Source organism: Magallana gigas, chromosome 10 (genome assembly GCF_963853765.1).
Source record: "Magallana gigas chromosome 10, xbMagGiga1.1, whole genome shotgun sequence".
NCBI lineage: Eukaryota > Metazoa > Mollusca > Bivalvia > Ostreida > Ostreidae > Magallana > Magallana gigas.
This window is the reverse complement of record NC_088862.1, coordinates 214,026-502,383: the sequence shown is the minus strand read 5'-3', so window position 1 is coordinate 502,383 and position 288,358 is coordinate 214,026. Positions and strand designations below refer to the sequence as shown.

At 34.3% G+C, this 288,358-nt stretch overlaps 5 protein-coding genes and 4 long non-coding RNA genes across 9 annotated transcripts; 6 read left to right on the top strand and 3 right to left on the bottom strand.

Annotated features, from left to right (window-relative positions):
* Positions 1-6,042: 6,042 nt before the first annotated feature.
* On the bottom strand, positions 6,043-7,483 carry LOC136272227 (uncharacterized). Its single transcript, XM_066073461.1, has 3 exons — positions 6,786-7,483; positions 6,509-6,649; positions 6,043-6,421 (listed from the first exon to the last, which is right to left on the bottom strand). Exons 1-3 carry the CDS (start codon positions 7,481-7,483, stop codon positions 6,043-6,045), a joined length of 1,218 nt encoding a protein of 405 aa, XP_065929533.1.
* A 48,107-nt stretch (positions 7,484-55,590) lies between these two features.
* On the top strand, positions 55,591-56,218 carry LOC136272226 (uncharacterized). Its single transcript, XM_066073457.1, has one exon. It carries the CDS (start codon positions 55,592-55,594, stop codon positions 56,216-56,218), a length of 627 nt encoding a protein of 208 aa, XP_065929529.1. The 5' UTR covers position 55,591.
* A 1,603-nt stretch (positions 56,219-57,821) lies between these two features.
* Positions 57,822-69,899, bottom strand: LOC105336583 (micronuclear linker histone polyprotein). The gene is made up of 11 exons (XM_066073456.1): positions 69,275-69,899; positions 68,138-68,293; positions 67,904-68,044; positions 64,907-65,068; positions 63,194-63,256; positions 62,755-62,817; positions 62,502-62,669; positions 62,195-62,262; positions 61,610-61,701; positions 58,614-58,723; positions 57,822-58,393 (listed from the first exon to the last, which is right to left on the bottom strand). The coding sequence occupies exons 1-11, from the start codon at positions 69,401-69,403 to the stop codon at positions 58,067-58,069; spliced, it is 1,479 nt and encodes a 492-aa protein (XP_065929528.1). The 5' UTR covers positions 69,404-69,899; the 3' UTR covers positions 57,822-58,066.
* A 26,788-nt stretch (positions 69,900-96,687) lies between these two features.
* LOC136272191 (uncharacterized) lies at positions 96,688-225,340 on the top strand. Its single transcript, XR_010710150.1, has 4 exons — positions 96,688-96,974; positions 97,128-97,267; positions 97,559-97,756; positions 225,329-225,340. It is a non-coding gene; the product is annotated as an uncharacterized lncRNA (long non-coding RNA).
* Positions 98,739-100,937, bottom strand: LOC105326988 (uncharacterized). Its single transcript, XM_066072825.1, has 6 exons — positions 100,633-100,937; positions 100,327-100,441; positions 100,034-100,204; positions 99,757-99,932; positions 99,223-99,341; positions 98,739-98,956 (listed from the first exon to the last, which is right to left on the bottom strand). The coding sequence occupies exons 1-6, from the start codon at positions 100,881-100,883 to the stop codon at positions 98,739-98,741; spliced, it is 1,050 nt and encodes a 349-aa protein (XP_065928897.1). The 5' UTR covers positions 100,884-100,937.
* On the top strand, positions 111,385-113,974 carry LOC136272471 (uncharacterized). The gene is made up of 3 exons (XR_010710484.1): positions 111,385-111,498; positions 112,928-113,027; positions 113,430-113,974. It is a non-coding gene; the product is annotated as an uncharacterized lncRNA (long non-coding RNA).
* Positions 197,282-199,896, top strand: LOC136272527 (tripartite motif-containing protein 3-like). Its single transcript, XM_066074222.1, has 2 exons — positions 197,282-197,822; positions 198,223-199,896. The coding sequence occupies exons 1-2, from the start codon at positions 197,345-197,347 to the stop codon at positions 198,309-198,311; spliced, it is 567 nt and encodes a 188-aa protein (XP_065930294.1). The 5' UTR covers positions 197,282-197,344; the 3' UTR covers positions 198,312-199,896.
* Positions 205,747-207,423, top strand: LOC117692493 (uncharacterized). The gene is made up of 2 exons (XR_010710177.1): positions 205,747-206,087; positions 206,796-207,423. It is a non-coding gene; the product is annotated as an uncharacterized lncRNA (long non-coding RNA).
* Positions 225,341-232,345: 7,005 nt separating the features above from the next.
* LOC105332795 (uncharacterized) lies at positions 232,346-235,353 on the top strand. The gene is made up of 3 exons (XR_010710430.1): positions 232,346-232,544; positions 233,554-233,837; positions 234,554-235,353. It is a non-coding gene; the product is annotated as an uncharacterized lncRNA (long non-coding RNA).
* The last annotated feature ends 53,005 nt before the right edge of the window (positions 235,354-288,358 follow it).

Genomic DNA, 288,358 nt, shown 5'->3' with positions numbered 1-288,358 from the left:
CTTTGATCAACTTAAACGAATATTTACATTCCAAATATTTTTTGCATGTAAAGTGTGTGAAAAGACACACACAGGGTACTCAAAGAGTAGAATGACTAGTTTTATTATGACGTCACAAACGTTGAACGCTGTTAAATGCAACGTCACAAGCGAGAATCAAAGTTCACGCTTGTGGCTGTTACAGTGGCTCTTCCATTAATTTGCACTTACCCTTAGGATAAAAAAGAAATTTTGACGTATAAATCACATTTGCAGACAAGGCAAGAAGTTCAAAAATGTAAATATAAGCATTAAATCACGATTTCTTGAAATATAAAGTCTTAACTGCAGCGGTGTGTGCATACAAATTTTCAAAACGCGCTAGCGCGTTACTCAATTTGTATGCACACACCGCTGCAGTTATGAGACTATATTTACATTCTACTGTGTTTTGCATTAAATTCTGTGATCTTCAAATGCCTCTTAATGCAACAAGTAGTCAAAAGTCAAATTGACGAGTTTTATTATGACGTCACAAACGTTGAACGCTGTAAACTGCAACGTCACAAGCGAAAATCAAAGTTCACGCTTGTGGCTGTTACTGTGGCTCTTCCATTAATATTAACTTACCCTTAGAATAAGATAGGAATTTTAAGGTATGATTCACATTTGCAGAGAAGGAAAGAAGTTAACGCGCGTTACTCAATTTATATGCACACACCGCTGCAGTTATGAGAGTGTATACTTCAAAAAATCATGATTCAATGCTATAATATCTTTAAAAAAATAATGATTCAATGCTTAAGTAAAGCTGAATTTAAAAAAATGCATAAAATAATAATAATATGTATGAAATTCAACACTATCAGTCTATCACAATTACAATTACATTTAGATTATATCAGAGTAGGCTTGAAACAGTCTCAAAATGATTGTGATAGTTAGAGTAATATTGCACTCCAAATCCGGTACTGGGTCGTGGAATGCAAGTCCATTACCCTAACTTGTTGTACATAAATCATTTCCGATATCTATCCTAAAAGTCTCAGTTCGGCAACGTTAACAAAGTTGCAGAAAAAACCACGTACGAAATAATATTTCCTCAAGCTGATGACATTTGTTAAATCGTACGTTGAAATTGTTTCTGCCTTCCATTGTCCTGAGCACGACTCATGCCGCCATGATTTTATTTCCACGCCCCATTCCAGCCACCTTATATAAGCAGCTGATTGTCAAACTGTCACAGTATTCCGCCTTTCATACTACATGTGTTCAGACGAACTTCTTAACTCGTCGCTGTCTATAAATTTATGAAGTTAACGATTGATATTCCGAATACACTTCTTAAAGAAGTTGTGCAATCCGGTTATCTGATAGTTGTCTTTTTTACTAACAGAACAAAACTGGAAGTAATATAATTGGTTCAAATCATTTAAATAACGTTGGAACACGTGCATAGAAAGGATAAAATACATGTTGGTGCACAGTTTACAATTGTATTCATACTTTTGTTTACAGATGTGCAAGTATTTCCTAAGAATGGCAAACCATGCTATGAATATTAGTGTTTAGAGTAAAACAAGTCCAACGTTGCAAGAAAACCATTATATCATGATATTCTCATTATCCTGTAACATTTGGTCTCGTCTTCTATGATTTTTTTGAAAGGTATCGACACTCAGCTGCGAGATTACACTGTAGAAAGCTTACAGTCTTCTTTAATAGGTCCATTACACACCTGCTGGTCTTTTTAATTGTTAAGTGTACTTGCAATACGAGAATTAATAACATTGCTATTTTGACTAACTTTTCAATAAGTTACTTAGTCTAAACTATTTGAATCCTATATATGGTATCGTCAGATGACTGAGAAAATCATTTAACCGTATCGGAATAATCTGGTTTTAATTCTTTAAATGAGCAACATATTTTTAACTTAATTTAAATTCTTTTAATTTTATGCATTCATGTTACCAACAATTTTTTAAACATTTTTTTATAAGTAAATAGAATGTATAAATATTTATGGTGCAATTTCTTTTCTTAGCCAACCTTATTGCTTGGCATTACGAAGAGAAGAACAATAAGGTTCGCCATAAAGTATGATGTGGGTTTTATTGTCTGTCTCTTTCGAGCTTTCTCAACGTCAGGGATGGTGTCAGGGGCTAGTCTCTGCCCTTGTAGAGTGAATGTCCAATTCATTCGTGACACTAATTAGATGAGAAGACCTTTGGCTATCGTATATGAGCCCTTTTGTTCTTTGTTTTTCCTCTTGGGACTTGTTTACCCATTCATGCGCGTCAGGAGTTAGATGACAAGGCAATCTATATAATCTTTAATTTTCACTCCCTATTTTTAGTCTATAGCATAGTATAATCATTTACATTCAAGGATATATATTTTTAAAAAAGGCAGTGGCCAGGAAAAATACATTGTCATTAACACATTTTACAGTACGGTAATAATTCTAGGAATACCTAATAAATAGTTTTAACATCCAGATCGATGTCAGTAGACGGCTCTGCTCCCCTGGAAAGGTCGTTACCACCCAAACAAGTGGTTTTTGGAGGGTTGGAAGTCTGTCATACCACTAACTACAAACCACTCTACTTCAAATGACATGACAAAGTGTGCAAATAAAGAAGCTCGTTTCATCGATACACTCGGTCATGTCATGATCGGTGCTATTAAACTTGTCAAAAGCCGTAGAAATCTACAATTGCTCTGATAAAAACACACCTTTTTAAGAAGGTGGCCTCTACAAGAGAGGGTACTTCCAGTCCCCTTGCCATCCAGTATTAGGACAGTCAACGTTTGATCTTTACAATATAGGTGCTGTTGCTGTCGATAGACCAGTTATTGCAACAAGTACTAGCCCTGACGAGGAGTGAGAATACGCCTTTTATCTGAGAAATGTTTTGAGGTTTTACTCGTAAAGTGCTTAAGATTGCCTTCATGGTGAATTTGACACCTTTAAACTTGCTCTGTAGTTCAATAAGAAAAATGTCCTTGTTATCAGTCCATGCCCTATGGCCCTGTCCCGCGAAGTTGTATGGCTTTGGAGCTCGATCAAACTGCTCGTTTTCTCTCGTTGAAAGCTTTTGTTGCCTGGATGCCGTTGGTTGAATTGTTCGTGACGCATGCTATACCCATGAAGCGCCGTGATGGTTACAGGCAAGTCCATTTCGTCCCGAGTGGTTAGGTCTGGGACCCCGGTTGACGATGGGGGCACTACTGGTGGAGTCTGTTAGAATTTCGTAACTCGCTTTCCAGCTTCATTCTTACTTCTTCGCCAAGTTAAGCCTTTGGAACTTATGCCCCTTAGTCTCGTGTCTGACCTATTGCAAATTGAGCAAGAGAACTCGATGATGTCTTTCTTGTGATTAGCAACTATGTGCTGAACAAGCTTTCGACGATGGGAAACTCGCCTCTGACGTATATGGAATGTTCCTGATTTCTAGTGATTACTTAACACATAAAATTTCTTGATTCTGAAAAATATTTCTAATATGCTACATGAGCTGCCTTTTTTAAAGTGCCATATGTATACTTAATCTGAAATCAAATTATTCTGTGACTTGTTTAAAATCAAACTTATCTCGAGTAGTCACAATGCCAACCTTCAATATAATAAAAGCAAACGTTTTTGTTAAGTCATCTAGAAAAACTGATGTAGTGTAAGGTACGTGATATTGGATAAGAAGAAGAATGGTCATCAAACTACTCTTTTGTGATTGGCTGATGGAAAAACTGTGGTAAACTTGTGACTGAACAGTTGCAAACTTTCAGTCTATTAGATTTTAGTTATTGGCAGTGGCCAGCATAAACTTAAGACAGGAATTCGATCTAATTCTCTCGCAAATTGGTACAACTGAATTCTTGCTACAATAAACCAAAACAATTGTTCTAGTATGAGCTTCATACTGGGAAACTTTAGACAGGTTGATCGTGTCTAGAAGAAAACAAGTCGATATTTGCTGAGACTTACATTTTTATTCTTTGTGCGGCCTTACATTTTTATTCTTTTGTTTCCCAGCTGTTAGAAAAGGATTTTGCTGGTCGTTATTTTCTTAGATTGTAAACTCTGGAACTACCAGATTTTGACGATGCTTTTTAGTTTCAGAACTTATGTCTTTAGTGCTGGCGTATTTGGCTAATGTCGATGAAGGACAACTATCAACGCCAACAATTATATTTGCAAGGAAGAAAATGGCAATGCTTTCTTGTCCTGATCCGGAAAGACAAAAATATGATAATTTGCATCTTAATTTATGATGGTTGTGGTGCAATCATCAAATCTCACCACGGCCTCTGTTATCTTTTTTATGGTGTCTATCAATTTTTGTTACATGAATCTGTTGTCTTTTTAATAATTTTGTTAAGGAAACTAAAATGTTCAAACGAAAAAATCTGAAATATAAAAATGCTAGGGTTTAAATATTAACCTGAAAGGAAACAGGGGTTTTGCCCATGAAGTTGGTTGGTCTATTTGGTATTTCATCAATGGTAAGGCGATGATCTAAATCTGGGAAATTACTGTGTAAAGAAATTGATTGGTGTGTAGGAAATGCCCTTGAAACATAACAGTGTTGACATTGTAATGAGTCAGAATAACCCTTAATTCCAGCAAAAATCAATCGCATAGCAAACTTTAAACTTAATATATGTAAAGATACAAAAATACAACTTACACTAATAATCCTAACTAAAGAGTGTCCGTTACAATCTGCCGAACGGATCAAATCACAATGTCCCAGTAAGTAGATAATTGTTCTCAGTTTAATGTCTTCGAACGAGAGACTCTGATGAGCACTGTTTACAGGTTATTTAAACTAAAATATAAATGTAGCAAATTCTAGAAATTATATGTACAAGAAGTTACACGAATTACCTGGACACTCAAGAATAATCTAGAAAGAATAACTGACCACCCCAGAATATTCTATTATTCAAACCTACTATATATAACATCATCTGCGAACAGTTGACTTATGTTTTGCAATGTTAAAAATGGTCACAAAAACATGCTTTATTTGAAGATGTGTAAATATTGTCTATCATAATCGTTTATCTCTTCCTTCAAAAATATTACTGGTATATATGAGCGGTTATCTTGTTCTGAAAATAACTCTCTTAATTCTGAACACCGCTCATAAATAGGCACTGTATCGAGTATATAAACATTTCCGATTTTGTTACATCCGCAACTCGTGGCTTTCCTTGATTTTTATAGATTGCTAATTTTCTGTTTTATGAGAGTGTTATAATGCATTGAAATGTTTGTTTGATGTTGGTTGTATCTTGTCTTGAAAAAAATGCGTAAATTTTGACTTTTTCGCGATGGAGTAAGGAGTAACTTTAAATAATTAATGTTGGTAATGGTATATTTGTTAATATTAATTAGAAGAAACGAGTTATAGAAAGATTTTAAAACCTATTTGTTGTGAATTTTAAAAAAACCAAACATTCCATTTTTTTTTTAGATATACAGATCCATGTATTTGAAACTTTTATTTTTCATTGAAACACAGGCGATCCATACATAATGAAATATTGTACAATATCATGTATATTGGCAAGTACCGAGAGTAATTTTTCGATTTAATATTAACAGATTAAAAAGTAGTACCAATCAAAACTTTATTTTTTTTCAAATGGGGTGCCTGGTGTTGAGTCTGTGGTGATTGAAGTTATTCGTTGATTCTGTGCATTTAAACAAGTACAGTATGACATTTATAAGTTTGAAGTTCGGTTTCAAATGGGCACTTCCGATACTTTCAACCATCCCCTCCAGTTGGGCAACTATGTTCTTGCGGATTTTCGTCACCCATGGACGCATCTTTGAACCAAGGTACTTTATGCAGCCATCCAGGGGGATGACAGGGACTGTTTCACCCTTTATAGCTACCTTGGTTTTTGTGCTGTTCACTGTGTAGCTTCTACTCCCACATGGAGTGATGCAAAAGGTTGCAGACATTTTGATGTTTTGCCTCATTCCTGTCTCGCAACAAAACTTTTCTACCAATGCTAGGTTTACATTCATTTCGTCGGGACTTTCAGTCATCAGAGGGTTGTCATCTGCATAGCATAGTGACTCAATACGGCCACCCTCTTCGGGTCCAAACTTATTGCCATTGTTCTGTCTACCAATGATCTCTGACAAGGGATCCATCGCTTATTGAATAGCAGTGGTGACAGAGGATCTCCTCGCTTGACTCCACGGGTCATCGGGATTTCTCCCGTCTGCCCAGCGTCAGTTTGAAACACCGTCGAAGCCCCATTGTAAAGATCAGCAACGATGTCTATGGAGTGTTCTGGAGACCCAAATCGCCTCAGCCTAGCAATAAAGTGCTTATGCGACACCGTGTCGAAGGCCTTAACGAGGTCCAGGAATGTTAAACAGAGCTCTCGTCTCTCTTTCTTGGCGTGGTTTATTATCTCGCTTAGTACGAAGGAGTTTTCGGAGCACCCGCTTGCGGCTATAAAACCCCTCTGTTATAAGTTTAGGGCACAACTATCTAACACTCGCCTTGCCAACAGGCTAGTGTATAGCCGAAACATGGACGACGAAATTGTCAGGGGCCGCCAGTTGTTGACGTCCTCCAGGCCCTCGTTACCTTTGGGTAGCAGAATGCTCCTATTCCCCTTGAATATCTCTGGGACCTTCTTTCTATACAAAAACGAGTTAAATAGATTCACCAAAATTTGGCCCTTGGGGTCTTTTGCTATTACAGTTCTTAGCTCGATTTCATCTGGCCCCGCTGCTGAGTCCTTCTTGGCTCGTTTGAATGCCGCACGGATTTCACCCGTGGTCGACTTGATCAGCTGGTGGATACGAACTCAAATCCACTTCTTGTGATACTCCCCCAAACCGCTCCATGTAGGTGGCATCTACAAGAGTGGGGTCTAGTTCACATTTACTTCCAGTCTGTTTTCCATCTAGTAGCAGAGAAGTCAGCGCCTTTTTATCTTTCCGATACAGTTGCTGGTGCTTCCTGTACATATCGGCCTTCTGGCTAGCCCGTTTTACCGACCGGTCTGCCAGAAGCCCTAGCACTGCCTCCTTGACGTTTCTTCGAGCTGCCCTTGCGAACAGGGCTAGCAAAGAGCCGCGCAATTTTGTCAAGGAGTGATGAATAACAACTCTCCGAGTCTTCCCCTCCACGAGACGCAAGAGTACTTCACCGACAAGTGATCCGCCCTCTAGATTAATTTCGGCCAGCCAGTCCTCGATACTGGGGCCCTGTTGCAAACCTCGAGTCGGTGTCGCAGTTTGCTCCGTGGCAGATTTCTCTTTCACGGGCGGTCTAGCTCGCTGGGCAGTCATCGCCAGAGCGCGCCTTTTGTCTCGTATTAGTTTCTGGGTCTTGCTCTTCAAGTGCTCAAAGATAGCCTTGTTTATGAATTTTACACCCTCGAATTTGCTCTCTAGTTCGAGGAGCAGGCCTACCTCTTCATCAGTCCACCTTCTGTTGCCGTGTGTAGCAGAAGAGGATGCGGCCATGGGATTAGAGCTGGGTTGAGCTGCTCGTTTTCGCTCGATGTCAGCTTTCGCTGCTTGGATTCGCCGTTCGTTTGACAGACAAGGATGTCTATGTCGGATGTGCTAGCCGAGACCGGACTTTGATCTGAATTTTTCGTGACACTCACTTCACTCATGGAGCGCCGCGATAGTCACAGGCAGATCATTGTCGTCCCGGGTAGTTAATTCTGGGTCCCCGGTTGTTAGTGGGACACTACTAGCGGCTTCTGAGTCCGTGATATTTTCGAGACTGACGTAGATGTTTCTCGCATCACCGATGGTCTCAGGCACAGACTCTCCGCGCTTACCAGCTCCAGTCCTAATTCCCCGCCCAGTTAGGCCTTTAGAGCAAATGCCATAATGAATGGCGATGCCCTTAAGTTTTGGATTCGATTTGTTGCACAGTGAGAAAGCGAATTGAATGAAGTCGTCCTTGTGTTTGGCCCCCATGTGCTCAACAAGCTTTTGTGGAGACTCCATGATTTCCCAACAAGCGGAGCACTTGTGGGGACTGAACGGGTACTTTATTGTAAGCATCCCGCCTTTCGTTTCTTTTGTAACATCGTGCATCTCATCCGCAACCCGGCCATCTATAGTGCCTTCGGAGCCCACCCCATACATATGGCCATCCTCAGGCGTCTCAATCCCCAGTGACGGAACATCTGTTGGGTCGCAACCCAAAGACGAACCCAACCTCGAGACATTGACTCGGAAGCCATCGACGAAGAAGTAATTCCGTTCGAGCACTATAGTAGGGAACCGCCCATTAACACACTCGATCATGCCATGATCGGTGGTATATAAGTTTGTCAAAGCCGTGGACAATGATCTTACTGGTAGAACACCAGAAGATCCTGTCTGGTGCCGCTTGGCCCGCCAGACCCATTGGATGTCGTCGCAGCGCCGGGAAGTCCGCGGACAACCCTTTTGCCTAGTCTTAACACTAGGCTTCGCAGTAAAGATTCGCTGAAGATTCGTTGACATATTGCATACCATGTTTGCTGCTGTTTGAATAGAATTTGGTTTCACTTGAGATGACACGTTCATGACAAGCTACTCGGCTTAAGCACCAATCGTCGAGGTATCTATTCTTTGCTTAAGCGACACGTAGCTTTTTTGGCGATGGAGTAATGAGTAACGTTAAATAATTAATGTTGGTAATAGTATATTTATTAATATTAATTAGAAGAAATGAGTTAAAGAAAGATTTTAAAACCTATTTGTTGTGAATTAATAAAACCAAACATTTCATTTTTTTTTACATATACATGTATTAGAAACCTGCCCAAAATAATAATAAAACAAAGAAGTAAAACTTATGATCTTATAGAACACTATAAATAGAACAGGTGAAACGAAAAGCAGGTAATTATTAACAAGCAACTTTTCGATAAGGTTTGTACGACTGTCTTTGGCTGTATCTTCGACGTTTATTTTTCATTTAAACACAGGCGATCCTTACATACATTTTTCGTGTGTGAAAAGAGTTGGAAGATTATTTATTGCAGGGCGAAAGGTAGTAACAAGTTGAACCCTGATTTTTATATTTCTCTTCGTATTGCAAAAGGTTTTTCTGTCTTTCGTTACAACCCCATCAATTGCACAGATATACTTAAAATATGTTTAAAGAATGGGAAGATTATTTATTGCAGGCTGAAAGGTAGTTACAAGTGGAACCCCTGCTTTTGTATGTTTGCTCTTCGACCTGCAAACGGTTTTCCTGTCTTTCGTTATAGCCTCATCAAATGGACTTTCAATGTCCTACTCTGTTCTTCAAAGATTTCATCAGAAGAACAGACCCGTCTGATTCGGGTTGTTACTTCTTTAGTATTTCCACTGAAAGTATTGTTATGGGTCAGGATAACCCTAAATTCTAGAAGAGATCAATTGCAAAGATTTAACTTTAAACTGAATAAATTATTTACAGTAATATATGTATAAATACAAATATACAACTTATACAAAGAATCCTAATATAAGAGTGTCCGTACAATCTGCTGAATAGATTTCACAATATCATATTAAGTAGATAACTGTCTAAATGATATTTTCTCTTCATACTCATGAATGTCTGCACAAAAAACATTTGATACCTGGAGAGAGGATAGCTAGAGTCTCCAAATAAAATTACATTATATTTACCTGCATTAAAAAAATTTCTCATGATGGTTCATAAGTATACAGTAAAATTTTATAATTGATTGCTTAATTTACAGGTTTAGTCGTATTTAGATTTTGCTGGTAGAACACCAGAAGATCCTGTCTGGTGCCGCTTGGCCAGCCAAACCATTGGATAGCGTCGCAGCGCCGGGAAGTCCACGGACAACCCTTTTGCCTACTCTTAATAGCAGGCTTCGCAGTCAGAAATTGCTTGGAGTTTGCTGACATGTTGCATACAATGTTTGCTGCGGTTTGAATACAATTTGGTTTCACTTGAGATGACACGTTCATGACAAGCTACTCGGCTTAAGCACCAATCGTCGAGGTATCTATTCTGTGCTTAAAGCGACACGTAGCTTTTTTGGCGATGGAGTAATAAGTAACGTTAAATAATTAATGTTGGTAATAGTATATTTATTAATATTAATTAGAAGAAACGAGTTAAAGAAAGATTTTAAAACCTATTTGTAGTGAATTAAAAAAAACCAAACATTTCATTTTTTTTTTTACATATACAGATACATGTATTAGAAACTTACCCAAAATAATAATAAAACAAAAAAGTAAAACTTATGATCTTATAGAACACTATAAATAGAACAGGTGAAACGAAAAGCATGTGATTATTAACAAGCAACCTTTCGATAAGGTTTGTACGACTGTCTTCGGCTGTAACTTCGACGTTTATTTTTCTTTTAAACACAGGCGATCCTTACATACATTTTTCGTGTGTGAAAAGAATTGGAAGATTATTTATTGCGGGGTGAAAGGTAGTAACAAGTTAAACCCTGATTTTTATATTTCTCTTCGTATTGCAAAAGGTTTTTCTGTCTTTCGTTACAACCCCATCAATTGCACAGATATACTTTAAATATGTTTAAAGAATGGGAAGATTTTTTATTGCAGGCTGAAAGGTAGTTACAAGTGGAACCCCTGCTTTTGTATGTTTGCTCTTCGTACTGCAAACAGTTTTCCTGTCTTTCGTTATAGCCTCATCAATTGCACAAATGGACTTTAAATGTCCTACTCTGTTCTTCAAAGATTTCATCAGAAGAACAGACCCGTCCGATTCGGGTTGTTACTCCTTTAGGAATTCCACTGAAAGTATTGTTATGGGTCGGTATAACCCTAAATTCTAGAAAAGAACAATTGCAAAGATTTAACTTAAAACTGAATAAATTATTTACAGTAATATATGTATAAATACAAAGATACAACTTATACAAAGAATCCTAATATAAGAGTGTCCGTACAATCTGCTGAATAGATTTCACAATATCATAGTAAGTAGGTAACTGTCTAAATGATATTTTCTCTTCACACTCATGAATGTCTGCACAAAAAACATTTGATACCTGGAGAGAGGATAGCTAGAGTCTCCAAATAAAATTACATTATATTTACCTGCATTAAAAAAAATTCTCATGATGGTTCATAAGTATACAGTACAATTTTATAATTGATTGCTTAATTGTAGGTTTAGTCGTATTTAGATTTTGCTGGTAGAACACCAGAAGATCCTGTCTGGTGCCGCTTGGCCAGCCAAACCCATTGGATAGCGTCGCAGCGCCGGGAAGTCCGCGGACAACCCTTTTGCCTACTCTTAATAGCAGGCTTCGCAGTCAGAAATCGCTTGGAATATGCTGACATGTTGCATACAATGTTTGCTGCGGTGTGAATAGAGTTTGGTTTCACTTGGGATGACACGTTCATGACAAGCTACTCGGCTTAAGCACCACGTCGAGGTATCTATTCTTGCTTAAGAATGTTTCTGAATATAAGAGGGTTTTGATCTTTACCATCAAGTTTTGATCTACTACACATTTTAAACACAGGCAGCTAACGTCATATATATTTCTCATAATTAAACAAAAATATACTGCTTCCCTAATAATACACAAGGTACTTATCGCCCCCATCTTGGATTTTTAAAAAGATAATGTTTATATTTTTTTTTTTTAATGAAATAAAAAATTTTTAAAAAGAGCTGACAGAAAAATGTAATTATTCACATCACATAAAAATAATCTTTATTAAACCATTACTTTACCTGCATAAAAAGAGGGAAATCTCGTCCAAATAGACTTACTGGCGTACGCGGATGCTTTATGCTACGTTGTCTATTCTAAATAGATATTCATTATCATACAGTTGATCTTATTAAATATAAAAAAATATATATATATGAGCACATTACTCAAGCGTTTTTGTGGTTTTATTATTTTCATATTATGTTGATTGGAACACTTTGATATATAACCATAAAACCATATAAAAATTGAGGAAAATGTTTTTCATCTGACACATATATTTATACCTGTATATTTTCAGTCTTAGTTAAGTTGTCTAATATAACTGACTCAAAATATATATGTTTAACATATTTAGTTTAATTTAAGTCATGAACTTATTAAGATGGATGTGTAACATCTAATTACTTTAAATTACATTTTCTTCTAATTTCTTTTTAAAAGTACTGACAGAGTTCAATTCATAACAATTCTTCTCTAGGCTAACACATATTTTACTCTCCTTACTTCATGTGAAAGCAGACTACAGCTTACGTGTAATTAAATCCTGTGTTCTCCACGTGCACCCCATTACCATTTGGCCAAGACAGATCTACCTATATTTTACCAGTATTTATTCAAAGCGTTGGAAAAGTGGGGAGACACCAATGTCAAATTTTACTAAAAACGTCACCCGTCGATTGTGGTAAATATTTTGAACTTGTATTAAACATAAATTGTATATTGAGGTTAAAATTTACAAGAATACCATTACTTGTCAACCTGACCAAACGAAGTACGACATATGTTGCCAGTGTAAACAAATCTCATTCTTCATGGCGACAGGAAAGCAAGGAGCGGATCAATGTACATCTATAGTCAACATGTAGCAAACCATCGTTATTAGACATGTAAGTAGTCAAACAAAGAAAACACAGCACTCCAATAATTCAAAAGATGTATTCATATCCTTGAACCATATGATAACAAGTGAAAAGCTGTCAATGTGACAGCAAACCGGGTTTTCATTTATGTGAATTGTATCCATAATCCATGTCAACCCATATCCAGTGAAATGGAGTACCCTATATGCTGGTTTTTTCATAAATTATCGGAAATCAAAATCTTAGCAATATGCACACCTCTGATATATGTAAAATTGTTTTGCAAAAGAACAACTTCCTATCTTGAGAACTGTAGGAGGAGTTATCCGTACAATGAGGATACCCTTTTTGCAGCCGCCCGCCATTTTCCCCATTTTAATAACTGGATTTTTCCGTTGGAAAACCCGGTTAAAAACACAGTAAGCCTTAGTGCAGATGACAGAAGTAACGTACGATGTTTACGTAAGATACTCTGAATCGGCACATCATGAAATTATAGCTTCAGTTAACATGTTATATCATCTACCTTGATAAGATTTAGTATTGAAGAAAAAACCCATTTTTTTTAAAAAAGGCTAAAAGAATATTCAATTGAATCTTTATAATTTAAGGCATACGATGTGGCTATTGGGGGTAATAAACATTTCGCCCAAAATACATTTTGGTCCGGCGAACGCTAACTTTTGTTGGCGTTTTAAGGAAATACGTCAATCAAAGTTCATTTAAGGTAATTAATGTCGACAAAGCTGTAGGTGTGTAAGACAGAAAGAAAAAAAGAATGATGAACTTTTTCGGTCAACTTTTCTTTTGATACGTCGATCAATAGAAAAATTATTAAATTCATTTCTTAAGTCATGTTTTTGGTATATTTAGGAGATAAATAGCAATTTTTAAATAATTATAGGAAATCACAACATATTTATGCAAAGCAAAATACTTTTTCATAAAAAAATCAAGGACCAACCAAGTGAATTTTTCTGTGAGTTTTTTTTTTTAAAATTGAGTGTGCTGTGTATGAATTAGAACGCATACGTGTAAGACAAATCATACACTCCAGCTCTGGTCATCATTTTGGAAATGTTGAATTCAGTTCAATACAGGAACCCTATTGCAATTATAAACATAAATCGTTTTCAAATGTAAACAGTTGTTTCGTGCGTTATATGAAAAGATATGTTCTAAACACTCATTGCACTTGTGTTCATATACAGAATGGTTGCAAGAAAATTATGTTCTCTTCGTCGACAGGGAATTATTACAGGGATCAGATGCCAACATATCTAAAGAAAAGACAAAACAATACACTAAACAAGAAATGTGTCAGTTGTTACCAAAGTTTGATGGGTTGTAGAATTTGTGAACGGACGAATAAAGCAGTGGAAGCTACTCGACTAAGTCAAAAAAACATCATCCCTCACATTAGGGCTTTTAGTTTGTACCCTTTGCAACAAATACAGAGCAGCAAATGCATCAATGGACCAGGAATCGGAAAAAGTTGCATACTTCGAACCGACTCCAACAAATTGTAGAAGACGACCATCTTTTGAGAAAGAATGAAGCCTACCAAACTAAACCAGTAAATAGCCTACACTAAAGAAAATTCTAGGAATTTAAAGAACTTAGTATCTTTTTTAACAACTTTTAATTTGTATATTTGTAAAGTATTTCTTGTGAAAATATCACCATCGATCAAATCATAGCTTTTTTTACATTGGATAGTTGCAAGCTTCAAACAGACTCCAACAAATTGTAGAAGAAGATAGATAATCTTTTCAGAAAGAAAGTAGCCTACCAATGCATTGAAAGTTTTGATTGGGTTGATTTTCCCAAACTATCAGTAGATGGTCGTGACATTACACCAAATAAACCTGTCAATCGCAAAAACTAAAGAAAATTCGTGGAATTTAAAAAACTAAGAAAAACGGCTTTTATAATAGATATACATGTACTATTAGTCAGAAATATTTGTAAAGTATTTCTTGTAAAAAGATCATGACATTACACCAAATAAACCAGTCATTAGCCTACACTAAAGAAAAATTCTAGGAATTTAAAGAACTAAGAAAAAAGTTATTAGAATAGATATACATGTACAATCAGCCAGAAATATTTGTAAAGTATTTCTTGAAAATATCACCATTGATCAATTCAAAAATTAGATATAAAAAAAATTCAAGTGTCCATGTATAAGTTTAAATACATGTATAATGGCAATATCAGCTATGTTTATATTTCAATACTTACATTTACTCTATTTCCTCCTATTGAATTGAGTGATATTTACGCAGAACAAAAGATCTAATCACCAAACGCTGATTAATATATTTTCCAAATAAGGTACAACTGAAAAACAGTCACGGCATTTAAAAACATAGTCCACACTCTCTTGATTCAATATTCAAACAAATTTCACCGGAGCAGAGGGGAAAACTAGATGGTACAGTACCTGTAAAGTCAGAGCACGTTCACACATTGCACGTGTATTTGGCTGCTGCTCACACATTGCACGTGTATTTGTCTGCTGTTCACACATTGCTTGAGTGATGCGGTTCATGGTCTACCAAAGATACCTAGATACCGGTGTACCAACACAAGGTTTAACAAAGAAAACGAAACGTTCAAGATGCAGCAGAAATACCAAGTGACACAGATGATTAAGGTGAAGAGCAAAACGAAGATTTACTGATTAATAATCGTTATGTATATTCATAAGGTTATGTATGTCATATATATTATTATGTATATATACATCATATTTTATAATAAGTAATGTTTCTTGTAGTCTATACCATGCTTTTTTAAAACTGGTCATGTAGTGATGATTGAGAATACTTAATTGAGCATGCAAGTGATTTTAGAAACATCGATGGTTTATCTTTCAACTCATGTTTGTTTTCAAATTTTTCTTCGGGTTTGAAATTCTTGAAATAGTTTGCTATCTGTACTAATAATTTTATAGGATATGATCGACTGCTGTTATGATACCTACTTGTCATAAAAATGATTTCTATTCGGATTGAAAGCAATTGATTAAAATATTGTATATCTTTCATAATTTATATGATTATTTATTGTGATCTTTAACACTGCGTGATGCTATGGAATGTGAGCTGCTGCCAGGGATATCATTATTGTTTTTTTGGAATGATCTAAGCGAAGTTAAAAGCATGTATTATTTTTTTTATCCCTAAAAAATTATAACAGAACAAATCGTGTAAATGGCTGTTATTTTATTACATGAATTCGATTGCTATGTTCTAGTTTGGTTGCTAGGGTACGATTGTTTTCTTAAAATTTGAACCTGCTTACATTTACCATTATTTGTCCACCGGACTGACTACGATTTCTTCCATTTTTCATGATCTTGACAATAAATAATTTTAAACTAGGTCAAACTGCGTATCGACTGTCCATGAATGTCTTCCGCAGCCGTGTTCCCTTGTCCGCATAAATGCACGTTCCCGACTTTTAGCAAGGTTAGAGAGGATATAAAAATCTCGTATTTTAATAAATTGTATTTTGTGATCGGGGTTAGCGTGGCATCTGGTCATACAATGCTTATCATCATCATCAGTGTCGTTATCTATAGAAAGCGATGGTGGATTATATATCGGTGTTACCGTCTGAAAAACTCCTGCATGGCTCCATGAAGCAAAGCAGGTTAAAATTAATAGTATTTTCTTTTATCCTAAAATTAATATTTCGCTGGTTGCCTTTCTTTTAAAAGCAAATCTTGTGTTGTATTAAGCTATACCCATAGGGAACATGGCTCGGGACTCATTACAGCCTGCTCCTTAGCTTTGTTCTGAGTGTTACGAGTTGACCCAGGTTTTTTCTGAACTCCGAGCATCAGGAAATGAAGATTGTCAACACCACAAATCTTGTACAGTGAAAGTCGTTCATTTGCGACACAAATTATATGACAAGACATTGGCTATTTTATTTAAACCCTTGAGTTTTTCTCCGCGGGTTTTATATCTTATACATTTTCTACCAGTTATTGTTTGCATCTTTGATATGTATTACATGTACATAAAGTAGGTTAAAAATACTTGACCGTACCAAAAATTGAAATTGACCTTAATGTTATGACAAACCTGTATACCAAATTTAATTTCAACATGTGCATCCTATGCGATTTAAATAAACGGAAGCTGCAAATAATTAAAATTGTTCAATTTCGAAGGGGCCTCTTTTGAAATTGCTCGATCTTACCGAAAATCCAACCTAACCTAAATATTGTTATGATAAACCTGTATACCCAATTTCATTTCAATATGTTCAGCCTCTGCGAAGACAAAGAACGGAAACTGAAAAAATTGGAATTTCTCTTCCTCCAGGGGGCACAACTCTATTGAAAATTGCTCGATAATACCAAAAATCGAACTTGACTTAGATATCATTATGATAAACCTGTATACTAAATTCCATTTCAATGTGTGCATCCTTTGCAAAGAAAACAAAAAAAAAACCTGTTGGTGGACCGACCGACAAACAGCAGCAAAGCAACACGCCGTCCCTTCTTCGATGGAGGCATAAATATTAAATAATACTACGTTAGAATGGTTAAGGTTATTATCTGAAAAACAGAGGTAAATAAAGACGAATACTGACTTATAATTTAAATACATTATGTATATACATATTTTTTACAGCTGCTTTAGCTAAAAAAAAATTTAAAAAATGCAGAATTTAAAAACGTTGTCCAAGAAGAGTTAAGTTCTTTTTTTTTCTTAACTACACATAGTTATTGAAAAGCACACGTATAATAAAATGCCTTTAGCTGGCGATTAAAAGAAGTAAAATCTTGAATGGTTCTAATGTCTTATGTTTTAGCGTCACTACTTATGGAGCGAATTCTATATGGTGATTATCCTATACTCTGAGGTATATTGGGCTTTTACTATCGTTGAGGCACTTAAAAACAGCATACGTGATTTTAAATATAACTAGAACTTTTTTTGTCTTCAACAAAAAGTAAGGGCTTTTCGACATCCCCTTTCCCGTTTTTGATTTTACAGGTCAATTAAAATCGTATCTATTTTTTATTTAAAAATTCTTCACCGCCTTGGTATAATCAGTTGCCTATTAGAAATATAACCTTATAAATAATGCAATGTCAAAAAAGATAACTTCAGCACTTTAAAAGTAAATATACTTTTAATTTCTAAAAGAATATTTCTTAAAAAATCAAAAAAGTAAGCATTTCTTTCTCAAATAGAAAACGTGGTATGCCTAGAGTATTAATGTTCTACGTTCATTGAACAAAGCGAGATAACTCTTTGTAAATCACTTTTTCAACTTTTAAATAGTTGCAATATTTAGACCCTTAATACTCCTATAAGAAGTCAAAAAATGGCCCTACGGACCATAATTTTTAAATTTTACTCTTTACTCAAAACTTAAAACCGAAAAGATTTTAAAAATCGGATGAAAAATAAAAAAAGATACAGCTAAAGGGTTGTTTTTAGCTTTGACTCCTCTAGATCCCTTTTCTTTCAAAAGTTTTATCTCAAAACATTTTCCGGTCTACAAATTAAGTCCCTCAATATGGAAATATTTACTTGAAAACTGTTTGAGGAAAAGTGGCACGCGTGAATTCAGTTTATTATTAAAACACACATAGACGATTTTTTATCAACTTATAAAACCGAAAGTTCTGAATGGTTTCTAACGAAACTTTAAATATATGATGATTAAGACAGTTTTAACATTTTCCGTTCCTCATTTAATCAAAGTACTGAAAGTACTGAAAAGCGCTAACCTAGCTTGGTTCTAAGAAAATTTACTGTGTGCAAGCGTAGGCGGAAATGAGCCTTATTGAAATTTTGGTTTATGTTTAATGAATATCAATTTAAAGTATCGAAGGCCAGATTTCTTTAAATATATGTTACTTTCTTAAGATGATGTGAATTAAAGCTGAACACGACTTGTATATGGATACTTGCCTGAAAAAAAAATGTTAAAATCACAAATTATACCGTTTGAACAGTAATTTATCACAGTTTTTGACATTTTCTTGCAAAGAATTGATTTTATTTTTCTATATTTTAGCTCCTCTGAATACGCACTTTATTTTTTCATCACTGCGTAGCATCCCGTGCTGATGTACGTAAGCCCCGCAAACCAATCGTATCTACTCGGCCATTTCCGTCACCCAGATAACTGGTTCCCTATACCTCTTACCAGTTTAAATGATGTGTATTTCTGCTCATAGAGGGCAGTTATTCCTTGCACCGGAAATAGAAGTCTAACGACAATAAAGCGCTGAGCTATGCTTAGCGCTTTAAAAAATTTGGTGGTTATTTCAATTTTCAGTTTTTTCATCCCCCCTTTTTTCATAGTTTGAAGTCCAATTTTTAAAAATCAGCAAGAGATACAAAAAAGTTCTCGCTTACGATTTTGTATATCATACTATGAAGTATCTAAATCCAAAATTTCTAAGTTTATAATCAAAAAAATAAAATAGATACAAAGGTCCTTTTAATATTTTGTTTTTTGCATGTTTAAAACGGAAGTATATAGACCGGAAGTCCAAAAAGGGACATACGGGAGAACTTAACAGTTGCTAAAAGAATCTAACATTAAATTTTTATTTTTCAGTTCCGTTTTCAAAAAAATCCATGACGAAACTTTGTCGAGAAGAATAATAATAATAAAACAGAACGAAAACAATAGGTCTTTTCGACTGAAAGTCGAAAAGCCCTAATTCGAAAATCGACGGGTAACCTATGTTATCGCTAAAGAGATTCTGTAGAGCTATCAACCGACTTCCACTTCAGCACAAGTTTAGCAGCGCGATTTTGTAATAACTGCAACCTTTTGATGGTACATTCCGGCAATCCACACAGGACACTGTTGGCATAGTCCAGATGGCTAGTAACTAAGGACTGTACTATTTGCTTGCACGAGTCGTCAGCAAGGTATTGGCGAATATTATTGATCAATAAACAAATTAATGTAATTTGTTTTGCATTTTCGCTGTCAAATTTCTTGAAAGTTAAATGTTCATCTAGATAACAACCGAGATACTTGATACACACAAATGAATTTACACTAGCACCCACAACATTTATGGAAGTGGAAGAAGACAAAGATAGCATTTGCGGACCTCCAAATAACACAGATTATCATCATATGGTCACCATTGCTTATGTGGCAACAACAGGGAACCTTCATCTGGCAGTAACCACATCTCATAATTAAATGACTTCCATATAGAAAATGCATTGGCCTAATTGTATTCATCGCGTCGATAGATTTTGTTTGAAAATTAAATTATCGATTATACGAGTTTATTACCATCGGGCTCGATGTTTCACTCTGCCAGAATGAGAAGTAAACAACGATGTTAGTTGATGCACAAAGTTATAAATAATCCTGATATCAATGAGTGATTTCAATAAGGTAATTGATGCGTTTTAAAAAAAAATATTATAGAAACATTGAGTATATTAGAATACAGAGAAGATAAATTAATGAGAGAACGAAATCTGGCTAACACTGTTTAAAAATGTGAATTCATAAGGTGTGTACAATTAAAAGTTTTTGTCATCAAACTTCGTTAGATTGTATTTTCATAAAATGCTAAATACAATTAAAGAGGTTCGATCCTCTGATTTTGGGTAGCCATTTTGTGTCACCTCTAGTCTGGAAATTTTACTTGCAAGTTCCTTTTTACAATGCAAAATAAACTATATTGAATAAAATAGTGAAGGAAAAATTCCATATTTAGAGAGTATAGTAAGGGACTATATTTTGTGGCGGAAGGTTTTTAAGAAGAAAATGAACATTTTTCATAACTCAGTTGTTTAAGAGTACCGTCATTTTGGCCTTTTAATTTTCCGTGCAGACCAAATTTTCAGTTAGTTTATGCATTGGGATATCTTCTTGTTGTTTAAAAAATATATTTTAACAATATTTCAATATTTCTATCAACATATATTGGCATGTATAAGTGATATTTCATAAAAGTAAAGAAAATATCACCTCCAATTTTCCCCTAAAATTAGCTTTTTTCATGCCATATCTCAAAATTTACAGTATAGACCCATACTTTTGGTTTTATTTTCTGAATATTTAAGATTGTTTTGACAATTTCTGTCAGAATTTGAGAAAAAGTTTGAGACTTTTTAATTATTTAATTGCATGTTGAATCATTTATGAATAAAAATAGTATTTTTTCAGTGCAAAAAGGTCAAAATATTCAGAAGGTGAAGTAATTGCAAACTTTTTCATTATGATAATTTTAATTTTATTAATTCTAAATAATGTAAATTTGTATTTGATACCATGGTTGATTTCAATAAAAAGTTATAGAGGGAAAAGCAATTTATGTGCACTTCGCACTTTCAGTGCAGAAAGGTCATATTAAATACACCTTAGCACTGAAAGGAGCATATAGACCCCAAAATTTTGTTTTGAATTTTGGTTTAGATATATGTGTAGATGTTAAAAAATTACTTTAGAAAAAAACTTAGAGACTTTTGATCGCAGGATCCAACGTCCTTAATATCGGCTTTATTTTACTTCAAGAGCATTGGAATGGCGGGGGGGGGGGGGGGGCACAGCTGCTAGCTGATAATAAAAATATTTCTTGCAAATGAGAATGAAATGAACTATAATTATTTTTATACTAGTAGTACAGAAAATTATTATATTATTAAAACAGATATTTCAACGTCGGATATCTGTGCCATGTATCGCCATCCACGCCGGGAAATCGTACCATGGATAAGAATTCATTTACCATGTAATAGGGAACGGGTTGTGGAGAGGGAAACGATATTCAGTTATCTTGTGCGGGGACAGGCACTTTGTAAAACACTAAACGTCACCTACGAATTATTTCATTTAGTATGAGTTAGCTGTGCATACGTTATTTCCAATTTCTCTCTATAAGTCTGGAGAGAACAGTTAATTAGTCTCAGTTAGGCAACGTTCACTTTCATAAAAACAAGAGTTGCAGAAAAAACTACGTACGAATTGTTATTTATTCAAACTGATAACATTTGTTAAATCGTACGTTGAAATTATATCTTGGCTTTTATTGTTCTGAACACAACTCATGCCGCCATGTTTTATTTGTACGCCCCTTTTCCAGCCACCCTATATAAGCAGCTGAATTTCAAGAGTTCTCAGTCTTAACCGTTTATGCTTCATTTGTTTGGACAGAAATGTTGTTTCGCCGCTGTCTTTCGATGATTAATAAATCATCAAGTTAGTTGGTTATAGCTGTGATTTCTTTCGTGAAAGGAACGAATTACACAGAAATCAATTTCTACTCGGTAGTTGCAATGAATGTATTACGGAAATATAAAGGTTTCATTTCGAATACATTTACACGTATGTTCAGTCATGCGGTTCAATAGAACAGGTTTCTTATATAGCTGCTGCGTATCGTTTGTTGTCATTTTAATGTGTTGTTGTTATATTACTGATCTCGTATCAGAAATGAATGGATTTTAAAGGAGAAACAACATAACTGAATGCATACTGTTATTGTGAGATAGGTCTTTATAATTAATATTTAATTCAGTCTTTCATAACAAGTTACTTTTGAGGGGCTAAGCATATAGATAACGTTGGAACTCGTAAACTCAAAAGAACGCAAGTATATCCGTTTATGTACTTACAGATATGTGTATTAATTTCGTAAAAATGGGAAACCACGCCATGCATGTCAGTGCTTAATCTAAAAATTGTTTGACGTTGTCAGAACAACAATATCACTGCATTTAATAACATTTTGTCTTAAATATTGTGACTTACACTTTTAAAGGTACTGGCATTCAATTTCAATTCTACATTAAACAGAGCTTAGTCTTTCTTTGCAGTAGACCAACTGCCGTCTTTACAGTAGGTGGTTGATTGTACTTGTTGTACGAACATTTAGAAAACATGCAATATTAGTTATTAAATTTATTTTCAAATCTTTGTAATTAGGGCCCACGTTTAACTTCTTCGCTCTCTTTGGTGTTGATAGTTGAAACTGCCCCCTCCCTCGTTGTAAAGTTATTGTCCTATTCATTCGCGACACTAATTAGATGACAAGACATATGGCTATTGTATATAAAACCAAGTGCAGTGAAGGCTAGGATAGGATCTTGACATTTGCCATCTGGATGATGCTGTATTAAGCTATACCCTCGGTAACATGATGGGCGCCCCTTGTTTGCATTGTGACTTCTCTATACAATCATGTGCGTCAGAAGGGAACGACAAGTTCTTGTATGTATCTTTCTTTTGCATCAGATATTGGTGAATAAATTATATTACAAAGAGAAATATTAAACTATATTAAAATAGTTAAGGTTGTAATTTGAAACAGAATTAAATAAACAAAATTACTTTAGTAACTTAAAATATATTTTTGCGAAAAGAAATTAATGATTTTAAAAATATTAATAAAACAGTATCTCAATGCCCCTCTCTGTGTGAGCATTGGTGGAAATGTTTGTGCTATATTTAGGATCAGGTCTGGTTATACCAGTTTTCCCTGAAAGTCGACTAAGTTGAGCTAAAAGCGAACCGTCCAGCCCTCACCTTTGAATTCCGCTACACTGTTGACTATTGTCATTTACCCGAGATATGACCCATTGTCTCTACGGTTAGATGACAATGTCTGCTATTGACGTCAGCAATTGCTCTTGTGCGGGCCAAGGAAGCTCTGCACGGGTACGTTTCGGCTTTTAAACTCATCCCTGTGATGTACTCAATAAAATACTGAAATAATTGGAGTGCGGGTTCATACAGGTCTTTCTCTCAATAGGTCTTAGCTGCCTTACCGACTTTGAGCTTTTTGGTGACGTTTCTAACAAGCCTCCTCCACTGTACCTTCCCTTTGGGGGCATCAAGAATCTTAGGCCCAGCTTTTCCAGCCATGTTTTGGAGCAAGACCTGGGTATGCATGATTTCCGTCATCCATCGGATCTTGGAATCTACCCCGAATTGATAGGGACTATCTCACCCTTTCATACTACCTTGGGTTAACATTTGTTTACCGTGTAGCTTTGACTCCCACACGCCTCATTCCAGTTCTGCAACAAAACTGTTCTACATATGCTAGGTTTTTATTCAATTCGTCAGGACCTTCTGTTATCAGAGCATTATCATCTGCGTAGCAAAGTGATTCTATGCGACCACTCTATTATGGTCTAAATTAATAGCCATTGTTCTCCCTGCCAATAACCTCTAAGAGGAGATCCCTGCTTGACACCCCGGGTCATCAGGATTTCACCCGTTTTCCCTGCGTCAGCCTGGAACATCGTCGAGACCCCAGTTTAAAGATCATCAACGACATCCACGAAATGCTTCGGAGACCCAAATCGCCTCAGCCCAGCAATAAAATGCTTGTGGGACATTGTGTCGAATGCCTTAGCGAGGCCAAGAAACGTACAAAGAGTTGTTGTCCCTCTCTCTTGGCGTGGTTAGTCATCTCGCTTAGTAAGAAGTCGAGTTCAGTTTTATTTTCGACGGCCAAAAGAGTTTTATACCAACTGTCATGAACTCTACCACTGGCAGTTGGTCCATCTTGATTATCTTCAAATGATATTGAATTGGTTTAATCTTACAATTTTTGCCGGGAAAAGTTCTTTAAGAGGTATTATATTTTTCATATGTATGTAATCTACTTTATACTTTCTTTCGTCGAATACGTCTGAATAGGTCATTATCATGTGCTCATTATTGCAACTGTGGCAGGCTCAAGGAACGCAAGTGGTTGAACCCAAAGAGTTATATTTTATACTTATCTTACATTCTTTTTGCACAAAATATTGGTAAACTGTGCAAGTAAAGAACACTTAGTACAGAAAGATATTGGACCCTTTCTGAGGTGGCTACTGAAGCCCTTGTCCTCTATCCTCAACCTTTGTGGAGTCTGAAATGGTTAGTTAATCTTATTACAGCCGGGGTTTGCTCCGATGTGTTCCGCCACTGAATACAGATTTTAGACGATGCGGTTTTTTCGGAACCCGTGCCTTTGCTTTCCTCGAACGCCTGTTTTGTCGCTTTATCGCGAAACCAATTTCACTCGACCTTAAAACCATTTTACCATCAAACATTACCCGTCTAGAGATGGAGATTGGATAGTTCTTTTTCTAGCGACAAATCATCCTTGTGAAGTTTTTCTCTCCCATGGTAGCCTTCCTTTTGTTGATGGTCCTTGCCCTAAAGATAATGTGAAGATTATTTATTTTAAAAAGCATGGAATTAACCAAATAAAATGTACCAAACATTTGGGGGGGGGGAGGGGGTATACACAAGTTGTTTTTAAAAAGAATAAATTATTAGGAAAAACAACACAAAATATTGGAAAAGAATTAAAAAAAAAAAAAAAAGAATTATATGCAAATTATTGGCACATAATTTAGATAGAAAGTAGATAAAATATATATTATAGAATTATCCGTAACATTAAAGGGCTAGATAGTATGCGTTGTAATAAAATGGTTGGTATTTCTCCTCTAAATCTTAATGAATACTTTACTCAAGCAATAATTCCAATCAAGGCATCTCCAGTCTCCACGTCTTGGTTTGGCCACATGGTCCTTGTGATTTCTGTACTGAATATCTGAAAATGAAGGATTAATTTTAAAAGAAAAGATTATTAATGCACGATACTTACAAAGGTAATGTCATCCTGCAGCTCTACATGTATCGTGATCCCCTCTGACGCATTGATGTCTTCGCATCTAACAAGAGAGTGCATATCTGAAATTTCCTCAGAAATGGGAATTTTATCAAGTTCACTCAGGATTTCGATGTTTCTCCATGCCCTGCTTGATAAATCTTAGAAGACAGTTTGGTGTCCTTCCGTGTACACACAGTCATAACATCTACAGAAAACCAAAGCAAAATCAACAAATACAAATCTAATTGAGAAGTCGCTTTTATATCGGATGGATTAAAGAACTTAAAAATGATTGATAAAGATAGGTATTTTTTTCTTTCATAAAGGGGTGGGGTGAATATATCTATATAACTCCACTTATATAGTACACGAGTTTTGTTCGAGTTAGCTTATTTTCAAATTCATCGTCAAAGTTTAGAATTCAAAACGTAGTGATTCAGAAGAACCAGTTTTTGCCTCGGCTTCAAATGGGCACCCCCGATACTTTCAACCATACTCTCCACCTGGGCGACTATATCCTTGCGGATTTTCGCACCCAAGGGCTCATCTTTGAACCAAGGTACTTCATGCAGCCATCCGCCCGGGGGGGGGGGGGGGTTGCCAGGGACTCTTTCACCCTTGATAGCTACCTTGGTTTTTGTGGTGTTCACTGTGTAACTTTTACTCCCACATGGAGTGATGCAAAAGGTTGCAGACTTTTTGATGTTTAGCCTCATTCCTGTCTCGCAACAAAACTTTTCTACCAACGCTAGGTTTTCATTCATTTCGTCGGGGCTTGCTGTCATCAAAGCATTGTCATCTGCATAGCATAGTGACTCAATCCAGTCACTCTCTTCGGGCCCAAATTTATAGCCATTGTTCTGTCTTCCAATGACCTCCAGCAAGGGATCCATCGCTATAATGAATAGCAGTGGTGACAGAGGATCTCCTTGCTTGACGCCCCGGGTCATCGGGATTTCTCCTGTCTGCCCAGCGTCAGTTTGGAATACCGTCGAGGCCCCATCGTAAAGATCAGCGACGATGTCTATGAAATGTTCTGGAGACCCAAATCGTCTCATCCCAGCAATAAAGTGCTTATGTGACATCGAAGGCCTTAGCGAGGTCCAGGAACGTTACACAGAGCTGTCGTCTCTCTTTCTTGGCGTGGTTTATCATCTCGCTTAGTAATAATGAGTTTTCAGAGCATCCGCTTGCGGCTATAAAACCCCTCTGTCATGGGTTTAGGGCACAACTGTCTAGCACTCTCCTTGCCAACAGGCTAATGTATAGTCGTAGCACGGACGACGAGATTGTCAGGGGCCGCCAATTGTTGTCGTCCTCTAGCCCATCGTTACTTTTTGGTAGCAGAATGCTCCTATTCCCCTTGAAGATCTCTGGGACCTTCTTTCTATACAAAAACGAGTTTAATAGATTCACCAATATTTGGCCCTTGTTATTATTATTATAATAATAGAAAAAAAACCTGCCGATTAAGTATTCACAATACATGACACTACCCTAATTAACAGAACCTATTTGTTAGAAATAATAATTTATAATATACATTTATAATTTATACATTACTGACCTCATATTGGCCTCGTTAAATCAATACACACCGAACCCGATTAAGAACCCGAATAAAATAATTGGAATTTATAAAAGCATTTTTCTCGAAACTATGTCATCCAGACAATACAAAGTGTTAAGTTGATCTGTTGTTTGATATTTAATAATATTCCTGAAATGCATAGAGAAAAAATGTGTGGAAAACTTTAAATGGGACAGACAGACATACTGACGGTCAAACGGACTCTGATGAAAGCGGTAGGAGACTTTGAAACCATAATTAAGATTGTCCTCTTCTGACTGTAAGACGTCCACAAAGGATTCTGTATCGTGCCGTCACCAACATCATGCTATATTTGGCAGCCAAACACTCCTTATGACGGCAAAGGAAGTGTGAACGTGTTAAATCTTGTATTTGAAACAAGTTTTTGTTAAAGATAATATATACAGATCACGATACATACAGACCAAAGGAGAAAATTTGAGAGTGATTTTCCCCTGAACTTTGTAAGCTATTAGGTATTGAGAAAACAAGAACCACTCCTTGTCGACCCCACGAAATTCATATAAGTTGTAAATAATGAAATCTTTGTATTAACAACATTTTTCAAATTTATGCAGGAATATTCTTAAGAATTATGTTTTTATTTGTTTGTAAGAAGGAGATTATATCTATCTATCGATTTTTTTTATATCAAGTCCAAAAAGTAACCGTACATTTAAAAAGATTAAACAATTAAGCCTTACTTGAACACATGTTAGAAATTCATTTTTTGAATGATAAAATGTGATATGCATATATAGTAATAGAAATTTTATAACAAATTTAAAGTTTTTTTTTACAAATATCAAGCAATAGTTCAATGAAATGACGGAAGAAGAGACGTCAAACACTGAGGATTGCTGGCATGGGTGCGCGCGGACTTTGATTGAAGAAGGCAGACTACTTAAATTGGCGTTGGTTATTTCCCCATGTCCTTAGTCTGAGCAGTTGCCAGTCAAATAGCACCACCTGCGTCACTCCACTAGGAGAACGCAACAGTCCTGGCAGATTGCATCTGCGTATTGGAAAGTCTCCTCATTACAAAAAAACCCTAGCAGACACTATCGAACCATCTACAAAATTGTTCGCAGGAAAACCAGCCGTCTCTGTCTCGCATGCAGGTGCTTGTCGCGGGAGCGTCTCTGCTGTTTTAAAAGGTGCAGATAATGGGATCTTTCTCCACCATGTGCAATCCATGAAATTCATCAAAGATGGTGACCATGAAATAGTCGTCAGCTTCGTCTAAGTAACTCTGTCAAAGAAAAGTTTTTGTTGCTGTATTAAATTTTAAACGAAGAATGTATTTGTGTTTCAAATTTCTTATATTAATTCTTTTATAAGTAGGAAGTCAATCAGCACTTGAGGTAAGTCTGTTATAATTTAGAATCGCAACATGTTCAAGCAATTTATAACCAGTGCATAAATGTAGAGGAAATTGCAATGTTAAGCACCCTAAAGCGTTTGGTATCAATGACCAACAATTATTTTCATTTTTCTTAAATTTTCAAATGGTAATGGCTTTTACCCCCAAGACCTTGGGCTTTTGATGACGTCTCCTTTGTCGGCAAATGGTTGACAATTTCTGCTCTTAATATAGTTCCCTTTGTGGAAGAACAGGATTAGATTGTTTGGCAGTTCTCTGCGAAAAGGTCAGTTTATTTTCATTGTTTCATAACAAAACATAATAAGATCCTTAAGAAATGTTAGTATCGTACAACAAACCTTCTTTCTCTTAGTGGGTTTTTTGGATGCTTGACTTGCTTTTTCAGCTTGTTTTAGTTCAGCTTCTTTAAGCCTTATTTCTGCTCTCTCTTTCCTCTTCCACTGCCTTTTCTGTTCTTCCTCCTCATCCTCTGTTAATTGTCTGATCATTTCCTCTCCTGTTTTAAATTGAATTGTATTGAGGTTTTATATAAATTGCGTTGATTGCAGATAAAAGACAGAAATAAACAAAGAGGTAACAATCCTCATTTCTAAGTTTCAAAAATTAAGCAATAATTGTTATACCCCCGCTCCAAAGAAGAAGAAGAATACTTTTTACCTTAGATTGTCCGTCCGTCTATCTATTTCAGCAACTATTCCTTGCAGGTGCTTGAAATTTTAAAACACTGTGTGTTTAGGCATGCCATATCGTAAGGTATATTGCCATATTGTGGTATACATTTTTGTACTAATCGGATGTCAACTTTCTGTTATATACGGCTTTGTTTATTTTTAGCCTTCATTTGCAAACAAATTTTCGTTAACTATTTGTCGCACATGCTTGAAATTTTAACACACTATTTAACACACTACACGCTGTAGATCTTCATCTCCGGATTGCACTGCAGTAATGTTAGCACTGTCGGCTTTCGCTGCATGAAGTTTTCTCTTCATTTTTTGGCAAATCTTGAATCGATGAAGGTAGCCTCTGGGGTACCTAAGGTCTGAATTACTGATATGTTTACCAAGTTGCTTGGCCTTTGTAAGATGTTGATGGCTGCATGGTGTGATGACATATACGAGAATCAGAGGAGGAGGGCGTTATTCAGCTGCTGATGCTTTGCGTTGTGTCTTTTGAATCTGCAGGGACAGCGAACCAATGGCAAACTTTCCGAAAACAAAGAGGAAGAATTAAAAGTTTACAGATTTTGTTGGCAGTAGAAGAAATATAATGTGTTTATACTTAAAATTACCATGTCATAAACATCGGACAATAAACATTTTATTAACACTACACAGATTATACTTTATCTTCTTACATGAACTTTCGACGGAATGAGTAATAAATTCGTGGTGGCTTGGGTTGTCTTTTATTTTCAGATGAGGACAGCAAACTGAATCTGCCTTTCTTTTAAATGCCACAACAGGAGGCTTCCTTTTGGATTTATCTCGACTTCAAGTTTAGATGAAGCTGTCTGAACTTCACTGGTTTTGGAATCTTTTTTATGAGATCTGTAGCCAGATAAAAAAAACTTACCTTCAATTATATGTTTAAATCAATTTTAACTTGAAAACGAAATTTATTTTTAAAAATCTGTAATGTATTACAATTAGGTCACCCAGATGATCTATTACAATCGTCTGTCGCCACGCGTTACGCAAGTTTGGCAGAGTTCCATGTATGACGTTATATACAAATTTAAAAAATGTTAAGATATATATAATTCTCTATGACTTTTAATGTTTTACAGTGATTAAAGTTACAAGTTAAAGTCAATGTCTATCACATTTTTGAAGGAAATACAGTAAAATAGAATATGTCAGGGTTGTCCTTCATCTCTTGCCATTTTTGAATGATTAAAGTTAATTCTTTCGAGATCATCTTTACATCACATAAAAAAGTCGCACCACAACGCACCTGTACTTTTCATCTGTCCCACGGTTTGGTAGTAATACTCATATGTTGTTTTTAGTCTGCGCGTATTGTTTCTCAAAATCAAGAAGTTAAAATTTGTGATTGATTTGAGTCTGGCCATTTAATTTCTAGCAGTCCTTGCATTGGTACTAAATAGTAACCTTGCTGACTGGCGAATCTTGAATCGATGACGGTAGACTCTTGTGTAACTGAGGTCTGTAAAACCGATCTGTTCTCCAAGCTGCATGGCCTTACAAAAGGATCTCGTCGTTGATGGCTGCATGGTCTGCTGACATATCCGAGAACCAGAGGTAGAGGGCGTCATTCAGCTGTTGATGCTTTGTGTTGCGTGACATCATTGTATCTTTGGAATCTGCAGAAACAACAAGACAAAAAGGAATTAATAGTTAACAAATTTCCATTTAAACATTTTGTTCGCAGTACAATAAATATAATGTGTTTATACTTTTTAGAAATACAGTTTCATCAGACAGGACGCATTTAGTTAAACACAAGACAGTTATTGTATGCATATTATACATGTACATTGTACTTTATCTTCTTACAATCGTGGACTTTTGACGAAATGATTTATGAATTCGTGGAGGCTTAAATGGTCTTTAATTTCAGATGAGGACACCAAACTGTATTTGTCTTTCTTCTCAATGCCACAACAGGAGGTTTCCTTTTGGATATATCTCGACTTCAAGTTTAGAAGGAGCTGTCCGAACTTCCACTGGTTTTGGATTCCTGTTTATGAGAGCTCTGTAGCCAGATAAAAAAATTTACCTTGTTTAAAACTGAACAATTATCAGTTGATATCAATTTAAAATTAAACACGAATATCTTTTTTAAAATCGGTAATTTAAAGATTAACTCTATGTATATATAGGTTAATGATTTTAATTAAAGGCATTTTTTGTAAACTTCTCATATTATGCTGATTTTAATTTTAGGTCACCCAGGTAACCTATTACAATCGTTTGACGCCACGTGTTACGCAATTTGGCCAGAGTTGTATGTAAATGGTTATGAACAAATTTTAAACACGTAACGATTTAATTTTCTTGACTTTTAATATGATATTTAAACTAAAAGAACTGTCGACATTCTCAGGAGATTTTCCAAGACATCTAAAGCGTTGATGATTCAGTGAAGTGTTTATTTTTTCGATTAATTATCAGAAGTAAAGGTTAGCAAACAGGTGTTGAAGCAAACCCTGATGATATTGGATGTTGTTCGTCGGTCACGTTATTTTATTATATCAATAATGCTTTTATTAAAATTCTAAAAATAGTATTGGTCACTAAAATTCAGAGTGGATGAGGGCTCATCATGATTGAATTTTTAAAATTAAGTATAAAATCGCAAACAAATATCGATGTCATGAAAAACACAGATAAACGCTTTAACCAACTGCCCTACACTATTTTTCCAGTAATATTACAAAAGGAAAATAATTTAAACAGTTATTTTAATAGCTTATTTAAACACAACGAGCATGTACATTTCATTTTCCGCTTCGCACTTGAAACTTGAATGCAATGTCTTAATTGATAGACGTTCATAAGAATGATATCAAATAATTATGCAACCTTTTGATGAAAATCATTCAAAAATATATAATAAATGTTACAAAGTACAAGTTTGTGTCCATTATATACAATATTTAATCGAAAAAATAATAGTATTTATCCGTTCCATTCCGCTTTCCGTTCCGCAACACCCCTGTTTTATCAAGCACATGCATATCATCGGTTATGGCATATATCCGTATAAGCCTTAAATTATTACATAAAATTAAAACCAATATACTTATAAATATTATAGTGATAATTTCGACATTTAACCAGTTTTTAGACTTCCAATTTATTTTTCCCATGTTGAAGCATTTTCAAAATTTCTATGTTTCACGGAATAAGCCGCTTCTCTCTCTCTCTCTCTCATTTTTTATAGAATACGTAAACAGTCTTTCCATGGTATTTATGTTTTAAAAAACAAACTCTTTTTTTAGTTCTCCTTCGTTGAAGAAGGGCATACGTTATATGTTTCATGGTAAAAAGCTCCTCTCTTTCTCTCTCTCCCATGGTTTACGGAATATGATATGCAATCTTTCTTTCAAGGGTAAATTATGTTATAGACAACAAAAATACTATTTCGATATTAAAATTAAAAGTTTTTTTTTATATATACAACATATTTGCACGTTTATAATTTCAATGGTTGCGTCCATCTCATTGTTGTTCATTTCTGAAAAATAGATAAAAGAAATGCAAATGAACCAAATCATATGTATAGTGAATGTAGAAAATAATATAATTTCCACGTATATTTTTATAATTTGTACTTCTTATCAAGTGGATTAAATGTCTGGGGTCTGTCGTCCAGCCATTCATACCTACTGGTGAACTAGCCTTTTATATCTTCTGGTGAACACATTCCAAGAGTAGGAATGTAGATTCTTTCTTTTTCTTCTAGAATGAAGGAACTTTGAATGTGTCTCATTCCAGATTCATTGTTAAAAAGGCACACGAGTAAAACCTTGTCTATCAACACCCTTGGGTTTAGCCCTTTTACGTAGGCAAACGTACATATTATTCTTTGCCAATGTCGAAGAGGCCTGGTCCAAAACAGCCGCCGAATGGATAGTAGCCATAACCAATTATATCTTACATATCCATCCACAGACGGTAAATTCTGCTATTTCGCGAAAACATTTTGTGTAGAGGAATGTATTTGCTTTTTAGAGTTTCGTGTAATATTAACAAATTAATCTTTATGTTGTTTTTTTTTCTTCAGTGCAATAAAATGACACGTGGTACTTCATGAAAACCGTTTTATTGTCAGTATTCATGATATATACTAGACTTTGACCCGTGCACGAACGGGTTGACATTGCATATGATAACTGGCATTTACAAAAAGGATATATCGAAACACCGTATATTATTGACATTTGCATAACCAAACTTGAAGCCTACAATAATGTTTAGGCTATTAATTTCACTACACTCTGCTGAGTTGGAATAATCTAACTGTGTCTCGGCAAAGGCCTTCACCACAGTTGAAATGCCTCCCATATTCCCGTAATGTAGCAGAAAATTGCAGAATCGCTCCAAAAGGATTTTGGAGAAAACAGAGACAAAGATAACATTTTATTTATGTCTCGAGAAAATTAATAAAGTTGCATTGAAAAAACAGTCAAATTGTTCACAACAAACCATGTTGAAGCTTTAAAAAGTTTAATTCTATAATTGCAGAATTCAACATATTTCAACAACGTTTTATACACACCATGTTGACATTCGAAACTCCCGGTTTTTTTTAATAAATGCACTATGTAAGAGTTATCTCCCGTATTTTCTTTGATTAACAGAAAAATGTTCAATGAAAATTAACACGCATTTGTTTTATCGTTTCCAAGTTTACCCATGCAAATGTGATATTGTGGAAACATAAATTAAAGAGCCTCCCATGGTTTAGTGTGAATGTAATGCGCATGCGCAAGATTGTAAAATCCAAAAAGTTCAGATGATTTCAGGAATTTTCGTTGATTATTAATTAACGAAGCTTGATAGAGAAAAAATAAAAACAAATTGGTATTCTTCAAGTACAAATGATGTTTAAAACATATATATAACATAAGACAGTACTCTTCCGATTTCTCGGTATTAAAGCTTAAAAATTCGATTTTAATATAGTAGTATAGATGAGTTTAAACATGTACTAAAATATATACTGTACTGGCCATGTCAAAAAAGGAAACTGTAGTGTATTCTTGTAAATGCGTCTTTATGATGACAAAGAAATATTTGGTATATTGATATGATCATATGTTGATAAACTCTAGATTATAGAAGTATGACGATAGACAATTTACTGCAATAATAGAGAAAAAATATTGTATATTAACTATTTCAAGAACACACACTAATTCATCCTAGCTAATATATGTTAACAATGACCAATAGATATATGGTATATTGATATGATTATATGTTGATAGACTATAGATTATTGATAAAAGACGATAGACAATAGACGATTTACAAAAACAAAAATAGAGAAAAAATATAGTAATATTTTAGTTTATCCTAGCAAATATATGTTTGATATTTGATAAGTTTGATAAGTTTAATATTAAAGAGACAGTACAGCTGAAAACACATGTGTGAATAACGTACTGTATCGTTAAGAATAAGAAATAACATAGATTGTAATAGTTAAAATACATAAAGTCCGTTCACATGCCTAAATAACGTAATTATGAGCTTACAGAAATTTTAGGGTCGTACAAACCGGAATAATCTTATATCGTTTACTTGTACCACGTGGTTTGGATTGACAATTCTTAACAGGTGCTTAAAAAGGACTCTCAAAATGGAACACATATCACTTTCTCGATAATTTATTATTGGTTTACCAATATCAGTTCATTTTAAAATAAACAGACATAGATATATCAAATAATCTCTCAGGGCGGCCTCACTTACAAAATACATTGGGTTGTAGCAATTCCAAGATAAACACACACAAAATACATGCTTACAAAAGAATAATTGTTGTTATTTTAAAAACTTTAAACAGTTATCACCTAGGAGAAGTAAAAATACATATTTCTATCAGCTAACATGTCCAGGAGAAGCTTTGCGAGTCATGCATGTGTTTACAGTAAAAACGCAAGCGTACATGTAATAGTATAGAATGCTGAACCCCGTAACACTTTGCGATGTAAATATTAATTAGTAATATGAAATTATAAATTTTAATGATATAAATTAATTCATTTCAGGGATAAATTTGTAATTGTCTGAAAGTTTATACAATCATGTATAGTACAAAATTACCGAACCCGATCGGAAATATTTCGACAACCTTAAAGTCATCAAATTTCTAAATGATCATACTAATTTTAAATATAATGATGATGTGCGCGTCTTGTACGAACATGTTGATGCTAAATATCATCTGACAATTTTATCACATTTAGCACCAATTCAATATTTCATGTCGTTGGTCATTATCTTCAAAAAAGAGATAGAAAGAAGAAATCAATGAACAGTTAAAGTAATTATCTGCCCCTATTTTTTTTTATTTTTTTTTTTAGTAGAGTCTAAAGATTCATTGGACCGAGGTGTCTTTTACATGGGCCGACGTGTCAATAAATTTGGGCCGACCCGTCTGGTCCGAGGTGTCAAACGCCCTTGGCCGAGATGTCCGTCTACCATATCGAATATATTAAATCGTACGCAGAGTGTATACCTGCGTAAACTTTAACTTTTATGCAATATAATTTTGTTGCATCATATTTTACAGAAACAAAACTATTTATGATATAATTTATATTTAATTAAAACCCGAGTTGTATTTTGTATGTAATAATTCGTTTTTATGCATCATTTTCTTATACCGAAAGAGATGTAGTTATGATAGATTTTATATTAACTTTATACAAGAGTTGGATTTATATATTAATTAAACCCGCTATTTTCCGAGTGATTTAATATAGGGCTGAAATATTCGCGGCGATCGGCTTGGGTGTTCGGTAATGAATATATTTTTAACAATACAGACAATTTATTGATCATTAAAGCTCATAATTTTAGTTGAAAAAAAATAACTGGTCATTTTTATACATTCTATAAATGATGCAGCGATGATTAACAACTCGGCAATTGTTACTAAAAAGAAATTTCACGTAAATCTTTATTTGTACGTGTTCTCTCTCAAATTCTGCCATTATCAGTTTGTTCGTAAATATCGTTTAAAGCGATCATACGTTTATCTTGAACATCGTTTATCCTATCATATCGTGCGTGTATACTGTTCTATCGTGCGTTAATGCAATCCTATCGTGCGTAAATCCTATCCTGTCGTTTATCTTGTAAAAAAATAACGTTGCGGGTACTGTAAGAATGATTTGTCTAATTCAATACATGGTTTAAAGAAAATCAAGATGCACCAACTTAACCGAAGTTAAGTTTCATGACAGTAGGTATAAAACTCTTTTGGCCCTCGATCATAATAATGAAATGGATGTTAACCATGTTTTGGAGAAAATAGAACAAAACAAGCAAATTTTCACGAGTCTAGCGGATCTGATATTGACTGGGGATCTGGCAGATGACTGGTCAAGTCCTTATGCAATTATGACTTTTGTTATGACCACTGTATGTCCTTTGTTATTGATTTATAACGCAGGACAGTTAAGGCAACATTTTGCTTTTAAACAGTAGGAAAAGGAGGTCGTTTTGCTTTTGTCTATTCATTTCTGCATAATGAATAGTTCTAAACTATTTTGGGTGTTATTGTAAAGATATGGGTCTCCTTTACTTGACCATGTCTAAATTTGACGGCCACGTGACTTTTTAGGGTCACGTGGGCGTTTTTTAGACAAAAATTGTCAATGCTAAATTGAGACAAAAAGTTCAAGGGCAAGCCAAAGAAATTTTAGAGTAAGTAATACGGCAACATATTCAAAATTATCCATACATCATAGAAATCAATGCTCATTCAGTTGTAAAGTTTACTAGTTATGTATATTTCTTTAAAAACTGGCTACTTGTTCCTAAAATAGTGCATTTTTGTATATTTTCATTAAAATTACAAAGTAAACCTTCATCTCTCAACAAATGAGCATCAGTTTTTATAAAGAACTCGTAAAAGGGAAGAAAATCATACCAAGTTTAATAATATCTATAGCCGTCTTGCACTTGAACTTTTGCATTTAATTTCTCAATCTAGAAGACCTTTCAAATCAATACACATTTCAAACGCACAAGTGATCCCAAAAGGGGAGGTAACTCTGAGCGATAACTCTTCTGATATAGGCGCGATATCATTTAAATCATAAATAATGAAAAAATTCCCCATATCTTATTTTTTAATTAACCATCTTGTCTCTTTTAAAAAAAATAAAACAGAAGCACTACATACAAGATGGTTACGATGAATCGTCCGCATTTCCTCTGTCGTATCATGGATGTAAACAAAAAACCGTTGTGTATCAGTTTTATTGGTTAACCGCATTCGCGGAGTTATTGATTTCTTAATATTTTTTTAGGAATGGGAGAAAAATATTTAAGAGCTAATTATACACAATTATTTGAAGGATTAGATGTCAACAGAGACAAATGAAGCCCCTGAAATTAATGTAACTAAATTGCTCTCATAATATATATTAAAAAATAAGATATGGAGAATTTTTTCATTATTTATGATTTAATGTCAGATGAATGCATGTGCAGCCTTAGCCCAATGACTGCATATTCTATAGCACTGCTTGGGTCTGTTAATATTATTCTGGGGAGGGGGGTTCAAAGGGGTAACTTTATTCTGTTTGCCAGCGGCCTGGTACCACGGTGTTTTACTCTGTAAATTGTGAATTAAATTAGAGTTTGCCACGGGGACTATACATGTATAGATCTGCCCATGTATGACGCCTTTTCCCATTCCCCATAAGCAATCAACAGTATTCACCTTTGTATTACACGTTACACTTTTAATTTAAACACTCATTAAAATTGACTTTTATTTTTATTCAACACATGCAGAATGATTAAGATTAAGGAGAGGGGGGAGGGTTGGCATATCTATTCATTCACAAAATAAATTCTAAACGCTGGATCATTTCTCATTACTGAGAAAGGAAAGAGGGTGTGTCAATCCTGCAACAAGGCGATCAAAAGCCATTTTTGGTACACATCAATATAATGAATTTAAATAAGTCTGAATTCTTCTATGTGAGAGACTCTCTCTCCCACCCATTTACATACCATCCCCTTTTCACTTCTCAAACAAAATTATGAATATAGAAACAATTATATTTGGTTCATTTGTTTTATTAATTCAAGAAGATAAAGGGACATTCTGAAAAAAAATTCTGTCACAACATTGAAACCTGACATATGCATGCAAACTCATAATTGTAATTTCTTTAAATGATGTCAATGTGTTTATTGTATGACTTCTTAGTTCTGCTCCTCTTCTCTCTTCAAAAACACAGTCTTCCTGTTCTTAATGTTCAGGTTTTTCTTTCCATCATTTCATCTTGTATATGACACCAGGATAAGGGTGCGGGTAAATTATCACCAATAAGAACATCATTTATTTAAATCTCAAGACAAAGCAGTTACCAGCTAAAATGAAATTATATATAATCAGTTAGTTTAACTTATTATCAAAATGGCTGAAAGACTGAAATGGAGGATTTTCTACAATTGTCAATTGTCCCTACAATAGTCAATGGAATTTATTTATCTTAATAAACATTTCATTATGTTTAGATGTGCATTTAATTTTGCACAAATTCAAATACAGCTTTTCGGTTTGATCAATTTGAAATTATTCACATCCTTACCCCTGATATGTGCATGATAATAGTTTAATTGCACCCCTTTATTTTACCCGACCTGACCTTAAAAATGCACCCCTCTCTCTCTCTCTCTCTCTCTCTCTCTCTCTCTCTCTCAATCACAACTGATTTGATTGACTGATATTATATAATGTGGATGCAGTCAGTGTAAATTAAAACATACCATGTATTGTTGATTTGTTGATGAGCAATATTCAAAATTGTAGATTTATAAATAACATAGGTTTATATCAATCATTTTAAAACATTAAATGAAACCATTCGTACTTGAAATAACTTTTTCTAATTGAATTGTCTCATAGAATAATCAGATTTGTCATTATTTCAATGATAAATTATTGAACTTACACCTGTATGTTATTTACTTACATTTTCTTCCAGCCTTTTTTTTCAAATCAGTGTGACAATTTTCAAATTACTCTGCAAATAACAAAATATAATTATGAGAAGTCAGACAATTTAATTTACATGCATATAAGGACATGTCAACAGTAATTTGAACATTTTTGTGAAAGGTCTACATATATTATGCATGGATGGGTAAAATGACCAACACTTCAAATTTTATTTGAAAGTCACACATGCACATTCTACACAAACAATACCATATATGACCATGAATGTTGATTCCTCGTTTAGAGAAAATCAGATGGAGACATGTAGTCATTTGTTTATTATTATTTGGGGTTTTTTTTATTACCAATAGTACAGCATCATAAGTATGAACCCAGGTGACAAGATTTCAAACAGTGTTATGGTAGTAATATACTGAGTTCTAAAAACTAACTAGTAATAATTAAGAATTAATGTGCATAAATATTATATCAACTGGATGAATGTGTAAAAAATATAAATGAACTGTCATGGAAGAATTTTGAACACAGTAGAAAGGTGTTATTGATCAGCTGTTCATCAATTTCCAGAAAATGAAATCAGCATCTTTTAGCCTTCACTGTACTGATTTTCAGAAAATCAAATCAGCTGTTTTCACACAGTCTTTGTATTGTTTACTTACAAATTGAAAAAAAAAACAGCTGTGTAAAACTAAATATTGTCAGTACAAGTACTATGAACTGATTCGTGTCGAGTGGTGAAAATGATCAACAATTTAACGGACTGGCAATAAGGCTACATGTACAATGTACATTGTATAGGCCTAAATGTAAACAATGCAGTCTCTCCTCATGTTTAGAACGAAACAACACATTAAGTCGATCATAAATGCATCAGCAGTATAAAATCACAATAAAGTAGTTATTGAGCTATCTGGTACATTACAAATACACTGTATATCTATTCTACATACCTGATAAATCATCAAAAGATCGCCATCATCGGGAATACCAGCTACACGTGTTTACATCGTCTGACGAGCGCTTTTGGGACGCAGATTCACACCCATACGACAGATGCGTTATCGAAATTCTTCGTATATTCTGATTGTTGTAAACTTATAAAAACACACATGAGTGATTCGTAGTTATATTTTTCTTTTGAGGTATTAAATCAGCCGTATTTTATGCTTAAACTGCTGTTTTCGGTATATTTTCTATATATGGAAATACAGAGGCGGGGCGTATATTATGACGTCATAACTCATTATCCCTTCATTAGCATATCAAAACGATGTGTTGCCTTATCTGTCCTGCGAATTGTTATTTCTATTTTGTAAAGCAGATCATGTAAAGCATGGAATTGTGGACCTACAAATGCCCTACCTTTTTGTATTATTTCAGACAAATAAAGAAATGTCAATTTCCTTCAGATAATTGTAAATTCAATACTTGAAAAAAATTGTTTACGTTGCATGGAGAGTTATAAATGTTTCAATAAATAATATTTTACTTTCTTGTCATTATTCTTTCATTTTATTCAATGGGAAGCTACCTTGATTGAAAGTTCATTGCTTTATTATCATATACGATTACAAAGCAACATACACAAATGACCACTAAAAGGATTTGTGGAGAACCCAGAGACAGCTCCCTGTGAGTGGGTATAATTTGAAAGTTTTCCCTGGATTCTCTGATAATAAAACGGTTAATAAGGGGGAATTACCAATATAAAAAAGCTTCCATAGGTATTAAACAGTCACTGTCAGTAATTGATGATAATTGTTTCTAAAATTTCCAGTGATTATATATAGTTAAATCTAGAGGAATTTGAGCACCTCTTTTCTAATTACAGTATCAATTAAATTTGAAATTAGTCTAAGTGGTCAATTATCATTCTACTGAGTTAAAAGCACCTGCGGTGAAAGGCACTAAGTAGGAGTTATAATTAAATTTCAAGTCAATCTCGTTTTTTTTCTACCTTAAATGAAAAGCAACAGCTATGTTGGTACCTTTCAATAATTATTTTACATTAAAGACTTAATTACAGTAGACTAATTACAGTGTCAAGCATTGATTTCATTTGGTGGGAAGGTACTAGTAACTTGACTGATTATCAAATCCTTTATTAATGTTTTATAGCACCATAAACAAATCACTATAGGTTTTTTTATTCTTTAATATACAATGTTTCAATAAATGATAATATGCGTAATTTCTTGTCATCACTATGTCATAAAAAACAATATAACGCTTTAAAGGGTTCTTAAGTGGATGTTGATGTAAGACAATCACTATTTTTGTCGACGAATCCTTGAATCACACATTTCCGTTTTCTTTTTCCTGCAATGAAAGAAGACAATGTTATTACTATGCTTAAAACCATGAAGATTAGGTGCCAAATATAGATTCAAATCAACTCACCTTTGTATTCCCCCAAATATAAAAAAAATACCATGAATACCTCAGCTGTTTCCTTCAGAAGTGCAAGACCCTTCTTCATTGTTTCTGATGTTTTGGATGCCTGATGTTGACGAATGGCCCTCCTCAGACATTGTAAACGAGCTTCCGGTACACTCACTGTTTTTAGAATAACCTATAAATATCTCAGCAACTTTTTGGGTTTTTTTTCCATCAGTTTTATTAACTGTTTCTGGAGAGACGTTATCTTGTTCCAAATCTTTCTATTTTAAATTTCTTAAGTGTTGGTCAAAAAAGAGACATTGATAAACAAAAAACAGAATCATCATAATACAAAAAATTATAAATAATACAATACTTAAAACTTCTCTTAATTTCGATTGGAGAGGGATTTCTCCAGCGAGAATGGCATCTCCCAGACTAGTAAATATTTCCTGATTGTTTCTAACCCTTTCTCCTACCTTGTCCAGAAGTAATTTGTTTTCCTGATCAGTAGCTAAAAAATGCGAATACGCACTGTCATGAAACTGAACGCTTGGCACGCTAAAGTCCTGTTCCACATCGGACGATATACTGGCGTCAATGAATTTTCTTTTTTGGGTGTCTAAACTACTTCTTAAAACTGCAAAATTCATTAGATAATGGTACTCGGCTCCTATTTTTTCAGTTAAATCTTCACAATCTGATGAAGAGTATGCATTTATTTCAACTGTTTTAGACCTGATAGTGCATTGACAAGGCAGTTTTATCATACAAAAATGACATCCACGAATAACTCTTTTACTATTTTTTACAATCCATGTTCAATCGGTCTTGTCTTGTAACCAGTACACTGTTAGAAGTGAGCACATCAAGAGACGACTCGCCTTCCTTATAATGATCCTTTAAAAAAGTGAAGGTACATCTTCTGTGAATATCAGCATTGTTGTTCTTTAACAACGTAATGACGCAATCAGCTGAGTGTTCCGTTTTAAGGTCAGACGACACGTACCTCAATTTTAGATAACTTTTTCCAGGAATTTGTTAATGGTTTACTACTACTTTGACAAGCTTTCTTGCAAAAAATTAGGGTACCTTACCGGGCATTTCTGCAAAATACTAGAGTATGCAATTTCATATATAATCTTCTTGAAAATACACTTGAACTGCTGATATAAAAATAAACAAATCTAAAGCAAAGCAAAATTCACTATAATATAACTATATCTCCGCCGGGGCGGGGCTTCGATCTCACGACCTCTAGAACCTATACGCTTCTGACAGTTAGCGGCCACGGTTCTAACCACTCGACCATCTAGACTTATATCCAAACCCAAGTAAATTTTAATCATTTTTAAAGTAATTATAAAACTAATATTTTTTATTGGAACTCTTTATTACGAGGAGATTCAAAAAAGATTCTCGAGGAACGTGTCGTCTGACCTTAAAGAACACAATGTCTGATAGGATCCAATGGTATGACACTGACTAGTTTATTTACTGTCCGTTAAGGTGGCATATTCAATTCCTGATGACTGTTGTCTCACTACAATGTAATCCGGTACATCGGCAATGCGTGTTGCATGATTGCTCCCTTTTTCATAGGGAACTTGGAAATGAAGTTACCGTGTACAAGTATATCGTGAATTTGGCCCAACGGCAAATTTAACAGTGACCCACAGTTGCTTCTTGCGTCTATTGTACCGGACAATGCTTGATCCATGACGTCTGTAATAATGAACCGCCCGATTTACAATATTAGTGTTACTGTATGTTTCGGCCGCCTTTTGGATAATTTTATCTATTGTCGCCCGGAAGTCTTCATCGGGTATAAGAAACGCAGATATATACCCTTTCTGTAAATCTAATATAGCATCTCGAATCTCATTAATTTTATATTTAAATGAATCAGTTACATTACCTGCCAGAAATATTAAGGCAAGCATTTCATTAGAGGCCTTTATTTCATCTACAATCGTATTTGAACGATCCTCTAAACCTTTCATATTCGTTATTACACCGTTTATCATATTACCCATGTTTTGGAATCGGACATTTTCGATCCTCATGTACGATTTGAAATTCTTTGCATGACTAAGAATCGCCCCAGTGATGTTTCTGTTCCTACGTATGAGACCATTGACACGATTGGCTACAATTTGTAAATCGTCCGCTGTGGCGGTTCCAAACAAGGTCCTCGATAAACCCCCGATAAATGACAGTGGGGCACTCCTTTGTCCTCTTCCAGGACCCTTGAACGAAACTGTATTTAAAGCAATAAAATTAGACAACATGTTAACTTCATGTTGCATATCCTTTTCAAGAGTCGAAAGTACCAAACCTAAGGGATGAATTCTGTTTTCCTGACATATTCTATTGACTTGCGGATTGCCCCCCTGGCAAACGCCGGCTGACACCTTCGTCGGGATGTCAATGACAAAGCTATGATACCAAAAGTTATCCGAAGGGACAACATGACCCAAGTCCGCCATGAATACACCTATATTTCCCATAAATCGATTTTCAAGAGTCCAATGAGGCGAGATTGTAATGCAAACGAAAATAAAACAAACGGTAAACAGGTCCATTATTATTAATGAAACCGTTAATAATAGGAGCTGAACTATACACTAGGAATTTTAAGAATTTAAATACAAAGATTTTTGTAAGGAACTTTTGAACTTTTGATATAAGCAAGGATACGAGTAAGTTGGATGAAAACCGCAGATTATTGGTCAAGAAATATTCAGTGCACAATATGCAGTGGTAGTTTCCAGCTAATATTAACTGTCAACTGAATAGTTATAATAGAAAACCACTATTTATAATACAAATGATGAAGCGGTAATTGTTTGTAGGCACACAACGTTATAAATTTTTCAATTATTTTTTTACGGCCACTTATCAAGTTATTTTTAAAAAGTGATAACGTATTCACTGCCTCTGGGTACACACGATTAGTGAATTCTAAAATTATTTCACGGCTTATTATTCAATTATTTCATAACCCGTTTGGCAATTATAGGCAATTAATCAATACATACATACAAGTATATTACCCCCGGGTATATTGTCCAATTGCCTGGAAAAGAAATAATTATGTTTTATTGTTCTAAATGGTATATTAGGGGTGTTTTTACCGTTTATCCTCAGTTGACAGTTATTTGTTTAACTGAAGATCTGACTTAGTATTACAGATACATGTACTACCTGTGGTATTGTGCCTAGCAAATCGATTTCATTTTCATTTATTCAATTTGAACAATACTTGTTTTTATTGATATCAGAATTGTTTTTTTTTAAATATTGTCAAGTGTACTTTAAAAAACATGGCATCAACAACAATCAAATCCTCTAACAAGTGGGTTAAATATTGCGTTGAGCACTCCACCCAGGTAAGTTCCTATGTAGAATCGTTGAAAAAAGGAGGAGCTCTTGACGAAAACCATACCAATGAGAAGTTAGACATCCCTGCTTCCAAACTCAAAGAGTTGGAGAAGTTTTTGTCTGAAAACTACACACGACTACACGAGTCCTCTGAAGCACTGCGACGGGTTTGTATATTTATTTCTTGTAAGGTGCGGACAAAACCTAGAACGAAGAATGATGATAAGAAGAAGGGCCAAACTAAAACGAGAACTGCAGATACAGGACCTGAAGATCAGTGCAATCAAATAACCTCTGCACCTGAAAAGATTATCAGAGAAGAGAAGGTGGCAAAGGGCAATCATTGGCTGCCCTGTAACTATTGCTTCGCGTAAGTCAATTTTATAAGTTTTATATTGAACACACCGTTTTATTCATTTAAGTACAAAACGGACTCTCAATTGGCTTGTTGCTTATAATGATTTTCCCTCGTTTTGTTTTTAATTAGGTATGGTACAGAACGTCCCGTACGTCGGAAATCTCATATGCAGAGATGTCCCAGTGGACCTGATGGAGATAGTGTTGAGGAGCGAAATGTATTTATCGACCAATCTCTAAAGGATTTTCGAGCAAACGCCATGAATATAAGCCAACACATTTATGTCAATCCAAGGAGTTTGGAAGATAAACTGTACGACAAATCGGAGGTGCTTTTAATGATGCGACAGCTCGGTCACCTAGAAATACCGCTAGGTGCCCGTATGAGGGCACCAGCCCCTGAACTAGGACGTAAAAATCCGACCCACAATGTGGTTTCCTAAAGTGCACCAACCCTATTGCAGATATGAACAACAGGGTTAGGGCTAGTGCACCAAACCCTATTGCAGATTTGAATGACAGTGATGGTAAGATATGAAATAATTGAAATTTTCTTACACTAAGAGAATTCAATGAGATATAAATAGCGCTTTGCAAAATGTCCTTATGCTGAAAATGTTATTGCAGAAGCAGAATTCAATTCAGATAAAGTCCATGTTGTGACAATGGAACCTATGAATGCAGAAACTTTATCACCGAGTAAAGGTAAGTCTTAAATCGTTTCAGATGAAGAGGAACAATTGCCCTATTGGCCGGATATTATTGCACCTACCCCTGAGAAAGAATGTATTGGAGAGGAGGAAGAGCCCTTGCATCGACCAACACGAGTTAAATGAAGAATTGTATCTTTGTCCTCAGATGAAGACGTGGATACAGAGGATGTTTCCTACAGGCCGTCTGTCGAGAGCGAAGAAGAAGCCAACACCACTGCTCCAGAAGTAAATATAGGTAATTATACGCCTAGGAAGAGGGATCAAGGCTCCCCCTATTACGGTAGGAAAGTGAAAAAAGGTAATGGAGCCCCGTACGAGTATGCATCTGGTCTGAATCAAAAGCTTCAAGAAACTTGGTTTTATGATGTTCCTGCGGGGTAATAATAAAAAAATATCAATACCTTTTATATAAAACGAACATAAATCACGAGATTTTTTTAATTACCACAGATCTGATGCTTTTGTTTTGTTGCAATGTTGCTGTAGATGTTGATTGAAAATTGATCTAAGTAAATAAAATATACACAACGATCTGTTAGAGAAGAATAATTTTTTTTAATTTAATTGTATGCAGACACTATTCTTTGTAATTATCAATGTATACAAGTTTTAAATGCTGGTTAATAACACATAAAATCGGAATATTAATTATATCGACTGGGTTTTTTAATGCTCATCAACGTTTAATGTAATCATTTCCCGTGCTGAAGGGAAGTAACTGAAATATCTCATTGAGTAAATCTTAAAATCCCGGATTATAATGTGTAAAGAAGGAACAGATGTACGGGTGAAGTGCTTTTTCCAGACAGTTTAATTACACATACAGAGTTTTGATTAATATGTAAAAGTAAAAAGATTTCTCTTTGTTCTCTAAGTATATAAATAAATCGATGCTTTCGGATTGTTTCACTCCTTTTTGAGCAATAAACTGAAAGATCGTCCCAGATTACCGAAAGAAGAAGATGGCAGGAAGAAAAGGTGGAAGCGTAAGTATTATTTTGAAATTATCTCATTTAAGAAGGTTATTAGTTTTTTAGTATAAATATTTATATAGATAAACTAATTATTTTAAAAAAAAATTATGATCTTATTTTACAAGATTAAGAATCAGCGAGTTTTCTAAGCTAGAGATACTTTGCATTTAAATGCTGGGTATTACTATTCGACAAATGTGAAACGATGAAAATGCGATATCTACAATATCATATAAGTAATTTTTCTTTATATGGAAATCTCAAATTTATTTTACGTTATTTTAGACTAACGATGTTTGGTTAGATGCCAGGCCAATTATAATTCACTCAACCCCGAGAGCCCCTTTGTTTATAGACGGGTATGAATGATTCATTACATTTTTATCTCTATAATGAAATAACAAAACAACATGTAAAATATTGATTAAGTAACGTTGTTTAAGTTACAAATGTTCATTCAAAGAAATAACTGAAATAAACTATGTTAAATAATTCATACGTATACATTTTCTATAGGTAAGAAGGAGAATAGAATTTACAGATACGGAGGAAGGTGGGGAGTGAGCACTCCGTTTGATTCTCCGGCACGGACGCAGGCGCCTGAACAAAGACATAGAAATCAAAACTATATAGTAGCATACCTTAATTGCGAGTCTGCTGGTGTCGTTGACATTTTGTTCTCATCAATTTCTCAACATTGCAGAACATGAAATATATTTTTTTATTCCTTTTATCTTGTCAACAAATATTTTTAAAAAATAATTCTGCTAATAACTTTACGTAGTCGGAAATTTTTTCTTTGTTAAACAGACCTCCTATTTTCCTTTCTTCTTTCGTTTTGTAGGAATGTAAACTACTGAACACAGATTTTTTAAAATACATTTAAAATACATCTTTAAGTTTTCTTTCCTTTTTTCATTACAATATCATCTTTTTTTCCGACAATCGCCGAAGAAAGCCTTCAGCAGCGCGTGCTGAAGCTTGATGAAAGCTTGGGAGCTTGGGAGCTCTGAGACAGGGAGGAGAATCCTCCGGAAATTAAATGTATGCAATTTTTGCAATTTCAACATGTCTTTTTCAATTATGTTAAGTGTTAAAACAGTCTGTAGCAATTTACTCAAAATTTACAAAAAAGACCACTGACACAATAATACAAAGATTACAAATAATTCAAATATTTATATTTTGTTTATTGAATTCATAAAGAATTTCATAAAAGTCAACATGTTAAAAAGTTTATCATTACAAAAGGAGGTTGGAGAAATCAATAAGTCAGTTTGTTGTGTGGGCGCCTCTGCCTTGTCGAACGGCGGAGTGGTCTTGGTTGAGGAGTTGGCATGAGTGGTGGGGGGGGGGGGGGGGTCGAACTTGAATAGGTACATCGTGGACTCCTCTCCTCACACATAGGGTCAGAATTATCACTAAAAAAAGTTAATCATTTTTAAAGTCCCTCATGACAACTGCATCAAACTCCTTGAATGACTGGGACTCGATTTCGATGTCCACCCGTCTCTTCAGACACATTCTCTTAATCGCACAAACAATCATCACCGAAAAAATTGAGACCACCACACCCGTCCTTCCCTTAATAAGATATATCCAAGGTTTGTCTGAATAAACAAAGGGTGGCTTTAGAAACAACTTCAATAGTAATTTAAATAATCTATTATTTTATTTACTTAGTATTTAAATTTATCCATTTTAAATTCAAAACTTACTGAATGCAATGACTGTCATTCCATGGTCCTGAGGGTGGTCGTCGTAATACTGTCTGTGACCCCACTGCTGTGCTAGCCGTTCTGAAAAAAAAGAAACATAAATTTCTTGAATTTAAAATTGTTATTTTTTCATGACATAGATAATATATATATATATATATATATATATATATATATATATATATATATATATATATATATATATATATATATATATATATATATAATTACCTGGCACGTGAGGGACCCTATCCGCACCGTCGTCAATGCGTTTGCCGTGATGGCATCGCACTTGGTCTGTGGGTCACGGATCACTAGTCTGCTCAATACGGGGTACTGCTCGACAATAATATCTCCCATCACCCTCTCCAGCATGACGAAGTTGGCCATCGGATAATTACCACGCTAGAATTCACTCTAGTCCTGGCACTGCACCACTCCCTCAGACACCCCGCACCGCGCATCAGCGTGCACCACCAGAATCACCAAAATTAACATATACATTGTCTCTTTAATTAAGAAATATGATGGTCGAATTTTTCCTCCATCTCTTATATAATAGATAATGACACATTCCTATTAGGGGTGGAATGAATAGAACAGATAAAGAAAAAATACGTTCTAATCAATTTTTATCTTTGGTTTTAAATTTTTTTATATATCAAAACGATTTTTTTACTATAAAGATAAAATTCTTCGAACATAAGTATATAATTTTGTTTATTAATAAACTTGAATCGATTCTAACCACTGTTGCAACCACTATTGAAATAAAACTACTATTGAAATAAATTATTTCAATAGTGGTTGTGAATGCATTTCATTAGAAAAATCACCTTGCAACCACTATTGAATTACAACTACTATTGAATTATTTTAACAGTGGTTGGGAAAGCGTTTAAATCATTTCAACCACTATTGAAATAAATTATTCGTATAGTGGTTAAGGATGCGTTTTCTTACAACCACTATTGAAATAAAGTATTTCAATAGTAGTTTTAATGCATTTCAGTTTTATGTCTATTATTCCGTCTGTGTGTAACACTCTCCTTTCTGCTAGGATAATTTTTTCATATAAGAAGTTTGTCTTATGAGCTGATGAATTCCTTTTTTATTTATGAGATTCTTTGATTTACCTCTGTATGGTCATGTTTCCCATACCAACTATAATCTGGAAACGAAAGTGTTATACACATTCGGAATAATAGGCATTAAAAGGACATGCATCCCTACCACTATTGAAATATTTTATTTCAATAATAGTTGTAATGAAGTGCATCCTTAACCAATTAAATTATTTCAATAGTGGTTGTAATGAAATGTATACCTAACCACTATTGCATTAATTTATTTCAATAGTGGTTATAATGTAACGCATACCCAACCACTATTGAACTAATTTATTTCATTCAATATTGGTAATAATGAAGTACATTCCAAACCACTATTGAAATTATCTATCTCAATGGTGATACTCTTTATAATGATATATAAACTATAAATTATTTTTTAATATGCAGGGGTTTTAAATAGAAGTTCTGGTAATTTACAACGTAGTCTTCTAGTACAAATAATTTACAATTTTCATAAAATATGATATATCTATAGAAAGAGAAAGGTAAATCCATATTTTAATCTGCGAGGATTGGTTATTTCTGCACAGCAGTGACAATCCTAAAATAAGTGTATTAATTTCATAGTCTCGATTATTATTACCGTACAACATGCAAGTCTTTAGTTCCTAAATTGTGTATTTGAAATTGTTTGTTGGATAAAAACAAATGTATCCGCATGTTTATTTGCGAGAATTGGTTATTTATTTCTGCACAGGAGTGAAAATTGTAACATATTTGTGTATTTGAAATTATTCGTTAGATTTCTTGCATATCAAATTAGTTAGCAAAAATGATATACAATTTCTTTCTTTCCAAATGTGAATGTGTTAAAATAGTGATTACATGGTTATATCTATAAAAATTCATTCCGATCTACGATTGAAAAAATGAATTTCATAGTAGTTGTACTTCAATCACTCTAAAAAAAGTTTTACTTAGTAATCATTTTTTACTTAAAATCATATTAATAAGTAATAGGTAATTACTTAACATTTACTTACAAATTTAAAACAATTACTGAACTTCATGTCAATTACTAAATAAAAATATTTTACTTACATTTACTTAATGTGTAGAAATGTTTTACTATGTAATTTCTTTTTACTGATTATTGTTATGAAAAAAGGGACAATCATTTACTAAAAACAAAACATGATTTACTAAGTAATTCCTTTACTGATACTAGTTATGATAAGGAACTATCATATACTAAACATGATTTACTAAGTTATTCCTTTACTGATATCTGTTATGATAAAAAACTATCATATACTTAAAGCAAAAAAAGACTGACTATATAAGTATATAATGAAAGAGAGAGAGAGATAGAGAGAAGAGAGAGAGAGAGAGAGAGAGAGAGAGAGAGAGAGAGAGAGAGAGAGAGAGAGAGAGAGTTTGCACACAGACAGGTTGGGCAATACAATAGGAAGTTTGAAAGTGACTAGCTTTTCAGAAATGGCATATATCTCCTTTGCTTTCAAAAAGGTATAATAGTGTCTAAACCGCTTGATGTTGAATCATGAAGGTTGAAGAATTTTTCGTATGCTGTTCAGTGTTTGTTTGTACTTTTACTTTTGTTTCAATGTTACGCTACGCGCGCGCTGATTGGTCGATCAATACCTAGCCGCCAATTTTCACATTCAATGCTGCCATGTTGTCTGCCATCACCGAGATGGTAAAATGAATGAAAATAAGGGAATAAGGCTGTGCACAAGGTAACAGAATGAGTGTCAATGGAGTGTTTACTTTTGGAATATCAAAGGCTAAACAGAGGACGAATATAAGTGAATGAATCGAGTCTCAACACCCAAGGCCACTGCATGCATCATCTCATGCATGATCATGAGCACGTTTTTGAAAAAGTAAGTGAAGTAATGAAAATATATTCGTTGAATGGCAGTTTAAACAGATTTTGGAATATAAAACGAAAGACGGTGATCTTTTATAATGAGTTTAACAGTTTAAGGCCGTCCCTATGACAATAGACCAATCCACACTTTACAAAAGTTATCTCCCTTGGCCGCCATCTTTGGGGAAAAACCCATATATTTCTCACAGTAGCCTTTGTTGTTTAGAGGATTGTAACTTCGTCATTTGACATTAGAAATCGGTTTCCTTTGTGAATTGTGATAGCCCCAAGTTGGGGCAAACTACACATGAAAGGAATAAATTAAATCCTAACGTTTGGGTTGACACCGCAAAGGGGAACAACTTTTGCAAAGTTGGGATTGGACTGAATCAAGCAAAAAGCTCGTTATTGACATCGTTGTGATGCATGAAAAAATAATTTGAATTCAAAATTTATTCAAACAATGCCAAATTTAGATAATTATCATTACATAGTGTATAAGTACATTTTATATGACTTATATTTTTATTACTTAAATAAAAAAAATCATGTTCTACTCACATAGTCAGAGTTAGTATTGCAAATTTGTAGCTATATACTGATATAGATTAATAGATGGAGTAAGTATGATATATGATAGGCTAACTTGTTTTTCCTAGAAACTGCCTTATATTTGAAAAAAAATGTGCTTATACGAAATGATTGAAATCCATTTATCTTCCAAATAGGTGTCTGCCCTGGTGACCGGGTTACAATCAGACCTAAAGAAAACTAACTTACTGATTTTATGATTAAATTATGCAAACAAAAAAGAGTGAAAACAGAATTTGTGTAAGACTACGTAGAAAAGCATATAAAGAACAGTGCTGAAGTCTGACCATTCCATCGTGGACATTATTGTGATATTCGGCTATTTGTGTGATATTGTTTATGTGTGAAATTAAATCTGAGAGCACATATAGGAGACTGTCATAAAAAAGATATCAAGAATGACTTAAAGATTGCCGTGATTAATTGTAATATGACCAGAGACCTTGCAAGGCTTAATTGAGAACTATATGGTTTGAACTTCGTTCAATGTGAACTTTTGTCCAAGTTCATCTGTGCATGCATGTTGTGATCAAACTGCATTCAAGTTTATCGATCTGCAGCAACAAATCATCACCGATTGGTTGAGTACTATTAGTCAAATTTCATTATGGTTTGTTCATCAATTTTGTGTTTATTTTTGAAATTTATAAAATGTGCAAAATTCAAAGTTAATAATTTTTACTTGTGTCCTTTATCTCAAAGAACTGAAACCACTTTCTACCAAATATGGCCTATTCACTGGGTGAAAAATGAAGTACATTTTATTACAAAAATCTACCACCCATTGACAACTCTGACACTTACCCTAATCGCATGTGTATTAACTTTTGGTCAAACCGGACATTAGACGTACATAACAAAAGTCGAACCTACACATGTTTGTAGTTTTCCCGGAAATTTCGGCTTTTTTCAACATTAGAGACAGTTTTTTTTCATACAGCGCATTCCTCGCTGATAAATATTTTAAGTGTAATTAAAAGAAAAGGACAAAAGAAAATTTTCCCAACGAAAAAAATTATCAGCGAGGAATGCACTGTCATCGAAATAATACCGTTTGACTTATCGCGGGAAGAGGAGAAATTGTCGTCTGTCAGCTTGTGATGAACTGATCAGCATGATGAGTGTTGATGTCTGCATATGAGATATCCTGATATCATTTCGCTATAACATCATGTGTAAGTATTTACAAAACTTTAGTTTAAACATCTTTTTCACTCTTGTATCTCTTTTTGTGAAGTTTTAAAACGCCAACTTTTTAATAACCGTGCAAAAAAGTAGGGGCCTATAGGCCTAGTTTATGAGAAAATGTCAAGGGTACTGCAACTGTTTGACGTTTCTGATGTACAGTAAGCATATAAAAAGAGTAAATGATAAAAAAAAATACGTGCTCATTAAAATCAAAGTGTTTTTTACTTTCATAGATAGAATGTGTACATCGTACACAGTTTGTTTACAATCGGAGAATTCGACTTGAAAGTCTATCATTGGGTGTTTAAGCAATACGTAGTTGAAACACGTAGAATAACACTACTTTGAGAACAGATAGGTAGTTTTGTTATTTTGAAAGGTGATTTAATATTATCAATAGTCATTGTTGTTAATTAGTTTTAGCTAGTTATTATAATAAATGTCGTACATAAAGAATTGAATGCACTATTCTAAATAGCTGCAAGGGGGGCAACTCTAACAAAGTTGCAGTGGTGGATCTTGGAATTTTTACACCTACATTAATTAGGAAATTGTATTTAATTTGTGCAAAATAATTAATAATTAATAGAGAAATTGTAACTTTGTGCTAATTCATTAATTTTTACCATATATTGGCACTTTATTTAAAAGAAAATTCACAAATCTACAAATCCAATGCTCTTAATAAAACTTTTATTTCCATTTTAAAATCATTTCTTCAAATTGCTATTTTTTCATCAAACATTGTTAAACAAAGTGATAAAGATTATTCTAATAAATTTTGAACCTGCTATTAAAAGTGTTTGCTACTCTTTATTATTATTATTAATTTTTTGATAAAATTTTTCAATTTAAATATCCTTGTATAATATTTGTGTGCATGTACAAATCTTGATATACATTACACATGTATAATGCTGAATCCCAAATTCTAAAACATGTCTTAAATGAATTATAATAAGGTAATTTATTTTCCTGGTATTCTTAGAAACTGATAGTCTTTAAATTGAAAATTCTAATGTTAACATAAGAATGAAGTTTCAGTAACATAAGAATGTGCAGCATTCCTAGTATTCCCTTCTTTTTTTTATGAAACTATTAACTGATAAATGCATCATAATGAGTCAGTCAAATGCCAATTACACTTTCCATTTAATCTATTTAAAGATACTAAATTCATTTAATAAACCTGACTCTAACTGAATTCATATAGTTATGTTACAATGAAACGTTAAATAACAAACTGTACTGTAAAATCTAATATGCCTTACTTCTTACACCATTTTTTTTTATAATATCAGTATCTTCATAACTGCAAATACTTAAAGCATCATGCTATGTGGTGGATCTTCGTGGCCCTTTTTGAAAATGAAAGATCTAGCAGATTACGACATTCATGATGTTTGATTTGATAAGAGTTAAAGGTATTTAATTAGTCTATGCATCTATTCAATAATATTTAGTACGGATATTGTATATACCGTACAACATACATGTGTATTGTTATTTAGACCCCTGCTCTGAATCGAAGGAGATAGGGAGTATACTTATGCTATTTTGCCCTTGTATGTCTGTGCATAACAGATTTTTGTCACATTTATCTTAACTATTATAGGTAATAACAAAAAAGAAGTCTTAGCCATATTAACTAAAAAGGGATTTATATATGTATGCATACATTAAATATAAATTTGGAAGGAGGAAAATTCAAAAATCGATAATGATATACATGTACATGTAGTCTTTGAATAATCTTATCAGTTTTTCAATTATTTTGCTACAGATGCCTGGTAAAAAATCCTACAAGTGCTTCCTTTGTCCTCGCATAATAGTAAGGACTGACAGATTTGCCATATCGAAAAGTCACATACTTGTTGTTAACAGAATATCAGGACGAACACCAAGTGATGGGGATTTTCTCTGCAACAAGTGTCGTCATGTGTGCAAGTCATATGTTAAGGGATCTGAGAAAGCAAAGAAAAAAGTGCAGGCATGTACTTCTTTTACAAGTACTCCTGAGCCATCTGTAACACCTGTTAGCCCACCTCCAGTGCAGCAGCCATTCCCTAGCTCAGCTAGAGGGCACTCCTCCTGTTGCATCTGCAAGAGGCCTGGACCAAAACTCATTGTTGTTCCTGTGGATATCAGACACCAGATATTTATATCCAAGGAAATCATTATTCCAGCTGGTGCCAGGTGTTGTCCAAACCATCTCCATGGAAATATTGGGGATCTTGAACCCACAGCTGATACAACAACAGTGAATAGATCAACCACCCAACTGATCAAGTTTTTAAGGTCAGAAATTCAGAGGCAAGAGAAGACAAGACTTGATTTTAACAGCGAAAAAACTCTCAGTGATGCAGAGTACCGTGATCTCATGGGAATTTCCAAGGACTCTTTCAAAGATCTTCTGCTCTTCGTGGAGGGAAAAGTTCGGCCTACTCAAACAAGATCTGTACGGACTAGTTTTCCTGATGAAATTAAGGGGAGGTGAATCAAACAGAGTACTTTCAACCCTTTTCAATGTATCTAAGTCCAGTATTCGAAGATGCATTAGTTCTGTACGCTCAGCCCTTTCTGGAAGATTTGTCCATGAAAACCTGGGTTTCCAGCACATCTCGCGTGCAGAGATTATACAGCACCATACAAGACAGTTAGCTCAAACTCTGTTCGAAACCAGCCCAGGCAATCAAGCAATTTTGGTAATGGACGGTACCTACATCTACATTAACAAGAGTGGAAACTTTCAGTTCCAAAGGCAATCATATAGTTTGCACAAGGGACGTCCTTTGGTTAAGCCATTGATAATTGTTTCAACGACTGGCTACTACTTATCAGTTATGGGCCCCTACCTTGCAAGGAACAATGACGCAAGTATCCTAAAGCACGTCATGAAGTCCAACATAGAGGACATTTGCAACTGGGTGGAAAAAGATGATATTTTCGTGGTTGATCGGGGGTTTCGAAACTCACTGGATTTTTTTGAAGAGCTTGTGATCCAAGCCCACATGCCTTCTTTTATGTCCAAAGGAGAGAAACAGATGACAACAGAGAGTGCCAATACCAGTCGTCTTGTTACAAAGGTGAGAAAGACTCAGTAGAGAGAGAGAGAGAGAGAGAGAGAGAGAGAGAGAGAGAGAGAGAGAGAGAGAGAGAGAGAGAGTATATGTACCAAGATCTGCATATGAAATAATATATCACATTTCTAAATGTAAGCATTGATTGAAATTGAATCCTCTATTTTTTTATAGATAAGGTGGCTTGTGGAATCCGCCAACTCCCGGATCAAGCAATGGAAATACCTTCAGCATGTATTGCCAACAAGTCAGATTCCATACATAGGGGATTTCATAAGGATTGTCTGTGCTATTTGCAATAGGTAAAAATAGAACTATGTAATTTATTTATACTAATGCTCTATACTATTTGATATTTTTACTATTTTAACACTTCTGTTTTTGTTGGTTACAGATACATGAAACCACTTTCTAACGGAAATGCTACTGAGGATGAGTCCCTTGGATGTAAGATGCTTTTTCTATCCAAGCAAGTCAACGCCTTACAACATGTGGAGGAACATCATCTAGATCGGCGCTCTGTGTGGTGGGAACCAGTAGATGATCTAAAAGGTATGTATGAATAATTATATATACCCTAGTTAACACAGAATTTTGCTTGTCCTGCTTCAAATGTTTGAACTGAATTTATTGAATAAATCAAAAGGATAAGACACAAGTTTTAAACAGGTTAGTCTTCTCCTAATGTTTGAAAACATTAACAGGTTATAGTATCTTATTACTTGATATATTTTTATTCATTTATGACAATAAAGATGTATAAATTATCAAATAATCATATTTTTTTGTATTGAGTGTTCATAATAACATTTTTTAATCCGAATCAAATGCTAATCTTTGATTTTATGTACAGTGGATTAGCCTAGCTAGCATATATTTTTCTCTGCATGTATTTATTTGACCTTAATTACTTTGATATATCTTTTATTAGGCTTTCCGTATCTTGATGAAGAGCAGCTTCGAAATCTCACTTGTGGGATATACCAGCTTCGACTCTCACCCAGTTATGCACAGGAACACTTGGAAGGCAACTGCCAGATGCATGTCCACAAAGAGGAGCCAGGTCTTGTCAGGGTACGGTTACAGAGTCGACATGTATCATCTCGATCATACCAGTTATGGATAAGATATGATGAAGCAAGTGTTACAGCATGGTACTGTAAATGCAGAGCCGGGGCAAGAGTTGTTGGGATGTGTTCCCACATTGCAGCCATTTTATGGTTTTTGGGAAATGCGAGGCACAGGATCTCAAGTGGATTTGGAGTTCGAAACTGGGGAGACTTTGTTGACGATGCAAACAACATTCCAACTCCAGTTGATGAAAGTGAGTCCCACTGCATGAAAATTTGTATTTACAAAGCAAGAAAAGTTATTGTAAAAGTCATATTTACATTGTCTTTAATTGCCTTTACTCCTATTTACTTAAAAAAGGAAAATATGGTAAATGTGATCTTTACTCATATTTACATACAAGTAAATGTTTGTAATGGCTCACTTTACAACATCTTTACAGATTGTGTAAAACTTACATTTACCGAAAGTAAATATTCCTTTACGACAGTAAAGTTCATCTTTAACAATGCCTTTGTAAGCATGTAATTACAAGTAAAATTATTGTTACTGAACATTAAAGGTTCTAAATATTAACCATTACAAAACTTTACTTCTAATCAATGCAAGTAAAGTTGATATTTACTTGAAACTAAAGGTATATATATTTACAAATTTTACTGGATTTTCATAATTTACTTAATATGTTTTTATAGCTTTATTCCGACTTTCAAAAAAATCAGACTAAACGTTGTGTGAAGAAATTATTTATTCATAGAAACAACAATAATATTTATCAATATATTCATAATTAAAAACACTTTAATCTTCATTTAAAACCCACGAATGAGTTGGGTCAACATTGGGTGGCTCTTGGTTTTTGACTGAGCCCCTTGTTCTTTTAGCCAACAGCCGCTTGCTGCGTGGAGGGCATGTCTCTAGAAACTTTTTGTCCAGGCTATCTTTAATTTTTCTCCATTCCTCACTCTCCCATGAATAAGGATGGGACAGGAAGCCATTGTCCACCTCTTCATCACTGCTCATGTATTTGTGGGCCTCTGGGAGCTGCAGAAACTGATGAACTTTGGTCTTCTTTTCCTTTGACCAACCAGACTTTTTTTCTATCATTACTTTTATTCTTTTTAATTTCTGAAATAAGAAAAAAACATATAATAAATTTCCTTTCAAAAAAGACTTAAAAGTATGTTTTGACAAAGTTAAGAAAAAAATTGTTTCCCCTGATGCAAATGACCCATTTTGAAAATAAGGGGTAATTTTCTTTTTTAGTAAAGATGGCCTTATAGATATCCTTTCAAAACATCGGAATAATAATAATCATTCTTTGGCACTAATATTTATCTGTTCTCACCTCTTTCTTTCTTTCGTATGTCGCCTGTCTCTTTTTGTGATTTTCTGTTTTATTCTTCTTCTGCCTGTTTTCTGCCTCTTTTTGGGAAGTGAAGTATCGTTTAATGGCAGCTAAAAATATCAAATTAAAATATAGTGAAGATTATAAATTTAAATCATTGTTGCAGGCTTCACCACTGTCTTAAATTCCTTACATAAATAAATAGAGTACACCTTATTACTTCCTAAAGAACTCTTCCTTCACTCATTACATTAGAAATATAATTCATTTTTAGCTCACCTGAACCGAATGTTCAAGTGAGCTTTTCTGATCACCCGTTGTCCGTCGTCCGTCCGTCCGTCCGTCCGTCCGTCCGTCCGTCTGTCTGTCCGTCCGTCTGTAAACTTTTCACATTTTCAACTTCTTCTCAAAAACCACTGGGCCAAATTTAACCAAATTTGGTACAAAGCATCCTTATGGAAAGGCGGTTATAAATTGTTAAAATAAAGGGTACAGCCCTTTTTAAAAATGGAGATAATTGCGAAACAGTAAGTTTAGAGTGCATGTCTTTAAAAATCTTTTTCTCAAGAACCACGGCACCAGAAATGCCAATATTTACACAAAAGCTTGTAAATATAGTCAAGATTCTAAATTGTAAAAATCGTGACCCTCGGACCAAAACTGGGGCCCCAGGCGGGGTTCAAAGTTTAACATAGAAATACATAGGAAAATGTTTAAAAAATCTTCTTCTCAAGAACCACTGCACCAGAAATGCCAATATTTACACAAAAGCTTTTATATATAGTGAAGATTCTAAATTGTAAAAATGATGACCCTCGGACCAAAACTGGGGCCCCAGGCGGGGTTCAAAGTTTAACATAGAACAACATATGGAAAATGTTTAAAAAATGTTCTTCTCAAGAACCACTGCACCAGAAATGCCAATATTTACACAAAAACTTGTATATATAGTGAAGATTTTAAATTGTAAAAATCGTGACCCTCGGACCAAAACTGGGGCCCCAGGCGGGGTTCAAAGTTTAACATAGAAATACATAGGACATTTTTTTAAAAATCTTCTTCTCAAGAACCACTGCACCAGAAATGCCAATATTTACACAAAAGCTTGTATACATAGTGAAGATTCTAAATTGTAAAAATCGTGACCCTCGGACCAAAACTGGGGCCCCAGGCGGGGTTCAAAGTTTAACATAGAAATACATAGGAAAATGTTTTAAAATCTTCTTCTCAAGAACCACTGCACCAGAAATGCCAATATTTACACAAAAGCTTGTATATATAGTGAAGATTTTAAATTGTAAAAATCGTGCCCCTCAGACCAAGACTGGGGCCCCAGGCGGGGTTCAAAGTTTAACATAGAAATACCTTAGGAAAATGTTTAAAAAATCTTCTTCTCAAGAACCACTGCACCAGAAATGCCAATATTTACACAAAAGCTTGTATGTATGATGAAGATTCTAAATTGTAGAAATCGTGACCCTCGGACCAAGACTGGGGCCCCAGGCAGGGTTCAAAGTTTAACATAGAACTACATATGAAAAATGTTTAAAAATTTTCTTCTCAAGAACCACTTCACCAAAAATGCCAATACATACACAAAAGGTTGTATACATAGTGAAGATTGTAGAAATCGTGACCCCCGAACAAAAAGTGGGGCCCCAGTAGGGGTTTAGATTTTAACATATGTAGGAAAATGTTTTAAAATCTTCTTCTCAAGAACTATAGTGCAACTGTTTGGGATATTACTATGCATACATGTACATCCTTAAATAATGTAGATTCAAAAAAGTGTAACTCCCGGACAATTGATGGGCACCAAGAGGGGTTCAAAATTTAAACATTTTAAAAAACATAAAGGAAAAGTTTAAAAATTTTCTTCTCAAGAACTACAATGTTATAGTTTGTGGAATTTCTATGCATGCATCTTTCGCTTATGTAGATTCCTAATTGGTAAAATCGTGACCCCCGGACCAATACTGGGGCCCCAAGATGGGGTCAAAATTTATTAAAGAAATATAAAGGTAACGTTAAAAAATCTTCTTCTCGAGAACTACAATGCTTTAATTTGTGAGATTACTATCATGCATACAACCTTGGACAATGAAGGTTCGACAGTTTTAAAATAGTGACCCCTGGACTAATACTAGAGACCCAAGATGGGTTTAAAGTTAAATGTAGAAGTACCGGTATTTATGGAAAATGTTTAAAAATCTTCTTTTCGAGAACTACAATGCATCAATTTGTCAGATAACTACGTCAGCACCCTCAAATAGTGTAGATTCGAAATTATAAAAGCCGTGATCTCAATCTAATACTGGGGCCCCAAGAGGTGTTCAAAGTTTAGCATAGAAATATAGAGGGAAAATGTTGAAAAATCTTTTTCTAGGGAACTATAATGCTTCAGCTTGTGAGATAACTAGGCAAGCATCCTTAAATAATGTAGATTCCAAATAATTAAAACTTTAGCACTGGACTAATACTGTGGCCCCAAGAGGGGTTCAAAGTTTAACATAGAAAGATATATTGAAAATGTTTTTAAAAAGTTTTTCTCGAGAACTATAATGCTACAGTTTCTGAAATTACTATGCAAGGATCCTCAAATTGTGTTAACTCTAATGTAGTGGAACCAAGAGTTATCTTTCTTATGTTCTGTACAGTCTGAGAGTTATTCCTCTTGAAGTGGAACTCTGCAATGTTCAGTTTTTCAGGTTGTGTACGTGCGGTCCCACCGCAGTGCTTCACATTTTCATTCCTATGTTACTATTTATGTTGTTCAAGCCAACCATAAACCTCGGACCATAACTGGGTCCCCAGAAAGGGGTTCAATGTTTAAAATAGAAAAAGCATATGCTATGAAATGTAATGTTACAAGGAACTGCTGTTCAGGTGAGCGATGTGGCCCATGGGCCTCTTGTACTATATGATATGACATATGAAAGAAATGAAGCTGTATACATAAAATCTTTAAAAAGTTCATTTGAATTTTTTTTTTTTACCATTTATCACTTCAATTTTCTCCTCGGGAGCTATGCCCTGAACCCTTTTTTTGATGAAGTCTGTCAACTCCAAATTCTCTTCATCCATGAATCTACAAACATTAAAATCTATTAATTAAAAATGCTCTGCACAAGTTGATTAATTATTGTTGTGGTTTATACCAATTTATCATAGGCGTGTCGGATCGGGGGTTGGGGTTTGGGGGTTTCCTAAATTTACATTAAAAAGATTGAAATATTAATATAGTGATATTGAAAATAGAGTCATAGGTATACTACGGATTAGGATTAGGAATTTCATGATTTGGGGGTAAACATTTCGGTAGGTACTTTCAACCCCCCCCCCCCCCCCCTATTTTGGATTTCCATGATTTGGGGAATTTTTTTTCTTTTTTTGCTTGTCAAGATTTCCGATGATTAGACTAGCCCCCCCCCCCCCTTTCAATTTGCTTCAGACGCCTCTGTTTATCTTGCATGCAATTCAATTAAAGTTTATGTTAATGAACATAAATCTGCAAAGTATATGTATGTACTTTATACGAGTTCAAAAAATTCTTCAAACAGACAAAATAAATGTTTGGGTACCTTTTGCTGCAATTCCAGCTGAGATTGTTGCTCTGTTGATCATTTAAAAATGCGTCCTTCACAGCACTCTGGAAAGAAAATACCAGTTATTAATTAAGATGGTAAATAAATAATTTTTTTTGTTGAAAATAATGATAGTAATTGAAATGTTACGAACATATTCCTTTATATATATGTGTGTACGTGTGTGAAGAGGATAAACATAAATTAAATTTTAAAGGTATTCTATACCATTAAAAGCTATCAACTGCAGCATACACCATTATTTTTGCTTCAGCAATATCCCGAGTAAAGCATATTAACTTACTCGTATTCTGTTTGGAACTTGAATAGGTTCATTGGTTTCCAGTTTTCTTTTTTCCATTTCTCCTTTAATTTCTTTCACATCTTTCTTGACAGTGTTCAGCTGTTGAATTATCTCATTCTGATTTGCCAATATTTGTTGAATTTGTGTTTTCAACACACTTCCACTTCCTGTAGTAAAATATTGTTAAAAAAAAATATCAAATACTCCATATAAAGAGTAAATATATTCATTACGTATGAATATGTACAGGTGAATTAATGGGAGTTCTTACAGCTGACACACTTGCTGGCTGATTCCTTGAAAATGTTCCTGGTGTCTTAACAACAAAATTAAAAATAAACTTTAAGTTTAATGATTTTGAAATTAAACAAATAAACCAATACATTATTCATGGACGTATATCTACATGTTAATATACTGTAGAAGCAGAAATATTCGTTGAGGATTTAAATTTTGTTATTTTTGTTGGCAGTAATATTGAACAAAATTAAATTCGTGACGAATTTTTAACCCAAGTATTTTTAATAAATACAGAGTTGATATGCTAATGCAATACATTTTAGGGATTACAATATGACAAAATTAATTGCCAACAAAATTGTTTTGGTTAAAAAACAATGAAATTTAAACCCAACAAAGATATGTGCATCAACAGTAAGTTATTGATTCAAGGGCAAGAAAAGAGTTCTTACTTTATTCTTTTCCTTTGATTTTTGACTTGCTTTTGGTGTTTGTCCATCTTCTGGAGTCTTCTTCTATCAATAAAAGTTACAATGTATTACATTTAGAAGACAAGAGGCCCATGGGCCACATTGCTCACCTGAACAGCAGTTCCTTGTAACATTACATTTCTTGAGAAGAAAATTTTTAAACATTTTTCATATGTAGTTCTATGTTAAACTTTAAACCCCGCCTGGGGCCCCAGTTTTGGTCCAAGGGTCACTATTTTTACAATTTAGAATCTTCACTATATATAAAAGCCTTTGTGTAAATATTGGCATTTCTGGTGCAATGGTTCTTGAGAAAAAGATTTTTTAAACATTTTCCTATGTATTTCTATGTTAAACTTTGAACCCCGCCTGGGGCCCCAGTTTTGGTCTGAGGGTCACGATTTTTACAATTTAGAATCTTCATTATACATACAAGCTTTTGTGTAAATATTGGCATTTCTAGTGCAGTGGTTCTTGAGAAGAAGATTTTTTAAACATTTTCTTAAGGTATTTCTATGCTAAACTTTGAACCCCGCATAGGGCCCCAGTTTTGGTCCGAGGGTCACGATTTTTACAATTTAGAATCTTCACTATATATACACGCTTTTGTGTAAATATTGGCATTTCTGGTGCAGTGGTTCTTGAGAAGAAGATTTTTTAAACATTTTCTTATGTATTTCTATGTTAAACTTTGAACCCCGCATGGGGCCCCAGTTCTGGTCCGAGGGTCACGATTTTTACAATTTAGAATCTTCACTATGTATACAAGCTTTTGTGTAAATATTGGCATTTCTGGTGCAGTGGTTCTTGAAAAGAAGATTTTTTAAACATTTTCCTATGTATTTCTAAGGTAAAATTTGAACCCCGCCTGGGGCCCCAGTTTTGGTCAGAGGGTCACGATTTTTACAATTTACAATCTTCACTATATATACAAGTTTTTGTGTAAATATTGGCATTTCTGGTGCAGTGGTTCTTGAGAAGAAGATTTTTTAAACATTTTCCTATGTATTTCTATGTTAAACTTTGAACCCCGCCTGGGGCCCCAGTTTTGGTCTGAGGGTCACGATTTTTACAATTTAGAATCTTCACTATGTATACAAGCTTTTGTGTAAATATTGGCATTTCTGGTGCAGTGGTTCTTGAGAAGAAGATTTTTTAAACATTTTCCTATGTATTTCTATGTTAAACTTTGAACCCCGCATGGGGCCCCAGTTTTGGTCTGAGGGTCACGATTTTTACAATTTAGAATCTTCACTATATATCAAAGCTTTTGTGTAAATATTGGCATTTCTGGTGCAGTGGTTCTTGAGAAGAAGATTTTTAAAAACATGCACCCTATACTTACTGTTTCGCAATTATCTCCCTTTTGAAGAGGGCTGTGCCCTTTATTTTAACAATTTATAACCCCCTTTCCATAAGGATGCTTTGTACCAAATTTGGTTAAATTTGGCCTAGTGGTTTTTAAGAAGAAGTTGAAAATGTGAAAAGTTTACAGACGGACGGACAGACAGACGGACGGACGGACGGACGGACGGACGGACGACGGACAACGGGTGATCAGAAAAGCTCACTTGAACCTTCGGCTCAGGTGAGCTAAAAACCAATTTTTGAACCATCCTTTATAAATATAGTTTTATTATTGATTTATATATAAATCATGTTAAACCTACAGGTTTCCATAAAACTATATCTAACCTTGGTAGAGTGGGGCCTTTGGAGGTGGAAAGAGTCCTCTGTATCCCCAGACTCCGATGATGACAATTCTTGAAAACTTGCATTTGCAGTAGGAGATGCAGCTTCTCTGACAGATTTCCTTGGCGATCTTCTAATTTCAACACGTGGAGTAAAACTCTTTTTCTAGAAAAATTCAACGGAAAAGAGACTGAAATGACTCACTATATTGGGCCAAAAGAAAACTTTTGTTTTTTAGGACCACAAACAACTCAGATCAATAAAACATTTTCATCGTAATAATTTATTTTATTTTCCGACATTTATGATAATCCAAATCTGCCGAAATGTCATGGAAAACATGCGAGCATTGTAGAGCTGAGTAACCCTTTATGCCTCTCAATGCGATTAAAATATTTTCTGTTTACATATTGCTCATTATCATAGAAGCACATGCACTTTTGTATGCTTATGGTACTACAGTAAACTAACAATCAATCGACTGAGATTTTAATAAAATGTGCTTCAAATAAGTCAAAAAGTAAATAATAAGTTTATCCCAACAAAAAAAGCTAATTTTGTTAATTATCACTCTAAAATCAAAAAATTGAACTACGGTAATAAAAATGCTATAATGAACCCTTTGATATATTGTCTGCAAACTTTTTTAAAACTAAAGATTCATTAATGAAAAACATGTATTTATGTTGAGAGCATAACTATAACTGTATAAAAAGATTAATCGGCTAATGTAAAAGAAAGCAAGCTATGATCATTGCTACTCCTAATGATCTGTTCAAATTTTAAAATCATTGCTCATTTAATTTCTGAAGGAAACTCGTGGATTAAGACTGTCCAAAAATAAACGCACAAGGATAATTAAGGTCTTCCGTTTCCAACGGAAGACCTTATAGTGATTGTAATGTTTCTTTTTATTATTATTATTCTTATTTTTTTCCCCGATTTTCTCAGAGATGACTGGATATATTTCCTTGAAATTTTCAGGAATAGTAGGAAATGGTAAACACTAGGGACGTTTTTTTCATTTTTTCAAAAATCATTTCCGGTCGTCCGTTTCCTGTCCCACAACAAAAAAGCTTGTCACCTCAAGATCTCAAGAATGGTAAAGACTTGAACAACGAAACTTTGTACGATAATAGACCTGTGTATGTAAATGTGTTTAAACTATTTTGTTTTGTTCGTCGTTACTTCCGGTCGTCACCGGAAGCACTTCAAAAATAGTCATTTCACGTAATAAATTTTTTTTCCACAAATTAAATATATAAGTATAAATCTACACATACGTTATCTATGCAATTTTAAATCAACAAAAAAATTCTACTTCCGGTGAGATATCTCAATCATCTCAGGTAGCTGTTTTAAAACACATTTTGTACCCGCGAGATCTCAGAAACTATAAGTGATCAAGGCCCGAAACTTTCATGGATGATAGACATTTGATGGAAGATGTGTTTAACCGGTTTTGTTTTGTCTTCCGTCACTTCCGGTCCACACAGGAAGAGTTCAAACAAATCGAGCTGTTTATCAGTTAAACTTTTTGTCTTTGATATTTGTAGTGTGCTCGATGAACAATAAAATGAAAAGGGCAAGTATACAAAAAATAACTAATAAAATTTACATTAAGCACTTCCGTTTGTCCGTTTTCTGTCCCGAAACAAAAAACCTTGATTCCTAGAGATCTCAAAAACGGTGACAACTTGAACAATAAAACTTTGTGGGATGATAGACGTATGTATGTACATGTGTTTACAATATTCTGTTTTGTTCGGCGTAACTTCCGGTCGTCACCGGAAGCTCTTCAAAAATAACTATTTTTTACGACTTAAATTCTTTTGCCATAGAATAGATATATAAGTATAAATCTATACATAGGTTAACAATGCAATGTTATATCAACAAAAAAATTCTACCTCCGGTGAGATATCTCAAATATCTCAGGTAGCTTTTTTGAAACTCATTTTGTACAAACAAGTTCTCAGAAACTATAAGTGATCAAAGCACAAAACGTTCATGAATGATAGACATTATATTGAAGATATGTTTAACCGGTTTCATTTTGTCTTCCTTCACTTCCGGTCCACACAAGAGGAGTTCAAACAAATCGAACTTTTTATTAGTTTAACTGTTTTTCATTGATATTTGTAGTGACTTCGATGAACAATAATGTACAAAAGACAAGTATACAAGAAATATTTAATACAATTTACATTGAACGCTTCCGTTGGTCCGTTTCCTGTCCTGAGACAAAAAACCTTATTTCGACGAGATCTCATAAATGATGTCGACCTGAACAATCAAACTTTGTGGGATGATAGACCTATATATGTACATTTTTTTTTTAACTTTTTTATTTTGTTCGGCGTAACTTCCGGTTGTCACCGGAAGCACTACAAATAATATGTTTTTTCTTTATTTATTTCTTTTACATGGAATGAATATATCAGTACACACTCTTAGATGTGTCATCTTTATAATGTTAAATTTTCAAATAACTGTTCCTTCCGGTGAGATATCTCAAATATCTCTGTGTAGCTTTCCCTTTTACAAATTTGATGCCCGCAAAATTGTTGTCACTGTAAGTGAATGAAACACAAAGCTTTCATGAATGATAGACATTTGATTGATGATATGTTTAGCGGGTTTTATTTTGTCAACTGCCACTTCCAGTTTTCACCGGAAGGATTCAAATAAATCATATTTTTAACAACCAAACTTTATAACCTGTTTTGTTTAGTTCGGCATTACTTCCGGTCGTCACAGAGAGTACTTCAAAAACTGATTTTTTTTTCAATCTTGTTGTTTTACATGGAAGTAACGTCTGGATATATCATTTACAATATTTATCATATTAACTATTTTCTCTATGTAAGAGAAGCAATGTCTACGGTTAAATTGATTCATGTATATCAAAACGGAAGACCTTTTTGTTGCTTTTGCAACAAGAGTCTAGTTAAACTTACAATTGATAAGAAAATATCATGCAGTTAGTTATAAATATACCTTCCGAGTTTGAAATGTTGATCTCCTTAAAAGGCTATCTGAATCCTCATGATCAGACTCTGTTGATATCAGCTGTCGAAAAGATTTTTTCTGCATTTTTCTTAATAACCTATCTTCAGATTGCACTTTATGTCCAGCTTTCTAAAATAGGTAAATAATTTTTTTTAAAATCAGAGAATTAGCATGTCCTGAAACTAGAACAGTTCAACTAATGAAATGTCATGCTTGTCTTACCTTTTGTCTTTGCTCAGGCTTTTGTACTTCTGTATTGTCATTTGAATCTCCAGACTCTGATGAAGATAGCTGTCTTTTTTGAGTATTTACATTTTTCACAGTTTTTCTGGGAGATCGTCTAAGAGTGCAAACATTTTTCTCCCCATTCTGAGTTCCCTAAAAAAATTCATTTCGTTTTAAAATGTTTCAACTAATAGCATGTAAAGTTTAGAGATATGATTGGCATGGGGAAAAAGATAAAATCATCTTAGTTGGGGATTTGTACTGAGCTCAAAGATGACCCTCAGGGCTCTTGCCTATCAAATCCAGACTTTTTGTTTCTGTAGAAAAAATTATATACCTAATAGAATCATTTACATAAACTGGCCGCACACCAGTAGAGAGTTTTTAAGCTAATGTTGATAACCTGATATCCCTGTTTTCAATGAAGTATATTCCTTCAGGGTCCTCCACACACCTCGGATAAGTTCTGCATGCAAGCAGATTCTTCTAAATTACATTACTTAAAGATATGGATTTTTAGCAAAATTCAAGTTTTGTAGAAAATCAACTTTTTAAATTTTAATGCTATTTATGAAAATAAAAGTCCCTGCAGTATTTGAACCTGCATGCAGGTTAGTAGATCGAAGCAACACCCACTGCACCGCAGAGATGGACAACAAATTTTGGCAATATAAACTGATTTACAAAGCGCTAAAATCGCCATGTTGTGATGTTCTGTCGTAAACTAAAAGAGTAGAAGTCATGGGATGTTAAGGATCCTTATGAAAGAAATTTGCCTAATTATAGACCAGTTTCCTTTGTTAAACTATTAAAAGTTAAAATTCTCAGAAGATGTGTTACCCCCCCCCCCCCCCCGCCGGGGGAAAACTTCTGAATTCACATAAAGTTAAAGGTATGAGTAAGTGCCTTTGCCCTTCCCCACCATGGGCAAACAAAATAATCTCCCGGAACCACCTCCCCCTCCGCCCTATGTGATTTTTTTTTCAATTAGTTAACTGTTATAATGATAATTCAGACAAAGTTGGTTTTAACACTAACGTCACTATTAGAACAGTCAAGAGACTGTTGATGTTCAGAACAGAATTTTTAACGTTTGAAACAAAAAAGAAAAACAAAACAAAAACAAAATCTTACCTTTGGAGTTCCAGATAACAGGGATGCAGAATCTTCACCGGAAAAGTAAAGATGCAGACTTTCATCTTCAATTTCTGGGGCGTCAGAGTCTCGATCCATCTTTACTTTGTGTTTGGTCAAGCCGCACATCCAAACTCCTTTTTAAACTCTCGGAGAAACTGACCGCGTAAAGTGCATGCTGAGAGGGATGATTCTATTGGCTATTTTTTTCATCAGCAACTGATATGACAGATCGTACCAAGTTTTGTACTTTACTTATTGCACATTTCATGAATAGCTTATGAAAGGAAATAGATCATCGTTTAGTAAATTATTCAAAATGCCATATCTTAAAAGTCTGCGGAATAGCTAGGCCTATTCGTAAAAATTCACGATTGTACACTTTCTGATCAACATCAAATACGCTATTGATAAAGTTAATGATGCTGACCATGCTGACGTAGTTGTAATATGAGACGCACCACGCCATTTCGATCAACTGGTCAAGAACAAAGGAAATCCAAGTTTATGTAAGTATTTTTTAAAGTAAAGTTGTTAGAAATGTGTGCACATGCATGAAAATCGAATATTCTTTTAGACATAACGTGCGAGTACCCATTATTGCCGAGTACCCATGATTGCCGATTGTAATTTTTGAAGGATCTGTATGCTGTTATATATGCAAATATTGAAACTTTTGTAGTGTGCAACACATGTAGATCAACTGACAGTGTAAATTTTTTTGGAAATCTTGTTGGAACTAAGAAAGGTAGAAGCAATCGTTCCTCAATGATCACTGCCCATGGGGTAGGTGAAAATGGACATATTTCATCATTTGAGAATATGAATCTCAAACCTAGACCGGGACAAGTTGAGAAAATAATTCTACATAATGTTCTCATTGAGGGAGTATCACATGTTCATTGTCTTGCAAGGGTTAAATGGTTTTCACCTGTTAATGAATCTTTACAAAATTATTATGGTAAACCTATTGAAATTTGAAAAGCAGATGTATATGAGGATGAGGGACCTGCTAGCTTCATTCCAATTCAGAGAATAAAATCCAAATTCGTTCATGCATATCAGAATTTTCAAGGTGTTAACGGAATTGTTGTTATACCAAGAGAGAGATTTTTATTTTGAATTGTATTGGAATGCAGGCTCAAGCATGTTTTAATACTGTTTTAGTTTTCTTTTCCCACTACAAATCATATTTATTTTATTATGGTTATAAGTGTTATAGAGTTGTATAACAATTAACGCTACAAATTATTGTATATAATTTTGAAATACTTTCATTTGTACAATGGATTTTGAATATGAAGTTCAGTTTGTGAAGTTTTCTATATGCTATATTTTATTAACTTGTAGTTTTTTTTGGTTTAACATGCTTGTTTGTGTTTGTCAGAAAGATATATATGCTTCATGCTGGTGTTTTTGTTTTTTTTATGTAGATTGAAGATGTCTATTTTTTGTCTGACAACTAGATTTGTACACAAATATCAAATTTATTTGCCTATTGTTTATAATATCCATTGAAATTTTGTTGTATAGATATAGTATAGAATCAGAGGTTGTGCACATACAATATTTTGTGAAGCTTTACACATTGTAACAGGTTCATAGTCACCTCATTTTTAAATGCATAACAAAAACTTGTGAAGTCGAGCACATGCAATTTTGTGTGAAGCTGGACACATAGGTAAACACTTATCTCATCATCATTCTACACGACAAAAACTTGTGAAGTCAAGCACATGCAGTTCTGTGTGAAGCTGGACACATAGGTAAACACTCATCTCATCATCATTCTACACGACAACAACTTGTGAAGTCGAGCACATGCAGTTTTGTGTGAAGCTGGACACATAGGGAAACACTTATCTCATCATCATTCTACACGACAAAAACTTATGAAGTTGAGCACATGCAGTATTGATATATAAAGCCATATCATGCGCAAAAATGCACACTCACTTGCACAAGGTGCATACTCTACATTTTTATAGTGTTTCATTTATTATGCATCATGACTTGTTATTAGATGTAGAATTTTTTATAAAACACATTAAGTTTCAATGCTTCACGTTAATATTTTAAAATAAATATATCCGTTGTTTTTTATTTTGATATGAACTATTATATTATGCAAATTTTGTCAATAAAAATATAAAAATTGCACAGAATAACTTTTAATTTGCTTCTGTTTATTAAAAACTTTCATTGTTAATGATAATTGATTGTTGTTAAAGTTAATTTACACATACAATAGCATTACATGATTAGTAATAGGATTGATAATTTGAATAAGAGCTTATAAGGAATAAGTAAGGTTCAAAAATAAGTATGAAAAAGGTCATACTCGGTATAAGACCTTTATGAAATTAAGTCTATGTAAAGAATATTAAATATGACCTTTACATCTTTATAGAAAGGTAACATTTATGAACCTTTATGAGAAAGGTCATACTCAGGATAAGACCTTTAAGAATTTAAGTCTATGTAAAGAATATTAAATGTGACCTTTACATCTTTACCATCATATAAAGGTAACCTTTATACATTTAAGTTTTTGTAAAGATTGTTAAATATGACCTTTACATCTTTACTATCCAGTAAAGATAACCTTTATATATTTAAGATTTTGTAAAGATTATTAAATATGACTTTCCATCTTTACTGTGTGTAAATTTAAAGTAAAGGTAACCTTGCTTTTTATTAAACATTTATGTTCATTTACTTAAGCTGTAAAGTTTTGTAAATGTATTTTTTCATGCAGTGTCCTCTGAGGGAGAACTTAGCGGGACGGAAGAATGACATTTAACTGTAAACATTGTTAGATTAAATATTAATTGTATATCAACTGCTTATCCTCAGATCCTAAAATCCATGCAATAATAAAAATAATATTCAAAACAGTTTCCATGCAGATCAATAGAATTTTAAAGATAATTCATTTATATAACTTTTCATTATTTTCTAACTGTAGTTATTAATGCACTACACACCCAAATGATATTTTTTCAAAAGTTTCGATTGCTAATTTTTTTCTATTATTCATAATGAAATTATTTGTATGTGCACAAGTTTAGATTGCTTATTTTTTTCTATTATCCATAATTAAATCATTTGTATGTGCATAAACCTATACAGTATCTTTAAAAAAGAACTGAAGGATCTCTGATCATGCATGCATGTAACAATATGTTGGATAAATGGTGTTAAAATTGTTGTGAATATTTGAAACTTATTTGAGTGTAATGCATTTTGTATGAATAAGTTTATGTTGTCATGGAAACTTATTTGTGTGTGTGTATTTTAATCTCTTGAACTACATTTATTTATTGATCATATTTCATTTGTTGATACAATACTTTTTGTTGTCATGGAAACTATTTTTTTTTTTTTTTTACAAATTAAATATATACATAAATGATGTACATGTAATGATGTAAAAACATTTTAAAAACAATACTCTGTTTGAAAATATTTCATATTTAACTTGATTTTGATAAAGGCGAAAAAAACTACTCAATCAATCTTGCTTTTCCAGAAGGTGGAGATTTTGTACTATCTGGTTGCCATAGAAACTCTTTTTATACATGCACACAAATGTGTTATATTTTTTTCTCAGAATGTTATTGTTATTGTTGATTAAGTTATCAAGTTGTTACAGTATTAAAATATTTATCAGTTTTATCTTTGATTACAAGTGTTGTGTCAATCATTATGTCAATGCTTAATTTTGCACTAAGTTGGCCCATCTGACACCTAAAATCTAAGCCCACTGTACAAACCCCTAGTGACCCAAAACTCATTATACTTTCTCAATTATGAAAGTAGACTACCTTAACAACATTTATAGAAAATTTCATTAAAATCTGAGAATGGGCCATTTTTGGGTGTTCGTGGCTCAAGTCCTTTTGCTGCAACTGTTTAAGTTAAACATCTTTGTTAATCACCAGTGGAAGTTATTTGTAAATTGATTAAAAAGCATAGTACATGTATGAGTAGCTCATTATTAAATAATTATAAGTGTTTATTAATTGTTTTTATGTTGTAATATGTTAAAGTTGCTATGTTTATCTGTAAGCTTGCGGTAACTGTTTGTCGCAAATTTGCAGCAAACTCTCTGCAAATTTGACGATTGTTTCCTTTCAAGTGTATATAAAAATGTGAAATACGATTTTTCTGTCCATTATTTTTTTTCAGTAAAGCTTTAAATTGCAATTATTACCAACACAATCTCTATATACTGTAGCTTTTTTAACGAACTTTCTTATCTGGAAAATTAATTGCAATGCTTATGATTGCTTGAAGTAATTACTGTTTTCTCTCAAGTGCACATTTGTTGTAAATCCAAGCTATTCAAATTAGCAACCTTGTACACATAACATTTTGTTAGCAAGTTTATTTATATATGTGTTATGGTATTACAGATTTATTGAATTACACAGTTGTCCATCTTCGCCAGCCAAGGGTTTTCGGTCCACTTTGCTCCCCATAAACCCTTGGCGGATTTCATTACGAAAACTCGGTGACAAGCTCCGTTTTATGATTGGCTGCAGCTGCGAGTAGCTGATCCAATCGCAGTGCTTGTAAATATAAACTTTAAAAGAAAACACATGTGTGATCTTTGGTAAAATATTCGGTGCTTTTAACAAGTTGAGACACAAGTTCTCGAGTACAGTGCCTCCCCAACGATGGTCTAACCAGATCGCTTTAAAAACCTATATATTTTACTGGGATTATACATAGTTCTGCAAACTTGTCAAGGCTCGCGTAAATGCATGGGAAGTAAACATGGCGAATGTAGAAGTTGCCTATCCTGTTAGTATATTCGTTCCTGCTTATGGTTATTGCTTTTAAAGGTTCAATGAGCTCTGTTTTATCTTATTTGCTTGGTTCACATTATTCACGACAACGATACCTGGTTTTATGACATAAAAGCTTTCATATAAATCGGCGACTTTTTCACTCCCGGTACAGATCCTTACAAAACACTACGAATAAAACATTCCGTGCTTTCCCATGGTTATAACTTAATTCGTATTTAATAACATCGTTAATTATGTTCCGATATTCGGTAGTCAACATGTTTTCAAGTTATATTAATGCCGTAGTGTATATAAAACCAATTCGATTAAAATGTGAATATGCAAGGGGCGCAACTCAAGTTGCTCACTAGATAGCGCCACCACATCACCGAGTTTTCGTAATGAAATCCGCCAAGGGTTTATGGGGAGCAAAGTGGACCGAAAACCCTTGGCTAGCGAAGATGCAGTTGTCTGGTGTTTTATTTTCCCTAAAATTTTCTTAGTTCACAGTTATCAGCGAGTGCAAGGAAACAGAATTTTAGACTTTCAATTTTTAAAAACAATGTGATATAATATTTGGAGAATAATATGTCTACAACAAGTAAAAAACAAATGGGTAAAACATATTGGTATGAAATAAGTAAATTATTTAGATAAAATAAGTATTGCTATTACTAAATTAGAGAATATTTTAAAATAAACGAATTTGATTACTTGAAATAAGAATTATATGGAGTAAATAAATAACAAGTACTTATATACATTTTAGTAATTGCAAAAAAAAGGAAATAGAGTAATAAATTTGTCTACTACAAGTAATTAAATTACCTATAACAAACCATATTAGATAAACTAATGAAAATAAATGAATTTGATTACTTGAAATGAGAATTGAGTGAATAAAAAACATATTTATATACATTTTAGTAATTGCAAAGAAGTAAATAGTCTACTACAAGTAATTAAATTACTTAAAACAAAATGATTTTGATTACTTAAAATAAGTATTAAATTGAGTAAATAAATAACCAATCTGTATATACATTTAAGTAATTGCAAAACTGATGAGTAAAATAAATCATATAAGTAATTGTATTAGTGGTATTTACTAATTACGATTCCAATTACTAAACGAGATTGCCTTTTACTTGCTATTCTGACTAATTGTATTACTTAATATTTATAGTTTAACTTAATTCAAATTCTTATTTTAAAAATGTATAGTAAAACTTTTTTTAGAGTGATGGTGTCTGTAAAGTAATTCTTATAATGAAATACATCCCCAACTTCTATTGAAGTCATTACTTCAATAGTAGTTGTATTTCAATAGTGGTACTAGCTTGCATTCGGAAATTGCTTAAACAGTGTAATTCTTTTCTAGAGAAACACATTATGGGTAAAAGAATGGCTTCTATGCGATGCATTTGAGTCGCATTTAAAAGCTAGCTGTATTCCGAGCTTCATGTATGTAAACAATTATACGTATCCGATCCTTGCCCACGGCCAAGGAAATGGGTCGCGGCTGGACTAGCGAGCGGTCTACCGTTATCCAATACACAAGATATGGACCTTGCTGTAATGCACACACGGGTTTATTTATGTAGCTGCAAACACAAAAGAATTCAGATTTTAACGATATAAAAGAGTAAATGAAAAAAGATTACACCATTAACTACGAAGTATTGCTGTTTTGCTCTCGTAAATCAAAAAATAAAAATAAAAAATAGATAGTATGACTGTCATTGAAAAATGGGCGTTCTTTGAGATCTTGTCTATGTCATGAAATAATTTTATTGTTGGAAAATAAAATTCAGTAATCAAACTGCAAACATTTCAAACCTGCCACGTTGAGTGTACAATTTTATAACACGGTCCGAGGAGATGCCGCGCTAGTGGACAGCCGATTCGCTGTAGGACACATGCTTCTCGTGTTTATACGTTATCACACATTTCAATTGTTACCCCAGTCCTGATGCTAAAAACAAGAAGAGGAGAATTCTGTACTTACATTTATTTGGCGGGTTTCAGCAGATATATGAGTTAAAACCTATCACAAACAATCACTGAATTTGTACACAATCAATCAATTTGTCTAGGGGATTTACAAAATAAACTGACTAGAATAAAAGACTAGAATAAATGGATAACTTACTGATATTATCATATAAACTGTCTTAATCAATTTTAACAATCGTGTCATTATGTCTGAGGATTTCAACTAGTAGCAATACACAAAATATGGAACCTCTCGTGTTTGTGTACATTTATCTCAAACCGGAAACAGTTTACGCAAGCTAAAACCTAAACCTACACGATAAAACTCACTAAATTCCGGAACATATTTACCGTGTACATTTTCAAGAAAAATATAAAAGTAGTCTTTACCACAAAATTTCCCGTATCTACCCTATGGATATAATGTACATATTCATTGAAAATACTTTTATAATAACCAATTACTGCTCTTTAATTAGATCGATAGACACGTGACTAGGTACATATACATGTGCTACCTTCGCAAATGCATCTTAAAAGGTACAAAATGTTTTACAACAATTCTATTGACATGCATGTTTACATATAAACATATTGTCAATCAAGAAAATAGTAATGGACATGGATTGAGGTTATAAAACCAGTTTCTTACCTAAAAACAAGAAGTGGAGAATTCTGTAGTTACATTTATTTGGCGGGTTTCAGCTGATATAAGAGTTAAAACCTATCACCCCGTATTCCGGACTTCCACGCTGGAGTTATCTCCCTTGCTACATTACATATCAATCAACAAAAAAGGGGGGTGGCTGAAACCCCCAATAACTACCCGTCACACAATGCTCATTGATTCGTTGTTATTTTCATTTCAAATTATATTGGTGAACGATGCATCAAACCATTGATTTAAATCATAGTTCGTATAATAAAGGAAAAAGCTGCTATCAATGAATATAATACGTTTTACAGTCGTACAATTTGAAATGTAAATAAATTCACTTGTGTCCGTTTGTGACATTTTGCTGCTGAGAATTAAATGCATTACACTACCAATTTCAACAAAATATAGGCGATATTCACATAAATATATGTAATCTAAGATAATGTGATACTTCATTTTGCTAACAAAAAATTAGAATTTTTTATGAGTTATGAGAGAGAGAGAGAGAGAGAGAGAGAGAGAGAGAGAGAGAGAGAGTTTACCAGGATGTAGTAAGTAAAAGTTGAAATATATTTAAAAAGCGTTCGAGATAAGGCAACTTAAGAAGTACAATGTTACATGCTTGCGGTGGGTACGGGCACAATAAAACCAACCAATTTTAAACAAGTTGAAGTTTTGTTTATTCAGGCTGTAAAATAATAAGGGTTACAATATTGGTTTAACCTCTTCTCAATGGTAGTCATTTTTCTTTAAAAAGCATACTCATTGCTGAATTTATTCATTTAATAATTTTTTTTTGATACTGAAAGAATATGTGAGTTTTAAATTTTTTATGTACATCCATTGTAAAAGTTTTGATTGTATTCGGACAGTTGAAGATCGAGTAGCGAACACATGGTTAAAAATACTACTTAGTAGATTGATTGTCTAATACAAATCGACTTGGCTTTATAATTTGCATATTCAAGCACACTTAAATACTAGTAGTTAATACATAAATTATATATACATTAATAAAAACGTCTGTGTGCTGTATTATGTATTTGCTGTCTGATTAGGACTGTTCTTCCCCAAAAAGAAGCGCCCTGCGATCGAGTAAAAAAACGTTCTGTAAAGTACAACACCTGATTGGAGTACATGCTTATATATATATATTTTTAAAAATAAGCGAAATTGTAGATGTCATGGAGTCAATAGGCAAATCAAATTCGCCAGTCAGGCAATAGCAGTTATTTAATGCCTATGATTGATAATTTTACAAGGTAAATTAATAAATGTAAAAATAAATTTTAAAGCACTCCCTGCTCCCGTTAAAAGCTCCCGTTACCTTTTATTAACGATTTTTGTGCGCACATTTATTCGGAAATGGCTCAAATTTTGTTACACGGGCCCGATAAGAGGCTGACCCCTAAAATTTCTTTCCCCAATATTTCAAGAACGGTCTCAAATTTCAAACACTGGTTGAATAACATATAAATTATTTTGTACAAATGTTATGTGCATGAATGACAATGTTCCTGTAACTTAAAAAAAGTCACTTTTTGAAATCTAATAGTTTCTGAATTCATCATTCAAATTAATAATGTTAGACGGCCCATGCAGCAAGTTATTCTAGTCGAGTCTTTCGTTCAACAGCGCATCGATTGTGAACTTTCAGCGGGGTTACATGGTGATACGACCACGAATATTGACAGATTTGGCTACAAAGAGTTAAAAAGAAATGGATTCAAAACACAGGTGCGATTATATCTTGTAGGAGATAAAAAATGATTAATCTATGTTTGCCATAGATACAATTTTTTATCATTAGAATATTTTAACATTTGGATCCGCCGAATATTTCCATTTCCCTTCATTGTTTGGTGCCTGATTTGAAATAACGTTTCGAGGTATAATAAGTTGAGAAATTTCTTTAAGCTGCATGTTCCGATTTGTCGGCCATTACAGTATCAACTAATTTTCCTTGCAAACCAAATGAATGATCTTACAATGTTATAGACGTATTTACACGGAATTGCTCTCCTTTCACCGTTAGAAATATTCAAAGTAAATTAAAAATAAATTTTGGGCATACAACGCCCCCCCCCCCCCCAAAATACATCATTGGAATGTTTAAATAAGAAAACCATTGGGTTTCATCCTCCGAATGATTGGGTTTATTCATCCTGCATGTTTTGCAATGATTATTAACAGCGTAAACATCAAAACTATTAATGAACAAATGTACACTGCTTTATTTTTGATTAAATAGTCATGGTGTATATTTTATTTGTTATAATAGATTATATAAAAAATACAGATGTCAAAGTCGTTATACAATCATACTAGCTTCGACGTAATGGGCCAGTTTAAACACGAGGCGAAATAACGCAAAACTTTTTTATGGGCCAGTTTAAACACGAGGCGAAATAACGGAAAAACTTCTTTATGTCGTTTATTTTGTGAATATACAGCAAAACTTTTCAAATCCGGCGGGGGGGGGGGGGGGGGGGGGTGCTGAAAAAAATGGCCGGATTAGGCAACATCCGGTTTAGAGGACATAGTTGCAAATTAATTTTAGAACTTAATGCAGTAGGTCCTGATCGTGTATTCTTGCAAAATTTTCAATTGTTCTGAAATGATTTAATTTCATACAAATTGAAGCTTTTGATTGGATTAGCCAGTCACATGACAGTGTTTTATATTGTATAAAGAATGTGGCCTATGGGGCCACGCCCCCTTGACAACAATGAGCCGGAACTACTTTCATCATTACTTCCTGTGTACATTAGAGATCATATAATACACATTATATACAATCTTAAACCTTGAAAAATAAATATTATAAAAAAAATTGTTTGTATTGTTCATTTAAACAATTAAGACAATGTTTGTACCAAATATATTATTGAGACAAAATTCAGATGGAACTATTATAGTTGTTTGGTTTTTTGTCGTCTGCTATAAACAACATGGCAGATTTTGAGATGCTGGGTGTAGGGGAGACTGTAGAGGTTATAGATATTGATTGGGACACACTGCACCAATTACTGGATGGTGAATTTGATGTCTCAACATCAACAAATGAAGCAGAGGAGGAGCTTGAGAGGGTTTTAAGCCCTATAAAAACAGAAGAAACAAGAGGCCCATGGGCCACATCGCTCACCTGAGGAACAATAGGTATGATAAAATCAGCTTAATGGAGTCATAATACAAACTATCTGGACAATGTACAATAATACATGTTGATCCTGTATAAAATAAATCCATTTTCCCCTGGATATTCTTATGTTTATAATCATTAGTCCCTTTTCTAACAGGATGATTTTATAGTCATATTATATGTTGAGTATTGCAGTTCTCAAAAAGATCCTTAACAATTGTTTATATATGGGATATAAACGTACATAAACTCTGAACCTTCTTATGAGGCCAAAGAATTGTCCTTGGGCTAAAGTCTTAACAATTATAAAGAATCATCTGGCTGAGTAATTTCTGAGAAGAAGATTTTTAAAGATTTACCATATATATTCCTTTGTTAAACTTTGGCCCCCCATTGTGGCCCACCCTACCCATGGGGATCAAGATTTTCACAACTTTGAATTTACACTACCTGAGGACGCTTCCACACAAGTTTAAGCTTTCCTGGCTGATTAGTTTCTGAGAAGAAGATTTTTAAAGATTTACTCTATATATTCCTATGTTAAACTTCGACACCCCATTGTGGCCCCACCCTACCCTCGGGGTTCATGATTTTCACAACTTTGTATCTACACTACCTGATGATGCTTCAACACAAGTGTCAGCTTTACTGGCTGATTAGTTTCTGAGAAGATTTACTCTATATATTCCTATGTAAAACTTCGACACCCCATTGTGGCCCCACCCTACCCACGGGGATCATGATTTTCACAACTTTGAATCTACACTACCTGAGGATGCTTCCACACAAGTTTCAGCTTTACTGGCTGATTAGTTTCTGAGAAGAAGATTTTTAAAGATTTACTCTATATATTCTATGTTAAACTTCGACACCCCATTGTGGCCCCATCCTACCCCCGGGGGTCATGATTTTCACAACTATGAATTTACACTAACTGAGGATGCTTCCACACAGGTTTCAGCTTTCCTGGCTGATTAGTTTCTGAGAAAAAGATTTTTAAAGATTAACTTTATATATTCCTATGTTAAACTTCGACACCCCATTGTGGCCCCACCCTACCCACAGGGATCATGATTTTCACAACTATGAATTTACACTAACTGAGGATGCTTCCAAACAAGTTTCAGCTTTACTGGCTGATTAGTTTCTGAGAAGAAGATTTTTAAAGATTTACTCTATATATTCATATGTAAAACTTCGATCCCCCATTGTGGCCCCACCCTACCCTCGGGGGTCATGATTTTCACAACTATGAATGTACACTACCTGAGGATGCTTTCACACAAGTTTCAGCTTTCCTGTCTGATTAGTTTCTGAGAAGAAGATTTTTAAAGATTTACTCTATATATTCCTATGTAAAACTTCGATCCCCAATATTGTGGCCCCACCCTACCCCCGGGGATCATGATTTTCACAACTTTGAATCTACACTACCTGAGGATGCTTCCACTCAAGTTTCAGCTTTTCTGGCTGATTAGTTTCTGAGAAGAAGATTTTTTCTATATATTCCTATGTAAAACTTCGACCACCCATTAAGGCCCCACCCTACCCTCGGGGTCATGATTTTCACAACTTTGAATCTACACTACCTAAGGATGCTTCCACCCAAGTTTCAGCGTTCCTGGTCTTATGGTTCATGAGAAGAAGCTTTTTAAAGATTTACTCTATATATTCCTATGTTAAATTTCGATCCTCAATTGTGGCCCCACACTACCCCCGGGGGTCATGGTTTTCACAAATTAGAATCTACACTACCTGAGGATGTTTCCACACAAGTTTCCGCTTTCCTGGTCTTATAGTTCATGAGAAGAAGATTTTTAAAGATTTACTCTGTATATTCCTATGTAAAATTTCGACCCCCCATTGTGGCCCCATCCTACCCCTGGGGGTCATGATTTTCAAGAATTAGAATCTACACTACCTGAGGATGCTTCCACACAAGTTTCAGCTTTCCTGATCTTATGGTTCATGAGAAGAAGATTTTTAAAGATTTACTCTGTATATTCCTATGTTAAACCTCGACCCCCCATTGTGGCCCCATCCTACCCCCGGGGGTCATGATTTTCACAAATTAGAATCTACTCTACCTGAGGATGCTTTCACACAAGTTTCAGCTTTCCTGGCTGATTAGTTTCTGAGAAGAAGATTTTTAAAGATTTACTCTATATATTCCTATGTAAAACTTCGATCCCCCATTGTGGCCCCACGCTACCCCCGGGGGGTCCTAATTTTCACAATTTCGAATCTACACTACCTGAGGATGCTTTCACACAAGTGTCAGCTTTACTGGCTGATTAGTTTCTGAGAAGAAGATTTTTAAAGATTTACTCTATATATTCCTATGTTAAACTTCGACACCCCATTGTGGCCCCACCCTACCCCCGTGGGTCATGATTTTCACAACTATGAATTTACACTAACTGAGGATGCTTCCACACAAGTTTCAGCTTTCCTGGCTGATTAGTTTCTGAGAAGAAGATTTTTAAAGATTAACTTTACATATTCCTATGTTAAACTTCGACACCCCATTGTGGCCCCACCCTACCCACGGGGATCATGATTTTCACAACAATGAATTTACACTAACTGAGGATGCTTCCACACAAGTTTCAGCTTTACTGGCAGATTAGTTTCTGAGAAGAAGATTTTTAAAGATTTACTCTATATATTCCTATGTAAAACTTCGATCCCCCATTGTGGCCCCTCCCTGCCCCCGGGGGTCATGATGTTCACAACTATGAATCTACACTACCTGAGAATGCTTTCACACAAGTTTCAGCTTTCCTGGCTGATTAGTTTCTGAGAAGAAGATTTTTAAAGATTTACTCTATATATTCCTATGTAAAACTTCGATCCCCCATATTGTGGCCCCACCCTACCCCCGGGGATCATGATTTTCACAACTTTGAATCTACACTACCTAAGGATGCTTCCACTCAAGTTTCAGCTTTTCTGGCTGATTAGTTTCTGAGAAGAAGATTTTTTCTATATATTCCTATGTAAAACTTCGACCCCCCATTGTGGCCCCACCCTACCCTCAGGGGTCATGATTTTCACAACTATGAATCTACACTACCTGAGGATGCTTCCACACAAGTTTCAGCTTTCCTGGTCTTATGGTTCATGAGTAGAAGATTTTTAAAGATTTACTCTATATATTCCTATGTTAAACTTCGACCCCCCATTGTGGCCCCACCGAACCCTTGGGGGTCATGATTTTCACAAATTAGAATCTACACTACCTGAGGATGCTTCCACACAAGTTTCAGCTTTACTGGCTGATTAGTTTCTGAGAAGAAAATTTGTAAAGATTTACTCTATATATTCCTATGTAAAACTTCGATCCCCATTGTGGCCCCTCCCTGCCCCCGGGGGTCATGATTTTCACAACTATGAATCTACACTACCTGAGGATGCTTTCACACAAGTTTCAGCTTTCCTGGCTGATTAGTTTCTGAGAAGAAGATTTTTAAAGATTTACTCTATATATTCCTATGTAAAACTTCGATCCCCCATATTGTGGCTCCACTCTACCCCCGGGGATCATGATTTTCACAACTTTGAATCTACACTACCTGAGGATGCTTCCACTCAAGTTTCAGCTTTTCTGGCTGATTAGTTTCTGAGAAGAAGATTTTTTCTATATATTCCTATGTAAATCTTCGACCCCCCATTGTGGCCCCATCCTACCCCCGGGGGTCATGATTTTCACAAATTAGAATCTACACTACCTGAGGATGCTTCCACACAAGTTTCAGCTTTCCTGGTCTTATGGTTCATGAGAAGAAGATTTTTAAAGATTTACTCTGTATATTCCTATGTTAAACCTCGACCCCCCATTGTGGCCCCATCCTACCCCCGGGGGTCATGATTTTCACAAATTAGAATCTACACTACCTAAGGATGCTTCCACACAAGTTTCAGCGTTCCTGGTCTTATGGTTCATGAGAAGAAGCTTTTTAAAGATTTACTCTATATATTCCTATGTTAAATTTCGATCCTCAATTGTGGCCCCACACTACCCCCGGGGGTCATGGTTTTCACAAATTAGAATCTACACTACCTGAGGATGCTTCCGCACAAGTTTCAGCGTTCCTGGTCTTATGGTTCATGAGAAGAAGATTTTTAAAGATTTACTCTGTATATTCCTATGTAAAACTTCGATCCCCCATATTGTGGCCCCACCCTACCCCCGGGGATCATGATTTTCACAACTTTGGATCTACACTACCTGAGGATGCTTCCACACAAGTTTCAGCTTTACTGGCTGATTAGTTTCTGAGAAGAAAATTTGTAAAGATTTACTCTATATATTCCTATGTAAAACTTCGATCCCCCATTGTGGCCCCTCCCTGCCCCCGGGGGTCATGATGTTCACAACTATGAATCTACACTACCTGAGAATGCTTTCACACAAGTTTCAGCTTTCCTGGCTGATTAGTTTCTGAGAAGAAGATTTTTAAAGATTTACTCTATATATTCCTATGTAAAACTTCGATCCCCCATATTGTGGCCCCACCCTACCCCCGGGGATCATGATTTTCACAACTTTGAATCTACACTACCTAAGGATGCTTCCACTCAAGTTTCAGCTTTTCTGGCTGATTAGTTTCTGAGAAGAAGATTTTTTCTATATATTCCTATGTAAAACTTCGACCCCCCATTGTGGCCCCACCCTACCCTCAGGGGTCATGATTTTCACAACTATGAATCTACACTACCTGAGGATGCTTCCACACAAGTTTCAGCTTTCCTGGTCTTATGGTTCATGAGTAGAAGATTTTTAAAGATTTACTCTATATATTCCTATGTAAAACTTCGATCCCCCATTGTGGCCCCACGCTACCCCCGGGGGGTCCTAATTTTCACAATTTCGAATCTACACTACCTGAGGATGCTTTCACACAAGTGTCAGCTTTACTGGCTGATTAGTTTCTGAGAAGAAGATTTTTAAAGATTTACTCTATATATTCCTATGTTAAACTTCGACACCCCATTGTGGCCCCACCCTACCCCCGTGGGTCATGATTTTCACAACTATGAATTTACACTAACTGAGGATGCTTCCACACAAGTTTCAGCTTTCCTGGCTGATTAGTTTCTGAGAAGAAGATTTTTAAAGATTAACTTTACATATTCCTATGTTAAACTTCGACACCCCATTGTGGCCCCACCCTACCCACGGGGATCATGATTTTCACAACAATGAATTTACACTAACTGAGGATGCTTCCACACAAGTTTCAGCTTTACTGGCAGATTAGTTTCTGAGAAGAAGATTTTTAAAGATTTACTCTATATATTCCTATGTAAAACTTCGATCCCCCATTGTGGCCCCTCCCTGCCCCCGGGGGTCATGATGTTCACAACTATGAATCTACACTACCTGAGAATGCTTTCACACAAGTTTCAGCTTTCCTGGCTGATTAGTTTCTGAGAAGAAGATTTTTAAAGATTTACTCTATATATTCCTATGTAAAACTTCGATCCCCCATATTGTGGCCCCACCCTACCCCCGGGGATCATGATTTTCACAACTTTGAATCTACACTACCTAAGGATGCTTCCACTCAAGTTTCAGCTTTTCTGGCTGATTAGTTTCTGAGAAGAAGATTTTTTCTATATATTCCTATGTAAAACTTCGACCCCCCATTGTGGCCCCACCCTACCCTCAGGGGTCATGATTTTCACAACTATGAATCTACACTACCTGAGGATGCTTCCACACAAGTTTCAGCTTTCCTGGTCTTATGGTTCATGAGTAGAAGATTTTTAAAGATTTACTCTATATATTCCTATGTTAAACTTCGACCCCCCATTGTGGCCCCACCGAACCCTTGGGGGTCATGATTTTCACAAATTAGAATCTACACTACCTGAGGATGCTTCCACACAAGTTTCAGCTTTACTGGCTGATTAGTTTCTGAGAAGAAAATTTGTAAAGATTTACTCTATATATTCCTATGTAAAACTTCGATCCCCATTGTGGCCCCTCCCTGCCCCCGGGGGTCATGATTTTCACAACTATGAATCTACACTACCTGAGGATGCTTTCACACAAGTTTCAGCTTTCCTGGCTGATTAGTTTCTGAGAAGAAGATTTTTAAAGATTTACTCTATATATTCCTATGTAAAACTTCGATCCCCCATATTGTGGCTCCACTCTACCCCCGGGGATCATGATTTTCACAACTTTGAATCTACACTACCTGAGGATGCTTCCACTCAAGTTTCAGCTTTTCTGGCTGATTAGTTTCTGAGAAGAAGATTTTTTCTATATATTCCTATGTAAATCTTCGACCCCCCATTGTGGCCCCATCCTACCCCCGGGGGTCATGATTTTCACAAATTAGAATCTACACTACCTGAGGATGCTTCCACACAAGTTTCAGCTTTCCTGGTCTTATGGTTCATGAGAAGAAGATTTTTAAAGATTTACTCTGTATATTCCTATGTTAAACCTCGACCCCCCATTGTGGCCCCATCCTACCCCCGGGGGTCATGATTTTCACAAATTAGAATCTACACTACCTAAGGATGCTTCCACACAAGTTTCAGCGTTCCTGGTCTTATGGTTCATGAGAAGAAGCTTTTTAAAGATTTACTCTATATATTCCTATGTTAAATTTCGATCCTCAATTGTGGCCCCACACTACCCCCGGGGGTCATGGTTTTCACAAATTAGAATCTACACTACCTGAGGATGCTTCCGCACAAGTTTCAGCGTTCCTGGTCTTATGGTTCATGAGAAGAAGATTTTTAAAGATTTACTCTGTATATTCCTATGTAAAACTTCGATCCCCCATATTTTGGCCCCACCCTACCCCCGGGGATCATGATTTTCACAACTTTGGATCTACACTACCTGAGGATGCTTCCACACAAGTTTCAGCTTTACTGGCTGATTAGTTTCTGAGAAGAAAATTTGTAAAGATTTACTCTATATATTCCTATGTAAAACTTCGATCCCCCATTGTGGCCCCTCCCTGCCCCCGGGGGTCATGATTTTCACAACTATGAATCTACACTACCTGAGGATGCTTTCACACAAGTTTCAGCTTTCCTGGCTGATTAGTTTCTGAGAAGAAGATTTTTAAAGATTTACTCTATATATTCCTATGTAAAACTTCGATCCCCCATATTGTGGCTCCACTCTACCCCCGGGGATCATGATTTTCACAACTTTGAATCTACACTACCTGAGGATGCTTCCACTCAAGTTTGAGCTTTTCTGGCTGATTAGTTTCTGAGAAGAAGATTTTTTCTATATATTCCTATGTAAAACTTCGACCCCCCATTGTGGCCCCATCCTACCCCCGGGGGTCATGATTTTCACAAATTAGAATCTACACTACCTGAGGATGCTTCCACACAAGTTTAAACTTTCCTGGTCTTATGGTTCATGAGAAGAAGATTTTTAAAGATTTACTCTGTATATTCCTATGTTAAACCTCGACCCCCCATTGTGGCCCCATCCTACCCCCGGGGGTCATGATTTTCACAAGTTAGAATCTACACTACCTAAAGATGCTTTCACACAAGTTTCAGCGTTCCTGGTCTTATGGTTCATGAGAAGAAGCTTTTTAAAGATTTACTCTATATATTCCTATGTTAAATTTCGATCCTCAATTGTGGCCCCACACTACCCCCGGGGGTCATGGTTTTCACAAATTAGAATCTACACTACCTGAGGATGTTTCCACACAAGTTTCCGCTTTCCTGGTCTTATAGTTCATGAGAAGAAGATTTTTAAAGATTTACTCTGTATATTCCTATGTAAAATTTCGACCCCCCATTGTGGCCCCATCCTACCCCTGGGGGTCATGATTTTCACGAATTAGAATCTACACTACCTGAGGATGCTTCCACACAAGTTTCAGCTTTCCTGGTCTTATGGTTCATGAGAAGAAGATTTTTAAAGATTTACTCTGTATATTCCTATGTTAAACCTCGACCCCCCATTGTGGCCCCATCCTACCCCCGGGGGTCATGATTTTCACAAATTAGAATCTACACTACCTGAGGATGCTTCCACAGAAGTTTCAGCTTTCCTGGCTGATTAGTTTCTGAGAAGAAGATTTTTAAAGATTTACTCTATATATTCCTATGTAAAACTTCGATCCCCCATATTGTGGCTCCACTCTACCCCCGGGGATCATGATTTTCACAACTTTGAATCTACACTACCTGAGGATGCTTCCACTCAAGTTTGAGCTTTTCTGGCTGATTAGTTTCTGAGAAGAAGATTTTTTTTATATATTCCTATGTAAAACTTCGACCCCCCATTGTGGCCCCATCCTACCCCCGGGGGTCATGATTTTCACAAATTAGAATCTACACTACCTGAGGATGCTTCCACACAAGTTTAAACTTTCCTGGTCTTATGGTTCATGAGAAGAAGATTTTTAAAGATTTACTCTGTATATTCCTATGTTAAACCTCGACCCCCCATTGTGGCCCCATCCTACCCCCGGGGGTCATGATTTTCACAAGTTAGAATCTACACTACCTAAAGATGCTTTCACACAAGTTTCAGCGTTCCTGGTCTTATGGTTCATGAGAAGAAGCTTTTTAAAGATTTACTCTATATATTCCTATGTTAAATTTCGATCCTCAATTGTGGCCCCACACTACCCCCGGGGGTCATGGTTTTCACAAATTAGAATCTACACTACCTGAGGATGTTTCCACACAAGTTTCCGCTTTCTTGGTCTTATAGTTCATGAGAAGAAGATTTTTAAAGATTTACTCTGTATATTCCTATGTAAAATTTCGACCCCCCATTGTGGCCCCATCCTACCCCTGGGGGTCATGATTTTCACGAATTAGAATCTATACTACCTGAGGATGCTTCCACACAAGTTTCAGCTTTCCTGGTCTTATGGTTCATGAGAAGAAGATTTTTAAAGATTTACTCTGTATATTCCTATGTTAAACCTCGACCCCCCATTGTGGCCCCATCCTACCCCCGGGGGTCATGATTTTCACAAATTAGAATCTACACTACCTGAGGATGCTTCCACAGAAGTTTCAGCTTTCCTGGCTGATTAGTTTCTGAGAAGAAGATTTTTAAAGATTTACTCTATATATTCCTATGTAAAACTTCGATCCCCCATTGTGGCCCCACGCTACCCCCGGGGGTCATGGTTTTCACAATTTCGAATCTACACTACCTGAGGATGCTTTTACACAAGTGTCAGCTTTACTGGCTGATTAGTTTCTGAGAAGAAGATTTTTAAAGATTTACTCTATATATTCCTATGTAAAACTTCGACACCCCATTGTGGCCCCACCCTACCCACGTGGGTCATGATTTTCACAACTATGAATTTACACTAACTGAGGATGGTTCCACACAAGTTTCAGCTTTCCTGGCTGATTAGTTTCTGAGAAGAAGACTTTTAAAGATTAACTTTACATATTCCTATGTAAAACTTCGACACCCCATTGTGGCCCCACCCTACCCACGGGGATCATGATTTTCACAACAATGAATTTACACTAACTGAGGATGCTTCCACACAAGTTTCAGCTTTACTGGCAGATTAGTTTCTGAGAAGAAGATTTTTAAAGATTTACTCTATATATTCCTATGTAAAACTTCGATCCCCCATTGTGTCCCCTCCCTGCCCCCGGGGGTCATGATTTTCACAACTATGAATCTACACTACCTGAGGATGCTTTCACACAAGTTTCAGCTTTCCTGGCTGATTAGTTTCTGAGAAGAAGATTTTTAAAGATTTACTCTATATATTCCTATGTAAAACTTCGATCCCCCATATTGTGGCCCCACCCTACCCCCGGGGATCATGATTTTCACAACTTTGAATCTACACTACCTGAGGATGCTTCCACTCAAGTTTCAGCTTTTCTGGCTGATTAGTTTCTGAGAAGAAGATTTTTTCTATATATTCCTATGTAAAACTTCGACCCCCCATTGTGGCCCCACCCTACCCTCAGGGGTCATGATTTTCACAACTATGAATCTACACTACCTGATGATGATTCCACACAAGTTTCAGCTTTCCTGGTCTTATGGTTCATGAGTAGAAGATTTTTAAAGATTTACTCTATATATTCCTATGTTAAACTTCGACCCCCCATTGTGGCCCCACCGAACCCTCGGGGGTCATGATTTTCACAAATTAGAATCTACACTACCTGAGGATGCTTCCACACAAGTTTCAGCGTTCCTGGTCTTATGGTTCATGAGAAGAAGATTTTTAAAGATTTACTCTATATATTCCTATGTTAAATTTCGATCCCCCATTCTGGCCCCACACTACCCCCGGGGGTCATGATTTTCACAAATTAGAATGTACACTACCTGAGGATGCTTCCACACAAGTTTCAGCTTTCCTGGTCTTATGGTTCATGAGAAGAAGATTTTTAAAGATTTACTCTATATATTCCTATGCTGAATTTCGATCCCCCATTGTGGTCCCACCCTACCCCCGGGGGTCATGATTTTCACAAATTAGAATCTACACTACCTGAGGATGCTTCCACACAAGTTTCAGCGTTCCTGGTCTTATGGTTCATGAGAAGAAGATTTTTAAAGATTTACTCTGTATATTCCTATGTAAAACTTCGATCCCCCATATTGTGGCCCCACCCTACCCCCGGGGATCATGATTTTCACAACTTTGGATCTACACTACCTGAGGATGCTTCCACACAAGTTTCAGCTTTACTGGCTGATTAGTTTCTGAGAAGAAAATTTGTAAAGATTTACTCTATATATTCCTATGTAAAACTTCGATCCCCCATTGTGGCCCCTCCCTGCCCCCGGGGGTCATGATTTTCACAACTATGAATCTACACCACCTGAGGATGCTTTCACACAAGTTTCAGCTTTCCTGGCTGATTAGTTTCTGAGAAGAAGATTTTTAAAGATTTACTCTATATATTCCTATGTAAAACTTCGATCCCCCATATTGTGGCTCCACTCTACCCCCGGGGATCATGATTTTCACAACTTTGAATCTACACTACCTGAGGATGCTTCCACTCAAGTTTGAGCTTTTCTGGCTGATTAGTTTCTGAGAAGAAGATTTTTAAAGATTTACTCTATATATTCCTATGTAAAACTTCGATCCCCCATTGTGGCCCCACGCTACCCCCGGGGGTCATGGTTTTCACAATTTCGAATCTACACTACCTGAGGATGCTTTTACACAAGTGTCAGCTTTACTGGCTGATTAGTTTCTGAGAAGAAGATTTTTAAAGATTTACTCTATATATTCCTATGTTAAACTTCGACACCCCATTGTGGCCCCACCCTACCCACGTGGGTCATGATTTTCACAACTATGAATTTACACTAACTGAGGATGCTTCCACACAAGTTTCAGCTTTCCTGGCTGATTAGTTTCTGAGAAGAAGATTTTTAAAGATTAACTTTACATATTCCTATGTAAAACTTCGACACCCCATTGTGGCCCCACCCTACCCACGGGGATCATGATTTTCACAACAATGAATTTACACTAACTGAGGATGCTTCCACACAAGTTTCAGCTTTACTGGCAGATTAGTTTCTGAGAAGAAGATTTTTAAAGATTTACTCTATATATTCCTATGTAAAACTTCGATCCCCCATTGTGTCCCCTCCCTGCCCCCGGGGGTCATGATTTTCACAACTATGAATCTACACTACCTGAGGATGCTTTCACACAAGTTTCAGCTTTCCTGGCTGATTAGTTTCTGAGAAGAAGATTTTTAAAGATTTACTCTATATATTCCTATGTAAAACTTCGATCCCCCATATTGTGGCCCCACCCTACCCCCGGGGATCATGATTTTCACAACTTTGAATCTACACTACCTGAGGATGCTTCCACTCAAGTTTCAGCTTTTCTGGCTGATTAGTTTCTGAGAAGAAGATTTTTTCTATATATTCCTATGTAAAACTTCGACCCCCCATTGTGGCCCCACCCTACCCTCAGGGGTCATGATTTTCACAACTATGAATCTACACTACCTGATGATGATTCCACACAAGTTTCAGCTTTCCTGGTCTTATGGTTCATGAGTAGAAGATTTTTAAAGATTTACTCTATATATTCCTATGTTAAACTTCGACCCCCCATTGTGGCCCCACCGAACCCTCGGGGGTCATGATTTTCACAAATTAGAATCTACACTACCTGAGGATGCTTCCACACAAGTTTCAGCGTTCCTGGTCTTATGGTTCATGAGAAGAAGATTTTTAAAGATTTACTCTATATATTCCTATGTTAAATTTCGATCCCCCATTGTGGCCCCACACTACCCCCGGGGGTCATGATTTTCACAAATTAGAATGTACACTACCTGAGGATGCTTCCACACAAGTTTCAGCTTTCCTGGTCTTATGGTTCATGAGAAGAAGATTTTTAAAGATTTACTCTATATATTCCTATGCTGAATTTCGATCCCCCATTGTGGTCCCACCCTACCCCCGGGGGTCATGATTTTCACAAATTAGAATCTACACTACCTGAGGATGCTTCCACACAAGTTTCAGCGTTCCTGGTCTTATGGTTCATGAGAAGAAGATTTTTAAAGATTTACTCTGTATATTCCTATGTAAAACTTCGATCCCCCATATTGTGGCCCCACCCTACCCCCGGGGATCATGATTTTCACAACTTTGGATCTACACTACCTGAGGATGCTTCCACACAAGTTTCAGCTTTACTGGCTGATTAGTTTCTGAGAAGAAAATTTGTAAAGATTTACTCTATATATTCCTATGTAAAACTTCGATCCCCCATTGTGGCCCCTCCCTGCCCCCGGGGGTCATGATTTTCACAACTATGAATCTACACCACCTGAGGATGCTTTCACACAAGTTTCAGCTTTCCTGGCTGATTAGTTTCTGAGAAGAAGATTTTTAAAGATTTACTCTATATATTCCTATGTAAAACTTCGATCCCCCATATTGTGGCTCCACTCTACCCCCGGGGATCATGATTTTCACAACTTTGAATCTACACTACCTGAGGATGCTTCCACTCAAGTTTGAGCTTTTCTGGCTGATTAGTTTCTGAGAAGAAGATTTTTTCTATATATTCCTATGTAAAACTTCGACCCCCCATTGTGGCCCCATCCTACCCCCGGGGGTCATGATTTTCACAAATTAGAATCTACACTACCTGAGGATGCTTTCACACAAGTTTCAGCGTTCCTGGTCTTATGGTTCATGAGAAGAAGATTTTTAAAGATTTACTCTATATATTCCTATGTTAAATTTCGATCCCCCACTGTGGCCCCACACTACCCCCGGGGGTCATGATTTTCACAAATTAGAATCTACACTACCTGAGGATGCTTCCACACAAGTTTCAGCTTTCCTGGTCTTATGGTTCATGAGAAGAAGATTTTTAAAGATTTATTCTATATATTCCTATGCTAAATTTCGACCCCCCATTGTGGCCCCTCCCTGCCCCCGGGGGTCATGATTTTCACAACTATGAATCTACACCACCTGAGGATGCTTTCACACAAGTTTCAGCTTTCCTGGTCTTATGGTTCATGAGAAGAAGATTTTTAAAGATTTACTCTGTATATTCCTATGTTAAACTTCGACCCCCCATTTTGGCCCCATCCTACCCCCGGGGGTCATGATTTTCACAAATTAGAATCTACACTACCTGAGAATGCTTCCACACAAGTTTTAGCTTTCCTGGTCTTATGGTTCATGAGAAGAAGATTTTCAAATATGTTCTCTGTATATTCCTATGTAAAACTTCGACCCCCCATTGTGGCCCCACCCTACCCCCAGGGGTCATGATTTTCACAAATATGAATCTACACTACCTGATGATGATTCCACACAAGTTTCAGCTTTCCTGGTCTTATGGTTCATGAGAAGATTGTTGAAAATTTCTCGAAAATTTTCATAAATTCCTAATTATCTCCCTTTGCAAAAGGGCGTGATCCTTAATTTTCACAAATTTAAATCCCCTTAGGGTAAGGGTGCTTTGTGCCAAGTTTGGTTTAAATTGGCCCAGTGGTTCTTGAGAAGATGTTGAAAATGTGAAAAGTTTACAGACAGACGGACGGACGGACAGACAGACAGACAGACAGACGGACGACAGACAAAATGTGATCAGAATAGCTCACTTGAGCTTTCAGCACAGGTGAGCTAACAATGCTGCAAGAGCCATCCTATAGCAAGAGATTTAAATCTGTCAGTGATGCAGAAATTCAGGATCTTAAAGAAAGAAGACAGTCAAAAGCCACAAAATCTAACACTAAGTGGGGATTAAATTTGTTTCAAGGTAAATTTATGATTTAAATATTTAATGAAATGCTAAAATTGAAAATATCAAGTCATCATCACTTACATTTTGTACATCCAGATTGGGACTTGAACCCAAATTCCCCACACAAAATGCATGGTTGCTTTAACATTTAGCTATTTGGATTTATGTACATGTAAATAAGCATGATAAATAATTTGATATGTTCAAAACAAAAATTTCAAATTTCATTACAGAATGGAGTGTTGAGGCTCTTGGGCAGCCAACCAACTTTTATTCAATTTCTGCACATGAGCTCAATAGCCATCTTGAAAAGTTCTATGAAGAGGCTGCACCAAGGCCAAATGAAAAAAGATCTCAATCTATGACCAAACAACAAGCGTCCGAATATCATAACAATACATTCAAAAGCATAAGGTCAGCATTAAACCGTCACATTGATATTGGACGACAATTTGATATCGTACGTGACCGAGAATTTAGAGAAAGTAACAATGTTCTAGATGGAAAACTAAAGAAAAACCTCCAAGATGGCCTCTCATGACCCATCAAACACAAAGAAATCATTCCTAAACAGGACCTAGACAATATTTCTGCCCATGTTTTCGGGGAACCAACACCAATCTCTTTAAGATTCCGAATCTGGTTACTTATTGCAATTCAATTTATCAGCAGGGGGTTAGAATTTCAGGAACAACTAAAAACTGATTCATTTGAATTTCATGTTGATGAAAATAAACAGGAATATGTTGCTTTGTCACATGAAACGAAACAGAAAAATTGGCAAGGAGGAATTGATGCAAATGAAAACCCAAAAGAGAAACGAATGTATGAGGTACCTTCTGCTGGGGCAAAATGTCCAGTCGCCTCTTTGAAACTCTACCTCTCGAAGTTGGACCCTAAGGCAACATTTTTATTTAACAGATGTTCAAAGGAAGCGCTTAAATCTCCAACAACTGAGGAAATTTGGTACACAGATGTTGCCGACATTTGTAAAAATGCAAAATGCAGTAAAACTTACACTGCACATAGCCTACGTGCAACTTCAATGCAAGGAATGAACGACGCAGGTTTTGATGTTCGACACATTATGCATATGAGTGGCCCTAAAAATGAATCTTCTGTGAGAAGTTATAGAAGAGATTGTTCTACTTACCAAAAGGCTTCAATGAGTAAAGCTTTATCAAATAGGTAGTTCCTCAAAACGAAACAAGCGACCCAATTTCAGCCAACTACGCCGTAAGTAAACCTCCCAATGGCAATGAATGTGAAGTCTCAACTACAGCTCCAATGAAATCTGCAGAGATCCCAATTGCTTTTCAATCATCTACCTTCTCCTCGGCACTGGATGAAAACTCAAGTTTCAGCAAAACTGAAACTATATGGAAACCTTGCTGAAACTTGAAGTTGAAGTTTCATGTATAGTTTCCGCAATGCGGAAACCATTATATCAATTCAGCAAGTATCCGTTAGGTTTCAGTCAGCAGAAACTTTAGTCTAAGATTCCTGATGGTTTCCGCAATGCGGAAACTAAATTTGAATCGTGTGAATAGTTGTGTAAATTATTATGGAAATATCAATCAGTTTCAGAACATTTCCGCTAGGTTTCAGTTTGCTAAAACTTTAAGTTAAGATTCCTGATGGTTTCCGCAATGCAGAAACTAAATTTGAATCATGTGAAAAGTTGTGTAAATTATTATGGAAATATCAATCAGTTTCAGAACATTTCCGCTAAGTTTCAGTATGCTGAAACTTTAAGTTAAAATGGTTTAAGCATTGCTGAAACTATTACTAAAATTGATTTGAGTTTAATAGTGATATCATTTATTTTCAACAGGTTTAAGTTTAATTCTAGCCTAATGATAATGAATCCGTACACACTAAAATGTGTAGTAAGGTTTCAGCGTGACTGAAACTATATGTATACATGTAACCATCTTCAAATGTGGCAAACGAGGCGATAGGGGCTGTAAGTCTCGTTTTTAGTAATTTCCGGTGAAGTGCTTCCGGTGACAAACAAATGCAGAAATGGCGATATCGATACAGTACTGGGCTAATTATACTACAGACAAACCGAAGCTTATGCGAAAATCAGAGAATGCTGTATATAGCAATCATGTTTTGAAGTTTCTCTTCGACAGCGAGACGAATATAGTTAATGCAGTGGTTCAGGCGTCGATGAAGAACAAGTCATACAAAGTAACAGTAAGGAAATACATGTCTACCTTTAATTTTGTGATTTTAATGTATGATAGCCTAATGTGCGTAATTATTAATGTAACGTACGTAGTGTAATTTGTGTATTGCTTCCTAAAACGTTCCAAACTTAAAAGTTCAATTTTATTTCCATTAAATTTTGTCACACTGGAGGATATTCGGGTTTGATGGGGATATTACAATTGCAAATTTTATATTACAACCCGTTTTGGACATATTTGTATGCAGCTCTAGGCGATGGCTATGCCGTATCTTCGACAAATTGTGAGTGTCCTTTAGGGAAGTTTGTCTGTCATCACGTTGCAGCAGCACTGTTGTATGGGTAAGTTCAATCAATATATGTACTAGAAAAACAATAACATGTTTGTATATATACAGCTATGGAATGGATTCTTCAGCCAGAACCATGTGAGCCAGGCCCCCCTGCTCCCTTCATAGAAGATCTCTTGACCAGTGCAGAATTTGTTCATTCTGATATGCCCATGGTATGGTTAAGACGAGCTCTGATTTTGTCTGAAGAAGTCATAACAAATACTGCACTGGCAACCAAGGGTCAAAGAAACAATCCAATGTGGTCAATCATCAGAAAAAACAGGATAACAGCATCCAATTTTGGAGCAGTGCTCAGTACAAAGAGAAGACAGTAAACTATTATTATTATATACTTATCCAGCATGATTCATGAATTTGTGCATCATGAATAGCATTTGATAGTTCTAAAACTAATTATGTACAGGTTTCAATAATAACTGTGTACTGCTTATAAATGGCTAGTAATGGATGTTTTTAACTGCAGAATTACCATTTCTCTCAAGAAACGTCTCATGTCCTCATACATCTTAGAATCCATCAAAGCAGTTGCTTGGGGAATTACACATGAGGAACATGCACTGAAGAAATATGAACATGAATTTAGTGCTTCAGTGCAACAAACTTGTAATTTTTGTTCTTTAATCTTGATCATTTCCGAACAGACGGCATTGTTCTTAAATTGACCATGACTCCATTTTGAAAGGAACTTTTACCCAAATTTCTCATGAGAATTGTCCATTCTCATATAATTTTCAAGAAATGAGTATATATTTTTTTTGTTTGAGGTAAAAACTTAATTTACTTTATATCGATTTATCGACTTTATAAATATTAAATGAATACGAAATATAACAACATTTTCTTTAATATACCCGTTTCAATAAAATTGCAAATTTGAAATTTATTTTGATTCAGGGATTTGGCTGCACGAGTCTGGCGATTTAGGTGCATCTCCAGATGGTTTAGTCCTGCACCCACCAACATGTGATGTGAATTTCCAGACACAAGAGGCTCGAGATGCTGTTCCTGATATAGTTGAAGTGAAACGTCCTTACTCTGCAGCACATTTAACAATATATGAGGCAGTGCACAGTCTAAAGGATTTTTACCTTGGTAAGTACATGTATATACTGATGTATATCAATCTAAATTCATGAAAGCACTCAAACTATAGAGTTCTGTGTTCTGTTACTCTTTCAAAATATTTGTATATGAACCTCTATTAACTACATTTCCCCTGCTGTTCCAGTTATTGATATAAAGCTGTAAACCATATTTGAATATATGTTTGTTGCAAACTCATTGTTGAATTTAGAATACAGAGAGGGCTTTTTGTACCTCCATCCTTACTTTCACCAGATACAAGGCCAGCTCCATTTGTGCAATAAGAACTGCTGTGATTTGATTGTTTGGACTACTAAAGACTGCAAAATTATCCTGATCACCAAGGACTCTGAGTGGACAAAGAACATAGCACAATTAATAGAATTTTATTTTAACACTTTCATTCCAGAACTAATTAAAAATTAACAAGATGTATTGAAATAACACATCTTATAAAACAAAAGAAATCAGTGCAGTCCACTTATTTATCATTTGATTTCATATACAAAACATAGATCAACAGCAATGCTAATTAAGTCTCATAATAGCATAAAATGTTAACATGCATCCCATTCTACTTTAAAAGTGAACAATGTTGCATGAATAATTTGTTTCAGAAAAAATAAAAAATCAAATGGATTCATAATTGTAAATGCTCTATGAAATTTCTTTAAAAAGAGGTAATTGCAAGTTGACCAAGGATCGAGGAACAAAGTTGAAATATCTTGGTTGATAATGGCCTGTAGGTTGCTGGTATGTGGCGAAGTATTTCAAAGTTCTTTATCCTCTCATTAGCCCGTTCCACGTGAATTCTTGCTCTGGCTATTTTGTAACACAGTTCTGCTTCTTTCTTGGTAAACTGCCCTCTTGAGGATAAAAATGCTGGAATGTTCAAGCACACACCTTAGGGTAATTGATCATGGATTGTGAATCCCTTGTCAGCTAAAATCAGGTCTCCGGGTTTGAATTTCTCAAGAACTTTGCTGTGACGCTAAGTCGCAACATCTGATGTTGATCCTGGATATAAAGGAGAACAGATGGCACCATTTGGGGCGACACAAGTCACTGCTTTAACAGTGTGACGGCTCTTATATGAACTGTATGCCATGACCTGTGTATCCAGGTGTCCAGGAAAATCTTGGGTTGTCTCAATGGCATCCATGGAAGCCCTTGCAGAGGAAAACTCTGCAAATGACTTAGGCATAGAGCCTAAATGAAAATGGGGGAAAATCAATTAATTCAACAGTACTTTAAGTAAGATGTAAAGTTGGCTAAATATTTTCTGAATTATAGGGAAATAATTTAAGTCTACAATATAGCAACATCCTATAATTATTACATGTATATTATGTTAAAGCAGTCTGCATGATTAGATAGCAAATCAATGTTTGCAATATAGATAAAGAGTATAATGCATCAATATTTGCTTCATAATAGGATTTTCTATTCATGTGAATGTAAATCATCATACAAACCTTTGCATTTAAGCTGACTGGGGAAACATGTGTCAACAACACCCACATACAACATTTCATGGAGGGCATGAACCAATGTGTTAAAAATGTTGGAAATTGTAGATCTGCTTACACAAAACCTGCGAATTGAGAGATAAAATGTATATTGTTATCAAAATATTACCATCCAAGAAAATAAGTACAAAAGGTCCAAGGGTCACATTGCTCACCTGAGCACTCTGCTTCATAGAGATGATCAGAGGTTTGGGATTAACAATGTGTATATATTGAAGGGTATGGACAGAAGTAAACCTTTGTCATCTTCCAATATCCATGAATGAACATTCATCAATAGGAAAATAAAATTTAGATCTTGATACAAAAACATATATGGTTTGAGGGCGGGGATCTCAATAGTCAATGACAGACAACAGACAAATTTTGATCAGAAAAGCTCACTTGAGCCTTTGGCTCAGGTGAACTAATATATACTGAATATAATTTATTATTTATTTCACATTCAAAAATTCATTAAATTAATGTAAGTTATTATACCTGTGATCCAAGTCTATGTCTCTTAGGTTGAGCTTCAGCTTCATCAAAACAATCAGAAGCTGATTTTCAATATTTAGTGATGGTGACCAACCATTAAAGTAATTTAATTCAAAGCGACCAAGCAGTCCCACAAGCACTTCAAAGACATCATATTGTATTGATGTGTAAAGCAGCATCTGCAAAATAAGTCATAAATTTCACAAGAAAGAACCTTTGATAATTTTTGTTTATTGTATGTAAATTTCATTTTACCTCATCAACAATAATATATATTAACCTTTTCTTCGCTGTCCCTAATTTCCGCTACAGTCATGGGTTTTCTTTTATTGCTGTTGATCTTTAGAGCAACTAACTCTTCTTCCAACTTTTTAATCTCTGAAGAGAGTTGTTGCATTTCTATTGAACAGTTTCTTGAGCAAGATACTGTGTAGCTGTGATCTACATCAACCTTAAGATAAATATATTTTCATTTCACTATAAGTATGGGTATTGTATCTACATATTTTTTATATAAAACACCATTTTAAAAAAGATGATTAAAAAATTTTGCAAAATGATTGAGGAAGTTACATGTTCTACATCTTCACAATCAACAGCATCTTGTATCTGCTCTTTCTCACAGGATGGACGCTGGGTTATTGTTTTAGCTTCACAGGACTGGGACTGACACGTCTTCCTCCTTTTCCTGGAAGCATTTTTAATTAATATATTAATATATTAATATTAATTAATTGTATCTAAATAGCATAACTTTGTACATAATGTTTATTTTGTAATATCAACCACATCTAGCATTCAATATTTGACAAATTAATTATAGGAAATATTAGAATTAGCCAAATTTAGTAAATACTTCCATGAAAAAATTTCTCTCACCTATCCGATTTTTCTGGATCAGGTAAATCCATGTACTTTTTGTCGTTCCATGCAAAGTAGACAGGATCTCTTTCCTTTTTCCCCTCTTTGAAATGGCAGGAACAAATCCTGTCATTTTGATTTTCTGGTTGTCGATCAGCTCTTCTAAATAAAGAAAAGTCAGTTGTCTGTATAGTTTCAAAGCAACAGCATATACCGCAACTGTTATCTCTCATTGTATACACGAAATAGAGGTGCAATTCAATATACATGTATTGAATTTGACGGACAAAATTTATATGTACATCAGTATTACTAGTAGAATATGTACATGATGATGTGTATCAGTATATTAAGTGTTTAATTGATTTTAATCATGATAATAGACTATGGGCTCCGCAATTTACAACATGAATTCTCTTTATAACAGCTGAATAATGACTACTTAGACTGTTACGAGTACATGTATTAACAATTATACTTGTACTATATTAGGCATAAAAATATAGCAGTATTATAATTTACTAAATTAATTTTAATTTTTCATCGACAGTATCACTATGCTTATTGAACTTCGCAGGTGATAACACATGCACTTGTAATGGTCCAGTCTATTTAAAATCAGACCTTCACTAGCTCCTTTATTTTGATGGTCGTATTGGAAGGTTTGATATTAATCAGATTGGTACGTAATGGTCCACACAAATAAGATGTACATGTACATGTGGTTCGTGAATATATCAACAGACTAACGCAAATCTATAAATTGATGTATAACGCATTAAAAATAAAGTCTCACTATTCGTCCTCAGGTATCGCCTTGCTTATCAATGAAATAAGTTGTATGATTAGATGTCATGTCCTGAAATCCGGTCAAGATCGCTTATATATTTCATTCAAAACATGCTGAATACATTTAGATGTATTAATACTGACCTGCATATTTTCCCCATGACGTCCTGTTCTTTGTGTCAGTCGGAAAACGATAGAACTTGCAACTATTTGCGCCACTTCTATGATTGCATGCGAACGCAAAGCAGATCACCATGTTTGTTTGTCACCGGAAGTATTCAAATCTCGCGCGCTCTCGTTTGCGAGCTAACAGCCCCTATTAAGAACCTTACTAAGTAATTAATTGAATTTGAAAAGAAAAACTGATGTCTGATCTTGTTTAATGCATATGATGAAATCATTAATCTTAGGGTACTCGGGCACGTGTATACATGTGTATACATTCTTTGTCCAGGTGACCTCCTCTGTGATTTTCCTGTATATTCTGTGTGGATTTTTTTCTGTCAGGAGTGAACAAAAGACTGTTACATAACATACGTTACATAACATATACACAGTACGAAGCGTGAGTTTATAACTGGAGCCCGGCGGGAATTTCTTTTCAATTTGTGTGTACCTGAGATAGTAAAACTGATAAGTAAATTAGAATTATTTAGTAAAATAAATTAATATGCCTATTTTGTAAGTGTGCTTTTTCGGAAATCCGTATTCCAACCCGGACGGTTTTGTTTATTACGTCAGGAACTCTGCAACTCAGCATGGCCATGGCATGTGCGAGTGAGGGCTGTGTTTTTTGATTGTTTTGAACACCAGTGAGGTGCCACAGCGATGTAAGTGTTTGTTTGACTCTATTGTTATACAATGAAAATATTTAGATTTGTTTTAAATGTGTGTTGTTGGGAATTTGCCGGGTATCGTAAATTATCAGAGAAAATTCGGGTTAAGTGGGAACTTATTGTTTGTTTATTCATTTTTCAGTTATTTACCTTTTGTGAAGCCATTACTATTAAAAGTTTATGATGAACTACAATGGTTTCGAGGTTATTTGTTACTGGCTGCAACACCAGTCTGGGACTGAGACAGCATAGTAAATAAATCGCTCGTTGGATTGGATCCTTCTCGCTGAGGCTGGGCCTACCCTTAATACACCTTTGGACGATGGCATGCAGACCATACCTACCTGCCTACCTGGGGGTGTGCAGTCCTTTCCGTCTATAGTGTTGGACACTGTCCGTAGAACATTCCGTTGTGCATTCCGCGATACATTCCGTGGTGTAATAACATGAACTATTGACTAGTGTTTGTATGTAAATGTTGACTTGCAGTGCCTGAATTTACCGGTGCATTTGAGTGTTAATTTGTACATGCACATATATAGCGTATGAACTTATAGTGATAGTGTTATTACACATGAACTGTTGAACATTGAACAGTGAAATTATCAGTTATCATCTATATTTTCTTAATAAGGGTTGATATTCATTGTCTAGGCATTTGCCGTTTAGTGTGCTTGCATGGTTTGAGTTTTTCTTCTACGAGTAACAGTAACACTTGGTATTTATCTTCACGTGTATTTAGAGATTGTCGTATTTGTGTTCACTGTCATATGGCACACCTATTTTTTGCTATTGTACGCAGCATTTTGAAACAGATTTTTGGTGTATATATTTGCTTATTAAGATTGTATTATATACATATATATCAACAAATATCTTGAATATCATGTGTACAGTGTATATATAGTGTGTGCAACATTGAAACAAAATGGCTGATGCAGAAAAAGAAGTCAGTGTTGAACGAGATGAACATGATGAACTTGAAAGTAGGGGTAGAGTAAAGAGAAAGACAGAAAAGGGTCAAGTGTTATATGAAGAAACAATTAAGAAATATCTCAATAAATGTGATACAATTTGGTCTGATATTAAAGATATGGCTGTGAAACTTGATGAATATAAAACACAATTAGATTTTAAATCTCTGAGAACATTGGATAAAGAGTTTCAAGAATTGAAAACAAAACATGCACATGAATCTGAGGACTTCTTAGCTTTCCTTGATAGGACAAACACAGAGGACAGTATTTCAGAATTAAGAGTACAAGAAGTTCTACAAATCAAATGTAGAGACATTATGAAGGAGTTAAGCAGAAGTATCAGAGAGGCAAGAATTGAAGCAACTGAACGACTATCACAGAGAGGTTCAAGTCGTTCAGGTCTACTCACTAGATCAGAGGTTGGAGAGCCTTCTACAAATGGGAGTTTCCTAGCGAAAAAGAAGATGGAAGTTGAAGCGCAACGAGCCCGTCTACAATACGAAGCAAGAGAGCTGATGTTGAGAAAACAGAAGGCATCCTTGGAGGAAAAGGAAGCAAAACATAAGGCAGAACAGACTCGACAGAAAGAAGAGCTAGATGCAGAAATGCTACTGCTAGAACAAGAGCGAAAGTTTGCAATTGCCGTAGCAGAAGTAAGAGCACTTGAGGAAACAGAAATGGGAAGTAGGCATGTCTCCCCAGAGCCATCACTGCTGCAAAAACCAGTCGACAGGAGTCAACTGACGGCAAAGTATGTATATGAAAGCTGTCCTGAAGATGAGGAAACCAGTGTCAAAAGACCAGAAATAAGAGACATTAGACCACTTCCAGTATATCAAGATACACATAAAAGCTCATTGAACCCAAATGCAGCTCCCTTTGAAGTGAAACAGACTGGTGGTGACAATGTTGTTAGGGACCTCACCAAGTTCCTATTGAAGAAGGAATTACTATTTTCCAGGTTCACTAAATTTACTGATCGGCCTGAAGTTTTTGTTACATGGAAAACAAGTTTCAAAAGTATTGCAGAAGAACTTGGAGTAACGCCATTTGAAGAAGTCGATTTACTAGCAAAGTACCTTGGACCGGAATCTACTAAGTTTGCTTTAAGTATAAGAGCCGCAAATGCTGCATACCCAGATAGAGCCTTGAAACGTATATGGGAGAGATTAGAAGAACGATATGGTTCACCCGAGCTTGTGGAATTAGCCTTGAAAACCAAACTGGAACAATTTCCTCGACTAACAATAAAGGAAAACAAACGAATGTATGAATTAGCAGACATACTAGCTGAGATTGAGGCAGCCAAAGAGAACCCAAAATATTCAACTCTTCTCTCCTACTTTGACTCTTCATCAGGAATCATACCTATAATTAACAAACTTCCTTACAACTTGCAGGACAAATGGACAACTCAAGCTTCAAACTATAAAAAGAAAAACAATGTGTCATATCCTCCCTTTACTTTCTTAGTTCAGTTTCTCCAAGAAATGAGTCGTATACGCAATGGCCCAGGATTCCAGTATGATGTCCAGTCCAAGCCAAAGAGTAAAGTACATGTGACTTCTATTCCCTTTAGTGGTAGCAGTAACAGAGAGCGTGTGTCAGTGAGAACAAACAAGACTGAATTTGTGTCAAAGCAGGGCAAGGAACTCTCTCAGGTTTGTTTGATTCACTTGAACAGTAAGACACCTCATTCACTACAGGATTGCCGTGTGTTTAGATCCAAGAAGCTAGCAGACCGTAAACGATTGTTAAAGGAAGAAGGAATTTGTTTTCGGTGCTGTAATTCAAAACACATGGCTAAGGACTGTAAAGTGAATTTAAGATGTAACATTTGTGATAATACTGAACACTGTAGTGCACTTCACCCCACTGATGTCAAATCTGATCACCCATACAAAGAGCATGGCGGGGAGCAACGTGTCATAGACAGTATAACAACAAATAGTGTTTCATCAGTTTCAGCCTGTTGTTTACAAATTTGCGAGAAACAATTTGTTGGTAAATCATGTGCCAAAATGTTGCTTGTACGAGTGTACAGACAAGGAGAAAAGGAGAATGCCATTTTGATATATGCACTTGTTGACGATCAGAGTAACAGGTCCCTTGCTCGCAGTGAGTTCTTTGACATGTTGAGAATTTACTCTGAACCAAAATGTTACACAATTTCTTCATGTTCCGGCACTGTACCAACATGCGGTAGACAGGCTCATGGACTAGTCATTGAATCATGGGATTCAACACAAACACTGAACTTACCTGTTGTCACTGAATGCGACAGCATACCTTGTAATCGAGATGAAATAGGAACCCCAGAAATTGCGCTTCACTACCCTCACCTAGCAGATATTGCGTCCGAGATTCCGCCTTTGAATGATGCACCTATATTACTACTGCTGGGACGTGATCTGGTGGAAGCACATCATGTCATAGATCAAAGAGTTGGAAAGAGCTCACCCTATGCTCAGAAGCTTCCGTTAGGCTGGGCCCTGATTGGAGAAGCTTGTTTAGATAAAGTTCATGTTCCAGATGATATTTGTGTTAAGAAGACACACATGGTTAAGGCGGGAAGAACCTCTTTTATGCCTCCTTGCACAAGCAGTTTTACATACAGTGAAGGTTACGGACTGGGCTCCAGCAAACCAAATGATTATGGTACCTTACTGTTCGAACGCACAGCTGATGATGATAAACCGGGTTTATCAATAGAGGATAGAGAGTTCTTAAAGATTATGGAAACACACTGTAAACGGAATGAGGAAGGAAGCTGGGTTTCTCCACTGCCATTTAGAACGCCAAGAGATAGGTTACCAGATAACAGAGTAAAGGCATTGAAACGAGCTAGGATTTTGAACAAAACTCTGGCAAAGAATCCTTGCAAACAAGAACACTTTCATATCTACATGCAAGGAATATTAGAGAAGCATGCAAAATTGGCGCCATCCTTGCAGCCCAATGAAAAATGCTGGTATTTGCCGATATTCGGGGTGTATCACCCAAAGAAACCGTCAAAGTTGAGGGTTGTCTTTGATTCATCAGCAAAGTTTGAGAATACCTCATTGAATGATGTCTTGCTTTGTGGACCTGACTTAACGAATAGCCTTGTAGGAGTGCTACTTCGTTTCCGGAAAGATGTGATTGGTGTAGTTGCAGACATTGAGCAGATGTTTTTTGGATTTATTGTGGCAGAAGAGGATAGGAATTACTTGAGGTTTTTATGGCATCGTGATAATGACCCAGACAAAGAACTTGTGGAATACAGAATGTGTAAACATGTTTTTGGAAATTCACCATCTCCAGCAATTGCCACATATGGTCTGAGAAAGGCAGTTAGTGTAAATCCTACAACAAGTGAGGAGGTAGTGAACTTCGTTAACAAGAACTTTTATGTGGACGATGGTCTGCTTTCGACAACAACACCCGAGAAAGCTGTTGAAATAATGAAAAAAACACAAGCTGCTCTATTGACTGGTGGAAATTTGCGCCTTCATAAGGTCGCTTCCAACAACAAGGATGTTGTCAATGCATTCCCACCAGAGGAGAGAGCATCAGATCTGGAAAATATGGACTTAAGTGTCATGGATGATGTTCCACTTCAAAGAAGTTTAGGACTACAATGGAGCTTGCAAACGGATTCATTTGCATTTCAAGTGAATTTTGAAGAGAAGCCATTTACTAAAAGAGGTGTCTTGTCTACTCTCCACAGCATTTTTGACCCTCTTGGGTTTGTTGCTCCATTTATTCTCCTGGGTCGCATGATTTTTAGAGAGCTGATGGAATTGTCTTGTGACTGGGATGAAACCTTACCTGTAGAAATTGAGAGACGATGGACAGAATGGAAGAATAGTGCAAGTGATCTATCCTTACTCAAGATTCCAAGGATGTTCACTTCTATTCCGTTCAATGAGGCCATTAGGACAGAGCTCCATGTATACTCAGATGCGTCAGAGCAAGCCGTGGCAGCAGTGGCATATCTGAAGGTTTTCAGGACAGATGACGAATATGAGTTTGGTTTTGTATTTGGTAAATCCAAACTCTCACCCAGACATGGGCATACCGTACCTAGATTAGAACTTTGTTCCGCTGTTTTAGCATCTGAAATTGCTACCGCTGTAACAAGGCAGTTAGACAGTCCAGTTGACGCTACATACTTCTACTCTGATAGCAAGGTTGTCTTAGGATATTTAAGCAACAGGACGAAAGAAGGTTTTACACGTATGTAAGTAACAGGGTAGAAAGGATATTGCGTGTTTCACAGCCAGCTCAATGGAACTACATTCCCTCGGAGCAAAATCCAGCAGATGTGGGAACAAGAGGAGTGCAAGCAAAGAATCTAGCAGATAGTAAATGGTGGAAACCTTCCTTTCATGCTTCTTCTCCAGATCAGGATATAAATGAAAGCTATCAAATGGTAAATCCAGACGAAGACGCGGAAGTCAGACCTATGATTACGACGATGAAAATAATAGAAACAGCTGGTTCCTTCCCTAGCTTTTCAACCTGTGAGAAAAGGTTCTCCAAGTTTTCATCTTGGGAAAGGCTTGTGCATGGTGTGACTCGGCTAAGAGAAGCGGCAGTGAAGAAGACATTTCATATTAGTCCTACAACTGTGAAGGAATTCAGAGCTACGGAACAGCTAATTCTAAAGATAGCCCAGAAGAATTTCTTTGAGAAAGAGATCAGAAGTTTGACAAGTGGCAAAGCAATACCCAATGACAGTACGTTGTCATCACTTAATCCTTACGTTGATGAAGAAGGAGTACTTAGAGTAGGAGGAAGGCTGAAGAGAGCAAAGTTTGGAAGAAACATGCAAAATCCAATCATTGTTCCTACGAGTTCACACAATGCAGTCTTGCTGGTTAGACATCACCACGAAAAGGTACATCATCAAGGTCGACACATTACTGCAGGAGCATTGCGCACAGCCGGGTACTGGATAATAGGTGCCAACAGATTGGTATCCTCTATTTTACATCACTGTGTCACTTGCGCAAAACTTAGAGGAAAGCTGCAGACACAAATCATGGCTGATCTTCCTGCTTGTCGCCTGAAGCTGGTACCACCTTTTACCTATGTAGGAGTCGATACATTTGGCCATTGGAATGTTGTCAGTAGAAGAACACGCGGTGGACATGCGAACAGTAAAAGGTGGGCTATCCTGTTCACATGCCTCACAGTCCGTGCAGTACATATCGAAGTGGTGGAACAGATGTCAACTTCCTCTTTCATAAACGCCGTGCGTAGATTCGTTTCCATTCGAGGAAAAGTACTGGAGTATAGATCTGACAGAGGAACCAATTTTGTTGGATCAACAGATACAAAGACAGATGCTGTGAATGTAGAAGATCCCACTATTCAGAAGTTCCTTCTGAGCGAAGGTAGCACATGGATTTTTATTTCCACCTCATTCATCGCATTTTGGAGGCGTCTGGGAGCGCATGATAGGTGTGGCTAGAAAGATCATTGACGCTCTGCTACTTAAAAATTCTGGAAAGGAGTTGACGCATGAAGGATTGACAACCTTTATGGCAGAAGTTTGCATCATTATCAACTCTCGCCCAATAGTTCCGGTATCCTCCGACCCAGAAAATCCAACTATTCTTTCTCCGAATGTATTATTAACACAGAAAGAAGGAGATGATATACCACCTCCTCAAAACCTAGACGTTCGGGACATGTTCAGGGCGGGCTGGAAGCATGTGCAAGTGTTGGCAGAAAGGTTTTGGAAGAGATGGAAAGATGAGTTTTTACAGAGTCTTCAAGCCAGAAGGAAGTGGAAGGCACAGAAAGAGAATCTTCATAAAGGTGATGTTGTACTGGTAAAAGAAAAAGATATGAAGAGATCCGATTGGCCAACTGGTTTAGTAGAAGAGGCAATCTTAAGTGAAGATGCAAAGGTTCGGAAAATAAGAGTAAAAGTCTTCCGACGAGGACGTCAAGTTGAATATTTAAGACCAGTTGCTGAGGTGGTCCTCCTTTACTCACCGAAATTGGATAGTGACTAATTTAGTCAGGCGGGGAGTGTGCTGTCACGCTTTTTCGGAAATCCGTATTCCAACCCGGACGGTTTTGTTTATTACGCCAGGGACTCTGCAACTCAGCATGGCCATGGCATGTGCGAGTGAGGGCTGTGTTTTTTGCTTGTTTTGAACACCAGTGAGGTGCCACAGCGATGTAAGTGTTTGTTTGACTCTATTGTTATACAATGAAAATATTTAGATTTGTTTTAAATGTGTGTTGTTGGGAATTTGCCGGGTATCGTAAATTATCAGAGAAAATTCGGGTTAAGTGGGAACTTATTGTTTGTTTATTCATTTTTCAGTTATTTACCTTTTGTGAAGCCATTACTATTAAAAGTTTATGATGAACTACAATGGTTTCGAGGTTATTTGTTACTGGCTGCAACACCAGTCTGGGACTGAGACAGCATAGTAAAACTCCTTCTTAAATCATTTAGTTATCATTTGAATGAACCTTGAGGTACAGTAACTAATTAAGCAAACAAATTAAGGTAAAGTCATTATAAATTTTTACAAATCATACCAAATATTCGTTCAACCTGAAGTTTAGAGCTAATTCATTTCTTTTTTAATACCACGCCAACACATGTACACAGGAATTTTTTTTAAAAAAATCTACAGTTGATAATAACAAGTAAAACCCACTTGGAGTTTGAGTCTAATATAATAATTGTTTAATTATTTACATGCATTTCAGACTTTACTGCATGTATGACTGTATCATGATTCACTGGCGTCAGAAGCAAATTGAAAGTGTGGGGGGGGGGCTAGACTAATCCTCAGAAATATTGAGGAAAAACCCTAAAAAACCCTAATTCCCAAAATCATGAAAATCCTAATATCCGTGGGGGGGGGGGGGGGGGGTATACCTTTACTATATACTTCCGAAAATAAATTTCCCTTCCCAATTTTTTTCCCCAAATCATGAAATTCCTAATCCATGTCGGGGGGGGGGGGGGGGGGGGGGGCTAGTATGCCTATTACTCCAACTTCTCAATCTTTCAAGGTAAATTTAGGAACAATTACATTTCCGGCGAGAAAAAGTGGGGGTGGGGTGGGGGGCTATATGCCTATTGGTTAAGTCTAACTTTGCACTAAGCCCCCCCCCCCCCCGGTTCGACGCCTATGTGATTCGTGCATTTCTTTACTTTGTATTTACTTTCTGTACTGTAAACACAGATATTGATACATGCTTATGAAACATGCACATGTTTCTGTTATAAGATATAATAAGCATTATTTATAATTTTACTGAAGTTATACGTTATATTACAAAATCAGTTTAAAATCCAGCACTAGCCATGTGATGCACGTGATTTTAATCCCATTTTCAAAATTTCTTTATACATTCGTATACATTTGATGTAGAAAGTATACCAAATAATTAAAATTATATTTTGTTTATATATCAGTCCGACGTGTACGTCTTACTTCCCGGCTTGTTTAACGCGTTTGTATTTTAATTTCATAAGTATTCTTAACGTACTGTTCATCGCATGACCAATCAGTGCACATGTGTAACTGTAAAATAATTGCCATCAATTCATCGTAGTTGTAAATTCGCCGTACGGGTGAACGCTGTTAACTGGACCCCGTTAATTGATCGGCATCGCATTATATTTGTGATTTCTGTGTGTTCATGCAGAACCTGCTCTGTGATGAACATAATATTTTCACACCTCTATATTTTGAATTAGAATATGACCGTGCTTAGAATCGCGGTGAAAATTGGACAAGTCAAGACTAACTTGTCAGTAAACTATATATGGCTCTATCATATTTAGTTTGGCAAAATCATCAGTACATGTAAATAAAATATAGTTAAAGACAAAATCTGATACATATGTCTCATTAAAACTTGTTTAATTTCATTAGACATTTGTAAACAAACGGTCGGCCATTTTTTTGGTTAATCACGTGTTACAAATACAATTGTAACAAACACACGCCAATACTTTGTCGTATTTAACCAGGAAATACTGACTCCGACACTTCTTATTTAAAATAAATATACATGTAAAAAGTATACTATTCGGTAAAAAAAATGATAATTTTGATTAAACATTATTCATTTTAAACTATCCCATGATGCACTTTTCCAAGATTTAGCGGGTTCTGATTGGTCAGTATTGGCGCACTTTATGATTCCGAGCGAAGGGTAAAATGGACAAAAAGGTGCTGTTGTAAAATGGAGAATTGAGAAGCATTAATAGCCTCTACAACAAGGAGATAATGCAGGAACGAAGAACTCATGTCAAGGTTACTTAAGTCACAATATAGATACTCCCAATAACATTTTCAAGGCTCTAATTTATCTCTCATTTGTAAACGAGATCTCGCGCCATCAAATCAAGATGGCGTCATTATACCCCCGCAAACAAAGTTTGGGGGGGGGGGGGGGTATATAGGAATCACCTTGTCCGTCCGTCCGTCTGTCTGTCTGTCTGTCTGTCTGTCCGTCTGTCTGTGCAATCGTGTCCGGTCCATATCTTTCTTATGGAGAAACATTGGAAGTTCTTACTTCACACAAAGATTGCTTATGACCTAAGGGTGTGTCATGACCTTGACCCAAGGTCATTCGGGCAAGGTCAAGGTCACTGGCAGAAAAAGTGCAAAATTCGTGTCCGGTCCATATCTTTCTTATGGAGAAACATTGGAAGTTCTTACTTCACACAAAGATTGCTTATGACCTAAGGGTGTGTCATGACCTTGACCCAAGGTAATTCGGGCAAGGTCAAGGTCACTGGCAGAAAAAGTGCAAAATTCGTGTCCGGTCCATATCTTTCTTATGGAGAAACATTGGAAGTTCTTACTTCACACAAAGATTGCTTATGACCTAAGGGTGTGTCATGACCTTGACCCAAGGTCATTCGGGCAAGGTCAAGGTCACTGGCAGAAAAAGTGCAAAATTCGTGTCCGGTCCATATCTTTCTTATGGGGAAACATTGGAAGTTCTTACTTCACACAAAGATTGCTTATGACCTAAGGGTGTGTCATGACCTTGACTCAAGGTCATTTGGGCAAGGTCACGGTCACTGGCAGAAAAAATGCAAAATTCGTGTCCGGTTCATATCTTTTATTATTGGGAAACATTGGAAGTTCTTACTTCACACAAAGATTGCTTATGACCTAAGGGTGTATCATGACCTTAACCCAAGGTCAATTGAGAAAGTTCAAGGTCATTGTTTCAAAAAAGCTAAATTCTGTCTGTGTCATGTCTTGTATTAATGGAAATATTAGAAGCTAAAAATTAACAGTTTTCAAAAATAAATTGTAATTTATAGAAAATAGACAGTGAAAAAGATTCATCCAATATTTTCTATAATAGCAAAAATACACGCGTTATGATTTTTTTCTTAGCGGGGGATATCAATTGTGAGCTTGCTCACAGTACCTCTAGTTTTTTCAAACTTGGTTCGGCGTTTTGATTTTTATTACCGTATCTCTTTTAAATATAAGTTTTGACCAAGTTAACCATTAACCAACTTTATATGCATGATAATCAAGATTATCCAGGGTATACACATATATAATTATATAAACGTCCCTAATATATGAATGCTTGGTTGGTAAACAAGACGAACAATGAATCTTTAGCACATTATACAATTTACAAACTCTAAATGTAACGAAAAAAAATTATTAATTAAATCCGGAAAATGAAATCTTTCACGTTTTTCTTTTTCAGCATTGACAGCATACAAAGTCAATGTTTCCGGTGATTAGTTGCATCCTCTGTTCGGTGATTCGGGTGAATGTTTTGACCAGCTGGACGATGTGAACGCAAGGTATTGCTTTGAAATTGATTATTTTCACCATTAACTTATACATGTGTTGGATGTTTATAATTTACTGTAGTAATTTTTGGGAAATCCAGGTCTAAGTTCTTGAAAAGGAGGTTGATGGGGAGGGGGGGGGTGAAACACACTTATTGTTGATAAGTTTTTCCATTGTTCAACAAACAATAATTGAATCAAAATGAAAATAACATAGCTTCAAACATAAAATGAAGCATTTTAGACCAGATACTACTGTAGTCATTATATGACATAGTTTAAACAGCAACTGGCAACTGCATAGTAGCTTCTGTATTCAGAATTTTATTCAGAATGCTTTTATTACATGTTAGGGAGAATGTTTATTGTTTATTGCTTAAAAATCTAAATGCAACTTTATTATTCATGTTTAAGATAAATAGAACAGACATAAAGTACAGCCCAGTGAAAGGAACAAGTTCATCGCAAGAAGAAGAATTTTAATGCTACCACTGTCCAGAACTAATAAGTCTGCTTTAGCCATGATGTGATCATATGAGTGCTTCACCGGTCTGGACAATGCTCGAAAGTCCCCCAAAAAGGCCTATTTCCATAAACTACGACTCGGTTTACATCAACAACAGCCAAGGACACTCCTTATTGATTCGAATGGACACATCTCTACGACCCGACTAAACCTCTGCAGAACAAGACTTTTTAACTGTAAAGTATTCTCATTTCAAAAAACCTATAAACTATAAAAATACTTTTTTTATATGATCAAATACCAGTATATTACAATGTCTGTCTGTAAGCTAGAATCTTAGAAAATCACATGGTTTTGACTTATTAAATGATTGATTAGACCTTGCAGATATTAACTTTCATTTTCTTAAATAATTTGTTATATTTGCAAATATTGCATAAAATATTAGACTCCATGTAACATATTTCCTCACACCTCCAAGTTGATAAGTGCTAACTACTTTTTTTTCCATTTTCTTTGTTTAAACATTTATTGATAACTTAGTTTTTATTTGGAGCAATATATGAAAAATTAAGAAACCAATCTTAAATGTAAAAACATTGCATTAGGAGATGAATGCATGGGTCATATAAATGATATAATACACCAAACAATATTCAATTATGTCGTATATGAAAATATATAAAGACAACATATACCCCATGTATTACAATTTATATATAACAAAATTACTTGGATGGAAAGTTGTTCCCATGTGGGTTTTATTTTAATCTGTGTTATGTAACTAATATATAATTGGAATTAGCTTTTATATCATATTAAGTAAAATGCTGGTATTGATGAGAATTGTAAGGTGAATGATCTGTGTGATACTTTGTATTTTATACATTCAGGCTACAAAAAGCAAGTACATGTCCATGTAGTAATACTTGTTATATATAAACAATGTATATTTTACTTCATGTCTTGGATTTAAAAATATTAATGTAGGTAAAGTAGTGAAATGTAGGAAGGTAAACCGTGTGTAGAGAAGAATATTCATCAGGAATGAAGTGTTTTGCAATCAGCATAATTAATTACCGTAAATGTGTACATCATATTTTTGCACATGATTTGACAGACTGCTCCATTGTTAGCTTTTTATTGGCCAACAAGCTTTTCATATCTCCCTATGGGTCATCTATTAAATACTGACAGGCTTATGATATTAAAATCTAATCAGTTGGTACATCATGGGTGGAAATGAGAAGTTCACTTTGGACTCAATGGATTATCAAATAAATGATATCAAATCCTGTTCTATTGTAAAACATTAGATTATATTACTAACAAAGAAAATGTTTATCCCAACTTGTAAGTGGGTCACATTGACCTCATTTTGGAATTTATTGACATACATATTCAAATCAAATCTGGGTCATACATCTATAGTCAACTACTATCTTGTAGTGTATTTTTTTTTATACTAAAGATGGATACTTTAGAATTTTCAAAAATATTTTATGGTGTACATATTCATTGTAGTTCAAAACAAATTGAGACAAGTGTATCATGTTCATGTAACAGTGACGTTTTCTTTATTTATTTATGTACATGCAGTTATTTTGTAAATTGCATTCATATTTTTAAAAAAGTAAGATCTTTGTTGCATTTTTAAAGGGAGATTTGATAGGCATTTATCGAGATAACAAAAAAATACAAATGTAAAGATTTCTATGGGAGTTTTTTTGTGTGTGCAATTTTATCATTTTTTAAATTAAAGTCCCTAATAAGGGAATTGCCATATGGATGTTAATCCATTATTGTATCTTGGCTGTGTTTTATTTATTATTGGAAACAATTTCAGATTTTGCAACAAAATAAATTTGGAACTGTTTGAAATTGTTTTGTTTTTACTTATAAAGTAGGAACCTTGCTCAGATTTTGTGAAAGCAAAAATATACCAAGTTTCAGTAAGTTTCAGTCGCGGAAACCCTTTGTAAACAATATGTTTCCCAATTGTATATGGAGGTTGAAACTATGCAGAAACTTCAAGTTTCAGTAAGTTTCCGTCGAGGAAACCATTTGTAAACAATATGTATCCCAAACGTATATGGATATTGAAACTATGCAGAAACTTCAAGTTTCAGTAAGTTTCCGTTGCGGAAACCATTTGGATTCATGGACAGCCTAAGTTTCAGCACTGTGGAAACTTAATGAAACTTGAAGTTTCCTTGCTGAAACCAGTCGGAAACTTAAGGTTACTTAAGGTAAACCATATATTTCATCCAGTGACAAAGCGGCGATCAAACCCCTCTCCAAGTCGGCGTTCGTTTGGACTTCATCCGATAAAGACTTCCAATGATTAAAGAAAATACATAGAAAATATGAAAATGTGCTCGTTATTTCTATTACAAGGGCATGTAGTAAAACTATAAGGTCTATTAAATATATACTTGAAATTTACATCAACAAGTGTCACAGATGAACACACAAGCATGCCGTATAAAATGGTGTCATGTGTTAACATTTCCCGAAAAAATGAAAAAAAAAATTGCACCTAATATATAACGTTTATATACAAAATGCGGATGTAGATGTTATTAATAAATCTTGTCTAGTTTTCATATCATTAAGAAGACATTTACCATATGAAAATAACGGATGAAAATCAATTCCATACATGTATGCCGTTATGAATCGCGTGCTTTGCACGTCCAAAGATTTGACCAATTAAAATCCACTACCTCATATTCGTTTTCTGCAGCAGAAAGAAGATGGACAGAAATTATGGAAGCAATTTGTCTCCAGCAAGGCATTTAAGTTCCTAAAGACCCTGATTGGCAGCAGTACTACAGCATATTGAATAGCAACATTGTAACTGCTACACGAATGTTTGATAAAAGACTTCATTATGAGTCAATCCAATCCTATGGATAAGGTAACCGACATTTTTGGAAGAATTGAGTTTCAAGCGAGAGGTTGGCCACATTATCATGGACTAGTTTGGATTGAAAATGCCCCTGAATGGCAGAAATCCCCTGAAAGTGAAGTCACAGCTTTTATCGACAAGTACATTTCTTGTCAAATACCAAATGAAGAAGAAAATAAAGAACTATTTGATAAAGTTTCCTCAGTACAACTACACAGTAAAGCACACACAAAAACATGCAACAAAGGAGGAAAAGATTGTCGTTTTAATTTCCCTCGCTCATGCTCCTTGCAAACATTTATTGCCAGTCCACCCAAAGATAAAGACATAGAACCAAAACAATCAAATAATTTAAACAAAATGTAAAAAAAAAAAAAAAACGCTGCTAAAGATATTCTGAAATTTTTTGGGATCTACTTACCGCTGAGTCGGACTTGTGCACAGCAGACATTTTGAGCCATGGTAACATTAACCAAGAGATCCTACAAGAGGCACTAAATGTATTGTCACAAAGACCTACAGTGGTTCACAGAAGAGAAGCCGAAGACTGTTGGGTGAATCGTTATAATCCTGCTCTTCTACATGCATGGAATGGTAACATTGATATACAGTTTATACTAGACCCGTCTGAGTATAATTCCTTCCAACAGTACTATGAAACAGGAAAATTAGGATTGACGTTAGTTTGTAATATTGTTAATGAAAATATGAAACAATTCCAAAAACTAACTGATCAGCTTGATGAGACTTGGTTCCTAATGAAAGACATGCCTCAAATGGAAGAAGCATGGGCTCAAGTGGCACCTAACTCAGAACAGAAAAAACAATCGAAAATGAAGAAGAAAAGGAATTGCTCGATGATGAAGAGTTTATTTCAGCAGTAGACATTCCTGAAATGAAATCTACACCACAGACAAACAAGAATTCATACTCACAAAATGTGTACACGGAGCCAAATCCCAATACCATAACTGATGAAAGCTTTTGCAGATGTACAGATTGCTGAATAAAGAACAAATGGAACTGCTCAATTTTATAAAAGAGTGGTGCTTGCTGGTGTTACACTCAAACTCTCAGGACAATTTTCAAATATTTCTGACAGGGGGAGCGGGAGCTGGAAAGTCTTTGCTCATTCACTGCATTTACCACATGACAAACAAATTATGTCACTAGATACGTGAAACACCAGATGATGTCATTATTCTTAAAGTTGCTTACACTCGAAAAGCAGCTTTGAACATCAATGGTCAGACTATTCATTCAGCCTTTGCATTGAAGAAGAACATGAAAACACAGAATCAACCTCTTGGTGAAAATGATTTAAATACTCTACGAGCCAGGCTTTATAACATTCAGCTTTTTATTATTGATGAAATATCAATGCTCAGCAAAAAAGTTTTGTCATATATATCAGGAAGACTAAACCAAATCAAATCCCTGCAGCAGAATTCAAAACCATTTTGAGGCATATCTGTTCTATGTGTTGGAGATTTCTACCAGATACCACCCGTGTTTGGCAAAAGTATTCTTTGCGTTGACGCTGGAGCTCTTCCACAAGATATGTGGACTTTGTTTAAAGTGCATAAATTTCAAAAGATAATGAGACAGAAAGAGGATTTACTTTTTGCAGAAGCTTTAAACATAATTCGAACAAAGGATCGTGATGATCCCATGAATCAAGATGTGGAAGATCTCTTGAGAAGTCGTAAGGAAACTTCAAATTGTCCAAGTGATGCACTTCATATCTTCTCTATTAATGAACACGTTCGTCATCATAACCTTTCCAACCTACAGCAACTTGGAAAACCAATAATCATCATGACAGCAGTTGACATATTACATTCACCAAGTTGTAAAATGTTTCAAAGACATACACCCTTTGAGAACTTAGATAGCTGCTTACAATCTGAACTGAAACTGGCACGGGTGCTAGAGTTATGTTGATAGTGAACATAGACCCAACCGATGGCATAGTAAATGGAACACTTGGAACAGTAATAGATATTGTTAATGGAAGTATGCCATACGGATTTCCAGAATACATTGTATTACAGTTTGACGATGAGCACATTGGTAATAATTACAGAATTCGAAATACTACACAACCGTGCAATGACAAATGTGTACCATTTAGAATCTTGTCCCAGAGAGTGCCGTATACAACTGGATATATAACAGGATTCCAGTTCCCATTTATACAGGTACATTGGTTGGATGTGATGTTGATTATCATGTATAAGTATGCTTTGTTTCCAGGTACATAGGTTTGATGCAATATTGATTATCATGTATAAGTATGCTCTTTTACAGGTACATGGGTTTGATGCAATGTTGATTATCATGTATAAGTATGCTTTGTTTACAGGTACATGGGTTTGATGCAATGTTAATTATCATGTATCAGTATGCTTTATTTACAGGTACATTGGTGGGGCGTCATGCTTATAGCCGTGGGGGCGGAGGTTGTAATGGGGGTCTTCATCAAAGTCTGCTCTGTAAACAGTCCTAGTGAAAACCCCAAACACAAAAAGATCAGAAAACAGGTGCGTGATTAACATATCCAGAAAAAAGGAATGTTCTATAAATAGTCGGTTGCATAGTTATACATTAGAAATCAGACGCGTAACTATATAACGATATAAACGAGTAAAACAGAGGAGTGCTCTATCGATGAAGGGTAAGTTGTACAGTAAACAAATAAGGACACGTGTACTTTTAAAAATGAAATAAATAATTATTATATACATGTACAGAGAACATTATTCTTTTAAACTGATACACTAGCTGCATGATATATATGATCTGTTAAAGTGTAAATCAGTAAAACAACCCGCTAAAGATCGTGTAGTTATTTGGAGTTGTGTATATTGAGAATGGTCAAAGTACAAACAAATCGATTAAAAGCCGAGAAACTTAATAAGTGGTTTAACATAATTCCATCTTTCAAAATATCATAACTAAATATCTGATTTACAGAATGATGAAAAGAAAGGACCCGTGAAGAACCCTGGACCCTATTACATCACTGGTAAAAATAATTCCCGCGAGAGAAAAGACAGACCACGTGATCACAGATATACAAGAAATGTCGAAATAGGCAATGTATGATTCAAACGTCACGTGACACCTTTACGTCACATCGTGCCAAATGTAATATGATCAAAAATTATTTTAACTTTTTATCGAGAACTCTTAAATAGATTTTTAAGATAACAACAGAAATATTAATTTCTTTGTACAACGAAGTAAACATTTTAACAAAGTTTTGAAAATATGTACGTTAAGATTGGAATTTTAACCAGGAACTTTGTGTTTGACATTTTCGGATAAGTTGCTTTCAAATTATTACATTTACGACAAATCTGTAGAATATTAATTGTATGTCGTAACGTTTACATTTACGACAAATGTGTAGGTTATTATTATATGTGGTAAAGAGGTTATAGCTACTACATGTTGTACAAAGTATTACACTTACGAAAAATCTGTAGAATATTAATTACACAGTCATGTATGTTATAACTGTAGATCATTAATTGTATGTAATAACGTAATCGTAGCTACTATTAGTAAATAAAAGGATTTTTCTTTATTTTTGCAAACTCCAAGATTATGTGATGTAAGCTTATGAATTCTTTGACTAATGAGATTGATTAATTATGTTTATTTAGTCAACTATTTTTAACGGTTGCTTTCATGACCAGAATAAAACACAGTTTTTATGATGATATATCCCCTCCTGTCCGCCTACTCTATCATACGCGTTCATCATTTGTGTTCACGCAGGCAAAAAGACAAGTTTCCCTTGTCCATCATTATCATTGTAAATGAAAATTAGTTTCTTATTAAAATCAAACCGTAAAAAACATGGATGCGTGTATTGTTATACAAAATCATTGCTTAATGAAATGCTGTTTTAAATGAATGTTCAGTTCTTTAAATTTATGAAACACTTGTTCTTTTCATGTCCTCTGTGTGGTCATTTTCTGAGTCCAATTGTCTATTGTATTTTTAATGTGGAATAAATCATTGATGGTTTTTAAGTTTTACAGTTTTTGATTTGATATTCCACAAACGTTAACACCTTTTATTCTATATTCATTTTTGTAAGAAAAACAAGAATTGCCAAGAAGAAATCGTTTCTTCAAAATACAATACCTTTCTAGATCGTGTTCGATGGTATGTCGCATGGAATTAAATGAATCGTGATTTACTAACACTTAACAAGCACTGCTTGCACTGTAAAGCTAGCATAAGAAGAAGCTTCTCAAATTTTATAAAAGATTACCAATTCTTCTGATTCACCGAAATAAACGCAAATATATTGTGAATTATTTAATATACTATTGTATGCCTTAAGGATGGAGGACCAAATTCACCTCTTAATAGTGATTAATATGAAAATTTTATATGAGTTGGAGTTATTAAAAAAATCAAAATGATAAAAAAAAACCAATAACACAAAAATTGAGTTTGATCTTTAGGAGGAACCATTTCAAAGTATATTTGTATTGCTTCGCTCTTTCAATCGATCATAATGGGGAAGGTGTTCTTTTGTATGAAAAAAATAATTTTTGATAAAATCTGCCAACATTTTTTTAATCTAAATATAATATTTAAGATGATTATGAATCAGTACAAATTAAGACAATGGTCATATAATGTTTTTACGAGAGCACAAGCTAGAGTGTGGCATGTCGTTATATTATTTCAAACTTTCATGAGGGGTAAAACTGAGAAAAAGTTATGTACATCATGTCAAGGTTGCTTTATGAAATAAAAACGAAATAAAAACTATAAAACAACAATAAAAGTGAGTTAAACATTTAAAAAATAATGTTATATTTCAAAATTTTAAGAACAGGAATGGCTTTACTCTAATTTTAATACAAGTCTTCTACAGTGATAACATACAGAAAAATATTCAATTTTCAATTTCAAACATGATTTTTGGTTTAGAAAATTATAATTCATATCATTTAACCAAATAAGGATTACCACATTCAGTTTGACCGCCATTTTTGGGAGTTGATTTTAATCAACTCTCCTATGCAGTTACTCAGACAAACCGAAAGTGAAACAGTGTTTGGACCTCAGCACAAATCATTGCTGCTGACAAGACTTAGTTCTTAAAAATAACTGATAAATTTGATGTAATGTATGCTAAAGCATTGTTTTTCAAGGAAACTTATTTATAAATACAATGTACCTTGAAAATAGTCAGGTTTTAAATGGTACGAATAATTTAAATATTTTTTGTAGTCGTATGTATTCCTACGCCAGAGTTCAATATAGTCTCGTCACAGATCAACTCGACTCTCGACTGTTACCGTAAATCCTTGTCGGAGATTTACGGTGTCAGCCGAGCGTTTGGTTTCAAACGAGACAGTTCAATATTGCTTGGATCCATACAATTTTCGAGAAATATTTCTATTACTGATACATAGTTTGATTGAATTTTTTTTATCTTTAAATATTATTTAACATGATTCATATGGGGGTTTCGCGACATTCTTGTCGAAAAAGTCCAAAAATTCATACCGTATTATAAAAATGTGCGTAATTCAAATTAGAAACTACGTGTACTTGTCATGCAAAATAACATAGTTTACATGTATCATTGATTTTAAAAGGAAAAAACATCGACAAAATCAACTCCCGTCAGTTCTTCAGTACTTTGATTGTCTAAGTTGTAAGATGTTATCAACTTTGATTGAATACATTGAGAAGGTGCAGATTACGACAGAGAGCACACGACGTGTGTGACCGGTCAGCAGAGGATGCTCACTCCTTCTAGGCACCTGATCCTACCTCTATCTTTTTGAAGGGCCTGGTTGCTCTGCTTTGAATTTGTATTTTTTGAGATGGTTGACAGTTTGTTATTGTCATTTTTTCAATCAATTTACAAGAAGAAAAAAAACCCCAAAAAACAAAAACAAACATAAACTTGATCCACTGTTGGTCATCCTATGTTGTTAAATATTTTACTCCTGAATGAAGTAATGCTAATGCGTATTTACTTGTCAATGAGATTTGTTTTGTGGTTGAAATTTTAATCCACACTTTTTAACAGTAAATGATAAAGAGTAAACAACTATTTGGTTTCATTGGAGTCAAACATTATTCGACTGGTCTCTTTGTCATGATACCAGCTTGTTATGCAATCCATACTCACCATGTACCGGTTCATTACCTTTGTGTAAAACCATCTGTTGCAGCTGGTAAGTACAAATGTATTGGAAAGTTGACATTGCTTTTAAGAATGATTTGAATTATTTCTGAATGATCATTAATAAATGAAATGTCTCGATTCCCTTTTTGATTGTCTTAATACAGTGTAATGCTTCATTATCATACACTGGACACGCAATATGTCCCACATTACACAGAAAGATGAACAAGGTTCCTAAGTGTTAGTATTCCACTCCCTTGTAGGTTAAAGTTTTCACGGCTAAAACAATGTATTCCACTCCCTGATAGGTTAAAGTTTTCACCGCTAAAACAATGTATTCCACTCCCTGATAGGTTAAAGTTTTCACCGCTAAAACAATGTATTCCACTCACTGGTAGGTTATAGTTTTCACCACTTAAACACTGTATTCCACTTACTGGTAGGTTAAAGTTTTCACCGCTAAAACAATGTGTTCCACTCCCTGATAGGTTAAAGTTTTTACCGCTAAAACAATGTATTCCACTCCCTGATAGGTTAAAGTTTTCACCGCTAAAACAATGTACTCCACTCACTGGTAGGTTATAGTTTTCACCACTTAAACACTGTATTCCACTCCCTGATAGGTTAAAGTTTTTACCGCTAAAACAATGTATTCCACTCCCTGATATGTTAAAGTTTTACCCGCTAAAACAATGTATTCCACTCACTGGTAGGTAAAAGTATTTACCATTCAAACACTGATAGGTTAAAGTATTCACCACTCAAACATTGGTAGGTTAAAGCATTCACCACTCAAACACTGATAGGTTAAAATATTCACCACTTAAACATTGGTAGGTTAAAGTATCCACCACTCAAACACTGGTAGGTTAAAGTACTCACAACTCAAACACTGGTAGGTTAAAGTATTCTTCACTTAAATATTGGTAGGTTAAAATATTCACCACTTAAACACTGATAGGTAAAAGTATTCACCACTCAAACATTGGTAGGTTAAAGCATTCACTACTCAAACACTGATAGGTTAAAATATTCACCACTTAAACATTGGTAGGTTAAAGTATCCACCACTCAAACACTGGTAGGTTAAAGTACTCACAACTCAAACACTGGTAGGTTAAAGTATTCACCACTCAAACACTGGTAGGTTAAAGTATTCACCACTTAAACATTGGTAGGTAAAAGTATCCACCACTTTAACTTTAACTCAGTGGTTAATAATGTACCTGTCACATGACCGGTGATTCGGAAACCGACGTAATACAAAAATGGAGGAACAAATTCATCAAAGAGCTGTTGGTGTAACCATGTTTGCAGATGTAATAATTTAGTAAAAAAAGTAAAAAATTCAAAAGTTGTTCCTTTCAAACGCTTCCTCTAGCCTATCAGATTTTACAACATGGTTAAAAATATGATGTCTAAGGGGAAAATGTATTGCAAAAGATACGAATGATAACGTTGGAAATATGTGCGAGGTAATCCGAGTGACTTGCAAATGCAGACTAGACGTCAATATTCCCCATTATAAACCTCCGTAAGAAATCATTCTTGGTTACTGTGAAATTTTCCTAGTGAAAAAAAAATGATAATGAGTGAATGAAGTTATCTTCTTTACATAAATTTCAATTGCACTTATTTTACACATATGTGTATTCTTTATATAAAAATCGCCCAAATGTGCTACGCAAATATCTTGTAACAGACTATATGTGTGTATACGTATTGTGTTAATGTTTTGTTCTATTGTAATCATTTTATATCAAAAAGTGAACTAAACATCCAGACGTACGTGATTTTAAATTGAAATGCACCGTCATTGTGGTAAGTCAAAAAGTTTATCTCATTTTTGCACTGTCATTGTGGTAAGTCACATACGTTATCACATATTTGCACTGTCATTGTTGTAAGTCAAATAGTTTATCACATATTTGCACTGTCATTGTGGTAAGTCAAAAAGTTTATCACATATTTGCACTGTCATTCCGGTAAGTCAAAAAGTTTATCACATATTTTCAAACTTTGCTGAAGCAATGCACAATGCCATCTTAATTTCAACCTGAATCTGATTCCAAGGGAAACTTATCAAATACATAGCACAAAGCTATTCACCAATCATTGACTAAAATCCAATTAGTCGACTACTTGAGATAAACTACACTTTATCTGTGGTAAAAATCAGAGTACATGTATGTAATGTCTTAAGTTATTCATCATGTTGATTTAAATGTTACCTGAACTTTGAAAGTCTTATATAATTGTCAGTCATAAGATAAAACATCAGCCTTTGTAAAAATCCTCTTGTTTGGCGAGACACAATGAAATTGTTTGGTGTACTAAAAACAGCGCTTCATTTTCTCAGCACATATGCCTTTGATAAACTGTTTTTTGAAGCGATAATTCTTTTAGTGTTCAAGACCTTATCTAATTTTAATATGTTTCTGAAAAAAAAAATGAGTGCATACTTAGGTTTAAAATGACAGATCTAAGATTGTTTTGATATTTGGATTATATCTTAGGTTTTCGCATTTACATAAAAAATTGTCTCCAATACATGTTTGTTTATTACACGGTGAGTGACTCGTTACGTGACTCGAAAAAAAAAAAACTACACTCTATTGAAGTAAATTCTTTAACATATTGGTGAACATCCTCTTGTTTGGCAGGACACAATGAAATTTTTGGTAACTTAAAACAGGGCTTCCTTTTCTCAGCACAGTTGCTTCTGATTATTGTCTTTGATAAACTGTTGGAAAAAAAAGAAAATACAATGCTTTTTACGTATTTTTTCACATTGTTTTGAATATTTGTTAGAATTTTGTTTCCATAATCGGTCATTTTCATCTACACTCTAAGCTTTTGCAAGACTTTTGCTGCGTAGAGAAAACTTACGTTAAACATGGTTTTTACCATCTTCTTTAGAAACATATTAAATGGGAATAATATTTTAATAGTTTGCAAAGAATTTAAAACAAAATGTGTCATTATCTACAGACGTCCTCTAAGCCGTTAAGTATGAAAAAAGATCCATCAAAAACAATGACGTTAATGTTAAAACACAATCATTTACTATTTCAGAAAAGACGTTTCCTTAACCCTAAGTTCTCCTCTGTTTAGTTGTAGTTACAACACTGTATATTACACACAGAGTTAAAGCCATTGACATCGATGTCACGGACGTTAACTGTGTTGAATTTGATTTTTGTTGGCGTCATTCAAAGCTTGATCTTATATTCACGATAAGTCTGATGATCCATTTTTCTGACTAAAAAAAATTGTGTATGGGATACTTACTGCATATTACATATCAGCATCAATCTATCAATGCCCGTGGTACGTGTATTGTTAAAATACCTTTAAATCTCATTCATCATATACTCTTTTAAAGGGTTTAAAACTTATACAAAACAATAACCGTTCGCTCTGAATAAAATGACTTGCAAGATTTGTGTGAGGCAAATAGAAGAAAATTATGTTCTCGGCTCCACCTAGTAACAACACGTAATGTGTCATACTTTTAAGACAGTTGTATATTTCAGTACTTGATATCAAGCGATGAAAATGATTTTAGAAATGCTATTAAAAGGGTAAGCCGTGTACAATTTCTCGTATTCACAGAGAGTGATTTTGACTTTCTCAGTTGAAACTGACTTCAACAGTACGTTCTGTGGTGCAGTGTATCACTTTATGTAAGGTTGAACTCTATGGAATAAAACACATTACATTATAAAAGCAGTTATTTATTAAAACAAAGTTTACAACAATTAGTTAGAACTGTTGTGTTGTGCTATATGTAAACATGCCCCCTATATTTAGGTTTTGTTTTTTGTTTGCGATATTTAATTCTTGATTTTTTTTTTGATTTCCGATAGGTCTATGGACCCATCTCAATGCAGAACATCTGCTGATAAATATATATCTGTGTATGTGGGGGATGATTGTTGTCATATCACATATATGCATCGATCTATCAATGGCCGTGGTACGTGTATTATTGAAATACCTTTAAATCCCCATTCATTATATACTCTTTTAGACTGTTTAAATCCCTACAAAACGATGACAGTTTGCTCTGAATAAAACGGCTCGCTAGATATGTATGAGGCGTTTAGGAGAAAATTACATTACGTTCTCGGCTTCCCTTAGTAACAACACCTTATATAGTCATACCTTTAAGACAGCTATATACATTTTAGTACCTGATGTCAAGCGATGGGAATTAATTTAAGAATGCTATTTTAAAGGTAAGACATATACGGTTTTTCTAATTTTTGAAGAAATTTTTTTTAATAATACTACAGATAATAGTCTAGGCATTCACTGAGAGTGTTTATTTCCTACTCAGTTAAAAATGTCTACAACAATTCAATACTTAATGTAGAGTAGTGTGTCCCTATATGTAAACATGTTCTCTACGTCTACAACAAGTCGGTACGTACTGAAGAGTTGTGTTTCCCTATATCTAAATATGCTACCTATGGAATTAAACATCTTACATCTAACATAATGAAATCAATTAAAGTTTAAAAGAAAATTCCGACTGTCTTGTTTGTGACAACATTAGTTCTTGGTGTGTTGTACGAGAAATTTTTTCCAATTATACAACTGATTTTATCTTCTTCTTCTTTTAATCTCTTTCTCTACATTAAAATGCATAGCAAATAAAAAGTAAAAGTACCGGTAATGTACAGCCCCAATTGGCCGGTAAAATACAGTCCTTATTAGCAGGTAATGCACAGCCCTTAATGGCAGGTAATGTACAGTCCCTTTTGGCCGATAATAATTATACAGTCCTTATTGGCCGGTAATGTACAGTCTCTATTTGCCGGTAATGTATAGCCCCTATTGGTCGGTAATATACATTACCTAGTGGCCGGTAATGTACATTCCCTATTAACTGGTAACGTAAAGTCCCTATTGGCCGATAATATACAGCCCTTATTGGCCGTTAATGTACAGTCTCTACTGGCCGGTAATATATAGTCTCTATTGGCTGGTAATGTATAATCTTTTTTGACTGATTATGTACAGTCCCTTTTGGCCGGTAATGTACACTCCCTATTGACTGGTAATGTACAGTCTCTATTGGCCAGTAATAATATAAGAAATACTAAATCCACGCTCATCTTCGCTGCACTCGTTTGGGCAAAGAACAAATAACGATGCATTGAAGTTATAATTGTTAAATGTCAATTAATTATATTAAAAACAAAGCACGTTGAATACTTTAAATTGTTGCGACAACTAATGAGATAAAGTCAATGGCGTGTGTTTTTTAAACATAGAAATATCTCAAGTGTAATATAATCTTTTATCAACTGGTTTAAAACCCAAGCTCCTCGTCACAATATCGCAAACTCAGTTCAATAAAACAGCTTGTTACAAGGACACCCTTTGTTACTATCGCACAATCGTTCGTGTCGGCCAGCAATTGTTAATTGTCATTGTCGGAGAGATCGTAGATTTAGATTTGTTTAATTCTACTCATTACACACATTGATGTTAAAAGTCCTCTACACTGTGACTCAATAATTAAATGTACGGGTTATAAAGTTCAACCAACAATGACACGTGACGATTCTTATGATAGTATGTGTATTCTAAAGAAGTACATTGGCGGCCTGGGACTCCCGTCGTTGTTTTCTGTCTATTCTATATTTGGATCATTAACCCAAACGTAAAGACACCTACATTTACATGCAGCAGGTCACAACTGTTTTAACATTTAATTTCCATTTTACTCTTAAAAGAATTCCTCATGTAATACATTTCATGCGAGGGTCTAAAAGTGGAGTGGTTGCATGTATTTCCCCTGAAAAAAAAAGTAAAGCAAAGCTACCCCCCCCCCAAAAAAAAAACAAGAACATTATGACGTCAATATCGTGACGTTATGTATGCAACGTTATACTATAGCATAAACAATAAACAAATAAAAAGACTTTGGATTCCCCCACCCGCGAAACAAAATACCACCTCCCAATTCCTGAAAACACTGAAGAAAAAAAAACTTTTTACGCAAATTAGACCGCGTCAGGTTTTAATACACATTCCAAAATAGAAAGTACACGGGGATTTTGCATTGCATCAGCCATTATTAAGCCCATATGTTGCAACCTGTTGTAACCACTATTGAAATAAAACCACTATTGAAATAAATTATTTCAATAGTGGCTGGGAATGTATTTCATAAGTGAAATCACCTTGCAACCACTATTGATATAAAACCACTATTGAAATAAATTATTTCAATAGTGGTTGGGAAGGTATTTCATTAGAAAAATCCCTTTGCAACCACTATTGAAATACAACCACTATTGAAGTAATGATTTTAATAGAGATTGGGGTTGTATTTCATGATAAGAACTACTATACATACACCATTAAAGTTCAACTACTATTTAATTTATTTTTTAATCGTATATGGGAATGAATTACTTTATGAATACATGTATAACTATGTATTCACTATTGTAACACATTTGGAAAGAAAGAAGTTGTATATCATATTTGCAAACTATTTTGAAATTCAAGAAATCTAACGAAAAATATTAAATACACAATTATGTTACAATTTTTACTGCTGTGTATAAGTAAATAACCAATTCTCGCAGATAAACATGCATATACATTTGTTTTTATCTAACAAACAATTCAAATACACAATTAAGGTATTAAAGCCTTGCATATTTTACGGTAATAGTAATCAAGACTATAATACAAATGTACTTATTTTAGGCTTTTCACTGTTGTGCAGAAATAACCAATCCTCGCAGATTAACATATAGAATTGTTTTCATATTTTTTTTTACCTTTCTCTTTCTATAGATATATCATGTTTTATAGAAATTGTAAATTATTTGTACTAGAAGACAACGTTGTAAATTGCCAGAACTTCTATTCAAAACTCCTGCATATTAAACAATAATTTATAGCTTATATATCATTATATATATTTATGTAATAATGAATATCACTATCAAGATACATAATTTCAACAATGGTTGGGGATGTACTTCATTAAGACCAATATTGAATGAAATAAATTATTTCAATAGTGGTTGGGTATGCGTTTCATTATAACCACTATTGAAATAAATTATTTCAATAATGGTTAGGTATGAATTTCATTACAACCACTATTGAAATAATTTTTTTCAATTGTGGTTAAGGATGCGGTTCATTACAGCCATTATTGAAATAAAATATTTTAATAGTGGTAGGATGTTATTTGAATGACTTATTCCGACTGTGCATAACACTTTCGGTTCCAGATGACAGGTGGTATGGGAAATATGACCATATAGAGGTGAATCAAAGAACAGCATAACCAAAAAGGAATTCATCATCTCATAAGACACACTTCTTTTCTTAAGAAACTCCCCTAGTAGAATGGAAAGTGTTACAAACAGACATATTAATAGACATAAAACTGAAATGCATCATTAACCACTATTGAAATACTTTATTTCAATAGAGGTTGAAATGAAAGGTATCCCCAAACTCTATTGAAACAAATTTTTTTCAATAGTGGTTGAAATGAATCGCATCCTTAACCACTATTGAAATAATATTTTTCAATAGTGGTCGTAGTGAAGTACACCCCAACCAATATTCAAATAATTTATATTAATAGTGATATTTATAATAATATTTATCAATAAATAATTATTCAATATACAGGGGGTTTGAATAGAAGTTCTGGCAATTTACATGATGTTTACTATTGTGCAAAAAATATATACAATATCATAGGACATGGAATGTTTGTAGAAAGAGAAATGTAAATAAAACATGTAAATTTTCAAAGAAATATTAATAAAGAAATTCATTCTAAGCTACGATTGAAAAAAAAAATTTAATTGTAGTTGTACTTCAACAGTGTTTGTAAATTGATTTCTAAAATGGAATACATCCCAGAACACTATTCAAATATGTTGTTTTAATAGTGGTTGTATTTAAATACTGGCCGTAAAGTGATTCTTCAAATGAAATACATTCCCAACCAGTATTGAAATATTATTTCAATAGTGGTTTTATTTCAATAGTGGTTGCAAAGAGGTTTTTCTAATGAAATGCATTCCCAACCACTATTGAAATAATTTATTTCTATAGTGGTTTTATTTCAATAGTGGTTACAACACCCATATGATAATGTTGAAAAATTTCGGGAGATGTCCCGAGTACTTCAGAATGGAGAAAAAAAGAAAACATTTTCATAAGAAATTTGATTTCGTTCCTGTGAACTTTAATGAGTAAAAAGGGATAATTTTTCAATGAAAATATCTTGGATATATTCCCATTTATCGATTTCAAAAGTATTTCTTTCACAAGTATGTGCATTTTTATTAAAAATCTTTAAAAGGTGATGGAAGCAATAACTTGGGACAGACTATAGATAATTTGTCTCAAATGGCAGTTCGAATGGTATTTTATGCTTGTAAATTGTAATGTCATTCAATTGTTACCATTTATAATTTGATTCCATTGATTATTTTATTTTGTTATAGTTTCATGTTAAATACTGAAATCTGATTGGTTTAGACGCAGTTCATAATCTGTTTTATTACCCTCAGCGTTAGCAATGCACTTAGCAACGGGTAACATTACGAATTGTTACATGCGAAATTCATGCGCGTACGGTTCGCCTTAGAGTTCACGTTATTCCTATCTAAAAGCAGTGATGTTTTCTTTAAAATTAGGACATTCAGTATAACAAAATAAATAGTGCCTGTTTGGGAGGGTAACAGTTCAAATTGACACCCCGAGAAAACCATTGTAACCTCCGCTTCGCATCGGTTGACAATGTTTTCTCGTGGTGTCAATTTCAACTAATACCCTCCCAAACAGGCACGTTTTATATATTGTGCAAAAGTGCGTGTACCGAATGTCCATGACGTGTTGTTACATGTATGTGCTTGTGTTCAGTTCAGCAAGTGCGATGTTTTTGCTGCTGTAATTAACACGATTTCCGGTGTCAGTCAGAATCAGACATTCTGTTATAAAACATCTGGTATTTGGTCCATTTTGCTCCCCATAAACCCTTGGCGGATTTCAAGGTGGACCGAAAACCCTTGGCTACCGAAGATGGTTATAAAACGAACACACTTCATCGTGACTGGACAGGAACGCTACAGGTAGAAGGAGACTAAAACTGTTATTTCGCAAACGAATAATGAAATTTGAAATGAATTAATAAAACAAGGAATGATCGGCATTAATGATTTATTGATAGCTACACTATAATTTCATCATTATAAACCGTCAACCAATTTATTTTGAAATAAATTGAGGGAAAGCCGTTCGTAAACTCCTTGACTAGTTATATATATATATATATATATATATATATATATATATATATATATATATATATATATATATATATATATATATATATATATATATATATATATATATATATATATATATATATGATAAAAGAGAAAAAGCAACACTAACTGCAAAACATAATATATTTATATATATTTTTAAAGTAATTATTAAATGTTAATGTATCTTCTTCTTCATAATATTGAGTAGGGCTCTTCAAAGAGCATTAACACGTATACAAAGAAATAGTTGTATTAAAATAATTTAATGCCACTGAAAAACATTGAATGCCATCATACATGTAACTTGTTATTGAGGTCGCATTATAACGTAACCTTGTTTATAAATCAAGCCGTCTTCCTAGCTACTATTATGCAATAGATCGAGGTCAGTTCATGGAGCATCTTCTTATGATTGAGGTCAGTTCATCGAGGTCACTTGCATTACTGAATGAATCTTTTGATCGAAATTCTTACGCGTGAGACAAAATGTGCATTCTTGAATTAACAGGTCAAACTGTATTTTATGTATGTTTGTATCTCTTAAGGTAAATGTATTGAAAAAAAAACTGCGTAAAATGTTATATGAATACTAAACAAATTTCAAGTTTTTTAAGAACTACTTATGCAAGCGGAATGTGTGCGCACGTAGAAGCATTTGCCGGATGCCTCATATGGACACAACAGTGATTGGCCAAAGCCGATCACAACAAAGTACATACAATGACACTGACCAGTAAATTCACTTGATTTGTTTTCCCCAACGTTTCTTCGAAATATGTAGAAATACAGGATTGCTCTAAAAGCCATCCGTGATCTCAAATCCATTTTTATACATGAATATTTTTGTAATACAGAAGTGAATCCACCATTTCACCTCCTGTACAGACATTTCTAGATGGGATCAACCCTAACCACTCTGTGAATTTAGGATCCACTACACATCTTTCCTCAATGTTGACATTCTTTTTATTATAGATATAAGTCGTTTGTTTAGACACAGACCCCCCCCCCCCTTTTTTTTAAAATATATCTACTTCGAGTATATATACGTTAAGTAATATAAAGATAAAATTAAGTAATAATAAAAACTAAGTTGACCGATTAATACATTACAAACTAATCTTTGAACAGCTTTTTCTATATTTGAAAACCGGCATACATGTATATATTATCTGGGACCGAAACGACGTGGGGTCGAAGTTGTTGGGTGGCGAAACGTCTAAGCACCGCTGTGACGTATGTCGAACAGACGTAATACAGATTTGGGAAGAGGAAAAAAAGTTTATTTCCATCCATTTAGATAATTGCTCCCCGTGAAGCAAAGTCAAAAGGAGACTAGAAACCAGAATATATAAGATATCCACTAAATATGATTATAGGCTTATTTTGTCATGAAAACAAGAAATCACATGTAGGGCGACATGTCTTTTTGTGAATAAAAATGCTACAAATCATCCATTTACCAAACAATATCAATTTTAAATATCAGTGATGGTTGTTTTCAAATATGTGTAAGAAATGACTCATGATATTAGGTTAAAGTGTTCAAACTAATGCTTCTTGTGAAAATCAAAAGATAGGGGGAGGGTATACATGTAAAGGTATTTCAAAGTGATGGGATGCTTTTATCATAATAATATCAAGTAGATGTATGTATTATTGAATAAGGTTGTCTGATTAAAGGAGGTTGAACAACAGTTGACCTCTAAAAGATTGGGTAAAGATGCTTTATTTATGGAGAACCCTATGAATCTGTGTTGAATAGAGGGAAGCGGAAATGGTGGGTTCACTTAAATGGCCATATTTTTCTTAAACCTTGATGGTATTGGCAAAATGTGGGTACTTTTTCTCCGAATAGCATAAGCTTTTTATTTTGAAGACAAGGTGACTTTTCAGAAAATGTTAGTGTAAGTTAAAGGTAGCAAGGGACAGTTTCGGATTAAGTACCCGTCAATATTATTGTACAATTGAGAGTTGCTGTATTTGAAGGCTTATGAGTGTTGCTAAAATTCATGAAATGATTTTTTAATGATTATCATTAGTTAGAGGGGTGTCTCTTGTTGAAATTGATATGCAATATGTAGGCCCCATATGTTAGGTACATGAAAAGCAGAAGTCAAATGCGAAACCTGCGGCTATGACTGTTGTGTTGACTTTACACAGTGAAATTGCAAGTTACAGACGGGAGGTAAAATAACACGAAAAGAAGGTGTATGGGACATTGTAAACTATACACCGGTAAGTTTGACATGTGATACGCGGTACGGAAGGTCAACCTTCTGCAGGAAATTAGCTGGGGAAGGTCTAAAAAGCTGAAAAATCATGAAAAATTAGCAAAATATGAAAGCCCATACCAAAAAAAAAGCACTAAAAAGTTATACCTATGAGCCCTTAAAAAAGTTACAAAAAAGTCATAACTAAATTAGCACAATTTGGAACCATCTGATCAATAATGTTCCAAATTAGCATCAAAAAGTTATACTGGTACTGTACCAGTTATCGGCTAAGACCAGTTATCGGCTAAACTGAGAGTTCGGGTTTATTGCACGGGATAATCCAAGCTTTTTAAATTCAGTCGTCTTTTTCGAACAAAGAAACACATAGTTACAGAAAAGTTATCATTTAGGTACAGAAAAGTTATCATTTAGGTACAGAAAAGTTATAGATGTAGGAACAGACTAGAGCAAAGCTCGTTGCAGAGCAACGAGTGGGTCTTCCGTTAATGTCGGAAGTATAGCCGGAAGTTCCTGTAAGAAGCAGAGCTCTTAAACCAACAACAAGAGAAACTAAAATAAAAAGATGAAAAAATCAAATTATTCCTGGTACGACTTAACAAAATCCGAATGATTTTAAGTACAAATTAACAAAAACCTTTCTGATTTCAAGAACGACTTGACAAAAAAAATCCGAATGTGTTCAAGCACGACTTAACAATTATTTTTGGTACGAATTAATTTTACTTTGAACATTATGCTATTTTTTAAACCAAGGACGCGGAATCAAAATTTCCGGAAAAATCAATTTTTAAACCCCGATATCTCTGTAATGCATTGTTTGATTTTCAAACGGATTTCAGAAATTCAAAAATTGGAACTGCTTCCGGTTTTGAGCAAAATTGATGAACAAAATTTTAAACCCCCCAGTACATTATAGGATTGATACATCTATCATCAGTAAAAATTTCAAAGCGATATCTTTAAAGTTAACGGAGATTTCTTCCGGACAAAATCACTTTTTTAAAATAAAAAAATGGCCGCCAAATTTGAACGGAAGTGAAGTAAATGCTGAAACTTTAACATCTTTGAGGCACGGGAACTTTACAAAAGCTCTGAAAATTTCTATGAAATCAGATGAAAACTTTTTGAGATATAAAGCCGAGAAGGAGTCAGAAAAAAAATAAAAAATAAAATAATAATAAAAAGAAACCGAAGAAAAACAAGAGGGTCTTCCGTTGGAAACGGAAGACCCTAAAAAGCTATACATAAAGTTACAGAAAACTAATAGATGAAGGTACAAAAAAGTTATCATTTAGGTACAGAAAAATTACACAGAAAAATTACAGATGTAGGCAAAAAATATCTATCATAAACTTCAGATTAAAAAAAAACCCAGGTACATGTACAGGTGTTAGACTGATGGAGAAAGTCCCTAATGCTGACAAAGAACTTTTCATCAAATTGTTTTTGCTTTTGAATAGGAATTTAAAATCATATCTGTTCATGTGAGCAAAAGAACACAAGTCATTGTTTTTGTTAATCAAAATGTTTACTGAATTAAATTTGCATCTAATGAAACCTACAATGACCTTAGAAAATCACTGACTGCACGAAATAATAGGATGATATCAGACTCACATTCCCATTGAAGACAATTTGGCTGTATTTTTAGCGAACTGATGCACTTTAAAAACAATAAAGTAAATTTAACTTACTTTTTACAATCAATTTATTAATTTGTTAAAAGAAAGATGTAAATAAAAACAATATAATGCTTTCTTTGATGATTCAAGCAGGTAATGGAGAGAGCGATAATTGCAGAACAGAAAAAATTTACATAACACATTGCGGGTGATGTATTTTTTTTGGCAATGTCGCCACATTCATATCCCGCATATATCTTACCAAAAAAAAGCATTTTATTGTTTACATAATTATCACAAATCATTACAGACCCTATATGCAAGTTTTTGAAATAAAGCAATAATTTAAAGTTTCAAAGACAACGTCACTTCCGTTTTGACGTTACGTCATTTTTAAAATTTTAAAAAAGTCATTTTGTCCGGGACTTTCTCAAAAACGCTTTAAGATAGATGCTTGAAATTTTCAATGGTTATGATTTGGTCGATTTACCTCTGTAATAATGCTATATAATAAAAATCCGTCACTTCCGGTCGAAACTGGAAGCGAATCAATTTTTTTGAAAAATTTAATTTTTTGATCAAATAAAAAACGTATGCGTATTTTGTAGAGCTTTTTAAACTGAATCTAATGCTGAAAATCGTTTAAAATTCAGAGGATGCATTACAGAGATATCGGGGTTTAAAAACTGATTTTCCCGGAAATTTTGATGCCGCGTTCTTGGTTTCGAAGAAAAGTGCAAAATTCACGCTGAAAGTAACTTCTACTGTAACAATTCGTACTGATCATAAAACTTTATGTAAAAAACATGAAAGTATATGCATATTGTATAGTTTGCAAAGCTAAATATAAAACTTAAAATCGTTTTAATGTCGGATACTGCGTTGCAGAGATATCGGGGTTTAAATATTGATTTTTCCGGAAATGTTGATTCCTCGTTATTGGTTTAAAAAATAGTGCAAAATTCACACTTAAAGTAACTCCTGCTGAAAAGATTTCGTACAAGTCTTAAAACCGAACTCCCTTTTTATATAGTTAATCAGAGTGTTTATTGAAACAATTTCGTTAATTCGGTCGATAATTACGTTGTTAGTTTTTATTAGTCTTATTAGTTTTAATCGAAACAATTATCGTACGATTCACCATGTCAACTCGCCATGTTTTGAAAGCGAACAACAGCTGATAGCGCGAATTATAGGGGTGTGTCAGAAGAATGGCCTGCAAGACGGCGATAGTGGAAATTTCAGCTCAGCTAACGTATGACAGATTCAAAAGGTACATTTCAATACAGGATATATCGTATTGACTTTTTCTTTTCAAAGTGTTTGTGCACTTTTCAATCTAATCCGACATTCCTCTGACTCTAACCTCCGCTTTTGACGTGCGTAACAATATAAAAGCGGGCATTTGAGTCAGAGAAATCTCGGGATATTATCTGTCCAATGCATTTTCACGTGTATGTTTTGCACACTACTCTTTCGAATTTCTAATTATTATTATGTATATGTATGTCTTATTTTGTATTGAACAACACACCACACACTGTAAAACAGTGCAATTAAAAGGGGTGGGGGTCCAAAGGCACACAAGAGTAGAATGTTGTAATTAGAGTGCATGTTTGCATGATGATAACTTTACCCTAAATATTTGAATATAGCAGATCTTTACCATATCACCTCCACTTAATTAATGAATTAAAGAACTCAGACAGGCTTGTGCTTAATTAAATAAATATATTTGACATGGTAAATATTCAGTCTAATTAAAATTAGAACTTTTGTCTCGCTCGCCGTTATATATGATTGTTATACTTTCATGTTAAATACTGAAATCTGATTGGTTAAGACGCAGTTAATAATATTTACTATTACCCTCAGCGTTAGCAACGCACTTGGCAACGGGTAACATTAAAAAATATTACATGCGCGAAAATTATGCGCGTACGGTTCGCTGTAGAATTCACGTTATTCCTATATAAAAGCAGTAAAATTTTCTTAAAAATTTTAAAAAAGAGATTCAGTATAACAAAATAAATAGTGCCTGTTTGGGAGGATAACAGTTGAAATTGACACCCCTCGAAAACCATTGTCAACCTCCGCTTCGCGTCGGTTGACAATGGTTTTCTCGGGGTGTCAATTTCAACTGTTACCCTCCCAAACAGGCACTATTTATATATTATCACCTTTGAAAGAGCATGTAAAACAGAGTGCAAGATGAAAAGAACTTTAAGTTCAGATTTTAGGTTAATGTTCCCTGATATCTATAAAACATTCTTCTCAAGATTTGATTATTTCACAGAACATTGTAAATTCTTTGAGATTAGTTTAGCTTTTTTATATATTGAATTTTTTTGATTCATTTTAGGTAAACTTTACATGTATAACACATCTACATTGTAAACAATTTTTACAGTAAGACAAATGTATGTAATAATTTTTACTATATGTGCCTCAGATCTCTCTCTCTCTCTCTCTCTCTCTCTCTCTCTCTCTCTCTCTCTCTCTCTCTCTCTCTCTCTCTCTCTCATGCTTTTAATCTTGGCAAAGCATCACAGAGCAACATCATTTTGTGCATATCTCTATCTAGGAAAAGAAATCAACAATGCTTTAAATTTCAAGATGAGCATGTATTATCGTGCAATCCCTCATTTTTTCATTGTGCAACTAAAATCCAAAGCTTTGTAAAATTGTTTATGGAATTTTATACATACTAAACATAGATCACAAAAAAACAATATTATAATATTGTTTTTAAAACCTGTCATTAATAAGAAAAGAGAAAAAAATCCTCGCTAAATTTATTTGCAAAAAAAAAACCCAGTAGAATTCATTTAAAAAAAATGGTATAGCAGAAAATTATACTTTGAGGCTGTTTGGATGAAATACTGTAAGTCGTTTTAATTCCAAGGTGTTAAAATTTCATGATTTTTACTAAAGTATCAATTGCGATGGTTTTAATTTCACGCTGCTTAAATATTCAATTGATCAGAATAGAAGCATTTAAATTTCATAATATTTGGTTAAAGAGTTCAAACTAATGCTTCTTAGGAAAATCAAAAAATAGGGGGAGGGTATACATGTAAGGGTATTTCTAAGTGATGTGATGCTTTTGTCATGATTATATCATGTATATGTATGAATTTTTGAATAAGGTTTCTTATTTAGGGAGGTTGAACAACAGTTGACCTCTAAAAGATTAGGTAAAGATGCTTTATTTATGGAGAGCCCTATAAATCTGTGTTAAATAGAAGAAAGTGGAAATGCTGGGTTCACTTAAATGGCCATAATTTTCTTAATCCTTAATGGAATTGGCAAAATGAGGTATACTTTTTCTCAGAATAGCATAAGCTTTGTAAGTTTAAGACAAAATGACTTTTCAGAGAATGTTGTGTAAGTTTCAAGACTACATGGTATTTTCAGATTTCTCATTTAACTGTAATTTTGAGTGGATTTTGTACCAAAAGTAGTCTATTTTAGGAAAATGGATGATTTTGTTGGTTATATATGTAATTACATGATTTATTAGCTATAATATACAAGGGAAGAAAATCCCTTTTAAATATGTAGAATGACCACCACTAGAGTAAATTGGCTAAGAAAGTAGGTATTTCCTATCCTGATGACAATTAATAGGCTTAAGTTAATTACCGAGATAGGAATTAATACTGTAAAAGAGTTTTGATCAATTGAATTATTTAAATTATAAATTTGCAGCAATTTTGCTGTCTGATTTCATGAAATAACATTAAGCAACCTGACTTTTATAACCAATTTTTTTAAAACAGCACATTTTTCTTTCAATTAAAATTCACATGTAGACAAATATGACAATATGTCAAAAAACTCAAGTTTTTGCTCCTTCCTATCCAAAAGTGATATTTTAGGTTTATTTACAGAATTCAAAAAACCTTTCCAATCTTTCCAATTGTCTCCATTACCATTTCATGTTGGATATGTAAATGTACATTTGACCTTGAAATAACATCTGCTATAATAATTACTCTCGAAATGATCAAGAAACAACATATTTTAACCCTTTTATTGTATATACATGTATGCATAAAAAATGTAGGAAAACATGTAAAATTTGAACATTTATCATGGAATTCTCACCCGTCCCCAGGTACCCAATTGTGTTTGAATTTCATTTTAATTAAGAGCAGACATCACACTTGTAGGTCTTAGTAGGAGACTAGAAACCAGAATAAATAAGATATTCACTAAATATGATTATAAGCTTTCTGTTTCATAAAAACAAGAAATCACAGGTATGGTGGCATGTCTTTTTGTGAAAAAAAATGTTACATTTCATCCATTTATCAAGAAAAGATCAATTTTCAATATCAGTGATGGTTGTTTTCAAATATGTGTGAGAGATGACTCAAGGGAATTGCCACAAGTTTCATAATATTAGGTTAAAGTGTTCAATCTAATGCTTCTTAGGAAAATCAAAAAATAGGGGGAGGGTATACATGTAAGGGTATTTCCAAGTGATGTGATGCTTTTGTCATGATAATATCATGTATATGTATGTAGTTTTGAATAAGGTTTCTTATTTAGGGAGGTTGAACAACAGTTGACATCTATAAGAGTAGGTAAAGATGCTTAATTTATGGAGAGCCCTATAATCTGTGTTAAATAGAGGAAAGTGGAAATGCTGGGTTCACTTAAATGGCCATATTTTTCTTAATCCTTAATAGAATTGGCAAAATGAGGTATACTTTTTCTCAAAAAAGCATAAGCTTTGTAAGTTTAAGACAATATGACTTTTCAGAGAATGTTAGTGTAAGTTGAAGGTAGCAAGGGACAGTTTCGGATAAAGTACCTGTCAATAATTTTGTAAAATTGAGAGTTACTGTACTTGAAGGCTTATGAGTGTTGATAAAATTCATGAAATGAATTTTAATGATTATCATTAGTTAGAGGGATGTGTCTTGTTGAAATTGATATTCAATATTTAGGCCCCATATGTTAGGTACATGAGATTCAGAAGTAAAATGCGAAACCTGCGGCTATGACTGTTGTGTTGACTTTAGACAGTGAAAATGCAAGTTACAGACGGGAGGGTAAATAACACGAAAAGTAGGTGGATGGGGCATTATAAACTATACACGGGTAAGTTTCTGACATGTGATGGAGCAACATGCACATGGTACGGAAGGTCAACCCTTTGCAGGGAATTGGCTGGGGGAGGTCTAAAAAGCTGGAAAATTAGCAAAATATGGAAGGGTCAAAATCTCATAAAAACCAGTATGCAGAAAATTTTACAGGTTTTGACTAATAATTTTCTTCAGAAATTGGTGATTGGCCTTATAAAGAGTGAATTAAAGGTATTTGTGCTGAATGGGAACTGAGGAAATTCTAGTGACAGGGTTCCGAAGACACACGTCCCCAGGCTACAATGAAATGTATCGAAAAAACTGTCCTGTGCCATCTAATGTCACGTATCGGGATATGTCATACTAATTACACTGCATGGTCAGTGTATTTTTTTTTTCAGAAATACTATGCATATGTTAATGTAAACACAGCTATTATTAGTGCATGTATTAACACAGCTTATTTATTTTTTTAATTTCAGCTATTGGTGGCCACATGGTTTTTACCTGTTGATTCTTTTCAGCTCTTGAGGTTAACTTGTCACCTCTACCCACATGCATATTTCTTAATGTGTTCTACAGACTATTTACCAGTAATTCAGATTAAATCGGATAATTCATGAACAGTTACTGTAATGGAACTTTAAGAAAGCAGCATGCCTTGTTGTGGTTTGTGTTTGATAAGAAATTATAACAAACAAAATTATGGCTGTTTAAAGTAATTTACAATTGTTAGCTGTGAAAATTTGTTTTTCAATAAAAGTATGCAATTATGTTTCCTTTATTTTGTTTTTAGCTCACCTGAGCCAAATGCTCAAGTGAGCTTTTCTGATCACAATTTGTCGTTGTTGTTGTTGTAAACTTTTCATATTTTCATCTTTTTCTCAAGAACCACTTGGCAGATTTCAACCAAATTTGGCACTAAGCACCACCTTTAGGTGAAGGGGATTCAAGTTTATTCAAATGAAGGGCCACACCCTCTTTAAAGGGGAGATAATTGAGAATTATTGAAAATTTGTTGGTATTTTTCAAAAATCTTCTCAAAAACTATTCGGCCTGAAAAGCTTAAATTTGTGTGGAGGCATCCTCCGCTAGTGTAGATTCAAGTTTGTTCAAATCATGGTCCCCGAGGGAAGGGAGGGGCAACAAGAGAGGGGTCAAGTTTTACATAGGAATATATAAAGAAAATCTTTGAAAATCTTCTTCTAAAAAACTATTAGGCCAGAAAAGCTCAAATTAAAGTGGAAGCATCCTCAGGTAGTGTAGATTCAAGTTTGTTCAAATCATAGTCCCAGGTGGTATGGTGGGGTCACAATGGGGGAATGGATTTTTACATAGGAATATATAGAGAAAATCTTTAAAAATCATTTTCTCAGAAACTAATCAGCCAGGAAAGCTGAAACTTATGTGGAAGCATCCTCAGGTAGTGTAGATACAAAGTTGTGAAAATCATGACCCCCGGGGTAGGTTTGTGCCACAATGGGTGGGGTTTGGGGGGGGGTCAAAGTATAACATAGGAATATATAGAGTAAATATTTAAAAATCTTCTTCTCAGAAACTAATCAGCTGGATGATTCTTTATAATTGTTAAGGATCATTTTGAGAACTGCAATATTCAACATGCGATATGACTATAGAATCAATATAAAATCATCCTTTTAGAAAAGGAACTAATAATTATAAACATAAGAATATTTAGGGGGAAAATGGATTTTATTTATACAGGATCTACATGTATTATTGTACAATGTCCAGGTAGTTTGCATTGTGACTCCATTAAGCTGATTTTATCATACCTATTGTTCCTCAGGTGAGCGATGTGGCCTATTTGCCTCTTGTTTTAGTTTTTCATTGTTTTTCAATATTAAAAATTAAACATATGTAACCTACGGGAATTTTCATGATGAGTACAAAACTAAAATCCGTCTTTAAATCGGACGATGCATAACAGATATCGGGGTTTAATATTTGATTTTTCGGAAATTTTGATTCTGCGTTTTTGGTTTCAAAAATAGCGTAAAGTTCAAACTCGTACCAAAAATAATTCGATTTTAGTTAAGTACTTTGACACTTTCGGAATTTTTTTTTTTGTTTAGTCGTTCTTAGAATCGTTAAGGTTTTTGTTAATTCGTACATAGTATCATTCGTATTTATTTTTATCTTTTACTTTAAGTTGCTGTTGTTATTGATTTAAACACTCCGCTTCTTGCAGGAACATCAAGCTTAACTCTTGACATTAACGGAAGACCCACTCGTTGCTTTGCAACGAGCTTTGCTCTAGTTAGGGTCCTCCGTTTTCAACGGAAGACCCTCTTGTTATTCTTCGGTTTCTTTTTATTATTAGTATTTCTTTTTATTATTAGGGTCTTCCGTTTTCAACGGAAGACCCTCTTGTTATATTCTATTGATTCTTTTTAGGGTCTTCCTTTTTTCTGACTCCTTTTCGGCTTTATAACTCAAAAAGTTTACAACCGATTTTGATGAAATTTTCAGAGATTATGTGCAACTATAATACCTCAAAGTTAATGAAGTTTCTTTGAAAACGCCACTTCCTTTGTTACGTTACGTCATTTTTAAAATTTTCAAAAAGTCATTTTGTCCGCGGCGTTTCTCAAAAACGCTTTCAGATAAAGGCTTGAAATTTTCAAAGGTTATGATTTAATCGATTTACTTCTGTAATAAGGCTCGAAATGAAAATCTGTCACTTCCGGTCGAAACTAGAAGTGAAACAAATTTTTCGAAAAAATGAATTTTGTGATCAAATCAAAAATGAATATGTGTCTTGTAGAGGTTATTAAGCTGAATCTAACACTGAAAGCCGTTTTAAAATCGGACGATGCATTACAGAGATATCGGGGTTTAAAAATTGATTTTTCCGGAAATTTTGATTCCGCGTCCTTGGTTTAAAAAATAGCGTAATGTTCAAAGTAAAATTAACTCCTACCGAAACTAATTGCTAAGTCGTACCTGAACACATTCGGATTTTTTTTGTTCAGTCGTTCTTAAAATTAGAAAGGTTTTTGTGAAGTCGTACTTAAAATCATTCGTATTTTGTTAAGTCGTACCGCGAATAATTCGATTTTTTTCATCTTTTTATTTTAGTTACTCTTGTCATTGGTTTAAGAGCTCAGCTTCTTACAGGAACTTCCAGCTTTACTTCGGACATTAAAGGAAGACCCACTCGTTGCTTTGCAACGAGCTTTGCTCTAGTTAGGGTCTTCCGTTTTCAACGGAAGACCCTCTTGTTATTCTATTGTTTCTTTTTATTATTATTATTATTATTCTTTTTCTTTTCTTCTGACTCCTTTTTTGCTTCATAACTCAGAAGGTTTTAAACCGATTTTGATGAAATTTTCAGAGATTTTTGCAAGTTGGCGTCCCTAAAAAATGTAAAAGTTTTTAAGAGAACGTCACCTCCGTTTTGACGTGACGTCATTTTTAAAAATTTCAAAAAGTCATTTTGTCCCGGACTTTTCTCAAAAATGCTTTAAGATAGAGGCTTCAAATTTTCAATGGTTATGATTTGGCCGATTTACCTCTGTAATAAGGCTCGAAATGAAAATCAGAAAGGTTTTTGTTAAGTCGTACTTAGAATCATTCGTATTTTGTTAAGTCGTACCGCGAATAATTCGATTTTTTTCATCTTTTTATTTTAGTTACTCTTGTCATTGGTTTAAGAGCTCAGCTTCTTACAGGAACTTCCAGCTTTACTTCGGACATTAAAGGAAGACCCACTCGTTGCTTTGCAACGAGCTTTGCTCTAGTTAGGGTCTTCCGTTTTCAACGGAAGACCCTCTTGTTATTCTATTGTTTCTTTTTATTATTATTATTAGGGTCTTCCGTTTCCAACGGAAGACCCTTTTGTTTTTCTACGGTTTCTTTTTTTTCTTATTCTTATTATTATTATTCTTTTTATTTTTTTTCCAACTCAAATATTTCAAAAACGCTTGCATCGATTGTTTTGAAATTTACAGATTTAATGTGTATCTAAAAGATCTCTATGATGTAAAAAAATTAATTGATGACGTCATCAATTTCGTCAGATATTGACGTTTTTCACGTTTTAAAAAGTGATTTTGTCCGGAGCTTTTCTCATTTTTGATTTAAAATAAAGCTATGAGATTTACAGAGAAGGTAGAACTATCGTTTTACTTATGACATAAGGCTGGAAACTCAATTCGGACACTTCAGGTCGAAACCGGAAGCAAAACCAATTTTTTTGAATTTTCATGTTTTTCAATTTTAAAAATTTTACGTACGTATCTTACAGTAACTTTCATGCTGAGTTCAAAACTGAAATCCGTTTTTAAATCGGACGATGCATTACAGAGATATCGGGGTTTAAAAATTGATTTTTCCGGAAATTTTGATTCCTCGTCCTTGGTTTTAAAATTAGCGTAATGTTCAAAGTAAAATTAACTCGTACCAAAAATAATTGCTAAGTCGTACTTCAACATATTCGGATTTTTTTGTTAAGTCGTTCTTGAAATCGGAAAGGTTTTTGTTAAGTCGTACTTAAAATCAGTCGTATTTTGTTAAGTCGTACCAGGAATAATTCGATTATTTCATCTTTTTATTTTAGTTACTCTTGTTATTGGTTTAATAGCTCTGCTTCTTACAGGAACTTCCAGCTTTACTTCCGACATTAACGGAAGACCCACTCGTTGCTTTGCAACGAGCTTTGCTCTAGTTATTATTCTTTTTCTTTTCTTCTGACTCCTTTTTTGCTTCATAACTCAGAAGGTTTTAAACCGATTTTGATGAAATTTTCAGAGATTTTTGCAAGTTGGCGTCCCTAAAAAATGTAAAAGTTTTTAAGAGAACGTCACCTCCGTTTTGACGTGACGTCATTTTTAAAAATTTCAAAAAGTCATTTTGTCCCGGACTTTTCTCAAAAATGCTTTAAGATAGAGGCTTCAAATTTTCAATGGTTATGATTTGGCCGATTTACCTCTGTAATAAGGCTCGAAATGAAAATCTGTCACTTCCGGTTGAAACCGGAAGTGAAACAAATTTTTCGAAAAAATGAATTTTCTGATCAAATCAAAAATGAATATGTATTTTGTAGAGCTTATTAAGCTGAATCTAACACTGAAAGCCGTTTTAAAATCGGACGATGCATTACAGAGATATCGGGGTTTAAAAATTGATTTTTCCGGAAATTTTGATTCCGCGTCCTTGGTTTAAAAAATAGCATAATGTTTATCGTAAAGTTAACTCGTACCAAAAATAATTGTTAAGTCGTACTTAAACACATTCGGATTTTTTTTGTTAAGTCGTTCTTAAAATCAAAAAGGTTTTTGTTAATTCGTACTTAAAATCATTCGGATTTTTTTAATTCGTACCAGGAATAATTCGATTTTTTTCATCTTTTTCTTTTTATTACTCTTGTTATTGGTTTATGAGCTCTGCTTCTTACAGGAACTTCCAGCTTTACTTCTGACATTAACGGAAGACCCACTTGTTGCTTTGCAACGAGCTTTGCTCTAGTTATTATTCTTTTTCTTTTCTTCTGACTCCTTTTTTGCCTCATAACTCAAAAGGTTTTTAACCGATTTTGATGAAATTTTCAGAGATTGTTGCAAGTTAGCGTCCCTCAAAAATGTAAAAGTTTTATAGAAAACGTCACCTCCGTTTTGACGTGACGTCATTTTTAAAAATTTCAAAAAGTCATTTTGTCCCGGACTTTTGTCAAAAACGCTTTAAGATAGAGGCTTGAAATTTTCAATGGTTATGATTTGGTCGATTTACCTCTGTAATAAGGCTCGAAATGAAAATCTGTCACGTCCGGTCGAAACCGGAAGTGAAACAAATTTTTCGAAAAAATGAATTTTCTGATCAAATCAAAAATGAATATGTGTTTTGTAGAGCTTATGAAGCTGAATCTAACACTGAAACCCGTTTAAAATCGAACGATGCACTACAGAGCTATCTGGGTTTAAGAATTGATTTTTCCGGAAATTTTGATTCCGCGTCCTTGGTTTAAAAAATAGCATAATGTTTATGGTAAAGTTAACTCGTAATAAAAATAATTGTGAAGTCGTACTTAAACGCATTCGGATTTTTTTTGTTAAGTCGTTCTTAAAATCAAAAAGGTTTTTGTTAAGTCGTACTTAAAATCATTCGGGTTTTGTTAAGTCGTACCAGGTATAATTTTTTTTCATCTTTTTATTTTAGCTACTTTTGTTATTGGTTTAAGAGCTCTGCTTCTTACAGGAACTTCTAGCTTTACTTTCGACATTAACGGAAGACCTACTCGTTGCTTTGCAACGAGCTTTGCTCTAGTTAGGGTCTTCCGTTTCCAACGGAAGACCCTCTTGTTATTCTATTGTTTCTTTCTATTATTATTATTATTAGGGTCTTCCGTTTCCAACGGAAGACCCTCTTGTTATTCTACGGTTTCTTTTTCTTTATTATTCTTTTTTTTCTTTTTCTGACTTTTTTGGAGCGCTATTTCTCAAAAACTATACAACCGATATGCACAAAATTTTCAGGACTGATAAAGCATGATCGGTGCTACGTATTATTTAATTTTCAAATGATGACGTCACTTCCGGTTTCAGATATTGACGATTTTGTAAATTTTTAAGGGTCATTTTGTCCACGCATCTCCTCCAAAACTAATCAAGATAGAAGCTTGAAATTGTCAGGGATTGTAGATGAATGTATGTAGATGTACCCCCATGCTTCCAATGAGGAAAATTGCTCAAGGCTTCGAAGCTCGCTTGAACCTGAAAATTAGCACCAAATTTCTTCACGAAATTTTCGCACATTTTCTGTAATATCTTTTCATGTATAAATATTTTGTTAACACATGTAAAGCAAAAGTTGTTTAATTTTGCAAGACCTTTAATTTGATATCAAGAAAAAGGGGCTGGCCCCTCAAATAAGGGGCCAAGATGGCTCTAAAGTCTTCTTACAATAACTCTTTACTGAACAATATTTTGTTATTAATTATAGAAGCAAAAATGCTCATTGTACAGCTGTTTATCTATTCAGTACAATACCTTAGTCATATGTTACGTAATTAGGGGTTTCAAAGGGCCAGAAGTTGAAAAATTTGATCATTAATATCAGAAAAAGGAGAAATATTTTGAATAGCACTGTAGAACAAAAGTTGTTTAAAATAATGTTCTCAACAATACGAAAACTAAAATTTTGTTGTTGGTGGCCCCGGTAAGGAGTTTAAGGGTTGGCCCCTAAAACACATTTATACAGATATCTTGAGAAAGGTTAACAATTCCTAAACACTTGATGAACAAAATATGTTTATATTTACAAGACCTTTAATTTGATATCAAGAAAAAGGGGCTGGCCCCTCATATTAGGGGCAAAGGGGCTCTAAAGTCTTTTTATAATAACTCTTTACTGAAAAATATTTTGTTATTATTTATAGAAGCAAAAATGCTCATTGTACAGCTGTTTATCTATTCAGTATCATACCTAAGTCATATGTTACGTAATTAGGGGTTTAAAGGGGCCAGAAGTTCAAAACTTTGATCATTAATGTCTGAAAAAGGAGAAATATTTTGAAAAGCAATGTAGAACAAAAGTTGTTCAAAATAATGTTCTTAACAAAATGATACCAAACATGTTGTTGTTAGTGGCCCCGATAAGGGGTTAAAGGGTCAGCCCCTAAAACACAGTTGTTCAGATATCTCGTTTTACAATTTGTGAACACTTGTAGAACAAAATATGTTTAAATTAGCGAGACCTTTTGTTTGATATCAAGAAAAAGGGGCTGACCCCTCAAATTAGGGGCTAGAAGGGCTATTAAGTCTTTTCATAATAACTCTTTTCTCACCAATAATTTGATATTATTCATGAAGCAACAAAGAAGCTTTTTTAATGCTTAATTTTAAACTGAAATCCGTTTTAAAATCGGACGATGCATTGCAATAATATTAGGATTTAAAAATTGAGTTTTCCGGAAATTTTGATTCCACGTTCTTGGTTAAGAAAATAGCGTTATGTTCAAAGTAAAATTAACGCGTACAAAAAATAATTGTTAAGTCGTACTTGAACACATTCGGATTTTTTTGTTAAGTCGTTCTTAAATTAAGAAAGGTTTTTGTTAATTCGTACTTAAAACATTCGGATTTTGTTAGTCGTACAAGGAATAATTCGATTTTTTTCATTTTTTTATAATCGTTACTTTTGTAATTGGTTTAAGAGCTCTGCTTCTTACAGAACTTCCAGCTTTACTTTAGATATTAAAGGAAGACCCACTCGTTGCTTTGCAACGAGCTTTGCTCTAGTTCTACGGTTTCTTTTTCTTTATTATTCTTTTTTTCTTTTTCTGACTTTTTTGGAGCGCTATTTCTCAAAAACTATCCAACCGATTCGCACAAAATTTTTTATGACGGATAAAACATGATCCGCACAACATATTATTAAATTTTCAAATGATGACGTCACTTCCGGTTTCAGATATTGACGATTTCGTAAATTTTTATGGGTCATTTTGTCCACGCATCTCCTCCGAAACTAATCAAGATAGAAGCTTGAAATTTTTATGGATTGTAGACGAATGTATGTAGATGTACCCCCATGCTTCCAATGATGAAAATTGCTAAAGGCCTCAAAGCTCGCCTGAACCTGAAAATTGGCACCAAATTTTTTTACGAAATTTTTGCACATTTTCTATGATATCTTTTGATGTATAAATATTTTGTTAAAACATATAATGCAAAAGTTGTTTCAAGTTACACGGGCTTTCGTTTAATATCAAGAAAAAGGGGCTGGCCCCTCAAATAGGGACCAAGAGGGCTGTAAAGTCTTCTTACAATAACTCTTTACTGAATAATAATTTGTTATTAATTATAGAAGCAAAAATGTGCATTGTTGAGCTGTTTATTTATACAGTACCATACTTAAGTCATATGTTACGTAATTAGGGGTTTCAAGGGGCCATAAATTCAAAACTTTGATCATTAATATCTGAAAAAGGAGAAATATTTTTAAAAGCAATGTAGAACAAAAGTTGCTCAAAATAATGTTTTGTACAGTATGCTACCTTAAATGTTTTTGTTTATGACACCATTTAGGAGTTAAAGGGCCGGCTCCTAAAACATATTTGTACATATCTCTCAAGAACGGTTAACATTTCTTAAACACTTGTAGAACAAAATATGTTTGTATTTGCAAGACCTTTCATTTGATATCAAGAAAAAGGGGCTTGCCCCTCAAATAAGGGGCCAAGAGGGCTATAATGTTTTTTTTACAAAAACTCTTTACTGAACAATAATTTGTTATTAAATATAGAAGCATAAATGTTGTTTGTACATCTGTTCATCTATACAGTACCATACCTAAGTCATAAATTATGTAATTAGGGGTTTCAAGGGGCCATTATTCAATATTTTGATCGTTAATATCTGAGGAAGGATATATATTTTGAAAAGCAATGTAGAACAAAAGTGGTTAAAAATTATGTTTTTAACAATATGATACCAAACATTTTGTTGTTAATGGCCCCGGTAAGGGGTTAAAGAGTCGGCCCCTAAAATACAGTTGTTTAGATATCTCGAAAACGGTTGACAATTCATGAACACTTTTAGAACAAAATATGTTTATATTAGCGAGACCTTTTATTTGAAATCAAGAAAAAGGGACTGACCCTTCATATTAAGGGCCTGAAGGGCTACTTAGTCTTTTCATAATAACTCTTTTCTGATCAATAATTTGATATAAATCATAAAGCAACAACGGAGCTTTTATTAAGCTTAATTTAAACTGAAATCCGTTTTAAAATCGGACGATGCCTTACAGAGATATTGGGATTTAAAAATTGAGTTTTCCGGAAATGTTGATTCCACGTTCTTGGTTAAAGAAATAGTGTTGTGTTCAAAGATAAATTAACTCGTACCTAAAATAATTCGGAAATTGATAATTCGTACTTAAACAAAATCGAATTTTTTTTGTAAAGTCGTTCTTGAAATTGGTAAGGTTTTTGTTAAGTCGTACTTAAAATAATTTGTTTTTTGTTAAGTCGTACCAGGACTTATTCGATTTTTTTCATCTTTTTATTTTAGCTTTTCTTGCTATTGGTATAAGAGCTCTGCTTCTTACAGGAACTTACAGCTTTATTTCCAACATTAACTGAAGACCCACTCGTTGATTTGCAACGAGCTTTGCTCTAGTATTATTATATTTTTTCTTTTTTTTCTGACTCCTTCTCGGCTTTATAACTCAAAAAGTTTCCAACCGATTTTAATGAAATTTTCAGAGATAATGTGTAACTATTATCCCTCAAAGATGTTAAAGTTTTGTTTACAACATCACTTCCGTTTTGACGTAACGTCATTTTTAAAATTTTCAAAAAGTCATTTTGTCCCCGCGTTTCTTAAAAACGCTTTAAGATAGAGGCTTGAAATTTTCAATGGCTATGATTTGGTCGATTTACCTCTGTAATAAGGCTCGATATAAAAATCTGTCACTTCCGGTCGAAACCGGAAGTAAAACAAATTTTTCGAAAAAATGAATTTTCTGTTCAAATCAAAAATGAATATGTGTTTTGTAGAGCTTATTAAGCTGAGTCTAACACTGAAAGCCGTTTTAAAATCAGACGATGCATAACAGAGATATCGGGGTTTAAAAATTGTTTTTTCCGGAAATTTTGATTCCGCGTCCTTGGTTTAAAAAATAGCGTAATAATCAAAGTAAAATTAATTCGTACGAAAAACAATTGTTTAGTCGTACTGTAACACATTCGGATTTTTTTTGATAAGTTGTTCTTGAAATTGGAAAGATTTTTGTTAAGTCGTACTTGAAATAATTCGGATTTTGTTAAGTCGTACCAGGAATAATTCGATTTTTTTCATCTTTTTATTTTAGTTACTCTTGTTGTTGGTTTAAGTGCTCTGCTTCTTACAGGAACTTCTACCTTTACTTTCGACATTAACGGAAGACCCACTCGTTGCTTTGCAACGAGCTTTGCTCTAGTTCTTTTTATTTTTTTTTTCTGACTCCTTTTCGGCTTTATAACTCAAAAATTTTACAACCGATTTTAATGAAACTTTCAGAGATTATGTGCAATTTTATTACCTCGAAGTTTATTAAGTTTCTTTGAAAACGTCACTTCCGTTTTAACGTTACGTCGTTTTTAAAATTTTCAAAAAGTCATTTTGTCCGCGGCGTTTCTAAAAAACGCTTTAAGATAGAGGCTTAAAATTTTCAATGCTTATGTTTTGGTCGATTTACCTCTGTAATAAGGCTCAAAATGAAAATCTGTGACTTACGGTCGAAACCGGAAGTGAAACAAATTTTTCGAAAAAATGAATTTTCTGATCAAATCAAAAATGAATATGTGTTTTGTAGGGTTTATTAAGCTGAATCTAATGCTGAAATCCGTTTTAAAATCGGACGATGCATTACAGAGATATCGGGGTTTAAAAATTGATTTTTCCGGAACTTTTGATTCCGCGTCCTTGGTTTAAAAAATAGCATAATGTTTATCGTAAAGTTAACTCGTACCAAAAATAATTGTGAAGTCGTACTTAAACATATTCGGATTTTTTTGGTTAAGTCGTTCTTGAAATCGGAAAGGTTTTTCTTTAGTCGTACTTAAAATCATTCGTATTTTGTTAAGTCGTTCCAGGAATAATTCGATTTTCTTCATCTTTTTGTTTGAGTTACTCTTGTTATTGGTTTAAGAGCTCAGCTTCTTACAGGAACTTCCATCTTTACTTCCGACAATAACGGAAGACCCACTCGTTGCTTTGCAACGAGCTTTGCTCTAGTTATTATTATACTTTTTCTTTTTTTTCTGACTCCTTTTTTGCTTCATAACTCAAAAAGTTTTCAACCGATTTCAATGAAATTTCCAGAGATTTTAGCAAGTTATCGTCCCTCAAAGATATTAAAGTTTTAAAGACAACGTTTCCTCCGTTTTGATGTTACGTCAGTTTTTAAATTTTAAAAAAGTCATTTTGTCCGGGAGTTTTCTCAAAAACGCTTTAAGATAGAGGCTTGAAATTTTCAATGGTTATGATTTGGTCGATTTACCTCTGTAATGAGGCTATATAATAAAAATCCGTCACTTCTGGTCGAAGCTGGAAGCGAATCAAATTTTTCGAAAAATTGATTTTTTTGATCAAACAAAAAATGTATACGTATTTTGTAAAGCTTTTTAAGCTGAATCTAATGCTGAAAACCGTTTAAAATTCGGAGGATGCATTACAGAGATATCGGGGTTTAAAAACTGATTTTCCCGGAAATTTTGATGCCGCGTTCTTGGTTTCAAAAATAGTGCAAAATTCACACTGAAAGTAACTTCTACTGTAACAATTCGTACTGATCATAAAACTTTATAAAAACATTATATGCATATTGTATAGTTTGCAAAGCTAAATACAAAACTTAAATTGGTTTTAAAATCGGATACTGCATTGCAGAGATATCGGGGTTTAAATATTGATGTTTCCGGAAATGTTGATTCCTCGTTATTGGTTTAAAAAATAGTGCAAAATTCACACTTAAAGTAACTCCTGCTGAAAAGATTTCGTACAGGTCATAAAACCAAACTCCTTTTTTATATAGTTAATCAGAGTGTTTATTGAAATAATTTCGTTAATTCGGTCGATAATTACGTTGTTAGTTTCTATTAGTCTTATTAGTTTTAATCGAAATAATTATCGTACGATTCACCATGTCAACTCGCCATGTTTTGACTGCGAACAACAGATGATAGCTGTTTGTTAGAAGAAAGGCCTGCAAGACGGCGATAGTGGATATTTCAGCTCAACTAACGTATGACAAATTATATAGGTATGTTTCAATACAGGATATGTCGTATTGGCTTTTTCTTTTCAAAGTGTTTGTGCACTTTTCAATCTAATCCGACATTCCTCTGACTCTAACCTCCGCTTTTGGCGTGCGTAACAATATAAAAGCGGGCATTTGAGTCAGAGAAATCTCGGAATATTATCTGTCCAATGTATTTTCATGTGTATGTTTTGCTCACTATTCTTTTGAATTTCTATTTATATATTATGTATATGTATGTTTTATTTTGTATTGAACAACACACCACACACTGTAAAACAGTGCAATTAATAGGGGTGGGGGTCCAAAGGCACACAAGAGTAGAATGTTGTAATTAGAGTGTATGTTTGCATGATGATAACTTTACCCTAAATATTTGAATATAGCAGATCTTTACCATATCACCTCAACTTAATTAATGAATTAAAGAACTCAGATAGGCTTGTGCTTAATTAAATAAATATATTTGACATGGTAAATATTCAGTCTAATTAAAATTAGAATTTTTGTCTGGCTCGTCGTTATATATGATTATCGCCTGTGAAAGAGCATGTTAAACAGAGTGCAAGATGAAAAGAACTTTAAGTTCAGATTTTAGGTTAATGTTCCATGATATCTATAAAACATTCTTCTCAAGATTTGATTATTTCACAGAACCATTGTAAATTCTTTGAGATTAGTTAATCTTTTATATATATTGAATTTTATTGATTCATTTTAAGTAAACTTTACATGCAGAACACATCTACATTGTAAACAATTTTTACAGTAAGACAAATGTATGTAATAATTTTTACTACATGTGCCTCAGATCTCTCTCTCTCTCTCTCTTTCTCTCTCTATCTCTCTCTCTCTCTCTCTCTCTCATGCTTTTAATCTTGGCAAAGCATCACAGAGCAACATCATTTTGTGCATATCTCTATCAAGGAAAAGAAGTCAACAATGCTTTAAATTTCAAATGAGCATGTATTATCGTGCGATCCCTCATTTTTTCATTGTCCAACTAAAATCCAAAGCTTTGTAAAATTGTTTATGGAATTTTATACATACTAAACATAGATCACAAAAAAACAATATTATAATATTGTTTTTAAAACCTGTCATTAATAAGAACAAGAGGCCCATGGGCCACATCACTCACCTGAGGAACAATAGGTATGATAAAATCAGCTTAATGGAGTCATAATACAAACTATCTGGACAATGTACAATAATACATGTAGATCCTGTATAAATAAAATCCATTTTCCCCTGGACATTCTTATGTTTATAATCATTAGTCCCTTTTCTAACAGGATGATTTTATAGTCATATCATATGTTGAGTATTGCAGTTCTCAAAAAGATCCTTAACAATAGTTTATATATGGGATATAAACGTACATCAAACTCTGAACCTTCTCGTGAGGCCTAAGAATTGTCCTGGGGCCAAAGTCTTAACAATTGTAAAGAATCATCTAGCTGATTAGTTTCTGAGAAGATTTTTAAAGATCTACCCTATATATTCCTTTGTTAAACTTTGACCCCCCCCCCCCATTGTGGCCCCACCCTACCCCTGGGGATCATGATTTTCACAACCTTGAATCTACACTACCTGAGGATGCTTTCACACAAGTTTCAGCTTTCCTAGCTGATTAGTTTCTGAGAAGTAGATTTTTAATGGTTTACTATGTTTATTCCTATGTAAAACATCGACCTCCCATTGTGGCCCAAACCTACCCCCAGGGGTCATGATTTTCACAACCTTGAATCTACACTACCTGAGGATGCTTCCACACAAGTTTCAGCTTTCCTGGCTGAGAAAAAAAGATTTTTAAAGATTTACTTTATATAATCATATGTTAAACTTCGACCCCCCATTGTAGCCCCAACCTACCCCCAGGGGTTATTATTTTCACAACCTTGAATTTACACTACCTGAGGATGCATCCACACAAGTGTCAGCTTTCCTGGCTGAATAGTTTCTGAGAAAAAGATTTTTAAAGATTTACTCTATATATTCCTATGTAAAACTTCGATCCCCCATTGTGGCCCCACCCTACCCCCGGGGGTCATGACTTTCACAACTATGAATCTACACTACCTGAGGATGCTTTCACACAAGTTTCAGCTTTCCTGGCTGATTAGTTTCTGAGAAGAAGATTTTTAAAGATTTACTCTATATATTTATTTGTTAAACTTCGACCCCCCATCGTGGCCCTACCCCCGGGGGTCATGATTTTTTCAACTTTGAATTTACATTACCTGAGCATACTTCCACACAAGTGTCAGCTTTTTCTGACCGATTAGTTTCTGAGAAGAAGATTTTTAAAGATTTACTGTATATATTCCTATGTAAAACTTCGTTCTCCCATTGTGGCCCCATCCCACCCCCGGGGGTCATGATTTTCACAACTATGAATGTACATTACCTGATGATGCTTTCACACAAGTTTCAGCTTTCATGTCTGATTAGTTTCTGAGAAGAAGATTTTTAAAGATTTACTCTATATATTTATTTGTTAAACTTCGACCCCCCCCCCCATTGTGGCCCCACCCTCAGGTGAGCTTTAAAGGTTAAGTTTACAATACAATAATTGTTAAAGTTGGTTTCTGGAAGAACAGACTTTGAAAATTTTCTTAATAAATATTGACAATTTTTTTACTTTTTTAATCTTTAGTTTTTAAGATATGTGTACAAACATAGAATTGTGAGCAAATCTCAGTATCTTGCTTATAAATCGAAGCGTAACACTCAAATATGGTTAGTAAATAGAAATTGTAAACAATTAAACACAAGAAACATGCACTATAACAAATGAAGAACACAATTTATTTTTTCGAAATGAATCATATATATATATATACCTACATATTTCCGTCAGCGATATCAAACTCTATTTAAACTGAATAAACTCGAGAAAATGTCGAGCGACTCAACAAAACCTATTGCATTGTAATCTACCATTACGCAAAAGATAATGCCGAATTACCGATAGAATGAATTGTATTTCAGTACTTTTTTGATACATCAGATTTTGCTTAATTTGCGCAGGTAAACAGTTAACTGTTTGATTTACCGAAGTATCTGTTTGATTTGATACGTAAAAATCACGAAATACAGACGATAGTCTCCAAGTTACAAAGCATAAATAATGAAAACGAAACGAAAATCAGAACAAGCTAACACCAACGTCATGTGTGAAAACTGTCAACGCATTGAAATATTTAGCCTCAATTTACTTCACAAAATCGGCACCAATATATTTTGCATGTTTCAAAAATTTCCCTTCATACGCGAACTGTTGCATAACAAGCAAATTCATCATAGTCAGGTCGACCCTTTTTCGTATAATGTCATAGCTGCTTTAAACAAAGAGCCTCGTTTTAGAAGTATGGAATACGAGTCTTGGTAAAATGGGTATGCAAACCCGGGCCGTGGCAAAATAAAAGCCGGGGCAGATCGGCAATCGTCAATTCCAAATACGCATTATTTTGCGGCATATTTACAGCGAATACAAATATTACTGTTCCATCAAATATCCTGAAATTTTAATGAGATTGGCAAATTAATAACTGCCAATCTTTTGTTTTGCCCAGGCCAAGTCTTGCCTACCCATTTTACCGGATGCCGAACGCGAAGCTGAAACACGCCTTTCCTTTATAATTAATTTCGTAATAACTCAGATTTGAAACAGAATTAGACCTTAATTTTTGCAAGTTATATTTTCCTTCCCATAAGGATAATTTATGCTAAACTACGTTGAATTGAAATCAGTAGTTCTTGAGAAGAAGATTTTTAAAAATGCACCCCCCTTTTTCTACAGTTTCAAGGTTTTCTCCGCTTTGAATACAGATCGGACTTTTATTTCTGCAATTTATATTCGCCATCCCTTAAGGATGCTTTGTGCCAAATTTGGTTGAAATTGGATAAGCGGTTTTAGAGAAGAAGTTCAAAATGTAAAAAGTTTACAGACGGACGGACGGACGGACGGACAGACAGACGGACAGACGGACGACGGACAAAATGTGATCAGAATAGCTCACTTGAGCTTTCAGCTCAGGTGAGCTAAAAAAGAAAAAAGTCCTCGCTAAATTTATTTGCAAAAAAACCCAAAAAACAGTAGAATTCATTTAATAAAAAAATGGGATTGCAGAAAATTATACTTTGAGGCTGCTTGGATTAAATACTGTAAGTCGTTTTAATTCCACCGTACGTGTTAAAATATAATGATTTTTACTTAAGTATCAATTGCGATAGTTTTAATTTCACCCTGCTTAAAAATTCAATTGATCAGAATAGAAGCATTTAAATTTCATAATATTTGGTTAAAGTGTTCAAACTAATGCTTCTTAGGAAAATCAAAAAATAGGGGGATGGTATACATGTAAGGGTATTTCTAAGTGATGTGATGCTTTTGTCATGATAATATCATGTATATGTATGTAATTTTGAATAAGGTTTCTTATTTAGGGAGGTTGAACAGTTGATCGCTAAAAGATTAGGTAAAGATGCTTTATTTATGGAGAGCCCTATAAATCTGTGTTAAATAGAAGAAAGTGGAAATGCTGGGTTCACTTAAAGGGCCATATTTTTCTTAATCCTTAATGGAATTGGCAAAATGAGGTATACTTTTTCTCAGAATAGCATAAGCTTTGTAAGTTTAAGACAAGATGACTTTTCAGAGAATGTTAGTGTAAGTTTCAAGACTACATGGTATTTTCAGATTTCTCATTGAACTGTAATTTTGAGTGGATTTTGTACCAAAAGTAGTCTATTTTGGGAAAATGGATGATTTTTGTTGGTTATATATGTCATTACATGATTTATAAGCTATAATATACAAGGGAAGTAAATGCCTTTTAAATGTGTAGAATGACCACCACTAGAGTAAGTTGGCTTAGAAAGTAGGTATTTCCTATCCTGATGACAATTAATAGGCTTAAGTTAATTACCGAGATAAGAATTAATACTGTAAAAGGGTTTTGATCAATTGAATTATTTAAATTATCAATTTGCAGCAGTTTTGCTGTCTGATTTCATGAAATAACATTAAGCAACCTGACTTATATAACTCATTTTTTTAAAACAGCATATTTTTTTTTTCAATTAAAATTCACATGTAGACAAATGCAGTTATCAAAGTATACAATATGTCAAAAAACTCAAGTTTTTGCTCTTTCCTATCCAAAAGTGATATTTTAGATATATTTACAGAATTCAAAAAGCCACCCCCTCTTTCCAATTGTCCCCATTACCATTACATGTTGGATATGTAAATGTACATTTGACCTTGAAATAACATCTGCTAATATAAAAACGGTGTGACCGTTGGACCGAGCGCAGATTTAACACAGTGCAGTTTGGTTTTTGTAGAACAAAATTTATTTAAAACGGACGCAGTAGGATCCGCCTGGTTGCCTACTCAAATCATTAGCAAAAGTTTAACTAAACGTCGTGTGCTCAGTCTACATTATGACATCATGTTTCAGACGTTTTTAATGTTTTGTCTTCGGAAATATAGCCGAGGAGAGTAACGTTATTCCGAACTTTTAAAAAATTTCTTCTTTCATTGTTTATAAATTTTATTCTTATAAATGCCACGGTAATTCAATTGAATACTTTATTCAGTATTTAAAAGATCAGTTCATATTGATGTTAATGTTTTTATTTTCCATCTGATAGTTTGATAAGACATACATAAAACTAGTCATGTTTCTTGATTGAAGCACTATTGAAACGTATCTGGTGTCATTTTTTATTTCCTTCAATTCAAATTACCTTCTTTTGAAACACTGGAACATTTTAATTGAGTCTAGGGGCAATAAACATCGATAAGAACCAGTCAATCAATGATCGAACTTTTTAAAAACAAAATGGCTGCCAATATGGCCACGCCCATGGCTGGAAGAAATTTTTTTTGGCCTTAGTACCCCTGATTCAACTTTCATTTTTCACTGATTTTCTTATATATACGTGTTACCATTAATCCTTGCTTCGCGAGGCAGGCTTTGCCCGCCTCTCGCTGCGCTCGGTATAATAATTACTCTCGAAATGATCAAGAAACAACATATTCTTACCATTTTATTGTATATATGCATCAAAAATGTAGGAAAAAATGTAAAATTTGAATATTTATCATGGAATTCTCATCCGTCCCCAGGTACCCGGTTGTGTTTGAATTTCATTTTAATAAAGAGCAGACATCACACTTGTAGGTCTTACTATTTTAGCAAAGTTAAAAGGAGACTAGAAACCAGAATATATAAGATATTCACTAAATATGATTAAAAGCTTACTGTTTCATGAAAACAAGATATCACATGTATGGCGGCATGTCTTTTTGTGAAAAAAAATGTTACATTTCATCCATTTATCAAGAAAAGATCAATTTTCAATATCAGTGATGGTTGTCTTCAAATATGTGTGAGAAATGATTCAAGGGAATTGCCACAAGTTTCATAATATTATTTTAAAGTGTTCAAACTAATGCTTCTTAGGAAAATCAAAAAATAGGGGGAGGGTATACATGTAAGGGTATTTCTAAGTGATGTGATGCTTTTGTCATGATAATATCATGTATATGTATGTAGTTTTGAATAAGGTTTTCATTTTAATAAAGAGCAGGTTTCTTATTTAGGGAGGTTAAACAACAGTTGACCTCTATTAGATTAGGTAAAGATGCTTTATTTATGGAGAGCCCTATGAATCTGTGTTAAATAGAGGAAAGTGGAAATGCTGGGTTCACTTAAATGGCCATATTTTTCTTAATCCTTAATGGAATTGGCAAAATGAGGTATACTTTTTCTCAGAATAGCATAAGCTTTGTAAGTTTAAGACAAGATGACTTTTCAGAGAATGTTAGTGTAAGTTAAAGGTAGCAAGGGACAGTTTTGGATAAAGTACCAGTCAATATTTTTGTAAAATTGAGAGTTGCTGTACTTGAAGGCTTATAAGTGTTGCTAAAATTCATGAAATGATTTTTAATGATTATCATTAGTTAGAGAGATGTCTCTTGTTGAAATTGATATTCAATATGTAGGCCCCATATGTTAGGTACATGAGATTCAGAAGTAAAATGCGAAACCTGCGGCTATGACTGTTGTGTTGACTTTAGACAGTGAAAATGCAAGTTACAGACGGGAGGGTAAATAGCACGAAAAGTAGGTGGATAGGGCATTATAAACTATACACCGGTAAGTTTCTGACATGTGATGGAGCAACATGCACATGGTACGGAAGGTCAACACTTTCCAGGGAATTGGCTGGGGGAGGTCTAAAAAGCTGAAAAATCATGAAAAATTAGCAAAATATGGAAGGGTCAAAATCTCATAAAAACCAATATGTAGAAAATTTTACAGGTTTTGACTAGTAATTTTCTTCAGAAATTGGTGATTGACCTGATAAAGAGTGAATTAAAGGTATTTGTGCTGAATGGGAACTGAGGAAATTCTAGTTACAGGGTTCCGAAGACACACGTCCCCAGGCTACAATGGAATGTATCAAAAAAACTGTCCTGTGCCATCTAATGTCACGTATCGGGATATGTCATACTAATTACACTGCATGGTCAGTGTATTTTTTTTTTCAGAAATACTATGCATATGTTAATGTAAACACAGCTATTATTAGTACCGGTACATGTATTAACACAGCTTATTGATTTTTTTAATTTCAGCTATTGGTGGCCACGTGGTTTTTACCTGTTGATTCTTTTGAGCTCTTGAGGTTAACCTGTCACCTCTACCCACATGCATATTCCTTAATGTGTTCTACAGACTATTTACCAGTAATTCAAATTATTAATCGGATAATTCATGAACAGTTACTGTAATGGAACTTTAAGAAAGCATCATGCGTTGTTGTGGTTTGTGTTTGATAAGAAATGATAACAAACAAAATTATGGCTGTCTAAAGTAATTTACAATTGTTAGCTGTGAAAATTTGTTTTTCAATAAAAGTATGCAATTATGTTTCCTTCATTTTGTTTTTAGCTCACCTGAGCCAAAGGCTTAAGTGAGCTTTTCTGATCACAATTTGTCGTTGTCGTTATTGTAAACTTTTCATATTTTCATCTTCTTCTCAAGAACCACTTGGCAGATTTCAACCAAATGTGGCACTAAGCACCACTAGGTGAAGGGGATTCAAGTTTGTTCAAATGAAGGGCCACGCCCTCTTTAAAGGGGAGATAATTGAGAATTATTGAAAACTTGTTGGTATTTTTCAAAAATCTTCTTCTTCTCAAAAACTATTCGGCCTGAAAAGCTTAAACTTGTGTGGAGGAATCCTCAGGTAGTGTAGATTCAAGTTTGTTCAAATCATAGTCCCAGGTGGTATGGTTGGTTCACAATTTGGGAATGGATTTTTGCATAGGAATATATAGAGAAAATCGTTAAAAATCTTTTTCTCAGAAACTAATCAGCCAGGAAACTGAAACTTATGTGGAAGCATCCTCAGGTAGTGTAGATACAAAGTTGTGAAAATCATGATCCCGGGGTCAGGTTTGGGCCACAATATGTGGGGGGTCAAAGTATAAGATCGGAATATATAGAGAAAATATTTAAAAATCTTCTTCTCAGAAACTAATTAGCCAGGTGATTCTTTATAATTGTTAAGTTCTTTGGCCTCACAAGAAGGTTCAGAGTTTGATGTAGGTTTATATCCCATATATAAACTATTGCTAAGGATCTTTTTGAGAACTGCAATACTCAACATGTGATATGACTATAAAATCATCCTGTTAGAAAAGGGACAAATGATTATAAACAGTATCCAGGGGGAAAATGGATTTTATTTATACAGGATCTACATGTATTATTGTACATTGTCCAGATAGTTTGAATTGTGACTCTATTAAGCTAATTTTATCATACCTATTGTTCCTCAGGTGAGCGATGTGGCCCATTTGCCTCTTGTTTTAGTTTTTCATGTTTTTCAATAGTAAAAATTAAACATATGTAACTTATGGTAATTTTCATGATGAGTACAAAACTAAAATACGTTTTTAAATCGGACGATGCACAACAGATATCGTGGTTTAAAAATTGATTTTTCGGAAATTTTATTTCTGCGTTTTTGGTTTCAAAAATAGCGTAAAGTTCAAAGTCAAATAACTCGTACCAAAAATAGTTCGATTTTAGTTAAGTACTTTGATACCTTCGGAATTTTTTTTGTTAAGTCGTTCTTATCATTCGTATTTTGTTAAGTCGTACCAAAAATTATGCGATTTTTTTAATGTTTTAGTTTAAGTTGCTCTTGTTATTGATTTAAACAATCTGCTTCTTGCAGGAACATCAAGCTTTACTCTTAACATTAACGGAAGACCCACTCGTTGCTTTGCAACGAGCTTTGCTCTAGTTATACTTTTTCTTTTCTTTTTTCTGACTCCTTTTCGGCTTTATAACTCAAAAAGTTTACAACCGATTTTTTCAGAGATTATGTGCAACTATAATACCTCGAGGTTTCTGAAGTTTCTTTGAAAACGTCACTTCTGTTTTTACGTTACGTCATTTTTAAAAATGTCAAAAAGTAATTTTGTCCGCGGCGTTTTTCAAAAACGCTTTAAGATAGAGGCTTGAAATTTTCAATGGTTATGATTTAAAAGATTTACCTCTCTGTAATAAGGCCGGAAATGGAAATCTGTCACTTGCGGTCGAAACCGGAAATGAAACAAATTTTTCGAAAAAATGAATTTTCTTATCAAATCAAAAATGAATATCTATTTTGTAGGGTTTATTAAGCTGAATCTAACACTGAAAACCGTTTTAAAATCGGACGATGCATTACAGAGATATTGGGGTTTAAAAATTGATTTTTCCGGAAATTTTGATTCCGCGTCCTTGGTTTAAAAATTAGCGTAATGTTCAAAGTAAAATTAACTCGTACCTTAAAATTATTGTTAAGTCGTACTTGAACACATTCGATTTTTTTAATTAAGTCGTTCTTGAAATCAAAAAGGTTTTTGTTAAGTCGTACTTAAAATCATTCGTATTTTGTTAAGTCGTACCAGGAATAACTCGATTTTTTCATCTTTTTATTTTTATTTACTCTTGTTGTTGGATTAAGAGCTCTGCTTCTTACAGGAACTTCCAGCTTTACTTCAGACATTAATGGAAGACCCACTCGTTGCTTTGCTCTAGTTCTTATTCTTATTCTTAATATTATTAGGGTCTTCCGTTTTCAAACGGAAGACCCTTTTGTTTTTCTACGGTTTCTTTTTTTAGGGTCTTCCGTTCCAACGGAAGACCCTCTTGTTATTCTATTGTTTCTTTTTATTAGGGTCTTCCGTTTCCAACGGAAGACCTCTTGTTATTTTCTTTTTTCTTTTTATTATTATTAAGGTCTTCCGTTTCCAACGGAAGACCTTATTGTTATTCTTCGGTTTCTTTTTCCCTATTATTATTATTAAGGTCTTCCGTTTCCAACGGAAGACCTTATTGTTTTCGTTCGGTTTCTTTTTCCCTATTATTATTAAGGTCTTCCGTTTCCAACGGAATACCTTATTGTTATTCTTCGGTTTCTTTTTCCCTATTATTATTATTATTTTAATTTTTTTTCTTACAAACTTTGTCCACGCGATTTCTCAGAAACGGCTCGACCGATTTTCATGAAACTTTCAGATCTGATAGATAATGATCTAAACCTTATAGGTTTTTTAATCATATTGATGACGTCACTTCCGTTTTTGAGAATTTGACGTTTTAGCGATTTTTAGAGGGGTCGATTGTCCCTCTACGTTCTCCTAAACTATAACAGATATTGAGTTCAAACTTTCAGGGATAGTAGACAAAAGATTGTAGATTTGCAATTTTATTTTCATTTTGATCTGACTTAAAAGGCCCCGAAGCTCGCCTGGACCCTAAAATTGAGATGGAAAAAACGTCGTCATTTTTTCTGGTTTTCTTTGATTATCTCTTTTCTAGAAAATATTTTGATAAGACATGTAATGTAAACAAAGTTTCTATTTACAAGACCTTTTCCTTGAAATCAAGAAAAAGGGACTGGCTCCTCAAATAAGGGAACCAAAGGGCTCTAAAGTCTTTAATCTGTAGCCCTTTACTGAGGGATATTTTGTGAAATGTTATAGAAGCAAATATGTTTATCTCACAGTTATGTATCCAAGCAATGTAATGATTTTTTCCATGTGTTACATAATTTAGGGTTTTTAGGGGCCAAAAGTCCAAAATTTCGATCATCCATATCTCAGAAAGGAAAAATATTTTGTAATGCAATACAGAAGAAAAGTTGTTCAAATTAATGTTCTCAACAATATGCAACCTTCAATATTCGTTAAACGGCCCCTAAAATGAAATAAGGGATCGGCCCCTAAAACCTTCTTTCTAATATATCTCCAGAACGGTAACGATTTTCTGAACACGTGTTGAACAAAAATTGTTTAAAATTAAATGTCCTTTCATTTAATATCAAGAAAAAGGGGCTGGCCCCTCAAATAAGGGGACGAATATGCTCTAAAGTCTTTAATCTGTAACCTTTTACTGAGAGATATTTTGTGACAGGTTATAGAAGCAAATATGTTTATCTCACAGTCATGTATTCAAGCAATGTAATGATTTTATTATGTGTTACGTAATTAAGGATTTTTAGGGGCCAAAGGTCCAAAATTTCGATCATTCATATCTCGGAAAGGAAAAATATTTTGTAATGCAATAGAGAAGAAAAGTTGTTCAAAAGATGTTCTCAACAATATGAAACCTTCATAGTTTCGCTAAACGGCCCCTAAAATGAGTTAAGGGATCGGCCCCTAAAACCTTCTTTCTCATATATCTCCAGAACGGTAACGAATTTCTAAACACTTGTTGTTGAACAAAATTTGTTCAGATTTAAATGACCTTTAATTTGATATCAAGAAAAAGGGGCTCGTCCCTTAAAATAAGGGGACCAAAGGGCTCGAAAGTCTCTAATCAGTAGCCCTTTACTGAGTGATATTTTGAGAAAGGTTATAGAAGCAAATATGTTTATCTCACAGTCATGTATCCAATCAATGTAATGATTTTATTATTTTTTTTATGTTTTACGTAATTAAGGGTTTTTAGGGGCAGAAAGTCCAAAATTTTGATCAACCATATCTCAGAAAGGAAAAATATTTTGAAATGCAGTACAGAAGAAAAGTTGTTAAAATGATTTTCTTAACAACATGCAACCTTCAAAATTTTGTTAAACGGCCCCTATAAGGAGATAAGGGATCGGCCCCTAAAACCTTCTTTCTCATATGTCTCCAAAACGGTAACAAATCTCTAAACACTTGTTGAACAAAATGTGTTTAGAATTAAGTGACCTTTCATTTGAGATCAAGAAAAAGGGGCTCGTCCCTTAAATTAGGGAACCAAAGGGATCTAAAATCTTTTATCTGTAGCCCTTGAGGGATATTTTGTAAAATGTTATAGAAGCAAATATGTTTTTGTCACAGTTATATATCTAAGCAATGTAATGGTTTTATCAAGTGTTATGTAATTAAGGGTTTTTAGGGGCCAAAAGTCCAAAATTTTGATCATCCATATCTCAGATAGGAAATACATTTTGTAATGCAGTAGAGAAGGAAAGTTGTTCAAAATGATGTTCTCAACAAAATGCAACCTTCAAAATTTCGTTAAACGGTCCCTATAATTATTTTTCTTTTTTTTTCTTAAACATTTTGTGCACGCGATTTCTCAAAAACGGCTCGACCGATTTTCATGAAACTTTTAGATCTGATAGTTAATGATCTAAACCTTATATGTTTTTGATTTTATTGATGACGTCACTTCCGTTTTTGAGAAACTGACGTTTTAGCGATTTTCAGAGGGGTGGCTTGTCCCTCTAAGTTCTCCTAAACTAAAAAAGATATTGAGTGCAAACTTTCAGGGATAGTAGACAAAAGATTTTAAATTTGCAATTTTATTTTCATTTTGATCTAGCTTTTAAGGCGCCGAAGCTCGCCTGGACCCGAAAATTGAGATGAAAAAAAAGTCTAATTTTTTTGTGGTTTTCTTTAATTATCTCTTTTCTGAAAAATATTTTGTTAAGACTTATAATGTTAAAATAGTTGTTATGTAAAAGACCTTTCTTTTGAAATCAAGAAAAAGGGGCTAGCCCCTTTAATTAGGGAACCAAAGGGCTCTAAAGTCTTTTATCTATAGCCCTTTACCGAGAGATCTTTTGTAAAATGTTATATAATTAAATATGTTCATCTCACAGTTATGTATCCAAGCAATGTAATGATTTTTCCATGTGTAACGTAATTAAGGGTCTTTAGGGGCCGAAAGTCCATCATTTCGATCACCCATATCTCAGAAAGGAAAAATATTTTGAAATGCAGTACAGAAGAAACGTTGTTCAAAATGATGTTGTTAACAATATGCAAACTTCAAAATTTCGTTCAACGGCCCCTTGAAAAAGATAAGGGATCAGCTCCTAAAACCTTCTTTCTCATATATCTCCAGAAAGGTAACAAGTTTTTAAACACTTGTTGAACAAAATGTGTTTAGAATTGAGTGACCTTTTTTTTGATATCAAGAAAAAGGGGCTGGCCCCTTAATTTAGGGAACCAAAGGGCTCTAACATCTTGTATCTATAGCCCTTTACTGAGGGATATTTTGTAAAAGGTTATAGAAGCAAATATGTTTATCCCACAGTTATGTATCCAAGCAATGTAAAGATTTTATCATGTTTTATGTAGTGAGGGGTTTCTAGGGGCCAAAAGTCCAAAACTCTGATCATTCATATCTCTGAAAGGAAAAATATTTTGAAATGTAGTAGAGAAAAAAAGTTGTTCAAAATGATGCTGTTAACAATATGCAACCTTCAAAATTTCGTTAAACAGCCCCTATAAGGAGATAAGGGATCGGCCCCTAAAACCTTTTTTCTCATATATCTCCAGAAAGGTAACAAATTTCTAAACACTTGTTGAACAAAATGTGTTTAGTAATAAGTGACCTTTTATTTTATATCAAGAAAAAGGGGCTGGCCCCTTAAATTAGGGAACCAAAAGGCTCTTAAGTCTTTTATCTATAGCCCTTTACTGAGGGATATTTTGTAAAATGTTATAGAAGCAAATATGTTCACCTCACAGTTATGTATCCAAGCAATGTAATGATTCTTCCATGTGTTACGCAATTAAGGGTCTTAAGGGGCCGAAAGTCCAACATTTCGATCACCCATATCTCAGAAAGGAAAAATATTTTGAAATGCAGTACAGAAGAAAGGTTGTTAAAATGATTTTCTTAACAACATGCAACCTTCAAAATTTCGTGAAACGGCCCCTATAAGGAGATAAGGGATTGGCCCCTAAAACCTTCTTTCTCATATGTCTCCAAAACGGTAACTAATCTCTAAACACTTGTTGAACAAAATGTGTTTAGAATTAAGTGACCTTTCATTTGAGATCAAGAAAAAGGGGCTCGTCCCTTAAATTAGGGAACCAAAGGGATCTAAAATCTTTTATCTGTAGCCCTTAACTGAGGGATATTTTGTAAAATGTTATAGAAGCAAATATGTTTTTGTCACAGTTATGTATCTAAGCAATGTAATGATTTTATCATGTGTTATGTAATTAAGGGTTTTTAGGGGCCAAAAGTCCAAAATTTTGATCATCCATATCTCAGATAGGAAATATATTTTGTAATGCAGTAGAGAAGGAAAGTTGTTCAAAATGATGTTCTCAACAAAATGCAACCTTCAAAATTTCGTTAAACGGTCCTTATAATTAAGGTCTTCCGTTTCCAATGGAAGACCGTCTTGTTATTGCTTTGTTTCTGTTTCCCATATTATTATTCTTTTTTTTTCTTACGCATTTTTGTGCACGCGAGTTCTCGGGAACGGCTTTGCTGATTTTAATGAAACTTTCAGAACTAACACATATTGATCTGAACCTTATTGGAATTTTTTTACATTGATGATGTCATTTTCGTTTTAGAGATATGGACGTTTTTACGATTTTTAGAGGGTCGGCTTGTCCGGTGTTTTTCTCCTAAAGAAAACAGATATTTGATTCAAATTTTCAGGGTTTGTAGACCTATGTTTGTGGATATGACAGAAGTATTTTCATTGTTCTGTGACAAAAAACACCGAAGCTCGCCTGCGCTTAAAAATTGAGATAAAAAGCGTCATGATTTTTTTGTGGTTTTCTTTGAATATCTTTTTTCTCAAAAGTATTTTCTTAAAGACTTATAGAACAAAAAAACTTTAAAAAGTCAAGAACTTTCATTTGACTTTAGGGAAAAGGGGCTGACCCTTTATATTAAGGGCCGAAAGGGCTCTAAAGTATTCTAATAATATCTTTTTAATGTGAAATATTTTGTTATACTTTATAGAAGCAATTATGTTCATCGTAACGTTATGTACCTACACATGACAGTTGTTTACTCCTTTGTTACGTATTTAGGGATTTTAAGGGGCCAGCAGTCCGAAATTTTGATCTTATATATCTGAAAATGGAGAGAAATTTTGAAAAGCAACGTTGAACAAAAGATGCTCCAAATAATGTCGTTAACAATTTGCAACCATAATTTTTTTGTTATCCGGTCCCTAAAAGGAGTTATAGGGTCGGCCCTTAAAACGATCTCTTCCAGACATCTCGAGAACGGTACATAATTTCTACATACTTGTTGAACAAAATGTGTTTAAAATGACAAGAGCTTTCTTTTTATATCACGAAAAAGGGGCTGGCTATACAAATTAGGAGCCGATAGAGTTCTAAAGTCTTTTAATCATAACCTTTAATTGTGAAATATTTTGTAATACATTACGGAAGCAATTATGTTAATCGAAATGTTATGTACCTATACATGAACATTGTTTACTCCTATGTTATGTAATAAGAAATTTTAAGGGGTCAAAAGTCCGAACTTATCATCAACGTCCCAAAATTAAAAAAAAGCAATTTTAAGGAGCATTATTGAACAAAATACGCTAAAAAATGTGATGAACAATCTGCAACCAAAACTTGTTTGTTATCCGTTCCCACGATCTCTTCCAGATAAATCAAGAACAGTTACAAATAACTTTTTACACAAAATGTATCGAAATCAAAAGACCTCTAATTTGATATGAAATAAAATGTGGCTGGTCCCTAAATTAGGGATCCAACGGGGTGTATAATCCTTCATCCATCGCTCTTTTAGATCACATCTGCATTTCCTGATATGTTTCGTTGATGAAGATAAAAGGCAACGTCATTTCCTCTTCTCAAAATCGGACGGAAGACCTCCTCGTTGCTCGCAACGAGATCGTGTCTAGTTATTTTTCTTTTTTTTCTTAAACATTTTGTGCACGCGATTTCTCAAAAACGGCTCGACCGATTTTCATGAAACTTTCAGATCTGATAGATAATGATCTAAACCTTATATGTTTTTGATTTTATTGATGACGTCACTTCCGTTTTTGAGAAACTGACGTTTTAGCGATTTTCAGAGGGGTGGCTTGTCCCTCTAAGTTCTCCTAAACTATAAAAGATATTAAGTGCAAACTTTCAGGGATAGTAGACGAAAGATTTTAAATTTGCAATTTTATTTTCATTTTGATCTAGCTTTTAAGGCGCCGAAGCTCGCCTGGACCCGAAAATTGAGATGAAAAAAAGTCTAAATTTTTAGTGGTTTTCTTTAATTATCTCTTTTCTGAAAAATATTTTGTTAAGACATATAATGTTAAAACAGTTGTTATGTAAAAGACCTTTCTTTTGAAATCAAGAAAAAGGGGCTAGCCCCTTTAATTAGGGAACCAAAGGGCTCTAAAGTCTTTTATCTATAGCCCTTTACCGAGAGATCTTTTGTAAAATGTTATATAATTAAATATGTTCATCTCACAGTTATGTATCCAAGCAATGTAATGATTTTTCCATGTGTTACGTAATTAAGGGTCTTTAGGGGCCGAAAGTCCAACATTTCGATCACCCATATCTCAGAAAGGAAAAATATTTTGAAATGCAGTACAGAAGAAACGTTGTCCAAAATGATGTTGTTAACAATATGCAAACTTCAAAATTTCGTTAAACGGCCCCTTGAAAAAGATAAGGGATCAGCTCCTAAAACCTTCTTTCTCATATATCTCCAGAAAGGTAACAAGTTTTTAAACACTTGTTGAACAAAATGTCTTTAGAATTAAGTGACCTTTTTTTTGATATCAAGAAAAAGGGGCTGGCCCCTTAATTTAGGGAACCAAAGGGCTCTAACATCTTGTATCTATAGCCCTTTACTGAGGGATATTTTGTAAAATGTTATAGAAGCAAATATGTTTATCCCACAGTTATGTATCCAAGCAATGTAATGATTTCATCATGTTTTATGTAGTTAGGGGTTTCTAGGGGCCAAAAGTCCAAAACTCTGATCATTCATATCTCTGAAAGGAAAATTATTTTGAAATGTAGTAGAGAAAAAAAGTTGTTCAAAATGATGTTGTTAACAATATGCAACCTTCAAAATTTCATTAAACAGCCCCTATAAGGAGGTAAGGGATCGGCCCCTAAAACCTTTTTTCTCATATATCTCCAGAAAGGTAACAAATTTCTAAACACTTGTTGAACAAAATGTGTTTAGTAATAAGTGACCTTTTATTTTATATCAAGAAAAAGGGGCTGGCCCCTTAAATTAGGGAACCAAAGGGCTCTAAAGTCTTTTATCTATAGCCCTTTACTGAGGGATATTTTGTAAAATGTTATAGAAGCAAATATGTTTATCTCACAGTTATGTATCCAAGCAATGTACTGATTTTGTCATGTATTACATAATTAAGGGTTTTTAGGGGCCAAAAGTCCAAAATTTCGATCACCCATATCTCAGAAAGGAAAAATATTTTGAAATGCAATACAGAAGAAAAGTTGTTCAAATTAATGTTCTTAAACATATGCAATCTTCCAAATTTTGTTGAACGGCCCCTATAGGGAGATAAAGGATCGGCCCCTAAAACTTTCTTTCTCATACATCTCCAGAATGGTAACGAATTTCTAAACACTAGTTGAACAAATTTTGTTTAGAATTAAAAGACTTTTCATTTAATATCAAGAAAAAAGGGCTGGCCCCTCAAATTAAGGGGCCAAAAGGCTCTAAAGTCTTTAATCTGTAGCCCTTTACTGAGAGATATTTTGTGAAATGTTATAGAAGCAAATATGTTTATCTCACAGTTATATATCCAAGCAATGTAATGATTTTGTCATGTATTACGCGGGGATGTTAAGGAAGCATATGGAATCTGAGTTACATGTTATTCCGTGAAATCACAAATCTTACTAATTACGTACATATTCCAATATGTAAGCAACGAAACGTACACCAAAAACTAATAAAAGATACTGAAGACATTTTTTTTTCAGAAATTACGTTGTATTACGTAAATTTACACATTGATGACGTCATGACTAAAAGTTGAATGTCGTGTGAATTTGATCGGAAAGCATTGTAAACATAGTCAAAATATAACTAATCTAAGAACTCAAATAAAGTATTGTGGTGTGATTTATTGAGAATTGAACATAAGAATACTGGGAAAGAAGTTAGTTTTATCAATCATTCGCTAAAAGGTAAGACAATTTGCTTTTATTTATCGGCCAGGCTTTCCTCTGTCGTTGTTTACGATAAAAAAAACCGCCTAGAACAACACTACCCCGTATATATTGAACTTGAAATTTTATACGTATCGTTAGTTTGATCAATGCTTTATTTGAAAAGAGCTGCTAGAATCCCATGTTTCGTGTTGTTCTGATGGAACATACCGTTTTCCGTGCAAACTTAATAAAAATTGGGAAGGTTTTACGAGAGCCGGATGAATAACTTTTTAAGTAAGAAGAACATAGAATTCTAGCAGCGGTTTTGATTAAACTGAGATGTTTTACATTCACTTGGTATGTTTATTTTATTTTAGAAACTGCGGGGTAGTGTTGTTCTATCACATTTTACGTTAAGGAATATACGTAAGCTTTTTATAGTTGTCACGTGATAATGCACCAATGTGGCAGTAATGTCCTACCCGATTTTATTGCACAGACATCTGTTTTAAAGGATAAAACTAAGTTTTTGATCTTATTCAAAATATTTATTTAATTTCACGATTTTGAATATAACAGTCAAAATAAGACGCTAAATTGTTCATATGCTTCCTTAACATCCCCGCGTACGTAATTAACGGTTTTTAGGGCCCAAAAGTCCAAAATTTCGATCACCCATATCTCAGAAAGGAAAAATATTTTGAAATGCAACACAGAAGAAAAGTTATTAAAATTAATGTTCTTAAACATATGCAACCTTCAAAATTTTGTTAAACGGCCCCTATAGGGAGACAAGGGATCGGCCCCTAAAACCCTCTTTCTCATATATCTCCAGAATAGTAACGGATTTCTAAACACTTGTTGAACAAAATTTGTTTAGAATTAAATGACCTTTTATTTATTATCAAGAAAAAGGGGCTGGCCCATCAAATAAGGGGACCAAAGGGCTCTAAAGTCTTTAATCTGTAGTTCTTTACTAAGAGATATTTTGTGAAATGTTATAAAAGCAAATATGTTTATCTCACAGTTATGTATCCAAACGATGTAATGAATTTGTCATGTATTGCGTAATTAAGGGTTTTTAAGGGCCAAAAGTCCAAAATCTCGATCAACCATATCTCAGAAAGGAAAAACATTTTGAAATGCAATACAGAACAAAACTTGTTCAAATTAATGTTTTTAAACATATGCAATCTTCAAAAATTTGTTGAACGGCCCCAATAAGGAAATAAGGGATCGGCCCCTTAAACATTCTTTCTTATATATCTCCAGAACGGTAACGAATTTCTAAATACTTGTTGACAAAATGTTTTCAGAATTAAATTTGATATGAAGAAAAAGGGGCTGGACCCTTAAATTAAGGGATCAAAGGGATCTAAAAATTTTCATCTATAGCCCTTAAATGAGAGCCATTTTGTGAAAGCTTATTAATGCTAGATTAGGTATAATACGTTTCTATATCCCAACAATATAATGATTTTCTCTTGAGTTACCCAAATCAGGTTTTTAGGGACCAAAATGTAAGCAAAAGTAATTTTTTCAATCTTAATTGGAGGAAATGCAAGCATTTAAAAGAGCAATGTAAAAGAACTTATAAAAAGCGATGCAATAAAGCATTAGTACTTCACTCCTTTTTCCATATCATGTTTTGTTATCGAAAATCAAAGTCGATGATTTCATATTTTCTTCTAAAAATCGGACGGAAGACCTCCTCGTTGCTCGCAACGAGATCGTGTCTAGTTATTAGGGTCTTCCGTTTTCAACGGAAGAACCTCTTGTTATTCTTCGGTTTCTTTTTATTATTAGGGTCTTCCGTTTTCAACGGAAGACCCTCTTGTTATTCTTCAGTTTCTTTTTATTAGGGTCTTCCGTTTTCCAACGGAAGACCCTTTTGTTTTTACTTCGGTTTCTTTTTAGGGTCTTCCGTTTTCAACGGAAGACCCTCTTGTTATTCTTCGGTTTCTTTTTATTATTATTATACTTTTTCTTTTTTTTTCTGACTTCTTCTCGGCTTTATAACTCAAAAAGTTTCCAACCGATTTTAATGAAACTTTCAGAGATAATGTGAAACTATTATCCCTCAAAGATGTCAAAGTTTTCTTGACAATGTCACTTCCGTTTTGACGTAACGTCATTTTTAAAATTTTCAAAAAGTCATTTTGTCCGCGGCGTTTCTCAAAAACGCTTTAAGATAGAGGCTTGAAATTTTCAATGGCTATGATTTGGTCGATTTACCTCTGTAATAAGGCTCGATATACAAATCTGTCACTTCCGGTCGAAACCGGAAGTAAAACAAATTTTTCGAAAAAATGAATTTTCTGATCAAATCAAAAATGAATATGTGTTTTGTAGAGCTTATTAAGCATAGTCTAACACTGAAAGCCGTTTTAAAATCAGACGATGCATTACAGAGATATTGGGGTTTAAAAATTGATTTTTCCGGAAATTTTGATTCCGCGTCCTTGGTTTAAAAAATAGCGTAATAATCAAAGTAAAATTAATTCGTACGAAAAACAATTGTTAAGTCGTACTGTAACACATTCGGATTTTTTTTTGTTAAGTCGTTCTTGAAATTGGAAAGATTTTTGTTAAGTCGTACTTGAAATAATTCGGATTTTGTTAAGTCGTACCAGGAATAATTCGATTTTTTTCATCTTTTTATTTTAGTTACTCTTGTTGTTGGTTTAAGAGCTCTGCTTCTTACAGGAACTTCCACCTTTACTTTCGACATTAACGGAAGACCCACTCGTTGCTTTGCAACGAGCTTTGCTCTAGTTATTATTATTATACTTTTTCTATTTTTTCTGACTCCTTTTTTGCTTCACAACTCAAAAAGATTTCAAGCGATTTCAATGAAACTTCCAGAGATTTTAGCAAGTAATCGTCCCTCAAAGATGTTAAAGATTTGAAGACAACGTCACTTCCCTTTTGACGTTACGTCATTTTTAAAAATTTTAAAAAGTCATTTTGTCCGGGACTTTTCTCAAAAACGCTTTAAGATAGAGGCTTGAAATTTTCAATGGTTATGATTTGGTCGATTTACCTCTGTAATGAAGCTATATAATAAAAATCTGTCACTTCCGGTCGAAACCGGAAGCGAATCAAATTTTTCGAAAAATTGAATTTTTTGATCAAACAAAAAACGTATACGTATTTTGTAGAGCTTTTTAAGCTGAATCTAATGCTGAAAATCGTTTAAAATTCGGAGCATGCATTACAGAGATATCGGGGTTTAAAAACTGATTTTTCCGGAAATTTTGATGCCGCGTTCTTGGTTTCAAAAATAGTGCAAAATTCACACTGAAAGTAACTTCTACTGTAACAATTCGTACTGATCATAAAACTTTATTAAAAACATAAAATTATATGCATATTGTATAGTTTGTAAAGCTAAATACAAAACTGAAATTCGATTTAAAATCGGATACTGCATTGCAGAGATATCGGGGTTTAAATATTGATTTTTCCGGAAATGTTGATTCCTCGTTATTGGTTTAAAAAATAGTGCAAAATTCACACATAAAGTAACTCCTGCTGAAATATTTCGTACAGGTCATAAAACCGAACTCCTTTTTTATATAGTTAATCAGAGTGTTTATTGAAACAATTTCGTTAATTCGGTCGATAATTAGGTTGTTAGTTTTTATTAGTCTTATTAGTTTTAATCATAATAATTATCGTACGATTCACTATGTCAACTCGCCATGTTTTGACTGCGAACAACAGCTGATAGCGGTGTGTCAGAAGAATGTCCTGCAAGACGGCGATAGTGGAAATTTCAGCTCAACTAACGTATGACAGATTATAAAGGTATGTTTCAATACAGAATATGTCGTATTGACTTTTTCTTTTCAAAGTGTTTGTGCACTTTTCAATCTAATCCGACATTCCTCTGACTCTAAACTCCGCGTTTGACGTGCGTAACAATATAAAAGCGGGCATTTGAGTCAGAGAAATCTCGGGATATTATCTGTTCAATGTATTTTCATGTGTATGTTTTGCACACTACTCTTTTGAATTTCTATTTATTATTATGTATATGTATGTCTTAATTTGTATTGAACAACACACCACACACTGTAAAACAGTGCAATTAAAAGGGGTGGGGGTCCAAAGGCACACAAGAGTAGAATGTTGTAATTAGAGTGCATGTTTGCATGATGATAACTTTACCTAAAATATTTGAATATAGCAGATCTTTACCATATCACCTCCACTTAATTAATGAATTAAAGAACTCAGACAGGCTTGTGCTTAATTAAATAAATATATTTGACATGGTAAATATTCAGTCTAATTAAAATTAGAACTTTTGTCTGGCTCGCCGTTATATATGATTATCGCCTGTGAAAGAGCATGTAAAACAGAGTGCAAGATGAAAAGAACTTTAAGTTCAGATTTTAGGTTAATGTTCCCTGATATCTTAAAAACATTCTTCTCAAGATTTGATTATTTCACAGACCATTGTAAATTCTTTGAGATTAGTTTATCTTTTATATATATTGAATTTTATTTATTCATTTTAGGTAAACTTTACATGCAGAACACATCTACATTGTAAACAATTTTTACAGTAAGACAAATGTATGTAATTTTAACTAAATGTGCCTCGATCAGATCTCTCTCTCTCTCCCTCCCTCTCTCTCTCTCTCTCTCTCTCTCTCTCTCTCTCTCTCCATCTCTCTCATGCTTTTAATCTTGGCAAAGCATCACAGAGCAACATCATTTTGTGCATATCTCTATCTAGGAAAAGAAATCAACAATGCTTTAAATTTCAAAATGAGCATGTATTATCGTGCAATCCCTCATTTTTTCATTGTGCAACTAAAATCCAAAGCTTTGTAAAATTGTTTATGGAATTTTATACATACTAAACATAATATTGTTTTTAAAACCTGTCATTAATAAGAAAAGAGAAAAAAATCCTCGCTAAAATTTGCAAAAAAAAAAACCCAGTAGAATGCATTAAATAAAAAATGGTATAGCAGAAAATTATACTTTGAGGCTGTTCGGACGAAATACTGTAAGTCGTTTAAATTCCACCGTGTTAAAATTTCATGATTTTTACTAAAGTATCAATTGCGATGGTTTTAATTTCACGCTGCTTAAAAATTCAATTGATCAGAATAGAAGCATTTAAATTTCATAATATTTGGTTAAAGTGTTCAAACTAATGCTTCTTAGGAAAATCAACAAATAGGGGGAGGGTATACATGTAAGGGTATTTCTAAGTGATGTGATGCTTTTGTCATGATAATATCATGTATATGTACTATGTAGTTTTGAATAAGGTTTCTTATTTAGGGAGGTTGAACAACAGTTGACCTCTATAAGATTAGGTAAAGATGCTTTATTTATGGAGAGCCCTATAAATCTGTGTTAAATAGAAGAAAGTGGAAATGCTGAATTCACTTAAATGGCCATATTTTTCTTAATCCTTAATGGAATTGGCAAAATGAGGTATACTTTTTCTCAGAATAGCATAAGCTTTGTAAGTTTAAGACAAGATGACTTTTCAGAGAATGTTAGTGTAAGTTTCAAGACTACATGGTATTTTCAGATTTCTCATTTAACTGTAATTTTGAGTGGATTTTGTACCAAAATTGGGAAAATCGATGATTTTGTTGGTTATATATGTCATTACATGATTTATTAGCATATACAAGGGAAGTAAATCCCTTTTAAATGTGTAGAATGACCACCACTAGAGTAAATTGGCTTAGAAAGTAGGTATTTTCTATCCTGATGACAATTAATAGGCTTAAGTTAATTACCGAGATAAGAATTAATACTGTCAAAGAGTTTTGATCAATTGAATTATTTAAATTATAAATTTGCAGCAATTTTGCTGTCTGATTTCATGAAATAACATTAAGCAACCTGACTTATATAACTCAATTTTTTTTAAACAGCATATTTTTCTTTCAAATAAAATTCACATGTAGACAAATGCAGTTATCAAAGTATACAATATGTAAAAAAAACTCAAGTTTTTGCTCCTTCCTATCCAAAAGTGATATTTTAGATATATTTACAGAATTAAAAAAGCCACCCCCTCTTTCTAATTGTCTATGGATATGTAAATGTACATTTGACCTTGAAATAACATCTGTTATTATAATTACTCTCGAAACGATCAAGAAACAACATATTTTTACCCTTTTATTGTATATATACATAAAAAATGTAGGAAAACATGTAAAATTTGAACATTTATCATGGAATTCTCATCTGTCCCCAGGTACCCGGTTGTGTTTGAATTTCATTTTAATTAAGAGCAGACATCACACTTGTAGGTCTTACTATTTTAGCAAAGTTAAAAGGAGACTAGAAACCAGAATAAATAAGAAATTCACTAAATATGATTATAAGCTAACTGTTTCATGAAAACAAGAAATCACATGTATTGCGGCATGTCTTTTTGTGACAAAAATGTTACATTTCATCCATTTATGAAGAAAAGATCAATTTTCAATATCAGTGATGGTTGACTCAAGGGAATTGCCACAAGTTTCATAATATGAGGTTAAAGTGTTCAAACTAATGCTTCTTTGGAAAATGAACAAATAGGGGGAGGGTATACATGAAGGGTATTTCTAAGTGATGTGATGCTTTTGTCATGATAATATCATGTATATGTATGTAGTTTTGAATAAGGTTTCTTATTTAGGGAGGTTGAACAACAGTTGACCTCTATAAGATTAGGTAAAGATGCTTTATTTATGGAGAGCCCTATGAATCTGTGTTAAATAGAGGAAAGTGGAAATGCTGAATTCACTTAACTGGCCATATTTTTCTTAATCTTTAATGGAATTGGCAAAATGAGGTATACTTTTTCTCAGAATAGCATAAGCTTTGTAAGTTTAAGACAAGATGACTTTTCAGAGAATGTTAGTGTAAGTTAAAGGTAGCAAGGGACAGTTTCGGATAAAGTACCCATCAATATTTTTGTAAAGTTGAGAGTTGCTGTACTTGAAGGCTTATGAGTGTTGCTAAAATTCATGAAATGATTTTTAATGATTATCATTTAGTTAGAGGGATGTCTCTTGTTGAAATTGATATTCAATATGTAGGCCCCATATGTTAGGTACATGAGATTCAGAAGTAAAATGCAAAACCTGCGGCTATGACTGTTGTGTTGACTTTAGACAGTGAAAATGCAAGTTACAGACGGGAGGGTAAATAACACGAAAAGTAGGTAGATGGGGCATTATAAACTATACACCGGTAAGTTTCTGACATGTGATGGTGCAACATGCACATGGTACGGAAGGTCAACCCTTTGCAGGGAATTGGCTGGGGGAGGTCTAAAAAGCTGAAAAATCATGAAAAATTAACAAAATATGGAAGGGTCAAAATCTCATAAAAACCAGTATGTAGAAAAATTTTACAGGTTTTGACTAGTAATTTTCTTCAAAAATTTTTGATTGGCCTTATAAAGAGTGAATTAAAGGTATTTGTGTTGAATGGGAACTGAGGAAATTCTAGCTACAGGGTTCCAAAGACACACGTCCCCAGGCTACAATGAAATGTATCAAAAAAACTGTCCTGTGCCATCTAATGTCACGTATCGGGATATGTCATACTAATTACACTGCATGGTCAGTGTATTTTTTTTTTCAGAAATACTATGCATATGTTAATGTAAACACAGCTAATATTAGTACCGGTACATGTATTAACACAGCTTATTGATTTTTTTAATTTCAGCTATTGGTGGCCACATGGTTTTTACCTGTTCATTCTTTTCAGCTCTTGAGGTTAACCTGTCACCTCTACCTACATGCATATTCCTAATGTGTTCTACAGACTATTTACCAGTAATTCAAATTAAATCGGATAATTCATGAACAGTTACTGTAATGGAACTTTAAGAAAGCATCATGCCTTGTTGTGGTTTGTGTTTGATAAGAAATTATAACAAACAAAATTATGGCTGTTTAAAATAATTTAGAATTGTTAGCTGTGAAAATTTGTTTTTCAATAAAAGTATGCAATTATGTTTCCTTTATTTTGTTTTTAGCTCACCAGAGCCAAAGGCTCAAGTGAGCTTTTCTGATCACAATTTGTCGTTGTCGTTGTTGTAAACTTTTCATATTTTCATCTTCTTCTCAAGAACCACTTTGCAGATTTCAACCAAATTTGGCACTAAGCACCACTAGGTGAAGGGGATTCAAGTTTGTTCAAATGAAGGGCCACGCTCTCTTTAAAGGGGAGATAATTGAGAATTATTGAAAATTTGTTGGTATTTTTCAAAAATCTTCTCAAAAACTATTCGGCCTGAAAAGCTTAAACTTGTGTGGAGGCATCCTCAGGTAGTGTAGATTCAAATTTGTTCAAATCATGGTCCCCGGGGGTAGGGAGGGGCCACAAGAGGGGGATCAAGTTTTACATAGGAATATATAGAGAAAATCTTCTTCTCAAAAACTATTAGGCCAGAAAAGCTCAAATTAAAGTGGAAACATCCTCAGGTAGTGTAGATTCAAGTTTGTTCAAATCATAATCCTTGGTGGTATGGTGGGGTCACAATGGGGGAATGGATTTTTACATAGGAATATATAGAGAAAATCTTTAAAAATCTTTTTCTCAGAAACTAATCAGCCAGGAAAGCTGAAATTTTTGTGGAAGCAACTTCAGGGAGTGTAGATACAAAGGTGTGAAAATCATGACCCCGGGGTCAGGTTTGGGCCACAATGGGTGGGGGGGGGGGTCAAAGTTTAACATAGGAATATATAGAGTAAATATCTAAAAATCTTCTTCTCAGAAACTAATCAGCCAGATGATTCTTTATAATTGTTAAGACTTTGGCCCCAGGACAGATCTTTGGCCTCACAAGAAGGTTCAGAGTTTGATGTAAGTTTATATCCCATATATATAAACTATTGAACTGAACTGAACTTTATTTATTTTACAACGATTGATAAACAAGTTCTACAACTATTGTTGAGGATCTTTTTGAGAACTGCAATACTCAACATGCGATATGACTATAAAATCAATATAAAATCATCCTTTTAGAAAAGGAACTAATGATTATAAACATAAGAATATTTAGGGGCGAAAATGGATTTTATTTATACAGGATCTACATGTATTATTGTACATTGTCCAGATAGTTTGCATTGTGACTCCATTAAGCTGATTTTATCATAACTATTGTTCCTCAGGTGAGCGATGTGGCCCAATTGCCTCTTGTTTTAGTTTTTCATTTTTTTTTCAATATTAAAAATTAAACATGTAACCTACGGTAATTTTCATGATGACTACAAAACAAAAATCCGTTTTTAAATCGGATGATGCATAACAGATATCGGGGTTTAAAAATTGATTTTTCGGAAATTTTGATTCTGCGTTTTTGGTTTCAAAAATAGCGTAAAGTTCAAATTCGTACCAAAAATAATTCGATTTTTGTTAAGTACTTTGACACCTTCAGAATTATTGTTTTGTTAAGTCGTTCTTAGAATCGTTAAGGTTTTTGTTAATTCGTACATAGTATCATTCGTATTTATTTTAATCTTTTAGTTTAAGTTGCTCCTGTTATTGATTTAAACACTCTGCTTCTTGCAGGAACATCAAGCTTTACTCTTGACATTAACGGAAGACCCACTCGTTGCTTTGCAACGAGCTTTGCTCTAGTTATTTTTTTTTTCTTTTTCTTTTTTTTCTGACTCCTTTTCGGTTTCATAACTCAAAAAGTTTTCAACTAATTTACTGGAAACTTGCAGGGATTATGTGCAATTATAATGCCTCAAAGATGTTAAAGTTTCCATAACAACGTCACTTCTGTTTTGACGTTACGTCATTTTTAAACTTTAAAAAAAGTCATTTTGTCCGCGACATTTCTCAAAAATGCTTAAAGATAGAGTTTTGAAATTTTCTGTGGTTATGAATTTGGCTATTTACATGTGCAATAAGGCTGGAAATGAAAATCCGTCACTTCGGGTCGAAACTGGAAGTAAATCAAATTTTTCGAAAAATTGATTTTTTTGATTTAATAAAAAACGTATACGAATTCTATAGAGCCTTTTAAGCTGAACCTAATACTGAAATCCGTTTGAAAATCAGACGATGCATTACAGAGATATCGGGGTTCAAAATTTGATTTTTCCGGAAATTTTGTTTCCGCGTCCTTGGTTTAAAAAAATAGCGGAATGTTCAAAGTAAAATTAACTCGTACCAAAAATAATTGTTAAGTCGTACTGTAACACATTCGGATTTTTTGTTAATTTGTTCATGAAATAGTAAAGGTTTTTGTTAAGTCGTACTTAAAATCATTCGGATTTTGTTAAGTCGTACCAGGAATAATTCGATTGTTTTCATCTTTTTATTTGAGTTACTCTTGTTATTGGTTTAAGAGCTCTGCTTCTTACAGGAACTTCCAGCTTTACTTCCGACATTGAATGAAGACCCCCTCGTTGCTTTGCAACGAGCTTTGCTCTAGTTATTTTTCTATATATTTTTTTTCTGACGTTTTCCGAACGCTATTTCTCGTGAACTACTCGACCGATTTGCATGAAATTTTCAGGACATATTGAACATCAAAAGTACTGGATATTTTACAATTTCTAGCTGAAGACGTCACTTCCGGTTCGAGATATTCAGGATTTAGTGAATTTTTAAGGCCCATTTTGTCCACGTAACTTCTCACAAACTAATTGCGATAGAAACGTGAAACTTTCAGGGATAGTAGATGAATGTCTGTAGATGATCCTATTTATATGATTTTTTAAAAAATGCACAAGGCGACGAAGCTCGCCCGAGCTCAAAAATTGGCACCAATTTTTTTCATGATTTTTTCGCACATTTTCAGCTCTAGCTTTTAATGTGTAAATAATTTGCTAAGACATGTAATGCAAAAGTTGTTCACAATACTTAGGACTTCCGTTTGATTTCAATAAAAAGGGGCTGGCCTCTCAAATTAAGGGCCAAGAGGGCTCTAAAAGCATTTTTGCAATAACTATTTACTGAAAAATAATTTATCAATTATAGAAGCAAAAATGTTGTACAGCTGTTTATGTATACAAAAGTATACCTAAGTTATATGTTACGTAATTAGGGGTTTCAAGGGGCCAGAAATCAAAAATTTTGATCTTTGATATCTAGAAAAGGAGAAATATTTTGATAAGAATTATAGAACAAAAAATGCTTAGAATAATGTTCTTAACAATATGCTACCTAAATAATTTGTGTTAGTGGCCCAAGTAAGGATTTTAAGGGTCGGCCCCTAAAACACATTTGTTCAGATATCTTAAGAGCGGTCAACAATTTCTGAACACTTGATGAACAAAATGTGTTTTTATTTACAAGACCTTTTTTGATATCAAGAAATAAGGGTTGGCCCCTTAAATTAGGGGCCAAGAGGGCTCTAAAGTCTTGTAATAATAACTCTTTACTGAAAAATAATTTGTTATCAAATATAGAAGCAAAAAATGTTTATTGTACAGTTGTTTATCTATACGGTACCATATGTAAGTCATATGTTACGTAATTAGGGGTTTCAAGGGGCAGATTTCCAAAACTTTGATTACTAATATCTAGAAAAGGAGAAATGTTTTAAAAAGCATTGTAGAAGAAAAGTTGCTCAAAATAATGTTCTTATCGATATGGGATCTAAACTTTTTTTGTTGGAGGCCCCGGTACGGAGTTTAAGGGTCGACCCCTAAAACACAGTTGTTCGGATATCTCTAGAACGGTTAATAATTCGTGAATATTTGTTGAACAAAATATGTTAATATTTACGATACCTTTCATTTGATATCAAGAAAAAGGGACTGACCCCTCAAATTAGGGGCCAAAAGGGCTACAGAGTCTTTTCATTATAACTTATTTTTAGGATAGTCTGTTATTAATCATAAAGCAGAAAATAATAGCTTATTATTTATAATTAAAAACTGAAACCCGGTCTATAATCGGACGATGTACTACAGAGATATAGGTGGTTAAAAAATTGATTTTTCCGGAAGTTTTGATTCCACTTTTTTGCTTAATAAAATACTTTTCTGTTAAGAGTTAAATTGAGTCGTATCTAAAACTATTCGATAATTGTTAAATCGTACTTTTACATATTCGGATTTGTATTTGCTAAGTCGTGCTTGAAATCGATTAGGTTTGTTAATTCGGGCTTATAATCATTTGGATTTCGATAACTCATACCAAGAATAATTCGATTTTTTTTCTTTTTGCCGTACTTACTTATGTTTATTGGTTTAAGATCTCTGCTTCTTGCAGGAACTTCTAGCTTTAATTTCAACATTATCAGAAGACCCACTCGTTGCTTTGCAACGAGATTTGCTCTAGTTATTCCTATTTTCATTAATTACTCAAAATTGAAACAGAGTTTGCCAATAATTATTGCAATTTATATTTTCCTTTCCATAAGGATTATTTTTGCAAAATTACATTGAAATTGACTCAATAGTTCTTGAGAATAAGATTTTTTAAAATACACCCCCTTTTTCTACTGTTTCGAGGTATTCTCCGTTTTGAATAAAGATTGGTCTTTCATTTCCGCAATTTATTATAAACTTTCTATAGGGATGCTATGTGCCAAATTTGGTTGAAATTTGCGAAGTGGTTTTTGAGAAGAAGTTTATAATGTGAAAAGTTTACAGACGGACGACGGTGATCAGAAAAGATCACTTGAGCTTTCAGCTCAGCTGAGCTAAAACATATCGATTTCCGTTCCATTACTTGATTTTAGGCCACACACAGTAAACTCTTTGGTTCTTGTTCTCATATTGTAAAAGTTTCACTGTCCGATGTCCGAGAAGTTTAAGTAATGGACGCTTTTCTTATTTACTTCATTATCTTTAAATTTTATTTTAAGTTTACCTATATAATACGATACATGTATTTTATACGCGTTTATTTACAACCAGTGACATATTAGCAACTATCGAAAGTCTCGCATGAAGCAAATTTAAAGGTCGTTTTATGCATCATTTTTTCCTTATTCTTTTGAAACATTAACACAATATTCTTTAAAAAATAAGGAATGTTTTATTTACAAACTTTCATTCATGTAATTTATTCAACTTGTTAGCTCGTTCCTTGGTTTTGTTATTTTTAATTGTTTTTTATCCATTTTATTTTCTTTATTTAAATCCCAACAGTGTTTACACTCATGTATATTTATGTGGTCTTTTAAAGAGCTTCTCTTCCTTACAAACCTTCACTACGAATTATCTTACTAGTACAACTTAATTTACAGCAACACCCAATCAGCAAATTAATTCGTTCGCGTTATCGTCTAGCACTTCTTCACAGACCGTCCGCTGCGTCGGACGGGATTTTTCTTTCTTGGGCTTGAAATCTTTAATACAAAGATGTAGCTGCCAAAAGAAATAAATTATATAAAAAAAAGAAGATGTAGCTGCCACGTTTCGGTCCGGTGTTTATACATTTTGTAGTTTATATATATTATTTGGTTTTTAGTTTAGTGCTAGTTTTGTAGATTCTTTTCGTCCCGAAAGTTGACAATATTTTACTTTATTGTTCGTGTCGTTGGTTATTTTTAGTGCTTTATATATATATATATATATAGTTTGAACAGGATCATGTACTTTCGTACCTTTTTCTCTTCTCCGCTCTTACTCTCTTTATTGCTGAGAGAGAAGAGAGATGGAGAGAGAGAGAGAGAGAGAGAGAGAGAGCACAGACATACATGTTAAGCAGAAAACTTTTTAAAGAGAGAAAAACAATATAGGAACATGAATGAGTACGAGATTAGCAGAGAAAGTCTTTAGAGGAGAGAGATAGAATAAGAACTGAAAAATCAAGAGAGAAAGAGAGTACATGTTTAGCACATAACTCTGAAAAAGAAAGAGATTTAGTACATGTGCAGTATAGAAAATCTTACCAACTCCATCTTTTCATATATTCACTTCTTTACATGCATATCTATACTGCTATATTTTTGGGCTTTAATACTGTCCTTTGTTTTATATATTTTATACATCATTGGTACTTGAAGATTACCAATATGCTTTTATTTTTTCTCAGTCAAGCTTCGCTAATTATTAATCAATGAAAACTCTTTTGAAAAATCCGGAAATCATCTGGTTTTTAGCTCACCTGGGCTCAAGTGAGCTTTTCTGATCACATTTTGTCTGCTGTCCGTCCGTCTGTCCGTAAACTTTTCGCATTTTCAACATCTTCTCAAAAGCTACTTGGCCAATTTCAACCAAACTTAGCAAAACTCATTTTTAGGCAAAGGAGATTCAAAGTTGTGAAAATTAAGGGCCACGCCCTTTTTCAAGGGGAAATAATTTGAAATTAATGAAAAATCTTCTCAAGAATCATTAGGCCAGGAAAGGTAAAACTTGTGTGGAAAAATCCTCAGGTAGTGTAGTTTTAAAATTGTGAAAATCATGACCCCCGGGGGTAGTGTAGATTCAAAGTTGTGAAACTTATGATCCCTGGGATAAGGGTGGGGCCACAATGGGGGTCGAAGTTTTGCATAGGAATATATAGAGTAAATCTTTAGAAAACTTCTCAGAAACTAATCAGCCAGGAAAGCTGAAACTTCTGTGGAAGCATCCTTAGGTATTGTAGATTAAACGTTGTGAAAATGATGACCCCCGGGGGTTTGGTTGGGCCACAATGGGGGGTCGAAGTTTTACATATCATGATCCCTGGGGGTAGGGTGGGGCCACAATTGAAGGTTGAAGTTTTACATAGGAATATATAGAGTAAATATTTAAAAATCTTCTTCTCAGAAGCTTATCAGCCAGGAAAGCTGAAACTTGTGTAGAAGCATCCTCAGGTTGTATAGATTCAAAAGTGTGAAACTTATGATCCCTCAGAGTAGGGTGGGGCCACATTGGGGGGAGGGGTGTTAATATTTTACAAAGTAATATATAAAGTAAATTTTAAAAAAAAAATTCCTCTCAGAAACTAATCAGCCAGATGATTCTTTATGATTGTTAAGACTTTGGCCCCAGGAAAATTCTTTGGCCTCATTAGAAGGTTCAGAGTTTGATGTAGCTTTATATCCCATATACATATATAAACAATCGTTAAGGATCTTTTTGAAAACTGCAATACTCAACATGTGATATGACTATAAAATCATCCTGTTAGAAAAGGGACTAATGGTTATAAACATACGAATATCCAGGGGGAAAATAGATTTTATTTATACAGGATCTACATGTACTATTGTACATTGTCCAGGTAGTTTGTATTATGACTCTATTAAGCTGATTTTATCATAGCTATTGTTCCTCAGGTGAGCAATGTTGCCCATGGATGCATGATTTAATTATACCCCCTCTCCTTTCTGTCGCATTTATCTGAGCAACTATTTATCGCAGATGCTTGAAATTTTTACACAGTGTTTGTTAAGGCATGCCATTTCGTGGGATATATTTTTGTATCAATCGGACGTCAACTTACTGTTAAGGTATCTCACTCCTCATGTTTTGATTTCATTGCGCAGATGATAAATATATTTAAAATGAATATGATTTTTTTTTATTTAATCACCACAGATAGATTATTATTTCATAATTACACAACATTCATAAAGAAAATCCATTTGAATTCAAGAAACAAACAAGTTTTATGGGGAACTATTTTTTCGTGCGGAAGGCTTTTTAGACGAAAATGACAGAAACAAGCAATTTTATGAATTTTCAATATACTTTTCTTTTTATTATCCTTTATTCAATATTCACATTTTTAACATTTGATAGGTTTGTAACTTATTTTATAGGTTCTGTGTGACATGTACAAAATCAAATATTGAGAATGTGATAGCCGTTTAGCATAAAATCATGCAAATATATAGAACATGTCTGAATTTTTTTAATCCAAATATTGCGAGAATTTTACCTTTGAAGCCCTTTATCTAAAATTTGACATCACTGACCCCCATGTTATATTATGTCAAATTGATACTGAATACATATTTAGGCAAACTAGATTAATCTTATAAAATTCTTGATATTTCAAATCAAATTGTAACTATTAAAAAAATTGTCTATTTCAAGTGCAAAAAGGTCACACAAAAATTTATGCAGCTTTGTACAATTTTTTTTCGTAATCCCTCTATTCAGTGTGACCATTGTGCATAATTAAAAACAATATTTGAAAAAATAAGTTTGCTTAATCAAAAATACTGACAACAACTCCTAATCAGGATGAAATTGCATTTTAGGTGCAAAAAGGTCAAATTAAATGGGCCATAACTCAGAGGGATGGATACTGATCCGCCATTATCTTTGTATTTTTTAAGTTTGTTTTGTCTACAGATTTCAATGATATACTTCTCAAGAAAATCTTGATACAACAACATTGAGGAGTGGGATACCTTAAGGAGGCCGACTTTAGTTTGCATTGCGCATGTTTTTGCGCATTCTAATATAACACAGTTGATTTATACTTCTTATGAATTTTTTTCGATATCATTTATAAAATTGAACACAATAAACAAAATTAAGATAAAAATATTTAGATTTTTAAAGGAAATTTTTATTTTTAACACGATTTTTACGTTGTGCGGTAGGGGAGCATAGCCATTGCGCTTTTATGACGTTATGATAAAATGAAGCTTTGTAGGAGTACGTTATAAGAAATAACATAAAAGAAAAAGTAAAAATTGTACGCTGTTGAAATTTTATATACAGAATGATGCTATCCTCGAGGACGTTGTCCTCATTTTTGGAATGAATCCATTTCACCAATCATCATTCGTGGTGATCCAAATATATAGCAAAATTTGGTACATTTTAATATTTTGTGATGGCCCCCACTAAAAACCAGACGGTAGAATTTTGTGTTTTTTACATATAAGGTAGGAAATGATATTGCTAATCATATATAAGAATTTGAGAAAAAAAGCTATTGTAGTATTTTTTTAAACTGCTTTGATGTGCGGAAAATGACAGTTTCCTATATATTCCTATAGTAAATGTACCTCTATTTTGAGATGGTCCCTAAAAAGAACCAGACGGTCGATTTTCATGAACCTTCGCAAATAAACTAGAGTTGGTTTAAATTACATATGGTTAAAAAATAAAGAGTTATGCTATTGTAGTTTTTCCGCAAAAAAAACCCAAATCGGCCTCCTTAAATGACGACTTTTCTTTTTTTTTTAACCAAAATTTTCAAACAAATTTTCGTCAAAGATTTCTCAGCAGCTATTTATCGCAGATGCTTGCAATTTTTACACAATATTTGTATAGGCATGCCATATCGTGTGATATATTTTTGTACCAATCGGATGTCAACTTCCTGTTTAATGACGACTTTGTTTATTTTTAGCCAAAAGTTACAAACAAATTTTCCTCAAAGATTTCTCAGCAGCTATTTATCGCAGATGCTTGAAATTTTAATACACTATTTGTTTAGGCATGCCATATTATGGGATATATTTCTGTACCAATCGGAAGCCAGCTTTCTGTTAAATGTCGACTTTGTTTTTTTTGCATATTCACATCAGAGCGGGGGTATCACTAGTGAGCATTGGCTCACAGATATCTTGTTTATTAACCGGTTTAAAATATGTATTTTTTTCAATTTTAATTATATTTAGGTCTAATTTTAGATCTGCTAGATAAATGTTACAGATGAAAAGACTCTCAGCTGCCTTTGTTATATCGGGCGGGATATTACTGCTTTTGTTCGTTTGTGTATATCTAATTAGAGTCTATTGTTTGTCCAACTTAAGAAAAACCCTGGAACTAACACAGATACTCCAAACAAGTGTGTCGTGTGCCCAGGTGCACGTCAGGGTTTCTAAAGGCGTTGAAATCTTAGTATGTACGTGTATACGATAAGTCCAGTGAATGAAAGTTTATTTACATTTGTAATTCATTCTGAATGTATTATTTTTTAACTTTTGGTTTTAAAAATGTCCACAAATTAAAGATACATGTATATAAGTGTAAAATCTAGAGGCAAATTATTTAGTGTATTGGTGATCATAAATAGGTTAATTTTTTCACATACCCGGCCGGGTACCTGATACAATTTTATGTAAATGGATATGTATACATCATTTGCAATCGCCACATGCAGTAATATAAACTGTAAATGCGTCAATGGTATTTGGTAATATTGTTTGTTATAGAATTGATAGTTAAAAAAATCATGTATACAATTAAATATTTAAACATATATCATTTACTTTGTTATTCAAGATCTATTGTAAATGTATAATAATCAATATTATTAAAACTGTACATGCTGGAACGGCGCCGTGATCACGAAAACCGGGAAATTGCGAAGAACTAATTTTCTTAGAGTTTCAATGTATATAAAAAAATAGTTTCAACTTCTTCCTTGCATTTCATTTAGTTATGAACGTACATTCATCCGGTTTAAATTTATTAACTAAGTACTAGTACGTCTTACAGTTTCCATTCAGGTTTAATACATTTTTTTTCACTGAAGACCAAGTACCGTATTAAATACATGCAAGCATTTAATTTATAAATAAGATATATTGATTGTTACAAACTATATTGAAGTCAAAATCTTTTCAAGTAAAAAAAATGCACACTCAATGCATTGATTTGATAGCCAATAATTTATAGAATAAAAAAAAACTTACTAAAATATATGTTGCCGTGGCGCAGAGGGAGTGAGGTGATAGTGAGGTGATGCCAGTAAACGAAGGGTTCCGGGTTCAATCCTCTTCTTGTGAGTTTATACATTTTGTTGGTAAATTAAGCACATTATTGAATCAAAAGATTTTTATTGGCTTAAATGTGGCTTAAAGATGACTTAAAGATGTTTTGACATTACGGACCTATAAGTTGTCCTAAAGGTAGCTTAAAGATAGTCTTTAAGCTGCCTTTAAGCACTTTTCAGCCATCTTTACACTTTTTTAAAGCCCCGTTTAAGCCACATTTAAGCACCACATATAGCTTAAGGCTGACTTCAAGAGGAGGAAGAAAGCGTACATGTTTGAGAGATTATGAGAGAGAGAGAGAGAGAAAGAGAGATTTTTAGTACATGTGTAGTATTGAAAATCTTACCAACTCCAATTTTCTTATATATTCTCTTCTTAATATGTATACCGTCTCTCTTAAAAGATTGTTATTATTTTTAAGTACCGATAGAATTTAAATAAAACTACTCTATACAATTTGATATTACTATATAGAAAAAATGGGGTTGTTTTACTTTTAAAATACTTTATTTTTATTTTACAGGCTGTGATTTTGTGACCTAGACCCACATTATCATGGACACAGCAAGCACCCCTTATAGAGTACAGCAGTGCTCTAAGTGTCCGGGGGACACAAAGTACTATTGTGTATCGTGTCCATGTGATCTGTGTTCAAAGTGTACAGAGAACCATGTAAACGATCTCCAAACAATAGACCATAATGTTGCGTCATGTCGTGAGAAAATCAACTATGTCCAAACAAAAGAATTCTGCGTGAGACATCCTAGGCATGTTTATATAAAGTACTGTGAATATTGTCAAATTCCTTTGTGTGACTCTTGTTCCGAAGACCAATTACACAGGTCAAGAAGTTTTCTCTTCAGACAAGGACAGCACAAAATTCTAGATTTACAAGTAGCTTATAAAACGAAACGACAACAACACAGAGGAACCATTCACACCATTAGAAGTGACGCTCTTTTTCACAGACCGGTTCTCTTGTCGGGAATCAAAGCTGATTTCAAAACCTGTCGCGCAAAATTCTCCTTGTATCAATCAGAGTTGTTAAGAAAGGCCCGGACACTGAGGAATCTCATTGACTATATACAAAACGATTTTATGTGTAATGTGTTCTGTGACTTTGATTTCAAACACAGATGTTTAAAACAGACAATAAATATGAGAAGGCATATTGTAAGTCTGCAAAGATATGTTATCATATATGAACAGAGGAGAGTTATCAGACCGCTACAATTCCTCTCATCCGTAAAGATATCCCTCCGCCAGATACACCATACACTCCACACCATCCAACTCTCCATGACTAAGTCACTTAACAAAGAGGATGTGATGGTGTTCCTAAATGCAATCCAAATCACCGAGCGAGGAAACCGACGCGTAGGAAACGAGCATCTGCTTCAAGTGATGCCTGTTCCCGAGTTACAACAATCTCTTACACTGAGAGGTTTTTGGTGTTATCAAATTTCGCGTGTGACATCAGACCGAGTCTGGGTCAGTAATTATGAGGATCTCATCTTTACAAACACAACAGGCGCCCCTCTTCATCGTGTGAGGGATTTATGTAGAGATTTATTTGGAGGGTCACACACAGTAAATAGTGAGGGTGAACTGTTTTATATAGACAAGAAATATAACATCAAAAAACTGTCAAAGGATATAAAAACATTATCCACATTTTTAATGAGAACATACTCTATATGGATACCACAGTGTGTGTACTGCTCCCCGTCCACTGGGGATCTTCTGGTCGGGATGTATCATACGTATACAGAGATAGGCAAGGTAACAAGATACAACCAGAGTGGACAACTGACACATACCATACTATTTGACAGCACAGGAGGGGCATTGTACGAAAGACCTTACTATATAACAGAAAACAACAATGGGGATGTCGTGGTGTCTGACTTTTTAAGTGCTGTCGTGGTGACAGAACGTGTAGGACGACATCGTTTCTCCTACAGAGGACAGTCATCAAGATCACGACTAGATCCATGTGGAATTTGTACTGACGCACTGTCACACATCCTGTTGAGTGATTATGCAACCAACACAGTACATATGTTAAATAAAGATGGTCAGTTCCTGTCATATTTGCTGGCAGAATCGCGAGAGATGGGAAAACCACGGAGTTTGAGTTATGATGTCAACACTCATCGTCTCTTGGTCGGATCATACCACAAGATATGTGTCTACAGGTATTTCACCAGAGAGAATGCTCTGACAGGTAAGTCTGAGACATTTGTAGAGATGTAAATAATATTTGTGTTAGTATCATAATGTTTGACAATAAAATACATGTGAAAGTATGCCTTTTGTGATTTTCATTATATTTCTCAAGTCATAGTAAATTTATTTTCCGAATAACTTATATCTTAGGGCGGTTTTTGACATTTTTGTTCTGTTTTATTATTATTACTATTAACAACAAAATTTCGACAAAGATTTTTTTCTAAACGGACATAAATTCATTGATGTAATATCTAATTCTCGTAGGAATTACTTGAACTTTTTAATGCTTCTGATATGTAAACTTCCGGTTTGTTCAAAAAAAATAGTAGGATCATTTAATCTATTTAAGTTTTTGATTATAAACAAAAACATTTTTGAATTATATAATTCATGCTCTGATATGCAAAATCGAAAGCTGCAACTTCTTTTTGTTTCTTTTCGTTAAATAAAAATCACGCATTTGTATGGTGGCATATCTCTGCCCCTTGTGTGCAAGTTATTTTTATATTAATTATGTCGACATGCAAGATAAAGATGTTGACATGCAAGATAGTTATGTCAACATGCAATAACTATGTTGACATGCACGAAAACTTCAATCAAATAAGAGTTATAAAAAATATCAAATATCGTCAACATGTGACATCCAAGATGCTAGGCACGCTTCCTATTGATGTCGACATGCAACTTATTTATGCCGACATGCATTTTAAAGTTGTTAACATGCAAGATAAATATGTTGACAAACAACATATTTATGTCGACATGCAACTTAGTTATGTTGACATACAACTTGTAAGTTGCATGTCAACATCTTTATCTCGCATGTAAACATAACTAAGTCGCATGTCTACATATTTATCTCGCATGTTAACATGTGTAAGTTGCATGTTGACATAAATAAGTTGCATGTCGACATAAATAAGTTGACAGAAATAAGTTGCATGTTAGCATATTTATTTCGCATGTTAACATTAATTAATTCGTATGTCGACATAAATAGGTTGCCTGTTGACATAAATACATGTAAGTTGCGTGTCAGCATATTTATATTGCATGTTTACATAAATAAGTTGCATATCGACATAAAAAGGTAGCATCTAGCATTTTGGATGTCAAAGGGGGGCAATATTTGAGATTTTGTATAATTCTTATTTGATTGCAAGTCAACATAGCTATGTTGCATGTTGATATAATTATCTTGCATGTCAACATATTTATCTTGCATGCCGACACATCTGAGAGAAAAATAACTTGCACAAAAGGGGCAAGGATATGCCACCAAAAAAAACCATGGAAAAAATTAAAATTTATATAATAATTATATTTTTTGAGTTTCACTCAAAACTTTTCAGTACTGCCGGTTTTATTAGTAGATGAAAAATCGATCTTTTGGAGTTTTCTTGATAATTTTAATTTACGCGTTCACATTTTCTCATATATTTGTAAATAAATGTTTTTATATTTAAAAAAAGGAACCAAATGTACAGACTACGTTGGGTTTTGAGATTAAAACTCTAAAAGATAAGGGATTTGGAGATGTCATAGCTGCAACAACTCCCCATCTGTCTTTTTTTATCTTATTTTCAAAAAATGAAGGTTAAAGTTTAATGGATATGGTCCATGGGCCATTTTTGAACCTTTTCACGTGTTTTAAATGGTTCAATATCTCAGCTATTTTAAAGTTCAACAATTATTTTTAAATACGTTTCTATACACGTCCCCTACTAGTTTATATTATTGTATGAAAGCTTCGAAACATACAACTGTTTCAGAACTATTTTAATCGAGATGCTAGGCTTTAATCATGATTAAAAGAACAGAGAAAATTCAAACTATGCCGTTGTTATCGAAATTAAAAAGAAAGAGGGTAAAATGATTCTCTTTATTTTATCTCCTGTAGTTTCGCGAAGTCCATTAAGTATTCGCTGGTGGAAATTTGTGAAAACAACGCACTATTATGCACAATATCATTTCTTACCGTCTTCTATACCACGAATCAAACCAAAAAGTTGAACAGCCCAACCCGATTACGCACCCGATTGTACGTAATAGTACCAAAAATATATGCCGATTAAATATACAACACAATATTTTTTACAGAACTTTGTTAAAAATGATAAAAGTAATGATACAAGTAACGCATATTTCTGACCACATACTGGCCTCGTTTATTCAATACACACCGAACAGGCGAACTCGATAACGAACCCGAGGAATGTAAACTTATAATTTTCTTATAAATGTGTCAACCAGACGCTACGAAAGTGTAAACTTGATCTGCTGTTTAACATTTTGAAGCTGTGAAGCGAGTTTTATTTTATTCTTTAAACGCATAACGAAAAAAAGAGAGTGGAAAACTGAAGTGGGACAGACAAACGGACGGACGGCGGACGGTCGGTAGGTAGGTAGGTAAGGGACTAAATAAAGGGTACATCTACACACAAAGTTCTGCAGTTAACTTTCTTCACATAATGTAATTATACCCCCCGCAAACGAAGTTTGGGGGGGTATATAGGAATCACCTTGTCCGTCTGTCCGTCCGTCTGTCTGTCCGTCCGTCTGTCTGTGCAATCGTGTCCGGTCCATATCTTTCTTATGGAGAGGCATTGGAAGTTCTTACTTCACACAAAGATTGCTTATGACCTAAGGGTGTGTCATGACCTTGACCCAAGGTCATTCGGGCAAGGTCAAGGTCACTGGCAGAAAAAGTGCAAAATTCGTGTCCGGTCCATATCTTTCTTATGGAGAGTTATTGGAAGTTCTTACTTCACACAAAGATTGCTTATGACCTAAGGGTGTGTCATGACCTTGACCCAAGGTCAATTGGGAAAGGTCAAGGTCACCGGCAGAAAAAGTGCAAAATTCGTGTCTGGTCCATATCTTTCTTATGGTGAATTATTTGAAGTTCTTACTTCAAACAAAGATTGATTATGACCTAAGGATGTGTCATGACCTTGACCCAAGGTCAATCGGGCAAGGTCAAGGTCACTGGCAGAAAAAGTGCAAAATTTGTGTCCGGTCCATATATTTCTTATGGAGAACCATTGGAAGTTCCTAATTCACACAAAGATTGCTTATGACCCATGGGTGTGTCATGACCTTAATCCAAGGTCATTTGGGCAAGGTCAAGGTCGTTGGGAAAAATAGTATAAAATTCGTGTCCGGTCAATATCTTTCTTATGGAGAATTATTGGACGTTGTAACTTCACACAAATATTGCTTAGGACCTAAAGGTGTGTCATGACCTTGACCCAAGGTCAGGTTGGCAAGGTCAAGGTCACTGCCAGAAAAGGTGAAAAATTCGTGTCCGGTCATTATATTTCTTATGGAGAAGCATTAAATGTTCTTACTTCACACAAATATTGCTTATAACCAACAGTTTAAAAAAAAAAGAGCAGTTGTTATTTAAGGAAAATGGACGGTGAAATAGATTCATCCAATATTTTCTATAATTGGAAAAATACACGCATTATGATTTTTATCTTAGCGGGGGGTATCGATTGTGAGCTTGCTCACAGTACCTCTAGTTCTTATAAGTTCTTATACGGCCATCTGATTTTACCAAGACGCTGTTAAAAGATTTTATTAAACACAGTTGTTTCCTTTAATTTTGATATTAAAAAATGATAAAATTTCGAAACACTCTTCCTTTTTGTTAAAAACAAGAACAGGTATAGTTGTTATTGTGATTCACATATTAAAAAAAATTCACGTATCTGTAATTGAAAATAAATATTTACATACGTGTAAATGTTACCATATATAGTTATTACTTTTGCTGTTTATGCTGAAAGTATCTTTTTAAAACAAAAACAACTGTCAATATCAGAGAAATATATTTATATTCAAGAAAAAAAATATTTTTCTTAGTTTAATGAGTTTGATAATACTGTTATTGGAGTAATGAATTTACTTAATTGAATCCTTTCAAGAATATAGGATCAATACTCTATGTTTGATGTTTGTAGATCGACGTCGTGTGATGGGGTCACTGAGTGGAATCCCAGCCACAGAAACAGAAAAACCACAAGAAGGACACCCGTATCAGCTGAAACTGATGTCGCCCCCCGAGTTACTTAACTCTTTTGCAGTGGCAGGTGTTCATCTTTGCTATCACATTTCCTATGCGACATCAGACCGGGTCTGGGTCACTGATGATGGGGAAAATCTCATCTTGACAGACACAACAGGTGTCCATCTACATTGTGTAGAGAATTTCTTAACTTCTTTGAATAGATCACACACATTGAACAGTGAAAGTGAACTGATTTATATAGGTAAGTATTATGAAATTAACAAACTGTCAAAGGATATGAAAACAACCACCACATATTTAGAGAGAAAAGATTTTTCATGGAAACCACAGTGTGTGTACTTTTCCCCGTACACTGGGGATCTTCTGGTCGGGATGTTGTATAAATATACAGTGACAGGCAGGGTAGTCCGGTACATCCAGAGAGGACAACTGACACAAACCATACAAAATGACAACACAGGACGGGGACTGTATAGATTACCTAACTATATAACAGAGAACAACAATGGGGATGTAGTTGTCTCTGACTCCAATGCTGTAGTGGTGACAGAGCGTGGAGGAAGACATCGTTTCTCCTACACAGGACATCAATCAGGATCAGGACTGAGGCCACGTGGAATCTGTACTGACGCGCTGTCACACATCCTGGTGTGTGATCTTATAACACTTACAGTACAGATGCTAAATAAGGACGGTCAGTTCTTGTCTTTTCTACTGAGAGAATCAGAGGAGTTTGGTTATCCACACAGCCTGAGTTATGATGTCAACACTCACCGTCTCTGGGTCGGATCAGGAGACAACAACAAGGTGTGCGTCTACAGGTATATCACCAGACAGGACGCCCTGACAGGTAAATCTGAGTCATTACCATTAATGTTTATAAAAATATAGATAACTATGATACAAAGTCTGTGTTAATAATCAGTCAATAAGATATATGCAAGACATAGTTGTCTGAGTGTTTGTTTGTCAATATAAACAGCTCGTTTTTACAGGGTTAGCTGTATCAACTAGTTACTAGGATTAATTTGGTCATCTAAAATGAAAAAAAAGAAATACATGTTTTGGAGTAATTTTTAATTTAATTAACTTATCAAGTAAATTTACTACAGTAACAGGAGATTCAACTAATTCAATAGATATTAAAGCATGTTTCAATATATTTAGTTAAAACTCAGTTGTAGATGTAGCTCCATCAAAATGTGAATTGTAAGATATTTATTTATTAACATATTACTAAAAACTTGTAGATGAGCACAGACCCCGCCCTGATGGGGATGATTTGTCCATTTCAACACCAGCCGTAGAATGCAGACATCTTGGATATCGACAGATTTAGTCTGCTCTCAAATCCTCACATTTGTGATTTAACGCACCGTTTGTTTATAGCTTATTCAGTGATGTTATGGATTGTGTTTTAAGCACTACACAAACTTAATCAGTGATGTAACTGATCATGTGTTAACAGCTCTACACAAAATTCTTTACTGATGAAACGGATTTTATCTTTATAGCTCTACACAAACTTATTAGGTGTGTAACGGATTTTGTGTTGATAGCTCTACAAAAACGTATTCAGTGTTGTAAAAGATTTTGTCTTCATACCGTATATCCGGTAATTTTCGCGGCGATGTAATTTTTGTTTTTATCGCGAATTCTTTTAAATCGCTAATTATTGATTCCCCAGAAATTGTTTTCTGTATTATTTTCTATAAGAAACTTTTTAAACGCAAAAATGATTAGCGCAAATTAAAAATGCTACACATGTTGCCCTTTTTCGCAAATTTTGTGACAAGCGAAAAAAAAACCCCGGATATACGGTAGGTCTACACAAACCTATTCTGTGATATACATGTAACGGACCGTGTGTTTATAGCTCTACACAAACTTATCAATTGATGTAACGAAATGTGTGTTTATAGTTCTACACAAAATGTTTCAGTCATGTAACAGAATGTGTTTTTAGTATTATTTAGAGAACGAGACAGGTTTTCTTTATTTGATACAAATACATAAAGAAATTGTTTAGTTCTCTAAATAATACTAATGTGACTCGATTCAATTAAAATGAGCATATGACACCAATAACTGATCAGAAGTGTCATGTAAATTTCACTTGTTCCTCAATCGAAAAAACAGGTGCAATCCCGGGTCAATTAGTGTATTTGAGTTAGATGTTTATTACGCAATTTCCTAAGATTGCATAAGACTTTGTATCAGTTTAGATACTCTCTTGATATCCTAACGGATTAGGTAGACAATATTACCTTATCGCAGATATGCGAAAGTATAGAGATAGAACATCACGTATTTGAAGGATTTCAAAATCTTAGTTTTGCGAAGATTCGAATGCGAGCGCTGCAGACAGCTGTTTAATGGACTTTGATTGAGGGGATATTATGACTTTAATGGACTGTGACGTTCAGAAGAGCAAAGTGAAAGAAAACACTGCCTCTAGATTTGGACCAGTCGTATGAATCTAAGGACAGGAGGAAGCTTCCACGATTACCAGTATGTATAAGAAAACATTACAGAACCTGGTCATGATGTTGAGACAGATGATGTCTCAACCCAAGCCAATTTTGAGTCGGGTGAGCTGAAGACACGTGAGCAAAAGTTTCAGGAAGTTTTGTCTACAGTGAAAATTTAAAAACTGAGACTCCAAAGCACAGAAGATGACTCAAATGATGAAGGAGAAGAGAACCAAGCACTCTATGAGCTTGAAATTGAGAGAGAACTTGAAATTGATAAAAAAAATTTAGCCAATATAATTTAAAATAAAACCAATGAACATTCACATGTGTGATAACGTATAAACAAGAGGAGACTGTGTCTTAGATCTAGACTACTGCGGATCGCTTGTCCTCCTCGGCCTTGTGCTAGGGATGTGCTATGCAACTCTATGCCCGACGGTTTGGTTTAAAATGCTTGCATTCTAATAACTGATTTTTATTTTCGTACAATAAAACAATTTTATGACATCGAAAAGATCACAAACAATACCCTTTTTAATAATAGTCATGCATATACTATCTACCGTTTTTTTAATTACGAAGCTAGAACAGCATATATAACTTCGTAGGTTTCATCTTTCATTTTATTTACACTTTTAAATTAATTAATATACTGTTAAGATCTTTGTGTTTGCAGCTCAATAAATAAACCCATGTATGCATTACATCAAGACGCAAATCTTGTGTAATGGATAACAGCAGACCGCTAGCTAGTCCAGCCGCGATCGATTTCCTCGGCTGCAGGCGAAGGTAGTACACAAACTCAGCTTGGAAACCAGCTAGATGTAGTATGGGGACTTACATGCATTACATAGAAGAAAGTAGTTTCCTTCAGCCACAATGTGTTTCACCAGAAAAGATTTACAATGCTTCTATAACAGTATCTCTTTCTTGTATGTAAGCTGGTACACTGTCTATGGTAGTTTTATGTATGTCAGTTATACGCACAGACCTCGTTTACGTTCAAAATGAAAACAGATACATGGTAACAAGTCTAGCTTTTTACACTCATATTACGCAATACCCGAACAAAATATTATTGTAATGATATTAATAAGATCATGATGAACAACTTTTCCAGCGACAGCCATATAGAAATCTTCACCGATTTTGAGTTATAAAGCGATAACTTTAAAGAACTCTAGGTCCCTAATTTGAAGGACCAGTCCTTTATTCTTGATGTCAAATGAAAGATCTTTTAAACATAAATCCTTTTTGTTCTACATGTCTTAACAAAATATAAAAGAAAAACTAAGAAAACAATGCAAAATCACAACGCTTTTTTATCTCATTTTTGGAGCCCTACCGAGCTCCGGCGCTTTTTGCGATGAAAAATTATAAATGCCCTATTACATATCTACATTCCTTTGTCCATCATTCCTTGAATTTTTAACTCAATATCTTTTATAGATTATGATAACCTTCGTGTGCAAGCCGACCCTCTAAAAATCGTTAAATTGTTCATATCTCAAAACCGGAAGTGACGTTACTATCCAAAAAAATTTGCAATAAGGTACAGAGCACTATCTATCGGATCTTAAAGTTTCATGTAAATCGGCCATGTAGTTTTTGAGAAATCGCGTACACAAAATACGTAAGAAAAAAAAAGGAACTAGAGCAATGCATCATCCGATTTAAAAACGGTTTTCAGTGTTAGATTCAGCTTATTAAGCTCAATAAAATACATATACGTTTTTTATTTGATCAAAAAATTCAAATTTTCAAAAAATTTGATTTACTTCCTGTTTCGACCGGAAGTGACGGATTTTCATTTCAAGCCTTATTACAGAGGCAAAATGATCAATATATAAGCTCGAAAAATTTCAACTTTCTATCTTGAAGCGTTTTTTGTAAAAAGCTCCGAAGAAAATGACTTTTTGTAATTTTTAAAAATGACGTAACGTCAACACAAAGGTGACGTTGTTATAGAAACTTTAACATCTTCGAGGCATTATAATTGCACATTATCTCTGAAAGTATAAAAAAAATCGGTTAAAAACTTTTTGAGTTATAAAGCCGAAACGGAGTCAGAAAAAAAGAAAAAGTATAATAATCACTAGAGCAAAGCTCGTTGCAAAGCAACGAGTTGGTCTTTTGTTAGTGTTGGAAGTAAAGCTGGAAGTTCCTGTAAGAAGCAGACCTCTTAAACCAATAACAAGAGTAACTAAAATAAAAAAGATGAAAAAAATTGAATTATTCCTGGTACGACGTAACAAAATACGAAGGATTTTTAGTACGACTTAACAAAAACCTTTCCGATTTCAAACACGACTTAACAAAAAAAATCCGAATGTGTTCAAGTACGACTTAACAATTATTTTTGGTACGAGTTAATTTTACTTTGAAGATTACGCAATTTTTAAACCAAGGACGCGGAAACAAAATTTCCGGAAAAATCAATTTTTAAACCCCGATATCTCTGTAATGCATCGTCCGATTTTCAAATTTCAGTTTCGTAATCAGCATGAAATTACCGTAAGATACATATGTTTAATTTTTAAAATTGAAAAAATTCAGATGTCTTAGGTCATACTTTCACAATACTCGTACCTTAACCACAAACTTTTTTATTGGTGGATTCAGCTTACTGCTGATTGGCTGCTGGTCAACTAAGACTAAATTATGCACGGACAGAACAACAACATATCAGAGAATGAAAAATTCACATGGTACTCGTGACTGTCGAAATTGGGCTATTTTTCGAAAGTGTACACTTGTGATAAAACATACATACGGTACATAACATATATAGCTGTAGAAATTTTGGGTTAGTAAATGTAAAGCTACAGTGCATACAATACTTACATGTACAAAAAAACTTTATGGCAATTTACCGCGCATATAAGAATTTTGGAAAAAGATTTACATCATACCATACCACATTTTGTGCAAAAAATCCATTTAAATAATTCTTCATTTAGTTTAAGTCCTACTGTTAATTATTGTATTTTACTTGCCCCAAACTTTCTCCTATTAAACAACGTTTAACTGTACTTGGACAGCGGACCGAGAGTTGTATTTTTATGTATGTAAACAAACCAGTGTACATGTATTGAACTGGTGATCGGTGGTTCAGAGACAGGTAAAATAAAGAAATCTGCAGTAAATGGTTTGGGGATATTTTAGTATATATACATGTATTTACACCGAAAGTAATAGGGCAGCAGAAGAGAAACGAATCGGACACTTGTACAAACCCCCTTGCACTCTCCACTTCCGTCTCGTTCTTTCACACTATCGTTCAATTCTTTTTTTGACTGTCGATTGTCGAACAAAAGGTGTAGAAATCGAGGAATTCATATTTATCACTTCACTTCGACTGGCAAGATACTAGGTAATAAATGTGCAATATACATTTACGGTATTTACATGAAATGAACGCTTAGCACATGCAACTTTTAAATATTATATTTTTTATAACGCCATACTCTCAGTCTGGGCCGTAGATTGAGGCTATGGTTCAACGCCCGTTTACAGAGAGAGAGAGAGAGAGTTACAGTTTTGCACAGAGTTTAAACAGGGGATAGTCGATAATGACTCCATATTTGGGGAAATGAACTGTTCTGAGAAATCCTTCAGCTCTGGCATTGCATAAGCGGGTACTGATAACTCCGCCTAAGAAAAGGAGTTAACCAATCATAAAGTTTTCACAACGACGGCGTGTATAATTTTTGCATGACGTAGCTGACAGAAATGATCGTGACGCTATACGAAAAATCCAACCAAATCGATTTTGATAATAAATGACTATGAGACTTATATTCAAAGAAAGGTGATGTTATGTCTATAATTAAGTTATTCTATGTAAATACTGATTGCAATGTCTGAGCTGAAATAAATTTGTTCTTCAGTAAGCGTAAATACCAATTCTCGTTCACTTCGAGTGAAAAGTGACTATTGTGAAATGTTGTGAATATTTTTTTGAGGGTTTGTTCTACACTGTCTATTCTAAATAGGTATTCATCATCATACAGTTGATCTTATTAAATATGAAAAAAAAAATATGAGCACATTTGCTGATTGGAACAATCTGATGTATTACCTAAAAACCATATAAAAATTGAGGAAAATGTTTTTCATCTGACCTATATATTAATACATTTCTAGTCTTAGTTAAGTTGTCTAATATAACTGACTCAAAATATGTTTTAACATATTTAGTTTAATAATTTAAGTCATGAACTTATTAAGATGGATGTGTAACATCTAATTAAATTTAATTACATTTTCTTCTTATTTCTTTTTAAAAGCACTGACAGAGTTCAATTCATAACTACTCTTCTCTAGGCTAACACTTATTTTACTCCTCCTTACTTCATGTGAAAACAGACTACAGTTTACCTGTAATCAAATCCTTTGATTTCCACGTGTACCTCATTGCCACTTCGACAGATCTACCTATACTTTACCAATATTTATTCAAAACGTTTGAAAAGTGGGAAGACACCATTGTCAAAGGACTATGTGCGGTATGGTCAAATATTTGCCCCCGATTTCAACCAATTTTTAAATAGTATCGTATAAAAATGAAGTCTTCACAAATCATTGTAAAGAGGATGCCTATAACTTTAATCTTGATTTTAGTCATCATTGCTCACTCGCTGTTTATCTATGACGTCACCTAAATGACCTAATTCCCGCAAATTTGCAAACAAATGAAGATATTCTCATTTTTGCTCTATATTTTGCATTCGGAAATATAGAGCGCAGGTCTGCTAAAGTGCGATTTTAACATATGTTTTTCTTCAGATAGTTATACATATCAAATTAAAAAATGGTACTTGAGCAAGCCTGCGCTCGATGTTTCCCAGTCGAAAAATCATCGGAAAACACCCATATTTTGCCACAAAACATCAATTTATCAAAATAATGCAATCTTCATGACGTCATTTCTACATTATGACGTCACTGTTGTGATCACCTTTTACACCTTTATTTCCAATATGATTTTAACTATCTTTCACCTTATTTAAAGGTAAGGTTTGCGGTTACAGGGAGATAACCCACACATTTTCATTGTGACGTAACACCAACTACCCTTTATTTCAGTTATGACGTCAAAATTTATATGACGTCATAAGAGGACAAGAAGAGGACACAAGCATTTTATCAATTTCCACGAAAACGAAATCCGCATCATATGGTTTTGAATAGTGGTTTAGAAACATCAGATTACACATATTCTAAGATACGTTTTTCGTGAAATCGGTGGACTTGGAAAGGTTTCAAATAAGATGTTTTCGTTTACATAATAGCAGTCCAAAATTAAGACTTTTGTTGCATTTTATTCTATTTTTAGATAGTTCATCAGAAATTAATAAAAGTGAATCATGATATTAATAGTGATATTATTTTCGAACATTTTAAGCATAAATAACGCCCATAATAGTCACATATAAAATGTACATATTTTCACGAAATTGTTTACATTTCATCAAAATGAAAATTGGAAATCATGAACTTTGACCTTTTGTAGTCATAAAACGGGATGGGCAAAATTCATTTGAATTTCATGAGAAAAAAGACTTTAGTATAGTGAACAAAATGGTATGTAACTTTGGTACAACCTCTAAAAAATGCAAGCCGCAAACCTTACCTTAAAACTCTTTCTAGAACTTTGATTTTGGGGGGCAAAAATTGCATAAAACCGCACTTAGTCCGTTTACTGCAAACGTCGCCCGTCGTTGTGGTAAATATTTTGAATTTGTATTAAGAGGCTGTCCAAGCAAACATCAGGCGAATATATAAGAAAACGTTGCACATCGATTTTCACTAATTTTTTGTTTTCCCTCTGAAATAGGTTCTTTGTATTCTCTTTTAACCCACAATAATGATGATTTGCTTGTAAAGATAATTTAAGTGGTTATATGGACGGGAAAATATATATTTCATTCTCTTATATAAATCATTGAAACCATGTACCAAACTGTGAGCTTTAAAATCCAATACATTGTTATTGGTGAGGGTTTGTATTTTTTTATAAATGAGAAAAATATTTTGACTTTTTATTGATAAAATAAAATGAGTGGGAAAAGCTTGCGTTGGAAAAGTGTAGACAAGTATATGTTGGTAATGTTTGATAATTTCAGTTACCTCCCTTGCCAAATGAATATTTGGAGGCTTAAAAACTTAAGAAAATAATAAAAGCAATAAATTTTCAACTATAAATAATTCATATAAAATCAGCTTAATTGTTTATAATAAACATAACTTTTTTTAACGCTGAAATATATTTTCAAAAAATATTCAGTGCGGGTATATTTTCAAAACCAGTGTAAACAAAGATGGCCGCCGCTAACGTCTGTGCACAGCATGCTGCCAGAGTTGATTGTTTTTCGGTGTTTTGGTGATGTTGTCTTGATCTCAAATACCATTGGAAGTTAAATCAGGTCGCCAATAATAGTAAGCAGCCCGAACTTTTTATTGAAACTGAGATGAATTACTGTTACCAGACGAATTTCAACAAGTTAGCCAACAATTTATGCAGCTATGGGTACATTGATGTACACATCCACTCCTCAAAGAAAAAAGCAAGAGGTGTTCACCTGATGACGACAGAGGAATGTTATTTCTTGACAAATGGGTAGTTCCACAGGGGTCAGGTAAATAATATGCATTGAGAGAGAGAGAGAGAGAGAGAGAGAGAGAGAGAGAGAGAGAGAGAGAGAGAGAGAGAGAGAGAGAGAGAGAGAGAGAGAGAATTCTTACATTTATGTTATTTAATATCAGATGTTTACTTGCACATTTAATTTGTATTAATTGCATTCACATACCATGAATAAATCTTTGTAAAATGAAAGAACAACAATAATCATAGAGTGTTTCATGTGGTTAATATTGGGAAAATATCCTACAAAATTTTTAGATAGGATTGTGTTGAGATTTGGAGTACTCTTTTTTTTCCTTTGATAGGTCAATTTAGTCTTCAATCTTCATCTCTTTAATTTTCGTAATTGAAAAATATTGCTTTGTTAAAAATTAACGAAAAAAATGTTACGAAATGACGAGTTTTTATAACATACACAGCAGAACATATGGGGTGTCTTTTTTGTTAGCACAGCAATATTATTTAACACAGCAGCTATTGACTTGGCAATCGGTCAGAGTACATATCTGACATGTGACAAGAAATGTAAATAAACAATTTCACACAACAGTATGATATTAGTTTTGCTAAATAATGATAATCAGAACATTAAATGGAATCTCTGTATGTGTTCCACAATATTTATTATCAATTTTAAGATCTTAACACTTGAAGGTACATGAATTTGTTTTATTATGTGTTTCTCTATTTTTATTTTTTTAAGAGAAGTGCAAATGAAATATTCTTCTGGAAAATACTATCCTTCTATGTTTAAACTTGGATAAAACATAGAAAAAAACCTACAAGATTGCTGAAAGAAAAACACCCCATCAAGTTGCTTAGCATGATGGATCTGGATGACTTTTACAGCATCTAATATCATGGGTAAAAATGATATTCCTGCATATGAAACAGTGAAAGTGAGCCGAAAAAGAAAGAAGATCAAGAAGGGGGTTCAGGGATTATGTGAAGCAGTAATTTGAAAGGATATATTTAGATGGCAGAGAAACTAACTAGATTTGCAAGTCATAATATAAATGGCCACATTCATGTAAATTAACCAATGTTTTCCTAAGGAGTGGTTGAATTTCCAGAAGATGTCACTTGAAATTTGGTTTTACCAATTTAATCATCTGCACATTTTTCTTCAATGAATAAAGGATGCAAACAAGACTAAAATAAGATGCTTTGAAGTTTGTCGAATTGACCACATGAGAGAGAGAGAGAGAGAGAGAGAGAGAGAGAGAGAGAGAGAGAGAGAGAGGTTGAATGAACTTGTCTTCATGCATCATGCACTGTATGTATATGTTATCATTTAGCATTTTAATGCTCAATAAATTGTTAAATTGTTATCTTGCATGAGTTTATTTTCTGTTTATTTATTCCAAATTGCTACTGCACACTTTCTTAGATAACTTAGTTAATTTTAATGTTATTATAAGTTTGATATCTTCATCTATTATGGTTGTTTGTCGTACTATGAAAGTAACTTATACTAGCCTAGTTAATTTGTATGTTTATAGATTTCAATATCTTGAGTAAATAACTAAATACATGTATAATTAAATATATTAATTAGTACCACAGTATCCACTGTTAACATGCAAATACATGTACTGACATCACTTTATAGCATTAGCAATATTATAAAATAACACTGTCCAAGTAAATCGTCCAAACATAGTATTGCTACATGTAAATGAAATGTATTCTTTCACTCTTATGCCCTTCTTATTTAATCAAATATGTACAACATGCTTGAAAGTTAGTCAGCTGAGTAATTTAGAAATACATTTTTAAAAAGACAAAAATACAGTTTAAAAGAGGCACACTGATTCTTATATGACCATGGATTTGATTTGGGTATAGGGTTTAAAAGGGGGGTGTTTTAAAGCATACTGTCCCATGTATATTTTAGCTGCTCTTCATACATGGATTATAAAATGGATTAGTATGGGGGATCCAAAATGGGGGGTGGGGGGGGGGGGTTGTGATGTCTGACATTTCTGCTACATTCATTGTGGACTTAGTCTGACTAAATTATTGTTGTATGCCAGTCTGTTTATGTTAATTGTTACCCAAAAGTTAAACACCTGCCTAGAATTTCCAAAAGCTACCCGACTGAAAGTAGAGGTCACATTTCTTAGTTCTCATTCCAAAACAGTTGTATGCATTCATTTTGAAACTTTGAATTGAACAAGTTGCCAATTGCACTAATATAGAGATAAGAACGAATTCAAATGTTACTACTAGCTAAGAAATGATTTGATATATTTACCGGTATGTGTATTTGTACATTATGGAATTGTTATAATTGTTTTGTTTAAACAAACAACAACAAAAACCCCTCAAATTCAGTACAATGTAGTACCAATGATAAATTGGATTTGACCTTTTTGCACAATTTGATAAAAAAAAAACTTCTTTATTTAAGATAATACCGCTTCAATATTATTATTCCACCAAGTTTATTACCAGTTTAAGAAGAAAATTTTAGCTAATACTTATTGAAAACACACAAATACATTGAATTTAAAAAATACATTCAGTTTTACACTGCATTAATTATTATTCCTTAATCAGTGATTAACACATTTTAAATCCTTATTCTCAAATTTATGTACTTCATGAAATACTGAAAACCCTTAAAATAATTTGAATGTATATTAGACCATCCAAATAGTGAAATGTTCAGCTAATTTTCTTCAGTTGTGAATAGTTTTAGCAGACTTAAACTCAGTTTTTAACAATTTTGTCAAAATGACCTTTTTGCACTTAAAATTATGAAAAATGTTGGTTTTTGACGAGAAATCATTATTTCTTTCGTCATAAAGCATTTCCTATTATAAAGATATAAGCATGTATTAAATTATAGTCAATATTTGTGACATGAACTCTGTCATTCACTGTCTTTTAACAATAATAATAACACATTATGTATGGAAAAACTTCATTTTCAATGTTAAAAATGGGTAATTTTGAGCAACTGCTTCTATGAGACCGATGCTGTTTCCACTGAATTTATTTTTGTGTCTCAAAATTTCATTTCTCAGGTTTATAAAGATGCCTCATTTTTTCCTTTCATGAAAATGTATTGGATTTTATTGAAATTTCAAATTAACATTAAAATACCAGAATTTTTGTTTACAAAATATGCATCAACTTTGATAAGGCATATTTTTTTGTTTGAAATATATTTATACTTTAAAAGCAGTCTAAGTTAAAGAGTTAAGTGTGTTTAAACTAAATAATATAATATTTAAAAACGTTTAATAGAATTAAGTAGTTTTACAACTGATCAAACTTCACAATATTTTTACAACTTCTGTGACCTTTTTGCACTAAACATGTTCCAAATTCAAAAATAGACATTTTTCTGCCTAGTTAGGCATACAATGAACTTTTTCTTTCACATGTATTACAATCATGTTAAAATGAAGTGATATACAAAAATTTATTGAAATCCAAGACAAAGCATGTGCAAAGCCCTGCCTGAATTTTGCTTGGACAGCCTCTTAAACATTAAGTGTATATTGAGGTTTACATATACAAGAATACCATTGCTTGTTAACCCGACCGAACGAAGTACGACACATGTTGCCAGTGTAAACAATTTTCATTCTTCATGGCGACAGGAAAGCAAGGAGCGGATCATGGTACATGTATAGTCAACATGTAGCAAACCATCATTACTAGACATGTAAGTAGTCAAACAAAGAAAACGCAGCACTCCAATAATTCAAAAGATGTATTCATATCCTTGAACCATATGATAACAAGTGAAAAGCTGTCAATGTGACAGCAAACCGGGTTTTCATTTATGTGAAGTGTATCCATAATCCATGTCAACCCATCTCCAGTGAAATGGAGTACCATATATGCCCGTTTTATTTTAATAAATTATCGGAAATAAAAATCCTAGCAATATGCACACCTCTGATATATGTAAAATTGTTTTGCAAAAGAACAACTTCCTATCTTGAGCACTGTAGGAGGAGTTATCCGTACAATGAGGATACCCTTTTGGCAGCCGCCCGTCATTTTCACCATTTTAATAACTGGATTTTTCCGTTGGAAAACCCGGTTAAAAACACAGTAAGCCCTAGTGCAGATGACAGAAGTAACGTACGATGTTTACGTAAGATACTCTGAATCGGCATATCATGAAATTCTAGCTTCAGTTAACTTGTTATATCATCTACCTTGATAAGATTTAGTATTTGAAAAAAAAAACAGTATTTTTTTAAAAAGGGCTAAAAGAATATTCAATTGAATATTTATAATTTAAAGCATACGATGTGGCTATCGGGGGTAATAAACATTTCGCCCAAAGTACATGTTGGTCCGTCGAACGCTTACTTTTGTTGGCGTTTTAAGGAAATACGTCAATCAAAGTTCATTTAAGGTAATTAATGTCGACGAAGCTGTTGGTGTGTAAGACAGAAAGAAAAAAAAATGATGAAGTTTTTCGGTCAACTTTTCCTTTGATACGTCGATCAATAGAAAAATTATTAAATTCATTTCTTAAGTCATGTATTTGGTATATTTAGGAGATTAATAGCAATTTTTAAATAATTATAGGAAATCACAACATATTTATGCAAAGCAAAAGACTTTTTCATAAAAAATCATCAAGGACCAACCAAGAGAATTTTTCTGTGAGTTTTTTTTTTTTAAATTGAGTGTGCTGTGCATGAATTAGAACGCATACGTGTAAGACAAATCATACACTCCAGCTCTGGTCATCAATTAGGAAATGTTGAATTCAGTTCAATACAGGAACCCTATTGCAATTATAAACATAAATATCGTTTTCAAATGTAAACAGTTGTTTCGTGCGTTATATGAAAAGATATGTTCTAAACACTCATTGCACTTGTGTTCATATACAGAATGGTTGCAAGAAAATTATGTTCTCTTCGTCGACAGGGAATTATTACAGGGATCAGATGCCAACATATCTAAAGAAAAGACAAAACAATACACTAAACAAGAAATTTGTCAGTTGTTACCAAAGTTTGATGGGTTGTAGAATTTGTGAACGGACGAATAAAGCAGTGGAAGCTACTCGACTAAGTCATAAAAACATCATCCCTCACATTAGGGACTTTAGTTTGTACCCTTTGCAACAAATACAGAGCAGCAAATGCATCAATCGGAGAAAGTTGCATGTGTGATCCTTCTGTTGTTATTCTTTAGACTTTTGAAATCATAAGTCAGTTGGAGTTTTATGATATTTATTAAGCACTGTAATCGTATAGTGGTATAAAAGCAATATATAATCAATCTGCTATCAGTCTAAAATCCATCTCCTAATTATTAATCAAATCATAAGTATATAAATCAGTAAAATAAAATAATCAATTGTTAGAACATCCTTTCGGGTCACAGTTCATAAGTGACTTATAACGAAGTCCATTGTTAAAGGTTAATTGCAATTAAGAGTCTTGCATCCGTTGACCGCTTTCCAAAGTCCAATCATCATCGAGAGTTTTATTCTTCCTGGTCATTCCGCTAACACCACGAGTTCTAACTACGCAGTTGTCCCTTTCGGTCAATGACCTTTAACATTGTTCACTATACACTTATTTCGTATCGAGTGCACAACAAGCTAATGACTAATTAACGTAAAGCAGAATACAATCATAAAATTATATTTCATATATATACGGCTATCTGGTTACATACGTCCCCCTAACAAAAGAAATATCCCCGAGGGAGATTTCTTTCGCCAGGTGCCCGGTGTGAGAAATTATCCTTCAAACTCTTCTAGGTCAGATGAACTTCCTGGTGAAACACCGGTCAGAACATCTATGTTAAGAGGTTGAATGAAGTGACCAATTTCCTATACCGGCTTGAGACACAATAATAGCCTGTCAACAAATATGTATACTTCACTCATGACAATATATAATTGTTTAGCAATTCATGCAAAAGTCAGTAATAATCATATATACTTTTGACAACAATAGAAATCAATACAAAATAATCAAAATCAAATATAATTGCAATTAAATGCAATCAGAATTGTCCAATGTCAAAAGTTCCACATAGGTAACATATAAAGTCCATTATAAAATGTTAATTCAAGCATAAGCGCCGCTAGAATTATAATGAAATACATAAGCATATATAAATGTTACACAGTCCTGCGTACATAAAAGTTACACTAAAGTTATCAGTTTCACACAATTGCATCCATTTCGAATAATCGGAACGATAATCAAGAAAACGTTGTGTAATTCGGATTCGAAGAATTCCATTCGCAGTTCTCAGCTCACCACATTTCAAATATAACATTACATAATTATTTCAAAAACATTTTACATTTTTCACAAATTTGAACATATTGAATACACAATTTTCATAAGCACACCAACGGCACTTCCTGCGCGGATGGCGAGTTTGCTCCTCGCGGAACATTGACTGCGTTCCTCTATTTCTTAGACATCAACGCCCTTTCTGCAAGGTATTCGCGTGCCAAGTCCGGGTCCGGTCCATAGCGTTCAGGCCTCGGATAATCGGAGTTCCTATTCTCTCCGGTCAACTGGTATGCTAATTCTTCAGTGATTGGTCCCATAGCGTGAGCGTCTGCAATTGATCGTCGTGGTTTTCCATAACGGCGAGGTCTCTTTGGGGTTGTAGTGTCCTTTACTATGGGGTTCATTTCAATAGTCTCTTGGGAACTTCGTTGATCAGGATTAACACCAGACAAATTGTCTCTGCCAGAACTTTCCTCATCCCTGTCACCACCCCTTTTTCGACAACCCGACCAGCAACCACGGCACTTATATCCTAACTTTTTGATAGTTTTACGTTTCATGATACAAATTCCGAATACAATTATTATTGGCAAAATCAAAAATACATAAAACCAAAGACTTCCCACCCAAGGTAATGATTCCATAGGTTGTAGTTCATTGCTTACTGGCAATTCCGCCATTAGTGTGTCCATAGGGAAAACTTTAATATCCTTTAATTTATCGGGAATCTTAATGTGTCCCATTTTCGGAAATTTGATGTTAAGGGGATCCCAAAGTGTGTATGTGTTTATGCCATCAATAAAATTTTGAAAGGAGTCCGACATATTAAATTGACTTTCTCGATTATAGTAAGGAGGAAGTAATAATGAACCATGAAAACCAGAACATCCTTGTCCCAAATTTAAGATATCTATTGGGGCCTTAACCTTTTGACTTTTAGTGATTTGACCGCATTTTATATTTATCTCGAGCAATTCTGAAGAAGTGATTAACCATTTGCCTTCCTTTAAATTAACCGCATTAGGATCAATCAAATTATTTTCTACCGAAATTGAACACCGCCTTTCTATTTCCGTAACATCATCTTGAAATATTTTCATGATACACGATTTACTTGAACTTACAGAGTAAAAAGGTTTATCAATCGAGCAGAAATTTCCGTGCTGTTTCATACAAGAATTCATTTCTATTTTATTTAGAGTCGTAAATGTACTTCGAACATCATTGCAACCGCATCCGTGTTTATGTCGTACTTAGCTAATAAGTTTGATTGATTTGTCCTACTATTTGGCACCGGAAGATTATGAATTTTGAACATTTCAAATTGTTTACTTGCATCCAAAAGGGGTATTGTCATTACAATTATTAGATCTGTTTCTCTGATTAGCGTTGTACACGGTAGAATTTTGTAATACGACCAAAGGTCAGTATCAGGGTCATAAGGAAGCTTAAAGTGGGGAGGTAACTGATTTGTTATTTCCGATAAGATTTGTTTCAGGTCCGCGGGAGAAATGATAGTTGGAGAGAGATGTCCCAAAGAAAGCATATTTAACCGCAAACGGAGTTGTTGCAAGTGATTTCTAGTTACGGAAACGATTTCCGTGAGACCGCTTATCGTCCTGTCAAAGTGTATGTATAGGTCATTAAATCTTTGCATTGTATAAATTTCCTGTTCTAGCTTTGTCTGTCCTGCAATTGACTGCTGAAGACTACTAATAATATCGTTAATTGTTCGACGATTTTCAATTATATTTTGCTGATTACCTTTTATAAAGGTCATGCTGTTTGTCAGTACGTGTTTAATTTTTACTTGATCTGTCGCCAGTTGTCTGATATTAGCCCGAATACTGTTTAAATCTGCTTCGTCCAAGGTACCAAAAAGAAAAGATAGAACCTTCCCTACTACCGGTATTAATGCTCTTTTATTCTTTTGGCGTATAAACTTAATTTCGCGTATCTCTTCCTCCAAATACTTCCTGTTAGCTTTAAAATTAGCAATTTCAGTCGAAAATTTCTGTCCCATTTGATACACCCTAAGAATTTGTTTGATCTGTATTGTCCCGTTTTCAGTGTCGTGGGATATAATTTCTGATTCGTCCCTTACCGATTTAGTTAATATATTCTTTATTGTTTCTAATTCAGTTTGCAAAGATTTCAGGATACTGTAATAGGGATCTAAATTAATAGTTGTAACCGCCGTCCATTTCCCTTGGACCACCGAGATGTCTTTGACTTTTTCAAAAATCACACTCTTTCTTACAATGTTATTTGCCCAAATCATCCCAAAAATCCAAGATGAAAGAAGAACTGTCAGTAGCAGCTTCATCCTACAATTAATAATGAAGAGTTCGAGTACAAGGACGCTTACAGAAAAGTCTTTCAAATTGATACATCCAACCAATTACATTTCCTCGTGTTTCTGTCATTTCTACTACTCTGGAATGAGTTTCAACCAAATCGCAAGGGAAGTGTTTCTTCATAAAACTAATAAAAGAAGGGTAGAGTGGCCATGCCACGTGATTCTCTAATATTAGCGTTTGTATTGTTACAACTCTCTGAAATTCAGCATTTATTTTACGTCTAGTTGGTCGATTTTGCTCTGCGATTCTTTGATATTTCATAATCTGGGCCTGTACTAGGTCGGGTAAGGTACCAATCATCTCGCAGATTGTGCTTAACGGTATGTCTTCATCGTCAGAGGTCATGGGTATCGGGGCCTGAGGAATTTCTACTCGAATGTGGGAAATTTCGTGAGTTTTAGTCGACTTTTTCCTTAGAAGACCGTGCTGTAACATTCTTAGATTGGGGTGTAATGATTCAGAAAACTCTTTTATTTCTGGTTTAGGTAAAGTTAAATGTTTTGACCATTCACTTTCCGGTTTTGGCTTAGGCTTGGGTTTTTGTGAAAAATTTTTCGATTGTGAGAAAGAAGCAAGTGAACGAGGTATAGGTCGTGGTTCAGACATCTGAAAAGAAGGTAATTATTTGATATTTAGAATAAGCTAATACGCCATTTACCCCAACCTAAATGACTCCCCGTTCGCATCCCGAAGTACCTCCCCGCTTAACGGTCTAAATTCCATCACCACCCCTTCCCTACCCAACCTGAAGGTGTGGGAAACAACGTCGCTGTCTATTACATATCGTAAATATACGGCCTCCTCAAGGCCAATTTTATCCAGAAGTCTGCAATTTTCCGCGTAGTTATTTTCTATTTTGCTCATTCTAGTTATATTCGCGACAAAAATCGGACTAAGTGTTTCAAAAACACCTAATCTTCTGATAAAATTGTCCGCGTAATTATTTATCCTCTTTAACTCTTTAATCATTTCGCGTTTTGGCTCTATGGCCGCATTTGCCAACCGGTGATATTTCTTTATTTTGTCTAAAACGGGTGGGGGCAGGTCTGGGTAAATATCCTCGCCACTGAATGGTTCCCTACGTGCTTTCGGACCTTCTGCCATCTCTGCAAAACAATGGTTTTCTTACTGATTAACTAGGTTTATTAAAGTTCCGTTATATCATATTTATTCTTCACGAACATGGAAGAGACTTTATTCATAATTCTGCGATATTTACAAAGCAAGTTTACTCATTATTATTTACATTTACAACACATTATACAATTGCTTTAAACGCTTCAGCCATGATAGCAAAACAATTTTCTACGTGCTGTTGTTTACTAACAGCTATATTCTTACGAGGTTTGGGGACTGGTTTACGCGGTTTGGGAATTGGTTTACGGGTGAAGCCTAGACCTACTTTAGAATTTATTTCACCAATTTCCATATCCTCGTCTAAGGGTATAGCTGGGGTATTTATAGGTACCTCATAATTTTGATCATGATATTCGCTTTGTTCTGACTCAGGGTTCTCATCCGATTTTGACTCAACAGTCTGTTCATGCTCGTCCTTACTCTGTCGACCATCCATGATCTGTTTAGCTCTTATGCGTCTCTGAAGTTCAGCTAAGGGTATATCTTCTTTGTCTGAAGAATTTTCTCTCTCTTGTTGTTTAAACCGAATAGCTCTTTCTAATGGCTCTGGCTGCAACTCGCCATCATCTTCCGAAGATGATTCCTCCTCAGGTGGTACCACATAATTGGTTTTTCTCAGAGTTCTTCCACCTTCTTCAATATCTTGTGAGAGGGGCCAGTGCGAAATATCTGCCAATCTCAATTGTCGTGCATGGCACTTGGTGATAGATCCAGTTAATTGATCCTTCACCACAAAACTGACCGGTCCTTTCTGTTCAATAATTCGGTAATAGGGGTGCCACTTTTTATCTAGTTTGTTTTGTCTCCTGTTGTTCTTGAGATAGACTGGGTCTCCTACCTGGAAATCTTCATCTTTGCTCTTCTTATCAGCCTGGGCTTTCTGTTTCTTCTTGGCTTCTTTCATATTTCGATGTACTAGCATAAACGCCTTGTGCTGTTCTTGAAGGGCGATTTTATGTTGATCTTCTCCTGCATATCTTCGACGAGGTTTCAGTAAAGTATCAAGAGGTAATACAACGTCTCTATTGTACATCAGATAGTATGGGGAAAACTTTGAAGATTCATTCGGGTGAAATCGAATGGCTGCCAATGTTTGGTTAAGATGAATATCCCATGTTTGAGCGTTGTCCGTTATCTTCTTAGCCATTACGTCATGAAGAGTGCGGTGGAATCTCTCTACTTTGCCGTTGCCTTGAGGACTGTAGTAAGATGTTGTGATGTGGTTAATGTTTAGTTCTTTCAAGGTTTCTTGTACCTTTTGATTCACATTCTCTGTTCCATTGTCTGTGAGAATTTGAAGAGGACAGCCATATCTGGGGTATATTTCTTCTAATATAAGGTGCACTATATTGTCAGCTGACTTGTCAGGAACGGGGAAGGCTTCCGGCCATCCAGAGTAAATGTCAATGAAAGAAACTATATACTTGTTTCCTGTCAGTGAAGTTGGATATGGTCCTGACAAATCGAGTCCTACCTTAGCCATTGGAAAAGGTGGTATGTCTGTCTCTTGAAGTGGAGGTTGAGTTCTCTTATTGCTCCTTGTTTGGCATATTACGCATCCTTCTATATAAGAATATAACCTCTTGTATAAGTTTGGTATATAATATTTTTGTCTGATTACATCATACGTTTTGTCAACTCCCATATGTCCCAGTCCATCATGGTATTGTTGTACAACCAGAAGTTCTAACTCACGTGGTATATACAGACGCAGTCTCGGGCCTTCGGAATCTCCGTCTGAAAGATAGTACATTAAGCCATCTATTTCAAGAAACTTCTTTTCTTCGGTCGCCGTTGCTTTTCCTTTACTCAACCTATTCCTCAGCTTTTTGATCTGCTCATCATTTTGTTGGCTTTCCTTTATGTTTATTTCTTCCGGTAAGTCGATGAAAGGCTTGAGCAATTCGTCCTGCTGTTTAACTTCGCACCTGGCTAATCTTTTAGGTGAGAAAGCATTTGAGTTTAGTACGTTTACTTCAAAGAAGTTGTCTTTAACATCCGGTTCATCACATTCAGATTTTTCTTCCTCTTCATCATCAGAGATAGCGGACGGTAACCTGGATAAAAGATCCGCACAGCAATTGAACCTTCCTTCTATGTACTCTACCTTGCAGTTATATCCAGCGATACTCAAAGCCCATAATTGAATCTTCTTATTCTGCATAGGGGATTCTAAAATATATTTGAGCGGTTTGTGATCTGTCCGTATAGTAAACTCAGCACTGTGAAGGTAATGGTCCAGCTTCTGGAGGGCGTAGTGGATTGCAAATGCTTCCTGTTCTATGGTTGACCATTTCACCTGGGTTTTACTCAGCTTGTGGGACAGATAGTATATCGGCTTATCTTCTCCTTCGTCAGTCTTTTGGGTGAGGCAAGCTCCTATACAATTGTCGCTGGCATCGGTGTACAAGATGTATGGCTTATTAGTATCTGGATAAGCTAATAAAGGCACTACTGTTAAACTCTCTTTAAGGAAGTCAAATGCTTCTTGACAGCATGATGTCCACTTGAATCTGGCATACTTCCTGGTTAAGTCGATCAATGGTTCCGCAATATTTGAGAAGTTTGGTATAAATCTTCTATAATAACTGCACATACCTATAAAACCACGGACTTCCCTAACTGTAGTGGGGGCTGGTAATTTCTTAATGGCTTCCACTTTCTTCGGATCCGGTTTGACGCCATGTTCATTGATAATAAAACCAAGATATTCAGTCTGCTCTTTGAAGAAGCTACACTTCTTTAACTTCAGTTTTAGTCCATGCGTCCTTAGACGATCAAACACTTCCTGGATATGATGGAGGTGATCATCCGGTGTTTCTGAGAATATGAGTATGTCGTCCAGGTATGCGATAGCAAACTCCTCTTGTCCTTGCAGAACGATGTTCATGAGTTCTTGGAAGACTGCTGGGGCATTACTTAATCCAAATGGCATCCTATTAAATTGAAACAATCCCTTGTGGCATGCAAAAGCTGTTTTTTCTTTACTTGATTCTTCTAATTTTACCTGCCAATATCCACTCTTTAAATCTAGTGCAGTAAAGTACCTGGCCTTACCGAGCAAACAAAGAATGTCATCAATCAATGGTAATGGGAATGATACTGGTCTCACTATCTTGTTTAAACTTCGAAAGTCTACGCACATCCGGTCTGATCCGTCCTTCTTCTTTACTACTACCAGAGGAAATGACCAAGGCGACTGTGATCTTTCAATAATCCTTGCGCTCATCATCTCCTTTATGGTCTTGTCAATTATCTGTCTTTTATTGAGGGGAACTCGATATGGTCTGTTCTTTATCGGGTGATGGTCTCCAGTTTCTATCTTCATTTTGACGGTGTCGGTCACTCCAAGGTCGCTGTCCTTTTTAGCAAATAAGTCATTGTTTTTCCTCACAAGTCTCTGGATGGAATGTTCGAATCTTTCAGGCACATCAATCTTTTCTTCATTGTCCTGTTGGGTTTGGATTTCCGAGATTTCTTTTGGTCTTAATGCGGTGACACGTCCTACGATGTAGCCTTTAGGGATTTTGTAACTTTTGTTGGTTTGATTAACGAAGATCATGGGAATTTTTCTGTCTCTTCGGACAACACAAACTGAGTCTTTTAAATATAGTCCTGGGTCCTCCATAATACAATTATTGTCTATACTGTTTACTTCCACTAAGTCTTTATCTTCAAGGGGAAAATTATTGTTCACTTTTCCATAAAATACAGTCACAGTATTTGGTTTCACCATAAGTTTCTTGGGTGTTCTTACGATCGTTGAAATGTGTAGATCCTCCTTTAATTCAGCATAAGCCCTGTCATCAATGCGCATGAGTCCAAGATCAAAGTATAAACGGACATTGTTTTTCTTGAGCCAATCACGACCGAGAATCAGGTTTCGGTTGAGTCCCTTTGTCACAAAAAGTTTATGGTCTAAAGTTAACCCTGCAATCTTAAATGAAATATTTACATACCCTAACGCAATTAAAGAATTACCATTTGCTGCTTGAAGACAAGGAATATCATTTTTACACAATTTGGGGCGGGGGAACAAATTATCATACATTTTTTTACTAATCAAGGATACGGCCGCGCCAGTATCTACTTACGCTCTGAATTTATTTTTTCCAATTTTTAATAAACAGCTACTGGGGTTGTTTGTAAAATTAATTTCAAATGTAGGTCTTTTATGAACGTTCTTCCTTCGGGCTTCAACGCGCATTGCTACCTGAATTGCTGACTCCAAGTCTTTGGGGTTTTCTCTAAGGATTTTCATCCTGAGATAGTCAAAGGTCAGACCGTCACAGAATATGTCTACAAGTTGTTGTTGGACTAAGGGATCTTTTAATTTGTCTTTGCAACAACCGTTCCGCGAATAACTGTACACTTTCGTTTGAATTTTGCCGCGTCCTGCGCATTACTGCTAACGCGTGTTGCGAGTCAGTTATCTCCGCGAATCTGTTTTTTAAGGATTCTTTTAAATCGTTCCACGACGGCATTTCTTCCGACGCGTCTGTTTCGTCCAAATATCGTTTGATAAAGTCCCCTACCGAACCTTTACTCGTAATATACGCGAGCATGGGGATTTCATGACCCTGTTTCCCAGACAATAAACCATATTTTTCAATTTCCTTTATCCACTGCTTGTATTTACTAGCATCTCCTTCGAAAGGAGTTATCACAGAAGATAGGGGCACTGTAAGCGCGGATGTTATAGCTTTAACCTGACCAATGAAAAAATCTTTATCATCACCCTGATTTGGGACTCGGTGTCGAGGTTCATTAGTTTCATACAGCCTTGCCTCATAATATGTGTCAGTTTGTTTTTCAAAAGTGTTTTGTTTTACCTGTTCTTGTTCTGAGAATTTTTGCCCTGTTTCATGCCCTTCCTTTTCTTCACTTTGACCCAACCCCGCAAATTGTTTTTCCAATTGTTCCATTTGATTTTTAAATTCTTTTCTATCATAACCATTTCCAGTTGCCATATAGGTTGCTGATCAGAGTTATTTACTTTGAGATAGTGAACAGAGATATTGAGAAAAAGTTCTTACCTTAACAGTTCAGTTTTTCTTTAGCACTTCGTTTTATCCTGGTCACTGGCACCATAAAAGTCTATGTGATCCTTCTGTTGTTATTCTTTAGACTTTTGAAATCATAAGTCAGTTGGAGTTTTATGATATTTATTAAGCACTGTAATCGTATAGTGGTATAAAAGCAATATATAATCAATCTGCTATCCATCTCCTAATTATTAATCAAATCATAAGTATATAAATCAGTAAAATAAAATAATCAATTGTTAGAACATCCTTTCGGGTCACAGTTCATAAGTGACTTATAACGAAGTCCATTGTTAAAGGTTAATTGCAATTAAGAGTCTTGCATCCATTGACCGCTTTCCAAAGTCCAATCATCATCGAGAGTTTTATTCTTCCTGGTCATTCCGCTAACACCACGAGTTCTAACTACGCAGTTGTCCCTTTCGGTCAATGACCTTTAACATTGTTCACTATACACTTATTTCGTATCGAGTGCACAACAAGCTAATGACTAATTAACGTAAAGCAGAATACAATTATAAAATTATATTTCATATATATACGGCTATCTGGTTACACATGCTTCGAACCGACTCCAACATATTGTAGAAGACGACCATCTTTTGAGAAAGAATGAAGCCTACCAAACTAAACCAGTAAATAGCCTACACTAAAGAAAATTCTAGGAATTTAAAGAACTCAGTATCTTTTTTAACAACTTTTACTTATTCTATCAGGCAGAGATATTTGTAAAGTATTTCTTGTGAAAATATCACCATTGATCAAATCATAGCTCTTTTACATTGGATAGTTGCAAGCGTCAAACAGACTCCAACAAATTGTAGAAAGAGATAAATAATCTTTTCAGAAAGAAAGTACCCTACCAATGCATTGAAAGTTTAGATATGGTTGATTTTCCCAAACTATCAGTAGATGGTCGTGACATTACACCAAATAAACCTGTCAATCGCCTAAACTAAAGAAAATTCGTGGAATTTAAAGAACTAAGAAAAACGACTTTTAAAATAGAGATACATGTACTATTAGTCAGAAATATTTGTAAAGTATTTCTTGTAAAAAGGATCGTGACATTACACCAAATAAACCAGTCATTAGCCTACATTAAGAAAAAATTCTAGGAATTTAAAGAACTAAGAAAAAAGTACTAGAATAGATATACATGTACAATCAGCCAGAAATATTTGTAAAGTATTTCTTGAAAATATCACCATTGATCAAATCAAATATTAGATATAAAAAAAATTAAAGTGTCCATGTATAAGTTTAAATACATGTATAATGGCAATATCAGCTATGTTTATATTTCAATACTTACATTTACTGTATTTCCTCCTATTGAATTGAGTGATATTTACGCAGAACATAAGATCCAATCACCAAACGCTGATTAATATATTTTCCAACTGAAAAACAGTCACGGCATTTAAAAACATAGTCCACACTCTCTTGATTCAATATTCAAACAAATTTCACTGGAGCAGAGGGGGAAACTAGATGGTACAGTACCTGTAAAGTCAGAGCACGTTCACACATTGCACGTGTATTTGGCTGCTGTTCACACATGGCACGTGTATTTGGCTGCTGTTCACACATTGCTTGAGTGATGCGGTTCATGGTCTACCAAAAATACCTAGATACAGGTGTACCAACACAAGGTTTAACAAAGAAAACGAAACATTAAAGAAGCAGCAGAAATACCAAGTGACACAGATGATTAAGGTGAAGAGCAAAACGAAGATTTACTGATGTATAATTGTTATGTATGTTCATTAGGTTATGTATGTCATATATATTATTATGTATATATACATCATACTTTATAATAAGTAATGTTTATACCATGCTTTTTTAAAACTGGTCATGTTTTGATGATTGAGAGTACTTAATTGAGCATGCAAGTGATTTTAGGAGCATCGATGGTTTATCTATCAACTCGTGTTGTTTTTAAATTTTTCTTCGGGTTTGAAATTCGTGAAAAGGTTAGCTATGTGTACTAATGAGTTAATAGGATATGATCGACTGCTGTTATGATACCTATTTGTCATAAAAATGATCTCTATTCAGACTGAAATCAATTGATTAAAATATTGTATATCTTTCATAATGTATATGATTATCTATTGTTATATTTAACACTGCGTTATGATTTGGAATGTGAGCGGCTGCTAGGGATATCGTTATTTTTTTCTTGGAATGATCAATAGCATGAATTATTTTTTTTTAAATCCCTACAAAATAATAAAAGGAAAACTTGTTGAAATGGTTTTTATTACATGAACTCCTTTGCTATCTTGTTATTTGGTTGCTAGGGCATGATAATTCAGTTTTTATTGCTTTCTTGAAATTTGAACCTGTTTCTGTTATGCTTCGAAAGACTTACATTACCCTGATTTGTCCAACGGACTGACTACGGTTTTTTTCTTCCGTTTTTTATTATCTTGACAATGAAAACTTTTAAAAGGTACTGCCATTCTTATATATTCTACATTTACAGAGATTGCCGTTTTTCATTAAACAGTTCAACCGACGGTCTTTTAAGTACCCTTGTTAATTGTTCTTGTATAGTACGAAAAAAGTTTTTGATTTGAAAATAATTTAAAATCTTGAAATATAAATTGTCTAAGTTTTAACCGGGTTTTCAAATTAAAATAATCCGCCTGAAAACAGATATCTTTAGCAAGGCAAGTCTATTTTTATGAAAAGAACAATATACTTAATATATCTGCTGCAGAGACGGACAAAGAAGATTTGAAAGCGTTTTTAACAACCTCCTCGTTATTTCATTTCCTGTTTTTACCACATGGGAATGTGTCGATGACTGGCGGTGGAGCTTGGATAGGAATAAATCCTCATGTGAACTATTCATTCACGGATTTTAGCGATCGTTTAATGAATAGCCCGAGATTTCTGCCGCGGGCTGATTAATTAAGTTAGGATGAAACTTCAATTGCGCTTGCGTAAATAGGAATTCTGGGAAGGAACTAGACAGTTCGTGGTACAAGTTATGAAAGAGGTCAGTTTCTAGGTCAAACTGCTTATTGACTGTCTATAAGTATCGTCCGCAGCCGTGTTCCCTAGTCCACATAAATGCACCTTCTCGATTCGTAGCAAGATTAGAGAGGATATAGATATCTCGTATTTTAATAAACTGTCTCTCGTGATAAGGGTCATCGTGGCATCTGGTCATGCAATGCTTATCATCAGTGTCGTTATCTATAGAAAGCAGCATTGATGGATTCTCTATCGCTGTTACCGTCTCAAAAACCCCTGCATGGCTCCACGAAGCAAAGCCGATTATAAGTAATAGTATTGACTTTTATCCAAAAATTAATATTTCGCTAGTTGACTTATTAGCTTTTTTTTCAACTTAACTTGTGTTGTATTAAGCTGTACACAAGACATTCATAGGGCACATGGTTCGAGCCACAACACAGTCTGCTCTTTAGCTCTGACTAGTGTTACGAGTTGACCAAGGTTTCTTGTAAAGTGAATGTCTCATTCATTTGCGACATGTGAACTAATTGGATGACAAGACTGGCTATTTTGCTATCCATTACTGTGGGTCAGAAGTGAACGACATCCCCGAGGGGTGACATATCCTATACATTATCTACCAGTTATTGTTTGCATCTTTCATATGTATCACATAAAATAGGTTAATGAATTATATTACAAAGAGAAATATTAAATACTATTACGTAAGAATAGGTAAGGTTATTATCTGAAACAGAATTAAATAAAGACGACTACTTGGAATGACTTATTTGTTAAATTAAACATATTTTTACAGCTGTTTTAGCTTAAAAAAATTATTTTTCAAATATATAACTATTCTTACATCTGTTTTAGCTATAAAAACTGAATCATGACTTTAAAAACATGAATAAGAAAAAAAATCTCAATACGACTTTCTGTTTTATATCCCTAGTAAGGATCGGATCTTGTGAAAATTTTACTTACTGAAAAACATTGTCAATGTCAAATACATTATTTTAATCGACAGCAAAAAGAGTTTTAAACCTACTGTCATGAAACTTTACCTCGGTCAATGGGTACGTCCATCATATATTGAAGTAGTCGAATAACATTTTTTTATATAGATGTTTCGCATACGTCTTAATTGGTCATTATTATATGGTATTCATTGCTTATGTGGCAGCAACAGGGAAATTTCGTCCGGCAGTAATCACATCCCATAATTAAAGTATTTCAATAAAGACAATGCATTGGACTAATTGTATTCGACGCGCTCGCGAAACATGTTAATTAAACTATCGATTATACTTTTTTATTATCATCGGGCACGATGTTTCACTCTGCCAGAGTGAGTAGTGAACAACGATGTAAGTTGTTGCACAAAGTAATGAATAATCTTGATATCAATGAGGGATTTCAATATTGTACTTGAAGTCTTTTTCAATTGAAAACTATTAGAAACATCGAGTATGTGAGAATACAGAGAAGATAAAATAATGAGAGAAAGAAATCCGGCTAAACTGTTTAAAAATTGGATACTGTGAATTTTGTTTAAGTTTATAAGGTGTGTAAATGTTTTTTCATTCAATGCTAAATACCACTACAATCAGCTTTGAAATGAGATGTACTATAATAATTTTTATTATTGTACAGAAATTGTTTTATTAAAATAAATATTTCAACGTCAGACATATGTGCCATGTATCACCACCCATGTGAAGAAATAGTACCCTGGATAAGAATTCAATTATCATGTAATAGGGTACAGGTTCTGGAGATGGAAACAATATTATTAGGTTATCCTGTGCGGGGATCAGGCACTAGGTAAAACCCTGACCTACGAATTATTTCATTTTGTATGAGTAAGTTGCGCATAGATCATTTCCAACTTCTCTTTATTAGTCTGAAGAGATAGGGTTAATAGTCTCAGTTGGGCATTGTTGGCAAAAAAGTACAAGAGTTGCAGAAAAAAAATACGTACGAATTGTTATTTATTCAAACTGATAACATTTGTTAAATCGTACGTTGAAATTATATCTTGGCTTTCATTGTTCTGAACACCACTCATGCCGCCATATTTTTATTTATACGCCCCTATTCCAGCCACCCTATATAAGCAACTGAATTTCAAAAGCTCTCAGTCTTAAACGTTCATGCTTCAATCGTTGGACAGAAATATTGTTTGGCCGCTGTCTTTCGATATCAAATAAATCATCAAGTTAGTGGTTATTGTTCCGAATGTACAGGAAAATGTGATTTCTTTCGTTTGAGGAAAGAATTAGACAGAAATCAATTTCTACTAATCATTGGTTATGAATGTATTAATTTGAATACCTTGAAAGGTATGTTCAGTCGTGCGGATTAATAGAATATGTTTCTTATATAGCTGCTGCGTGTCGTTGCTATAGTCCATTTAATGTCTTGTTGTTTTAAGACTGATCACGTATCGGAAATGAATGGGTTTTAAAGGAGAAACTACATAATAGAATGCATACTGCTGTGCGATCATTCTTTCATAACAAGTTATTTTTGAGGTGCAAAACATACGGATAACTTTGGAACACATGAACTTAAAAGTATTATTGGCACATAATTTTGATAAAAAGTAGATAAAATATATATTATAGAATTAACCGTAACATTATAGCGGTATAGATAAATATGCGTTGTAATGAAATGGTTGGTATTTCTCCTCTAAATCTTAATGAATACTTTACTCAAGCAATAATTCCAATCAAGGCATCGCCACTCTCCACCTCTTGGTTTGGCCACATGGTCCTTGTGATTTCTGTACCGAATATCTGAAAATGAAGGATTAATTTAAAAAGAAAAGATTATAAATACACGATACTTACAAAGGAAATGTCATCCTGCAGCTCTACATGTATCGTGATCCCCTCTGACGCATTGGTGTCTTCGCATCTAACAAGGGAGTGCATATCTGAAATTTACTCAGAGATGGGAATTTTATCAAGTTCACTCAGGATTTCGATGTTTCTCCATGCCTTGCTTGATAAATCTTAGAAGTCCTTACATGTCAGTTAGGTGTCCTTCCGGATACACGCAGTCATAACATCTACAGAAAACCAAAGCAAAATCAACAAACAAAAATCTATATATTTTATATCGGATGGATTAAAGAACTTAATAAGGATTTATAAAGATAGGTATTGTTTCTTTCATAAAGGGGTGGAGTAAATATATCTATATTACTCCAGTTATATAGTACACGAGTTTTGTCCGAGTCAGCTTATTTTCAAATTCACCGTCAAAGTTTAGAATTCAAAACGGTTTACGAAATGATATTCTATAGAGTTCGTATTGAACGGCATTAGACTGACGAAAAGGAAAATGAAGTTTTTTTTTTAATTGAAAAAAACCCAATGTATCCCACTTCTCGGCAGCTCGGAGGGTTTCGGTATTTTGGCTTCAGACATACTACAAAACTTTACATGAAGGAGATCACGCACTTTGCTCTTTCAGATGGACTTTGGGGGGATGGAAAGCTTACAGCCTGGCGTTTTGTAGGGGTTGCTGGCTCCTTGTCGCTGTTTGCTCAACTTGATTGGCTTCGCAATTGCTATTGGCATCTTCCTCGTTTGCGTTCAGAGTAGTTAGACTCTCAATCGCAAATAGAGCATCAACGGCGGAATGACTTTCTGTATGTATATTTTGTCCCTGATTAACATAGGAAAGTTGACACTATCTTTTGAAGGCTGGGGTCCAGATGATTGGCATATGTTTCAACAGGCTTCCTGGTGTCAACAATAGTGATTGATTGACCTAAGACATCATCAGAAGCCATCAGACTGCAACAACGGGTGTGGGCTCTTGCTCTGTGTGTTTAAAACAAGATCCAGACGGATCGTTCTAATATACCGTTCAATGAAAATTTGGAGGTACGACCTAAGAACAATCTTACCTGAATACTGCTTCGCTGTTTTGTGCTCGTGCACAGCCACAACTAGAACCTTTTCCCCTGTGTTCTTGTCCGTTATCTGATATTCAGGATTTTCGAGCGAAGCCTTATACTGATCGACATAAAAATGCATGCCTACACCCTGTCTATGTCCTTGTCTTAGACATATTTCTGCTGATAGATACCTGTTAATCAAGGCAATTCCATCTCCTGTCCTAGAGATAATTCCATACTCGATTTTTTCTAGTTCCTATTCGGCAGTTTTTGACGGTACTGCTCGTGGGCCTTCTTGGAGAAACCTGCCGTGATGGTTTCACAATAGCTCTGGACATGAAGGAGTCGATCATACTCGGGTCTGTCTACGTTGATCATGTCCGTTGTTCGCAGGTAATACTTAAGAAGATGGTTTAATGATTTGTTATACTTTACTATTGTCTGGTGGTTTACCTCGTATGTTTCCAGAAAATTGTAGAATTCTAGGATGGAGTCCCTGTCCAGCATTTTGGAAGAAACCTCTACTTTGGGATTACATATCTTCCATAGCATTCTTTGAATGTTCCCTATATGGTTACTTTTGTTCTGTCCTTTAATTCCTGTGGCTATATGCTTCCATATCGGAAGCTTCAGGAACCCCACACGAACATCAAAAAACCCAATTTCTTGAAGCCTTTGCTTCAGACCAGATGCATACTCGTACTGTGCTCCATTACCTTTTTTCACTTTCCTACCGTAATCGGGGGAGCTTGGATCTCTTGGAGGATTCCTCTTCCTAGGCGTATACTTACCTATCTTTACTTCTGGAGCAGTGGTGTTGGCTTCTTCTTCGCTCTCGACAGACGGCCTGTAAGAAACATCCGCTGTATCCACGTCTTCCTTTTAACCCGTGTTGGTCGATGCAAGGGACTTCCTCCTCTCCAATACATTCTTTCTCTGGGGTAGGTGCAATAATATCCGGGCAATTGTTCCTCTTCATCTGGAACGATTGAAGACTTACCATTACTCGGTGATAAAGTTTCTGCAGGTACGTTCTCATCTTCGTCTTCATTCATGGGTTCCACTGTCACAACATGGACTTTATCTGAATTGAATTCAGCTTCTGCAATAAGATTTTCAGCATGAGGACATTTTGCAAAGCGCTATTTATATCTCATTGAATTCTCTGAGTGTAAGAAAATTTCAATTATTTCATCTCTTACCACATTGTCATCCAAATCTGCAATAGGGTTTGGTGCACTAGCCCGAACCCTGTCGTTCAAATCTGCACTAGGGTTTGGTGCACTTTTGGAAACCACATTGTGGGTCGGAATTTTTACGTCCTAGTTCAGCGGCTGGTGCTCTCATACGGGCACCTAGCGGTATTTCTAGGTGACCGAGCTGTCGCAGCATTAACAGCACCTCCGATTTGTCGTACAGTTTATCTTCCAAACTCCTTGGATTTACATAAATGTGTTGGCTTATATTCATGGCTTTTGCTCTAAAATCCTTTAGAGATTGATCGATAATACATTTCGCTCCTCAACACTATCTCCATCAGGTCACATGGGACATCTCTGCATATGAGATTTCCGACGTTCGGGACGTTCTGTACCATAGCTAATTTAAAAACAAAACGAGGGAAAATCATTATAAGCAACAAGCCAATTGAGAGTCCGTTTTGTACTTTACTGACTAAAAGGGTGTGTTCAATATAAAACTTAATAAGAATTGACTTACGCGAAGCAATAGTTACAGGGTACTCAATGTTTGCCCTTTGACACCTTTTCTTCTCTGATATTCTTCTTTTCAGGTGCAGAGGTTATTTGATTGCACTGATCATCGGGTCCTGTATCTGCAGTTTTCGTTTTAGGTTGACCTTTCTTCTTAGCATCATTCTTCGTTCTAGGTTTGTCTTCACCTTACAAGAAATAAATATACGAACCCGTCGCAGTTCTTCAGAGGACTCCTGTAGTCGTGTGTAGTTTTCAGACAAAAAATTCTCCAACTCTTTGAGTTTGGAAGCAGGGGTGTCTAACTTCTCATTGGTATGGTTTTCGTCAAAAGCTCCATCCTCTTTCAACGATTCTACATAAGAACTTACCTGGATTGAGTGCTCAACGCAATATTTACATTTGTTAGAGGATTTGATTGTTGTTGATGCCATGTTTTTTTAAAGTACACTTGACAATAAAACAATTCTGATATCAATAAAAACAAGTATTGTTCAAAGTGAATAAATGAAAATGAAATCGATTTGCTAGGTACAATACCACAGGTAGTATCTGTAATACTTAGTCAGTTCTTCAGTTAAACAAATAACTGTCAACTGAGGATAAACGGTAAAAACACCCCTAATATACCATTTAGAACAATAAAGCATAATTATTTCGTTTCCAGGCAATTGGACAATATACCCGGGAGTAATATACTTGTATGTATGTATTGATTGATTGCCTATAATTGCCAAAAGGTTTATGAAATAATTGAATAATAAGCCGTGAAATAATTTAAGAATTCACTAATTGTGTGTACCCAGAGGCAGAACAGGGAGGCAAGGGATAAAGGTTAGCAATGCTGCTTTCGTGTTATTTTTACTAGCACTATCTTGTCCGTTTTCTGATAATCTCCCTGCTCTCCCTTATCCCTGCTGCAGCACTATTACATTTTAGAATATTGAAAACTGAAAAAAAAACCTTAGGTACACAACCTAAGAATGACTTTAAAATCTTGCATTAAACAATATAAAGCAATGCTCTAATTTACACTTGTATTAAAACTAAACCACCACTCCCCTTAAAGAAGAGAAAAGTGCAAATTAAAAATTAAACAAAATGAATGTTAAAGAGAATAAATATCAACAAATTAATTATATTAGCACTATAATCAATAAATATACTACTTTATACTGAGAGCCAGGCTATTTTCTCCCCCGATTCGGCTCGCCGCACAGAATAGTCGAAGGTTAGCTCGACGAAGGGAGGAATAAATACTTGGGCTACCATAAACACATGTTCTTCGCCATTAACAACCAGTCTTGTTGATTTCAAATTCGGTTTTCCTGTTGAATGATTAATGAGGCGCCCTTTTGTTTTAAAGTTGGGATGACAAGGGCAAGGGTAAGCTGCATCGATACAGCGCTTTTTCCCTTTGGCATTGGCGTAAAACAGAAAGTAATTTCCATCTGTTTGGAAGTCTCCATAAGTTTGTAGCCTTCTTTTATTTTATTTTGTCAATTTTTGCAAGGGGGTACACCCGTCTGAGAGGTGTTAACAAACAAACTAGCATGTAAACATACATATTTTCTTTTGTATATGTATTGCTAGAATGTATATTTATCATTTAAAGCTAAGCTTTTAATGATTGAGCCCATTAAGTGCCGAGTATAGGACTATCTTAAGCATACCTGAGATCCTGGTTAATCAGAAACTTCGTTTTTCATTTTACTTTAACAGAATCGAGTTTCTCAACATTAATCATTTCTATCTCTCATAGAATACATATATTACCGTTCTAATTGCTTGCTATTGCCATTGTTTACAACAGCGATGTAGAGCAAAATAAATACCGGGTATCAAAAACGTTTTGTAAAAGTCGAAACAATATTGTAAAATCCGTATTATGACGTAGTGCGATACTCAGACTACTTTAAGGGTGTTGTTTACTGAGGGTTTGAGTTCTCAAATCCGGATTGTCAAAAAGTTCAATTTCATAAGTAACATTTGTTTTAAATACAAAAAGTATTTGTGAAATGAATTATTATTGACATAACAATTGATATTTTTACTAAATTATGGAATTAGGCTCTGACAAAGTTTGACTTTTAGCAAAACAGAGGAAATTCGGACTAAATTTTTCAGATTTTGTTTTCCACTGAAATATTTTTGGTAGTACTGTAATATTTAAAATTAAGATTTTATTTGTTAGTCAACATAATTTTGCATATTTTGTGTTGGTTTTATCTTGCTTTTTCGTTTAGATAATCGTATGGCACACACTACAAAAATATAGAAAAATGCTTAAATATGATAAAAGACACCATATCTCAAAATTTTGATCATTGACCTCATATAAATTTTATGCCAACAGAGAGAGGTCAATATACTTAGTTTAATACTATAAATGCTTTAGCATTATCATCATTCAATTTTTTAGGCGGAAGCGCCTATTGCAATTGCATTTATGACCTTCTACGTCATAGGTCAAATTCCTGCCCTTTTTCATGGTAAACTATCGGATGTTATTTAAACTAAGGGCACACAACTCCATACCCCCCACCACTGTTCGACCCCTTTTAAACATCGTTTCTGATAATAGAACTGTGGTACATGTATGTCTCTAAATTTTTACTTCATCGTTTTTAATTATCCATTGAAAATGCCTATAGCAAAGATAGCAAGTGGTAGATAAATTACGTTTTTGATAGTACAGGAACGAACGATAACTCTTGCGATGGTATGCGACATAAACAAAGGATAAGCACGGAGTCTGATGCCTGTAGATGAAATTCCGAGGAAAAAAATAGTTAAATTTGAAATTGCGTGTTTATGAGTACAGAAGGAAAAAATGATAGGGAAACAGGTAATGAATGCTTTTAAAAAAAAAACAAGGGTGTGTACAAATCTATTTAAAAAAGATTATTTGAATGATACAATGCCTATAAATTATTTGTAAACATACCAACGTTTCGCATAGTAATCTCAGACAATACTGCATTACGTACGTTATGCGGTGTAAAATTTTTATCAACAAACCCACGTTGAGAACAACTGGTGACTGTCCATCTTCGACATACGTAAGGTAAGTTAGGTAATTAATGTGTGATTTCTCATTGTATAAACGTTTGCCTCATCATTTTAGATTTTCATGTTACAATAATCTTGATCGAGGAGCTGTTACTTTCTTAATCCGAAATTCCTCTGACTCTAATCCGCGCTTGTATATTGTGACGCGCGGAGGAGACATGTCACAATATAAAAGCGAGGGTTAGAATCAGAGAAATCTCAGATAAGTAGATAAATTTTATGAAAGAATTTATATTGTTTGTGTTAGGCATTCATCGATAATTCTGAAATGTCGGTCTTTTGTTATGAATACTGTACAAGGCGAGGCCTACAGGATATCTTGAAAGATTAAAATTTAGCACAATGGAATCGCATATAAAGGAAGATAACATTTCCTTTTTTTAAACCTTTAATATTTTGTGACATCTTTGCAGATCTATATGTTCATATGGTGATTTTGTAATTTGTTACGAACTGCACTGTATGATATAGGGTTTATTCATTTTGCTTACAAAAAATTACAATATTCAGCTTGGTTTAAAAATGACTCATGAATAATGCAAATGAATTTTCTCTAAAAATATCTCAAATATAGCTTTTAAGTATTATACAAGATACAAGTCATTGGTTGATATAATGAATATTCCAGATAGGCTATTAATTGCAAAGATATTTAATTGAACATTTAAAAAAAATTAATATGATTTATCTTTTTACCTACTGTATTTACTTGTATCTCAGAATTACCTTATCATTACTCTATAATAAAAGTGACTAAAATTTCCTATGGAAATTTCTCTACATCATAATTTATATGATAATTTTGATGACTGCATCTTTTGTTTTTAAATTTTAAAATTTCCAATTCATGAGAACTTGGACTATATACCAGTACCGGTATATCTTTGATCTACCATGTTCATGATTAATTGCAATTCCAAAAAGACTCAATTATATACCTGACAATGATTATAGATAATAACCTAACATAAATCTATTTGTTCTATATGTATATGTTCTTTCAGATGAATGTCAAGAAACTGATTAACATTAACTGACAAGAGGAGACAATGAGAGCTCAACATCATTCTTCATCTCTGGTGAAGGGGAGAGTTGCTAAATTTGGTTGCACAGCTAAATTCAAGCAAAACAAAGAAAAAGACGGATGCTATAAAAATGCGGTGTTGGCTCCCCAGTTTAGCACTTTTAAAGAGGGACAAACATTGCACGTTTGCAACTTCTAAATGGAAGCAGGGCATCTGAAATATGCTGGAATCCTCATCTTAATGGCCTTAACGCCATTTTCAAGGTTAGTAAATACAACTAAATTTAAATACAATATTCCCCGTGGTTTTTTTGTTTAAGTATGAACTAATTATACCCATACTCGGAAGGAGAGGGAGTATATTGTTTTACCCTTGTGTGTCTGTTTGTCTATAACACAAATTTTGTCAAAGATATCTCAGCAACAATAGCAGATGCTTGAAATTTTAACTCAGTCTTTGTTAAGGTATGCCATTCGGTAGGATTTTTTCAAAATATTTAATGTCAACTTCCCATTACATGTAATGTTAACTATGCTTTTTTGTATACACATCAGAGCAGGGGTATCACTAGTGAGCATTGACTCACAGATATCTTGTTGTCATATCTTTAATAATATAGTAAATATTCTTGTACTAAATGCAATTAAAAACTGAAGAATTTTGGAGAAAAAAAATTAAACTTTCATTTACAGTTCAATCACTATATTTTCCATTACTTGTATGTAATATACCAAAATAACCTTACAATTATTGATAATTCATATTGTGTGATCTTCTTATATATCTCATCCTTTATTTGCAAAATACATGTATACTTTTGAAAATAAATTATTTAAGGTAAAACACATATGAATTCAAAATATTTTATAGATTAATTTTTTTTTTAAATCCATGTTTTCTTTATTGGAGGTCAAGTATATTGTAATGAAATATTGCTTGATAACATATCCATTATTCATTTTTCATCAACACATTTTAGAATATCCTGCTGAAAGAGACAGTTTTCATTGGTATAATGGATGCAAGACAACACTAGTGAATTGAAATTGTTGTTACCACAAATGGCACACTCCAGGATAACACGCTTTCCAAAAACACCATTACAGCATGCAGCCATAAAGGGATTCTTTGAAAGTCTATGTTCTGTAATGGTGGAAGTTCTCTTGAAGAGTCCATTAGTATTAAAATAAAAACTTAAAAGTTAAAAGTTCAAATGTCTTCAATACTAGAGACATGTGATTTGACAGTACAATATGAAGCAATTGTAAAGGACACATAATTTGTACATTATTGAATATCAATATATAGTTATCCATAAATTACTGGGCTTTTACATTGTATTGTAATTCTCAACATTTGCATATATGTTTGATCTTTGTGAAATGTGTTTGGTATACAGTACAGTAACTAAATACATTCTTTCTAAGTTTTAAACATTTGTCAACAAAATATATGAACTGCAATCTGAGGATCAATTAGAGGTCTGCAATTCTCCACATATAAAATGACTTTGAAATCATTCTGTTACTGTTAAACTTGAGAATATATTAAGAAAACATCAAAATCTCTTTATTGAATACCTTTTTACAACACATTGTCCAGATATTTTGTGTATTATTCTATGAAGCTGATTTCTCAATGGCTATTGCTTCTCAGGTAAGCAAAGTGACACACATACTACTTGATTCTGTAAAATACTGTAATCAAGTGATGTACAAATGTAACTTCTGCATTTTTGTGAAACATTATTGTAAAGAATAAAATACTACAGTTTCAGAAGTTCAGTTTACTAAATCTATAATATTCTTTCATCATTTTGATATCAAAATGAACATTTTTAATAAATCGGCATAATAAATGAAAATGTATTCCTGTAATTTCAGCTTGCATATAAGTATCAACTGTTATACGAATGTACTTCACAAAACAAATGTTTTGATGTTTAAATTGCTCTTCTCATTGAATCTTTATTTAAGGCATGATTCAGACTAATCTGGTGCAGTAACAGAGTATTTCCACATTTACTACATGTATATACCTTAATTGACATATTAGAATAGTGTTTTATGTTATCAAACTAATTCTTAAAAAGAAAATAGTTGTAATAACACTATGACATTGACAACTTGCAATCATGCTTACGCCTATCAGTACTTTCAGTACTTTGATTGTTATATTGAATCAAAAATGGGTAGTAATTTGAAAACTGATAGAGGAAATTCGGACTAGAATATCTATAAAAATTGTTAATGAAAACTTAATGCTTTGTGTCTATTTGAAGTCACTACCATTTATAAACTGTATTTCATTTGTTAAAGAGATAAGCAATTCGTATTATTTTCACAATTAAGAATATCTCAATCATAGTGTAAAATTTTTATGGACTTCTCTTAAATTTTCAAAAAATATTCAATGGCCATTTACTCAAAAAGTAGGTCATTGACCTACCTTTTTGAAAGTGAAGAATAACACTACCACGTAAGGTCTACAACACACAATAGTTGGTTTTTCATTATCATCAGTGGAATTTTTTTTCATTCTGAGTAAACGTCATCCTTAAGAACTTTTGCCGTGTAATGATCATCCACTTTTTTTTTAATCCGAGATTATACATGTAGGTCAATAAATAAGATATGGTTGTTTTGTAATATCTAAACTACTATATTAAAATAATAGACTCGAATTTTTGGGCTTTAATACCGATAAATCGGAAGAGTACTGTCTTCTGTTTTATATATTTTAAACATTATTGGTACTTGAATATTACCAGTTTGTTTTTATATTTTCTCAACTAAGCTTCGCTAATTAATAACCAACGAATACTCTTCACAAAATCCCGAAAATAATCTTGGTTTCTTGGATTTTACAATCTTGCGCGTTCGCATTACATTCATGCTAACGGGGTCTTTAGTTTATGTTTCAACAATATCATATTTGCATAAACAAACTCAGAAACGATAATACAAATAAGTGTAAATTTTCATTGGAAATTTGATACTATTCTGTTCATACATATTTATGCTTTTCTATGGGAGAGATTATAAAATAACAAATATACACAACAACTAAGTATTTGCACTTACTTAAATTATTTGATTCCATGCAAAAATTCACATTATATTCCTAAGGAGAGTGAAGATAGAGTGTTTCATTGTTAAAATGATAAATGGCTTACGGACCCTGTTTAACGATAGAATGCGTTCCGTGCATTGTCTCTGTAGCAAAGAAAAAATGTGAACGTTGGCGAAAATTATAATTGGATTAAATTTTATATGACATTTTCTCCAAAATCGTTTCGGAGCGATTCTGCAATTTTCTGCTAAATATCGGGTATAATTAGGAGGCATTGTAACTGTGTTGAGGGCCTTTTTCGTAAATGTCCAATATGCTATGTCAACCCGTGCGCGCACGGGTCAAAGTATAGTATTGTATATATTACACCCATATGAAATGAATTCTGTTACGTCTTACCACTTCCGAGATAATGAGATGCGTGTTGCGCATGTCAACATCAGCATGTACTTGTCCTAAGGAGCGGGTGGACGCTGATAAAATTTAATCGCTACGAGGTAGTGTTACTGTAATTTTTATACAAGTTAAAAATTGAAATCATATACATGCTTGTACTGAAGCTTCTACAAGAATTTCTATATTTTGTTTGATGGTATAAGCGACGGTGATTTTGCACTATCCGTTCACAATGGCAGATGGTGAAGAGAGGAAAAGACGACGGTCGTAAGACTTCAACTAGAAAGTCTAGTGGGGACACTAAAATATCAGTTCCAGAATCTGAGAGCAGTGTTATTGGCGCGGCAATAACTAATTCTACTACTTCAAGTTAAACATGTAGTAGGCTTAATAAAAGTTCGTTGTCAAAAGTTGCTACCGCCAATACCATAGTGATTGGTATAGACGATATTATTATTATTTTTGTAATATTCAAAAAGAACAAAGAACAAGATAGTCAGAGAAAAGATGTTAGAACTCTGCGAGTTCTACAATTATACCGAAGATAATTATGCAGATTACTTCGATGTCGAGGAAACTCGAGTTAACGAAACAGAAATAGATACGAACAATAATATAGGTTCCTTGGAAGAAAATCAGAATGAAAGTGAAGAACCGCCTACACAAAAATTAATTGTGAGAAACCTATTGGATTGCATTCACTTGAAAATTAGACGAAAGAAATGTCTTGTTCCGGAAGATATAGACTATTGGTTTTGTTGAGCTTATGAATTTAAGAGTTTATATGTTTTTTTGATCAGGAACTACATGTATGTCAAGTTAACACTTGGACATTGAACAACATATATGTATAGATGTACTGAACATCATGGCCGATGATGACGCAATTACGAAGAGACAATCTTCACAACTTAGACGTGAAATAGTTAGGTTATGCTACCAACATGCTGTGTTTTGTTGAAGATTTAGTAATCTTCCCATCGAGTTCCAGCGCAATTTGGAACAACGTTTTGTTCGATAGGTGCAGAAGTACGACTGGTTAGGAGGAAATACCACCTAAAATTTATACATAAGGAGATGAATCCTACCATCCTCGGATTGACAATTGCCAATACAAACGCACAGATGGCGAGGACCACTAGTTTCTGCAGTACAGTTTTCGCCGTGCCGACGTCCTTTCCTGGATTCCCTTCGATAGTGAATGTAGCTCCTAGACCTGTGGTCATTCCTCCCCCTGTGACTTGTTGAAGAAGTCCTTTTTTTTCGTCGGACTTTTAAAACCGCAGACCTACTTGAGGAAAATATGCTTTGAAGTTTATTAAAAAATTAAAAATTCCACAGTCCAAATGTACGCAGGCCTATTCTTATTGAGATGATAATTTTGCTACTCACTGCAGATGAATATCATAAAACAGGGAAACCCAGATTGACAGAATTGCTCGTGTGTTCTTGTTAGCCGAAAAGCGCTTAGGACGACTGTAGCTACTGGATCGATCCTTTGCGAATTTGAAACCGAAAATAGAGTACTAAAGAGATAAATTTCAGAACAACTAGAGCGCGAGGAACTTTAACCCGAAGTTAACAGTGAGACAATAATTTATAGATGTGCTTAATTTCATTATTTTCAATTTGTTAACCTTAATCAGTTTCATGTTGTTTACTGTACGCTTTAACATGTTCGTATCTATTTTCATGACGTTTGCAATATAAATAAGACTAATGTACAGATAACATTAGGTCTTGGGAAGGGGGAGAATGTTAATATGTATGTACTATTTATTATTACACTTAATATAGTACATATAGAGTCAGCTATGCCCAATATGACGTCACAATGCGTTCTGACCTGGGGTAACCCGACGGTTTTGATATTCAATATATTTATAGAAAAGGGGGTTGATAGTTATCTTGGGAAATATTTTTATCTTTCCAAAATTTGAATTATATACGGGGCTAGTCCCTAGACAGTTACGTTACACCACATCAACACTGAATGGCCATTTTGGCCACACCCTGCGTTAAAACCATTTACCTTATATTAGCGTTTCTGGTCCGATAAAGATTCAAATCCTCCAAATTTAAGACATGATACATGTATTTGAAATTTAGATACATTGTTTTTCTTCTTAGTATGCAGTCAGTTTTAATATATTAAAAATTAGCAGAAGTAAAGAAGATGATATTTGTGAACTTAAAATCATAAACACTAAATGACTATGTAAATATTTTTAGTCTCGCCATAGAGTCAGTACTCTTACCTTTAGGGGATATGATATTTATAATTTTGATAGAGGGGAACCTGGTTTATAAAATCATATATTCAGATTTCTTTAAAGGTGTGTGGTAGTAGAGAAGATAATATTTTTTACATTAGATATTTATATGCAGTAACACTATACATCCATTTTGGCCATAGAGACAAAATCCAGGAGATCTTTGGATAGAGCTGACCTGAGTATTAAACGTCAAAAGGGGAGATTATTTTGACAGGGGAAGAGAAGTATGTAATGACAGGGATTGTTTTCTAATGTCGAATTTCTTCAAAATTATGAACAAATTTCAAACATCTAAATAGTTCATTGCGGGGTAAATTACATCGAGAAAATAAAAATCAAAGATTTAAAAGAAACTATTAAGCTAACTTACTCCAAACTGAAGGATCTATTACCAAAACCTAGGTTTTGTTGGTCATGCAGTATACCAAGAACAATTTGGTAAAAGTAAAAGCATTACAGCTATGAATTTTGCCGTAAGAAGCTGTTAATTGATATACTATGAATAAAAAGTATTCGTCGAGCAGCTGTCTTTCTGCCTCCTCTTTTTACACAGACTGGGACACTGGCAACAACACATGTAGAGCAGGAGAAATTCCAGAGTACTTACACCATGGCTGGGGCACCTGCCAGGTGTGGGCATTTTGAAAAAATAGATCTCGAGGATGTATATAAATATAATAAATTAAAGCTCCACATGACAATGAATAAGCGTTATGATACAGCGCCCCAACGGTGGGAGGCATCCGTGATAATTTGTATTTCTGATGGACGTGTGCATGATTCTCGCCAATTCTAATGACTCACGGGATGTATCAACCACGTTGGGTCGGAAACGACCTCCTCGCTTTACGCAAGATTTGAAAACCAAAAGTTTCGCTGACGTAGTAAACGAATTATTTATATCGCAGTTGTAATTTTCCCGGTGTGACAACTCGCGCATTTACGGGAATATTCACATGCAAACACCCTAATGCGCCTTTCCTTTAATGCACGATGTATTACGATACTAGTATGACGCGTTTCAGTTTTGAAACGCAACTTACGAGCAGCATATCATGTGCATTGGAAATTATGTACCACAAATAGTCAATTGTTGTTGAGGTGTTGAAGTGAAACTTTGCAAAATCCTATGTATGTAACATCTACAGTATACTTAATCGGGTGCACCCAATATGAAATCGTCAACATAAACCGTATATCTTAAGACCAGTACCTTAAGATACTTAACACCATTAAAGCCAAGTACTTGCCATCATTGGACCAGGATTGTAGATACCAACACGACATACTTTTACCTTTAAGCGATTGTAATAAATCCTACTAGTGTTGTGATCCTGGCGGTACCGGCGCAAATTGCCTGGCTAAACAAATGCGATGACGTCTTCCTTGCACGACATCGAGGAGAATAGACGTATTTTATAAGTTTCAGTTATTTTTTACCACACCGTAGAATAGAATTTTTTTAATTACAGATTACTATATCTCGCGTCAATTACCACTAAATAACCTTAATTTCATTTATTTCAGTGAGTTAGGGGAAAGGCTTCACTACTTCTACACTGTTAAACATATTGATTGGGGTTACTATTGTAGTGATGGGATCGAGTTCAGAAGGATTCCGAGATTTCATTCATTCACCGTTGACTAGGCCGACGCCGTGACTTGTATTTTCGTGTTATCTTCACAGGATGAATCTCTGCCATTCAGTCACCTTTCCAGACCAGTCAGTTATCATTCAGTTGACCGAATGGCAGAGTTTTATCCTGTGTTAGCCATACATTAACATACCAAAAAAACGATCGTGTGTATGTTCCCGGGGTCTGTATATTGGAAATTAGAGTACCATCCAGAGCAAAATAATTTCCAAAAAAGGAGACAGGCATTGCGAGAGTATTGAACAAACAATACACGTCCCCTACCAGTTTGTATAGTTTTATGAAAGCTTAGAAGCATACAACTATTTCGGAACTATTATGAATGAGATGTTATGTTTTAATAAGAGATAACAAACTGATGGAATTCCAACTATACTGTAGATATCGAAATTAATTTCAAAGTGGGTATAACAACACTCTCTATAGCATTTCCTGTAATTTCGCAACTTTAGTCCATTGAGTTTTGTGAAAACAATGCACTGTAGTGCGCGATATAATTTCTTACCTTCTTCTGTACCCCGAACCAATAAGTATTAGCCGATTAAGTATTCACAATACATGACACTACACTAATTAACAGAACGTATTTGTTAGAAATAATAAAATTATTTATACATTACTGACCTCATATTGGCCTCGTTAAATCAATACACACCAAACCCGATTAAGAACCCGAAGAAAATAATTGGAATTTATGAAAGCATTTTTCTCGAAACTATGTCATCCAGACAATACATAGCGTTAAGTTGATCTGTTGTTTGATTTTTAATATTATTCCTGAAATTCATAGAGAAAAAAATTGTGGAAAACTTTAAATGGGACAGACAGACGTACTGGCGGTCAAACGGACTCTGATGAAAGCGGTAGTGGACTTAGAAACCATAGTCAAGATTGTCCGCTTCTGACTGTAAGACGTCCACAAAGGATTCTTTATCGTGCCGTCACCAACATCATACTATATTTGGAAGCTAAACACTCCTTATGACGGCAAAGGAAGTGTGAACGTGTTAAATCTTGTATTTGAAACAAGTTTTTCAAGATAATATATACAGAGATCACGATACATACAGACCAAGGGAGAGAATTTGAGAGTGATTTGTCCCTGAACTTTGTAAGCTAATAGGTATTTAGAAAACAAGAACCACTCCTTGTCGACCCCAGGATTTTCATATAAGTTGTAAATAATAAAATCTTTGTATTAACAACATTTTTCAAATTTATGCAGGAATATTCTTAAGAATTACGTTTATATTTGTTTGTAAGAAGGAGATTATATCTATCTAACGAGTTTCTTTTTTATATCAAGTCCAAAAAGTAACCGTACATTTAAAAAGATTAAACAATTAAGCCTTACTTGAACACATGTTTGAAATTCATCTTTTGAAAGATAAAATGTGATATGCATATATAGTAATAAAAATTTTATAACATATTTAAAGTTTTTTTTACAAAATGTGAAGCAATAGTTCAATGAAATGACGGAAGAAGAGACGTCCAACAATGAGGATTGCTGGCATGGGTGCGCGCGGCCTTTGATTGAAGAAGGCAGACTGCTTAAATTGGCGTTGGTTATTTTCCCATGTCCTTAGTCTTAGCAGTTGCCAGTCAAATAGCACCACCTGCGTCACTCCATTAGGAGAACGCGACATTCCTAGGAGATTGCATCTGCGTATTGGAAAGTCTCCTCATTACGAAAAACCCTAGCAGACACTATCTACATAATTGTTCCCAGGAAAACCAGCCGTCTCTGTTCCGCACGCAGGTGTTTGTCGCGGGAGCGTCTCTGCTGTTTTAAATGGTGCAGATAATGGGATCTTTCTCCACCATGTACAATCCATGAAATTAATCAAAGATGGCGACCGTGAGATAGTCGTCAGCTTCGTCTAAGTATCTCTGTCAAAGAAAAGTTTCTGTTGCTGTATTTAATTTTAAACAAAGAATGTATTTGTGTTTCAAATTTCTTATATTAATTCTTTTATAAGTAGGAAGTCAATCAGCACTTGAGGCAAGTCTGTTATAATTTAGAATCGCAACATGTTCAAGCAATGAAGCAATTCAGTTATAATTTATAACCAGTGCATAAATGTAGAGGAAAATTGCCATGTGAAGCACCCTAGAGCATTTGGTATCGATGAACAACAAATATTTTAATTTTTCTTAAATTTTCATAGTAATATTTTGAAATTGTAATGGCTTTTTCCCCCAAGACCTTGGGCTTTTGATGACGTCTCCTTGGTCGGCCAATGGTGGGCAATTCCTGCTTATCACATATTTCCCTTTGTGGCGGAACAGGATTAGATTGTTTGGCAGTCCCCTGCGAATGGGTCAGTTTATTTTCATTTTTTCATAACAAAACATAAGATCTTTTAAGAAATGTTTGTATCGTACAACAAACCTTCTTTCTCTTAAATGGTTTTTGGATGCTTGACTTGCTTTTTCAGCTTGTTTTAGTTCTGCTTCTTTAAGCCTTATTTCTGCTCTCTCTTTCCTCCTCCACTGCCTTTTCTGTTCTTCCTCCTCATCCTCTGTTAATTGTCTGATCATTTCCTCTCCTTTTTTAAATTGAATTGTATTGAGGTTTTATATAAATTACGTTGATTGCAGATAAAAGAAAAAGACAAGAAGAAATAGTTTCAGAGTATGTATGATGTCTCTAAAATGATAAAAAAAAATACCAGACATAATATTTAATCTTATAAATAGTTTCATAGTGAATAGTAATTTTACCAGTGAGTATTCTCGAATTGGTGACTTTTCTTCTTTCCTTATCAGGCGGTTTTTGGAAAATTGAGATTAAGAGATCGGATAAACTCTGGGACTAAACCTTGCCATACCAAGGGATTTTCTTGGACGAAATGTTCAAGTTAGACATTTCATATTTACACACGATTGTTCAACGGATAAAATACCATCATCAAAATGTTATTTTAATGGATGTAAACTGTTGTCATTATGGAGATATATCTGATATATTCTGAGATTTGGATCTCAGAGTGATGCATTCTCATCTGCAAAAAATGTACATATATTTAGAATTGATTATAGCTACACCAGTGTTATTGTGACTTATTTTTTCTAGCACTCAAGAATTTATTGATTTGTTGTTATGAGTTTGAACATTATGTGTGCTACATAAATGAACACACAAAGTGCATTGCTTAGCATCCTCAGTTTGAGAATGTGTCTAAGCTGTGTTATTCTTCTAAAAGCATAAACCGACATACGTATCATCAAGATCTAATTTAAGAACAAATCAGAGTGAAATATATTTAGAGCACCTAATTACGAAGTGACGGTATAAAAACCCAAATTTAATTTATTCAAACATTGCAAAATCTCCGTTCACATTTCATCTTAAAAGTTTCATAAGTACACCTAAGTAGATTGGATCAGCATCGATCGTTTCCAATACAGGTTTCTTGTTTTCAACCCGAATTTTCCTTGAAAACACAAGCTCTGGGCTACTTTTCGCGTTATAAGATGACTAGGTTGCTTCCAGCAATATTTATATAATTTTACAAAACAAATAAATAAAAAAGAATGATTGAAAAACCTTACCTTTAGCCTCAAATCGAATATCTGGAAATGATTCAACATCTTCTGCTTCCGTGACGTAAAAAATGACGTATGATTGCAAACGACAAAATTAAAGCCAATCGAGATTTAAATCCGGAATTGGTCAACAAATAAATTTTCTGTAAGTTAGTCGGCAAAAGTTTGTTGAATAAATTTTAGTTTTACAAGTATTTACTAATAAATGCATACATATAGTTGAAAGTCATGAAAATGAATAAGAAATTAAACTCTTTTTTTCGTGTATATGTTCTTTGAAACACGTATTGAACATATATTATTTTATATATGTGTTAAACATATGTTAAATGTATATGTTACACACGTGTATAGTATGTGTACAACATTTAAATTTTAAAGCATGTGTTGTACACATGCACTATATGTGCAAAACATGTGTAAAATTATACACATAGTTTACACATGTGGACATTTTCCCTGTGTAGAGTGACACATGACAGAAATAAACAAAGAGGTTACAGTCCTCATTTTTAAGTTTCAAAAATTAATTAAGCAATATTTGTTATACCTCCACTCCAAAGAAGAAAAGGAATACTTTTTACCTTAGATTGTCCGTCCGTCTGTCTGTCCGTAACAAGAACTTCTGTCGCATTTTTTCAGCAACTATTCTTTGCAGGTGCTTGAAATTTTAAAACACTGTATATTTAGGCATGCCATATCGTAAGTTATATTTTTGTTACAATTGAACGTCAAGTTTCTGTTATAAACGACTTTAAATTTACAAAACAAATTTCGTTAAAGATTTTTCAGCAACTGCTTATCGCAGATGCTTGAAGTTAAAACACTGTTTGTTTAGTTGCCATATCGTAAAATACATTTTTGTACTAATCGGATGTCAACTTCCTCCTATACGACTTTGTTTATTTTTAGCCTCAATTTACGTTAAAGATTTCTAAGCGACTACTTGTCGCACATGCTTGAAATTTTAACACACTATTTAACACATTACACGCTGAAAATCTTGACCTCCTGATTGTACTGCAGTAATGTAAGCACTGTCTGCTTCCGCTGCATGACGTTTTCTCCTCATTTTTCGGCAAATCTTGAATCGATGAAGGTAGCCTCTGGGGTAACTAAGACCTGTATTACTGACCTGTTTACCAGGTTGCTTGGCCTTGTAAGATATTGATGGCTGCTTGGTGTGCTGACATGTATGAGAATCAGAGGAGGAGGGCGTTATTCAGCTGCTGATGCTTTGCGTTGCGTGATCTCGTTGTGTCTTTTAAATCTGCAGGGACAGCGAACCAATGGCAAACTTTCCTAAAACAAAGAGGAGGAATTAAAAGTTAACAGATATTCAGTCTAACATTTTGTTGGCAGTAGAAGAAATATAGTTTATTTATACTTAAAATTACCATGTCATAAACATCAGACAATAAACATTTTAATAACCCTACACAGATTATACGTTATCTTCTTACATGAACTTTCGACGGAATGAGTAATAAATTCGTGGTGGCTTGGGTTGTCTTTTATTTTCCGATGAGGACAGCAAACTGAATCTGCCTTTCTTTTAAATGCCAAAACAGGAGGCTTCCTTTTGGATTTATCTCGACTTCAAGTTTAGATGAAGCTGTCTGAACTTTCACTGGTTTTGGAATCTTTTTTATGAGAGCTCTGTAGCCAGATTAAAAAAAAACTTACCTTCACTTATATGTTTAAATCAATTTTAAATTTAAAACGAAATTCTTTTTAAAAATCTGTAATTTTAAGATCAACTTAATGTATATACATGTTGATGATTTAAATCAAACGGATTTTTTGTATTCTTCTTATAGTATGCTGATTTATATGTTATCTAGGTCACCCAGATGATCTATTACAATCGTCTGTCGCCACGCGTTACGCAATTTTGGCAGAGTTCCATGTATGAGGTTATATACAAATTTAAAAAATGTTAAGATATAATTTTCTATGACTTTTAATGTTTTACAGTAATTTTCGAAATACTGTTATTCTGAGTTACAAGTTAAAGTCAATGTCTTATCACATTTTTAAGGGAAATAGAGTAAAATAGAATATGTCAGGGTTGTCCTTCATCTCTTGCCATTTTTTCAGGATTAAAGTTAATTCTTTCGAGATCATCTTTACATCATATAAACAAGTCGCACCACAACGCACCTGTACTTTTCATCTGTCCCACGGTTTGAAAGTAATACTCATATGTAGTTTTTAGTCTGCGCGTATTGTTTCTCAAAATCAAGATGTTAAAATTGGTGATTGATTTGAGTTTGGGCATTTAATTTCTAGTAGTCCTTGCATTGGTACTAAACTAATTAGTAACCTTGCTGACTGGCGAATCTTGAATCGATGGAGGTAGACTCTTGTGTAGCTGAGGTCTGTAAAACCGATCTGTTCTTCAAGCTGCATGGCCTTACAGAAGGATCTCGTCGTTGATGGCTGCATGGTCTGCTGACATATCCGAGAACCAGAGGTAGAGGGCGTCATTCAGCTGTTGATGCTTTGTGTTGCGTGACATCATTGTATCTTTGGAATCTGCAGGAACAGCAAATCAAAAAAGAATTAATAGTTAACAAATTTTCCACTTAACATTTTGTTCGTAGTACAATAAATATAATGTGTTTATACTTTTTAAAAATACAGTTTCATCAGACAGGACGCATTTTATTAAACACTAGACAGTTATTTTATGCATATTATACATGTACATTGTACTTTATCTTCTTACATGGACTTTTGACGAAATGAGTTATGAATTCGTGGAGGCTTAAATGGTCTTTAATTTCAGATGAGGACACCAAACTGTATTTGCCTTTCTTCTCAATGCCACAACAGGAGGTTTCCTTTTGGATTTATCTCGACTTCCAAGTTTAGATGGAGCTGTCCGAACTTCCACTGGTTTTGGAATCCTGTTTATGAGAGAGCTCTGTAGCCAAATAAAAAAATTTACCTTGTTTAAAACTGAACAATTATCAGTTGATATCAATTTAAAATTAACCACGAATATTTTTTTAAAATCGGTAATGTTAAGATTAACTCTATGTATATATAGGTAAATGATTTTAATTAAAGGCATTTTTTGTAAACTTCTCATATTATGCTGATTTTAATTTTAGGTCACCCAGGTAACCTATTACAATCGTTTGACGCCGCGCGTAATGCAATTTGGCCAGAGTTGTTTGTATATGGTTATGAACAAATTTTAAAAACGTAACAGTATAATTTTCTTGAGTTTTAATGTGATATTTAAACTAAAAGAACTGTCGACATTCTCAGGAGACTGTTCAAGACATCTAAAGCGTTGGTGATTCAGCGAAGTGTTAATGTTTTCGATTAATAATCAGACGAAAAGGTAAGCAAACAGGCGTTGAAGCAAAACCTGATGATATTGGATGTCGTTCGTCGGTCACGTTTTTTTATATCAATAATGCTTTTATTAAAATTATAAAAATAGTATTGGTCACTAAAATTCAAAGTGGATGAGAGTTCATCATGATTGAATTTTTAAAATTAAGTATAAAATCGCAAACATATATCGATGTCATGAAAAACACAGATAAACGCTTTAACCAACTGCCCTACATTATTTTTCCAGTAATATTACAAAAGGAAAATAATTTAAACAGTTATTTTAATAGCTTATTTAATCACAATGAGCATGTACATTTCATTTTCCGCTTCGCACTTGAAACCTGAATGCAATGTCTTATTTGATAGACATTCATAAGAATGATATCAAATAATTATGCAACCTTTTGATTAAAATCATTCAAAAATATAAATAAATGTTACAAAGTACAAGTTTGTGTCCACTATATACAATATTTAATCGAAAAAATAATAGTATTTATCCGTTCCATTCCGCTTTCCGTTCCGCAACACTCCTGTTTTATCAAGCACATGCATATCATCGGTTATGGCGTATATCCGTATAAGCCTTAATTTATTACATAAAATTAAAACCAATATACTTATAAATATTATAGTGATAATTTCGACAATTAACCAGTTTTTAGACTTCCAATTTATTTTTCCCTTGTTGAAGCATTTTCAAAATTTCTATGTTTCACGGAATAAGCCGCTTCTCTCTCTTTCTCTCTCTCTCTCTCTCGCTTTTTTTTATAGAATACGTAAATATTATCAAGACAGTCTTTCAATGGTATTTATGTTTAAAAAAACAAACTCTTTTTTTAGTTCTCCTTCGTTGAAGAAGGTCATACGTTATATGTTTCATGGTAAAAAGCTCCTCTCTTTCTCTCTCTCCCATGGTTTACGGTATATGATATGCAATCTATCTTTCAAGGGTAAATTATGTTATAGAGAACAAAAATACTATTTCGATTTTAAAATTACTAGTTTTTTTATATATACAACATATATGCACGTTCATAATTTCAATGGTAGCGTCCATCTCATTGTTGTTCATTTCTGAAAAAAAGATAAAAGAAATGCAAATGAACCAAATCATATGTATAGTAAATGTAGAAAATAAAATAATTTCCACGTATATTTTTATAATTTGTACTTCTTATCAAGTGGATTAAATGTCTGGGGTCTGTCGTCCAACCATTCATACCTTCTGGTGAACTAGCCTTTCATATCTTCTGGTGAACACATTCCAAGAGTAGGAATGTAGATTCTTTCTTTTTCTTCTAGAATAAAGGAACTTTGATTGTGTCTCATTCCAGATTCATTGTTAAAAAGGCACACGAGTAAAACCTTGTCTATCAACACCCTTGGGTTTAGCCCTTTTACGTAGGCAAACGTACGTATTATTCTTTGCCAATGTCGAAGAGGCCTGGTCCAAAACAGCCGCCGAATGGATAGTAGCCATAACCAATTATATTTTATATATCCATCCACAGACGGTAAATTTTGCTATTTCGCGAAAACATTTTGTGAAGAGGAATGTATTTGCTTTTTAGAGTTTCGTGTAATATTAACAAATTTACCTTTGTTGTTTTTTTTTTCTTCAGTGCAATAAAATAACATGTGGTATTTAATGAAAACTGCTTTATTGTCTGTATTCATGATATATACTAGACTTTTACCCGTGCACGAACGGGTTGACATTGCATATGATAACTGGCATTTACAAAAAAGATATATCGAAACACCGTATATTATTGACATTTGCATAACCAAACTTGAAGCCTACAATAATGTTTAGGCTATTAATTTCACTACACTCTGCTGAGTTGGAATAATCTAACTGTGTCTCGGGAAAGGCCTTCACCACAGTTGAAATGCCTCCCATATTCCCGTAATGTAGCAGAAAATTGCAGAATAGCTCCAAAACTATTTTGGAGAAAACAGAGACAAAGATAACATTTTATTTATGTCTCGAGAAAATTAATAAAGTTGCATTGAAAAAACAGTCAAATTGTTCACAACAAACCATGTTGAAGCTGTAAATACCTTTCTTTCAAAAGTTTTATTCTATAATTGCAGAATTCAACATATTTCAACAACGTTTTTTACACACCATGTTGACATTCGAAACTCTCGTTGTTTTTTTAATAAATGCACTACGTAAGAGTTATCTCCCGTATTTTCTTTGATTAACAGAAAAATGTTCAATGAAAATTAACACGCATTTGTTTTATCGTTTTATATTTTAATATAGTAGTTTAGATGAGTTTAAACATGTACTAAAAAAAGGAAACTGTAGTGTATTCTTGTAATTGCGTCTTTATGATGACAAATAAATAGTTGGTATATTGATATGATCATATGTTGATAAACTCTAGATTATAGAAGTATGACGATAGACAATTTACTGCAAAAATAAATAGAGAAAAAATATTGTATATTAACTATTTCAAGAACACACACTAATTCATCCTAGCAAATATATGTTAACAATGACCAATAGATATGTGGTATATTGATATGATTATATGTTGATAGACTCTAGATTATTGATAAAAGACGATAGACAATAGACGATTTACAAAAACAAAAATAGAGAAAAAAATAGAAATATTTTAGTTTATCCTAGCAAATATATGTTAATAATGATGAAATGTATGACTAGCAGATAAATCAGTATTATAATAACCTAATTCAAGTAATTATAATAAGGTTTGCATCTAGTTATATAAATCTGAAATACCCTAGCAAAGTTTGGCAACCGACAAATTGAACAAAGAGGCATAACTTTAGACAACTACAATCATATAAAGATAAAGAGTTACTTTTCGTAATATATAAATTATAGCGAAGTAGCACAAATGCAGTGTCGAAAAGATGTGTAAACATCTCGAACAGACACTGCCATTATTTTTTATATGACAATAAAATCTATAGACAAATGAAACTATAGATGTAAATACATAATAGTTCAAAAATCGTATGAACGGCATAAAATAATACTAAGATGTGTAAACATCAGAGTATATAGGAGGCATAAAATCAAGAGGCCTATAAATATACAAGTAAATAAATAGTTTGTACTCTATACATTGTAAACTTGTTGCAGATTTTGATGAGAATAGTTGGCGGAATGTTAAAAATACTTGTGCAGCCAAAGATAAAATAACCAAAGGCCCATGGGGCGATAAATACGGACTATCTGATTCCGAAAGAAGTCATGCCTTTATCAACAGACTATTGTTTACAATTATTTCTCAAAATATATACATGTATTTAAATATTCAGAAATAATTCAGGCTATTAAGAAAGTGTGAAATTCTTAACAGATTTTAAGATGTACATAATTTTCATAAAACCAGTCTTTCAGAAAAGTACTTATCAGCATAAAAATACTGTTATGAAAGATTAACTACAATAATCCTTCAAGTATGACTATCCTAGACATCGGACACTTCTCCCCCCTCTTGTTTGGTATACCCTTGCTACATTATTATCTAAACTGTCGTCTGTTTTGCAGAGATCTGAAGTGGGGGGTTGTCCAGGAGAGGTCGGAACTACAACACAGTGAATCTTATCACGGTGTTTTAGCCATTCATAATGTAACACATCATCTCGAAGAAGAAGCCTATCTTTAAAGAACCACAACGTTTTTGATTCAGGGCTTGTTAACGTAATTTCAAGATCAGATGGTTCAACTTGGTTTTTAAGCCAGTGAATAACTTGCCCAATATTTGTGTCATCTTTTTGTTGTCAATTGTTTGAATTTAACTGTGTTGTTAATATTGTAGGTGTTACATTGTATTCAGACTTGATGGAGAAAGGAAATACATCGTCAACATCATGCTGAAACCTGGACCATTGTTTTAGAGCACGTGTACAATAGTGATAACCACCATGAGGAAGATTTTCTGGCGAGTGTCCAGCTTCATAACATGAACACTCTGAAAGAGTTTCAGGAATTCTAGAAAGGGCATTTGCAATTAACTGAGAAGATCCACCCAAACCTTTTAAAGAAATCTTGCGGAGAAGCAGTGATGGTTGTAACCGTTTTGTTACCTGGAAATATACATTCGTTGACCAAAGTCATCATAGCTGCTGTGTCAACAACTGCTGTAGTTTGATGGCCTTAAACAACAAAAGGATTCTCCAGTGTTAAACCTTTTGAATTTGCATTTTGATTGATTTTTGGATTCTGACCTTTATCTAAGTTAACCAGTCTACGGTCAGCTAGGCTGGTTGAAATTAGTTTAAATTTTGCAATTGTGTTGATGAGTTTTTTTGTTCTGTGGATTTATTTACATTGGGTCTAAAAGGACTACCAGCAAGAGATCTTACATTTGCTCTGAAAGCAGAAAGTGACTTGTTCAATGTATATTTCGAGTCCTGTCTATCAAAGTGTCTGTAGGGACTAGAAGGTCGGGACCTTGATGGAAACTGTGGTGACATGTTTGAAGCCCTACTGTTTGAAAAATGTTCATCAATTGTTTGTTTCATGCCAAATACCATGTCCGTCAATTTTGAAATGTTTTGTTCTAATTGGTCAATATTTTTCTGTTGTTTTGAGGCCTCAATTTCTAAGCTTTCATCACTTGTATTTTGCTCTGACAAAAAGAAACATTTAAATTTCTTTTTTTTCAGGAAAACTGACTAATAACAATGCCTCGTGGTCTGGTTCAGTGCATGATGCACACATTTTCAGAACATCAAAGGTACAATTATTTGAGTTGTAATGAATTATACCAACATTCAAAACAGCATTTCTCAATGTCTAATTCCTGCAAGTCTTTAAGACACCCCACTCTACTTCAATTAATAAATCAAGATCAGAACACATATGGAGGAGGAAGGCAATAACTGTGTTGAAAATTGGTGTTCTTTTTGGGGATAGTGGATATGCGTGTAGGCCATTTCTTTTAACACCATACAGCAACCCACATAATAAGGCACAAAGAAAATATAATCTGGCTCTCTTAAAACAAGAAGCCAGATAGAGAGGACCTTTGGCCGCCAAAAGAGACGATTTCACGTTCTAAACTCAGAGGTTGGCTTTAAGGGTCATGATATCAAGAAATTTGAACAAAAATTTATTTCATCAATTTAATATAAACTTGATCACTTTGAACCTTACACCTTCACTTTTTAGGTCATCTGAGTCAATCAGGTGACCATTGCATTTGGTCTTCGTCCGTCGTCGTGCTTATTGATTAGATGCATATATGAGACTCCTCGACAAGTTTGTGTATGGGTTATATGCCAATTGGCCTCTTGTTGTGAAAAAAAAACATTTGCTACTTACAGATCAGAGAGCGTGTAAAATTGTCATTGCTTGTGCAGTACTGCACAACATCGCAATAACTCTTGGAGAACCAGGAGATGAGGAAGACTTAATTGAGGACAACAATCAGCCATTAATACAAGCATATCAGGGACCCCAGGATGGAAGACGCGTTAGGGATTATGTTACTCACCATTATTTTACTAGAGCATAATGATTTTCATTTTGTTTTTGTATCCGTCGACTAGAAAGCGTCCTATTTTCTTTTCCTTACCCAAATTGAGTTTGTGTTTAATGGTTTTGTATTTCCCACAGTGGGACAACCAATCGAACCAGTCATATGCAATGGTATATCTATCTCGTTTCTGGGGCTTGAAGTTATCGTTTAAGCGCCTGCGCACAAAAGCGGCAACGGGCATTTCTCTTCCTATGCAATGTAGGTATAGCGCATTGGCGTCAAACCCTACAATTCTACCACAGGGCTGTTGTGGATTACCACGAATGAATGACCTTCCGGTCTCGTGGTAGCGTTTGAAAATTATTTTTTTCTAATATTATCAAAATCAAACTATTTTTCCTCATTATTGTAGATCCATAGACATCAAGTTTGTTAAAATCGATTAACCGGAAGTTGCGTTTTTCATCAAAATGGCTGACGCCATTTTGTTTTTCAAATTTTATCCGAAAGTAAACGCCTGAAAAATGTTTATTTATAATCTAATATTTACGTTTTTTAAGATCAAAACGTAGGTATTTTCCAGTTTTTTTACTGTGCAAAAATGTTGTAAATAAAAAAATATTTTATATGCTTTCTCTGACATTCTTAAACCCCACCCCTTGATTCTACGAAAAGTTTTCGACATTTATCGGTCATTTCTTATTCTAATATTAATAAAATCAAAATATGTTTTTTACAAGGTTACATTTCCCCTGTTCTCGTTTCAGATGAAGAATTTCTACTAGCATTTGATAAGATTATAGCAAAGGCTTCATTATCTACTGGTTACAACCGACTTCTACATAGATGCCGAATTCTACCGACGGCAAGGATCCTTCATCCTCAGGTATCAAAGGTACAGCAAGCAGATTTGGTTAACTCTGAAATTTCCAATGGGGACCAGTGTTAAGGAAACACTATACGAAGTCAAAACCTTACCAGTTCCACTGAAACCAAATTCTTATCACGCCACCAAAATAACATCCATGCCTCCGTTCATAGTGGAGCGAAGATCCCTTTCTGGTTTCTACTATGCTTTACCAAAGATACACCAGTTAGTGAAATATTGCCATACAATGGGTAATTTTAACAGAGAATGTAAGATAAGTTTTAAGTACAACTCTTTTAATTCACCCACTTGCGTGGCTGCAGTCCTGAAGGAAAATGATGATTTAATTCACCGGTATTGTTCTTTTTAATTTTTATATCCCCTCTCCGAAGGAAAGGGGGTATACTGTTTAACCCCTGTGTGTGTGTCTGTCTGTCTGTCTGTCCGTCCGTAACAAAAATTTCTGTCGCATTTATCTCAGCAACTATTTATCGCAGATGCTTGAAATTTTTACGCAATATTTGTATAGGCATGCCATATCGTGGGATATATTTTTGTACCAATCAAACGTCAACTTCCTGTTTAATGAGTACTTTATTTATTTTTAGCCAAACATTTCAAACGAATTTCCGTCAAAGATTTCTCAGCAACTATTTATCGCAGATACTTGAAATTTTAACACACTATTTGTTTTGGCATGTCATATTGTGGGATATATTTTTGTACCAATCGGACGTCAACTTCCTGTTAAATAATGACTGTTTATTAACAAATAATAAACAAATCACTATAGGTTTTTTATATTCTTTAATTTACAATGTTTTAATAAATGATAATATACGTAATTTATTGTCATTACTATGTCATTAAAAAAAAACGATATAACGCTTAAAAAGGTTCTGAAATGGATGTTGATGCAAGACAATCACTATTTTTGTCCACGAATCCTTGAATCACACATTTCCGTTTTCTTTTTCCTGCAATGAAAGAAGACAATGTTATTACTATGCTTTAAATCCATGAAGATTAGGTGTCCAATACAAATTCAAATCAAATCACCTTTGTATTCCCCCAAATATAAAAAAATACCATGAATACCTCAGCTGTCCTTCAGAAGTGCAAGACCCTTCTTCATTGTTTCTGCTTTTTTGGATGCCTGATATTAACGAATGGCCCTTCTCAGACATTGTAAACGAGCTTCCGGTACACTCACTGTTTTTAGAATAACCTGTAAATATCTCAGCAACTTTTCCCTTGTCTGCATCAGTTTCATTAACTTTTTCTGGAGAGACGTTATTTTTTTCCAAATCTCAAAAAAGAGACATTGATAAACAAAAAACAGAATCATCATAATACAAACAATTATAAATAATACAATAGTTAAAACTTCTCTTGTGGACATGGATTTCGATTGGAGAGGGATTTCTCCGGCGAGAATGGCATCTCCCAGACTAGTGAATATTTCCTGATTGTTTCTAACTCTTTCTCCTACCTTGTCCAAAAGTAATTTGTTTTCCTGACCAGTGGCTAAAAAATGCGAATACGCACTGTCATGAAACTGAACGTTTGGCAAGCTAAAGTCCTGTTCCACATCGGTCGTTATACTGGCGTCAATGAATTTTCTTTTTTGGGTGTCTAAACTACTTCTTAAAACCGCAAAATTCATGAGATAATGGTACTCGGCTCCGATTTTTTCAGTTTTATCTTCACAATCTGATGAAGAGTATGTATTTATTTCAACTGTTTTAGACCTGATAGTGCATTGACAAGGCAGTTTTATCATACAAAAATGACATCCACGAATAACTCTTTTACTATTGTTACAATCCATGTTCAATCGGTCTTGTCTTGTAACTAGTACACTGTTAGAAGTGAGCACATCAAGAGACGACTCGCCTTCCTTATAGTGATCCTTTAAAAAAGTGAAGGTACATCTTCTGTGAATATCAGCATTGTTGTTCCTTAACAGAGCAATGACGCAATCAGCTGAATGTTCCGTTTTAAAGACTAGTCCCATAGAACACAATGTCTGATAGGATCAAATGGTATGACACTGACTAGTTGATTTACTGTCCGTTAAGGTTGCATATTCAATTCCTAATGACTGTTGTCTCACTACAATGTAATGCGGTACATCGGCAATGCGTGTTGCATGATTGCTCCCTTTCCATAGGGAACTGGAAATGAAGTTACCGTGTACAGTGTATCTCGTGAATTTCGATCAACGGCAAATTTAACGGTGACCCACAGATGCTTCTTGCGTCTATTGTACCGGGCAGTGCTTGATCCATGACGTCTGTAATAATGAATTAACGCCTTTTGGATAATTTTATCTATTGCCGCCTGGAAATCTTTATCGGGTATAAGAAACTTTCTGTAAATTTATTATAGCATCTCGAATCTCATTAATGTTATATTTAAATGAATCAGTTACATTAGCTGCCAGAAATGTTAAGGCCTTTATTTCATCTACAATCGCATTTGAACGATCCTCTAAACCTTTCATATTCGTTATTACACCGTCTATCATATTACCCATGTTTTGGAATCGGACATTTAGGATCCTTATGTACGATTTGAAATTCTTTGCATGACTAAGAATCGCTCCAGTGATGTTTCTGTTCCTACGTATGAGATCATTGACATGATTGGCTACAATTTGTAAATATTCCCCTGTGGCGGTTCCAAACAAGGTCCTCGATAAACCCCCGATAAATGACAGTGGGGCACTCCTTTGTCTTCTTCCAGGACCCTTGAACGAAACTGTAATTAAAGCAATAAAATTAGACAACATGTTAACTTCATGTTGCATATCCTTTTCAAGAGTCGAAAGTACCAAACCTAAGGGATGAATTCTGTTTTCCTGACATATTCTATTAACTTGCGGATTGCCCCCCCGGGCAAACGACGGCTGACACCTTCGTCGGGATGTCAATGACAAAGCTATGATACCAAAAGTTATCCGAAGGGACAACATGACCCAAGTCCTCCATGAATACACCTTTATTTCCCATAAATCGATTTTCAAGAGTCCAATGAGGCGAGATCGTAATGCAAACGAAAATAAAACAAACGGTAAAAAGATTCATTATTATTAATGAAACCGTTAATAATAAGAGCTAAAATATACACTAAGAATGCTAAGAATTTAAATACAAAGATTTTTGTAAGGAAAACTTTGAACGTTTGATATAAGCAAGGATACGAATAAGCTGGATGAAAATCGCAGATTATTAGGGCCCCGCAAGGATTTGCGGGTGCCCTATAGTAATCTGTCTGTCTGTCTGTCACGCTTCCGTCCACAAATTTCCTGGGTTTTTTTTCTAATAATTTTTTTAAGTTCAAATTTGTTATGGTAGTTCAGTAGGCAGAAATACATATGTTGATGCTTGGTGAAGTTTGGTTCTCTATGTCTTCTGGTTTGGAGCTGGGGTGGTTGGATAAATTCCTTAACTATGTATATGAACGAATCGGCAAAGAGAGATATCTGCTGAGAATGTTACCATTGTATACTTGGACGGCTGTGCAATATTTGGCATTTGGGATTAATTAACATTTCACAGGAAGAAAATCCTAGGCTTTATCTTTGTCTGTCACATTGAGATTAATTACTGCACTGCCTGTGTCTGCAAATTTAGACATGAGGTTATCCCTATTTTATGCAGATACAAGGTTACTTTTTAGAGTTTTTGGACATTCAGGAATTATCTTGTAATTTCAAAAATACAGTTGTTACTTATAATTTTCATTTTTTTTTACCACTTTATATGTACTGCAGTTCTTTACATCTTATGTCGGGCCTTTATTTTTCATCGTTGTTAATATAAAGAGGATTGAATTCAAAGTCTTTTTCACTTCTCTATATTAATTGTCATAGCGGGGCCTTTCCTGACTGGTCAGTTTTCTAGTTGGTCAAGAAATATTCAGTGCACAATATGCAGTGGTAGTTTTCAGCTAAGATTAACTGTCAACTGAATAGTTATAATAGCAAACCACTATTTATAATACCAATGATAAAGCGGTAACTGCTTCTAGGCACACGATGTAATGAAGTTTTCAATTATTTTTTTACGGCCAGTTATCAAGTTATTTTAAAAAAGTGATAACGTATTCACTGCTTCTGGGTACACATAATTAGTGAATTCTTAAATTATTTCACGGTTTATTATTCATTTTTTTCATAGCTCTTTTGGCAATTATAGACAATTAATATATGGGTCATTCTCAAAATCCGCCAACATTTTGGTCACGGGTCAATAAAAAATTATATCAAGGAAAAATAATATAAATTTGTACATTAATATATACCACACAATATTCTGCGGTTAGCAAAACACATTAATTCTTTTTGCATGACATGTTTAAAGAAAATTTGCCTGTTTTAATGTCCAAATTAGCATGTTTTGCTAAGTCACATACACTTTTTGTTGCACTTTCATGTGGTTTATAAATATATCCAGTACATTTCGCTCTCATTTTTTAAATGTATGCTTTACACAATTCTTAAGAAGTACATTTCAAACAATAAAAGTTTTGTAAATGTACTTGTTTTATGAAATATCAAGACTTAAATGTGTGTTACAAGAGTTTTCGTCTCTCCTGTTATGTTAATGTAAAAACAGAAAAAAAGAAATATTTAGAATGACCCTTTTTGGATTCAATACTTTTCATTAGCCTCAGTTTCATTTTCATGAAGCAAAGTTGTTGACGCCATTTTGTTTAAGTTCGTTGGTTTGAGAAAAATGCCCCAAATGTAAGTATGATTTACTCAGTAGAAAAAAAAATAGTCCTTACTGTTACATTGAAAATTGACTTAAACATGAAAGTAATATGTTTTAACTTGTCTTACAAAATAACCTAACAATTTTGTTTCAAACTACTGCATCATCAACATTGTATGGTAGACAGACGGGAAACAAACAACCATATATAGAGTAATTGTCTATCATGTTATTCTCCATCCTGTTACATGTAAATTTGTAACAAACAATTAATGATTGTATTTTTCTTTATACATCATGCTGATTATTATATATAATCCATGATAAAAATATATGTTTTTGAATTATATCTCAGTTGTTCAAAAATCAATTCAATATCTAGTGATTAATTATAAATATATTAAGGCATTTTAATTAAGTGTAAAAGGAAGGACAATAAATTGTTTCTCAAGCAACATAATTTGTCCACCTTTTGATCAAAATATTTGATCTGCAAACTATTTTTAAAGAATTATAGCAATTTTGTTGAAAAATGAAAGTTGTCTTTTGGGATAGGTAAAAATGGGGATGTCCAATGCTGACAGACAGAGAAAATACAGACAGAAGAGAGATGCCTCATTCCAGGGCCAGAAAAGTTAGATGGGAGTACCCACTACAAAATAAATGACAACATCTGGAAAAAAAGTTACAGAAAAGTGAGACAGCCTACTGTCCATAGTCATACATAAAGCTTAAAAATGCTTTAAGTACTCAGTAAAATGTAATCTTCATTGTCCTTCCTGTTACTTCATTTTCTTTAAAAGTTGATATTTTCTTAGGCAAATATTATTATAGGAAAAGTTTGTTTCTTTTGTATTTTACATAGTAATCAGAAATAAATCTGTTATTTAATTTAAATATCAACATCAATTTCCACTACTGACCAGATTGTGTTATTAGAGGTCTCTGCTGTTACAGTTGTAAACATTTTTCAATTTTTATTCTATATTTTTCAATATATTTTACTTCTTCACAAATGTCATTATATATTAGGAACACCTTAGTAAATTTTCAGGATTTTTAAATTCAGTGTTTAACCAAATAAAGATTTTGATCTGAATGTGCACAAGAAGTCCCTCCTGTTGCTTTTTTGTTCTTTCCTGTTTCACTTTTTACTGTAAAGATTATAAAACTTTTATCATAGTATTTAATGGTATTGTTTAAGGTTCATCTATATTTTAACAGCATGTTAATTGACCAAGCTGTGAGATTGATGCTAAGTTTACTATCAATCAACTTTAAATTAGAATTACGATTTTGTAACAGGAGAGACTTGTTTAGTACAGCGAACTGTCTTTCCTGTTGCGCGGCTCAGTCTTTCCTGTTACAGCACCAAAAATATAAAAATATGTTGCTTGTGTATATTTCATATGCTTAAGGTGGCTCTATACACCCACAGTTTATTCCAATTTTCAATAAAAGACCACAAAACATATACTTATCAAATATTAAAATGATGATAGGGATACTATAGGTATTTTTAAAGAATTTTTTAATGTTTTTTCGTGTTTTTGTAAAATATTTTTTTAAAAAGACAGCTTTAACAAATTGAGAGAATTTTTTTTCTCATATGATGGATATTTCCTTCGGACAAAAAAAAATTATAACACTTCTTAACATTCAAAAATGTTATTATTGCAATTTTTTTAGTATTTCCCCAAAACATAATTTTTCATATTTTCTTACTCTGTTGACAAATCATCTGAAAAAGTTGCTTAATGTTATAGGAAAATGTATTTTAATAAATGAAACATAAAAAATTGAATGAAAATCTTTGCAAATAACCACAAAAAATATTTTAAATTTTATTTGGTATGAAAGTTCCTCAGGTCAGTGTTATCGTTCCTATGTCCAAAGGCCCAAACACCTTGAGGACTTTTCATTTCTGAGTTGAAAAAAATTTCCGAAATATCACGATGGAATGATAAATACTTCATTATAGGCCTGTATAAGTGAATATATTCGCTTTAATGCAAAACTAAGTCAAATAAATAAAGGGGAAAATTGACTAGGCTAATACATGTAGGATTTATGTATCCCAACCTGAGAGAAATTCAAAGCAACCCTCCCATCCCCTTAAGGTGTCGATATAAATGTGCATTAAAGTATATTATAATTGCAATATTTTTACCTATTTAGAATTTTCTTTCACTGTATTCAAATAAAAAATACGTTTTAGAAAAAAAAGTTTTTGTTCTCAACGGGATTCGAACTCATGATCTACATGTTTGTAGGGTAGCCACGAAACCGCTGCGCTATCGTGTAACATGTACGAAATGGGAAAGAAACTATCTACAAAATTATACTTGATTTTATTGTTTATTTCGATAAATAATAACACACAACGTGAAGGTATCACATACCACATTACTTGTAAGTAATGATTTTTCCAAATATCAAATTAAATCTATTCATTTAACAATTTTTTCAAAAGAGCGGTCCCCATACATTTCGCCTCAGTTTAAATCAGCCAGTACCGGAATTGCTTGCTTCCAGATTTACTTTTTTGCGTACTGCGTCATCAAAAAGTGGTGTATAGAGCCACCTTAAAGTTTCATTTCTGATCAAATATAAGCACTTTGAGCTTTATAGTTATCTTTTTATTCTGTAAAATTGTGAAAATAACAAACAAAATGTTTACCTGTTTGAACATTTTCTATTATACTATTGTAATTTGTATTTTGCTTCTGTTTCATTGAAAAAATGTTAGTGGTTCTTTATTTGTCATGCTTTCACAATATTGTCTGTAGAAATTTTGGAATATTTTCTTGCTTCATTTTATTAAAATTTGCATTTTCTTATGTGTAACAGGAAGGACAACATTTAAGTATGACCAGTTCTTTGATCGTGTTTTACTCCGAAATCAAATAATTTCTAGATGGGAGTTAAGTGGTTTTGTATTTTTCAGATATGTGTATATTGTTACAATTGAATAAAATTATTTTTCAACAGAAGAGAATTCTTGATTTTTCTTAAATTTTATTTCTACGTTTTTTGATAATGACTCATATACATACATACAAGTATATTACTCCCGGGTATATTGTCCAATTGCCTGAAAAAAAAATAATTAAGTTTTATTGCTCTGAATGGTAAGTAAGTGGTGGTTTTTTTTCATTGATATCAGAATTGTTTTTTAAAATATAGTCAAGTGTACTTTAAAAAGCATGGCATCAACAACAATCAAATCCTCAACAAGTGGGTTAAATATTGCGTTGAGCACTCCACCCAGGTAAGGTCCTATGTAGAATCGTTGAAAAAAGAAGGAGCTCTTGACGAAAACCATACCAATGAGAAGTTAGACATCCCTGCTTCCAAACTCAAAGAGTTGGAGAAGTTTTTGTCTGAAAACTACACACGACTACACGAGTCCTCTGAAGCACTGCGACGGGTTTGTATATTTATTTCTTGTAAGGTGAAGACAAAACCTAGAACGAAGAATGATGCTAAGAAGAATGGTCAACCTAAAACGAAAACTGCAGATACAGGACCTGATGATCAGTGTAATCAAATAACCTCTGCACCTGAAAAGAAGAATATCAGAGAAGACAAGGTGTCAAAGGGCAAACATTGGGTACCCTGTAACTATTGCTTCGCGTAAGTCAATTTTATAAGTTTTATATTGAACACACCGTTTTATTCATTAAAGTACAAAACGGACTCTCAATTGGCTTGTTGCTTATAATGATATTCCCTCGTTTTGTTTTTAATTAGATATGGTACAGAACGTCCCGAACGTCGGAAATCTCATATGCAGAGATGTCCCATGGGACCTGATGGAGATAGTGTTGAGGAGCGAAATGTATTTTTCGATCAATCTCTAAAGGATTTTCGAGCAAAAACCATGAATATAAGCCAACACATTTATGTCAATCCAAGGAGTTTGGAAGATAAACTGTACGACAAATCTGAGGTGCTTTTAATGATGTGACAGCTCGGTCACCTAGAAATACCGCTAGGTGCCCGTATGAGGGCACCAGCCCCTGAACTAGGACGTACAAATCCGACCCACAATGTGGTTTCCAAAAGTGCACCAAACCCTATTGCAGATTTAAACGACAGGGTTAGTGCTAGTGCACCAAACCCTATTGCGGATTTGAATGACAGTGATGGTAAGAGATGAAATAATTGAAATTTTCTTACACTCGGAGAATTCAATGAGATATAAATAGCGCTTTTCAAAATGTCCTCATGCTGAAAATTGTATTGCAGAAGCAGAATTCAATTCAGATAAAGTCCATGTTGTGACAGTGGAACCTATGAATGCAGAAACTTTATCACCGAGTAAAGGTAAGTCTTCAATCGTTCCAGATGAAGGGGAACAACTGCCCTATTGCCCGGATATTTTTGCACCTACCCCAGAGAAAGAATGTATTGGAGTGGAGGAAGAGCCCTTGCATCGACCAACACGAGTTAAAAGAAGAATTTTATCGTTGTCCTCAGAGGAAGACGTGGATACAGAGGATGTTTCCTACAGACCGTCTGTCGAGAGCGAAGAAAAAGCCAACACCACTCCTCCAGAAGAAAATATAGGTAAGTATACGCCTAGGAAGAGGAATCCTCCAAGGGATCCAAGCTCCCCCGATTACGTTAGGAAAGTGATAAAAGGTAATGGAGCCCCGTACGAGTACGCATCTGGTCTGAAGCAAAAGCTTTAAGAAACTGGGTTTTATGATGTTCCTGCGGGGTTCCTAGAGCTGGAACCACCAGACAATAGTAAACTATAACAAATCATTAAACCATATTCTTAAGTATTACATGCAAACAACGGACATGATCAACGTAGACAGACCCGAGTATGATCGACTCCTTCATGTCCAGAGCTATTGTGAAACCATCACGGCAGGTACCGTCAAAAACTGAGAAACCCCCGCTGCCTTTCACCAAAGGTTCTGTCCGACATTGTCGAAGCGGTTCGGAAAGCTGCCGAAGAGGAACTTGAAAAAAATCGAGAATTGAATTATCTCTACGACAAGAGATGGAGTTGCATTGATTAACCGGTATCTAGCAGCAGAAATATGTCTTAGACAAGGACGGAGACAGGGTGTAGTCATGCATTTTTATGTCGATCAGTATAAGGCTTCGCTCGAAAATCCTGAATATCAGATAGCGGACAAGAACACAGGGGAAAAGGTTCTTGTTGTGCCTGTGCACGAGCACCAAACAGCAAAGCAGTATTCAGGTAAGATTGTTCTTAGGTCATACCTCCAAAACTTCATTGAAAGGTGTATTAGAAAAATCTGTCTGGATATAGTTTTGAGAACACAGAGCAAGAGCCCAAACATGTTGCTGCAGTTTAATGGTCAACCCTTCCTGAAGGTATTTCAGGCCATTGTTGCTCTCCAGCAAAAACTTGGCATCCAGAAGCCCTTCACCATTAGTGATTCCAGGAAGTCTGTGGAGACATATGCCAATCATTTGGACGCCAGCCTTCAAAAGACAGTTGCAACTTTTTGCCATTGAGAGTCTTAACTTTTCGTAGAATTAAGGGGTGGTGTTAAAGAATGTCAGAGAACGCATATAAGACCTTTTTTTATTTACAAAATTTTTTGCACAGTAAAAGAACTAGAAATTACCTACGTTTTGATATAACAAACCTAAATATTGGATAATAAATAAACATTTTACAGGTGTTTACTTTCGAATAAAATTTGAAAAACAAAATGGCGTCGACCATTTTTATGAAAATTGCAGTTTCCGGTGGCAGTTATGCCCTTATTTTATTTCGATTTTATTTTGATGGTGTCATATAGATCTTCTTTCTCGTGATCGATCAAGGCAAAACTAGCCCCCTCTTTTGTACCACTTTCAAACAACATTCGCCCCGGTACCGAAATACTACAATTGAATACGGTATATCGATGTGTCGTTCGAAATAATACTTTTGCAAATTTTTAACAGCTTGTACGAAAGGTTCGACATCAAGGTTGTTGTACCAGATTAGAAAATCGCGAAAGGTTGTCATTTTCCTTTCGTTCCACACTCTTTGACAGAAAGCATGCTCTTCGCCGGTAATATTGGCATTCTTTAAACTGGAATAAAAGGCCTCGTTAGGCGGAAGTCGGTCGCAATCCAGTTTGTCAGTATCGTTGAGAAATTCATAGGGGGAAAACCTTTACATTTTTGAACCTCAAATGCTTTTTAAAACCACGAATAATTAATACCAGGACTCAGATATTGTGAGATATCTAAAAACTTAAATTTTTTCGTTCTGATGCACGAATAAGAATTATTGTGTTTGACAACGAAGGCCTCGTTCTCGTCGAGCTGGAGGTGTTTGACGAGGTAACTCTTAATCAAATTAATATCATATTTGGCAGAATCAAAATCAATGCAGATCATTTGTTCACAATATTTTTCAAATTCCTCTTTTAATTTATTTGTAAATTTTCTATCTTCATTTATCATTTCCTGAATTTCTTCATCATCCCCAGCCTCTCGAACACGTCATTACAAATTCCCTGGTCAAACACCAAGTCATCGAGAGCGGCAAAAACATCTGAAAACTTTTCTTTGGTTAATTCTGCAGCTTTTCGAGCAATTGTTAACATGTAATCAAGCATTTTTTCGACGAGACTGTCGACGTTGGATTTAACAATACAACGCGGTTCGGTGTGGTCGTCTACATTTGAACACACGCTTACCGATATGGGGACGTGTTGTTCCGTGTATTGGAGATTAACACTGCTTTGACTATTATTTGGTACTAGCATGGATTCAAAATCGTACACTAAAAACCATTCATAAAAACGTTCATTAGCATTAACTGATATACCATGTTGTTCTAACTTATCAAAAACGGTATCTTTAGTAGAATAAAACCCTCCCTGGAATTGTTTCTTTATTCTATTTGTGCACACACGCTGGTGTTTTTTTTCAAATTATTTAGAAATTCAAAATCTGCATTGAAAGTTTTTGGCGTACGTGTCAAATTTAGTGATGTTCGAGAAATGATGGTCGAAATGATGGTCGAAGAGATTTAAATATATATTTTTATTTGTAAATAACTTGCGCAGTCCCATCTTCTTGCAAAGAATATACATTTACATTGATTTCAAAACATTTCTCGAAATAGACAATTTGATAAGGTAATACCCGGAAAGGATTGTAGGGCTGAATTTATTTTCATGTCTTGTGTTTTATTAAAAGAAACCCATTTTTCAAATAGCTTTTGGGTTTCAATTTCCAGCAATAACCAATCATTGTCCCTGTGCAATGCTAGACAGCGGAAAGCACAAAGGTTGTCCTAATATAAACACTTTTTTGATTCGTCGTCATCGAAATAATATATTTTGAGCGTTTAACGTGTTCTGGTACAGTAACTTTACCCTTACCCAAAACAAAATTCATATTGTAGATGACGATGCGAAATTTTGTTATTAGCCAAATTTACCACAGATCTGTGTCGTTGAGGTGACGTCGAAGATGTCGTTGCATCGTTATTCTGCATTAAAAAATCAATAACATTAATAATTAAAAAAAAATATCAATACCTTTTATATAAAACGAACAAAAATCACGAGATTTTTATATAACCACAGATCTGTTGCTTTTGTTTTGTTGCAATGTCGTAGTTGATGTTGATGGAAAATTGATCTAAGTAAATAAAATATACAAAAAAATCTGTTAGAGAAGAATAAATTTTTATTAAAATTTAATTGTATGCAGACACTATTCTTTGTAATTATCAATGTATAAAAGTTTTAAATGCTGGTTAATAACCTATAAAAACGGAATATTAATTATATCGACTAGCGTTTTTAATGCTCATCAATGTTTAATATATTCATTTCCCATGCTGAAGGGAAGTAACTAAAATATCTCATTGAGTAAATCTTAAAATCCCGGATTATAATGTGTTAAGAAGGAACAGATGTACGGGTGAAGTGCTTTTTCCAGACAGTTTAATTACACATACAGAGTTTTGATTGAAGGATTTCTCTTTGTTCTCTTAGCATATACATAAATCGATGCTTTCGGATTGCTTCACTCCTTTGTGAGCAATTAACTGAAAGATCGTCCCAGTTAATCGAAAGAAGAAGAAGATGCATGGCAGGAAGAAAAGTTGGAAGCGTAAGTATTATTTTGAAATTATCTTATACCTATTTAAGAAGGTAAATAGTTTTTTTAATATAAATATTTACATAGATAAAATAATTATTTAAAAAAAAATTATGATCTAATTTTACAAGACTAAGAATCCGCGAGTTTTCAAAGCTAGAGATACTTTGCATTAAAATGCTGGGTATTACTATTCGACAAATGTGAAACGATGAAAATGCGATATCTACAATATCATATAAGTAATTTTTTTTATAATCTTTTTTTATATGGATATCTAAAATTTATTTTATATTATTTTAGACTAACGATGTTTGGTTAGATGCCAGGCCAATTATAATTCACTCAACCCCGAGAGCCCCTTTGTTTAGACGGGTATATATGATTCATTACATTTTTATCTCTACAATGAAATAACAAAACAACATCTAAAATATTGATTAAGTAACATTGTTTAAGTTAAAAATGTTAATTCAAAGAAATAACTGAAATAAACTATGTTAAAGAATTTATACGTATACATTTTCTATAGGTAAGAAGGAGAATAGAGTTTACAGAGACGGAGGAAGGTGGGGAGTGAGCACTCCGTTTGATTCTCCGGCACGGACGCAGAAATTAAAACTTTATAGTAGCATACCTTGCGTGTCTGCTGGTGTCGTTGACATTTTGTTCTCATCAAAATATTCAACGCTGAAGTTTTCGCATTTAAATAATTTATCTCTGTGCTCAATGAAGACGTGCGGTGCGATGAGATGAAAACTTGAACGTGTAGTCGCAGTACAAATTCCGCTTTGCACACCCTAACGTGGCGATCATAGTTGTCTTTTCGATTCAGAACTTTTTCACAAATAACGCATCGAAAACTTTCTGATTTTTCATGTATCTCTCTATTATGAGGCATGAGAGAAGATTTGTTACAAAATGACTTGTTGCATATGATACAAAATGACATGCTCGAAAACAACCGCACTTTGCAAATGCTATTGACAACTGAACTAGACTAAAAGTAAATATCTTTATCATATATGTTGTATATCATTAGTCATAAAATTACATTATTTTACTTCTTGGTTCTCTTTCCGGGTTGATAGATCTGACCGGATGTTGTCCGGAAATTTACATTTTTCTTGAAAACGCAAGTGTTGAGGATTTGCTATTAACTTTAATCATAATTTTGTGAAATTTCAACCCCTCAAACTTTCCATCAATTAAAACCTTGTAAATTGTTTGGTTGTGCTCTCCAGACCGACTCAATTTCTCAACATTGCAGAACACGAAATATATTTTTTTATTCCTTTTATCTTGTCAACAAATATTTTTTTAAAAATTGAGTCAGTAACGCGCAAGCAAACATTATTTTAAGGATGATCTAACCACGATTATCTAGAGGACCTGTTTTACAAAGAAAACATTAACGAGTACGACCAAATTTAATTCTGCTAATAACTTTACGTAGTCGGAAATTTTTCTTTGTTAAACAGACCTCCTATTTTCCTTCCTTCTTTCGTTTCGTAGGAATGTAAACTACTGAACACAGATTTTTTAAAATACATCTTTAAGTTTTCTTTCCTTTTTTCATTACAATATATATTTTTTTCCAGACAATCGCCGAAGAAAGCCTTCAGCAGCGCGTGCTGAAGCTTGATGAAAGCTTGGAAGCTCTGAGACAGGGAGGAGAATCCTCCGGAAATTAAATGTATGCAATTTTTGCAAAATTTAAAATGTTCAAAATTTCAACATGTCTTTTTCAATTATGTTTAGTGTTGAAACAATCTGTAGCAATTTACTCAAAATTTACAAAACAACCACTGACACGATAATACAAAGATTACAAATAATTCAAATAATTATATTTTGTTTATTGAATTCATAAAGAATTTCAGAAAAGTCAATATGTTAAAAAATTAATCATTACAAAAGGAGGTTGGAGAAATCAATAAGCACTGGCGTCGGAAGCAAATTGAAAGTGGGGGGGGGGGGGCTAGACAAATCCTCAGAAATATTGGGGAAAAAAAAAATTCCCAAAATCATGGAAATCCTAATCCGTGGAGGGGGGGGGGGGGTATACCGAAAAAATCTTACTAACTTTGCCAAAAAAGTGGGGGGGGGGCTAAGCTGTTGGGTGGGCGCCTCTGCCTTGTCGAACGGCGGAGTGGTCTTGGTTGAGGAGTTGGCATGACTGGTGGGGGATCGAATTTGAAAAGGTACATCGTGGACTCCTCTCCTCACACATAGCGCCAGAATTATCACTAGAAAAATCAAGTTTCTCATGACAACTGCGTCAAACTCGGTGAGTGACTGGGACTCGATCTCGATGTGCACCCGTCTCACTTTACCTTCACCCCCCCCCCCTTTACGTGCGGTTTTCCGATCCATGTATTACTATTCACCATGGCGTCAAGAAGCAAGCAAATCTACGAACATTGGGTGGCTATGCAAGACAACATAGGACCAGGGAAGGAATGGCCATGTCTCATCCGAAGACTATTTTGGACTCATTTTCTTAGTCATTGGCAGCAAATTTTAAATACTGCTTTTGTTAAGGTTAATTTCAAGTAATAATATTTCGCTCTTAATTGCATTTAAATACTAATACATCCATGAAATAAATAATGTACAGTTGTGCATTCTTTTAAATTATTCTCATTTTCTTAGTCATTGGCAGTACATTTTAATTACTGCTCTTGTTAAGGTTAATTTTCAAGTAATAATATATCGCTCTTAATTGCATCTAAATACTAATACATCCATGAAATAAATAATGTACAGTTGTGCATTCTTTTAGATTATTCTCCAATGGCAGGATTTACCGTTTATATGCTTAGAATGTTCGAGTACCTAGACGGTCGGGTTAGCCGATATGTGCCGAGAGAAAACAAAATGTTTTGACAATAAAGAAAATTGTATTGTCAGAAAGTACGGAAGTCATGATTATGACCAGGAAGAAATGCGGCAGATATCGGGAACGCATTATAGATAAGGTACTGAGGAGTTAGACATGTCCCACAGAATGAACCTCTGCCATTCAGTCAACTGAAATGTTACTTATAGAAAACTGTAATGTGGCTGAATGGCATTGCTTTGCCATTCAGTCACCTTTCCAGACCATTCAGTTATCATTCAGTTGACTGAATGGTAGAGCTTCATCCGTGTCCTTGTGGCCAACGAGATGAATTCCACAAAGGGAACCCAAACAGCTACTATTATTCTATTGTTATTGTTATTCCCCTTATATCAAAGTGATATACACGTATAAATTTATATAAGAACTTGATCGTTGATAAGTTCACGTACACAATCATAAATAATAATCATATGAGTTATACAGCTCTTATTGGGAGTTTTTAATCAACTCTCCTATGCAGTCACGCGGACAAACCGAAAGTGAAACAGTGTTTGGACCTCAGCACAAATCATTGCTCCTGACAAGACTTAGTTCTTGAAATTAATTGATGAATTCGATGTGATGTATGCTAAAGCATTTTTTTTTAAGGAAACTTATTTACAAATACCTTAAAAATAGTAAGATTTCAAATGATACGAACAATTTAAATATTTTTTGTAGTCGTATGTATTCCTACGCCAGAGTTCAATATAGTCTCGTTCAACTCGACGCTCGGCTGTCTCCGTAAACCCTTGTCAGCCGAGCGTTTGGTTGAACGAGGCTAGAGTTCAATATTGCTTGGATCCATACAATTTTCGAGAAATATTTCTACCACTGATACATAGTTTGATTGAATTAATTTTATCTTTAAATATTATTTAACATGATTCATATGGAGGTTTCTCGACATTCTAGTCGAAAAAGTTCATTTCACAAATTCATATTATAAAAATATGCGTAATTCAAATTAGAAACTACGTATACATGTACTTGTCATGCAAAATAACATATCATTGATTTTAAAATAAATAAACATCGACAAAATCAACTCCCGTCAGTTCTTCAGTACTTTGATTCATAATAAATATAATACATATTTCTATACATGTATACCTGATTATGGATCAGGGTTCCAATTAGGTGTACGGTCCGATTATTGGGTGAAAATACTGAATGGCCAATAGCCCTATTAATAAACATATAAAACCGATATACAAACTTCATATACATGTACTTTGATTCAGTCACAGCTTAATTTGATCACTACTAAGTGAAACTCAGTATATTGCATTTAAATTACATTAAAGGTAAAAAACAGATTAATTAATGGAAAATAAAGAATGAGTATGAAAAAGAAGTCAACTTACAGTCAATGTCCTGGAATCTTTTGTAATTAATTAATGTTTATATATATAAAGTCAAATAACCCAGGAACCAAGATTGACCTCACAACTGGCTGAAAATATTTCTAGTTCTGACTGACCAGTACCAAGAACTTGGCGGGAATCTCCCTCAACCAATGAAAATCAAGGATTTCAATAACTAGCCTCAGGACTTATATGAATAAGTAAAATAAAAACCAAAACTATTGTATGCTTTTATTAATTACGGAAAGTCATCGCGGATATTCAAAACACACATATTGGCTGTCAGTTAATAACAATTTTTATCTAAACTGAATCATTTTTAACCTCACTCAGACATAATATCTGAAATTACTGATACAAAATCAAAGTTAGTTGTCATCATATGCAGTTTCTACTTGTACCTAAAATATAAACTTGATGCCACATAATTCGACTAATGGCTATGCACAGAGACGACAGGAGATTTCGTATGTGTGGTTTAACATCATTTTGGAATGAACTCATGCGTTGAAAATCGACTACTCGAAACATCTGATTTTTTGAAGCATGTGAGGACATGATACAAATTCTGATATATTTTAGAATTAACTATAATAAAAATGGAAGACATTAAGAATTCTACTGGGTTCTGATTTATATGTGTATTGAACCATCTTGTCAAAAACTTGTATACATGATTATAATTATTTTTTTTAGTATGAAATTACACCTCAGGTGCGTGGGGGTTTACTCACGAATATGTACGATGCCTACTTATTATAGGTATATCCATAGGTATCTTACACATTCATGAGCAGAGACCAATGCATGCAAGCACCAGTGCATTACACCCTGTTACACCGGCATAGCATAAGAAAAATTCGATGATGCCCATACCAATTTTTCTTTTACTGCAATCTCAGCAAGATTCGCCAAAACTGAAAAACTGAAAAGACGTCTGTCAAAAATCTCGACTGAACCTCTCTGAGATTACCAAATACTTCTACTCTATCAATGAATGGTCAAACCTGGACAGATCGCTTTAGCTGGCGTCGAGTCATCTTCCTCCATCTGTGATAAGAATATATGTGATTGGTCTGCCCAAGAGAGCGTCCACGTTTGCATTATGTGACTAGACCATCCTTTTTCTGAGCTTTAGCAACCTTTATGTCTTCTCAGCGTTCAAAATCAAATCCATGTTTCCTCCGCATTGCCGATATTTATGTCGTAAAATAAGATTTTTTGGTTAAATCAACTTTTAATATCATTTATGTTCACGTTTTATTTTAAAGTGAAACAATGAAATCCTTTCCACAATAAATTTTATTGTTAAATATCTTAAAATTGAACCAACAGATTTAACGACTGCGAATTGGTTTACGTCATTCGGGGTTGCGCGGTAGATTCAAAATCGTGAGTCCCATACTTCCTTAATACATTTCCTTTGGAAATATTTTGATGTAAATCCCAATCATATAATTATGATATGAATCTTATATAATTTTGATATGATTTTATTATGATATAATTCTCATATGAAGTAGTTATCATATAATTCAAATCATATCAGAATCATATGATAGGGATTATATAATTCTTGTATGAATCAATTTTCATATCATTCTTATGTGATTTCGATATGATTCTTATATGAAAAGAACTTCATATCAGAATCATATGTGGCGAAATTGCCTATGTTCCAATGATTAAAGAAAATACATAGAAAATATGAAAATGTGCTCGTTATTTCTATTACAAGGGCATGTAGTAAAACTATAAGGTCTATTAATTATATACTTCAAATTTACATCAACAAGTGTCACAGATGAACACACAAGCATGCCGTATAAAATGGCGTCATGTGTTAACTTTTCCCGAAAAAAATGAAAAATAATGCACATAAATTATAATGTTTATATACAAAATACGGATGTAGATGTTATTAATAAATCTTGTATAGTTTTCATATCATTTAGAAGACATTTTTTCATATCATTTAGAAGACAATAACGGATGACAATCAATTTCATATGCCCGTTATGAATCGCTTGCTTTGTATTCCTGACCTTGCCATTGTTCAGCGTCGCACGTCCAAAGATTGGACCAATCAAAATCCACTACCTCATGTTCGTTTACAGCATACTCAAATGCACAAACTGCTGGTTGTTTGACAGCAGACTATCTCTTGGGTAAGTAACATATAAACTAATATCCTATGTATTATAGTACCATGAACATGTAAATTTCTATAAAATAAGCAAATAAGTAATGTCTTATGAAGCAGTATTATAAATGTATTTGGTAAATATCGATTAAAAAGTCAGTAGTATTTGATTCTTATTTTAAAGAATAACTGATTCTTTAATCAGGTTACAGAATGCTTTATGATGATCAAATATGTTGTCTATTGTTCCAAATGAACAAAGTATATGTTTTTAATCAATGGTATTTTTAGTATGCTGTTAATTGAATTACAGATAAATATGTATACAAAATCATGATAAACTTGCAATTAGATGCATAGAGGAAAGCTTATTCCCATAGAATGGTGCCCATAGAATGGTGAGATAATTCCCCATGAATGTGTCTATGATATTTTTAATTGCAACTTATTTTTATGATTATTATGGGAAAAGTGTATATTGTATATGCACTGAAACTGTAAGAGTTACTCACTTTAATTAATTAATGTACATATTAAATTTATCGCTATGTTATTATGTGTTAAATCAGATCTAGATAGAAACTTAGTACTCGTTGCATTACATGTATGATATAGTAGCATAAGGGATTTTATTTAATATTTGCAGGGCTCTCCATCATTTGATTAATATAAACTCTCATTGTTTGTCACTGTGTCCACAATAAATATATGAACCATCAACAGGCGTTTTTAATAGGTAAAACCTGTGACAGTAATAAGGTATACAATACCATTATAATATACCAAAAGAAGTAGCAAAGATTTAGTATTACAATTGACGTTAATAACGTTAAAAATTGACAGCACCGCTAATAACAGGATATTGCATTATATTACAATATTAATTCTTGGCAACAGTTGGTTATCATGGCGAGTTCAACATCGTCGTACTGTGGCACGTTAATAACCCTAACCTAACGTACACATTTATTCAATGTGTATGAGTAAGTTGTGCATAAATCATTTCCATTTTATATATCTTATAGTCTCATTTCGGCACAGGCGCAGAAAAAAAACTACGAACGAATTGATATTTATTCAAGTCGATCACCAATGTTAAATCGTACGTTGAAACTGTTTTTCCCTTCTTTTGTCCCCAAAACGACTTATGCCGCCATGTTTTTATGTCCACGCCCCTATTATAACCACCCTATATAAGCAGCCATTTTTCAAATGTTCAAACTATTGTTCTCTTCATGCTGGTATGAATAATACAATGTTTGCGGAAGGTCACCTTATAATTTTGTCTTTATGAAAAGGTGCACAGAAAGGGGTAACACGGGTACAGCTTACAAGTACGGTTAAACTGTGAGGATTTCATAAGAATGGCTAACCATGTCAATTGTTTCTGGAAAAGTTTATAAAATATTCTTATGTGTTATGATTAACGCTCCTTAATTTAATAATATGCATCTCGATATCTTCAATTCTACACCTTTAAATAAACGTTACTTAACCAGAGGGCTACATTATTGCAGCTAAACCGAAAGATATTTTGAACCCTTTATATAGTATCGTTAGATGATTGAGAATATCACTTCAACGATTCGGAATAGACTGTGTCTAAAGTTGTTGCTGCATTTCTTTTCAACCTACCAGTATTCTATAAATCTTAATTTTATAACTACACTTAAAACATATCCTTTATTGAGTAAATATAATGTTTAAATATGTATAGTGCAATTTTCTTCTTTTGAGCCAACCTTAATTTGGCCCATCATGCGAAATGTCAAGAGGCTTGAAAGCGGTTTACTAGTATATATTGAAGGTTTAATTGTCACAGAAGTTCTATTTAAAGTAACGAGACAAGCAGTCAGGTCATCAAAGATAGTCGACAACTTTGTGTTCTTATAATGCAATGTACAATACATGGCTTGTTCTCAGAGATTAACCTAATCCTAAAAATAAAGTGTCCGAATATCTAAAGCAATTTTTTTATAATGAAACAAGTACAGTTCTACTCGATTGACCTGCTACAGAGACGGTTTTGTTGTTGAAAGCTTTGCTAACAAATCTCACTAGTCCATTCATGCGCGTCACTAGTTATATAACAAGACATTTGGCTATTGATATGGAAAAGGCGAAGCCTTTTCGTTTTGTGATTCACCCCACGTGGGTACCACCAAGCAGGCCATTACCAATACTTGGTCGAATTTCTTCACTTTGACATATTCGTCGTACTGGGCCATGCTGGCAGCCTATGGAGCCTTCATAGGCATGAATCCATAGATCAACGCTCTCACGGATTATCGGGGTGGCTAGTCCCTCGACGATATTCTGGCTCTCCCACTGTCGTCCGGGCGGTCTGCTAGGTTAAGACCTGGGAGCAGTCATCAGGGTGATCGTATTAAGCCAGACCCCCGGCAACCGTGCGGAACCCGGCGGGCGCCCCCTGCTAGTGTCTCAAAATCCGGCCGAAGCACGGACCACCCTAGGGCTTGCTCCGTAGCCCTACTTGGTGTTGGGAAGACCCAGGAATTCTGTTAATCTGGAGCACCCGGAGAGCAGTTTGTTACGCCTACCCCCTGATAGGTGGCTGCCTCACAGCGTACTGTGAGGGACACCTCCCCTGTGGGAGGAGAAAACAGGCAGCTGGTTCCCCAGCCGGCCATCTAAGATTATAGCCTTCAGCACACCTACCGCTCGGTGACCAGCTGTTAGTTTGAATCCGACTCTCACCACGAGGTCAGCTGGCCCTTAGAGTCTTTTGCTATCGTTGTCTTTATCTAGATTTCATCCGGCCCTGCTGCCGAGTCTTTCCTCGTTCTTGCGAACGCCGCACAGATTTTCCTTCGATCTTTGCATGGCGACCTCTCCATAAATATGGTCAACCTCAGGCGTTGTCATCCCCAGTGACAAGAGATATGTTTGGTCACAACTAAAATAAGAGCCAAGCGTCAAGGCATTGACTCGGAAACACGCCAAAGAACTAATGCCTAAGTTCGCGAAAAAATCTTTTGCAAAATCTTTATATTGGGCTTCGCAGTCAATAATCGCAATGCATTGACATGTTAGTACTATAATTTGCTGCTGATAATATAGAATTTGGCTTCACTTGTGATGGCACGTTCATAAAAAGCTATTAGCTTTAGCACCAATCGTTGAGTTAGTCTATTTTTGCTTGTTGTGTCCTTGGGGAATACATTGTTACCTTCCATTAAGTAATTTCGAGGACAGATATTAAGGGTGCCTAACAAATGTTTAAAATTTATTATAATATTAAAGTGAAAAATAATAATAAATTGTTATAGAATACAAGTGACAGAATGTTACGCAGAAAAAAAGTAAATCAGTAAAATGCTTTTGTTTTACCGTTTCGGGAAAAATTTGCTTACGTGCCCTGACATAATTACTAGGTGTGAACTTCTTAGGAGGGCGCAATATTGACCTTGGATGAATTGGTGTTAATACCGGATGTTTCTAAGCAGAATTTGAATCCTTTACATTTTCTGTAATTTGTATAAACGAAGATGGATCAATATAAAATGACGAATTTAGGCTTGGAGGGGACATCTTGTCATGATCTGTGGAATTAGATCCTTTCTGTCGGAGACTTTTGTTGGGAAGGCTGGTGTATCTAACACTAACAGGAGAGGGCAGCGACATGTTCCCCTTTTATGTCCCATTGGGCACTGTCTAGATGGTTGTAACTCAATTTCCTAAGGATTGCACAATAAAAGTTTGTAATAAGGGATTCTCCTCTTTTTATATTACCATGAATGCTTTTCTTTTTTTTTCTAGAAATTTTACCAGAGAAAAATGCCCTAACCTCATAGCTATTCTGCAATTTGGCCTTTAAGATACCTTTTGATAGTCACCATATGATACATCACTTCTTCTGTGTTCACTTAAAAATTTTAACAATATAAAGTTGTATGTTGACCATGATTGTACTGACACCAGTTTGTAATTTAGTTTACGGTGAATAAGTGATGCAAAAATACGGTGCTTTAACTTTTCTTCTTTTTGATAGATTTTGCTTTTGGACCCGAATGAAATAAATTATTTAAAATCATTTTGCAAACACATGTATTAATTTTTTGGGTATCTTGTGTCACGTAGATTTCTTGTTGCTAATAGTCGTCGTCGTTAAAAACCATAGAGTAGAAAATATTAAATCTTTAAAACATCTTACCTACTTCCAGATATATTTAAAAACAATTATATTAATGCTTGGTAATGATGTCCTTGAAGCCGTTTACAAAAATTGTGAAATTCATGACTCATTGGTCCTAAATTGCCTACCGCCTAAATGAGCTGAGGTTTCTGACAAAGTTGTCATGTTGTAAATTTTGTATTTACTGCCACCCGGTTAATTCAAAATTTACAACATGACAAAAGCTTCGACGCATACATCTAGTTCACATCTATTGTAAACGAGATGTTATGCTTTAATCAGAGATATTCAAATTACATAGTTGATAATAAAATTAAATAAAAAATGGGTAAAATAATTCTTTTTATTTTAACTTCTGTATTGTCTCCAAGTCCATTAAGTAATTGCTGGCAGAAATTTGTGAAAACAATGCACTGTTATGCAGAATGTCTTTTCGTCTTCTGTACCCCGAATCAACAGACCAACCCGATAACGAACTCGATTGTGTAATACAAAAAACCCTGTCGATTAAATTTACAACACGATGCTTGATACTATTTTACAGAACGTATTTCTTTGTCAGAAACAATAAATGAAATGGCACATACTCGTTTATTTAATACACATCGAACCCGAACATTAAAAAATTAATTTTCTCAAAAATATGTCAACCAGACGCTTCAAAAGAGTAAATTTGATCTGTAGTTTGACATTTCGAAGCTGTTAAGCAACTTTCATATTATTCTTCAAACGCATATAGAAAAAAGTGTGAAAAACTGAAGTGGGACAGACGGACTGACGGGCGCAGAGGAAAGCTATAGTTCCCTCCGGTGAAACCGGTAGGGGACTAATAACCAATACTGTCATGTCTTCCCATTTGTGGCCAGTCGTATTAAAATGTTCTCCAACGGGCTCCTTGATTTGGTTTGGTATTATGGTAGAGCGGTGGTTATTGATCCTTCTGCGGAGGTCACCTGTTTCACCAACGTATTGCTTAGAGTACACTTTGCAACTGATGAGATAAATGCAGTTGTCTTTGCGGCAAGATGTGTTGCCAAATATCTTGAAGGTGCGACCTGTGATGGGGATTTTAAAACTGTCTGTGTTGGTGCTGTGTTTGCACAAAAGGCATCGGGGATTGGCAACCACTATTGGCAACGGGTTGTCTAAGCTCGCCCTCACTACCATGTTTAGTTCCATTGGCTGATCCTTGAAATGATCGGCCATTCTTTCGTTAGTTTAAAGAATGGGCAGATTATTCCTAAGGATGGTGTTGAGGTTCTGAAGGGCGGGGTTATAGGTAGTGACAAGTGGAACCATGTTTTTGTGTGTTTTTTCTTTGTATTGCTGAAGGGTTTCCCTGTCTTTTGTAACAATCTTATTCAATTGCAGTGCGTGAGCTTTATAGCTTCGATTACACATATGGGATTTTAATATTCTGATGTTCTTCAAATATTTCATTAGAAGAACAGATCCGTCTGATTAGGGTTGTTAATCTTTCTGAAATTCCTCTAATAGTGTGGGGAGGATGGCAACTCGATGGCTTGAGATAAAAGGTAAGAGTCCGTGGGTTTTGCATGGAGACTGAATTTTATTTCTCAATCTTCCAGGTTTGATGTAGTATCCCAAAAATACATAGTTGGAACTAGATATGTCCACTGTGATTTTTAATCGAATCGTTGCAGGATTTGGCAAAGGTAATGAAGTCATTTAGACAGTCTCGGATTTCGACCCATTTCATCTTTGAAAGGAGCTCTACGAAGCAGGTTGCGTTCCAATCTTTGTTATATTGGCGTATTTTGGTGCCAATAGCTGTGCCACTTATTTGTATGTAATGTTCGCCATTAAACATAAAATAGTTCAGCCTAAAAACTTGTTCAAGGAACTTGAGTAGAAATTCGGTTGACGGCTTCATCGTCGGGAATATTGAAATGCACTGAATAGGTCCGTTTATTATCTTCGCCAAGGAGATAGTCTTTACTGTCTTGCTGATGGAAATCAGGAATTGGACAGTCCTAGCATCGTTGAAATGGATTTCATCCAGTAGGTAGTGTGTGGGAAACCTTACGTCTATTCTGATGGAGGTTCTGCCAAGGATTTTATTTACATTTTGAACATTAACTGCATTATTGAAAATATCCGACTACTATTGGCTCTAATCTAATAAAATGAAACTCGAGCTCATGACCCAAATAAATATGCAAAAGATGTTCCCGATTTTGAGGATTGAAAGGTAAAATGTAATTTAAGTCGGACTGGGAGCTCGACACGATACCTATTGCGATGTTAAATGCGTTCGCTATGGCTGTTATGCAGATGTGATCGCACCATTCGGTACCTTGTATGCCCTCTAAATAGGTGTCCCAGTGAAGGTAAGGAATGAACGGAGAGAAGCGGTCGCCGTCTGGTGTTTCGGGATTTTCGGTAAGCAAATTAAATATCTAGCTGACCAAGATCGGTTTGTAACTGACTTGAGAGCGATTCCGCAACATAATGAAATAGACAGCTGCCGTCTTTAGGAATGTTTCCAACTGGAACTAAATCGCGTTCAAGTGCAATTCGAACCAAGCCGTCATGGGCTGTATCGGTTATCGATAGGCTCGGTCCTATAAGTTGGTTAACTGAGTTTTCGGAAAGATAAAAATCCGATATATGAGGGAAAATATGAGACGGCAGCGAACACGGGATTTTGCTTTTGCGGCAACAAAATTTATTGCGTTTGTGTTTGCAGTTGAGGTCTGATTTTCGTGAGCATTCATCGCTGTTACATTCGCACATGATATTAAATCTTAATTGATGACGTTTTTGCCTTTTTAACAGTTCTTCGGAACGCAAAATCGCAGCTATATTTTGGACGTTTATCCAACGAGTTTATACGAGAACGCGTTGTGTTTAGTAGCGATTACTTTCCCTCTTTCGAAACGGGGCTTAGCTTTATTGTAATTTTTGTGCGTTCGAGATTTTACATACACGTCGTCGCCCACGGTATACACACTAACTTGTTGTTCTTTGAAATGGTGCCTTATCATAGTTTTTTCGAGTTTGTTCGATTCCAATAAGGCTGTGTTGCGGACAGCTGATTGCTTTTTTAGCTGACTGGAAACGTGATTCGGAACTCTCGGCCAAAGTCGAGTAGATTTACGCACGCGATTAGATTCCCGGCCGTGATACACGTAAAATGGCAACGCCTTTAACGATGAGTGATACTCTTCATTGCGGTACATCGCGTATGTTGGTAAATCTCGAACCCAATTCGAGTCGATTGTTTTACGTAGGTCGTACTTAATCTTTGATTTCCACGATTTATGCGACGATTCAATTTTACCTTGACTTTGTGGATAATACGATCGGCTATTGATAATTTGACAACCCAATACCTCGGCCAATTGGGTAACTGTGCCATGGAATTCTCGACCATTATCACATTGAATACTCTTTGGCGGTCCTTTGCTTTGATAAATGGACTCGAGCGCGTCTGCAATCTCGGTGCTTTCTTTCGAGCGGAGGGGGCGAAGCCATATGTAAAAACTGAACACGTCTATAACCGACTAAATATACCTGTACTCTTGACCGTCATAAAATTAGGTGTATTGCGACATATCAACTGAGTCGATTTGGTGGCGTTCTTGTATCGAACTTGCACTAATAGGTTTCACCGGAGCTACATTGTCGAATATTGCATTGACGGACTGCTTTTCGGGTAGAGATTTCAGAGACGTCTGAACGTTCCGATGTGTTACGCCGCTGAATGCAGATTTAAGACGATGCCGAATTTATTTTGAACCCGCGACTTTGCTTTCCTCGAACGCTTGTTTTGTCGCGAAGCCGATTTCGCTCGACCTTAAAACCAATTTACTATCAACCATTAAGCGATTTTCCTCCATCCCGGTCAATGGGTTGTGGCATTTGGCGATCGTCAATGGATAGTGCTTTTTCCAGCGAAGAATCATCCTTGCGGCGTTTTTCTCTTTAAGGGTAGCCTTTCTTTCGTTGATTGTCCTTGCTCCTGATATGATGTCTGTGAAGAGTATAAAAATATTATAAAATGGCATAATATCAATGAAATTACTGAGTGTAAAGACAGTAGAAAAATTAACATAATTAATCTACTATATGATGATTTATTAAGAATTTATCATATTATTAAGGATTTTAATACAAATGCAACTAAGTTGATCTGCGGAACACCAGAGACATAAAATTTAATACTGTTATTTATGTCTCTGGTAACACTAGCTCAGATATTTACAATGACAATATGTGTGTGTTCTGCCAAGGATCTTCATCATCTTATCGTTGAGGACAGTAGAACTGTCCAGCAGCCGTCAACCGTCCTCTAGCTGTCGAAACGACTAAATTACATGTAATTAAAGCGATCCGAATAATTCTATTCCATTTACCAATATCACTTAGAAGTCATAAACATTTTAGTTCAAATATTTAGCAGATACATTTCCCTTATTAATATTTAATAAATTTCCGCTATTGGTGGTGAATTATATCTGATAATTTTCTGTAATTCTTTTCACTGGTACATTGACCTCTATGCACTACTGGCTTTTAAAAGTACTGAAAGTGCCATTTTTTTACTGATGATTTCTGATATTTACTGATATTGTACTGTTAGTGCTGAGAATTGCTGATATTTACTGATAATTTTACTGCTGTTACTGATAATTGCTGTTGGTTCTGATATTTACTGATATTTACTGATGCTTTTGCTGTGAGCTCTGATATTTACTGATATTTACTGAGATTTACTGTTGGTACTGAGAATTGCTAATAATTACTGAGAATATTTTTAGACCCAAAACATTGTCATTTAATTATTAAATAACACATATTTCAAATTTAACCCAATTTATTTTAATATATATTCTTAAGTTTTATTTATTTGATATTTAGCTTCTTTTGAACTTCGGAAACTCACAGATCACATTTTAGACAATATAAGAAAGCCGGTCAAAAATTGGTACTTAAGCTTAAGGCAGACTCCACAAAAATTTTAATTTCTAAATGCGGTGGACATTTTTTTTTTCAACAATGAAAAACCCCATAATTCTTAACATGATATTTTTCTTTTTAAATAGAGAGATACCCGGTCAGGTTTTACCTCACAGATAGATTAGCGAGGCAGTATCTGTGTATAGTATACATACTTTCAGCAGATCAAGAGGTTTGAATGTCGAAATTCAACCTTGTAAATTGTCAGTCTGGCACCTTGTGTATGACATTACGTAATATCCGTATACAGGAATCCATGATCTTGAGAATATTTATTCAAAGAGAAAAGTATTATTTTTATTGACAACAATATAAATAACGTATTATAATGATTTTCATATTCATCATCATATTTGTTCCGCATTCAATTGATTAAAAAAAGTTGGATAAATAATCTCTCTCTCTCTCTCTCTCTCTCTCTCTCCTACCATTTTTTGCTGAAATCAAAATAGGTAACAATCGGCGAAGAATAATTTTTATTGCCCGACCTCTCACTCTTTCTCTTTTATTAACAGATGTAATATATCTTCTGTTGCACGGCTAAGTAATGTTGTCATGATCTAGTTCTATTATTGTAAATCTGCCCACCCTGCTCTCTCTCTCTCTCTCTTGCTCGCATATATTATCTAGTCCTAAAATTTGAGTTTCCGAGTCAAAATGGCATAACGGCATTAGCACGATAAAGTTCTATTTCAGCATCACAACCGCCATTTCAAACACAGATTTCGAGTGTAAACTATTCTAAGACTACAAAGAACACCAGCTTAATATAGTGAAAAAGTGTTACGGCTTATCATGCTTTCATTCTCTCTCTCTCTCTCAGATAATCTATTATTACGTATTTTGAGGCGTCAATGCAGAAAGACATAAGCATGATTATGTCCCATTACAGTATCATAACCACCGATTGCAACAGCGATTTGATTGAAAACCTCTCTCTCTCTCTCTCTCTCTCTCTCTCTCTCTCTCATTAATACTTTATTCATGCACTTGTATGCGGTTATATGACTAGCGGCTATATACTTTTGAAAAGAAGACACACAATTTAACTGATTTTCCTTAATCTATGAACGCTTAGATATTATTTATTCTCCACGCTTAAAAGCAAGCAGAAACAAATATTTTGTATGTACCTGTGTATATGTCTGGCAGTCGCTGAAAAGATTCTTTTGTATGTCTGGGATCAAGAAAACCCTCAGAACTAACAGACAGCGCTCAGAATATATACACGACAGAGTGACGGTGGCAAGGTGTGAAAATTGTCCACCTGTATATATGTCTTGCAGCCTCAGAATAAACAAATATAAATGGCCGGGAAATACAATGTGAAACAAAAGTGTTTGATTTTATTTTGAAAACAAAATTAGTGATTATGGCCGGGATAAAAACATCTTAAGTTTATAATTATAAATATTTAACACGGTTCAATTAAAGAGTTGATCGCTCAAAATTTAGAATCATTAAATAGATGTTTATCAATTACATAAAGTGGTTAAAATCTTTATAATTTTTTTCTTTACTATGGATTGTTCTATATATACAATGTAACACTGTAGTATAGAGTGGATTGGCGCACGGGGATGGAATATATAGCAATTCTGCAATTTCTACTTTCATTTATTTATGTGCTGAATTGTGTTAATCAGCTAAAATAAAACTTAGAACAAGAACAAACAGAAAAAATATGCATTGAAATAAATAAGCAGATTATAAGAAGAATAATCAAATATAGTTTTTGTGGTTGTAAAAAAGAAGTTACTGTTGATAAAACATATTTCTTTTTAAAAAATGCCCGGTATTTGTTTACCGATAATTTTAAATAAATATAATTTGCATGTTACAGTAATTAAAATTAATCTCTTAAAAATCCCCTGCCTGTAATTCTCAGTAATTATCAGCAATTCTCAGTACCAGCAGTAAATCTCAGTAAAAATCAGTAATTATCAGAGTTCACAGCAAAAGCATCAGTAAATATCAGTAACTATCAGAACCAACAGCAATTATCAGTAACATCAGTAAAATTATCAGTAAATATCAGCAGTTCTCAGCACTAACAGTACAATATCAGTAAATATAAAGTAATTATCAGTAAAAAATGGCACTTTCAGTACTTTTTAGAGCCAGTAGTGATGGTTGTATGATTATATTGTGTAGAGTAGTTTGAAGCTGAATGAATCCTGATGTAATTTCTATTCATTTCTCTTACATTTTCATTGTGTTTTGCATTTCTTCATATTTTGTTTCTAATTGTAATTTTTTGGTTTTTCTTTGTTGTTTACTTGTTTCGTTCCACTTTTGGAGATACATCGTGGAAATTGTGGCAAATATTATTTTTATACTTTTGTTTTTTCACTTACTCTGAGTCTGTCTTCATAATTTAATTTCTTCTAAAAGGTTGTTGAAGTTTACTTCTTCATTGGCAATTTATTCCTTATAGTTATGTGCTTGCTCTCTGTCTGGTGTAAGATCATTCACGCCAGCAAAAATATAAATGATCTTGTTGTTTGACTGATCATTCCCATCAAGAAACTTCTCCACCTTCTCTAGCAATGAAACTATTTTAATTCCAGGAAAACTTTTTCTGATTCTTTCCTCGACTGTCTGCAAATATGCACACAGATTCCATATCCACAATTTGATACAAATTTGATAGAGTTTAATTCCTAATATCATCAATTCTACTATCAAATTGTTTAGATTTCTTTCCATCTTATATTCCCATCTTATGTTAAAAATCTCATTAAAAACCTTTGCTAGTAGATACATATGTTTTATCTATAAAATTTATGTATCACTCCCCAGGATGGAAAAGTAATTGTGGTTCTGAAGGTAGGTACTATTAAGTCTCCCAAACGAAGTTTGGAGACCTATTGTTTTTTGTAGGGCTCTTATTATGTATTATCATTAGTGTCGTCCATCTTCAGCGGAAGACCCTTCTAATATTTTGTTGTTTCTTTTTCACTTTTCTTGTTAAAGTCTTCCAGTTTGAAATTTCGAACAGAAAACCTTTTTATTTTTTATTTTTATTTTTATTTTTTTTAAATTTAATTTAATTTTATGTACGTGAGTTCTCGAAATCTACACGAACAATTTAAATGAAACTTTCAGATCTGCTAGAAAGTGCCGAAGCTTACTTGAGCTAGAAAATTAAGGTGAAAGAAGCGTAGTAATTTTTCGTGTTTTTCTCAACATATCTCGTTTCTGTTAAGTATTTTGTGAAAACATGTAGAACAATAAAAACGTTATAAACTCAAAAGCTCCCATGACAACAAGAAAAAGGGGCTGGCCCTTCAACACAGGGGTCTAGAGCCCTTGAAAGATTTTTTATAACTCATTAGCAGTTAAGATTTCAATATGGCTGTCGCTGTAAAATTTGTTCATTGTGGTCTTATTAATGCCGTTACAATAATGTTTTGTTCGGTATGAGTAATATAACTGCTAAAATATAGACATGTTCACATATTTGTATTCGTTTTCATTTGCAAAGCAAAAGAGGTCTTTGTGCGTATAACTGACATAAAGCTACAATAGACAGTGTACCAGCTTTCATACGGAATGCTTTAAAAAATAATAAAAAGGTTATCCTGTTTTAGCTTAGTAATTTAAAAACGGTTGATTATATATACATGTAGTATAACTCATTAAAAACATTGGCTAACTCACAGCATCGGTTGTTAAACTGAAGGGTCCTGGGTTTGGACCTAGTTGTATATAGTCCCCCTTTTTTATTACAATATTAAAATTAAAGGTATCTAATGAGAAAATGTAGAAAACATAAATAAACTCTGTAATACCGCAAGTGTATTCTGGGTAGTAAATACCCATTTCTTGATATATATACATGTACCAAACCTCCATTTCAAGACGTTTGGTATTATTCTTTGCGTGTTCTTTGTGTCAGCAAAGACTTATTGAATATACACAGTTCTCTTTCGTTATGAATTAATTATCTAAGACTTTTAATTGCATCACTTTTAACCTCAATTTTACAAACAATTTATATGCCTCGTAATATAATCATATCATGTTCATAACATAACAGGCCATATTAATTACAGATATTAAAAGAATACCTTACTGTCTGATTTCTTCAGTGATGCTATCTGCTGTTAATGTCTTCAGCAATGAGTTCTAATTCTTAGAGACTGGGTATTTACATCACAGGGAGAAGTGGTCACTATAGCAATAGCCAATGGATTGTTGTAATTGTATAATATGGTGTGCAGATGGTGAACATTATTAAGCTTTGATTTAACCCCCCCCCCCCCACACACACACACACACTGCATGACCCTATTTATTTTGTATATAAAAGTCAATACGTTTTACATGAATGAAATTATTTAAAATTTTATACCTAGAAAACAACAATTTAAAATTAAAATACATTTATCTTGAAATTACTATTTCTACCCGTAAATTATTACTAATGCTTGCCCATTCATGTTAAGGTGCATATAGCAATCAAACATTTCAAACCATCTATATTCTTCTTGTTCATGTCAGATAAATTGTAAAATTTATTGCTCTTGTTGTACAGAGGCCTTAGGAGCAGGGCCAATTAAATAGTCAATATTTAACCATTTTTCATAATCTTCTCGACTGTACCTCTGCACATCTGAAAGAAAATATGTGTTCATTGATTTGTAGACCAGGAAGCTCTCTTCCAAAATTGTAAATTTCCTGTGCCCCGGGATAGGGGTTTGATTTAATTAATTCATGATTATCAATGAGTATTCAACAAATGACTGTCAATTAACCAAGTATTGCTTAACTAATGAGTTTTCAAACACCAATGAGTACTTAACAAATGAGTACTAAACCAAATTCTATGAGTGCTCAACAAATGAGCACTCAGCTATTCAATCTGTATCTAAGTATAAAATGTACGCTCGGCACACCCCTCGATAGTAAGGTAAGTTCCACATTCTCTTATGGAAATATACCAGAATACCAACCTAATTGGACACGTCTGTTCTCCTCTGCAGTCAGAAATATTCTGATCTGTGTGTTGATGGTGCGACTCTTTTCTATTCTTTTAACGCGGAAGTCCGAGAAAACATCCCTTTATCAGATGCGTAAAATTAAAAAAATTGAATATATTTGCATTACATTTACATTTGTTTTGAAGTTTCAACAGTAATTAAGAAAATTTACAAAATACCTTATGCACAGACCATGCACTAATCTATGTTTTTAAAATGATTAGTTAATACTCACTAAATGAGATAATATCTCTATAGGGTAATGAACATCAGATAAAAATGAAGAAAAAGGTAATATTCTCACATTGTGTACATATCTTAAAAACTCAGTGTTTGAAATACAATAATCTACAACACTTGATTGTTTACATGTAAACTCACCATTTTGGTCACCCATGGATCTACCATTAAGTATAATAATGTTACAATGTTTACAAATATCAATAAGTTTTTTTTCCATAGCAATTAACAATCTTTAGATTTCTCTGGAAAACACATATTTTCAATTGCTTCTAAGTCTATTTGATCAACAACCCAATCAAAATTACTGTTATTCTCAGCAATGTTACAAAAATGTGATAAAAAATCATCAACATCATTAAAATCTCTCAGTGTAGATACTCTACTATTAAAGTCACCTAATAAACATATACAATAATTTTCTTTGGATAAGTTAAAAATCTCATTCTGAATATCGTCAAAAATTTCCACTGATAAAAATCTAGAGTTTGATGGCGGTATATAAACAGTTCCCATCAAAATATGTTTCTTAATACTGTAACAATTTTGATTTTT

Excerpts from the sequence above, each read along its gene's own strand:
- LOC136272227 (XM_066073461.1), bottom strand. The coding sequence starts at position 7,483 with ATGGCCGCATCCTCTTCTGCTACACACGGCAACAGAAGGTGGACTGAT. Across the intron at positions 6,650-6,785 it reads GCTGATCAAGTCGACCACGG|AAAGAAGGTCCCAGAGATAT; the intron begins GTGAAATCCGTG and ends GTTTTTGTATAG. Across the intron at positions 6,422-6,508 it reads TACACTAGCCTGTTGGCAAG|CGAGATAATAAACCACGCCA; the intron begins GCGAGTGTTAGA and ends CTTCGTACTAAG.
- LOC136272226 (XM_066073457.1), top strand. The coding sequence starts at position 55,592 with ATGAAATTAAGGGGAGGTGAATCAAACAGAGTACTTTCAACCCTTTTC.
- LOC105336583 (XM_066073456.1), bottom strand. The coding sequence starts at position 69,403 with ATGTGCGGCTTGACCAAACACAAAGTAAAGATGGATCGAGACTCTGAC. Across the intron at positions 68,294-69,274 it reads TGTTATCTGGAACTCCAAAG|GGAACTCAGAATGGGGAGAA; the intron begins GTAAGATTTTGT and ends GAATTTTTTTAG. Across the intron at positions 58,724-61,609 it reads GAAAATTGAAGTGATAAATG|CTGCCATTAAACGATACTTC; the intron begins GTAAAAAAAAAA and ends TGATATTTTTAG.
- LOC105326988 (XM_066072825.1), bottom strand. The coding sequence starts at position 100,883 with ATGTATATTGAATTGCACCTCTATTTCGTGTATACAATGAGAGATAAC. Across the intron at positions 99,933-100,033 it reads TTAGGGACAGCGAAGAAAAG|ATGCTGCTTTACACATCAAT; the intron begins GTTAATATATAT and ends CTTATTTTGCAG. Across the intron at positions 99,342-99,756 it reads GACATAGACTTGGATCACAG|GTTTTGTGTAAGCAGATCTA; the intron begins GTATAATAACTT and ends CTCAATTCGCAG.
- LOC136272527 (XM_066074222.1), top strand. The coding sequence starts at position 197,345 with ATGTTGTATAAATATACAGTGACAGGCAGGGTAGTCCGGTACATCCAG. Across the intron at positions 197,823-198,222 it reads CAGACAGGACGCCCTGACAG|ATGAGCACAGACCCCGCCCT; the intron begins GTAAATCTGAGT and ends AAAAACTTGTAG.